The 226,006-nt window shown below is 40.7% G+C and overlaps 10 protein-coding genes across 29 annotated transcripts; 6 read left to right on the forward strand and 4 right to left on the reverse strand.

The window, feature by feature from the left end:
• Window positions 1-4,771: 4,771 nt before the first annotated feature.
• Window positions 4,772-54,412, forward strand: pcdh7a (protocadherin 7a). Its single transcript, XM_088303439.1, has 6 exons — window positions 4,772-5,072; window positions 5,358-7,047; window positions 7,883-9,059; window positions 15,597-16,379; window positions 48,043-48,244; window positions 50,559-54,412. The coding sequence occupies exons 2-6, from the start codon at window positions 5,624-5,626 to the stop codon at window positions 51,092-51,094; spliced, it is 4,122 nt and encodes a 1,373-aa protein (XP_088159565.1). The 5' UTR covers window positions 4,772-5,072; window positions 5,358-5,623; the 3' UTR covers window positions 51,095-54,412.
• Window positions 54,413-61,434: 7,022 nt separating this feature from the next.
• Window positions 61,435-75,520, reverse strand: crmp1 (collapsin response mediator protein 1). Its single transcript, XM_088302463.1, has 14 exons — window positions 75,056-75,520; window positions 73,324-73,412; window positions 72,023-72,207; window positions 71,775-71,939; window positions 71,309-71,370; window positions 71,117-71,197; window positions 70,702-70,770; window positions 70,163-70,283; window positions 69,878-70,034; window positions 68,294-68,435; window positions 67,412-67,582; window positions 63,118-63,297; window positions 62,879-63,041; window positions 61,435-61,680 (listed from the first exon to the last, which is right to left on the reverse strand). Exons 1-14 carry the CDS (start codon window positions 75,404-75,406, stop codon window positions 61,589-61,591), a joined length of 2,028 nt encoding a protein of 675 aa, XP_088158589.1. The 5' UTR covers window positions 75,407-75,520; the 3' UTR covers window positions 61,435-61,588.
• A 965-nt stretch (window positions 75,521-76,485) lies between these two features.
• On the forward strand, window positions 76,486-83,831 carry wfs1a (Wolfram syndrome 1a (wolframin)). Its single transcript, XM_088302749.1, has 12 exons — window positions 76,486-76,602; window positions 77,314-77,776; window positions 77,936-78,015; window positions 79,051-79,195; window positions 79,307-79,480; window positions 80,414-80,491; window positions 80,567-80,670; window positions 80,757-80,888; window positions 80,960-81,205; window positions 81,552-81,830; window positions 82,210-82,373; window positions 82,521-83,831. The coding sequence occupies exons 2-12, from the start codon at window positions 77,500-77,502 to the stop codon at window positions 83,692-83,694; spliced, it is 2,853 nt and encodes a 950-aa protein (XP_088158875.1). The 5' UTR covers window positions 76,486-76,602; window positions 77,314-77,499; the 3' UTR covers window positions 83,695-83,831.
• Window positions 83,832-84,284: 453 nt separating this feature from the next.
• On the reverse strand, window positions 84,285-91,744 carry ppp2r2ca (protein phosphatase 2, regulatory subunit B, gamma a). Of its 3 annotated transcripts, none has more exons than XM_088303223.1 (10): window positions 91,483-91,744; window positions 90,717-90,895; window positions 90,470-90,567; window positions 90,167-90,350; window positions 89,319-89,431; window positions 89,053-89,230; window positions 87,624-87,788; window positions 87,351-87,520; window positions 87,143-87,234; window positions 84,285-86,458 (listed from the first exon to the last, which is right to left on the reverse strand). In XM_088303223.1, the coding sequence occupies exons 2-10, from the start codon at window positions 90,778-90,780 to the stop codon at window positions 86,167-86,169; spliced, it is 1,356 nt and encodes a 451-aa protein (XP_088159349.1). In that variant the 5' UTR covers window positions 90,781-90,895; window positions 91,483-91,744; the 3' UTR covers window positions 84,285-86,166. The 3 variants fall into 3 exon arrangements, with proteins under 3 accessions (XP_088159349.1, XP_088159348.1, XP_088159350.1); XM_088303222.1 differs by having other exon boundaries at window positions 90,717-91,019; XM_088303224.1 differs by lacking the exon at window positions 91,483-91,744 and adding an exon at window positions 91,334-91,470.
• Window positions 91,745-92,793: 1,049 nt separating this feature from the next.
• On the forward strand, window positions 92,794-96,815 carry hpf1 (histone PARylation factor 1). 2 transcript variants are annotated; one of them, XM_088302893.1, is made up of 8 exons: window positions 92,794-92,943; window positions 93,770-93,953; window positions 94,104-94,290; window positions 94,509-94,607; window positions 95,061-95,214; window positions 95,412-95,499; window positions 96,055-96,227; window positions 96,525-96,815. In XM_088302893.1, the coding sequence occupies exons 1-8, from the start codon at window positions 92,905-92,907 to the stop codon at window positions 96,657-96,659; spliced, it is 1,059 nt and encodes a 352-aa protein (XP_088159019.1). In that variant the 5' UTR covers window positions 92,794-92,904; the 3' UTR covers window positions 96,660-96,815. The 2 variants fall into 2 exon arrangements, with proteins under 2 accessions (XP_088159019.1, XP_088159020.1); XM_088302894.1 differs by lacking the exon at window positions 92,794-92,943 and adding an exon at window positions 93,113-93,168.
• Window positions 96,816-97,847: 1,032 nt separating this feature from the next.
• ank2a (ankyrin 2a, neuronal) lies at window positions 97,848-178,494 on the forward strand. Of its 4 annotated transcripts, XM_088301753.1 has the most exons (49): window positions 97,848-98,248; window positions 115,510-115,611; window positions 122,823-122,921; window positions 123,938-124,036; window positions 124,131-124,229; window positions 124,774-124,959; window positions 126,187-126,210; window positions 127,073-127,171; window positions 127,553-127,651; window positions 129,473-129,571; window positions 129,813-130,010; window positions 130,083-130,181; window positions 130,280-130,378; window positions 130,826-130,924; window positions 131,010-131,207; window positions 131,305-131,403; window positions 132,348-132,446; window positions 132,570-132,767; window positions 133,983-134,081; window positions 134,554-134,652; window positions 134,749-134,847; window positions 134,922-135,020; window positions 135,096-135,168; window positions 136,318-136,444; window positions 136,508-136,574; window positions 136,641-136,744; window positions 137,070-137,105; window positions 137,974-138,198; window positions 138,320-138,418; window positions 139,180-139,334; window positions 139,863-140,074; window positions 140,151-140,358; window positions 140,420-140,516; window positions 140,596-140,824; window positions 141,219-141,344; window positions 141,430-141,552; window positions 141,660-141,692; window positions 141,776-141,797; window positions 143,296-151,002; window positions 151,493-151,570; window positions 151,724-151,855; window positions 151,988-152,128; window positions 152,200-152,410; window positions 152,880-152,958; window positions 174,112-174,195; window positions 174,567-174,731; window positions 175,559-175,729; window positions 175,847-175,938; window positions 176,665-178,494. In XM_088301753.1, exons 1-49 carry the CDS (start codon window positions 98,123-98,125, stop codon window positions 176,873-176,875), a joined length of 13,524 nt encoding a protein of 4,507 aa, XP_088157879.1. In that variant the 5' UTR covers window positions 97,848-98,122; the 3' UTR covers window positions 176,876-178,494. The 4 variants fall into 4 exon arrangements, with proteins under 4 accessions (XP_088157879.1, XP_088157878.1, XP_088157874.1 ...); XM_088301752.1 differs by lacking the exon at window positions 175,847-175,938 and having other exon boundaries at window positions 176,665-176,834; XM_088301748.1 differs by lacking the exons at window positions 126,187-126,210; window positions 176,665-178,494 and having other exon boundaries at window positions 175,847-176,276.
• Window positions 152,992-155,464, forward strand: LOC148332321 (uncharacterized). The gene is made up of 2 exons (XM_088302211.1): window positions 152,992-154,548; window positions 155,345-155,464. The coding sequence occupies exons 1-2, from the start codon at window positions 152,992-152,994 to the stop codon at window positions 155,462-155,464; spliced, it is 1,677 nt and encodes a 558-aa protein (XP_088158337.1).
• Window positions 155,557-173,705, forward strand: LOC148332322 (uncharacterized). The gene is made up of 8 exons (XM_088302212.1): window positions 155,557-157,052; window positions 158,601-159,869; window positions 160,314-160,656; window positions 161,089-162,191; window positions 162,636-163,752; window positions 164,959-166,084; window positions 167,279-170,574; window positions 171,915-173,705. Exons 1-8 carry the CDS (start codon window positions 155,557-155,559, stop codon window positions 173,355-173,357), a joined length of 11,193 nt encoding a protein of 3,730 aa, XP_088158338.1. The 3' UTR covers window positions 173,358-173,705.
• A 699-nt stretch (window positions 178,495-179,193) lies between the features above and the next one.
• Window positions 179,194-212,517, reverse strand: camk2d2 (calcium/calmodulin-dependent protein kinase (CaM kinase) II delta 2). Of its 12 annotated transcripts, none has more exons than XM_088303333.1 (22): window positions 212,068-212,517; window positions 208,289-208,383; window positions 198,070-198,129; window positions 197,437-197,491; window positions 196,917-196,982; window positions 196,395-196,467; window positions 192,951-193,053; window positions 192,759-192,842; window positions 192,481-192,575; window positions 191,785-191,907; window positions 191,620-191,703; window positions 191,329-191,371; window positions 189,626-189,663; window positions 187,620-187,679; window positions 185,812-185,856; window positions 185,140-185,188; window positions 184,504-184,602; window positions 183,348-183,368; window positions 182,998-183,073; window positions 182,818-182,912; window positions 181,415-181,643; window positions 179,194-180,422 (listed from the first exon to the last, which is right to left on the reverse strand). In XM_088303333.1, the coding sequence occupies exons 1-22, from the start codon at window positions 212,127-212,129 to the stop codon at window positions 180,419-180,421; spliced, it is 1,659 nt and encodes a 552-aa protein (XP_088159459.1). In that variant the 5' UTR covers window positions 212,130-212,517; the 3' UTR covers window positions 179,194-180,418. The 12 variants fall into 12 exon arrangements, with proteins under 12 accessions (XP_088159459.1, XP_088159458.1, XP_088159461.1 ...); XM_088303332.1 differs by having other exon boundaries at window positions 189,626-189,666; XM_088303335.1 differs by lacking the exon at window positions 187,620-187,679.
• Window positions 212,518-214,169: 1,652 nt separating this feature from the next.
• cxcl8a (chemokine (C-X-C motif) ligand 8a) lies at window positions 214,170-215,632 on the reverse strand. Of its 3 annotated transcripts, none has more exons than XM_088302203.1 (4): window positions 215,277-215,632; window positions 215,019-215,151; window positions 214,806-214,892; window positions 214,170-214,519 (listed from the first exon to the last, which is right to left on the reverse strand). In XM_088302203.1, exons 1-4 carry the CDS (start codon window positions 215,338-215,340, stop codon window positions 214,507-214,509), a joined length of 297 nt encoding a protein of 98 aa, XP_088158329.1. In that variant the 5' UTR covers window positions 215,341-215,632; the 3' UTR covers window positions 214,170-214,506. The 3 variants fall into 3 exon arrangements, with proteins under 3 accessions (XP_088158329.1, XP_088158328.1, XP_088158330.1); XM_088302202.1 differs by having other exon boundaries at window positions 214,170-214,522; window positions 215,277-215,625; XM_088302204.1 differs by lacking the exon at window positions 214,170-214,519 and having other exon boundaries at window positions 214,802-214,892; window positions 215,277-215,631.
• Between the last annotated feature and the right edge of the window lie 10,374 nt (window positions 215,633-226,006).

Raw genomic sequence — 226,006 nt, forward strand, 5'->3', positions numbered from 1 at the left:
CGCAAGTGGCTTTAAAAGAGGTGCAGTCCTTTTCCACCCTGCCAAGTTCACGGATTGATGACAAACCTGGCGCCTAAGTAAAGGTCAGATGGGAGGGATTCATTGGTGGACTCCAAAAAAAAATGCAACAGAAATTAACTGGGGGTAGAAACAGGACCGGGAAAAACAAAATCAGGGTCAATCTCAGAATTTGAAAGGAAGGTAACTAAAACTGGATCATCTTTGAAATCTGAATCAATACAAATGTGGGGAGGAAAAATGGTGGGGCATTGTGTGGCATTATGATACGACGAAAAGGGTGAAAGAAATAATATTCAGATGTTCTCTGAGCTAAAGTCTGAAAAGATTTGCGTAGGACTCGCAAGACACATGATAATTCTTTGCACAACTGTAGAACTATCGTGCCTCATAATGTAGCTAAATGAAAAGATAAAACGGTTCTTACCAATTAGAACTGATAAAAATGGTTTTATCAGGGTAGAATGTATGGAAAAAATATTTCACAGCTCTGAATTGGATCCCTGTACCAAAATGAAGCTTGCTGTGAAATCCGGTAATCACGATTCAATTCAGTGAAATCTGAATGAGAGAGGTGAAAATGATTTCCCAGTAATCAGTAAAACAAAAACGGGCATTTGTTAAGGTAATGGCATAAAATGATTCAGTTGGTTTAATGTCATCAATTCAGTTTGTCTTGTACTCTGCTTTCAAGCATTTAAATACCTCTTTGGATCAGAGCAGCTAAAGCGGTTAATGATTGCGCTACCTGTTTGTTAAAGCCGTACCCAACAAGATGTCTATTTGTCGCGTAAAGTGCCGCCAGCGCGATGTAAAACCTCAGCCGACAAAGTGCCATTTGTCATTACCGGGACGCAATGAAGCAGACATTTCACTGGGTTCTTTATCGTTTGTGTACATGCTTTTCAAAGGGGATTAGTGTTTGACCACTTCCATCACGTTGATAGGATACCTTAAGAGCCGAAAGGTGCAAATAAAGAGGGGGGGGATAAGAACGTGAGCAGATGTGCCAGAGTAAGCCAGAGGCAGTACATCTCCCACCTGACGTGAGGATTGCGTTTGGAGATAAGCGAAGGATTTGGGATCGTTCCACTCCGTATTATGTTTCAACAATGGTCCCCCGCTGTTACACGGCTTTGTTTGTGGACCACTATGGACATTTTTGCATGTATAAACTGTGAGAAAGAATATACTGGAGTAGAATACAGCCTTGACTTGTACTGTATGCATCATTGTGGCATGCACATTGCACGCATATCCTTACGGGGAATGTAACTTTGCATAGCAGGCACGCCATTCACGCAGGAGAGAAGTTCCCCAACAAATGATCATGTTTTTCTCTTTCCTTAATGCATATTTTAGATTATATTATATTACACATAAAGCGCAGTGACTCAATTATGATATAACATTGTGTTAATAAATAATCATTGGAAATATGTCTAAAATTTTAACCAGCATGGATGAGTGTGTAAGCATGCAATATTTTACAAAAAGGGTTAACTAGTCAATGCTTCATTTTGAATAACACTGTCAGAAGAAAATTACATCACAATAATGCGCTTATTCTTGCGCTTATATTTCACAACCGTCCATTTTATTTACCTCCTGAGGGTCACGGATGAGCTGGAGCGCGTCCTGGCCGAATGAAAGGTCAAACAGATTAGAACAAATTCAAAACCATTATCCCATTGAGTTAAATTGGAATTATTTGTTCTGGAGACATCATAAGACATTTATCAAATCAATAATATTATGCAATTATTTATGTAACAACTGAACTCATCAAACTGTCATACAAGTGCCAAACTAAGTTTGTCGCTCCTGTTAAAATTAAAATACAATCACACACACACACACACAAACAACAAGAACAAATTAACCTGATGTACTTTGTTGCTATAGCATCAGAACGAGTTATTGTGGAAAATACAAAAACTCCAGAGCTAAATGGCTCATGAATAGCAAATTAGGCCAAGGTTCTATTGGACCAACCTTACAACTTCTGCTTTTAGGTCAAACAAATTGAGCACAAACAGTGCAGGACATCAAACAAATCTAATCCGTGATACTTAATTTGAATATCAGCTGCTGTTGCAAAAGGCTATTAAATACGTCACTCGCTTCATTTTCTCTACACTTATCCTTTCTGGCCATGTGCTGGAGCTCCAATCCTCTTTTGTTGCAGCACAAACACTAGATTAGGTCTTTAGCAGTGAAGGGAAGTCAACGTGGGTTAAGTTTCTCCTCACACACACACACATATGCACTTTACATTCAATATGCAAATGGAAAACAGCGGTTCATTTGCTGATGAAAGAGGATTCATGCTCAATTATATCTTAATGGTTTGGGCATTAAAATATCTTGTTTTATTTCATTGGGTCAAAATTTGTCTACACTAAAATAAAAATAACCTCAGGTAACCCTGTGCATGTAGGAGAACCTGAAAATGTGTGTGTGTGTTGCTGTTGCTCGGGGTTTTATTCACATTCATGTTATTAACGTAAACACACACACTGGATGGCAAAATAAAAATGTGTGCGGGTCAAACAACAGGGGGCGTAAGTGAGCCTTTCAAGTTCCACCCCGGCGCAATAGCGAGAGCGCGTATGAGTGTGTGTGTGACCTTTCTGCAGTTTGTCAGGTTGTGTTTACCCTCTGCCAGCCACAAACAGTTCACTTATCGTGGTCACACAAAACTCCAGCCAAGTAAATAACATTGTTTCACTGATGCCAGATGCGCTGATAGCTTTCTGCAGGGGCTTTCACCTGAAAGGGCCTGACTGGCCGACCTGATGGGGGAAATTAGAAATGCAGAAGTGGTTTAACGGAGCGCTGATGTGGAAGCTCCGGCAGGGTTCAATACAACAGAAGCAGCAGCAGCAGCAGCCCAGTACTGCATTGCGTTCCTCCCTGAATAGCTCCCTCCAACTAAAAAAAGCTACTAGACTACTTAAAACAGAGAGCATGTTTATCCAAAGTCCAATCCAATGATATCTAATAGAACAAATTGGTTACCTACACTGCTCATTATTATTGACACTGTCACAAAGGCTCTATAAAAAAAATGGACAACCAAACCTTGTTCACAAATATCAGGCAATTTTGCCATAAAACAAGTGTACACTTTTGGCGGAAGCCTTATTCAGAAAAGATAGGCTTCACCACAAGAACGTTTTGGAATGGCCCAGCCAAAGCACAGACCTAAAGCCAACTGAAAATCAGTGGTGTGAACTGAAGAGGACCGTGCACAAGAGATGAGAGATGTGACAGTCTGACATATTTGGAGGGCTTCGGCGAGGAAGAGTGGGGGAGTAATGCCATGCTTCTCCTACTTCCTACTCAAGACTCAATACTGTCATCAAAGCAAAAAGCTTCAACAAAATATTAGTTTGACGTTTAGACAAGTTCATCCAAATTTTCAAATCACAAATTCAACGAAAGGTTTAGTGGGAAATTTGCCTCAAAAGGAAGTGACAGGAGAAGAACAAAAAAAATAAAAATAAAAAACATTGGTTAGGCATTGTAAGCAGACTCCAGACTCTTGCATGTCCCAAAGGAGTGTCCAGTGTATTTCAGTGCCATGCCAGCTGGAGATGATGCAACAATGAGGAGTTGAGTTTTCGTAACCATGTGGTTGATTGAACAGCAGTAGCATGAGTAAGGCAAGTGAGGGTGAGGAGACATTAAAGGTTAGGTGATGAGTATGACTGCAAACGTTAGTCACAATTCATTGGCTGGTTGCTTAAATTGTCCCTTGTTTAAAAAAAAAAAAAAAGGGTTTTCTTTTTGTTTTACTGTTTTACTGTGAAAGTGAATTGATGATGGAAATAATGAATGAATATCATATATATATATATATATATATATATATATATATATATACATATATATTATACTTGCATGGTCATTAAGAATGTTAAAATGTGTAGAGGTTACGTTTTATGATTTATTGCAGCCTCTTTTTATTTTACTTTTTATTTTTATTTTTTTTACATCCCAAAAAACCTGGTGTGTGCCACAGTAAGACTTACGGGAGCATTGTGTCAGAAAACATTGTCTAGGCTGACTATCATTTGCCACTGCAGGCTGAAGCCCAGTATAAATTACTGCAGCATGCCACTGTTATGATTTGCCACCAGGATGTGTGCCAATGAACGCCTCTTTGACACAAAGAATGAATGAAGCCTTTTCCCCACTGTTGTGTGCCACCCCCCACCCCCCACCCCACCCCCACCCACCTCCAAAATAGCTGCACCAGCACAAATGTGACACGGGTCTGCAATGGGCTGACAAAGCTACATCACTCTCCTTTTATTTCATGAATATAAGAATAAAGATGTGAAGCCAGCATGCATGGACGGGGCGAGGGGTATGTCAACAGCCGGGACAGTAAGTCATTTAATCTAACTATATGACAGCATGCAGGGTGGGATAGAGGGATGGAGATAGATGAATTTGGGGGGGGGGGGGTGAAGGTCTTTCCTCTGCAACCCACAAACACACACAACGACCCAACACTGCCTCTGCTTCCTCTGTTCCAACCCACTGGGTGAGTTAGGGCAGAGAATGTTGCAGGAGAGAGAGAGAGAGAGAGAGAGAGAGAGAGAGCGAGAGAGAGAGAGAGAGAGAGAGAGACTGCAGCATCGCCAGCTACAGCAGCAGTCCTGAGCAGTGCAGGTGAGAGGGGGGTAAAGCCAGAGGCGGAGGAGGAGGAGGAATAGGAGGTGCAAGTTGAGAGAGAGAGAGAGAGAGAGAGAGAGAGAATGCGGGACTCTTGGAAAAAAAAGACGCATCTTCACTCGGTCCATTACCGACATCCCGAGCAGAGTGCCGGCGAGGATTAACGCGTAATTGATGCCCGTGCTGGGATCTCCCGCTTTAGCTCGTCAAGACAGGCGCTAAATTAGCAGCCTCGCTTGGTTACTTTATAACCGTTGGCGTTTAATAAAGTGCTGTCCCCTTCCAAGTTGCGCGTCGGAATCCGATGGCTTGGCACGTTGCTCCGCCACTGCGGGGAAAGAAAGCGAAGGCAACCGCCGGCTCTTCAGGTAAGACGAGAATTTACAGGAAAATACTTTTCTCCTCTTGAATGATTTTAGATTTGAGTAGTTATTGGTCTTTCTTTGCACTGTCCGTGAGTAGGACGCGCAGCTCGCCTCCTCTTTTGTGTAGAGCGGAGGTGCTGCAATGCAGTTTCGGTAAAGTGAGACACGCGAGAAAAAGCTGCTGTCCCATATGTGACTGGAATAATGAAAAGTGACGACTATAAGACAGATGCAACGTTTGAGTGGTGCGTCAGTTAATCAAAGGTTTCTATTTTTTTTTTTTTGCAGCACATTGGATTTCTATATAAATATATCACGCGGTTTGAAGAGCCAAGCAAGAACAGGACTGAGTTGTAATAGAAGTTGGAAAGATAGGAGAAAAATAAAGGAAGTAAAAAGACATCAGCCATCAGTAGCAAAGAGAGAAAGAATAAATCAAACACCCACGCTGTGGGCTACAACACTAAAGAGTGATAAAGAAAGAAGAGGCAGGCCAGCCGCAGACTCGGGAGGAAAAACAGTGAGGTGAGAGGCAAGCAGAGCAGGACGGAGCCATGCATAGACTTGGTGCAGTGCACTCCTCGGCGCAGGCTTTCAGCCTCGTGGTCTTACTGCTGCTGCAGCTGCTGACTCAGCTGCCAGGTGCACACTCAGCTCTCCGATACCGGGTAGCGGAGGAGGGCCCCCCTGACGTCAAGATAGGCAACGTGGCCGCAGACCTGGGCCTCACGGCAGGTACAGGCAGTGGGGACGTCACCTTCGCCCTAGAGAGCGGCTCTGAGTTCTTCAAGATCGACAACGTAACAGGTGAGCTGACGACTGGGCCGAGGCGTATCGACAGGGAGAAGCTTCCCCAATGCCAGATGATTTTTGACGAAAATGAGTGCTTCTTGGACTTTGAGGTGTCTGTGATTGGCCCCCTACAAAGCTGGGTGGACTTGTTTGAAGGCCGCGTAGTCATAACGGACATCAATGACAACACTCCTTCCTTTCCATCACCCGTCCTCCAGCTCTCAGTGGAGGAAAATCGGCCAATTGGCACGCTTTACCTGCTACCTACTGCTACAGATAGGGATTTCGGGCGAAACGGTATCGACCGCTACGAGCTGATCCAAGAAGGTGCAACTGGGTCGAGTTCTGCAAGGCGCACAACGGGAGGAAATCCCATTGGTCGAGTAGATGGTCTTGGTGATAGGAGGGGTAGGAGTGGAGATATTGTGGGAGGAGCCAGGAGCACTGTGTTTGAACTCCAAGTAGCAGATATCCCAGATGGTGAAAAACAACCTCAACTGATTGTTAAAGGTACATTGGACCGCGAACAAAAAGACTCATATGAACTAATCCTGCGGGTTCGAGATGGAGGGAACCCCCCACGATCATCTCAAGCTCTCCTGCGCGTTTCCATCACTGATGTAAACGACAACAGCCCACTGTTTGAAAGGCCTACGTATGAGGCGGAAATGGCAGAAAATGCACCTCCAGGTACACCAGTACTTCAGGTGCGGGCTTCAGACCGTGACATTGGTGTGAATGGGCAGGTGGAGTACGTCTTTGGAGCGGCCACAGAATCGGTCAGGCGGCTTCTGCGACTGGACGAGGCAACTGGATGGCTGAGCGTTCTTCACAGGATTGACAGGGAAGAGGTGGCCCAGCTAAGATTCACGGTCACGGCTCGGGACAGGGGTCAGCCACCACGCAGTGATCGAACCACGGTCATTTTAGCAGTCCGTGATGAAAACGACAATGTCCCAGTTGTAGAGATTCGCAAGATCGGACGAATCCCAGTGCGAGATGGAGCCGCATTGGTTCCTGAGAATGTTCTGGTAGACACACCGGTCGCTCTGGTTCAGGTTTCGGACCGAGACCAAGGAGAAAATGGGGCTGTGACCTGTACAGTTGTGGGAGATGTCCCATTCACTTTGAAGCCAGCTGGTGAAACAGCTCTCCCACCCTTACCTGCTGATGAGGCCTTTGACAGGTGAGTCAGAAAACCTGAATTGTTCATTAACAAGAAGCCAAATTGGTTCCTAAACATTCATTCAAATTATTCTGATAGGACGATAGAAATACTCACTAATGCAAGCAGTAAGAAAGCATTGGGTATGGAAATGATACACCACATTATCTGACAAAGAGCAAAATCCGCGCAATAGAAGTGATCGTCCGCTCATTGTTGACTAAACAAATCCGACATTCGACGGAAAATCCAGAGAAGAGTACCTGAAGTGATGTTTCATGCTGTTTTTTTTATTCAACTCGTTTCAAGGGGGCCACTCATTCACTAAAACCAGAGAGTGTATAAAATGTCACGCTCTCTGTAAAATTGGATCATAAATATTCAATAAAATCAAGGATTTTCTGACTCATTTAGTAGTATTATTGCAACAGAGCATACTCCAAATGTCAGTGCTTTCAAGTCAGTTGTAAAACTATTTTCTGAAGACGTTGACGAGAGAGCCGTAAAAACACGAAGCAGGGTGAGCAAACAAAAATATAGCTACTGCAATATTTGCTTTAACAGTGTTACACTTATTATACCTGAGCGTTATCATTGTGTTTGACAAGAAACTCACGAGATAAAGAGTCAGGGAAAGAAGCTCAATAATTATGCTCCTCTGCAATTATTATCACTTGACGCTGGCTTGTTGACTACTTCCACAAAACAATGTGAATGGAAACAGTCAACAAGCTGTATTATGGAATGCTCATTCTTTTAGCGAGATCTTAAAAAGTACCTGGATATACATGTACTGGATACTGCATGACTATAAGTACAGATGTATAAATGTATGCTTGACATTTTTTTGTCACAGGAACAAGAAGAAATTCTTCCTGCATACCTCAGCCTTGCTGGACTACGAGGTCACCAAAGAGTACAGCGTCACAATTGTGGCAGTAGATTCTGGAAGCCCGAGTCTTTCCAGCAACAGTTCACTGATGGTGCGAGTGGTCGATTACAATGACCATCCCCCCGTCTTTGCCCAAAGTGTTGTGGAGGTCCACTTTGCGGAAAACAACTCTCCCAACGAGAGGGTCGTTACTGTGGTGGCCGGGGATGCAGACAGTGGCAAGAATGCGGAGATCGCATATTCACTGGACTCTGTTTCAAACGGGCCATTTTATATAGATCCGGATAATGGAGATATTCGTGCCACTGGCGTCCTGGACCGAGAGCAGCGAGAGCGGTATGAACTCAAAGTTGTTGCCAAGGACAAGGGCACCCCTCCTTTACAAGGTACAGCGACTGTTGTTATTCAGGTGACCGACCGCAATGACAATGCGCCAAAGTTTGTCCAGGAAGTTTTTACGTTCTATGTCAAAGAAAACCTGCTTGCCAACAGCCCAGTTGGCATGGTCACCGTGACAGACGCTGACGAAGGTGAGAATGCAGAACTCACTCTCTTTGTAGAAATGGATGGACTGGATGAGAAGAAGTCAGGAGAGAAAGGTGTGGGAGACAATGGCGAGAAGGAGAACAAGGAGGTGTTCTCCATTGAGAACAACACTGGCACCATCTTTTCCACTTTGTCATTTGACCGTGAAAAGCTTTCCACCTACACTTTCCGTGTACGTGCTGTGGACGGAGGAGAGCCTCGCAAAACCGCCACAGCCACCGTGTCACTTTTTGTGACCGATGAGAACGACAACGCCCCCTCCATCACCTCTCCAGCCAATGAATCCTACACGCTGCTCCCACCTGCAAGTAGTGCCCGCACTATTGTCAGGACGGTGACCGCCGTCGACTCGGACACTGGCCCAAATGCGGACCTTCACTATGCCTTGGTTGGGGGGAATCCCTTCAGATTGTTTGAGATTGGCCACTCCAATGGCGTGATCACACTGGCAGAACCACTGGAGCGGCGCCACAAAGGTCTGCATCGCCTGGTGGTCAGGGTCAATGACAGTGGAGCCCCCTCGCTGTGCGCCACTGCCCTGGTCCATGTCTTCATCAACGAGAGCTTGGTCAACGCCTCCCTGGTGGACGCTCAGGTAATATTTTCATGCACTACTGCTCCTACACCTGCACAGAAAGCTTGTTCAAGCAGGCAGAACTTGAATGAAAAGAATCTTAATTGGAAGAGGCAATGAGCTGTCCTGTTTTGGTTTGTGCAGATTGTTCTACCGAGATGGTAATGATAGCCAGACATGATTCTGTCCTCTGATCCATTCCAATAATGGGCTACACTGATATCGCATTACAAAAGAGGAGGGTACTAATTAAAACTGATTGCAGCTGCTTAAACTAAAGTGGTAAGGCGATCATTTTCTTGGTAGAATTAAATAAATGGATTCGCCACTTTGGGTTTTTCAGTTTTGGGACCATTTTTAAGACTATAATTGTGTCTATATTTGTCCCAGATAAAGAATCACGTTTATCTTTTGAGGACTATTGGCAGCGCTGATTTCTTTGTTTGAATCCAGCAGGAGTGTTTTCTTAATCCAGTATGACTTCTTATAATGACTGCGTAGTTAAAATAACTGTTATGACTGAAGTGACTCTTCTTTTACGGTACATTGAACACAGAGTCGAGGGAAATAGGTATGTGTGCGTGTGTGTGGTGTGAGTAAGAGAGGGATAGAGAAGACGACAGAGCGAAGGCATTAGTGGTGATATTGTGTTAGAGGCAGACGGAGAGAGACTGACTGGCCCAGTTTTGGCCTCCCAGAGTCTGTTGAAGTATGTTCATTTGAATGGAAGCTGCACTTAAGCAGGGTGGCTTCGCTATAGTAGGCCTGAATATTGATGAGGTTTAGGCGTTTCTGTTGTATCATGCTGCACACGCTGTGCATTAGTATTCAGACATAAAACAAAGTACCTGAGAACAAGGTTCAACTTTAAATAAGTCATTTTACAAGGGGAATGAGCGGAATATGAAGAAATAAAACATCTGCAGTCGTCAACATGGGTGGTCTTGTGGAACTAAAAAGTTTACTACAAGGAGAAGTAGCTTGTAGAGCAAATTGACTAGACATAACAGCGGTACCGTTACATCCGAAACAACCAGCAGTCTGAATGAAGATTGTGAAATGCTGGTAAGAACCCCGTTTTTCCTCCCCTGTCCTCATTATATTAACAAAATCCTCATCCCATTATGCTTGAAAAATGGCTCAGTTATTCGACAAATGCTGAAAGGTAATAATCATAAAAGGGTCCCTCTCTGGTGTGCATCTAGTAAATTGAATTGACTAGTAATTAAATCGGCTCGGGGTGATAATGTTATATGTTCCAAAAAGTGTGTTCGAGTTTGTGTGGCGTTTGCATATTCTCCCTGTACTTGTGTGGGTTTTCTCCGGGTACTCCGGTTTCCTCCCACATTCCAAAAACGTGCATGGCCGATTCATTGGACACTCGAAATAGCCCCTATATATGCAATTGTGAGTGTTTGTCTTTGTGTGCCCTGCAATTGGCTGGCAACCAGTTCAGGGTGTACCCTGTCTACTGCTTTAAATCAGCAGGAATAGGCTCCAGCACCCCCACAACCCTCGTGAGGATAAGCGGATCAGATAATGGATCCATGTTTGTCCACCTTATATCTGGTGTGTATGTGCCAAAGTAAGCACTTTCTCAAAGCTGTTTGGCTCCGATGTAGCCGTACAGATTCTGCCCCATCTGCGCAAACTGTATTGACTTTAAGTGTAATCACGTCGCGAGAATCGCTCAACTAAACGTTCGATATGACCGCAGTGTATCTCGTATCCTAGCAACAATGGTGCTATTTCCGTGTTAATTCAAACAACACGCATGTCCGCCAGTTGCACCTCTGATTGTCTGAATATCCGTGGGCCGGATGTCCACGGAGCTTACGCTGAGTGATATTCAAAATAAATATATTTATGTAAATTATTTTTTTTTCAGACTTTTTACCAGTTAGCAAAATATTAAAAAAATAAATAAACTACACAAAGCCTTTTAATTTGCGCTGGTCTTATTCGTGTAGCAATCCTGGCATCCCCAAAAAGTTCAACGGTAACAAGTGAGTGAAGAAACAAGGGATTGCATTCGGACACAAGACACTGCACCTCTTGCTTTTGAAGGTTTCACTCTTGAAGTGACAAGGTCAAATTGAACAACAAGAGAGCTTTGGGGCTATTACAACAGAAGATTTGGAAAGGGTTCTAACAATAGTGCTGACGGGAGGAATAAAAGACAATGGGCCTAAATGGCCATTGCCAGTGAGTCCAACAATAGGCGATAATGAGTCCAAACTGATGTGAAAGCTGTCTTTGATTACAATATATGCAGTTTAGTATGATTGCAGGGAAGGACTTGTTGGAGAGATTGAGTAGAACTCAGTGAAAAGACAATACCTCCATCTTATAATGAAGTCAAACAGTGGTGGATACATGCCAGCTGTAATTAGGCAGTTAAAACGCCTGCTAGTGCTCCCACATTATGACAGGAAATTGCTCTTATTTTATTCAGCATTGCTGATGTCTGCTAATTAGCAACAAAACAACGATGCTGTCGGAGCTCGTTATTTTAGACGTTGTTGTCATGGTACAACTTAAGCATCCTTTATACATCAGACTTGCACTGTTTTGTAAATCGGAATCGAGATTCCGAGTTCGTGAAGATGCCGATACAAGCAGACACATTTCCACCTAACGATGCGTTGTGTTAAAGCATGAGTATGAAAAAAAAAAAAGTCCCATTTGACATTTCATATCAGATTGGTTAGATTGCTGATTTTATATGAATATTTTATGGCATACAAAATGAATGGGACCCTACGGGAGAGCTGAAACAAATTCTTCAAACAAACTCAACTTTAAAAGACATGGAGTACATGTGGCCAAAGATTTAATTAAGGCTTTAAGACAAAATTCAACACTTTGGTCTTTCAGCGCTGCAATGTGTTAAACAATGTTCGTTGGCGTGAAAAAAAAAGTGGAAGCTACATTAGCCTGCGTAGTGTTGAAAATGCTTGAGACATCCTGCGGCATAGACTAATATCTGTAATCGCAGTCATCAGTAAATTGTAAACTCTCTTCTTCACTTGCCTTACAATGACGTCTGCTGCCAGGTTTTTTTTGGGGCAGTAAAGCGTACAGAGAGCTAACGGTGGGAGAAACGTGATAGTGTACACCAAGCATAGTCTAGAATATCACCAAAGGCATAATTTGATTCTTACTGTATGGATTAAGCACCCAAAGAGGCATCATAGTGTGGGACCACACTGGGTTAGCTGGGCAAGCAAACTCAAACCCACGGGCACCAGGTAGCACCACACGAGTAAGCGACATTAATTGTTATTAATTATTAATGATATAAAAATCTGATTTGGTCAAATGTCAAAAATATATCAAACTGGTAACCGTTTACATTTATCAGTTCCCAAGAAAAGTTGGGGAACCCTGAACTAGAGTTCATTAGGCACACACAGAAAAAAGAAAGAAAGTTTTATTTTGCCCCCACCAACCTCCCCCAAAAAATATGCATCTAAAATAAAGCCGAGTAAATGTTAACAATCACATTCACACGAAATGCGACACCACGGCTTGAACATGCTGAAAATGTCTCTAGTGATATGGATTAAATGAACCCAAATATGCAAAGAGTTCTCTGCATTGAGTTGTTGTGTTTAATTAATTGATATTAAATTATTGAATGTCATTTTTCTCTATCTCCATTTTAAGGCTATCATTATTTCGGTTCTTTGTGTGTGGCTTCGAATATATCTGAACATATCAGTATGAATGACTTGGCGCAAGGCTTCTTTATCCTTCATCATTAAAAGAAGTGGTACTTGACACTAGCCTTGGCAGAGGTTCAACACTTTACCCATTCCCCACCTGGATAATTAAGTGATGAATTAATTATAATAGCTGACGCCTCTAAACTGCAGCTCTCTTGCAAATGCGGCTAGCTACAACTGAGCTGTAAATTTGGATCAATAGCATGGTCACAAGAGAACATGTCTTGGTCGTAGTACCTGCATCTGTAGTAAGAATCCGATCATTCTCAGGTCAGCATGAGACTGGATACTGAGTTAAGATCAGCTGGATCAAAGCTCATGTAGCAGAGTTTTGCAAGAAGAAGGGATAAAATATTGTCAACATTTTGAAAACTAAAAACTTCAATATATATATATATATATATATATATATACAGCATATATAAAAGCATGTTCAAAAATTCGTTTGAACATGTTCAGAACTCCTTGGCGACAAGAAAAACAGTTTCCGACCATTAAAACGACCACTGTAACGCCATTTTGAACCTTTGCGATCTGGAGGAACCCTCAAGTAAAATCAGCATTCACTGCCTTCGCGAACACTCACAAATGTTCGCCGCTCAGTCAGATACGGGCTTTCGCTTTTCAATGGGATATTATATTGATTTTGGCATTAGCGGCTAGCAAGGTTTTATAAACGAAGCATGTTTTGATGTAATTCTTTTTGTTGTGGGTTTAGTGTCACAGTAAACTCCCACTGGGTTGTCATTAGACAGCTTAAAGGATGCTTATGAATGGCAGAATCACATATGCTAAATGAATGCTACACAAGCAACATGGTGCGTTCCGGTTTCAAAACGTCCCAAACTTGTCAACATATTTTCCACTCAGTGATGGTCGAGTGTCCTGTGATTCTCGACTACTAATTAAATCAGGGGTGGGCAAACTTTTTCAATGGTGGGCCACAATGGGTTCTAAAATCTGACAGAGGGGCCGGACTAGGAGCAGATGGATGGAGTCTTTTGGTAACCTCAGCTCATCTGAGAAAAAAAATACATTTAATTCTAAATGAAAATGAAAAAAAGCATAAAAACAAAATATCTGTCCTTGACACACCACAGTATTTAGAAAATAAAACATTAACAAGGTTTATTCATTTAATTTCGGCGGGCCTGATTAAAACGTTTAACGGGCCGCATGTGGGCCCCGGGCCGTAGTTTGCCCATTGAATTAAATAGTAATACGAAGCAAGTTACAAAGAGGAGCACTCACTGAAGCATTATCAGTAAAGCATGGGAAGTGTCTTTTCTTGGGGCTGATTGCAAACCATGGACCACACACTCACCTTCACCCTTGCTATTTCTGCAATTCATTCCCGCAAAGTCTTATTATTAAGCCGCCAGAATGTTGCAGGGATTACTTGAGTATATCATTTCCAGGCTTGACAGGGGAGAAGAAATTGTCATATGAGCTTTGAGACGACATGTCAGGGCTGCATAATGAGGTGTCTAACGAACAGACAGCTTACACTGTGGAGTCATGTAAGTGCGGACATATATATCAGCATGTGTCTCCGTTTCTCTGTTGATTTTCCAAGCATTGCTTTACATAAATTGGTCAGGTATCATATTTTAAGTGTAAAACATTTTGATTCAAATCGCCTCAGATGAACAGCAGGAATGTATTACAGCCTTACACATAACCATCCTTCCAAATCTCCATTGAAAAAAAAAAAAGGATAACAAATCTTGCATAAATCCACTCCCACACTTGCCTTCACAATTCCGGCTTTGTATGCTGAAGAGACAACGCTTGTAATGGGGATACAGTCATTTTCCGCCATTTAGCTTTTTGTGTTTGTCTTTTTTTCTTTTGTGCACGTATATTGACTGCTGCTGCGTCTTTCACTGTGCGACCTTGAAGCCTGCACTTGCTTTTTTTTCTTAACATTGACAGTACTTTAAATGACTTAATGTGGGCTATTTCCTGTACGACTTAGATGATGCGCACAATGGAATTACGGACGCAATTTAAAAATGCTACAACCTCGACGCAAGACAAATTATATATTTAGTGACAATCCACGTGTCTGGGAATAACAAAAAAAGGATTCCCATAAAACACAGTGATGGGTTTAATTCAGCTGAAGATGCTGTTTGATGTTTCTCTGTGACTCACACCTACTGCGTCATTGTCAATTAATTTTTTTTTTTTTTTATCTCATGTGTGATTTGTCTCTTGGCAGCACAGTTGGGGACAGCTAGAATGTTTTGTGTGTGGGATTTTATTTTTTTCTGTGTGGAGTTTGCATGTTCTTCCCGTGGATCAATGCGTTCCTCCCACGGTCCATAAACAGTTGGCTTGGTTTGTAAACATTCGTCACATTTATGGACATTCGGCTTTGGAGGTTTTATTGTATTACAAATAAAATGCACAATATGGATTTTGGTAATTCCCCATTCCCTTCTAGCTGGTTTGCTTGCTTTTGAGTCATTTCTTACTGGGAGCAACTAGGCAGCATGCACAAATGGTAGCTGAGTCCATTTTTGGTTGGAATGGATCGACTTCTCAAAGTATGATCAGTAATCGTGGTAAGATGTAATATTAGCTCAACTAACTACATAGATAGCTTTTTTTTTTAATTGCCATGTAAATGTGCCATAGGCATCAGCGTGGGGTGATTTCCTCAAAATTAGTCCGGATTGTAGCCCAGGTCTCACGCTTATTCAGTTTCGAGACTCCTGAACCTTGTGACCCTGAATAGAATAAACACCGTAGACATGGATTTATTGGTTTAGTTTTTTTTTGTTTTATCCTTGTAACTTTGGGGCTGTTATTGTTTTCATTCCAGGTAAGCCGAAGCTTGCTGGCTCCACTCTCGCTGGACATTGCAGGTGACCCAGACAGCGAGCGTGCATTAGGTAAACAGCGCCTCAGCGTCGCCATCGGTGTCCTGGCGGGAGCGGCGGCTGTCATCCTGGTCATCCTCCTCGTTGTCACAGCAAGGCAGTGTGGCGCTCAAGGCAAGAATGGCTACGAAGCTGGTAAGAAGGAGCCGGAAGAAGATTTCTTCAGTCCATCAGCGGCCCAACCGCAGGTCGGCCGTGGCGGCGGATCCGACCGAGGCCGCAAGCCTCGACGAGACAAGCGCAATGGTAGCGGTGGCGGCGCAGCCGCCGGAGCTGGCAAGTCAGATAGGTCACTCTACAGCGGTATCGTCACTGTGAACGGGCTTCGCCGCCACGCCAATGATGATGACGAGGAGGATATTAGTAGTGCGAGTGATCGCCTGGCAGCACGTTACTGCGCCGTGGACGGTGACCCCGGCAGCCCAAGGATGGGCGGTGGCAGGCGGCACCAGTCAAGCCCGGATCTGGCCAGGCACTACAAATCCAGTTCGCCTCTCCCCGCCGTCAATCTCCAACCGCACTCTCCGCCAGCTGAAGGGAAGAAGCATCAGGCGGTCCAGGAGCTGCCACCCTCCAACACCTTTGTGGGCAGCGGCGGCTGCGTGGGGAGCACCGGCTCGAGCAGCAGCAGCAGCGGGGGCAGCGGTAATGGAGACGCCATGTCCCTGGGATCCGACCAGTGCTCGGAGTATGGCTGCCAAACTGGGAACAAGTACAACAAACAGGTAGAACACTTTGAGAACACGCATTTAAACGAATTTGCTTTGCCTCTGCTCCCCTTTTTTGTTGAAATTCCAAACCATGTTGAATATTGACACTAAGCCACTTCTTTCTCTCTGGCTGTCGTGCTCTTTGTCCGCTTGGTGCCGCCTGATCGCTGTCGTCTCCTCCCTGGCTTCATGTCTTCTTATTTACACATCAGCTGACATACTGTACCGCACACCCCGCAGCTCACATCTAAAGACCGTTTTATCTCCGCAGAATAGCTGCCAGTGTGTGCGCAAGCGTGCACGCACACATCTACACACGTTTCAGCACCCTCAGCCTGTGAGGGTGTCGGTGCCCCTGCTGTCTAAATGTGCATGTATTAGCAGGATCTAACACAACGGACAATGAAGACAAACTCCCACTGAACGGCGGTATACGTAAATGTGCATCTTTCTGTTTGTATATGTGGGTAACCCCCCGAGGTGTTCAGAGGGTGGATGGCCGCAGAGGGAGTGGGCGAACAGTTGCCTCCAACAGGCTAATTGGGCATGCTATATTTCATTTTGTCTTGTCAATCGTTTCTTTTTCTTGGCTTTTCAATAAACGTGCATTCCTTGAGCAATGCATATGCAAAGCGAGTAAAAGCAGCCCCGAGATGATGCAAAGTCCGGCTTACAAATAAATACTGCATCAAGACCAGCGGAGTCCACCTTCCGCCCACACACGTAGGCCTCATCTATCATCTTAGATGCACTGACGCAGCATGGTCTCACAAGTCCAAGGGGAGTGCTGCTCTGAGTGATGCTTGAGTGACAGCTCAACCCTCTTAAAGGGCCAGCGTCTTGTTTGGGTGACTGACGGCTCGAGATTTATCCTCCCTGTGGTGAAAAAGTGCTGATGTGGTCATTAAAAGAAAACCAGAGGAGCTTCTTAGGCTAATCAATTCATACACAGGACCCGCTGATCCTGCTGAACACACACATGTGAAGGAGTGCGTACAAAATAATGCACACACACTTATGAGGTTAATCCATTACGGAGTCAATCCTCTTAATCTGCCTTTCCCAGGGTAAGAAAATGCTTACTGGGAGAGTTTTGGTCTTGATGCTTACGTGCACGCAAAACATGCCAGCACACTTTGAGGGACACACAGACACACAAACTGACAGCATAATGAATTATTGATCGTACGGAGTAATTAACTCCTCTGCAGCAGCCTTGGGTGCACCATCCACCATCCCGAGTCCACCGACAGAAGATCTCACACCCAGCCATTCCTTGTCCTGAAGTCTGTGGTTTCTTGTACATGTCTGAATTTGTTAACACAAACAGTTTCCACACGTAGGGTTGTGTTGGTGGGGGCCTGACTTTGTGCTCATGAATGCAATTGAGAGATAGACTCAGGGGCTCAAAGGTGGCCGGCCTGTTCTGAATGAGGGCAGCTGAGCCGTTGACAGAATTGGGAGTAGTAGGAGTGGTGGTAATTATAGGACATTACAAAGCAGTTTGATGCAGTCAACGAGATGGGAGGACAAAGTTTGGAGCAATTTTATTGCGTCAGTACAAAAGAAAAATCATCAAGTGATGTCAGCACGTTATGAGACCCATGAGGGAGCTCCAAATAATGAGTATAAAATGGCTGATAAAAAAACGATTGGGCATCCTGGATGAGGGGCTGGATTGCATCAGAAAAAAACATGGCAAAGCTGTCCGATCAGCGGCTTTTGCTCGGTAAATACCTCCAAAATCGCAGAGGCCAGAGGCACTTTGTTCTTGTGTTGTCCATCTGTCCCTGCCGTGCTTCTGAATGTAATATCTTACCTGGAGCAAATGTTGTTGCATCTGGTACAGACGTTTATTAAATGATGAACTGATGGCAGTTGGAGGATGAAGGTCAAGGGCACAGGATATTCACATTCAGTTTTTTTTTGGGGGGGGCAGTACCACTAAAATGATTTTTGCTGATAAACAAACAGAATAAAATGATGACATGCTGGCCAAAGCCCAACCAAACCCAGCAGCAATCATCAGATCAGACACTTTTTTTATCTGCATTGCGACCACATAAAGGAAATTAATACACAGTGTATGTTGCACAGGACAAAATAATATAAAAAACTTTTTTAAAAATTACCTTTATAAAGAAAAATTACTTAATTTCAATTGCCTGTCTCATCTTGCTACTAAAATAAGGGCCTCAAAATATTAGACACACTCATAAGGAGTTTACATCATCGTTCCATAACACTGCAGCTATGATAATAATTATATATCTAAATAAAATTAAAAAACCTGAGAATTATTTTAATCTTTATACAACTCATGTATCTAATTACATTGAAAAGGTTGGCAAGTTGTCAAGATAATGCCACATGATACTGGCACATGATTTGATTAATTCAAGACCACTTAACAAATGAGGAAATAGGTGAGCCATGAAAAAATGGCTAATGTTCTTTCAGTCGGTATTTTTTCATGCTTGTTGCAACATTTTTCAGTCAGTACCAAAAATATCCATTAAAAGTAGAAGATTGCATGATGGCTTCCGAGCAAATGGAGAGGGAGAGACAGAGAGACCGAGAGAGAGGGGGGTGAGAGCGGGAGGGGTAGGGGTGGAGGGGCCGGTTTGGGTGGCAGCCAAAGAGCGAGAGTGGACTGCTGAGATGTGGGTCATCAGGATACCCGGTGGCATCAGGACACATTAATGATCACAGCGGTCACATGGCACTGCAGTCAATATGGGCAAAGTGGCCTCGTTTTGCCCTCAAACCACTGGCACCACACACACACAAACACACGCACGCATACACACACGGGCCAACCATTCTTCCTGGCTAACGTCCACAATCATTTCTTAGCTTTGTCCATTCATTCATACGCCGTTTTCACATATTATTTTTCTTACTCTTCATATCACTTCACCTTGATAAATGCGTTTCACTCTATCGCAGCACTTTTTTTTTTTTTTCCTTTTTACCTCCAGTTCGACTTTCACCTTTGGCACTTGTTTTGTTCCCCCGCTGTAGCTGCCATATGCGTGGGCAGGCTACCTTTGTGCCGTCCCTCGGCCCGCGCTGACCTCGAATTGATCGACTCAGCGTTTTTGCCACTTCTTTTACAGTAGTGAGCATTTTCTCACTCAGAGTGTGTCCATCCAGAGGGCCACATAGGCATTATTGAACCAGGGACAAACATACACTCACGCGCACACACACGCACATCTAAGGGGTAATCAATGGCGCGCTAACAAGGCCAAGACTGCAGGTGGGTTGACAGTGCAGTTTTGAGTTCCTTAAATGACAAAACAGGAGAAGGTCATTGCTAGCTTCTCACCACATCAGGCCTCTCTGTGATTGGACAGGCCAAGGACAAACTTCGGAGATGAGTTTGCTGCGAATAATCCGGACAGTCTTGTTCATCTAATTGGACTGTATGGACGGATGTGGGTGAAGCGATTAGGTCTAAAGGATTATAAAATTGAAAAGCAGCTTTTCATTTCTGCAAAATCCCCTCAGGATTAAATATGATGAGCGTCTGTCATGGACTGACACCCGGACCGGCACGTCACTTGAGCACATCCGCACAGGCGCCCGCATTAAGGTCGAAGGGGTGAAGGCGCTGTCAGCCATGTAAGCGGGAAACGCGCAAGCCGCTCCTGTCCCTGTCTTCTTTCTGGCTCTTACACAGCCGCCGTAACCGACCCGTAACCCCCTGTCAGGATGATACCAAAACACTGACACATTCATTAAAGTCACGGTGAGTTCAGGGCACGCACTCGGCCGTACACTTTGCTGGGGCGGGGGTGGAGTCAGGTGGGAAGGTGAAGAGTTGAGAGCAAGCGAGTGGTAAGTAGGACAAGGTAAGCAAAGCGTAGGTCACCCAATGAGCCCCAACCGAAAATGCATGTAGTGACCTGGAGACAAAGGGTGAGAGGCGGAGAGGGTGATTGCGGGCTTGGTGCAGTCAGCACACATCAGGGTGGGAACATGAGCCACAAGTGTGGGAGAGGATTGGGAGAGAAGGTTGAAGAGAGGTTCAAATGGATCCAGATGCTTGTTTTTGTTCAGCGCCTTGTGAATATTGATTTACACTTGACTCATATGGGAACACAAGGGAATATTTTGGGTTGAAAGATGCCTCCACAGCTCTGTTGTTCTAAGAAAAGATTTACTCCAGCATTCTTCATCCCACGTTCACTCTTAAGGTCAGTTTAGAAATGGCGTGGACTAATTTGATTTATTGTTATAAAAAGAAAAAAAACGAGCTTTACACGAGTAATGAGATGTCCCAGACTAAGGGTGTGGTGGCCTTCTGCGTTGAGCAGATGGCGTCGTCTTTCTTCGCTGACTTTTTAAACTCAATTTTTTGATAGTGGCTGACAAAGTGAGGCGCATGTAGCTGCTGATAAAGAATATGGACACAATTGGTCATCGCACCTACAGGAAGTAAGACTAGAGGATTGCAGTTGGTTTAGACCTTCTAAAATTTGGGAATGTTTGTCCAGAAGATCATTTGTGAGGTCAGAGGTCACTCACAGAGTGCCGCACAGTTGCTTGCTCAAATTCACACCAAAAAAACGATGATATAGATACCGTATGTATCAATTGCTTTGTTGCCATAGCCACATTTCCAGACACTATAATGAATGGCAGTACAGATAAAAATAAGAAATATTAAAATTGACCTAATTTTTTGTAAATGTCTTCTGGATAAAAAGGACAACAGTAAATACAATCTATTTCCAGATATTTTTACACCATCAAGAAAAAGGGTTTTTCTCTAAACCCTTCCCACAACGCTCCCATTCCCTAATTTAGTAATTAATTCCCAACACTACATTGTCCATTATAATCTGAATTTGTGCAACAGCAGACGTTGGTTGCCACAGCTCTCCGCATCCACTTTAGAAATGGATGGAGTGCTGCTGCTGCTGCTGTGCTGCTTCTCACGCACATCATCATCATGTAAATCCACATGTCCTCCACGGGATATGAGGATTAGACCTCAAAAGGTTTTATTGAGGTATTTAGGTAAGGGTTAAGGCTACTTTATAGGCTTCGCAGAATGAAAGTCAGTGGTAAGTACTTGCTATAGATGACATTCAGTCACCACTGGCGAGTTGTTTCGGCGAGACAAAAAGCAAAAAAAAAAAAAAAAAAGAACATTGGAAGGCTTGCGGGTGTCTGAAAGAGCGAGAAGTGGTCTTTTTTTTTTTTCCTTCTCTCGTGCATCAAGGTCACCCTGGGCTGGAATGTTTTGGAATTGCAAGTTGAATGTCTGTCTAGTCTGTTGAGCACAGCAGATAAAACACACATGCTGATAATGTCACTGCGGTAGCGACTCCTCTCCTTGGCCTTTGTTTCAAGTTCTCTGAGAAAATGGCAAGAATGCGGGAATGTCATTCTCACTCACAGACAAGCTGAGGCATGGGATACGCACCGCAGACTCCGTTAGATGTGTGATTGCGACACACACACAGACACAAAGAGAACAGCCCAGTCCAACACGCTCTTATGAGTACATAATGGTGCATAATTACACACATCCATTCCTTATGCACATACTCCCCCCCTCCACCACAAAAGCTCTGATAAGAATGTGATGACACACAAGTCAGGATAAAAAGTTTTCCAGCTCTTACATCAGTTTCTCCTTCCATTCCCTCTGGATGGAAACACACGCTCACACACACACTCTTGTGCAGTGGAGTACACAAACAGATCTACATAGCAAGCACCACACGGAGATGCTGCCTTGTATTTGCTTTCTTCAAGGCGCTAATGCTTTAGTATGTATCTCTGCATTCAGCTTGTGTGCCTTACAGCATTAGCTTAATGGCTGTCTGGGGGGTTGAACAACATTGCCCAATATCTCTAAACAAAAGACAACCTCCCTCGCAGCGGACCGGGAATCAAAATAGTTTAGCCGGCCTGAGACTGGCATTCTCCTCCCACGCAAATGTCTCTTTAGTGCATTAAGTGTTGGTTTGAGAGAAAGAGATTTTGAATTGAACGAAACCAGTTGAAAGCAAGTTAAATAGCGTGGTGTCAGATGATGTCAAGTCAAAGTAAATGAGACTCATGTGAGGTTGTGGACGTTTGCTGACCCTGCCAGAATGTTGGATCAGATCGAGTGGGATTTTTGTGAGCCGGGTGATTTTCATTATTGTCTTTCGATGATCAACTTTGAGTTGCTGGAAAGAATCATTCCCACAGCTAGTTAAGTTGATTCTCACTCATTTGTTATTTTTCTGACAGAAAGATTAGAAAAAAATAACATATTCCCCAAAAGAATGAGCTGCTGGGAAAAGAACAGGCACAGAACAACAAAGGTGACTGGACGGACTTGCGATCACATTTACGGCAAGCCAGTCATGGTGATTTATCACAATAATACGGTTGAGGCCAAATGATTTGGTCATAACTCCAATTGGGTGCTCATGTACTGTGGTGCGTTTTTAAATCATATTTTACAGGATCCAACTTCAGAACTTCTGTAATTCAGTCATGGACACCAATAATGACAATTATGATTTTAGTCCGGTATATGCATGCAATTTGTTATTGATTATAATCCCACGAGTTTTAAATAGTGGGATTTGCAGGACTGACCTTCAAATTTTAAAGTGCTCAAAACAGAGATGATGGACAGCTTACATATACAGATCTACCATTTATTTATACATGGTAGGTGAACTTACACCTTGTTAGCAATATCTCACTCTATACCTCCTTGATGCCCATTCCAGAGCTTAGAGTTTAATCAACTTGCAGAAAGGAACAAAGAAGAGCAAATGGTGCACTCAGTCGGACAGTACATGCAAAAAGGTGATGGAAATAGTTATGCAAAACCTAAAAATAGCTTGAGGGTTGAATCGTGCAGTGCATTTGCACTCCGGGACCTTCAGTACATAAAGCGACTATTTTTGAAAACGGCGAAGAAAACAAGTCTACTTTTCAAGCCGTCTATTATGAATGACTGGCTGTTCTATAAACTGTACACCTGCACTCTCTGCTTCTGAACCCAAATGCTCTGTAAATCGGCCAGTAAAAGGGTGCTCTTTCCAATACCACCCCCCCCATGCTCTCCCACACAAGCACCCTCCCTTCGCCACATACACACAAAAACACTCCATCCACCGTCTGTCTTCCTTTTGATTGATCTCTGAGTTCCCTCAGAGTCTGTTCATTTCTCTTCATTGCTCTCCATCTGGATATCTGGAGCCATCTTTTAAAAACCTGTTTGTTTTTTTTTAATGACATCGAAGATTTTTTTTTTTAATACAGCTTAATGGCGTCTTTAAATATAACAAATGGCTTCTAACAATCCACCCACGCCCCCCTTCTGTTTTTAGGCAGTTGTTTAAGTCGGCCACACTGCTTTAATTTCTCTGATGAGATGAAGGAACAAAGGAGCAGGCCTTAAGTGGGAATATGAGTAAGATGCTGTATCTTTCTATTAATTTTTGCTACAGGCAAATCAGAGCACATTTCTCACCGGGTATCGGCTTATTAGATCTTGTGTGAGCGTGAAAGACTGGCTGTGGTAGAGCTCTAGTCCAAAGTCAATGTTGTAGCCGCGGGCTAAATGTAGCCATCTGTTTTAGAATTGTTAGTGGAAGATAGATAAATCGCAAGATCAAAATGGAGATAGAAGTGCAGTGCGGGTGTGTGAGGGGGGGGGGGCATATAGAAAATGAGTGGGAAAGACTCACAAACTGAGGAAGATGAGTGATGCTCGGTTTAGTTAGATTAAGAGATGAAATAAGATGACTTGGACAAAAACATAATTCGTCAGTGCAATGTGGAGTTGGGGCAGATGAAGCTATAAGCTGCTAAACAATCCAGCGATGGAATGAAAAAGATATCAGTAAGTGGGTCTAAGGTTAGTGAGGAGGGGGGACAGGGGTGGCTTAAGTCAGAAAGTAAGGCCACGTTGAATGAAGAAGGAATGAAAAGCTTTCTACCTGCAGTGTGGAGGTTACATAAATGTGAGTGGGCAGGCCTCGGCCTGCAATGATGTTCCAGATAGCGTTATTGACCCATGCCTTTCTTTGTCTACGGAAGCAGGTATTTATGAGTGGAAGTGGCCATGTCAATTGCACAACTTTCAGGTCATATTCTTCTCGTTACATGATTTTCTCTTTATACATACACCTTTTTTGGGGGAAAATGCAAAACATAATAATTTTATGCTTGGCAAGGTTATTAGGGTTAATAAAAACTAAAGGAAAAACTAAAACTAAAATTATTTTTTTTCAAGCAAAATAAAATAAAATGACAATTCAAAAGCAAAGCAAGAATGGCCATTTTTTTCAACTTTTTTTCCCAGCATTTACTATCATACATGAGCTTTTGGAGTTTACTTAATATGTATTTATTCTGGCATTACTGCGCGTCTGAAGGAAGTTCAGTCAGCCGTTTTGAGAAATGCCGTTTATTTTATTACTCAAATCTGGGACTGAGAATTTTACACTGAACGTCTTTTTAGAGTAAAAAGTACTCTACGAAAGTGTACCATTGCGATTCTATATTTTACTTCCAGTCAACCTGTTAGTCTCTTATGAAAATGGAAAAATTTCTGAGAATTTTAACAAGCGCTTGGCCCTAGTTCACCAGACCAATTTCAAAGCATTACAGCAAAGTCTGTACTTAATGGGTCAACACTGCACCGGTGCAAATCACCCGTGCATTATTTAAAAGTCTCTGTTCTCTTGTTTTGCAAATACACACAGATATTATGTAGATAGCCATTCACAGCCCTTAAGGTAAAAAGGGGGAAATGAAACCAACCAAAACAAAAACAAAAACAAAAAAAACACAGCAGTCTTATTGAATATCAGATGTGAGGTTATAACACAAACATGTTTTAATCAAAGTCATGCAAATGTAGCAGCCAAATTAGGGCTCCAGAGAGGTTTCCATGTGGATGAAACAGCAACCTTTAATCGTGGGGATGAAAGAATGCTTGACAAACGGAAATGCTATACCTGATGTATGGGCACAGACACACAAACACTTAGATGCATGAATGTAACACACGGTATCACACACAGTAAGATTAGAAGCGAGGATAGAGTGTTGACACTGATATTGCCTCACACACACACACACACGCACGCGCACCCCCTCTCTTTCTATCTCTCTTTCTGTCTCTCTCTCTCTCACCGGTCAGTCCCTTTTTGAAAGCCTGCATAAAGAAGCGGCTGTGATGCCGTGTTAACATGAAAGCTTTCATGGCTGTTAAAAAGAGCCGACTTTGATTAGAATGTGATTTGTGAGAGCGTTTTTAATGCTGGCCGCTGCTGACGACGTTGCTTTTAAATCCAGCGAAGCCGTAGTAGGGCAGCCTTCTGTCAAAAAATGTTGAATCACATATTTCACCTCCACATCTTTTTGTGAATCTTAGACAAGTCTACGGGAACAGCTTTACATGGTCACACTTTCAGGAAATTACAACTATAAAGCTCTTTCAAGAGTGATCAAACGCCTTATTTGAAATCATGGAGTACACACTGCTAATTGAATATCAAACGGGGTTGCTATTATTTCCGTGTTCATCTGAATACTCACCGAGTTTCAGGAAACAATGTCGCTTTCTCATTATCACTGGGAATTATGAATCATTCTTACTACAGAGAAAAAGAATGTAAAGTGATACCTGGATTCATTCTGAGACCAATTCAATTTACTTCGAAAACAAGAAAATAATTTTTTCCTATTGAAATGAACTTAAATATTATTTCATCCCAGCACGCAAAACATGATTTTTTTTTTTTAATGTGTTATAATACTATACTACTGTACGCCAAGCCAACATTAAATGCACAAACTCATTTCGGTAAGGCGAGTCCATCACAACAGCCGCTCGTCCGATTAAGCCACCATAAGTGTTGAATAGATTTGTTTTTGGAGGATTGTATATTTACAAACTCCTCATACACTTCAAACAAACTGCTAAAACAAAAAAAATCGCTGTTGTCTTTGCACTTTTGAGACCGTGTGGTCGTGTCCATGTCACACTCTTCTTCTCTGATGAACATTACAGCTTCTGGTTTGAAAGGCACTGGTGAGGTGATGTCTGCCATCCTGTGGTTAACACTGGTATTACATGTTTCAATAGCTCAGCAGGCATAAACATCTTTTTTCTCCAAAATTTATCGAGGGCCAAAGCTATGTTTACATTTACAATTTACAGTAAAAAGAACATTCACATGAACATACTTGCTGAAGTAGTTCAATGTACGTTTTTACTGGATGGAACTGAAAAAAAAGGTTTTCAACTTAAAATGGGCACATGGAGACTGCCTTCCAAGCCTGAACCGTGTGTCTCCTACCGTATCACACACATGCACACACACTAAAACATGCACACGTCAGTTGTTTTCCATATATATTAACGATGATGGTTAATAATAAGTAATAACTAAGTAATAATAATAATAATAATAATAATAATAATAATGCATTCAATGAACTGATTCCTTCAATGATTCGAATTTTGATGCATGCTGTTTGCTGTCTGCCTGTGTCTGAATCAAATCCACCAAAATCACATTACACCGGCTGCGGCAAAACTTAGACCTGGTTTAACTTGGTCTGAAGTCTAGTCTACTTTCCGTCACAAAATGATCAGGCGCGCCAGAACGCCCAGCAAGGGGGAACGCGGTCTGCTAAATTCCATAACTTGGTAAATGAGATTTGCCCCTGCACGAAAATGAAGATGTGCTAGTTCTTATGCCAAGTGTGCCGTGCGCTGTCTACACAAAAAAGGGCCCTATGTGTTTTCTCAGTATCATGGACAGTTCAAAATTGACATAATCCAGAGAAACATTTTACTTCATTCCTCACAGAAACAACGACATGTTTGGTGCTTTATGAGCAGCCTTGGAACTTTCTGCAATCACTCCCCTGCACTCAGCAGCACTATGTTTTATGTAGCCAACAACATAATGACCGCTCACGCAATTATTTTAGACAGACACAACGAATGTTGTGCAATGTTTTGCTTGGAAAGTTCACCCTGGGAAGACTAAGGCTAACCTTCTTTATGTAAGCCATGTGTGAGACCCTCAGGCAAGTGTGGCCCTTGTTTGTCGGACCCTCCACATGGATGGTGCCTATGGGCCAAGTATGTAGAGATATTTGTAGTTTAGCATTATTTGTGTCAATCACATGAAGATGGAATGTGAGAGTGTCATCACTGTGAGACAGTATATTGTATACCCAAAACATAACCATTAAAAACCCTCAACATGGAACTTTCACCTTATATTATAAATAATGCTTATGAATGGTGTTACTGCACGCTCAATGAAAATAAATATCTGGAATGAAAAGTCTCCAGTGGCAACAGGGCCAGCTGTGACTGATTGGAGGTAGGGATAGGGTTCCAATTAAATTGTTACTCTAAATGCAGCCAACATTCAGCAGCCCGATGATTTTCATTCACAGGCTCGCGTCTTGCACAGAAAATCAATTTCCAATTTCCAATATCCCGGAGTGAGTCACTTCCACAATTTGAAAGCTCCACAAGTGAGATTATGAATAGGATGCAGCACAAAGACCCGTAACGAATGATTGGAAAGGCTAATAAAAGTAAACAATGTATGCTTTCTCCATTTTTCATCCTGATAAAATATCTGCCTTTGTTGTGCTGAAAGATTATTTTCTCTGAACCAACAGGATCTCACCTAACCAAATCAGTGCATCGGTCAGTGGGGTTCTATTCTAACTAATGCATTAACCCAAATATATTTGTTTGCAACTGGCGGTGATATTTGTTAAACTTGGGTCATCATTATCGTCCATATTTTTGATTAGCAGTATTTGCTGCACAATAAACTCCTGCTGTTGTGGTTGTCATGCTGTGTTAGTGGGGCAGGCGCAGCAGGCAACTGACTGAATGCTGTGCCAGACACTGTATAAATTACAAATAACAAGTAAATAATCTGATTTGTTTTCTGGCCGTTGCTGTTTCAGACATACTGTTTTCCCAGGCTTGGGCAGTGGCGGCATTACGAGTAGCAACGTTACTAGTTTAACTACTTTTGGGTGGTCACCATGGTCATACCTTAACAAAGTCATGCTACCAATCAAGTCCTCATCGAACAAATGTGCCTGTCAGAAAGCTTCCTTCAACATATAATATGTCCAACACAAATTTACGACACATATTCGAATGTTTCAGAAAGTTAAAACAACAACTGACATCAAAACTCAATCAGCAAACATCAACTGCTAACATCGCGCTAGCTAGCCCCGTAATATGAGAAGACACATGAAACCACATTGGAAAATAAAACTGCGTTATTTTACATAGAAATATTATTTGTGCAGATGATTTTGTTTATCACGGTAGTTTGGTGTTTAAGAAAAAAATATTTGATTTGGTTTAAGTACTTTTGACAATTTTATTGATGCTTAGCTAAATTGGTACAAAGTTTATTGTTGAATAACAGGCAACCACTGAGGGTGCTAGAAACAGTTTATGAACCAATTAATTAACTAGGAAAATGATTGTCAGATTATAATTTACTAACCTCCTAAAATAGTTTATGTGGTCACTGCTCTTGTTTTTTTTTTTTGTTTGTTTGTTATTTTAATTCAACAAATCTGCTCCACAAAATGAGATGAAATTTAATGGACATACAGTTTTTTTGTTTCAATTTTTTTTACATTTCTAGTAAAAATTGCACCATCCAGCTATAAATTATGAATTTCAAATTCTGAAAAGTTTATTTTTACCATCGTCAAAACAACAAAATAACCAGCATTGCTTTGTTTACTTGCCTCCCTCATGAAAGTAATTTGTTGAATGTTTTTTTCCCTCTCTTTATTCAAAAATCAATTAACATTTCTCATGCACAAAATATGCAGATCTAAATTTTTAGGTTGACAGATAAACTAGTCTGGATCTGGGTATCTACAAAGATGACAATTTGGTGCTAATCCAAATTCGGCCTTGGCAGAGAGCCACACACTGAGTGCCAATTTCATTTCATTTTGCTAGCATTCGTTAGCATAATTATGCAAAACTATAGAGCTGATTCTCATAAAACTTTGAGCAAAGGTTGAGGATTGTGCCAGGAAGAATCCATTTGATTTTGGTCTCAACACCCAATGACGATAATATCTCCATGTTTATTCACTTGTATTGTGAATTCATACTGCTGGCAAAAGAGAACATTTTTGCAGGATATTGTAAGGCAAGAGTGAATAATAAGAATAGGTCATTAGTTTTTAGTGTTCACCTGTAGGTACGATATGGAACATATAATACATTCTGCCCTAGCATAACTATCGCACTACAGAGAACGTGGAATAATTTGTATTTTTAAACATTATCTTCCAATGCCAGAAGTCGCATATTAATCAGTCCAACTCCTCAGCGAAAGTCTCGGCTCAGCGTCGAATGCGACAGAAGACGTAATTTCTTAATGCCCAACTGTAATTTTCAAAGGCAATTGCGAAACTGGAGCCAAAGTAGCAAAATGTGATGTAAGGTTATTGATGGGATTGGGCTGAATCCTCCCCTGCCTTCTCATTAACTCGCCTCTTTCCCTTCTTCTTCCGCCGTTCGATGGCCCGGCTGTGCGCTATCTGTCTCTGGTGTATCGAATGGCACGTGCACGCGAACCACCATACACATCAACACACATCAATGCACACACACGCGCATGCAAGAAGTCTGTGTGCATACCAAAAGCATATTTCATAGCTCAAAGAAATTGAAAGCCATATTAATTATGCAGACTACACACATACACACACACGCACACACACACATATGGAAAGAACGAGTGAGGGTGCACTCGTGTTCCATTCTTCCTCTGCGTCAAAGGAGTCAGAGTGTGAGAATGATTGAGTCGCTCTGCGTCAGGGAGAGAGCGAATGAGAAATTGTGCAGTGAGAGAGAAAGAGTGCACTGTCCTTAACCGTGCACACTCATGTTTACGTGTGTGTGTGTGTGTGTGTGTGTTTTGTCTCGCCAGTATAACGCCCTCTTTGTGTGCCCCAAGCCACTCAGTGTCACTCACACACACTGAGACTATTGTCAAGACGTTGGCCGATGCGCCCCCAAGGCCATTTGTGTGCCACTCTGTCCATCACAAAAGGGCAGAAAGGGCTTCACTTAAGTCAGTGGTGTCCAAACGCCTACCCTTGGGCCACATGTGGCCCGTGTCCCATTTTCAACCAACTAGCAGAACCAACCAGCCACATACTCTGAAGTTAAAATAGCATTTAATGCATCCTGCTTGACATTACTGTGCTTTCAGTTATCCACTTGATAGTACCAGCTCTGCTCTACTCCGTTTGTTTATCTGCTTCAAACCATGTCACATTGATCGCTTCATTTCAAACAAGACACAACAATGGTTATTAACTCGTTGAGCACCGTCGATTAATTTTTTATTTAGATTTTTTTATGGGAATGGGCAGATGAAGCACTTGATGAGATTGTTAAGATGTAGCTTAAAAAAAACATTGATCAACTTTTCTCAATAGAATGCAGAACCCCGTGAACATGGCGGATCTTCGGAAATATGAATTTATAAGCACCTTGTGGCTGATCAAAGTGTTTTTCACGTTAAATCTACAATAAAGAGTGTCACACGAGAGAGAATAGATGGCAGAATTATTCAAATTTAGAAGTAGTAGAGATGAAGTAATGTATGCATGTACTCACACACACACACACACGCACACTACTAAATACTACTACAACTAAATGACGTGTAAGAATTTTATATTTCATGAACTTCACAAATTATTCGCATATTATTTTTTTCTTTAATTCATTATTCTGTCATTTTGCCAAAAGAACTAAACAACTGTTCGAATTTTTCAGGCATCACTAAAGCAAAAATATTCAGCATAAAATCTCTCTTGCCATCAAATATATCTTTTCACATAAAGCTTGTTTTCCGTATTCTTCGGTCCAACATGGGTGATTTGGGTGAAACCAACCCATGTTCTCCCATTACTGAACAAATGCCATAAGGTAGAAGCACATTTTGAATGAACGAAGAAAGTCTAATGTTTCATTTGGTAGTTTCTGTGTTTACGTCATCATAAAACACAATGTTCTGTGAGCCTTGATAGATCAGTGAAAATGCTCCAAATTGCTCAAAATATTCTCCTTTTGGAAAATGTCTGGCATTGAAAGAGTTCATCGGTTTCACGGGCGAGGTTGGGATTTTGCTGTCCCCACTTGTGCGTTACCGGCTGCAAGGAGGATTATTGGGTGACTGCATGCCATTTATATATGGATGATTTTTGTGGTTGTTGGCTTTGCTTTGGCAGTATCTTGTAGCATCTTAGGACGTTTCACAAAAAGCTCCAAAAACATAAATTGGTGAGTTTTTAGCCAAAACAGAAATCTTTATGATATCTAAGCATATAAATTACGTTAACATGGCGATGATAAATCTGCTGGACCAAAGGTTGATTGTATGACATTTAGGCTGTTTGAATCTGGAGGCTCCGCTGTTTCTGTGTGCGCATTTATGAATTGGAGTGTGTGGTCTTGGCGGGGCCAAGGCCAACGCTGCATTTTGTCCTATCTGACGGCACATTAGGCCAAGCTCTGTTTAACCTTGTAGCATGACTGACGCTGATTCTAAACTGGCGGGATGGATTTCAGTTTGTTGTGGCGCGTCGTCACGTCACCCTTCTCTCGGTTCAGCCCGCCGAGCATCACAACACGACAACTTGATGTGGGAGAGCGAGAGGCCAGCGAGAGATGTACGGCACAGACGTGGCCAGATATGATGAACGACACAGCGAAAAAAAAAAACAAATGCGACTTGTCGCAGATAAAAGTGACAGCATATGGAAAAGGGAGAGTGGACAGAATGCCAAGAAATAGGAAGTGTGTATTTGGAGGTGGAGGAGAGAACTTGCAATCAGATATCTGCTGTCCTTAATTGACTGTCTATTGTTCACAGCGACACTTCTAATTACTCTCAACAGGGTGCACGTGTGCGTTATTGTGCATGCGTGCTTATGTGTGTGTGAGTGATTACATCCTCGTCTTCACTTTTACGCTACCATTCACTGCCTCCTCACAGTGATGCCATTGTCCACACTCCTCTGGTCAAGACTTAATGGACATTAGCAATGCGCCTAACGCGCACACAATTAGAGTCTAATGGTCCACACAAGTAGCGCGCAGTCATACATATGTATGGACGCCACTCGCACACACAAACACACACAGGGTCCCTTGTGCGCCACCATCCTGTTGGCGTCTTTTTCCCACAATGCTCGTTGTCATGGGTATTTATAAGAGAATGACTGTTATAGGGATGAGCCGTGGAAAGCCATCACGAGTGAGCTGCACACACACAAAAAAAAAAAAACAAAAAAAACACTGCAACAAAAGGAGCTAATCTGAGTCATGGGCATTTGTCCGGTAAGCCTGGCCTCACATCACACTCTATGAGCTTTTGTTGCTGTTTTGTTTTCAACCCCCTATACATGGCCCGGGCTGCACAAAGGGATAAACATTTCAAAAGCCTGAGAACAGAGTCAGTGATTTTCACAGTTTTTCTGTGTGTGTGTGTGTGTGTGTGTGTGAGCAAGCCCAGATGGAGGTTGGAAGTAGGCAAGTTTGGCCAATGCCAAAATGGACAGCTTGTTGGTAACAAAGCTGTGGTGTATAGCAATGCGGTAGGCCAGAAGTGATCCCTCCATACACACGCACACCCACACACACACTTGTACAGTAAATACTTAAAGGCTATTATTGTGAGTTAAGTGGACACTAGCTGCGGTTAAGCTTTAATTGCTCCCAGCAAGAAAAAGTGATCTACGGTCTTAGAGTTTCTGCATTGCACTGCAATGGTGTTTATCAGGGAGCGGGCATGGGTAGTACCACTGGTGCCCGCGTGAGGGGTCCGCACTGCTGCAGCAGAGAGAGAGAGAGAGAGAGACTGCATCAGGGCGATCAGATGACCTCGCTGCTGCAGTTAATGTTTGCTGGCACTCAGACACAAGGCTAAGGCTCTCCCTCATATCACGAGGCTGCTGTACTACAACTTAGCATGTTTCTGTCAGTCCGCGTGTGTGTGTGTGTGTGTTGTGTACGTGTATTTGGTGGGAACAAAGGACCATGCCACAGAGTAGGTATAAGTAGCTAACGCAGTTCTTTATTCCTTACTTTAGGTCTTTATTGAGTCTTTCTGTACTTGTGCCGCACTCCCCCCCCTCCCTTTTCTCTGCACCTCATGCACCCCTCTTCCTCCCTCCCAACCCTCTCTGCCTCTCCTTAGCTCCCCCTCTTCTTCCTCTCTCTGCAGTGCAGCATGGTGATTATCATTCCTCTCACAGAGTCAGGCCTGATAGTCAGATACTGCTGAGCACCCTTCTACATCACCTGCTCCTAGAGGGAGCAATGGAGGGAGGCAGACACAGAGAGAAGTGAGGAGTGAAGGAGGAGGTCTGCAGAGAGAGAGAGAGAGAGTGTACATGTGTGTGTGTAGAGGAGAGGGGAGAAATGTGGATAGGAGGATGCTAGGCGAAAGAGTGCAGGGGTATGAAAAAGGGACGCTGCTCTAGCTGCAGAGGTGGTCCCACTGCAACAAGCTGCATATAAATGTGTGTGTGTGTGTGTGCGTGCAAATAAGTGTGCCTAATGCGTATGTCTTTCCACTATTTGCATGGCGGCCGAGGATGTGTTATGGCAACAAGGCGCCCTGGCTCATCAACATGTGGGTGCAGACAGTTGCTGATTGTTTCGCATCTTCCTTCCTCCCACCAGCTGTTTCAACTTGCTCCAAGTCATCTTCTGCATTCTGCAAATACCATAAGAGTTTAGGCAAAAAGACCCCATATAGCCACCCCACCGCTGGTCAAAGTCTGTCAGTCTGACCAAACAACACAAACTCACCAAAAGTATTTATTTATTTTTTTACCTCCACCAAGGAGGCTGTTTTAATCATTGTTTGAAAGCAGAAACATTTATTGCAGGAGAGGGCTTTGGGGGGGGGGCAAAAGGACCTATAGGATGTGTTAGTACAGATCTAGACAAAATATTTCTATATTAGTATAAATGTCATTATGTGACACACGCATACGATTATAACGATCCAATATCAAAAACTAATAAGGAATATAGTCAGGTATAGTCATGACTCTTGAGAACCAAATAGTGGTGGGTCTCTATGTGCGAGTGTGCTAAGTGTATCAATTTAGTGTGCTGTTTTTCTCATTTATCCAATGTTTTTCTTCATCTCCTTCCTGTTTCTCTACCGGTCCGCTTGACCTCACACTTAACGCTCAGTAAACAACACATCTGTTCTTTGCAGCCAAGTCTCAAGGGAAACGCATTCCATGTCACTCACTGTACTGAACCACACACACACACGCACACCCCCACACACGCACAAATGCACTTCTATATTTAAATTAGTTGCATGTATATATATATATCACCTTCAAATGAATTGTTAACACATCTGTCTCGTTCGCGTGACTTATTGTGAAATGCTCCCTGTCAGCATATTTCACTACGTCTTTGATGCATAACTTGGCAAAAAGGCGCAGATGGCTTCAAAAGATTCATATATGAACGGTTTCATGAACAAGCCTAAAACTCACGACAAAGCCTGTGAGTGCACTCAAATCACACAGAGGTCAAAGGTGAGTTTGCTCTCTTCGCAAGGCCCTTTGGCAAAAAGGATGAAGCAGACAAGTAAAGAGACGATAACAAAGCACAGTGTTCAGCCTTACGGACTAGTTTTGCGTTGATGAGATAAAACAAAGCATCAAAGATATTCATCTTCATATCTCACCAGCTAATTTCACACTTAAGGCACATGTAGGGGGAAAAAGATAAAATAAGCAGCGGTGGAGCTAATGAAATATTCATGGCGAAATGCTAAAGAGTGCGAGAAGTATGTAAACTGGTTGAACATTTTAGAAGACCCCAATTTCTCTAGTTTTTATTAAGCAGTTCAAATCTATTAATCAAAGCAACTGTAGAAAGCAAAGCAACCTCCTACTGTTGAGAAGCAAAATTTATTTTTAAGCCACTGGACCAAATACAAATTGAGAATCGTAAGTGGGCATACGTTGTCAAGATAACAGAGAGAAAACCGGTTTCCAGTTCGGGGAGATATTGGGCCCTATTTTCGTAGACAGGCGCACGTTCGCTCAAAAACTGTCGCAGCTTAATTTTCGTGCTGGTCTAGTGCACCGTGTTTGGGAATTTGGCAGATCGGCTACGCTTAACTGGGCGGACCGAGGGGGTTTTCTTTTATATGGCAATGACAATTTGGTAACAGAAAGTAGACCAGGTTGTGAGCCAGGTGGTGTAACGAAATTTTGGTGAATTTGCAAGACAGATTCTGCGCTCTGCGTATATTTGTGGTGGCTGCCCTCGTATGTCATTCCTAAATATTACATCAGCATACATAGATCACTGCATTATTATTATTATATTATATTATAATTATTATTATTATTTTAGGGGGGGCACTCAAGACTCAGGGGTTGAAGGCAGTCTTCAAATGTTTACTTCGCAGCGGCCAACTTTACATCTTCCTGCAGTTCCTTACAAACATACTTTGTGTGCGCCAAGCTCTAACACAGACTTCATCGAGTCAGGTCTTCATCTGTTAGTCATTGCAAGCAGTTTACAAACCTGAATTTCCCAGACAACTATCTGGGGGAAAAAAAGTACTTGACGTGTTTACCCGTTGGTGACAATAAAAAGTTGGATTCCAGTTGATGAATGTAAAAGTCCACGGCAGTGAGTGACTAGATTCATGGAAGCGAAGAACACGGGTAGCGACACAAAGTGAAGTTTCATCGATAGTGTTTAAGTCAATAAATGGTCAGACAACAACTGTGTGCTTATAAGAAAAGTATTCATCGTTGAATAAAAACTGGGTTGACACTTTACGTCACTGGTACTAAAAAGTATGAAGACTGCTCCCTTTTCTAGAAAAAACAAAACAAAAACCTGTGTGTTTGTGTGTGCGCATGTGCTTGTGTGTGCATTGATGGAGTTTCAGTGCAAAGTAAATATTTTAATATGTATCCTTTGAAGCATTAATATTAAAATTTTGCAACAGAAAAATTCACATCATTATTTCTGGAAGCGAATTTATATATGTTGCCAACTGCGCCTCATTTAACTGCCTTAGTAATGCGTTGCAATAATTTTGTAGTCATTTAGTTGTGTCTAGCAGAGTGTTTATTCCATTAACCTAATTTTCATTTTTGCTAATACGGCTGAAACAAGCCACACAAAGAATAGGTCTTCCCTCCCTTTAGGGACCGCTAAGCCCCCTCAAAGTATTTGGTAAATCTGCCCTTTAATTGAGTCTTACAATATCCCATGTGAATGGCCATGATCCACTTTTTGCCATGGAAATAATCACATTGAACGAGCAAAGACATCTCCACGAAATGAACTCGACTCTTAAGGACAGCGAGCGGCATCATTTGAATGCAAAGTTTCACCCCTCAATCTCTGTTTAGGAAAATATCAACTACCTGACAGGCGAGATTGCAAAGAGGATGTCAGGTGTCTGTTTGATTGACGGCCGGCCTCTGGCTGCTTCCACAACAAAAGCGTAACAGCACCAGCGGAAAAATAACTCGGTAACAAATGCAATCGTGCGTGGATAAAAGAGGTATCCCTTGTGATAGCGGCCAACGGCAAGTTAAGATTTGTGTGAGGAAGATAGGTATTGTCATCCATCCTTACACGTTAAACTTATGGATGTCGGAAAGTTGTCCTTTCAGTCTTTTGGGCAGGTCATCGCCTCCAGTCTGATCTACTTAGTATATTTCGAGTGATCCCATTTGATATCACTGTGTTTACATTCACGAGTTGAAATGTATCGACACAAGCACAGCAGCAATATGGAAACAATATTGACCGATACATCGGTTAGCTGGCCTGGGCTGAATTTTCTGCTCACTGTTTTGATTAATCTGTACTTCCACATTATTTAACTGACGATTATTTAGCTTCTTTAACGTTCTATACACTTATTATGCACCATGTTTAAACAATATTCAATGATTTGTTCTTGTACTGCAAGTTAGATTGTTTTGCAGATGTTACGATTGTGTATATCTGTGTTGTTTGGGCAGACGTAGATGTATACTGTATTAGTTGTTCCCTGCGTATTCGTGATTTACAATTTCCTTTTTGGGGGGGGGGGCTTATCTTCCTGTATTCTTTGAAAGAAAACCGCTTTTTTTGTGCTCAGGCCAAAGCTTGTTTGAGGCGCAAATCTCTAAAATCAAACAAACAAAAGTTGTTGTTTTTTTAAATGTGTTTTAGGCTATTCTATTGTAGTATCTATTTTTTGGGTAAAGAAATACACATTTTTAAATCCTTCAGAATTTACTTCTCATTTGAATCGCACTGAGATTAAATGATACCAGCCAAAACTGATATTAAACCGACCCGTTTCGTATACAAGTACCTTATCCGTCGTGCTACTTGCGAGAAGTCTTCGAAAGTCTGGTTCCAAATGCGCGCCATTTGGATTTGTAATGAATCAACTTTGTTGTCTACCTGCCAGAGATAGTCTCATCATCACTGTCAAGATATGTATTCCTTCATGTCACTATTGCTAGCGTTAGCATTTAGCAACAGGAAGGGTAAAATGCGTAACTTACTCATAATAGTTTACTGACCCTTTTTGGATATGCACTTGGGTTTTTTTTTTTTTTTTACTTTACATATTGTCAACAAGCCTCATCGTCCCATCAGTACGAGAGTCATCACTTGATGACCAGATGGTGATTAGCAAGGCGACATTAAAAAATTGTTTAGAATGGTCCCTCATAATTTCCACATTGTAAAAAAGATTTGGAAGTTATAGCTGATCATATTTGCTGTCGGGGGCGGCACGGTGGCCGACTGGTTAGCACGCTGGCCTCACAGTGAGAGACAGCATCGGGCGTGCGTTCGATCCCGGCTCCTGCCATCCTGTGTGGAGTTTGCATGTTCTCCCCGTGCTTGCGTGGGTTTCCTCCGGGTACTCCGGTTTCCTCCCACATTCCAAAAACATACATGGCAGGCCGATTGAACACTCGAAATTGCCCCTAGGTATGAGGGTGAGTGCGGATGGTTGTTCGTCTCTGTGTGCCCTGCAATTGGCTGGCAACCAGTTCAGGGTGTCCCCCGCCTACTGCCCGAAGATAGCTGGGATAGCCTCCAGCACCCCCCGCGACCCTAGTGAGGAGAAGCGGTACAGATGATGGATGGATGGATGGATTTGCTGTCGGTTATGTTTATTGTGATAATTACATTTGGCAGAGTTCCACAAAGAGAGCCTGCAGTGTAAAATACTAATAATTGCCCCTCAAAATGCAACAACTGCTTGTTGTGAACCCCTAAATGCATGTAGATACTGCAGAGATCCCAAAGGAATCCAGACAAACCACGTTTGTTGTCTTGCTGTGTGTGTGAAGTTCGTCCTGTTGATCCATTATGCAGAACAGCAGGACACAAACTCACACATCCAACTGCAGTGCACGATTCACACAAACGCAACCGGGCGCAGATGTTGTATATATACAAACACACGTGTTGAATATGCAGACACATGTAACAAGAAGAGAGGGAGACTGTTAATTAACTCCAGCTTGTTAATTCTCTTTGAACCGACTGGTGAGGAGGTTTACACGCTAATTACCTTGATGGCTGAGGCAACCTGTGCACGTACGCACACGTGCAAATCCTCACATTAAAGACGCAGCGCGCGCGCATCCTCACCGGCTGACATAACACATCTTGCGGGCTTTGAAAGCCTTATGCATGCCTTTAAAGCACGCTTTCACAAAGGCGTGAAGTCTAGCTCGTAAGCATATGTACACATAGATAGACGCGTACACACTAGTGTAAACGGTATGAAAATTAAAGCTATTTTTATATGATTCCAATCCGCCCACTACTGTGTCTAGATTCCTTTTGCATACACACTGGCCAACTCACACGCAGCACAGCGGTGTGAAGCTCCCACGGCACTATTGAACACTAATGGCCTGTGGAAGATGTACAGGAAGGGGTTTTTAATGTCCTCTGTCGAACTCAATTAATATTCTATCAGGCATGAATTCATGACTGCACCTTTCTCACCATTCATCAGTGTGTGTCTGTGCACATGTGTGGTCTTATGCGTAATGCAGACACTCGTAAAAGCTGAAGAGCAGCTACAATAGCACCCTGGGGCAGAGCATTTCTAATTTGGATCAGCTAAACGTTATACACGTTCATAGATGCCTATGAATATGGAGTCTCTCCTAGGACTCCATATTCATAGAAAGCGAAGCCGCATCCGTGCGTAAAAAAATGACACAACTTGATTTTCATGCCGATGCAAACCTATTTTGGCCTGTTTGGGAATTCGTCCAACCGCAATGCGCCATGGTGGCCGTTTTGATGGACCGGGGGCATTTCCTTTGAAATGCACCTGGTTCAGGCACATGAAAATGGAGTGGCACAAAGTCGTCCGAAAATAACGCCTGCTGGAAGCATGTTTAATTTGGTGCGACCCTGCTGATGTGCTGGTAAAAAGTCAAGATCACCACCATAAGCAGTAAATCGTAGCTGTCCTGGGAAAAACAAATGTGTCCAATTTGGTCTTTTTTTTTTTAAATCTCCGTTAATTTGATGTCTGTAACGTGGAAACCCTATTAACTAATTCACTAACAGCTGAATAAAAAAAAAATAAAAAATTTGACGTCTTTATCCGTCAATGGTAGTGGATGAGTTAAGGTGAAAAATATCTATCAGCCTACTTTGTGCACCTTAATCGACCGCAGGATGTAAGCAAATCAGTTTTTTCTTCTACCACGTATAGGACTAGGACACGCCTTTTGCACATTTCAAGAGAATGGTAGGAGTTTCTTCAATTGGCATCAAATCAGGTCGACTGTGTTCATGCCCACAACGGCGCAAAACGCCCTTGATAAAACATGCCACGCCAATTTGCCAAAACTTGGTCTAACTCACCTCGCTGTAGAATTGGATACAAAAAATAGAGACCTTACCTCAACTAGATTCATTCATTTAGATTCTAGAATGTAATTTGACGGCTAAAGGACACAGTAAGCCAATATCTACAGGGAAGTAGGCTGGTGACCAAGCTTGGTTTAGTAATTTACGCCCATCCAAAAGATTTGTAATTGCCTATTTAAGGTTCAAGATGCCCCAAACAAGAGGTAATGTTATTTCTTCACAAAACGATGCTCCTTCCCTCACCTCGATGTAGTTCCATAGCACCGAGATTGGCTTTAAATGGCTTTAGCCTGAGGACAAAAACAGCAAAAAAGGTTTGTTGTTCAGTGAATAACAGAGGATGGGTCCCCAAAACACTTACTCCGTCGGTTTTTCATCCCACCCACCCATAATTTTGTACAAAATGTGCTCGCAAAATTCTGACAAACCTCAACGGGGTTTCATGAGCAAAGTCAAAGCAGTAGTTATAAAAACACCACTTTGACATCAAATTATTGACTTGAACATTAAAGTCTAATTAAAAAAAAAAGTAGCAGCTGGGCCGAGATGAAAAGCAAAAGCATGAAGGTCATAACACATTCAGTTTGGACACTAATTGATTTAACGAGTCAAATTTTTGCCGAAGATCCATGTAGATTTTAGGATGAGAGCGAACAAGGCAGGAAGAGTGAAGGCGTTATGGTCAATAAAGCTTGCCGTGGGGAAGAAGAGAGGGACTCATAACGAGGTCAAGGACACATTATTGATCGACACATCATAAGGCTGACTAGTACAAAGAAGTGGAAGAAGGGAGGCTCGAAAGAAGGTAGTCCAAAGAGAAGAGTGAGAGTTACTGTTGTGAGAAGCAGATTTGACTGCATTCAGAAGGATGGCTGGGGGAGGAGTTTCATTGCGGCGCGAGAATAAAGTGGAGGGGAAATAAAATTAGCAGGGTGAAAGAATGAAAGAGGGCACCTCAGACCAGCAAGGGAACCAGAGGGAAATTGAATTACACTGAATTATGGCTGAACTGATGAAATCTGCAGCGGAACAGACAGACACACAAGCGCACACATGAACACACACGCTTTAGGCGCCTAGAGATCATTCATTAAAAAAAAAAATGAAAAATTACACATTTTTCAAGTTGTAAATCCAAACTCTGCAGCAAAACTACTCGTATTTTATGCCATAGTCTGTATGCTTTTTATGATCCTAAGCAGTTGAATTCTTGTCCCATTTGTCATTCTTGGTACTGTGAGGAATTACACGAAATTATTCTTAACAATTTTTTTTATTAATTACCTCAAAGGTTGAATTGAAGTAGTTCCAGGAAGCTGTTCCCGCTCTAATTTATTCCAGTTTTCCAAAGGAAATATTCATTTAGAAACTATGTTTTAACAGTGTTTTGCACAACATCTATATATATATATTGTCGTGTTTGTACCTTTCGGTGCGATGGCGATGCGTGGGTAGAGTCACACGACAAGGAATCTTCTCTCGTCAACTTTACTTGCCTCCAGTAACAATGAAGTCACAATCACAGCTGTTATCGTTGGAGATGATACACCGTGTTGTGTCGGTCTCTAGCTCGGGCACAGACAGCGTTTGAGCAGTGTCCATGCAGTGAGCCGCGAGTACCATACAACAAGATTAATCTTTTATCAAACAGTCTCGCGATCATAAACGGTAGTCATAACATCGCGTTGCATTCACTGACCAAACATAGGCTGGGAAAAACCAAAGCACAATAGCACTGCATAGTCCTAGGCCCTTTAACAAGTTAACTGCACTACAATATATATATATATATATATATATATATATATATATATATATATATGTATATATATGTGTGTGTGTGTGTGTGCGCGTGTGTGCGTGTGTGTGTGTGTGTATACATTATGACATTATGTCTCTTTTGTAGCATTTTTATGCTCGGATAGGTTACAGTTGAATTCCATATTACACATGTTTGCTTCCTTTTAGAGTTTCCACTTTCTTTCTCTAATAGCCAAAGAAAATGCCATAGTGAAGGGCTCCCCCTTGGCTCAACCTGCCTTTCAGTTTCATTTTGAATCTGCAATATTTTCTAAACAATTTTTTCGACATTATTTGTTATTTCATTCCACCTGCAACCATAACCAAATGTGAAAAACCACTAAGGTATTTGCTTTAAGACAGCAGTGAAGAAGGTAATATGACTGTGGAAATTAACCTGCGCTGAGTTGCCATAGTTACATACTCTCTTGTCGAAACTTGGATGTTTTTCTGAGAAGGCACCCAACACCTGACTTGTGTGCATAGTAAAAGGGCATCAGTGTCCCGAGTTTTCTTTTAGCCATGAGAGGAAAACAATTTGACAGCTGGTGCAAATCAATTAAAAGTGACGACAACAGCCCCGATGTCAAGAAAATAAATCTGGTGACTCAAACCATTCAAATAAGATTAAGAACGTTATCTATTTTAGTTTTGCAATGACAAATCTTCTTCCGCTTGCAATAAAATAAGCAAAGCCCAATAGAAAAAGACATTTGAACAACTGGCCAATGCGGGAATTGTCTGTCCATTTAATCAAATAGTTCAAATGGCGCTTCTCCATTAGCCCGGTTGGCCCCAAGTGTTGAGCTAAATGGTTAGAACCATCTCGGAGGTGGTTTTAAAACCATCTGGGACCGAGTGGGGCCGCGTTGTCATTGTCAGATGATTGCAGGACAGCCATGCAGCAAGGAACTCTGCTACACACACGCAAGCCAGAGCTGCCTTAATTCGGGCTGTGGCCAAAGTCGTAAAAATACAATATTTCACTGGGATCAGGCCATAATGTGATAAATCGCATTTTGGTGAATTTCATATTTTAAAAAAAATCCATGCTATTGGTCAGTCTATCCATGTTGGAGCTACTTTGCAACATTATTGACCCGTCTAAAGTGTTGAAAATGGCTTGCTCTCTTTCACAATTGAATGTGGAAATAGTGACTATTTTGGAGGGACACGGTTTTGGCCCGACGTCAGCGATATAAAATAGCATAATAATGTTTTACAACAATGCTGAACCATATACACAATTTCATATGGCTGAATCATTGAAATTTGGAATAAAAATGTTCACGAGCGCATTCACAACACACCAGGTCCCATTCACGTGAATGAGAGGTCTTTAGTCGCAGAGAGGAGTCTCGCTGCTCTCCCTGCCTGACAGGCATGGCCTCCAAACTGAATCTAAATACATCTTCAGAGAAAATTAAAAAAAAAAAAAAAATTATCTTATATTTAGTTTCAAATTTATTCAACTGCAGTTACAAACTAATGAAATTAAATTCAGATTCATTTTTTCACCTTAATAAATTCAATTTGGTGGCACATAGTTTAGCGCATGTTTGGGGTTAATGGAAAAGCGGCAATAGAGGACCTACAGGATATCAATATCCGGTCTTGTTCATCCGCAAAAATGTTTGATGATCCCTGAAACCATAGATTTGGCCAAATTATAACTAAGGGGTTGAACTTTTATTAATATAACTAATGAATTGATTAAGCGTAAATTCCAAATACATGTGTCTTTATAGTCGTGTTTCCCAGATGAAGCCACTGTGAAAACAGCTTCCATCTCGAACCGAAATTGTCTTCTTAATTAATTTTGCTGTCCTTTCTCTTTTATGTGTATTAGATGAGATGTTCAAATATTCCCTCTATGTCTGGAAGAAAAGAAAAGACTTTTCATCCTAGCCGTCCATCACGTTCCCCTCCAGATTATCCCGAGGCGACATTGTATCAAGTCGAGGTTTTTCCCGCCCTAATCTGTAGTTATATAATTTTTTTTTTTTTCGCTCTTTCTTCCTCCCTCGCACACGGCGTGTTTCAAAGTTGATGGAAATTGAAAGGGTTTTAATGTTGAGATGTTCAGGTAAACGAGTTTGAGAAGAGCTATGAGCTGTGTGTTCTAGAAATTGGCTCCTGGGTGCCGAGTGATCCCTCAGGGCCATACGGAGTCATTTAACACTCTGTGATGTACGCTTCCTCGACTCCGTTCACTACACGGAGGTGATTTGTGTGTTGGAAATCACAGCAGGTGTGATGCCGACTTTGAGGGAATGATGTGGACTTACTGATTCATCATTTCCCCTGGAGCTTTGGCAATGACGGTCTACTGTTGGACACCTCCTGATTGCATTTGAATGTGGTTGCAAACTACCAAAAGATTTGAAAATGTTTTATGGGAATAAAATTTACCATTTTTTCACAACCATAAGGTGCACCGTATCGCACCGCTTTACTTTATTGAAGTATTTAACACGGCAGGTTCCCTCTGGTCATTGTCAGAGTCTGTTTCGTTGCCGTGTGGCCCGTCAGAACTGATGCAAAACTGGAACAACAGTGCAAGCAGACACGTTAGCCCAATTATCCACAATCCATTCTCAAATTGTGGCGCAACTCACCCGGTGCTGCCTCCCCGTCTTCGTAAAGATGAGTTTGCCATCTGTCCTATAGAAGACCCCTTCACAAATTATAAACCATGTGACGACTTAGCTGAAGGCAAAAACATACAGCGCGGTTGTTTGAAAATGTCGTACATATATTATAAGGCGACCCGACCATTTTGGAGAAAATTTGGAAAAACAAAAAAAAAAAGTCTTTTAAGGAAAATACGCTATATAAATATAACTGCTCATCAGATGATGCTTCAAGTTCAGTCTCAGTGCAAAAGATGCCCTTTGGCACACTTATGTAAATTAATTACATCCAACTAAGAAATGTTTGATATGGTAAAACATGCTTAAAGCTACTCTCAGAATCAGAATCAGAATCAGAAATCCCTTTATTGTCAATGTACTCAAGTGTGCAACGAGATTAGAGAGCTCCCCTCTCCAGTGCAATACAACTATAATTCAGATAAATATATAAATTAGATAAATAAGAAAATGGAAAATAATACTGAATAGGATATATAAAAACACATCACGTTGCTGTTCTGCAAGGTAAGGGTGGTCGTGTGTGCGTGTGAGAGTTTAGAATGGAGATGGCTCTTGGAAAGAAACTGTTTCTCAGTCTATTGGTCCTTGATTTGATGCACCTGTAGCGCCTGCCAGAGGGCAACAGGTCGAACAGGTGTGAGTTTGGGTGGGTATTGTCTTTGACGATGTTGAGAGCCCTTCTGAGGCACCGGGCGGTGTAGATGTCCGACAGTGAGGGGAGAGGGCAGCCAATAATCCTTTGCGCTGTTTTGACTGTCCTCTGGAGCCTCACTCTGTCCGCCTCAGTGCAGCCGCTGTACCAGGTGGAGCCACAGTACGTCAGCAGGCTCTCAATGGAAGAGTGGTAGAAGGCCAGCAGCAGCTTCCTGTCCAGGTATCTTTACCACTGCTGTGGTGTTGTGTGTCCAAGAAAGGTCATCGGAGATCTGTACTCCCAGGAACTTGAACGTGTGGACCCTCTCCACACACACGCCTTCGATGCAGGGGGGGGGCGGCACCGTCTTGTTCCTCCTGAAGTCGATGACGATCTCCTTTGTTTTTGCAATGTTGAGTTGCAGTCTGTTGTCCTCGCACCAAGCCGTTAGTCTCTGGACCTCCTCTCTGTAGGCTGTCTCGTCACCTTCTGAGATCAGACCGACCACTGTCGTGTCGTCAGCAAACTTGACGATGGTGTTGTTACCGTCGGCCGGGCTGCAGTCGTAGGTGTAGAGGGCGTACAGGAGAGGGCTCAGCACGCATCCTTGAGGGGAACCGGTGCTCAGCATGAGGGTGGAGGACGTGTAGGGGCCGAGCAACACCGTCTGGGGTCTGTTGGGCAGAAAGTCCTTAATCCAGATGCGTGTGAGGGCAGGGAGGCCGAGAATGTCCAGTTTGGCGACGAGGATGTCTGGGATGATCGTGTTGAATGCCGAGCTGTAGTCCACAAAGAGCATCCTTGCGTAGCTCTGCTGTTGTTCCAGGTGGCCCAGCACAAAATGCAGAGCAGTGTCGATGGCGTCCTCAGTGGATCTGTTAGCCCGGTATGCAAACTGGTAGGGGTCCAGAGTGGGAGGAAGGCAGTCCCTGATGTGCTGGAGAACCAGCCTCTCGAAGCACTTCATGATGACTGGCGTGAGAGCAACAGGACGGTAGTCAATCAGGAGGACTGCGGGTGATTTTTTGGGGACAGGAATAATGGTGGAAGTTTTCAAGCAGGAGGGGATGACTGCTTGAGCCAGGGAGCGGTTGAAGACCCTGCAGAAAACATGTGACAGTTGGTGGGCACATGCTGTGAGGACCTTGCCTGGTATTCCGTCGGGTCCAGTAGCTTTCCTGGGGTTAATAGTCAGGAGTGCGCGCCTCACATCGTGTTCCTCTACGGTGAGTGGGGGGGAGTTGAGGCATGAAGTGCGGGGGTGTGACGGTTGGGGCGAGTCAAAGCGAGCGAAGAAGCAGTTAAGCTCCTCTGCCAGCGATGCACTCGGGTCTACAGAGGTCGTGCTGCTGCCTCGGAAGTTGGTGATGCTCCGTAGACCCTGCCACACCTCCCGTGGTCTGTCACACACATGCTGAAGTTCGACTTCAGAAAGTGAAATCGGAGAGGTCAAAGCCTCTGGAAGCGTGGTGCCCATGCACTTGGCGAAAAAACGGGCATAATTTCATTTTTGTACAGGCGTGAATCTAGTCTACCATGTATGAGGCCGTGTTGTGCCTCTCTGGCGTTCCGGCGTATGATGTTGCCTCACCCCCGACGCATCCAAACATTTAGTAACAGAAAATAGTCCGCGCCGCAGGGAATCCATGGCCAAGTTGTTTTGATCATCACGTGCCACCAGGGGGACAAGAGGTCCAAGACGTCTGACGTGCGGGTGCAGTGTCCTTGAGCAAGGCTGCAATAACCCGAACTGCTGTTAGAATTGCTGAGGCGATTGGTAGCAGTAAAAATATTGAAAAAATCGATTCCAAACAGAATACTAAATCTCTTTCTCTGCACTTTCTGTCTCGCTCTCTCTGAACAGTCACATTGGATAGACCAAGTATAGACCAATTGATCTAACACTCTTCCTTGAAAGTTCCTCTTGTTTGGGATTTTAGCAAAAAAGCAGGCTAGTGTTGATCATTTGCCACATATCCTGTTAAGGCAAGGCACCGTACACGTACAAATTAACTCGAGGAAGGTACAGGCAGCTCTACGTACCCTCTTAAAAGGTGGAAGGAAGAATTAGGTGGATTATGACATTTTCTTGCTTGTTAAAAAGAGCAGGAGGTTGAAACAAAAAAAATCGAATAAAGATCTCTAAAATATTGGGGGTGCTATGATTATCTTTAGGGGTGCTGAAAAATGTCTTATGCACATTCCTATGGTAGCTACTCTTGTTTCCAGTAAATGTGCCAAATACAGGTTTTTTTTGTTTTTTTTGAAGCACTGTAAATTCCCCAGCTGTTGCAGGCAAAGTCAACATCCAAATAACGAATAAATGCTTCAGGGCAGGCCAATCGGTTGGTCAACATCAGCCATTGCCCGACAATTTTAATCTAATCAGGATTACTCCAAAAGTTTGAGAAACCACTGTGATTGGTAGATGCCATTATCCTATATTGTATCCGCATGCACATAAACACCACCAGATAATCTCAATATGTCTTTGCAGGCCACTGCCCATAGCTAATCCCTAGATTGAGAATCTCAGATTAGGAGTCTCCCTGATGATTAATCCCATATTGTTTGTGTTTTGTGTGTGCGCTTGCCCCGCAGGGGACCCTTCGCCGGGTGACCTTCTCAGTGGTAAACCAGGCCCAGGATGCCAGTTGCTATGACAGCGGCCTGGAGGACTCAGAGACCCCCAGCAGCAAGAGTTCATCAGGGCCACGTTTGGGAGCCTTGCCGCTGCCCGAAGAGGGTTACGAGCGCACCACACCCGAGGGCAGTGTGGGGGAGGAGGAGCATGTGGAGAATGGTCAGTGGGGACACGCACACACACCCACACACGCACACACAAATGCAACTAATGGGCTGAAAGCAACTCATCCGAACATTTTTCTTATGTGGACCAACTAACATGTGTACGTGTATTTACAGCAAAACTGGGATGTCAACGGTTTTGCTATTGAAAGAGCAGCAAGATCTCACACAAATAGCGTTTTCGAAGGCATTCATGAGGAATACTGTGCTATGTACAGTTTGTTCTGTTTCATTACTTTTTTTTTTAAACACCTATTCCGAAATACATAGCTCTGTTTGTATTATACTATATATGCGGCACATATGACCTGCTTTATTTATTTATTTATTTATTTATTTATTTGTTTATTTTTATTTAATTTTTTTATTTTATTTTATTTTATTTTATTTCATTTTTTTATTTCATTTTTCCAAATCTTTAGCTTTTCACGTCTGACAGCAGCTAAAATCATGTGTTTCGACAGAAACTTGTAGTCCCTTATCAAATCAAGTCACCACCAAGGTCACAGAAAGACAAAACTTATCATTCTCATCTCCCCCCTGCACAGCACATGGACATGACAGAGCTGGAAGAACTTCGGTAATGCATGAAGGTTACTGTGACCTTAGATCCTTTTGGGACTGTGCATGCGGTTTAATGCTACTTTCACACAGACTGCAGAATTCTGGAGATTGTTTTTTTCAGGCACGGGGCGTTTAATAACTTTTCGCCACAGACAGATGAAAAGGGGGATTTAGCACGGAGACTTTATAATGCTTGTTTAGGCTAGAAGCGCTTTGAGAGCGGGAGCCTACTGAAAGAAATCTTTCTTTTTTTGTTTCACTTCATTTCGGCATTATTACCAAAAGTTTTTTTTTTCTGTTTTTTTAATGCAGATGTTGTCATTCAGAATGTGAGCTCGAAGTTTTCAGCTCACAATTTTAAGCATAGCGAGCAGTTTGCACACTGGTTAAAAAAATAATAAAAAATAAGAATAATAAAAAAATGGTAAAGTGACGCCCGTTTGCTTGGTGTGAAAAAAAAAACATAAAACATCATTTTCATACCCCCGCAGTATTCCTCGCCGCCGATAATTCGATAACTGAAAGTAGCCTTCTCAGCATAAAAAGAAGCGCATCGTCACTTTCGTACTTGGGCAATGGTCGAGTTCAGCGTGTTTGTCAATGTTCAGGCTATGTCATTGTTTCGATACTTAATCGGCTTAAACCTTTTTTCAGGAAATCTGATGCCAATGATGTTTGCGCTACTGACTAATCGAATGTGTTCCTTTAAGGCTTTAAATACAATTACGGCTGTAGCACATTAATGAGCAAGAAAGTTACCTCATCTATCATCTTCATTATTCCTGATTTAAAGTAACTGAACACGATGTCAGTATTGATCCAAATGTGACTTCTTTACGTAGATTATAATGCTCACCTTTGTCGTGGGATCTGCAGGGGCATGGCTAACCTCTTGAACCAGCTCTCCTGGGATATTAAATAGTCGATACGGAACCTAATATATTCCTTGCATGTCATGAAACTTGAATTTGTCATCCTGATTTTTTTAATAACGCTCTTCTATCTCAGCAATGGTTTCAATTTCCAGCCGACCTTTCACCTTTCAAGCTAGAACGCTTAGCCCAACAGTATCGCTTTTGCTCTTTTTTCTGTTTTCTTTTACGTTTTCTCTCCTTAAGTGAATATGTGAATTCAGTGATATCTTGACTTGCAAGTTGAATTGCGTCCATGATCAACCTGATAACACAGTTCAATTGTGGATCATTTTTTAAATAATTTGAAATGCCATTAATCTGGTCCAGCCTCCCAAAAAGTAGACCAATAAGCATTCTAGAATATAATTGAAATACTAAAATTTATAAATATAGAATGTTAAAAAAAAAAAGAAGCAGGTTTCATATTGTGTAATTATACACTGAAATCACGCAAACACACACGCGCACACACATTCACTGAATTATCCATGTGTTGACATGCCTTTAAAGGCCGTAGTATAATTTGTGATGTCACGAACTCTGTAGACTATTTATCTATCCATGCTGCTTGCTAGTGTTTTTATTTTCCATTTGTGTATTTGTCCCATTTCAATAAATGGCTGAAAGTGCATCAGCTGCAATCGTTACTCTAGCAGCGGCATAGCTTGAGCTCCCTTGTAATTGAATTTTTTTGCTCCAACGCAAAGCAAAAGAAATCGACCAAGCGACAGCTCGTAACCTGAAAAACTCCGTTTGTGGCACTTGTAAGTCAAGATAACGGGACACTATTATGTTTGTTTTTTCTGAGTTTGCTTTTTTTGGTGTGTTTAGATGCCAGGCAGCTGCCAGATGTGGCTCTAACCGGAAAGTGTACACGGGAATGTGATGAGTTTGGCCACTCTGACACGTGCTGGATGCCCGTCCGCCCGTCCCCTCGCCAGCGCCAACGCCACGGCAGCGACCCCCCGCGGCTCTCCACCTTCGCCCCTGGCGACGACAACAACAATCTGCGCAGAAACGAACACGAGAGCGACAGCGAGAGCGCGGGCAGTGCCGGCAGCTCCGAACCGGGTGTGGTCATGGCCGGAGAAGGTCAGAGGTTACCGCTAGTCAACGGCGATCCTCTGGGCACCTTGGGAAGAGCCAACAAGAACATGGGCGATCACAATCGGAACCTTCTCAACCGGAAGATGACCTCGGCGTCGTATGACACCTTCAGCAGCGCTGGCTTCGGGAGGCGCCATCAAGCTGAGGAAGGAGGAGAAGGAGCCCAGAACCCAGCAGAGGTCATACCGCTGACCCGGACTGGAGGGGACTACAAGACCACATCCTGCCTCACGTTGTCACGCCGTGAAGTCTACCTGTGACCTTCTCGCCATGCAGCAATCACTCCAGCGGCCCGTTGCCTCATCCCGAGGACTTGTCAGGATGTGAAAATGTCGATTGGCTTACCGAAAGTTGTACATGCGTTTGAAACTTTAGGATTCTAATATTTATAGGCACTTAAACTTCAGCGAGCGATGGATCAACTATTTTGAGAGCTCGCGCCAGGAGTACTTTCCTTTCAAAACAAACGAAACAAGAAGAAAAAAAAAAATGTGGACGTTGCCTGCAGGCAATGATTCTATTACGTCCATGTGGAGGAGGAAGACTTCATCTCTTCCTCTTTTTTTTTTTTTTTTTACCTGAACCTGATGCATGCCTAACCTTCTGCCACTGAGGCAACTGTGCAAAGAATAGAGAACATGAAGGAGAGAGAGACTGAGTAAATCACAATGCCATATAGGCTTCAGTATAAAATAAAACTTTTAAGACTATCGTCAAATGTTCGGTCACATCCAGTCAGAATAAACGAGTACAAAAAAAATATTAATGGGGCATTTCCACATTTATTAGGGCCACACTGGAAAGAAAAAAAAAAGCAAAATGAGGAGAAAAAAGTTGTTCGAAGATAGAAACGTAATATTACGAGAGCTATTGGTGATGTTTCAAGAATAAAGTAATTGTCTTACAATAAAACTGTAATATTATGGGTAAAAGTTAAGTAGTTAAGTTGCACAAATTGCATGGAGCAGAGAAAAGTACCAAAATTTTGCAATGGTACAAAAATGAAGTCATCATTTTATGACAATTGAGTTTTACAGTTCGAAAAATAAAGAAGTGATCTTAGAAAGAAAAAATTAATTTGGCATTTGAGCAAGTAAGTTCCCTCAAGGACGTAAACACAACAGTCTGTAGAGGCCTGTTGAATATTAGTCAGATAATATCATTAAATACACAAATAGAGAAATAAAAAAGATTTCTAGTTGATAATTTTACAAGATCAACCAGTGACATGATATCCTTCGGATTATTTTCTTCGGAACAGAGTCATTCAAACAATCACATTCAATTGTACATTGATTTTCTTATTCTAATTCAAAATTCATGTTTCCGCATAATATTACATGTGACTTGATTCCCAACTTTAATCTTCTTCTTAAGTCTATTTTTTTTTTTAGTGTGGCCCTAATCCTGCATTGTTTCATTTATACCAGTTAGACACAACAAATAGATAATATCAAGATGCAAATCCATTAAAATACCTTGAGGAGTACCTCACACTTAGCACTTGGAGACATACTTTGATGGATAAAAAAATGTCTATAAACTGTACTTTAACTTCTGACACTGAACCAAGTGTCCAATTATGTCAGAAATGTTAATACTTTTTATGAATCTGAACGCAGGTTCGCCTTCATTTGTAATAACAAGACTGCAACAATGTGATTTTTTTTTTTTTTTTTTATGATACAATGTAACCGCTCAGAACACAGCATCAATACTATCACGGCGTGTTCAACATATTGCCTTCGCATCCAGCCTGTATGTATATAAAGTATGTGTGCGTTAAAGAACAAAGCAGCATTCAATGCTCACCTACATGACCTGTGACCCCGCGTGTGCGCCAGCGCAACGACACGCACGACCTTGCGGGCATGTGAAGACGAATCCATGCAAAAGCATTTACACATTGTGGAACACATGTGCGTACTTTCAGTGACATTGTAACATAAAGGCGAATGGGCATTCGCTTTCATGCAGAAACAAGCACACGATCATGAGGAGGCTGTGCAGTCATTATGCACTGTTTAAGTGCAACACTTTGCCGGATCCCCTCAAGCCAATATTTAAACATGAAATATATTCAAATCACATCCTGCTCCATTAAGGGAAATTCCATCTACTGTATGTAACATTAGAGAACGTGCAGATAAGACATATTCAGCGTAGTGTAAGTAGGACTCATAGGAAAAGGACTAAAAATAAAAGCTGACTCTGCATGAAAGATAACGCTAACTACTTCTTTGCTCTTTTAAAAAAAAAAAAAAAAAACACGAGCCTTTTTTGGATAACATGCCTATTTGGATACATCTGTAATATAAGTGCGTGCTTAGGGGGAAATGGAGATAATGTTAGCAGCAAGAGGTAACATCTTGAAATGGTGGGTGCACAAAAATTCAGCACCCTTTTCATTCTACCAAATGGTGCCAACCCGACCCGAGCGTGCATGAACTCCCTCGTCCTTCCCGCGGAGGAACGGCTGTGGATCCAGGCCAGCACATCTTAATTCCCATCATCAGAGTGTGGATAGGGATAATAGGGTTAGCACGTCCCTCTGGTCTTAATGAGTTCCTTTTCTGGCTCTTCTCCTCCCTTGATCTACACATCTTATTATGAACGTCTCAATATGTGAATGTAACCGGAAATTGTCGAGAAGTGTGACTCCTCATTGTTCTAGAAACACAGAGTTTTCTCAGATTGGAGGATAAGAGTCTTGACATGGAACTTAAGGCAGGAAATGCAATGATAAACTCAAAGGTGGAAAGGCACATAATGACACTTTGTATACATGTATATACCTTCACCTTAACAAAATCCGTGACGGAAACCGCCTGAGCTTGATTTTCAACTGTCCCTTCCTGGAGCCATCTTTATCTGCAAATCCACTGAGCTTTTGCCCCTGATGGACTGAGGATCAATCCGCTGACATGGACACGGTGTTGGGACGCCATTTTCGGAAATGGTCATGTCTTATCGGGTCTCATGACAGAACGGGTGATGAATGACTTCTTTTTTGCCCCAACTCTGCTCTTCAAACTGCTGTTTTAAGGCAGTTTCATTAATTGCACCGTTCGAGGGAATTTACTGTAAATGAATCAGCGTGGGTGTGTATCTTTTTTTTATAATATACTGCACGTTTAAACATGTTTCACTACTGCAAAAACAAGAGGGGAGACTTTAATGAGGACATTTTGTCAGACAGGACAGCGGACATTTGTCATCCCTTTTTGTGCTGTTTCGCTTCTAGCCATGTACAGATGAAACTACACAGTAGAAGACACAACTGGATACCAGAAAGGACAATGGCATGCTTAAGCTCTTCAAATCTGCACTTACAGTGAAGAAAAAAAAAATTGATGAGGGGGGGGAGATTTTTTTTTAATTATTATTATTATTGTTTTTCTCTTCTTGGTTTCCTTTTCTTACGCGGCTCACTGTTTTTTGCTGTTCCCTTCCTCTTATTGATATGAGAACTAATTGCATTTGCTATGACAAGGATGAAAAGGACCTGTCGGCACATGGTTTGGTATGAAGACAAATCCTGTAAAAGTTTGAATTTGACATTAAAAACGTCGAACACACACCCGTTTGCTTTTTGATGGCTGTTTCACACACTTATGTGACATTCAGCTTCCACATTCACAATGCAGTCATGACACGCCATCATCAACACCAATTATCCTTCTTGTCCCATCAGACCAATCACAAGGCAATGGTGTGTTTTAGGGGTGGGAATATGCGGCTCTCACAAAAACTTTTCTCAGTTGACTGTCAATTAAAAAATTAATCTACGTCGTGTTATTTAAGACGCCCTTTACACGCATATTTACGTTGCGAAAACAAGAACTATCACTCAACGCCATGATGGCATCTTTGCCAATCATCGACATAACAGGACATGCTAATCAGTCGTTCACCGTGCCGCAATTCAAGTGGCATGTATCCCATAATAATAATAATTTTAAAAAATTCAAAAAACACCCGCAATTAGGATTATTATCTTTTGGAATGCAGATTTGATACAGCCCATTACCAAAAACCGTTACTGGTCTTGTTTTAGCCGTTATTATTTTTTCAATTGTTTATAGTTAAGAGACTGTTGGGTGCAGTTCCCCTTTAATCCTCCGTTTAGGGGTGCGCTGTCCCTTTAAGAAAGTGGCAAAAATCAGAGTGAGAACAAGCGCGTCCTGCTCACATCAAGTACTGTTGTACATGAAGGCAAGTAGTGCTACTAACTATGTATTTAGATTGTGTCTGATGCTTAAGTCCATAAAACGACATTCCCTGTAAGTGTTTTTCTAAATATTTAACCATCGATTGATGCAAATTAGTAGAGCTTGTAAATCGCAAATTAGCTCGTGAGCTATTTGCGTTGCCGGCTGTGCCGCCATTTTATTTTGCGAGTGTTAGAAATGTGCATTTAATTTATTTGTTATTTATTTGTTGCAGTTTCACACCTGCCATATAAAGAGAAGGACTAAACCCATCCTGGCGTCAGAAACTAATTGTGGGGAGGTGTTTAACTATCTGGTTAGCAGAAAGGTTCTGTGAGGCCAGTACAGGTCTTGCTACTGCCAATAATTAAAAATGTAAACCAATTTTAATATCTCTTGTTCCTTGAATGGGTTTGCTGCAGTAGTTTCAACATGGGGAAAATTATTATGTCCTCATGTCTTTATTCACACCGCTTATCCTCACGAGGGTCGCGGTGGTGCTGGAGACTATGCCAGCTGAATCTGGGCGAAAGGCGCACTACACCGTGAACTGGTCGCCACCCTGCCGCAGGGCTCAACATTATTATGACGACAATATAATTCTGCTACATGAAAGCCAAACTCCCTTTAAAGAGATGATTGTGCCATTGTCATTCCAAGGTTGAAATTGTGACGAATCTAAGACAAAAATCATTTTCTATTACTCAACCCTCATAACTAGGACAAGGTCACTACAATATTTCTACATTTTTTATCCATTCAGATTTTTGCTTTTATATGTGACCAACAAATTCAAAAATTAAAGTGAATATTCTGCCGAAAGAAAATAGATAAAGTATATTTTAGACGTAAGACTTGCATGCAGGCTTTAATTGCTCGAATCTTAGATAAGCGTGAAGGACTCTTAATGTCATCAGGTCCTGCAAGCATTTTGCTTTGGTTGAATATGCAACACTGACACCGTGTGGTCGTTAAAAGTTTTGCTCCGGCTTGTGCATCAATTATTTTAACATGGATGTATTTTTACAATTACTATAATTGGATTCAATTATATCTAAGGATGCAAGAATAAAAAGTCTCGGGTTTTAAAGCCTCGTGTTCCTCCACGTTTATATATATAAAGATAAAAGAGCGAGATATAAAGTAGTTATAATTCATAATTATTTTGAGGGAAGGAAGTGTGAAATCTGTACTGTACGATCTCATTATTTATTAATGACCTTATGTATTTCTTAACAACTGAATAGCCACATGCAATTTTCCTCTATTTATACTATAGAATTCAGTCTGCTTCATTTTCATTAGCACAAACCTATCATGTGGAGAAAAGCAACCAGATCATTTTAAACCAGCGAGAGTACTCATTGAAAATTGAAATGACGCAGCTTGATTCAAAATCAATACTTACAAAATCGTTTTAAATGTCTGACTTGCTCAACTAAAGTGATACATATTAAATGATAGAATTGTTTTTATCGGCATGTCGGTTAGTTCACTGCCCAGAGGTTCTGGGTTCACATCTCGGCTTATCCCGCCCCGTGTGGAGTGTGCATGTTCTCTCAGTGCTCGTGCGGATTTTCTCCAGGGACTTTGACTTCCTTCCGTATTCCCACAAACATACATGTTGGGTCATCGATGATTCTTAACTATCCGTAAGTGTGAACGTTGAATGCTTTTGGGCCCTGTGATTGACTTGCTACTAGTCCAAGTCGAAATGCCTCTTGCTGCCTTTTGCCCCAAATCAGCTAGGACAGGCCACAGATAAACCTAATAAGGACAGGTGCTTTAAAGAAAATGGATGGATGGATAATATAGAAACAATGTAAAATAATTACAGGCCACAGTTCAGATCTATTAGAAAAAAAAACCTAACTAACATCCCTAAAGACAAATTTTCTTTGAACTATGAACAATGTCATAAAACGCTCCCTAGTAAAATGTATTATAAGCATCCTTTATGAAAAGATCTAAGTGATGAACTATCACAACATAAATCAATCTTGTTGTACCTCAACAAATATAAACAATAACTGCTGTGGGCTTTGCAGATAAATCACCAGATAAGTGTACGAGTGCCGTGTAAAAGTAAAATAATAGCCAGACAGCCTTCTCGGGAGCCTCAATGAAATTCCAGAGATAGACTCAGTGGATGTGCTTTTCATTTTTTTTCGTTTTTCTTTTATTTATTATTGATTTCATACGGATAGTAGAACATATTGCAAGGGTGGCTCCCCAATACACTCGGTAGTGTATCAAATGGTCTTTCGAGCTGTCGAAAGCCATGAGGTTTTAATTATAACAATGTGAGATGTCTTTAAATTCATTTTGTGTGTTGATTAAAAGATAGAAGTGTATAATATGATTATTAAATCTTGCTCCTTTTTCCATAGCCTGTGTAAATCATTCTTAACTCACGCTGTCAACATCAAAGTCCAGGATCGTTGCCGCGGAGATAGGATGAAACCTGTCACGGTGTTGTGTTTGTCTATTGAGGAAAGCCTTGCAGCTGAGCCGTAAACAAGCGCTTTCGCTGATGTGCCACGCCGCTGATGTGCTATTTGATCTGCAGTATGTTTTTTTATTTTTTTTATTTTCTGTCTCCTCATCTTTTTTTCTCCTCAACCACATCGGCCTGAGTGCATCAAACAACTGCCCTCCTTGATAGAAAAATGACATGTTATCATATTTGAGCATGCTGAATCCTTTAGTAAAGTATACACATGGGAGCCTGAAGATGCAGTGTGACATGACAGGTGACAAGTGCAGGATTATTTACTCTATGATAGCAGGATTAGGTTGAGGATATGATATGGGGAAGTGTAGGTAAAGGGATAATGGTAAGAATTACAGTTATGTGAGGTTGATGAGTTATGATTATGAATCGGGATTAGGTAAAGGTTAGGATTTGTGGTAGGGATGTTTTGGTTTTGGATTCGGGCAACATTTTGGAATACAGAAGAGTACTGGGTTTGGTTATATTGTTAGACTCGCATCAGATTTAATGCATGGGTTAGATTGTGGTTTTTCGAGGTTATGTATTTGTTTTGGGGATCGAAGATTATTTTGGGAGGTTAGGCCTAGGGCAAGGGTGGGCAAACCTTTTGATTGGCGGGGCCACAATGGGTTCTAAAATTTGACAGAGGGGCAGATGGATGGAGTGTTTTGGTAACCTCACCTCATCTGAGAGAAAAAAACCATTTGATTTGAAATGAAAGTGAACAAAAGCATTACTACAATATATGTCTTTGAAAACCCACAGTGTTTAGAAAAGAAAACATTAACAAGGTTTATTCATTTAATTTTTTTCAAGTTCGGCGGGCCGGATCGAAACGTTTAACAGGCCGCATGTGGCCCACGGGCAGTAGTTTGCCCACGCCTGGACTAGGGCTTGGGTCATATTAACGCTAGATTTTCCTTTACGGTTTGAGTTTGTGTTAAGGCCTCTACGCACCAATCTGACATTGGCCGTTGTGGCCAACTGGCGCGTCGGACTGGAAAATGAACACACCGCAAAAGCCGACAGAGACGCCAACTACTCCAGACCTTCTGCGCATGCGTGAGAAATAGGACCCCTCCGTGCCATCTGTGGCAAGAGTCAATGCATACATCGTCTTTGGTGGTGATGTCGAATAACGGCGGTCTTTCGCAAATGACAGTGATTACTTCGTCTTCGCAATCTTCTTCCGGCCATTATGTCACGAAGGGGGCTTCACATGATCGCGGACTTTGAAGTACTCGGCCCCCGGCTTCGTGTTTGTATCTAAAGCAATGCCAGCATTAAATTAGCGATGTAATGTATATTTTAGGTAATATTATGTTGACATGAGTGTGCTGCAGCAATATAATGTCTAATACAAATTCAAAGAAGCGGTGTATGGGAACTCAAATAAGCTAACAATTACATTCGGTCGAACAGCTCAAAATCCTTTGGTCTTCCCAGGAAATCCTTAGTGTTAAAGTTAGATGATGATTTGCAAGAGAAGTAAGGCTTCTTGTTTTTTGTACAAGCTTGGTGCATTTTTCGGTTATGCATAGCAGAGGCCTGAGAGACTATCAGCGCTAACAGCACAGCTGGCTCAGTAAATTGCCCAAATGTCATTTCCCTCCTAAACAGCTGCCCGATGCTCTCAAGGAATGGCAAATATCTGCATTGTTATGGCACATTTTCGCACAGTTACGCCACTCTCACACACAGTTTTCAGTTGATATTATTTTATGACCTGCAGCTGTATATAGATCATTTGCATTTTGTTTGCCTCACAACTGTGACATTACATCACTTTGGTTCAGTCCCACAGCAGATGGCCGTGCAGCAAACGCGTTTGTGTGAAGGTGACGCTGTCGGAAGAAATTCTTTTCTGGACAATGGGCTTGTTTTTTTTTCATTTGAGGAGAGATGAGGTTAATGAAATATTAGAAACAGAAAGATGCGATAAAGTGATACAGCAACGAACTACAAGCACAATATTAAAGAAAGGGCAATTTATGCTGTATTTAGGTTCCCTAAAATTGTGAAAGTTATGTTGTGACCAGGAAATTATATTATTAACGTTCAACTAAATAACAAAAGCGCAGATGCTCAAAATGAATGTGAATGACATCATCATTTTCTTTTTTTATTACCCATGTAAAAATCACAGCTAATGACTCCAACAAGCCAATAATCAAGCGCTAGCTATCGAGAATGAGTATTCTGGTTTCGCAACAGCTATGCTACACTCACCTTTGGTGTGTAAATTAAACGTGACCAATCTTCACAGACGTCACTGGAGGCTTAAAAAGAAATGAACGTCTGCCATGATAAAACCTTACAATTAAGCAGAGTAAATTAGCTGTTTTGTGTTGAGGCGTGCAGTATGGCTAACAGCCTCCTGGGATCGCAGATGGGTCGAAGTACAGATGCAGCTTCGCTGATTACGCTGCGTTGTTCTAACACACTGCAGCGGATCATTACAAGCTGATAACCGCCAGTAATAGATTAAAGCATACCTATTACTTGCATCATGATCTATGCCGTAAATTTACTTTAATAGAAATAATCATCATCGACATCATCACAATTCAAAGCCATCAGATTTTTAATCATATAATCTCCATTCACATCAGGCACACTCGAGGCCCTTAAAATGCAAGGTTAAGTTTGACAAACAGGTTACATCACAGGTTTGCATCCCGCGTGTGGAGTCCCCTTAGGCGCAAGATGCATCAGGGAACTTGTTTTAAGCTCTTCACAGGCGCACTCACAATGAAACCTGATAGAATAGACTGGTGCACGGGGAAAAACTCTTAAAGTAGAAGTATTACCGTGTCTAAGGTGATTCCATTTATTTGTCAACGGTGAATTGTTTTAAGAGACAGATTCCAAGCATATAGTTTTTAATTATTAATATATAGCAAAAAGAATATTTTCTGTTGGACAAAAGTACTAATTACAAAAGTAGGCACACCACCTGTATAAATGATTACGTTTGACTGACAGTTTCAGAGGTATTCATTTAGCAACGCTGTACAGCGAGCTACAAAATAGCCACAGTAAACTAATACCTCTCAGACATGTAAAGTGGCAATGCATAAATAAATTCTGTCATCTTTATAAGGTAAAACATATGTACAGTTCGAGTGTTTGACCTAATTAAATGTACAGGTGAACCCGTTGTGGTTGTGGAGTGCATTTTGCAAATTTGCATGAAAGCATTCAGACTCAGTTTTTGTCAACAGTCTTTATTATTCATCAATGAATGGCTCAGACAACAGCAAAAAAAAAAAAAAAAAAGGAAACGTGACAGACATATATTAAAAATCGTACTATACGCACCAACAGCAACAAAAACAAAATAAAATGAACATTGAGTAAAAACAACCTGAACAGATTATTCTTTAAAAATGATGATAAAGAAAAAGAATTCTAGCATCAGTGGTTGGCAGAAAACTATAAGACGTCAATTCTTTACTGCATGGATCTATAATGCTATAATGATGGTTTTATTTATTGCAGTGGCTGAATGCCTTGTTCACCTTTGTATTTTGCTGGACGTGCATGACTGTGGAGAAGAAGTTGCCTTGTTTTGATGAAATCATGTTTTTTTTACAAACACCAAAGAGGGCTCAAAGCTTACAAACAGCATCTGAATGCAATTGCTCACAACCAAAGCGTGACATTTAAAGGGATGTCCATGCAATAGGATCTCGATGAGTCACACTGACTCAAAAGCTCAAGTGCAGATGATGCAGAGGCCAGCAGCAACAGCGTCATCGTGTGGGGAACATTGAGTGGAAGTTGTGCTATTTAAATGGAGATAACACTGTGTCATATTATAAATGGGGAAAGGGTCCATTATCTTAGTTTGTGAATAATTACGTTCAAATGACTTCATTGATTGATTCTAATATTATGTGCATATTCTTAGAGAGTGCGTACTCACAAGGCAGATCATTATGGTGCGATTTGTGCGTGCCATATTGTTGTAACAAAGGAAACATAACGCATGCTCACACTCTCAGTGATGTGCAGTGAGCGAAACACCGCAAAACTGTGCATGGTGTTCAACCAAGACTGGTAATATTAGAGCGACCACCAGGGGGTGCTACAATACGATGGCCAGACCTGCGAGGGATATTGTCGCCAATCTGAGCGCCTGTAAATAGAAAATCAAAACAATGAGAACGTTACAAAAGAGTAATTGGGACAAGAATATTGTATTCTAAATTTTATGTAATAACTTGAAGCTCAGTTCGTCCTTTACGTAAGGAGTGAGGTCTTTGACCTGCTCCATCCGTAAAGTGCACTTAGACAACTTTTGTTGTGATTTGGCCCTGTAAAATAAAAGTGAATTAAACTGAATTAAATACAGTACTAATAATAGTATTCTAGTAATACTGGTACAATTTTAAAATTAAATATGAATTAATAGTGGAGTAAATGCTGTAAGATTTAAAGTTTACAGGGAAAAAAATCATATTGTAGTCATGATCTGTCTAGGTTGATTTTGGTTGAGTATGTCTGTCTAGTTAATTTATTGGATCCACCTAAGCTTGGCATCCCAGTTCGTTGTGTTAGCCAATCAGCTCCCTCCAAACCTTTGTGTCTTGCCCAGGTGTTCCTCGTTGGATTGTCAACTTGTCTGTATTTAGTTCCCTGCTTTCTTTCAGTCCTTGTCGGTTTATTGTCAAACGTCCTCTGTCCTTTATCTGTAACATGTCTTTTGTTCGTATGCATTAATTGTGAAGTCCAAGTTTTTGTTTTGGTACTTTGATTCGGTAGTGTTTTGAACTTCAGTATCTTGGATTATTCCAATACTTCGTTTGCCATTTTGTTTTCTTTAAAATAAATTATTCCACCCTGGATTCCTGCCTCGCTTCCCTGCATTTGGGCCATCCTCCATGAAAAATTCAGCAATTATTTCACAATTATACTATGAAATGTTTTCAAAAAAAGTGTGATCACTTATTTCAATTTTTGAAAGGAGGGCACTCTTTTCTTTTTTTTGTTCTTTACTTTATTCAGTGGTGCTAACTTTAAATTAATCTAAAATGCCGCCTAGAAATTGTTAATGTGGTGAAAATACATAAATAAAACCCTTTAAAACTAAACTAAAAAAATAAGGGCATTGCTATATGTGTATGTTTTAACTGAAAACATTAAATACTGTGGGTGACCAAGAACTGTTTGTTAGTCACTTGAGTAAAATATAAATATAAACAATATTATAAATTGCATTTAAAAAATCTATAATTGCACTTTGAATGCTCTCCAATGCGGTTTCTTGTCCATTATAGTTCTACAAAACCTTCACTAGAGAATATGAAAAATACACATACTGTATTGTGTCTAACCTGATAGGCTGAAGTTGGACTGGTGAAGGTTGCGCACCGGAGGAGGCTGGTGCGAGGTCGGGGATGTTTTGGCCGAAGGTGAAGGTGTGATATATTTCGGCGTGAGATCAACCTCAAACACCGGCCCATCATACATCCCACGTGTGACCCCTTTGTCCTTAATCTGTATAGAGATAAAGAAAAAAATATTTCTAAACAGTACAGGAAACGTATTCCAAGCTCTCCTTCCTTGTCTGTACCTGGTTCCTGAACTTTAAACGTTGGTAAGCAAAATCTGGAAAGGGCTTACGGGGGATGAATCGTCCAGTACCCTGCTGAACTTGAAGCTTTCCTTCCTCATACACCACCCGGCCCTGGCTCAACACCAGCACCGGAGCCCCACGGCATTCCAGACCCTCAAAGATGTTATATTCAGCAGACTGTGAAAAGAGCATTTCCATATTAGTCCGACAGTACATCCTAAAACGTGAGAAATCCTGTGCATCGATGAAAAACACCGCATAAAGAAATATATGGAAGGTAATAATACTGCCTGTCATATCACATCATATCGTAGCATAATGAGATGCAAATACCCCTCTGCTGGCTACAACACTAATAAATAATGATCGTAAATTGTAAATGCCGTGATCGTCATGTGATGCCAGGACAAGAAAGTGTTTTGGCTGAGATTAATGATAGCTGATATCACAGAACACACACACACACACACATATATACATATATTAGCGAAGAAAAATAAAACAGAGCTAGGAGGGTTTATTTCTGCAAGGATTGTATCAGAGAGAATAATGCATGCAGTAAAACGGCAGCATTTGAGAAGATGGGGGATGAAGGGAGAGAAAGGCTCGGGGCAGAGAGCAAGATGATAAAAACAGGGGGAGGGGTGGAAAGATGCCAGTGCAGGATGGGTGAAGGGGTACAGGGGGGGGGGATTAGACCCTAAAGCCGACAGCAGTCTGGATTAGAGTCTCTGGAAGACGGGCGACAGACGAAATATATCAAATACCGCCTGATGTTGAGAAACATGGATTCCATTTAAATTCATTCAAAGGTCATTTAAGTGCACGTAACCTCCCATGAGTCGATTTATTTTTAAACATCCATTGATTGAAAATGTAGATTGTCACGATAGAGACAGCAGCTATCAATTTTGACTCAAGGTACATTCTACTGAAATTTTAATGGAATCTTTCATGATTCCAAGACGGCTAACAGCTCCCCCTCACAGTGCTCCTTTTTACTTTTTATTAGTGTTTGCTTGCTCTTATTGGCATCAACTGAGGCACAACATCGATATACCCGCCAAGACATCGTGAACATTGGATATCGATGCGAAATAACCATCACAGAGGAATTTTGCTATGATCGCAAAATTCCGAACGAACTGGCGAGGCTGCCCGGCTCACCATGGCTGGTCATCGGGGCCGGGAGGCGGCGCAGGCGACGCAGAGAGAGGAAGCAGAAGCGAGGCTGCAGGTCCGGTGTCTTGCAACGGCTGCGACGGCAGCCCCATAGGCAACCACTACCGAGTCTGCACCTCACCAACGCCAGATCCGTGGTCCACAAAATCGACGACCTGGGATTACAAATCCTGGGAAACCGCTATGTGCGCGATAGCAGTGTGATCGTCGTCACGGAAACCTGGCTGCACGCAGACGTCCCCGACGCTAGCATCCAGCTGGCCGGGCGCTCGCTACATCGCGCGGATCGGACGAGGGACACCGGTAAGAGGAGGGGCGGGGGGCTCTGTGTTTACGTGCATGAGAACTGGTGCGGCGATAGCACGATCGTCGAGAAGCACTCTTCCCCCGACATCGAGTTCATGTCCGTTAAATGCCGGCCTTATTTTCTCCCGAGGGAGCTAACGGTAGTGATTGTCACAGCTGTTTACATCCCTCCCGACGCTAGCACGAGCACGGCGCTCTCGCTACTCGCGTGCGTCATCAATAAACATCAGCGGGCCCACCCTGATGGCGTTCACGTAGTAGCGGGAGACTTTAATAAGGCCAATTTAAAGACTGTACTCCCAGAGTTTCACCAGCATGTCAAGTGCCCAACGAGGGGAGACAACACTCTCGACCATGTGTACTCGAACATCAAGCACGCATACAGAGCCCTCCCACTCGCCCCTCTCGGCCAGTCAGACCACCTGTCCTTGCAGCTCGCACCTGCGTACACCCCTCTCAGGCGCAGATTCAGGCCTACCACAAAGACTGTGAAAACCTGGCGTGACGACGCCATGAGTGAATTACAGGACTGCTTTCATGACACAAACTGGGACCTCTTTGATCATCAGGACCTTGATGTCTACACGCACTGTGTACTGGACTACATCAAGTTCTGCATGGAAACTGTGTCCCAACATAAGACTATACGGACCTTTCCAAATGCGAAGCCCTGGATGTCCAGCAGGGTTCGCTCTCTCCTCAAGGCCCGTGACGCTGCCTTCAGGTCAGGCGACAAAGCCCAGTACAGGGTGGCTCGTGCTGACCTGAGCAAAGGCATCAAGCTAGCCAAGGCAACCTACAAGGGGAGGCTGGAGGCCCACCTTGCCAGTAACAGGCCACGGGAGGTGTGGCAGGGTCTACGGAGCATCACCAACTTCCGTGGCAGCAACACGACCTCTGTAGACCCGAGTGCATCGCTGGCAGAGGAGCTTAACTGCTTCTTCGCTCGCTTTGACTCGCCCCAACCGTCACTCCCCCGCACTTCAAGCTCCAACTCCCCCCCACTCATCGTAGAGGAACACGATGTGAGGCGCGCGCTCCTGGCGGTCAACCCCAGGAAAGCTACTGGACCCGACGGAATACCAGGCAAGGTCCTCAGAGCATGTGCCCACCAACTGTCACATGTTTTCTGCAGGATCTTCAACCGCTCCCTGGCTCAGGCAGTCATCCCCTCCTGCTTGAAAACTTCCACCATTATTCCTGTCCCCAAAAAGTCACCAGCCGTCCACCTGAATGACTACCGTCCTGTTGCTCTCACACCAGTCATTATGAAGTGCTTCGAGAGGCTGGTTCTCCAGCACATCAGGGACTGCCTTCCTCCCACTCTGGACCCCTACCAGTTTGCATACAGGGCTAACAGATCCACTGAGGACGCCATCGACACTGCTCTGCATGTTGTGCTGGGCCACCTGGAACGACAGCAGAGCTATGCAAGGATGCTCTTTGTGGACTACAGCTCGGCATTCAACACGATCATCCCAGACATCCTCGTCGCCAAACTGGACACTCTCGGCCTCCCTGCCCTCACACGCATCTGGATTAAGGACTTTCTGACCAACAGACCCCAGACTGTGTTGCTCGGCCCCTACACGTCCTCCACCCTCATGCTGAGCACCGGTTCCCCCCAAGGATGCGTGCTGAGCCCTCTCCTGTACGCCCTCTACACCTACGACTGCAGCCCGGCCCACGGCAACAACACCATCGTCAAGTTTGCTGACGACACGACAGTGGTCGGTCTGATCTCGGAAGGTGACGAGACAGCCTACAGAGAGGAGGTAAAGAGACTGACAACTTGGTGCAAGGACAACAGACTGCACCTTAACTCTGCTAAAACAAAGGAGATTGTCGTCGACTTCAGGAGGAACAAGACGCTGCCGCCCCCCCTCTGCATCGAAGGCGTGTGTGTGGAGAGGGTCCACACGTTCAAGTTCCTGGGAGTACAGATCTCCGATGACCTTTCTTGGAGTCACAACACCACAGCAGTGGTAAAGAAGGTCCGCCAACGTCTGCACTTCCTGAGAGTCCTCAGGAAATTCAACCTGGACAGGAAGCTGCTGCTGGCCTTCTACCACTCGTCCATCGAGAGCCTGCTGACGTACTGTGTCTCCACCTGGTACAGCGGCTGCACTGAGGCGGACAGAGTGAGGCTCCAGAGGACAGTCAAAACAGCGCAAAGGATTATTGGCTGCCCTCTCCCCCCACTGTCGGACATCTACACCGCCCGGTGCCTCAGAAGGGCTCTCAACATCGTCAATGACAATACCCACCCAAACTCACACCTGTTCGACCTGTTGCCCTCTGGCAGGCGCTACAGATGCATCAAATCAAGGACCAATAGACTGAGAAACAGTTTCTTTCCGAGCGCCATCTCCATACTGAACTCTCACACACACACGAGACCACCCTAACCTCGCAAAACAGCATTGTGATGTGTTTCTATATGCCCTATACAGTACTGAATTCCATTGCACTGTCTTCTTTATTTATCTAATTTATATATTTGTCTGTATTATTGTTGTATTGCACTGGAGAGGGGAGCCCTCTAATCTCGTTGCACACTTGAGTACAATGACAATAAAGGGATTTCTATTTCTATTTCTATTTCTAAATTGTCAAGGGAAATTGACGCTACTCTTTACGTGGCGTCAGCACCGCATGTCTAATGTCTGTAATTCCCGGCACATTTGCACATGCAGGATGGCCTCTTTGATGTTTTATTTGGTTTTTAATCCCATTCACATTTATCCTGCCTCCTGTCCTTTCCCCCTGTGCTTCTACTTGATTCATCCTCCTTTGTTCTCACCGACTGCTGCAGTTTGGACGTGATGGTTTTGGTGCTGTCGGAGTCCCAGATGACGACGTCTGCATCCGAGCCCACCGCTATTCGACCTTTACGGGGGTATAGATTGAAGATTTTGGCGGCATTGGTAGACGTGACAGCCACAAACTGGTTCTCGTCCATCTTCCCCATGGCCTGGGAGGAGGTGTGGGGGACAAGACGTACAGTAGATCAAACGCAAAAATTGAGGAGTCTCAAATATTAATCACATTCTGCTTGAAGCTATTATTCCCTTCGAACGGTGATTACTAACCACTGTGCTGCAGCACATAAATTTGCCATGAGAGATTATCATGTGTGCCATGGGAAATGATCCAATTTCACTTAATGAGTATTTATTGACAAAAAAAGAATGTGTATTTGTTCATATGCCAGTGACGTACAGTGACAGGCAAAACAACTTGATGCCCTTTGACTAGATGTCAGAAGGTTTTTTTTGGGGGGGGGGGTTGTTTTTTCAACCTTGCGTATCAACTTGTTGTCATTCATACAACAACATAAAAACTTTTTTTTATATTTTTTTATTTAATGTTATGTGGTGAGATTTTTGTTTTTGTTTTTTGGCAATATGTGACCATAGGCTCAGCCAAGTTTGGAAAACACTACCTTAAACAATAACGACAATAAAAATCTATTCCAGGGTCAATTGGTCCTGTCAGGGAATTTTTAAAAATTTTAACATTATTAAATGTCTTTTCGCATGACATCATGCATTACAACAGTTTGATGCTCAGAGTTTTCAAAAGTGCTCTGTTGATGATTCATTTTTGTTTATGCGCTCAAGGACGTTCAACTTTGGAAGATCCACTTAACACACAAATACACACACATTTTGTTTGCTCTTACCACAGCTTTGTCCCAAACAAAACTCATCCTCTCCTCCACTCCATTGGTGCCTTCTGGGATCAAGGTGAAGTCTTCTTTCCCAATTGCTTTCTGAGAGGTGCTGTAGGCGCAGTGAGCGCTGCCCACTACCTGCAGGTCGCCACTGTGTCATAACAAGACACACCGTTATCAACACACAGCGCTATGACAGAATAAAATGTCGTCCAGGTAATACTGTAGTGGTCACAAATATTTAAATGAGCTATTGAAGGGGTCGGCAAATGATTAGTTTCATTAATTTAGAAAACCAGTTGAATTTTCACCCAAATTCTTTTCGGTAATTGAATAATTGAACGTGCTAAATTGTCCCTGATGTGAGCGTGGATGGTTCTTCGTCTGTGTGTGCCCTGCGATTGGCTGGCAACCAGTCCAGGGTGTACCCCGCCTACTGCTCGAAGACGGCTGGGATAAGATCCTGTGCCCCTGCGACCGTTGTGAGGAGAGGCGGTTTAGATAATGGATGGATATTTAACTTGTTTTTTTTTTTATTTTCTCACCCCTCAGTTATCCCCCTAAAGGCCACAAGGTGTCCTCACTGAGAATAAAAAAAACTACTCTGGCTTCAGGCCGGTGTCGTGCCAAAGTACTTACCCCCGAAAAAATCTGTATCCCCTGTCGCGGGAGCGCGCACACATTGACTGAAGGCGGCGCGATGTTACTACGTTTGTTTTCAGTGAAAGGCACGAAGAATGTATGATTTTGTGTTTTTGATTTGAAGAAAGTCAATCATGCAACAATGCTACTTTAAGTCAAGATCACAATTGCTCACAGTGTCTTCAAAATGTAAACAGCAAACACATTACTTTCTTTACGACATCATGATTGTAAGTGATTCATTACTGTAAGCGCATTAGGCTATAGATAATTTTATTCGGGTATAATCAAATTTAAATGTGGTCCCACTCACGCATATAAGTACCCTGACTTTTGTGAAAAATAACCTAAAAATCCAATATGTCTGTTAAAAAAAAATAAAATCGCTGTATCGATTAACTTGAAAACACACAATGGAGGACCAGAAAGGAAAGAGGCGAGAGGAGGAGGGAGGCACTTGGTAGCCAAGGCAACCGATGATGGATTCACATTTATGTGGTATTTATAGAATTAGGGGCTCTAAAAATGTCCAGTAAGAAGTTTTGTTCATTATGTTTAGAGATTGTCTGACATTCATTCGTAAATATATGAATATATATATTCATCGTGTTTCCATATTGCAATCTTTTTGCTTGCCCCTCCTCTCACAAGTAATGACCTCACCTTCTATTAAATCAAGTTTGACATTGTGTATCATATGAGCAGCTACTGTGACTGGAATACCAAACAAATAATGAGCTTTAAAATCTTGTATGCGTATCCTTTGGTGTCACTGATCTCATTTAAAATTCACATTATGCAGCGCTTACAGCTATGAATAGCTCAGCATTCATTTAAAAGTTTGAAAATCCACTCAGAGCTTCATTATCCCAATCACATCACAGCGTTAAAAAACAAACAAACAAAAACAGGTGCTTTACATCCGCTGCTGAACATGTACTCAAGTCCTACCAGGCCAGAAGTGTGTGGAAGTGGTCTGGAGTCGTGGGATCCGGACTCAGAGGTGGGGAGGTCACATAAGCAGCAGCTTTGGCCCAGTTCTTGCTCCAGTAATGAGAACCATCAGTGGCCAGGCTGGCTGTGATCGGCTCTCCAAAAACGACAGAACCTGGAGATTCAGCCAAAAAGGAATTTATACACATTTACATAACATGTAGAATGCAGACAGGCATGAAGATATCCACTGGTGATGTGTAATGAACTGCAATTGGAGATGCAGACATGAGAGAGAGCCACCTTTCCTCCGGGCCTGGGTGATGATGTCGGCTGCACTTTTACTCATCACCTTGGTGATGTAGACAGGACAATTCACGCGGTTACCAAGGGTGATGGCACGAAACACCGCCTCAGCCTCCACCTGGAGTTGGAAGAAGCAAGGGCAGATCAGAAATACTCAGTGGATGGATGGATGAAGTCGCACCTGAGTTGGGGGCTTAAGTGTTCGTGCCTGTATGGACCTGAAGTGTAGAATTCTCTGGCCACAGTTGAGCCTTAAGGGCCATCTTAGGTCAAGCTTGTACTATGTTCGACAATGTGGAATCCAGTCAAAACAAGTCATAGATCCCACTTTTTTAACAAGCCACGTTAAATTTAATATAGAGAGGAGAGACAATATATGTTTTTGTTTTTTGATTTTGTGCTCTGGGTTCTTCAAATGTATGAGAGTCAATCATCAAACAGTGGGATGGTGGATTTGATATTTGGTTGTCTGGACAGGCAGTTATTAGATGGACAGAAAAATGGCTGTGTTTGAATAGACAGATGGATGGCATCACCTCTTCAGGACGACTCAGAGGATGGCCTTCAGGTCCTGTGATTCCCATCCCAAGGATTTTACTTTGTTCCTAAATCATGGATAAAAAAAATAACTGTATGAGGAGGGTGGCGAGAGTCCTTAACTCATTTAGTGCCATTGACGGCTAAAGACGTCAAAGATCCTTTTTTTTTTTTCTCGGCTGATCGTGAATGAGTTAAAAGAGTCTGACAAGTAAAAGCGGGAGCAGGCAAGCAGATTTTTTTTCTGATTTCTTTTTTTACATTCCAATATAGTTTAACTGCCTCCTTTGCTTGGGCTGAAAAAAGTAGACATGTGTGCTACAAGTGTAGTAATAACCTCTAAATTGGTAAACTTGAAGAACCGAGTAGCTGCCACAATAGCCAAGAAGCAAAGATCAATTGGGCTCCACTTACCTGGGCAATTAAATCTCCATTTTCGGCATGAACTAACACCACAGCTCCCATTTGTTTCAAGAATGAGAAGGCCTCGTATAGCTGGAGAAGTGCGCAAATTATGAAAGATTTTATGTTAATGAGGTAAAATAGCACATATCACAAACGAATGTTGGTCGTAAAGATGATCGTATTCTTATGAGACTTACACACCTGAGAATCTGGCATCTGGTAAACATCCTTGTAAGCCATGTACACCTGGAAGGAGTTAATACCTGACAAAAGTGGGGAAAAAATTTGTTCATTTAAGGAAAATTGTTAAACTTTTATTTCTGCAAAATATTAACGACGTTTTGTGTCTAAATGTAGTTCTGTGTTAGATTGAAAGTCATGAGTCATGCAACGAGCAGCTGTTTTGTTGCGGCCCAGAAGCAAAGTGATTCTTTTTTTTTTTTTTTTTGCTTTGAAAAGATTACAAACAAAATGTTGTACTCTGCTTCTATGACAGCGGTGTAATGAGGACATTTCCTCTGTGCTTTCCCTTTAAGAGGATTCAGCGCAAGGCCAAATTGCTGCAAATCTGTCTCTGGTGTTTTCTCCAAAGTAGGGATGAACAACAATTGGCAACAATCGGAGAAGCCACCAGCATTTTGGAATAAAAAGTTGTAGCCACATCTACCTTTATCCTGCACCAGCATCTCCAGCTCATCTTTAACAGCTTCATTCCACTGGGGGATGTCAACATGGAGGGAGTAATCACAACACGCCTTCTTGTCGGCAGCCTCTTGCCAGACTTCAAACGCATCCAGCAGGCTGCCCCCAAGCTCGGGGGTCACATGGTCAACTGGAATGGAAGCGGGTCAAAGGTCAAGAGCATTCAACGTATTTTCATGGTTGCTAATATTGTCACGCCTCATGCCGACTTACTGATCATGGTCGTGCCCCCGGCAATCGCCGCTTTGGTGCCTTGCAGGAAGTCATCAACGGGGCGTACACCGAGATAGGGCTTCATCAGACACGTGTTGACGTCAATCCCACCCGGGATCACCATGCGGCCATTGGCCTCGATAACTTTGATCCCATCAGGGACCACCAGATTTTCCCCTACCTGCCTGCAGGCAATAAAAGGGGCAGCAATCAAGGTGAGGACAGTTATTGTATTGAAACATGAAAAGTGACCAATGACCATATAAGGCCAACACAATGCATTATGTTGTTTTTATAACAGTCCATTTGACATTGAAAAGCAATAAATCCATTCAATTAGTTTTACATGCAGTTCCACAGTCCTATAAATAGTTCTGAACTACATTTCATCAAATTCTTCACATGCAAGTGATTATGTAGGAGAAAGATGTAAGGCCCTATTTTCGTAGACCGGTGGTGCCCGTATTGGCATAAAAACAGGTGCATCTTCTTTTTTGTACTGGGGCAAGTCTAGTTTACCATGTTTGGGACATCGTTACGCCTCGCTCTATGTTCAGAGCTGGCAATTTGCTGACCAAAGGTGCACTAGATATCAGACTATAGTACCTAAAAGCAGGTCTAAGTTGTGGCGCAGGTGGTGTAACACGATTTTGATGGCCGTTTTCATTCATAAAAATGACACCAGCAATCCCCTTTAATAATTTTACAAATAAATCCACTGAACAAATTATTATAATTCAAATGTTATGTTACAGATTTATTGGAAGCCCTACCAGTTCTATACACACAGATTTGCTCAAATGACTTGTTAAAGGGCATCTAATTTTCTTTTTAAAAATATTTTACGTCATGTAAACTGCGCAGCTTTCTTTGAACTGAATTGAAAGGGAATGAGGGCAGCCACTTTGATTGGCCAGGAGTCCGCTGCATTCTCCCCCACAACGGTACACAATGGTGCTATTGACGCTTATATCTGTGCTAGTCGAGCAAAACACCAGAAGAAAAAATACTCTAACTATGCGCACAGTTGGAGTGCGCTTTTCGCTAGACTTGCACTGGGCACGAAAATAGGGCCTGAATAGTGTCACGGGAGATTTCACTGCCACTGTTGTTTCATTGAATTTGTTGTCTATTTTTGTGATTGTAATGAAATGACGGATGGGGATTAAACATGGTAGTTTATATGTAATATTTGATAAAACAATAAATCTAATTATGGTCTTGTTGTAACCCACAAGTGATAGACATGCACCACATTTGGAAAGCAGCAACAGGGTATGATCATTATATCGAGAACATACTTAATGAGCCCATCTTCAATGTGCACATCTGCATAAAGTGACTGGTCATCATTGACCACTCGGCCTCCTTTAATCAGCAGGTTGTTGCCCTAAAAGGGTATAAGAAAAAAAAGAGTGTCAAACATTGTTCTTACATTGAATCAAGTTTTGGTAATATATGCCATCCATACTATGACATAATCTATCTCAATTTATCTTATCTACAGTATTGCTGGTTGCAAGAATTGGGCGGTTGGAAATAGAGAGAGAGAGAGAGAGAGAGAGAGAGCGAGAGAGAGAGAGAGTGATATTGAAGGATCACGTGTTCATCGTTGTTGTATAAGCATGCATACACTGTTCCACTATAAGACCGCCTAGCAACAGAGGAAAATGTTATGTCTCCATGGTAACTGTTGATGGCTGGAAATTGTTTTCAGAACTTAATATCTTAAATAAATGAAAAGTTTCAATGAAATGTTACACATTTAGTGCTGGGCCATTGGTATACTACCCCACCTGAATGATAAAGGGATATTATGTTTTACAGTGAAAGCCTGACGCTGTTCATCACGACGCCCAAATCTCTGACAAAAGAGCTCAAACAGTGTCACTGTCGATAAGTGTCCTTCCTGTGCGCGTTCAACATAATGTAAAATTGACAATAACGGCTATTAAAACTATAGTGAAGAGGCTTCTACATACAGGACAGTATTTGCCCTCTCGCTAAGAATTTAATCTCCTCTTCCGGCATTGGCAGCAGGGATTTCCAACAGCTCCAAGTACGTCTGCTCCCTCTTACCGTCACATGGGGGAGGTTGTTCTCCTGGCAAGTAGTCCCGGACATGATGGTTTCTTTCCCCTGTTTATTCACAACGGTTCCACGTGAACCCCTTTGTTCCCCCCACTGGCAAACGCGGTCTCGGCGTGAACGAGCTCAGCGAACTACAAGCGACTAGCGCCGTGTGCGTGTGCGCGGAGAAAACGTGCACGTGCACAGGAAAAGTGGTGTGCACACGAGCGCCCTCACACTTTAACCCAGTGTTTACGACACAACTGTACAATAATAGGACACGCACGGGCACCCAAGACATGACAATGGCAGCGTTGCGTGGTTGCTGTCCACTTCAGCACCACAACGTTCCAACGTGACTGCGCACTTTCTGGGGAGACATTTGGTAGACGAACAAATGCATGTATTATGGGGACAAGGTGCATTTACAAAGCAAATATCTCTCTCTCTCTCTCTCTCTCTCTCTCTCTATCTCTCTCTCTCTCTCTTTCTTTCTCTCCCTCTCATTCTTATTCTTTCCTGTCCATCAAGCCTCGAGTTGAGTTTTGGTCGGCCAGGTCGTTTTTGCTGGTACAGGCCACTGAAGTATAAATACGTCGAGATCATGTTTCATACTAAATTAATTTGTGCTTTTTATTTTTTTTCAGAAAATCTATCAATAATTGTCGCCCATCGTGAATTGGTTGCCACTATTTTCCATGACTTATGATTTCAAATATTTTTGGGGTGGAAAATTATTTACAAAAATAATAACACTCAATTTCACGGGCAGTTGTGTTTAATCGTGATTATTTATACGGTTTTGACAGTCATAATGTAGCCAGTGATAACTGGCACTATAGGCAATATGAATGAATTCATTAATTTATGTATTTATTTATTAATCTATCTATCTATCTATCTATCTCGCCAAACTACCTACCTACCTACCTACTTATACCTACCTACCTAACAATTAGTTACCTTTTCATGAGTGGTTTCCTTCCCTGAGGAAAACGCCTTCTCGAGCCCTGGACAGCCACCTTCTCCCTGGGGGGAGGTGGCCTGTGAGCCCATTTGGGCTTCACCCGATGATTTGCCGCCGCTCGAGTCGCAGATATCCAGGAGTCGCTCCCGGCTCCCGCTCCTCGGGGTGCGGCCCCCTTTCCTCCCAACTGCGTAACTGTCGAAGTCGATGGTCTTGCTTTCAAACGCCCCCTCCACGGAGTCGAACATGCCGTAGCTCTTGCGCTGGTTCGGTCCAGTGGCGATGGGTCCGGCAAAGTAGACCGGTAGCTCATCCTCCCGGTTCCACTGCCTCCTGCAGTCCGACATCGTGACTTCCACCCGAGGCTTCAGCTAGACTGTGAGAGAGGATGGAGAGAGCAACACGCGATGTAACCGGGGCACAGACGGTCCCGCCTCCTTTTGTGAAACTGGTTGGATTGTACTTCTTTCTGAGATTAATTAGATTGGGATGCTATCATCGCCCCCCCCCCAAAAAAATAACTATGCAGCTTTTATGTTATTTAGATGTAACAAAACAAACCACTGTGGCCAGTATCCATGGGTGGGTTCTTTGTTTCTCTCTCCCTCCAAAGCCCAAAGTGGGGGTGATGAGCGGATTAAAGCAGCACATGTCATATTTTAACCCACATCTGGAAGCACAGGCAGATTTGAAAATGCTTCATTGCCCTCATTTATTCATGTGTCATATACATATTTGAGAAAAAAAAGATACAGATCAGGTAAATGTGCCCTGATATTTTAGGAGCATCTATTTACTTGTACTAGTCCGACTAAAGACCTGATGCGATCAGTTCTGCTGAATTGAGCAGCCAATATGGTTCTGTCTCTTTCAAGCTTGCAGAGATGCAAATATGGAACCCAAACGAGCAACCCATGCAAACAAAAAAGAACGTACACGAATTATTGGGTATAGATACTGTAAAGAATATATCTTGCACAAAAATGATCTCGTGGGCTGTTCAAGTAGATCGTGTTGGTTGGGAAACACTATTGTGTTGGAAATAATTGCATTGAGAGCGATAACTCATAGACCCTCGTAAATGTAATGAATCTAAAGATTTCGATACATATATTAAATAATCTGCGATTGACTGGCAACCAGTCCAGTGTGAACCCCGCCTACTGCCCGAAGACAGCAGGGTTAGGGTCCTGCACGCCCGCGAGGAGAAGCGTCTCAGATAATGGATGGATGGATACCAAATAATACATTTAAAAAACACATTCAACAAATTGACGATTCTCAGTTTAACAGAGGCAATGCGTTCTCGAAATTTTAAAGCGAGAGGAAGCTATCAAATCAAACGGATCCAACGTTTGATTGTCGTTCCTGTCATCCAATCAGCAACGAGTTTATTTTAAGAGGGCGGGTCGTAACGTTTGCATTCGGGACTGCAGCGTTTAACCGAGACGCGTGAGTGATTTGCCGTCAGAGTTTCGCTTTGGTCCCACAAGAACCCTGAACTTCTTTATTTTTGAAGATATCAGGTGATTTTTATAACCGAGTAAGGATTATTTTTGGTCGAACTTGTGCTGTCTTGAGGTTTCATTTCTTTCAACCAGTTGGCATGCGTTGTTGTTAAATCGAGTTAGTTGTAAATCTCCTTTTCATACACGAGAATGGCTGTAGACTTGTTGCATGTAAATGCACTATATATTCCCACTACATGCTTTCTCCCTTCAAATTAACATCTTAAATTACTTTTGCTGCTCTTATTTGTGCAGCACGTTGCTACGACCACTTCATAAGGTAGTTTACACTTACACACGTGTGAGACTCATTGCGAGTTGTATCAAATAAACTTGGCCTTTACAAAACAATGACTCATTTGTTATTGACGCTGCAATATTGGTATTCATTTTATAATATATAGAAGTGGCTTGGATAATGGATGGATGGATATAAAATGGATAAATGTTTTTTTTTTTTTTGCGATTGTAGTACACGGTGCTTTAGAACTGCACATGCATCACACGAGTGCTTCTCATGGTGCTTTAAAATTAAGTAAATTTCCCACAAAGGTACAATATCAGTTAAAATGGAGCAGTATTACACTGTAAAGACAGAATGATATAACTATACTGCAGCCGTACCAATGGTCAAATGAGGTTTCACAAGGATCTATCAATTCAGCTTGAAATAAATGGATCCTGTATTGGCTGGTCTATTGAATTCACGACTCTTATATGACTCCTTTGCACATTTCTCATTTCAGGTCGGACAAAAGGAGGACTTTGTACATTTGCTGGCCACCTTCAACACCCAAGAGTTATGCCATGTCCTGAATGGACACCCTCACCCCACTCACCCCCAAATTCCTTCTCCTGTCTCCATTAAATTCTCTGCCATTCCCTCTCGGCCCTTCAACTCCCACACTCACAAACTACTCATCTGTATACTGATGATGGAGTCCAAACACTCTTCAGATGAGCTTTTCTTTCCTGACATGGCGCCAAAAAACCAAACTATGGGGGTCTCCTCAGAGCCTTTGTCTGAATCATCCCCCATTCCCAATCCCTCTTCTGCTGGCCCGGACCGTTGCAACTCCACATCGTCCACTGATTCGTCCCAATCTACTATCCCGAGGAAAAGAACCTTCGCTTCTATAGCCCAGCGAGTGATCATACAGGAAAGACTTAGAAAAGCAGAAGAGGAAGATGACACAGATGAAGAAGATGGTAAGAAAGAGGTTGAAATTATATATTATCAGGTCACAGAACTAAGATCTTTAGTTTGGGCCAAAACTGAAATTTGTTTTTCTTATTACTTGCTTATGGACCGGCACTGAAATAACCTCCGTGATAAATATCTAACCAAGATTCCACTCTCCCCTTCAGATGATGAACCAGAGGAAGACCTATCTAAGGACCAGATGGAAGAGAAAGCCAAAGCGGGTGATGCCAGAGCTCAGACCCGAGTGAGTGGAGGCACATGCTTCCAGATCGACTCTTGGCATTGTATTCAACTGGGCTGGTTCATGCTGTCTACTTCTGTGCGAATATCTATTTTTATCCACTTGCAACATGATGCCACGCGTACAGCATGATACGTAAGCCGTTGCTTTGCCTTCAAACGGGCTTTCAATAAGTGTTAAAGCCCACAAAGTATTTGCTATTTCTGCCTATTGATTGGATTAAATTAAAGATGTACCTACATAAATCTATGAGGAGTAGTAGGGAACTCAATATCGCTCTCAACTTGACGAGAGCCACCAGCCTTGGGTCCCGCGTGCATAATAGTTATACAAAGGAGTGTATCACATACCAAGCACTTAAATAACCACAGAGTGTGTGTGCATGTGAACAGAGATTGGATAAATTCACAATAATACGTATTTCCATGATTTAAAACAGTATCGAGTCTGTGTTCCCATTCCTTTTAATAGTGTCAGAAGAACATTACGACATGTCAGTTAATATTAGCAAATAGTCACTTGAAACCCTCCATTGGCCTCCTCCACTCCTGCAGATGGAAATGTCTGTGCCCGAAGTACGAATAAGGAAATGATGGCTTTTAAATTAATCTGTGCGATTCATTAACCTCAATTTGGGATTTTTAGATTACTGTCTTATTTGCCTTCCTTTGGATAAGGAGAGTTCGGTTCTGTGACCTTTTGTCGTTTTAGGTTTACGTACACAATCTAATGAAGTCCATCACAATACAATGTTGCCAAATGGCTTTCCAAAGCTCAATTTATATTAGTTTTTTTTTACCTATAGAAGTCATCATATCAGAAATAAACATTCGACATACATGCCTTCCACTATACAAAAATTTACAAAGCATAAAAATTATATTGTATTGTCGTATTGAGTTTGGGATTTTTTTTTAATTTGTCTTAAAACATAGCTATAGCTCTAAGGGTCTTAATGTACTTAATGTTCTTTGTATTTAGGTTAGGCCACAGTAAACACAGTGAATTAATCTTCTTTATGTCCCTTCTGTCCATCAGCTGGGTCAGCATTACTTGATTCTTGCCGAAGAGGAGGATAGAGATCTCAACAATTGTCTGGCTGTTAATTGGTTGATAAAAGCGGCAAAACAGGGAAGAAAGAGTGCCGCAAGAGCCTTGCAGCGCTGTTGGATCCGTAAAATAGGTTATCGTGCCAATACATATGTGGATATAAATGTGTGTGTGTGTGTCGGCTGGGGGCAGGGGGGATTTGCATTGCTGATTTTTTTTTTTTTCTCTGGCATCCTCAACACAGGAATCACTGCAGAGAATGAGGAAGATGTTCGAAAACTGTCGGCAGAGAGTAAATTTGAGAGGGCGGTGCGTAAAGCAGCTATGATGATGTACTGGAAACTTAATCCAGAGAAGAAGTCCAAAGTGGCCATGGCTGAGATGCTGGAGAATGTCAGTCAGGTCAACAAAGGACTAGGTAGGAGCCACCCACACGCATTCAGCACAGCGTATGATCAATGAGATGGACGTGCAAGTATTTACATCTGAGCATTTGCCAATACCGAATATTGATACCTAATAATGTAATTTTATTATGTTATTGGGATGTAAATCTGTTGTGTTGTATTTTAATCGAATATTGCTCAGAAAAACTTACTGACATTTTGGCATCCAACTGACTGTTCTTTTAATGTAGGCTGTAACACAAAGCATTTCAATTATGTGCATACCTGCATTCAAGTTTAATCTGCACAACAGACGAATGACAAAAATAAAATGAATAAATAGTAAAGTTTTTGTCGACAAAGGTCACTTTAAAGGTCACACATCTCCATCTGAGCTCATCACAGTTATTACAACCCAAATTATCATCGTTAAGCACATAAATACCAAACGCAAACAGTATGATCATTGAATAATCAACTATTCTCGGCCACTAAATTAAAGCTACTCGCCATTGGGGAGCAGAGTACAAGGCTCACAAAATTCTTTCTTTGCCCAAGTAGACTTCCATCCATTAAACAGACCACAATTTGCAATCGCCTAAAAGTGTTGATATCTGTGTACTTAAAAGTATCTCCCCACAGCTGACGGATGGTATATATCAAGATGGTTGAAGTGGTATCAGGTGCTTTGGGATCGGAGCATTTTGCGAGTACTAATATTGTCTAGAAATTCAGCATTGGCACCTATGCAGATACTTCAATCCCTCATAATCAACACATTAACGCAGCCAGAAGATTTATTTGTCAAAGTTAAACAAATACAGGTTTACGTGTTGAAAGAAACAAAGTATGACAATAGTAGTCCCACGTTTCTTTGGTATATTGTAGTTGAATTGTTTTGAACAATTCTTGAATTGAGTAAGGTCACGCTTGCAAATCACTTTTTAACTGTCCCTGAACGTTAGGGGACACTGCAAAAAGGATATCTGGCCCCACCTCAGACGAGACTCAGAAAATACTAGAAAACATGGTCAGCAGTGAGAGTGAGTATCCTTCGAGTATCCTTAACGGTATCGCTACTGTGACTTATGGACTACAATACGTTTTTTTCTCCCCAGCCAATCAGCTGGTGGACTTGGACGGCTTTGTTGAGATGACAAAAAATTACGCGCAAGGTATTGTTCCATCATCGTCTGAGAAAGAAAACCGTGATGGCACCAAGGTGAGAAAAAAAAAAAAAAAAAAAACTGCAAAGACACCGGAAGTGAATAAACATTCATGCTCTATATTTGTGTTTTGACTTGCAAGGATGAGATGGCCCCCTCAGAAGACAAGAAGAACCACAGAGGGTCTTGGCGTTTTGGCAGAAGGGGGATTATGCTGGACACCAAGCAGACCGGCGCCATTCAAAAAGCCATGGATATGAAATCACGCTTAATGGTATTGTCTTCACAATCATCATTATTGTTGGGATTTATTCTCTTCTTCAAGCGTTGTCTGTGGCGCATCAGATGCTGCGCTCTCCAATCGATGCTGTGATGGAGGTGAAGGAACACCTGGTGGACTGGGCATCGCGAGCTGGCGTCCAGTGGTTGAGCACCATCATCCCGACACAACACGTCAACACGCTTATCTTTTTCTTCATCATCAGTAACCTCACCGTTGACTTGTTTTCGTTTGTCATCCCGCTATTGGTCTTCTATCTGTCCTTCATCTCCATGATTATTTGCACACTGCGTGTTTTTCAGCGTAGTAAGGTGAGTTCTTGTTTTTTTTTTTTTTTTTTAACATGAATTGTGTAAAAATAGTATTTGTGATTGGCTGTGGATTTTTAACAGCTATCAAGAGGTCAAGATTTTCTTTCAGATTTTGAATTTCGTTGGAATTTAAGGGCACAAAATATACCTGGAATAAGATTTGATTCACAGTATGTAAGAGAATGCCATCCTTATCAGTCTGAAGGCATCACAAACAGAGAACAGCAAACTATTGGAAGAATGCCTGCTTTTTATAAAAATCCATGTTGGTTTAAAAATTTTAAAAAAAATTATTTATTTATTTATTCATTTATTTATTTATTTTAAATTCTCCTTGCTTTTACAGACCTGGGAGAACTTTCGAAGTCTGACGTCCCTCCTGACCCGCTTTGAACCCGGACTGGATGTTGAGCAGGCAGAGAACGAATTTGGCTGGAACAACCTCGAGCCATACCTCTACTTTATATTCTCCGTCTTCTTCGTCATATTCTCGTTCCCTGTTGCTGACAAGGGCTGGATCCCTTGTTCGGAGCTCTCGACGGTGGCCATCTTCTTCACGGCCGTCAGCTACCAGAGCCTCAGTCCCATGGCTGCGACATATGCGCGACGAGCAATCGTCATAGAGGTGAGGGTGGTTACACACCATTGATTTCATTTCATCTTTTTGAGCAGAATAAATGAAACACACCAGATCATGTATAGAAGAAGCCAAATAACCACGTAAATGCATTAATCGACAAAATTTATCAAGGCAAAAGAGTAATTGCGTGAAGAGTGATATATTTACTGCTCAAAAACGGACTGGGAAGAAGAAAACATTATCAAACCCCACCCTCATACTCAATGCCACCCCCATTGAGCAATACTAAGATGTGTTCAAAATGACAAAACAGTACACTTTTTACAGTTGTTAAGGTACCAAAATAACTGCTCCACAATTTACCAGCGTATGGCACCATTCTGATGTCATATCAGCTTCAATGGGCCATTTTTTATAATTACAGGTTGCGTCGTCTCTTTGTGGCCTGACTCAGCTCCTGCCTGAAAACATGACAATGCTTGGCACTTTGGGACGCACCTTTGCAACTCTGCCTCTAGGGGAGTCAGTCGTGCTGCAGCTCAGTATTCCCTGCTTGCTGTATGTTTACCTTTTTTACCTGTTCTTCAGGTGAGCAATACAGTGGGTATCTTTACTTCTCGTAAATAATGCTTAGATGTATTTCTTATTTGGAAATTAAAGGTTGAGATCGCATGTTTCAATCGATTGTGAGAGAACATTTTATGAATTAATTTTCTCCCTTCTCTCTGTGATCAGCATGGCCGGAAAGCGTGGCTTTCGGGGGACATACTGCATCCTGGTGCCCTACCTCGTGTGTTTCATGTGGTGTGAATTCTCAGTGGTGCTCCTCCAGAATTCCACACCTGTGGGTATAATCCGCACCTGTGTGGCCTATTTCCTCTTTCTCTTCGCTCTGCCCGTTCTGGCAGTGGGCCTCGCCATCATGCTCTTAATCCAGCTCTTCAAGTGGTTCCTGGAGCTGGAGCTCACCAAAATGATCGTTACTTTATTCATATGCGCCATCCCCGTCATCCTACGGCTCTGGACGCGGTTCAGTACGTCCATTCTGGGGGTTTTCCGCTCGGTGACGCACCGTGGCCCTGTTAAGCTCATTTTACTTTGTATCTCCATGGTGATCCTGTTCTTCTCCATCTATGTGTATCACGCCGAAGGTCAGAAAGTCTACAACTCCACCTTGACGTGGGACCAGTACAGTCAGGTGTGCGGACCTCCTGCCTGGCAATCCAAAGGTATGGCCAAGACGCAGATCTTCTGTAGCCACCTGCAGGGTCACAGGGTCACCTGGACAGGCCGCTTTAGGCACGTGACTGTGGCTGAGACGGAGAATGGGGCGCAGTCGGTTATTAACATGTTGCCAGTGTTTCTTGGGGACTGGTTGCGATGCCTCTACGGTGAGACGTACCCTAACTGTGAGTCAAAGAATGTGACAAACCCAACAGTTTCCAGCTCTACGCCAGTTCATGTCTCATTGCCCGTGCTGCTTCGAATGCAAGAAGAGGAAGAGCTGTGTCAGATCAAGGCTCTGGCCAAACACACATGTCATGTCAAGCGCTTCGACAGCTACCGGTTCCAAGTGACCGTCGGGATGATCAGGAAGGAAAGCACAGAAGCGGACGACCAAGGGAGGGATATTGTCCTTATGGCCAGCCATGAATTCCAACAGGTCCTGCTCAATCTGGAACCTGGTAATATGGTGGAGTTCTGCACCAAGCTGGAGGGCCGTCTCGGAGCCAAGGCTCCGGCCTTGGAGTTGAAGGCTATCCACTGTCTGGACTGTGTTTCGCCACTGTTGCCCGGGGGCAGGCAGGTAAAAATCGAGGGAGACTGGAGACGTACGACAATGCGAGCACTGAATTTTGCATTTGATTTCTTTTTTTCTCCGTTCCTGTCAGCAAAGATCAGTGGCTGACAACAGACACAAAAAGGGTACCAGAGCCAAAACTGCTATGCTGTATTGCTCAAATTCCCTATACAGCCACCTTGAATTTCTTTTTATGAGATTCACTCCTGTCAACCAACAGACATGATTGTCATAAAAGCAATGCATACTTGATGGATCGATGTTTTGATAACCTCCTCACATCGGAGAAAAAAAATACATTTAATTGAAATGAAATTGAACAAAAGCATTACAACAATATATATGTCTTTGAAAAACCACAGTATTTAGAAAATAAAACATCACAACAAGGTTTTTTTCCATTTCATTTTTTTCAAGTTCGACGGGCCGCATTAAACGCATGTGGCCCCCGGGCCGCAGTTTGACTAACAAACAAAATTATTTGCATGTTTGTTAATTTTTTTGAAAACACAAGCTATTGTTACTGTAGATTGTGTTTATCATTTTAATTATTGGCCAAAACAATTTCCAAAAAAAGGCTTTTTCGTCATTTCTTTTGACATACTTTTATCCTCTCACTTCTAACTCAACCTATGTTATAGTTTACCTAAACTCTAGCAAGGCTGCAGCTAGATTCAATATAACACCACAAAATGAAATCAGATTCAATAATTTTATTAATGCACATTCCATCATTCACATTTGGTTTTTTTACTTCTTCAATCTTTAAACATTTGTGTAAGTATTATAGCTGTACAATTGAGTAGCATTAAGCAGTGGCAACATGCTCCTGATGCACCCCCTGAATACAAATCATCTCTTGGGTTGTATATGATTATGTAATCACAGCTCACAATCGGAGTGCTAAGTCCTGATACTTATATTTTCTATTACATAAACCATCTTCTTGTGGTTAATGGATTCTATATTGCCAAATCTGTTTGTTCAAGCTCTACATCCAAGATACTTAGCAGACACCAATACGGGTACTGTACTTTAAATGTGTGTGAACGATTGTGTGAAGAGTGAGGGAAAGGTAGTCACGTTCAAATTATTTCTTTTTTTTTTGGGATGCATGGTTTCACTCGATGAACCGCTTTTGGCAACAACTATTAAACGCAAACCATTCCAACCCTGCACTGACACCGTCCCACATCCTAAACCACGAACAATAGTCGCATTGGGACCAAGGTCACTTAAAAACAAAGCACTTCACTGTAAACAATCAATGTGTGATCAGGTCACACGGTTCAGTCCAACACACTTGACCTTATGACAACACCTTACTGTACATTGTGGCTTTCAGCGGTGCACCCCGGCGTCGCACGTGGCACTGTGAGGTAAACAGTGTGACGACAATAACAACCTTCATTTCGATCGTCGTACATTTACATGACATTGCCGTTTTTATGTGTGAGCTATGGAATTGATCATGACCTCTGACCTTCAAGTGTATGAAACCTCAATCAGCTGAATCTAGGGGGCTTATTTATGCACTTTTTGCTTTGAGTCCTCCATTTTAATGATTGTAAAATTTACGTTTGCGTTTGAACTTACATTTGTAACAAATTACAACTTTAGCTCATTTTTCATTTGAGCAGCCTTAAGGTGGGCATGTTTGATCTTAAATACAAGGTGACTGCGTGAGTTTTTTTTTTTTTTTTACACAAGGAGAATACTTTGAAATAGCAGCAATCTAGAACGTAAGACAAGCCCAACATAGCAATTCTGTACAATAAATTCAAATGTTGATTTGTGCATAATACCTCTCTCGGTTTAACCAGCAATACTTACATATACCAAAGCTATTGCATCACGTTTTCTTCTGGATTAGTGAGTTGCGTCTATAAATGAGGTTCATGTTCACTCTATTTTATACGTTTAGCACTCTAGAAACAAAAGTGGCAGTGGCATAAAAAATAACACTGACTATTTACAGCATACAGTAAAAAGTGTATATATTTGTTACCTGCAGAAGAGCTCATGATTTTCAAGCAGAAATACTGCCGTGTTTTGAATTGCTGTTATTGCAAAGTGGACAAGATAATCACTTTTTGCATGCAATCTCCAAGAGCGCTGCTCTAAATGGAGAGAGATTCTGCTGCAACAGTTACCAAAAAAAAAAAGAAGGAATTAAAAAAATGGAATAAATTCTGGTTATTGTGGTCACCATACAAGATCACCACTGCCACCACAATTTAATCATTTTTGCTTGTGAACACCATTAGCCATCATTATTATTACTTTTTTTTTTTTATCAGACAATCTTGTGCTGCTACCCAACACACCGAGTCCAGTCTTGTCAAACGCTTCTCGAGCACATCAGTGAGGAGTCAACATTTCATGGTCATTGCAGATGGAGAGATGTCCCTGCACCTCTATTAGAAAAAGTGTATGGAGTGGGTAGGAGACACGCAATTTAGAGGATCAAATAAATGTCATTGTTCATTGGTTAGTTAGTCCTCAAGTCTCATTGCGCATTTATGACAACTGATGCAAATTAAAATATTTGTCCATTGTTAACTTTGTTGCCCATTCCTGTCACTGTGTCTCGGGGTTGACACGGTCCTGGAAAATGTACAGGTTGTTGGTGGCTGCTATAGCGATGATATTCTCTGATGGATGCCAAGCCATGTGGAGGATCTTTTTGCTGAAGTCCAAGCTATCAACGCCTACATCTCCTCTGCGACGTTTTCCTCCGGTGTAAACCCGGCGGGTACGGAGCACAGCCCGCGGTTTGCTGCTCTCCCGCCAGGCTTCAAGGGTCACACCACGTCCTGTTTCCCTGTCAAACATCTGGAAGAAGCTGTTGTATGCCCCGGTCATTATCACGCTGTCAATGGAAAGGAAAAAAAGAATGAAATACTTTTTCACAATAAATGTGAAATTGTCTCTTGAAAAAAAAATAAAAACACTCGAGGACTGACCAATGCTGTTAGATTTGTGGAACAAATAAACATTTAACAAATTTTCACATAGGAGGTTTCGACCACCCACCAGCAATTTGGGGACCGGCCCACCAATTCATAAGAAAAAAAATAATTACTTTTTCCTACCTATAATTAAAAGCTCTGATATGAATTTGTGAATTACCGCATAAAGTAAATGTGACACGCTTCCCTGCAGCCCTCTCAAACTCTTTGCGTGTTAAGTTGTAGAATTGAAGCAAGGTAACCTTTGGTCAAAAATTTTAAACGTGGATAAATCATTGCAAAAATCAATTCTCATATATTGAAGGTATTATAATTCGATAAAATATTGGGACGAAAAAATAAAGGGATTTTTTTTACAATTAATAAAATGTGCAATTAATTACGAGTTAATATGAAAAAATTTGATTAAATTATATTATACAAAATATTATATAATTATATTATATATAATTTTATTATGATTAAATATTTTAATTGCTTGACTGCACTAATATATATTTATAAACTCCATTTAGGAAATTAAATTGTAAAATAAATACAGATGATTGCTTTACACAGTGGGTGTCTCATTTGATAACACTCACCTGTCCGAACTGTTCCAAACACACTCAAACTTGTCAAAGATGCAGTCATTCTCATAGAGTGAGCACAGCTTGCTCCTTAGGTATTCATGGACCTGGATACAGAAAAAAAAGCTGTATTTTCTGGTGAGGAATCTCTCCCAATTCCCTCTTGCGCGCCACCTTTGCGAACACTCTCTTTACTGTGACTCACAGGGTAACACATTCTTACCTGATATGTCTCGACAGGGCCTTTGTCCATGTTCAAGTCCCACACCTTGGCGGTGAGGTAGTCTCTGGTCAGCAGGTAGCGTCCGCTGTTACTGAACTTGACATCTGATACAGAGGAGATGATTTCGGAAAAGAAGGAGCGGCTCCCTGGATCTTCAGGTTCTTCAAACACTGCACAAACGACATTTGTGGGATACACAATGCAGTGATATCTGGCATTATAAATATTCAATATTATGAAATATTATTTTTTAAAAGAATGTTGGTGGCTTACATTTTGTGTGTTTGTCACAAAGCGCAGAGGACCTCATGTCACAGAGGCGCAGGGTGCCCTTACTACTGCTGTACACAAACAGGTGACAGTGTTGAGGGTGGAACTCTGCTGCCGTTATTACTTCTGTAAGATCCTCCATGTTGGCTGGCTTGATGTCCACGATGTCTAGTAAAATGCACTGTCAGGGGTCATACACTGCAGTGGCACATTTTTGGTTTGCTTTCATTGCTTCCAAATTCCCACCAAAATATCCAGAAGATATCAAGTTCATGTTAAACAGTAATTTATGACTGTGCCATGGGAGATCCTCAAGTGTGCCAGGGGAAATGATCCAATTTCACTTAATTGGTCCACAACTATTAATTTACGACCAAAACGACAAATAAATGCCAGCGGAGTATAGTGACTGGAACCAAAAGAAAAAAAAGAAGATTTTCCATCAGATGGCAGAAGGTCCATCATTAACCTGTGTATCCTCGAGTTGCCATTTGGACAACAGATTAAGTCATGGGACATGCACATTGTGTAAATAAGGTCAACGATCATCATTATTTCAGTACATAATCCTGCTATACTTTTTTTTCCAGAGATTTTTCTAATAGAAAAATATTTTCCCCCGGAGTAACACTAGTTGTAAATTACCACAAGTATGATGATATTTACATTGGACCTCTTTGGTTTGAGCAGGTGTACCTGATGTTGTGGCGGGTATATGGTCAGCATAATTAACCAACACACACATCCCTCATTTTGATCGACCAGCTCACACCTCAGCACTTCATCAGGAGCTAAACATGCACCTCAAACAACCCCAGCATGCACACACTGCTCCTCTCTCTGTTCTATTTGTGGTGTCCCCGAGTGGTTCAGAAGAGCGTGTACTTGCCCTGTGAATTATTTAAACCCTTCTTCCACACTAGAAGAAGAATCTGATTTTCTAGGTCAACCTATGTTTTACTGGGAAATTACCAACAACACCCCATGAAAGCCTGCAGCATGTACTGGATGTATGCGCAGAATAAATACATTTAAATATAAATGCTGAATACATAGAGCAATAAATGTATTGTGTTTCTACTGCACACATTGTCAGTGTGTATCCTCGGACGATAACTGTTCAGTTTAGATACTGGCACTCAAAACAACTAAAAAATGCACTTGGCACTTTGGCGGGTGTGTCATGCCGAAGCATTAGCTATTTAAACCACTGCATGTAGAGACATGCATGTGTTCCAGCAACTATGCTCAATGATGTTGCTTTTTCATCAAATGTAAGTATTCTCCATAGGACTCTCCATGTTTCTTTTAAAATCATATGTGTACAAATTAAAGAATGTATTCAAATAAAATTATAGTTGGAAAAATAAATGGCTCCATAAATAACAAACAGACAACTAAAATGAATTGGAAAAACAAATAGGAAGGATACTGAAGCTGCGGTCAGTGATTCCCAGATGCCACATATTGATACGTAGGTCATCAGCTGAGAGGTAGGTCTCCCCGTCACTGTTGACCGAGATGGAGTTGACGTGGTAGGTGTGGCCATTGGAGAACACTCGTCTGGGGCGGACCTCGACCATCAGATCTGTGGGTTTCAGTACCGGCACCTAAAAGACGGATGAAAATGAGTTACAGTACAATGCATCTGTGCCAAAGCGTGTGGGTGTGTGTGTGTGTGTGTGTGTGTGTGTGCACCTGGAGGGAGGTGATGGTGGAGATGTCCTTGAGGCGGCCCTCCTCATCTTTCAGATTGTATCCTTCCGGTCTCTTGTCTCGTTCACTCACCTTCCACAGTTTAATCGTCTTGTCTATGGCATGCAAAATCACATTTTCACAACACCATTTGAGTTCAGTCAAGTCCAAGGGAAAAATTAAAATAAACCCGTATAAAATATAGATCAAAACTTTTAAAGTACTCGGGGTGAAGAGCGAATTCTTCAATGGTAGTCTTACAAACGCAATTCCCTTATTTTGCTGAACGCCAAAGAGCTGAATTGAGGATAGATCACAACATGTCATAGCAATCACGAAATATCGTACAAGTATGCCCCCTACAGGTTGCCAATAGTACACCAATGACAATTTAATGGAAGGCATAGTAAGTGCTTTCAGATGTTACCACGGCATAATTAACATGTAAGTTATTTTATGTCTATAACCTCACTAATATGTTTCAATTACAAAACACAATTTGTATTGAATGTTGAATGCTTACCGTTATTATTTTGGAGTAATAACCTTTGTGTGACACGCTGACTTTGCATTGCTACCAGTTCTCTGTCCAGGGGCCACTTGGCCACTTTGAATGGCAACATTCAAACAGGCTCATTACAAGAAAGCCATCTGATTTTTTTTTTATAACAATAGACTTTGAAACTGTTGTGCTCCAGCCCTCTCAATCTCAAACAGGAAAAATAACCAGCACAAATTTGTTGCTCTACGTTGATGCATAAATCAGTTCCATTTAAATTCAGATCAGGTGAGGTTTTATAACAAATGATGAATGATCTGTGTTGTTTTTACAATTTGTAAAGTAGTCTCACCGTTGGTGGAGAGGAGAAAATGCGCAGCGTTCTGTTGTGACAGCCATTTAATCTTGTTGATTTTCTCTTCAATCTCCAGACTCTTCAGGTAGTCAAAATCTGGCTCGTGGCTCTGGAAAGTGCTGTATACGTTGTACTCCCCTGAGTCCCCAGTCTCCAACACCTCCTCGGACTCCCCTTTAGACTGGCAAATAGGTGGAAGAATCAAACCCTGATTTAACTCCACTGAAGTTTGAACGTGCAGACCAGAAAAGTATTATCTGCTGCAGACACATTTTGTGAGTAATTTTGCATGCTGCTGACCTCGGTTTCTCTCTGGAAGATGACCACTCGGCCTCCTTTATCCCCCGTGGCCAGCAGGTCGCCTGTCTGGTTGAACTCCACCGTGGAGATGACATCAGCTTGAAACAGAATTAAATGGGAGCGGTTAACCAGAAGAAAACTGACTGGATCTATCATCCATTTATTATATTTCTGCAAAGATGGATTTCGCCTCCTGGGCCATACAAAACTGAGACTCAAGAGGCGGATCACACGCCATCTGTTCTACCTTCAGTGACATAGTCTCGTAGGAAGGTGTGGTTGATTTTGGGGCTCTCAGCGTCCTCGCCCATCTGAAGCTGAAGGAGGGTGACCCGCCAGCGTGCCCGTCCTGAGGGGAAGGGTCCGATCCGTTCTGTCGCTTCCCACCCAGGCTCCGCCCATGCTGCTAAGGCCTAGCGTAGGGGCCTGGAACAAGGCATCCTGGGTAACCAGCAGGCCAGGGGGAAATGCGAAAAGGTGGTAGCGAGCAGATGGAGATGGATAATGAGCTTGAGGGGAGAAGTTTAAGGATGCCGGAATGTGGGAAGCACTGGAAAAAAGGATGCAGGGGCAGAAATTGAGAGGTGGAGGAGGGGACAAATTAATGTAATTGCTGGTGATGAAGATAAGAACATACGGCAGGCTGACAAAGCATGGACACAGCATGTCAAAAGTTATGACCTTTAGTGTTACACACCCATTAGTGAAGACACACTTGTATATTCAAAAGGTCTAACAATGTACAGTAGCAGCAAATCCCTGAGGTGATGGAGGGAAAAGACAATACGCTCCACCAGACATGCAATATGAATCTTGTACATATACTGCAGTTGAGACTGTAAACAAGAATATATAAATATTTACAATTTTCATCCTATGATGTTCTGCCAGTAAATACAAGGGTGTGGTAGCCTTCCCTGTGTACTTTCCAGATCGCTGCCCACACTCTCTCTCACACGCATTGTCAATTAGATAGTCCTTGATGGAGAGCAAAGGAGAACGTGATGTCTTGCCTGTGCTGCAGGAGGACGGGAGGCACGAAGGTAGACAGGCCTCAGCACACCTACAAGATCGACTGCTGCGGTGGCTGCTATATTCCTGATGGAGTGTGAAGGTCCTCTGCAGTGTGCCTGAGAGAGGATGACGGGGGAAAAGAGTGGCGGTGAGAAGTGGGGAGGAAAAGGTGGAGAAAAATTTGCCCGAGAGGGGGATAACAAGGAGGATGTGGATTCACGATGCAATGATGCTGCTGAAGTGATCCTGTGCAGCATCCACTGTGTCATGGCAGCCAATCACAGAGCCGATGTCCTTGCAGAGCCCTCCCACTGCAGTTGATGAGGTGGAAGAAGCCAGCAGGGGGCGCATGTGTACCCTCGATGATGCGAAATCCGGGAGCTTTTTTTTTTTTATTTTATTTTTTTATGAACTTTGAATTAGAATTCAGTGGTGGGATGGCGCCGAAAAATAATTGATTAGCCTGATATTCATATCCTGATTAAAAACAACAACATATCCACTTTTGACTCAGTGACTCACTGTCTTTTCATGATTCGAATATCTGGAAGGTTCCATTGTTTCTTATTGACAAGTAAGCAATTTCCTTCCAACTGCAGTCAGATCAGTTTTCATTCCTCACTAGCTTCCCTTGCAGAAAATCTAGAGGGAACAAACCTGTAAATTTATTTTCTGAAGAGTAGGCCTTATTATTTTTGGTTGATTACGAATGAAATGCAGCACAAACATAGTACATACATTTTTTTGAGTGAGTTCATTATTTCTGAAGGAAAAAAATACAAAATGAGAATGCACTTAATGTTGCTTTCTTGCTCAGCAGTTTGGTTTTATCCTTGAATGGTAATTATTAAGTAAGTGAGACCTTTGACCAGGGAAGTAACAGTATGTGGTTATTTTGTTGTTGGGTTAAAGTCGTGGATCTTTCATACATGTATTGGAAAATGTATCATCAAAAATTTAAATATATTAAGAGCACATATTCTGGACGTAAGCACGTATTTTGTCCATGTTTAAAATAGCATTTTTGTCAGTTTATCGGAAATGTATGGTCTTACACTGTACGCCATCCCCAGTAGCACTGATGAAATGTTTTGCCCCCCTCCAGCATTAAACTTGCCCACCCCTGGTCTAGCCGTGAACAAGGTTTTAATCCAGAAAATGTGTGCACCTAGTGAGCATTTTTTCAGGGTTTGATATTTATATTATTAAGCATTTTACAGATTAAATAAAAAGATTCAAATGTTATTACAATGTTATTTTGGTTTTTGAAACCTATATAAATTGATGACAGATGTTGCACCGAATTTGAAAATATTTACTCACCTTGTCCTTTAGATGTCAGTAGTTGATTTTCCTAAGGTACGTTGACTGCACATTATATTCCATCGAAGAAGAAATCGATCGAGCGACTGGGGAAAAAAATGACAGGGCGCGCAAAAAGAAAACCCAAATCCGAGCAGGTAAATTCTCGCCTCCCTCACCTTCCTCCTTCGCACACGCACAATCTGTTTCAAAAAGTGATACTCGGGTAAGAGAGTTGTTTCTCGTGGCGTTTTGAATTGTTTGCAAAATGCTTCGTGTTCGGTCTGTTTGGCATGCTGTCTGGACAGCGGTGCACCAACATGGCAGCAGCTGTAGCAGCAGCGCCGCAGACGCTTCGGAAAAAAAACAACAACAAATAACACGTAAGAAAAAATAATGGCGTTACCCTATCACAGCTGTTGTTGAATTGTCTATCTCGTCTGAGCTGCAGCCCAACGAGCATGCGTGGTAATTATGAGTTACAAAATGCTGCCGCTAATGTGCTAGCAAAACTAATCAAATGCACGTAACGCATAAAGATTTATATCCTAATCGGGAGTGGCGAGCTCCCGAGGCCCACGATGGTTTTTCTGCTTCAGTTTTTATAACCTCAACTATAAAGCAGCATTCGTTTAATTCATTTGGAAATATGTCACCATTGCGTCAAATCCGTTGCGGAAAAATTAGCCTATCCTGGTTTGGCGAATTACGATTTGAGTAAACACCTGAGCACGAGCTTTATTAAAATAATAGTAAGCAACACAATACCATATATATTTGGGTTCCAATGTGCACATTGTCATCCAAATAACTAAAAATCAACTACATTTGCATTATATAGATTCGCAGTAGACTAGCAAAAAGGTACCCAACACATTAACATATGCAGAAGACTGAAGAATATCAAACCGTGTTGCACGTCTTTCTTCTGTAGTTGGTAGCATACATTAGATTACAATTTCTCAGTTGCTATAATTTTGTCAGGAGTCGGAAGAAGGCAATGGAGAGGTGAAGAAACTGTGTCTTGATGATGTCAAGGCCCCACCACCGTCAAAGGTATCTCCACAGCAACGTGATGAGATGCTGCAGCTCTACAAACTGCATATGCCCGAGGACCTGTACCATTTCTGGGATTTGTGCAATGAGCTTTGTCCAGACAACCCCTGTGGTAAGATTATTGTTGTTTTAACTGCTTTACCAGTGGTATAATCTCAATAAATTGCAGGGATTAGTACATATTGTAAATTCCTAATACAAACACATCAGTGGTGCCACTGTTTATCTACTAAAGGATAACGTCTTTACATTTTTTTTGTAGGTGCCCTGAAAGACACACTTGGTTTACAGTTAGTTGGTCCTTTCGACATCCTGGCTGGAGCCCACCAACACTGCAAAAATGCTTCTCCTAACTTCCACCTTCACTGGAGGTATTTCTATGACCCACCTGAGTTTCAGACCATTCTACAGGGCAGTGAAGAAAGCCAGCATCACATCGGCTACTACAGGTAAGGTACACCTTCAAATACTCCAAAGTCAATCTATGTCTGTGTTTTGATTTTACTGCTTTACTTACCTCTTGTTCTTTCACTTGGTCTGCTAGTTGTTACATTAAACAGTAAAATGAACGGTCTTTCTGGCAAAAAAGAAATGGACGAGACTGTAATAATCGATGTGAATCACGTGGTAACTACTTTGTTTGTTTTTTTCTTCAAACTTTTCATAGAGATAATCCAGACTCCCTTCCCTCCTTCGTCGGGGAGAATGAAGCCAAGAAGAGCTGCACTATAACACAAATGGGAGAAAACGTGTTTGCTGCTGTTCAGTAAGTATTGTTTGAACTCATGCCATGCTTGCATTGGGCAGACCAAACAACACTCTTTGTTTTGCGGACTTGACCACAAATCGTGTTGTAATCGGTTAAATCAAGTTACGTGATTGTAGGAAACGGTGTCAGCAGTTCAAGTATGTACAGGCAGTGAAAAAGGCGAAAAATAGGTTATTGGTGCTATAAAAGAATGTTGGAAGAAATTGGTGAAGTCAGCGTTCTCAAAATATCTGTTCTCATTCATCATAATTCTGTTCGGTAGCATTTGAGATAAGTGCTCTCAAGTAGAATTCTGTAAAAACCCTTTCAGCTTCATTTTTTTCCCTTTTTTTTTTTACTTGTGCTGAATAAATACACACACATACAGAAAAACTGTATAACAATACTATCTGTATTCTTTGTGTAAGTCAAGACACTAAATCAATTACTACATTTTTTTTCTGTTGACAGCCTGTTCCTGCTAAGGAAGAAGAAGGAGAAGGGCAGGCAGAAAACGGAGGAAGACGATTTAGAAAGCCTGGCGACAAAGCTGAGTGAGCGAGCAGAGTCGCTAAACTTGTCTCTAGAGCAGAAGACCAAAGCCATGAAGCAGCGGGAGAAAAAGGTATTTCAGTGTCAGTTGTTAGTGTGGTACTGTAAATATTTAGTACAAGGAGGTTCAGTGTAGCAGTGTCTGTCTTTCCACGGGACATTGAGAACATTCTTTCATCAAATGAAAGTGCAATTTACCTTAGTCTCATGCTCTGAACGTAAAGTACATCTTTTCTGATCTGCCGAAATGACATCTTAAATCCTCCCTAGGTTGTCACCAGAACATTCCACGGTGGCGGTATTGTTGTACCAGTTGACAAGAATGACGTGGGATACAGAGAACTCCCAGAAACTGATGGTCAGTCAATATCCATATAGTGGCCCCTTAATTTATGAGTTCATAACTCAATTTATTCGTATATGAAATCAATTACCCTCTTTGAAGTTAACTGAAATGCTGTTAATCAGTTCCAGCCGCTGTGAAACACCACATTTTTTTAACAAAGTAAATAAGCTCTGTATTGTAAAGAAAAGAATATAATACAATATAATGTGTATTGGACATGTGCCTTTAAAAGGGAAGTCACCTCAAAACATTTCTTTAAAATAATATGTTCTATGCAGCCCCATTTTCATTTGCTGTCGACTGAAAATGACATCACATTTGCTCAGGTAACGACCAATCGCGGCTCAGCTTGCGAACGTTACATGAGCAAACAAGTGAGCTGTGATTGGTCATTACCTGAACCGTGAGCAACTGTGGAAGTCGACAGCAGGTGGCAAAAAAGCCACCCTTGGATAGGTACAAGGGGTGAAAAAAAATGCTGAATATACAAATCCAGTCCTTTTGTATTAGTGATCTGTTTGGTGCTTCTGAGCAATTCTTCTTTCTTCTCTTTATTCTGCATCCAAGCTGCTCTCAAAAAGATCTGCAAGGCTATCGCCGAAGCTCGGAATGATGAAGAGCGTGTGAAAGCTTTTCGACCTCTCCAGGAGATCATCACATTTGTTCAGTTTGCCAACGATGAATGTGACTACGGCATGGGCTATGAGCTAGGAGTGGACCTTTTCTGTTTCGGATCTCACGTGAGTAGTGTGGAATAAAATGTACTGACTTTTATTGCCGCAACTAACTATTATTTTGATGACTGATCATTTCATTAATTAATCAATGATGGATTAAATAATATTTTATATGTCAGAAAATTTGCAAAAAGGTTGATCTTTGTTTTTCAAAGTAAAAGCAAAACCTTGCAACCCTACATGCTATTGAGATCCGGCCATGCATATTGTTACTCGCTTCAGTCGAGTTTTGTTCTTCAATATTAATGATGACAACGTGAGAAATTCTTGTCTAACATGTTGTTCCTCTTTCTCCAATAGTACTTCCACAAGGTTGTCAAGCAACTTCTACCCATGGCCTACAATTTACTAAATAGGAATTTGTTTGGAGAGATTCTGGAGGCCCACCTCACCAGCCGTAGCCATGACAACCTGGACCAGCTCTCATCTTGTTAAATATGAGTACATCACAATTTCTGTTAACATTTCCCCTCCATGTGATCCCTTGTGTGTCAATGTTCGTCAACCCTGGTTTTATTGGTGCTGCTGTTATCGTTTGTTGAGTCGTTTTTTTCCAATGTGAAATAAAGTATTTTTATATTTTTAACCTCAGTCCTGTCTTTTTTCTTGATAATGTGTTGTAAATGTTTATCACCTTGTGGGGATAAGTGGTTCAACAATGCAGTATTTCAATATGTTTTGTACATTTAAAGTTATATAATAAAAACAATGGACGGATGAATGATCACTGGAATATATGGACGTTTTCTTTGTAGAGTGATAACATTTTATAGGACGTGTCTTGCATAATTAGGAGACGCTCTCATTCGTATGATTGTTATCCCACGTGGAAGCGTCAGGGGGCAGTGTCACACAATTATAAAGGTAAGTGAATGGCTGGCTAAAAACAAGTCTCCGAGTGAAGTTACACGATTATTCACTAAACGCAATATGCACACCTGAATAGGTGACTGCAATCCATACAACATAATTTATCATTTGAAGTTCTAGGTTGATGACTTCACTTAATGAAAACTGGATTTTAAATATTTATTACACCTGCCACTTTGCTCGATTCTGTACCTAATACTTATTGATTTATTATCATTATTTCCTGTCAGCCTTCATTAAAGCTATTGCTCTTTGAAGGGACCCAGACCAAGGTGGGTCCGTAAGGACACAGGGAGGAAGCTTTTAGTAGCTGGCTGAACCCCGTGCACTTCATAGTCCACTGTGAATCTCTGTTTAATAAAAACGTTTTTAATGTGGGGAAGGACACTACACAAGCAATTAACTTTTTCCTCCACGGACACTGCAGTAGATTATATGAGGGGTGGAGGCTCCCATAGCAAAACAAGAATGCAATGTGTCCTGCATGTCGTTGCATTTACGTTCCATCGGCGATAGGTAAATTAAACAGGCTCCCTCTTTAAAGGTAACGTGTAACCACGCTATATTTTTAGAGAAGGGATTCACATTGTTTTTTCTTATAGTTGTGATGTGTGATTTTGGTCTAAATAAAAAAAAGGGAAATATTTGAGGGAGATGTCAGATAAAAATTGTTTTGAATTGTTACTGTTGACATTGTCGAATATCAGAGTTACTGATTGACCCTGAATGTATCATCGATTCTGCAGCGTTTCGGGGAAGCGCGTCAGAGGCGCGTTCACGTCCACGCGCGCAAGCTACAGGGCAGCATCCCATGAACACAGGAAGCGCTCGTTTGCCATTTAAAACAACACTAGCACTTGTCTTCCGTCCTCCCAGATTACTCACAACGCCACGGGATGAACACCCCCGAGTCGTGTGGAATCTGAGGCCCTTGCACTGACATCCATCTTGGACCGGCTACAGGACCCCCCCCCCCCGCGCCATTCCTCGACTTTTGACCGCGTCTCTCCCAGCTGCAGCCAGACACAATGTCCAGCAGCCCCGAAGACGCTCTCTCCAGGGGCGGCGACTCCGACCTAAAACTCGCCTCCTCGAACAACACGTCTCCGGAGGGTGGACAGCCGCCGCCGCTGCACCAGAGTCGAATACGGCAGGTGGGTGTCATCCGGTCCGCGGGACCGCTCAATGATGCTGAGGTGGCAGCAGTGATAGGCGTTGCCGTGTCATCTCACATATGCGCAGCTCACCTACACCGCCACTCAGATGTTCCGAATGAATTTACCATGTGAGGAAATGCTTCTTTTCAGTGAAAACTAATACTGTGTTGATGAGTGATTGTGCATCAGGGGGAGTGTCAGAGGTAAGAGCGAGTTGTCAACAACACAAGGCCTGTATTGACGCTATTAGTCCCCATTAAGTGAAGATGAGACTCGCATCATGTTTTTGTGTCTAAACTAGACCTCTATTATATAAAATGTCAACATATAACTAGCCCGGAGGACCTGGTGCACTCGTGTGTATTTATTTAGTGATGTAAGGTAGTTGTGGATGTTTTTCCCCCTCTTATATTTCTGCCTGACACTAATGTGATTTCAGTAATGGACTGTAGTGCTAAGCTCAGTTTACTACCCCATCATTGCTGGGTGGGGCCACTGAGCTCACTTACTTGGATGCAATCTGGAGACCTGAGTATAAAAAGCCTTGAAATATTAATTGCTATGATTTCATTCAGACTTCCCGATGTTGCATGTGCCATAAAATTAACATTTTCATTGCCTTCTGTAGCTAACAATACCTGTCGCCCCCTTCGTGTCTGCTCGCATGGGCACCCACCACAGTGCTGTTTTTTTTTTTTTTTTTTAATTTTGCTTCTCAGCTTGTTGTTTTCAGCACTTTTTGCAATGGTACGCCAATCAAGTGTGACGCAATGGCAGAACTTATGCAATGATTTATTGGGCATTAGGGTTAATGTGTGTACTTTTTACATGGCCGCAAAAATGCAGTGAATGGAACTAAAACGACTTTGTTCTGAGAGTGTTAACAGCCATCTTTGCAGGACAGACAGTATTTTGTATTATTAGTATTATTTTCTTTCATTTTGGTTGGCAGCCGTTACAAGAAGGCAAGACGTGAGTGAGAAACTTCGCTCTTTTCAGTTACTTTAAGTGTGAATGAATTTCTGTCTCTTTGTGTATTTTTATATGACTGACTAGGCAACCAATCCAGATTGTTATCTGCCTTTTCCTAGCAGTCAGGTGGGATCGGCTTCGCCTTCCCAGCAACCGAATAAGCCATAGAAAAAGGAATTATCATGGACTTTACCCAACAGACCCAGCCACATGCTCACTGGCATTCCTAAACACGATTAGCCCCCTTTCATTCAGGCCCTAAAAATACTTTTCTATACACCAGTTTTTGACATCTGTTTCTACAAATACTTTTTTTTATTAAAACTCAACACGTGTAATGCTTGAATGAAGCGGAAGTCTCTTGCAGCGATAAGCTTCTTTTGCTTCTTAACGTTGGTGTAGAAGGCCCTCAAGTCAGATTGGCGCCTTAATGAATGATCAGGCAAGAACTTAAGCCTGTGATTTAGCATTCATTCAAAATGATAGGCCAAATATATGAATGTTTGGTATTTTAATGACTCTGAATTGCTGTGAATTTAAGTGTGAAAGATGGATGGATACTTTGTTATAAATGAATGACCAACACCATTAGTGATGTTTGTTTGAAATGTTCTAAAGTCAGTGACAATTCTGAATCTTCTTAAATCTTGACATACATCAAGCAGGGATGTCAAACTAAATTTCACTGAGGGCCACATCTTAGTTATGGTTTCCCTCAGAGGGGCATTATAACTGTGAACATGTGACTTGACATAAAATAAGTCGTAAGTCGCATAGGTAGATCTCGAGATACGAGGCAATGAATGTTCAGAAGGTCAGTGCCCCATCCTTGAGTTTGACACATGACTATGTTGACGTTTCCGATTAAGCGCTTTCTACTGTCTCTTTTAGAGTTTGCCTATTTTTAGTGTGAATGTGACGATGTTGCATGGTCACAAGAGTTTTGCAAGGATGCAGGTCTCAGGTGGTGGAGAAGATGAGCGTAAACAAGGCAAAGCCTGTGAAAGGGCAGATCTGCTTCAATATAATGAATGCAGTCATCACTCATTGTAACAATAGCGGTCAGCGGCGTAAAGAAGAATGGCGACGTGGAAACAGTGTGATGCAACACATGTCGTCAAGACGGATATCCTCAACGTGTGTTTTTGCATGTTAACGATGCGAGAACAGACAATTTGTGTTGTTTGGCGTTCTTTCTAGAATCGAAACAAATGATCCATTATTCTGCAGCTAATTGATTATCAAATTCAACTATTTTGACAATGGATTAATCGTATAGAGAACTTGTTTTACTTAAAACGGTGCAAATCCTCATTTCAGCTTTTCAACGGTTAATATTGTTAGGTGTGTGCAGGCCTCTACAAAAGCAGACTGATTATGCACCAGGGTACATTTTTTTTTGTTGAATTAGGTCTCTATGACATCAAGTTTTTGAACTGTAGCAGGAGTCGGCAAAAATACGGCCCGGGGGCCACATGCGGCCTGTTAAATGTTTTAATCCGGCCCGCCAAACTTGATGTTTTATTTTCTAAATAATGTGGTTTTTCAAAGACATATATATTGTTGTAATGCTTTTGTTCACGTTCATTTAAAATTAATTTTTTTTTTTTTCTCCGATGATGTGAGGTGACCAAAACACTCCATCCATCTGCTCCTGGTCCAGCCCCTCTGTCAAATTTTAGAACCCATTGTGGCCTGCCAATCAAAAAGTCTGCCCACCCCTGAACTGTAGGATCCCTGTTTTCTTAAAAAAAACATTTGTTGATGCATGTAAATAAAACACGAAGACAGAATAGTTGCAAGATTTTATAATAATAATAAAATAATAAAAAAAAAACAGCATCAAATGAAATAGAATTTACAACGGTATACCCATAGTTACAAGTTTAATAATAATAAAAATCGAACTCAACAAAACGTTTCTTTTTTCCAAATTGTCCCCAGTGTTGTCTTTTTTTCTAACCAAAATGAGACATTTGCAAACATGTGCTTTAACATTTATACGATGAACCTTTTTGCGTATAATATTTTCTGATGTGTTATGAAACAAAACAGTAACATAATCAAAATCATCATCTAATTTATTTTTGTGCATTTTCTGCACTGCACTGAATTAAAAAAAAATGCTCTGTGCTGCTGGATCCCTAGAAGGGCTTTTGTCAAATTAATAGAAATTGGAAGCGTAGAATTGGCCAAAATGTCTTGATAAAATGACCAATTTGGATTCAAATGGGATTAAGGGATTTTGTCCAGTGCCTGATTGATAATTAATTGATGAAAAGATTTGTCTCCATACTTTTCTCTCTAAATCTGTTTTATGATAATCGGCACTCATATGCTCGCTTGATACAGATGCTGAGTCTCCAGAAAGGATGGTCTGTTCTTGCCAGATTTTAGTCGAATATTTTAAGATGTTTTCGACTAGACAACATGACCTATTTCTTTCTCCGTAGGAAGCAAAGTTTTCCTCTCTTCCTCACTGTTATTTAAAATAGCTTCTCCTTCACCGAATGCACTCCTTACTCCCTGCGTAGGCGAATTATCCACACTTTCTCTCGCTGCCTTAAATCGTGACTTGAATCATTTTTATTATTTACTCTTCATTTCTCATTGTCTCTGGCTTGCTCCCCAATTCATCTTTCACTTCTTCTTCACTTTTTATACTCTTCAGCTCATCCAGCCCCAATGCCCCCCACTGTGCCAGCGAGTCCGATCTCACAGCCGTTTAACAGTTTCATCTCCTTTTCACCACCACTACTTAGGCCGCCAGCTGCCTTTCTTTCTCCAGAGGAGTTAGTATGGTGGGATTTTTGCAGCAAAGAATACTGCATGAAGACCCGGACCCCCTCATGCGCAACCCCAGAATCACAACAGTCATGCATTGCGCGAACCTTCACATGGATGTTGACCAAGTTGTGGTTTCTATTTAGCGGTCATGTGTACATACACACATTAACATAGTTATATTTACAGGAGCATTAAAATAGCCTGAATAGCGCCAAGGGAAAAAAGTAACCACTGAAGTACATCAACGGATGGCCTCCAGCACTGGAAGGAACACGTGATTAAGATCCATGTAGAATACATTTCGACATGAGATGATATAAAAGGCTTTCAAATTCTATTTTTGTCTGATGAACTCTGTCAAGGAAGAAATTGCAGAATGGCTGATTATAAATATTTACATTGTAGGCTGATTTCAAAAATATTTTCTCAATTTAGGGAAACTGGGATTATTTTGGAGGAGTTTTGCATATTATGGGTTATTAGTTTGATCAAATTCAATGCCTGACCTATTTGGGTATACGTAGGGTGATGTTTGACTAATTTTTTTGAGCATCCAAAAAATACATCGTAAGCAGAAGTGTTCATTTCTCCATGTCCTTTGAAGTGCCCGATCTGTGCCACAGCAGCCAAAATATTATCTGGTTTCTTTTAAGTGTCCGCTGGCTATTGGAAAAGTAACAGTATTCCTGTGTAGTATCTTTACAGAGCATGTGATTGTTTATATTTGGGTAGAAATGCCATCGTGTCACTCTGGAACATGAGCTGTATACTTCCGAACTATCTTCGGTGACCTAGTTCTATATGATGTCATATTACTCACCCTCTCATGAATGTTTGGGAGTAAGCATCGTAAATTATGATCGACCTAATTTGAATGATTTTTAGAGTAAAGATTATTCATCTCAACAAACATAAAATATCTTTTTGACGACCTCTGTGAGCTTTCAGGATATACTGTATGGAACACCAAGAAAGAAGAGAGTGGAGATTGTCATATTCCCTCGGGGCCGGGTCTTTTTTGACCTTCGGCAGCAGGACACACTTAGATGTGAATTATTCATTCTGGCCTTTGCATTGTGTTTCTTGCTGGAGATGAGCAGAAAGATATAGAGGCGTGGCTCATGATCAATGGACATCTCAGAAGCTTAGAAACTCTCCTGCACTGCTTACGTGTTTGAAGCCTCCCATCAGAACCTCAGAGCAACCTCTTCTTGATCGGGCAACCTTAAACAGATCTTTTAGGAAGATGAGGAGCTCATAATTTTTTTGTAACTGTTGTCTTGTGCCTTCCTTCACACTTTTCCTCAGTGTGTCTCGGTGTGTGCGTGTGTGTGTGTGTGTGTGTGTGTGTGTGAAGGCTTCACTCAAGCTTCCGGGTACGGCTGTGTTGCTGCTGCAGTGAGTATTCGGTCACATGCTTCACGCTTTCTGATACAGTCAACTCTGAGGTGAAATCACTTTATGCCTCAATAAATATAGCAAGCTGATGCCAGATGAGGTCAGCCTCCGGATAGGGAAGATAGATTCTCTCTTTTAATTAATTATGCACACAAACAGTTGGTAGGATTGGTAAAACAGAAATAAAAGCAACCCTGACTTTTCTATTTTTGCTTATATTATATATTCCACGTAAATAATATGTGAGAGACTGGTGACCAGTCCAGGGTGTAGCCTGTCTCCCAACTACGATAGGGTCCAGCTCACTCAAGCCTGAACAGGATACGCGGTGATAGAAAATGGATTGTAGGATATCATGTGTAAATGCTACTTAATTGAAATAATGGGATTAACAATATAATATGTAAGAAAATATGCACCTGGTAAATAAAAATGAGATTGAGAAGAGGGCCCTGTTTGCAGTATTTAGATAGAGGACCTGATTGTTTAATTGGCTCACTTCTTTACGAGATCAGAAATATCACTGCGAATGTGATTAGTGCATGTACTGCAGGTCTTTCCATTGATGATTAGTGTGAAATGAAATTAGAGAGACACAGAGAGAGTGATTTTATTTTTTTTTGTATTTATACAAGATTAAATTGTGATTAGCAACCATAGCAATTGTCCAACAGTCTCCTCAAAATTGTGCAAATTTGAGAGCCCAAACACACACTTTTGCTGTTTGTTTTAATTGTCCTTTCTAACTCGCGTTAAACTGCCTTTGTGGTGTATTTTGCGGTTTCCGTTGTCATCGAATGTTAATATAACGATTATAGCAGCCCAAAAATACCTCGTGGATATTGGTTATGTTTGCATGTTTTACATTCTACTGATAGTGACATTTCATATTTAACAACTCATCCATCAGGAATTATTCGGAGGAAGTGAGGACTTATTGATGTGAAAATCAGTGGGCGTTGCATATTTGACCATATAGATTCTTTTAAACTGCCCTAGACTACTCTGCTGTGGAAAAAAAGCACTGTGATGTATGTGGCTCGATGTAGCAAAAGCAATCAGTTAATGCGCTGCTCTGCCTGGAAGGCTGCTGCTTGTCCGCCTGAGCACTGGGAAGCCTTGTTTACTTAACGGCAGCAACACTGAAGGACGTCGTGTTACTGATAACGTCATCCATCTGATGTTTCGGAAAGTGTATCTGGTCTTGTCGAAGCGTGACTTAGCTGCACTAGGGTGTGGTCTTTTAGGCTAAATCCCACCACACCTCTCTGACCCATTTTCTCCTGGGGCCTCCATCACGCTTTCAAGGCCCTGCTTTCCCCACACCAGCCTGGTCTCCATGTTGTCACATGGGCGTGGTCCCATGAGGTTTCATGCCCCACGTGGTATTAGATTTGATACAGTGAATTGGTTTCTTGAGAGAGAGAGAGAGAGAGAGAGAGAGAGAGAGAGAGAGAGAGAGAGAGAGAGAGAGAGAGAGAGAGAGAGAGCGCGAGAGAGACAGTGTGAGAGAGAGAGAGAGAGAGAGAGAGAGAGAGTGTGAGAGAGAGAGAGAGAGAGACTGTTTGCACTCTCCGCTTTACGGCCCTGACCTTTTAAAGCTCTGAGGGGCCTGAAAAATGACATTTAAATCATATCTATGAACCCAGGCATACATTACCGCCTGTAATTGAGAGTGTGTTGATTGTGTTGGTGCGAGCAGACATAATTTACAGTCTTGTATTTTAGTCACTAACAATATTTACAAGAATTCGTATCGTGAAAGGGCTTGGCCGTCGATGGCTCACAGTCATCGATCGCTGAGTCTCTACTGGTGTGACATCATCGCTGTGAAGGCCCTTCCTCCTCTGCACGGAAATCACTGCCACACCCAGTTTACCCACTGATGTGGGTAAATTGGCGGTTTGGCTAGTTCAATGAAACACTAATTAAAGCTTTGCTAAGAAAACAATAACGTAAGCTTTATGTACAAAACCATTATCCATTCTTTCTACTATCTGCCTTGTCTGTTTGTTTTTCTCTGTCATCTGTCTCACTATCAAGAATGTAGTCTCACAGGTCACGCACAGTCCATTCTGGGATTTGATCCTCAAAGGCATCCATTTTTCCTTTCAAAATATCAGAAATACAAATAGCTTGACGGAGGTCTAAACTGCCACCTTCATAAAACCTGTAATTAATATACAGACAAAAATTGTCACTTAAGTGTGAGCGTTAACACCCCGATGCTGAGGTGCCCTTAAGCTAAGCACAGTCCTCACTCCTCCAACTCAAGTAGTGTTTCCGCATCCCGTTAACTCTGCCACACCCACCGCCATAAAAACACTAAGACTGGTACACGCCGTTATATCTTATTCTGGAATCAGGCATTAGTCATGTGATACAGGGTTCATCTGAAGATCAATATCCTGAGGGGAGAGAACAAACTGTGTCTGCATGTCAGTTCGTTGTGGGCGCTCCTAGGTTTCCAGCATAGATTGTACAGTGCAGTATATTTCTTATAGGAGGTTACATTTCCAATAGTTTGATGTATGTGTGCATGTAGAAGACTTCAAGCAAAATATTTTATATATATATACATAACTAAAGAAGCAATTGTATGACTGGAGGTCTGACTTAAAAAAACTTAATACAGTTGCAGGGACAAAAAAAAATTGACAAATGTTTACTTCTCATCAACATCCTAATGGTTTGCTTTAAAACTCACGATCATGTTCCAAGTTAGGAAGAGAAAGAACCTTCTACACATGCAGTTGATCAACTTTTATACGTTTCAAATGAATTGTCAATTACGTGTTTGTTTCATTTATTTTTTAATTTGTGAATACAATTCAAATCCAAAAGTCGGTGTTTTAATTTGATTGCAGGGGATGTGATTTCAGTTATGTTATGTTTTAATAACAGAGCTGGGCGCTTGAACCGGCCGTGATCCGGCTAGCCTTCCGGCCTGGACCCTCTGACCTTATTCATAAAAATTGTCGTCAGAATGAGGAAATACAGGCACGCTTGAATGCACGTCTCTTTGTACACAAACGGTTGGTAGTGGCACTTTTGATGCATTCGAAGGCAATTATTGTCGTTTGCCCATTTTGCGAGTAGGTTCATCACGAGGGCCAATTTGTGGGCCTGACTAAAATCAACCACCGGCCTTTGTTAATCGAACCCTTTTTTTTTTTTTTGACCTGCTAACATATATGGCAAGCCTTTTCAGATCATTTCTGTCTTGCTCTCGCAAACTTAACCTGGTTATCAATATGCCTCCCTTAAGCCGAACCAATGTAAGAACTAATGAAAACTAACATTTCCGGTGAAGGGAGCAGCTGTGAGTGTTGAGGCTTGTCGTCATATAAATTGCACGACCCGCTCAATGTCGAGAAAAAAAAACAGTCTCAAAGCAAGAGCCTCCCTCCCTTAAATCATGTATGCATTATAATTCTGTCAGATCGCCGTGAGTCAGCGCTGCACCTCCATTAGCAGAAGGACATCATAAAGAACAGGAATAATAATATCAGGACTACACATGTTAAATGTTTCTGGGCTAATTTAAGGTATAGATCTTAATTGCAAAGCACAACAATCTGCTTGTTTTCCTCACTGTGCAGGCAGCAGGTTTATTCTAGCTCAGGTCAGAATATTCTAAAAATAGACCTGCAAGATGCTTAAAGGCAGTTGAAGTTAGATTGTTGCTTGGTGATGGCACACTCTTTGCATGTGTGAATGTTGTTGTGAATGTGTCTGCTTACGGGGATTTTTATTGTTGGAATAGTGCTGAATGGCCAAATAGTGGATAGTGGAAATATCCAAAGTAGCGGCAAAAGTGCTGTGAAAATTGAATGTCTTTATACTTTTTAGTTTTGTTGGTTTCACGTCATCATTAGAGCCCTAACACGCTATCTGAAAGGTAGACAGTAGACAGAATGTGTTAACACCTTCATAACAGGTTCAAAAGGATATGTAGAGTAGCTATCTACTCACGTAAACAAATATAAAATGTACACGAAAAATGTGCACACTTTTATCACTACAAGCACTCAAACTGCATCGATGAGAGCCTATATATATAAAATATTGCTCAGCTTCGATATGGAAATTACAATCAAAATACTAATCAACCAAAAACAACCAAAACATCTTTGTCAAGACAGAATTGTCATTGGGTTGTCATTTGATTATGCAGTTATACCCAATGAGTGTATATACTCCGTTAATAACTGTGTTATAGCTGTTCATAGCTGTGTATTCTCCTAAACGCCATTATCGCATGATAGGAATGGAATGGAAAGGATCAATAAAATACGCTGATCAGCCCTTGACTCAAACACACAAAGTGTATTGTGTAAATAACACACTCACTATTTATCTTAACCTGAAGTACTGTTTGTATCTGTATGTAGCATTTTCCTCCCAGTTTCTGTTGAACAATCGTTGACCCTAAGAGATTCTGTTCCTTATATGTTACCCACCCCCCACCTCGTCCTAAAAGAGACATACAGCAATCTAGTGTTAGTGCACTATTTTAAGATCAGCTTACATGCTAATCGATCCGTTTATTGATTTTTCTCAGTGAAATGTAGGTCCGAGACGTGCGTTACAGTAACTGTGGCTGCATGTAATTAAATTTTAAGTAGGTCAACTATTATGATATTTGTAAAGTATGCTTCACAAAAATGAATATAATCAAGCTGGGATAAAAAAAAAAGACAGGGAGGCTCATTGGTTCGAATCAGAATCAGATCCGAATCAGAATGCCATTTATTGTCATTATTCTTAGTGCGCAATGAGATTGGAGAGCTTTTCCTCTCCAGTGCAAAAAAAAAAAGTGGAAGGTGATATAGATTTTTATAAATATATATTTTTTAAAAAACAAAACGTTATGGTAGGGTTTCCTTCTAGCCTGGTGTACATTTGAATATTATACCTCTACCGCAGAATTTTTTTCAAGGTATGCTCACACACTGCTTAATATGCGTGAATTTAATGTCACCAGCAGGGGGTGCTAAAGGTGCAGCTCTCGTCCACAGAAAAGTTCCTACTCCTCTGCCTGGTGCAAGTCCAGCAAACAGTAATAGCACATAATAGCCAGTAATGGTGGAGTGATTCATCATATTAGTGCCAGTCAAGATTTATGACATGTTTTGTTGACTAATACTTGTAACTATAATTGGACAATTGGACAAGGACTTGACACACATGCAGCCTTATTCACTTGCGGCCACACATCCACTCAACCTGTCAAACCATGTTCCATCACTGGTGTGGAGGGTGCAATGCAGTTGAGATGTAGACCGATCCACTTTGCCTCCATGCAGGGAAGAGAGGGGGTGCTATCCCCGCGTTGCAGATGTCGGCAAGCCTGTCCACTGTTGGCACCCCCCTGCAGCCTGAGTGGTATGCGCCATCATCTCTGCTGGCTCATAAAAAGACACTGTGCACACAAGTTCACCCTCTGTGCCCCTCCTCTCTTTCTATACTTCTTTTGATGCATTATTACAGCATCCAAAGGGGGGTGGTGAGGCGTGGCTAATTATTGATTTCAATCAGGTGGCAAGTCATGTTAAAAAATAAATTAAAAAAAAAATCGAGCTGTGCGGTCATTGCTGGAAAATTTGCTCATATTTCTGCTTCTCTTGCAATGAGTAGCCATTTAAAGAGATTTATCTTCCGGAGGCCTTCAAAGCTGCACATTCAGCACACTCAATCGCAATTCACCACAAAGAGGAGTGCCTGAAGCAGTCATGTGAATCCAAAGATAGCTTGTCAGCCACTTTTGCATTCAGGGGGCAGTCTGAGGGTAACGTCTTTTTTACTACCACTAGGAGGCGTCATATTGTGAAAATTGTACATCATTCATCCTGCTCTGATTATAAGGGAAACCAGACCACCTGACACCCTGGACTGGTGACCTGTCAATCAAAAGTCAACAAACATCCGTCAACACTCACTTTCACAACAATTTTGAGTCTTTAATTAACCTAACAAGAATGTTTTTGGAATGTGGGAAGAAGCCTCAGCTGCTGGAAAAAAACACAGGCGTAAATCCCCTCATGCAGACCTATCGCCAGACCTCAGTCTTAAGTGGGGTACATGAAATGCATTGGGGGCCCAATTATCACAGTATTTATTTTGCGATTTATTATGCTGATCCTATTCGCAAAGCACTGCCAGTGGTATTGAATGGTGTCCTTGAGACAACCGCTGTCATAGATAACATTTCCAGTTCATATACGTACGTCGCAGCTGGAAAAATGAAGTGATCTGTGAAGATGCCCTGTTCATTTGCTGCTTGGATATGGATCAAGGCCAGAACTCATGAGATTTTCAGATCGCACGGAAAAGACCACCCCTCCCCCAACCCCCAAGGCGGTGTCTGCAGCATAAATAAAAAAGGATCTTCAAAATTATTTTGGCATATGCAAGGGTGCCCGTGTTTTATTTTCCACCTGAAACGGGTTCAAATGGCTCCTAAAGTTGCCGACCTCTGCCCTATACGAAAGCCATTGCCAAAGATAGACTGTTTTATGTCACTTAACATGAAAATAGCTACTGTGTGTTTGTGCATGCATGCGTGCGTGCACACGTGTGTGTGTGAGAATTAATCCTAAATGTTGTCCCTGATGGCCCCTCATAATAAATTATTACCCTCAAAAGTATAAAAGCTTTTGGCTTCTCATGCCACACAGTCAGGATTTATTTATTTATTTTTTTTAATGTGTGTTTTTGACACAACAGTAGAGAGATTAGCTTTGGCTGTAGCTGTAGTTTGACTGTTGGCTTGCAGCTGCGCTAAACCCCTTACACACAACACTGTAACTCTCATACACACTCACACACACACGCACACACACAAATGCATTACAGAACACATGTTTTAAAGCCACATCTGTTCACATGGAGAGAAGGGTTTTCATGTACTGTACATCTGGACTGGGTCATATCCTGTGTGTGTGTGAGGATAAATAATGACTGAATGGATGAGTCTTACTGTCATCATTCACCACCCCTTTTCTGTCATTATGTCCTTCCCTCGTGCTTGGACACACCAATGCTTCATTTGCGCTCTGCATCACTAGATGTGTGTGGGCGTGTGTGTGTGTGTGTGTGTGTGTGTCTTGTGAGAGCGTCTTCATTTTACTACTAGTAAGGACTGTGGAGATAAAAGTAAATGATGAGAGGAGTTGACGGGGATCTTTTGTCGGATATTCCAGTACGAGTCATTTTGGAGACTTTTTAAAAAAAAAAAAATTTTAAATAGGTCCTGAGATCCAACATGGATTAATTTACATCAGAAAACTTTGCGTTTTTGCTTGACCTTTGCAATTTAAGTACTTAACACATGAAGTGTATATGGTACCTAGTACCTTGAGAGACATTGATTTATAGAAACAGTTGTAGTTAGGAAATTGAAGTCATGGCCCATGCTGCTGCCCACTTGAAGAAGGCGCGAGAGATTGAGCTTCATCCAGAGTACAAGGCGCTGCAGAAAGCCAGAGAGAGGCGGCGTCGCCAGCGGGAGAGAGCTGAGCGAAAGCGGCAGGTAAAAGATATGTGACTAAATCAAACTGTTTGTCTTAGATCGACTGGTCACAAGAATCCAATAGTGCTCAAAAGAAGACCACTGACGACAGGCTAATGGGTAAATGTATTACAACTTTAAAGATCAAGTAATCTTCAGGGATGCTGCTTGATCCCTGATTTTTGGTTTCTGATTTGTTAAAAAAAAAAAAAAAAGAATCTATATTATTCCAAATACTTTTTTTTTTTAGTTGACTTCCTCTAATGCAGGTGTGGGCAAACTACGGCCCGGGGGCCACATGCGGCCTGTTAAACGTTTTAATCTGGCCCGCCGAACTTGAAATAAATTAAATGAATGAACCTTGTTAATGTTTTCTTTTCTAAATTATGTGGTGTGTCAAAGACATATATTCTGTTTTTATGCTTTTGTTCACTTTCATTTAAAATTAAATGTATTTTCTTTCCTCCGATGAGGTGAGGTTACCAAAACATTGCATCCATCTGCTCCTGGTCCGGCCCGTCTGTCAAATTTTAGAACCCATTGTGGCCTGCCAATCAAAAGGTTTGCCCACCCCTGGTCTATTGCTTGACGAACCCAGTGAGGTCTTGCACAATAAATTCAGGTGTGACTATATTTTTATGTATCATTACTAAAGCATGTCATTTTACTTTAATCATTATCATTTGGGAAGTGGCCACTTGCAAAATCTTTATCTGAGATGAGATTCAGATGAACATTTCCCATTATGGTAACACACAGTGATAGCACACAAATAATAAGTACAGTGCGGTAAAACTATAACCCCCCCCATCCTGATTTTCTTTTTTTTGTTATTGGTGTTCTCATATTTATCATGCTTAAATGTTTCAGATCATCAAAAGTATTTGAACAGCTCACAAAGATAACCCAATTAAAAATAAATTGGAAGGCTGATTTCATTTCAGAGGGCAAAAATCATTTCTGACCCTGTGTGGGAGATAATCATACAAAAACGTGAAAAAATCAGTTAAATACCATTACATTTCACTGACTATACAGAGATACTGTTTGTTTTCGCCATGAAGATAAAACGTGGCATTTTCATGCAAAAAAAAAAATATATATAAATGTGATCTCATGTACACTGAAGTTAATCTTGCATTTTAATGATACTGCATTGCAGTTAAGATGCTTCGGTATTAGCATAGACACAGGAAGAGTGAGTATAATCCAGTATCCTTCATTAGTCAAATCCTGTACAGTAGTACAGATTACGGCTGCTTCTCAATCAAGTCAATCTTTGTTTGGAATTCTCTTCTGTTAGTTTAACTCAGGACACACATACGTTTGCATTTATTTCCATATGCTACAGTTGCTACTCATAACCAGACTAAGAGTACTCGTCGGAGGTAAGCTAACCCAAATTTTAATTGACCTTTGCTTTTCCTTAGTCTCTTACCACAAATGGTACAGTTTTTTTTCAACTAACTTGAAGGCAACCTGGCAGAGACAATCACTGAATCAGAAGTTGGGTTAGCACTACCTGTATTGAGTTAAGTAGTTGCACCCCTAATCTTTGGAACGCTCACACAATACAATGCAAAAATGAGTCAGTGAAAACTGTCAATTCTGGAATTGAGCTTGCGTGTGTTGTTGTGTCTTCTACACATACAGTGAATATTCACTCCATATTCTCAGTTCAGTTTCACATATTTTCAGATTTCCTTGACAACCTTTCCTCTGTTTTTCAAAGAATATGTCATTCATGCAACATGCATTCATGATTGTCTACATACTAGAAGAGTGCTTCTTAAATATTTCTTTCCCACCCCAAATCGCAGAAGGAAATATTTCATGCCCCCCCAACTCTCCGCCATGACTATACATAGATCACTTATCTATGAAGTTGTTATAAGTCAACTTGTACATACAAGTGACAAAGTGCTGCCACCTACTGTAGTGTATGTGCAATTGTACGATATTATAGTACAGTGGGGAAAAAAACCCAAACATGTTCTCTAGATCTAGATTGCACCGTGGCCCCACCATTTGGAGGCCCGCCCCCATATTTAAGTAGAACTGTGCATCAAAGTATGATGTAGATGCTTTATAATCCTCTCGCTCTAAGTGCTTTGCGGCCATTTTGCGGCATTGACTCGTCTACATGGCACTATTTGTTTGAAGGGGTAAGTCAGTGTGCTTTCTGCCCCATTTTAAACAGAGAGTGCCATCTCGATGGCTTAATAAACACAACAACTGGTTCATGAATCATCTTGAAGCCTCATTTTCCCATCAGTACCCATCACCATAATTTTTTCATAGTACTGTAAAAGATTGCATATCCACAATGCTATCTGAATCTGGATTTCAGGTGTCAATCATTTTATTTTACAATTCATATTTTATGTAATATAATCCATTTGATATCTCCAACATAACGTATTGCATCATTTTCTACATAAAATACACATTCAACAGAGAGGAAATAACTAACTCAAAATGAATGTGTTTCACTGTAAATGGTAAATCATTTGTATTTTATAAGCAGTAAAACCCAAAACAAGCCACACCAAAACCTGACCTAAATCATTTGTCCAAGCGTCACCGTTACTAAGCGTTTTGACGTTCCTGAAGAGTAGTAGTAGTGAAGGCCAGGCACGGTATAGTCCAAGTCAAACCCAGCTGTCATGCACGCCACTCTGGGCACACACAATGGCGGAAGAGACGGTCTGGAAGGGTAAAAATAACCAAGGCAGGCGAGTTGACAGTTGTTATCATGCTGACAGGGAGAGAGTATTGGTAGAGGAAGAGGAGGCTGGACTGTGGGCCTTGGCGAGAACTCAGCCAGGGAAATGGGAGGCTGACGGGTCTTTTGCCTGAGAGGGGACAGAGTGATGTTATTACCGAACACCATGGGTGAGATTCAGCATGGAGCAGCAGCGGGTTGAAAACACGGACATGTTTAATAGCCTGTAGGATTTATTGACCATTTGTCCGGCTAATGTCCGGAAATTGTGCTTGAGTGGGAAGACTTGCACAGAAGGACTGCTTATCAAGTCAATTGTGACTTTTGGACCTAATTTGTTAATCATGGGAAACGCAGCAACTTGTATGTCCTGCAGATCAGATAAAATGTTCAAAACTACTTGCAGTGAAACCGATTTGAATCAACAACCATCTGGATCGAACGAATCACTGGTAAGAAAACCAGGAGGTTCTGTTTTCATCATGTTATAGTTTTTTTTTTTTTTATTTCAATATTCAAAATGCCTCTTTTGCATGAAGGTGGGCTTTCTCTGTGCGTTGTGACATCTCACGTGAGAGTTGGCCCTCGTTCCTGCACAGTGGGTGTGGCTTTATCCCAGACATGATTGAGTTTGATGTCCTGATAGTGATATAATTTGCAGAATGTACATTGTATAATCTGTACTAAAATGGGACATCTCATAAAACTGAATAAGAATCAAAATGACAGTACATTAACTCATAGAATACGGACTTTAGAAACAATTCTATATTTTGCACCCTGCTGTGGACATGCTAAACAAGAACAAAATTTGAATAATATTATCTTGTCTTAAAATATATATGCCGTCATTTAATATTGTTATCAAACTACATGTGCTCCATCTTACGAGGCAGTGAAGCTGTTTTTTTTTAAGATAGATTTTGCATGTTTCCCTGCTTTAATTCTAGATGCTGCATTTTAAGATCTTTTGTTTATTTTGTCATATCAAATCAAAAAGTCTGATGCCCAAAATTCAACCATAGATGTAGGGAGCAGTAATACCTATGTGTATGTATAGATTGAACGTTAAATTAAAAATAATAAATGAATATCATGTTGTAAAGATATTAACTCATTCACTACCAGCCGAGTAAAAAAAAAAAAAAATGGAACTTTGACGTCTTTAGCCGTCAATGGCAGTAAATGAGTTAATGATCATAAAACGGGTAAGAAGAAATATGTGATGACATCCGAACTGTGACAAATCACTAAAGCAAAATCAATTTAGAGGAATGCTGCAATGTGCAACTGTTCACAGTAGGAAGCGCAATGTGTTACTAATACCGAAATTGGAATTTATGTCAACCTAATGTTAGACGCGAACAGGTTCAAAAATGTAAATATATATTGGCTTTCCAAAAATAGAAAATGATTTCGTGTTGATGCCCCAACTGGTCTGGACATTTGTAACTTATGTTACACTGCGATAGTTGGGAGGACTCAGGTTGTCCTGCAGAATATTTCTGGATGGTCCAGAATCCAGGTCAGATGATGACAGTCCTGGTAACCATCTGAACCACGTCAATCGTCTCCTCCCCAGTCTAGACGATATCTAGGTCAGTTTTTTTAAGGAACTTATAGGAAATATAGTCCCCCAAAATGCCTAAACTTTTGGCAAAGCAAAAGCATTTAAATAAAAATCCAATAACTACAAACTTTTGGCGTCTTGTGTGCACACTTGACCGCTACAGTACATTCTCTAAAAAAAAATCTTTAAAAATGCTTCAATCAACCCTTTATTGAATTCAACAGCCAAAGAGCTACGAAGCAGGGATATTCATAACTCACTAATAAGCACCTCAATGTGTTTCCTCGTTCTAGTCGGACAGCAACACCAGTTTCCTCCGGGCTGCCAGAGCTGGAAACATCGATAAAGTCCTCGAGTTCTTGAAAAATGGAGTTGACATTAGCACCTGCAATCAGGTAAGAAACCTAAACATTCTCATCAGAGATATATTTATTTTTATTTTATTTTATTTTTTTTTATGTCTGGCATCAAAGAGTATGTGTTGTTTGTCGGGATGAGTGCTACGAATGGTTGAAGCAGTGTTGAGTTGCAACAAATGAATGGGCAACTATTGATAAACAATTATTCATTTAGAGATGTTGTTTAATTTAAAATTGTACATATACTCAGAATTTCAGCCTCTGCTCATATTTCTGGAATCATCCATGTACATAAAAAAAAAAAAAAGATTATCTTCGTGTTTCAAAAGTTTAAAAAACCAGGCACCATGGACCAAACCAGGACTGAAATCATAATTGCTGTTTGTGCATTTTCTGTCATATTCTAACCCTAACTTCTAATAAATACCGCTTACCAAGTGACAATCCGAATGCTTTTATTCTCCCCCAGCACCAGCAAAGTAAGTTTTTATAAACCTTTCAAGCAGTTTCAACCTTTTTGATGTTTATCAAGAATCATTTTGTACTGTACTTGGCATTTTTAGGAGACAAAAATTGTGTTTTTAGGCCATGCTAAAAAATTAATCAATTTAACAGATAATCAGCGTCTGTTAAAACAAGGTTTCACTGCATAGTGTTTTGAGGTGTTTAAAGTTGTTGAATCTCAAACAATAATGCACGTCCAATAAAGACAGTGCTGTGTCACGGTGACTTCACACAAAGAAGCCTGCTCAGCATCTCCATCTAATCCAGAACCACCACATCAACAAATCCTACCCCGTGCCTCTCCACTCTCTTTCTTCCCACCAATAAAGACCATACTCCCCCCCCTACCCCAACAGCTGGTCTTTGCCTCCCCCCTTGCACCCACCCTCAACCGCATTCCACGTATGAGTAAGGAAAGTGCAACATGCAAAATTTCCCCCACCTAAACGTCCGACACCAACATGATTTACAGTTGTCACAAGGTGGATTAAAGCATTGGAGGGCGAGGTGTGTATCTTGTGTGTCAAAGCAAATAGCTGTGTCATTACACTGATATCTCTTGATAGCAACTATTTATACTCTGGGCTCTAATTGGTCAGCTGAGAGGAAGTGGTTTCTTCCCACCTCCAACTCTGCTGTTTGTTGTCCGGAGCGCCATGGCTGTTGTTTGTACTCAGCCTGCCCATTCATGCACACACAGACACACACACACACGCACGGTGCCCACCTTGCTCTCTGCAACAAGAAACCCCTGCCCTTCATAATATCTGTCATGTGTCAGATGATCGAATTCAAGCCCTTGTCAGGTGACCAAAAAGTGTGTGGCATTATTTTATTTATACTTGAGTGCGTGGGGGTGGGTGGGTGTGGGTGTGTGTGTGTGTGTGTGTGTGTGTAAAGGCAAAATTGTAAGTGTAATATTATATAAAGCAATAGAAAGATTAAAGATGTGAATTTTGTGTGGTGATGAAAAATATTTATTATATTCTGTGAGACAAAACAAGATGTCTGAGTCTGGGGAGTGTGGGCACCAGCTGCATAAGACGGAAGATAACTGCCTGGTCATGTTTGCACATATGACCTAAATTAAATTAAATTAAATTAATTTAAAAAAAAGACCCTGAGTCATCTGCAACGGTGAAATCTTGCAAGCAGATACAATAGGCCAGAATTCATGTCCTCACTGAAATTTACCAACCAGGTTCCGATCTCACCTAATAGGCCACGCTAGGGCTGGGCGATATGACCTAAAATCAATATCGCGATAAATTGGGCAATTTTACCTCGATAACGATAAATGCACGATAAATTCCCCCTGAGGACCAAAATCAAAATAAATGCAGAAAATGCATATTAACTGCTTTTTTTTATTGACCAACTGGTACACATTACTTTCAATGAAAAATAGAAGTACAAAAATCATTTGAATAAACATTCAAAATAGCTTGCTTTGCATGACTTGAACAATGTCACAAAGAACAGGAAAAAAAGGGTACCTCTCACAAAATCTTTTCCTGCAAATAGATTGTGCCGAGATGGTGTAATGCCATTTGCAAATGCTTAGATTTGTGTAAAGGTATCTTGTAAACAATATAAATAATGCCATGTGCAAAGGCACTAGTCGCCTGTAAACAAAATGCTAAATAAAATGAAAAAAAAAAAAATCAATGGAATGCCAGTGCCAAACAAACGCGTGTGCTTCATCAGTAAAATGTGCCGTCTCGAGTACTCCGGTGCGCAGTCGCCACTTGTCGTCTATGTACTGCACATTTCAGGCTCAAACAGGGATCCATGTTGCGACTCGACCACAAGTCGGATGTGGATGCAAAATGCTCGACATGTCTCCGCTCCCGTCCCGATGTTGTCCATATCGGGAAGTGCTGTTTGCGGCAAATATTTTCGTACCTCTTGTCGGCTACGTTCCTGAGGCGTTTAAATCCTGTGCGCTCCACTGTAACTTCAGGAGCTCTATCTTTAGCTATGTGCTAGGCTATCCCGTCCACCACTGAGACGTTCTCTCGTATGGTTTCGCCTCCGTTAGTGGGCTGTTGTCACTTGTCCAACCTTGCTTCTCACTTTGAACTTTTAGCACAAGCTCCAAGTCAACAGCATGGTTGTGTTGTAGGTGGTGAAAAAGAAAAGGTTGGACGCGCTGTTTCAGGTGCTTACGACGCAGTTTGTAGTTCGTGTTCTTTTGCTCAAACATCGTCTTTATGGAACCCAAAACATTTCCAAACGACAGATGTCGAATTTCTTTTTGGGACAAGCGCGACAAGACCAATTTCAACTAACGTTACTTCGTCTTTAGCCGTGTCAGCCGCTTCTGAATTTGAATCGCCAGCTACGAACGCGTCTTGTGTTTACATTCTTCTACAGCGCCTGAGTCACGTGACTACATGCGCTGGAGCAGACTTAAAGAGGCATGAACATTGCCGCAGACAGAAAAGACTTTCCTTTTTCATTTTTTTTTTTAGACACCGAATTTACCGACATGGGCAAAATGATGTCGGTCATTCTAATAAATTTCGGTAACGGTAAATTTTCGGTTAATCGCCCAGCCCTAGGCCACGCCCCCTTTTAAAGCTTTTGTTAGTAGTAGTTCTGCTTTTTTCACACTCACAACTCACAGGAATTAATCAAATTAATTTACTTTTTTACATTCAGTGTTTTGTTTTGTTTTATACAATACAGTTTTTACATCATTGTTGTTTTTTTATTTTTTTATTTTTTTCGGGGGGACTGTAGTTGATAAAACGAATTCTAATTAATTTCAACTACCATCTTGGTCATGGAAAAAACTAAATGTGCGATTTGAGGTACCACTTTCTTGCAAAACCCTTAATCATTTTTTGTTCAATAAATGCGTTATAGCGAGGAACAGTATAATGATAAATAAGACTTCCTCTTTAAACTCTACTGTAATAATGTGTGGTGAGGATAAATGGGTCTAATACTGATCCTACCTATTATATTATTCCAGCGTAGACAAAAAGGAGGGCTCTATTTGGGGTCGGTTTTAATTTCTTGAAGTTTCTATTAGAGGAGAGTCTACTGGGGACCTCTTCAATAGTTTTTATTACATAATACAATATGACTTCGAGACACATCACCACGCGTGATAATGCAGGCAGAAGACCTGCGTATATGCACGTCACCTTAGGAGTCATACGGATAAAGGATTGGTTTACTCGTGATTAGCAGAGATATGATTGTTTCCAAGGAAATGAGCAGATCCAAATGAGGCCTGTGGAAAAGCACTCAATGCAATTACAGGGCCATTATCCGCAGTGGGCAGCTGAGTCGGGGCATCACCAATCATGATATATAACCAAAACCTCTAATGGACTTCATGTAGATGATTGTTCAGAGTTTATCGGTGCACGGATTGTATGTTTCTCTTTGATCTCAGCAAGCAAATGTTATTAGTTCAGTGAGCTCCAGGAAAAGTGACATCAGTAGATTCTAAGAGATGATATAACGCCACACGTTCATTTATAAGTGAATCCAAACCTCTTGGAAAGCAACACGGAGATCAAATGTGGCACCAAAAGCCAAAGGCTGCCAAGTTAGTTTGGAGTCAGAACTCCTCCTCATGACAGTCAAAACAAGCGTCCTAAAAGATTTAATGAATGAAGCAAACCAAAACGTCATTTATTTCCGACAGACCATTTAATTTCAGTTAAAACACGGGAATTGATATTGTGTGAATGTTTGTGCCAAGCACGCGTGCTTGTCATCTGTTTCGTGCTCACATGTCCACAATTAAAAAGCCATTCCTCCGCTCTAATCCGCCCAAATTTTAATCCTCTGTCAGTGATATTCCTCTTAAACCTACTTGTGTTGACATTATTTCCTCTAGGGTACTCGTTCATTTATTTAAGTTTACGGTATGCTTCGGACTATAGGACATTAGTTAGCATGTGATAAAGTCACATGTACCCGTTTAATCACACTTGACTGGAGTTCACTTAAATGTCGTCGATTTGCGAGCGGCATGTCCATTACCTAAATTAAGCTTTTAGTTACGGCTCAGAGGAAAAAGATTTAGTGTGTGTGTGTGTGTGTGTGCGCACATGCTATCGTCTCTCCAAATTTGACATTCCACGGTTATTACATCGTTATAGCTACACTATTGTGTGAACTCTCCCAAAAACAATCATGCAAATATGTGTAGGATTTTTGATGACACGCTAAAACATGCAAGGCTGCATGCACATTCAAATGTGCAGTGAGGATCATCTTGACGCACATTTGGAAGCTGCTTCATTTTTGCCTTTTGGCTCTGCAGTGACAAAAATATCGCTGACTCACTCGGCTGTGCGATTTATAATTCATTGATGGGACGGCGGCTTAGCGCACTGGCAATGTGACCACACGAACGCTGTTATGCGTATGATGAGCTCAGCGTCACCGCACCAACCTGATTGTTGCAATGACGACGATGATGTTTGTATTGCACATTATGCAATACACTCACTAAGCGTATCAATAGGCCCACCTGCACACTATGCTTGCAATGATGATAATTAATCATACCAGATGTACCTTTTATGGATAAAAAAAAAGGAATATGTATTGGTATATATTTTTTTAGAATTCAATCAACCTTGTTGATGAAAGTAGTGACTGATGGTGTCGGTGTATACTTTGCTGACTTCGATCATGGCCTCAGATGCCCGCTAAGTGATTGTGTAAATTTGAGTGTGAATGGTTGGACTGGCGACCAATCATGGGTGTAGTTTTGCCGAAAGTTTGATGTGATAGGATACAGAAGATGCTTGAATGGCCAAATGTTTAATTGAAATATTGTTGTGACGTGTACTTTATTTATACTGTACTGGTGATTGCGATAAAATCATGTTTTGAGTTTTTTTTTCTCTTCTCCTGCCCCCAGTCCCAGCAGAAGAGAAAAGAAACAACAAAAAAAACCGTCAGGCTTCTATAAGGAATAAAAAAAGAAAAAGAGCCGCCTAGAACAACCAGACCACATTATTTCTGCTGTTTGATTTTACTTCTCTTCTCAAAATCATTGAAAAAAAATCTGTTATAGGTTTTACAATTTTTTTTGTATCATAATTATTTTAGATTACAAAAAAAACTGCCATTTGAACATGTTGTGCCCACTTTTTATAACCATTCTTAGTTTATGCTCAAATTTATCCTTTAGAAATTGTAATATTTTTCTCATATTACACCTTCACTATTGTAAAATTATGTTTTCCTGTAATATTACAAATCTATTTGCAGTTTTATCTTTATTTTCATTATTCTCCTAATCATGTATCTTTATCTTCAAAGTATAACTACTTTGTTCTGTGGAGCCTCCTGCCTCTTTGTATTGAGAAGATAAAGACACGATATTTGTATTTATTCTTCCATTTTCTAGTGCTTATCATGTGCAAGGTCATGGGTGAGCTGGAATTATTCCCTTTTTCATATGTGGTACACCCAAATGACCAATCGGCATGTACAATGACGCTCACACCTTCGGGCAATTTAGTGTCTTCAATTAATCTCATATTCATAGTCAAGTCATGGGAATGCCAGATTTCACCAATTAAAGACATTCTATCTCAGTTTAAAAGGGGGCTATATTAGATTTAGAATGTATGTGCACATGCGTTTGTATTTTTTTGTGTTTTTTTTTCAGAGAGCATAATGTCAACCTTCAGATGAACCCTTTTACAGTCACTCAAGTTGCTCACTGATCCACACTGCGATTGGCATAGTTTGCTCCCTGAGGACTGTCCTCTTTTCTTTTTGAAAGGGTGACATTTAAGTTGCCTCTAAATATGAGTAACCCTGTTTATGTACTTGGGTGTCCTACTTACCCTCTATGACAGTGCAGAAAGAGAGCAGTAACATGACACCCCTTATGGCATTTAGGAACTCAAGTCTTACTCCCGTGCGTGTCTCCGCGTCCACATTTTTTTTTTTTTTTATATCTGCCTTCGTCTATGTGTGTGTGCATGCATGTTGTACGTGCACAAGTGAGGAAAGGGGGTGCCGGTCGTGGAGGTGTTAGCAACATTGCAGCTCCTCATTGACATCAGTGCCAGGCTGATCTTCAGAGCCAGCAGGCACGGGGAATAGCAGGAGGACACGCCAACAAATTTGGACCTAAACCTGTGGCTCACTGTTGATAGTTCGCGGTCCACCGTTCCAGAATCCAGCTAGAAGCATAGTTTAGGAAGGCGTGAGAAGGAATTTGGGGAAGAACGGAAAAGACAAAGGTAGAGGCAAGACTACATTGAACTAATTTTGTAGATAGAAGAAAACAGTGCACAATGGAAGAAGAGGATGATGAGGTGAATATGCTATTCTGTATATTGTAATGCACTGATTGTGATTTATAAAATGTCTCCCTTTTTCCATGAATGCTGTATTCACGTTTTATTTGCTGTGATCCAATGAGGAAATTTAAAAAATTGGATGTGGATCCAGGATTGTATGTTTTGCATGTTCAGCCTGGACGGAGTTCTACTCTCAACAACTGTATGATCCTTCTGTTGTTTAGGAATTAAACATAAAATATGACTGAATGGTAAACAATTTTCAGTCATGTCAGGAAACTGCATTTAAATTATTTGGTTGTCTCGAGTGACTGCCAACCGGTGTTAAATTGACTCATTTCCATACATGAAATCTAAAGTATTCAAAGGATATATATGTAAATGCCACAGATATGCTACTATTTCAATATTTAATGTTTCATGTACTCTTTGTGTTTGTTATCCTTGTAGAATGGTTTGAATGCCTTGCATTTGGCGGCCAAAGAGGGACACCAGGATCTAGTAGACGAATTGTTGGAGAGAGGAGCACACGTTGACTCATCCACTAAGGTATAGTTTCATATAGATACACTCCAATATACGACCTGAAAAGTTCATCATTCAAGGTAACTATTCCCAGTGAAATAAATGGAAACTAAATTAATCCGCTCCAACCCAAAAAAATATAGTTATACTTGCTACCCTTTTTTTTTCCTGTGATAAAAAATATATATAAAAAAAGTGAAAGGACAATATTAAAGATACAAAACACTTATAAAAACATGATACTATTTATTGCTCATGTACTTTTAACTAAGGAGGGGAAAAAGGGGCGGAGGACTGTGACACTGGACTTGTGACAGTCGTGAATGTCAGATAAGCTGTTTGTTATGTGACTCCCTCCATGCCTCATGCTCCGCTCTTAACAGCCAGCAGGGAATCCGTCGCTCATGTTCTTTCATTGACACCAGTGTGACCTTTGATTTAGCTTTTCAGGAACCTTTAGGTACCCAAACTAAAAGCATCAGCATTCATTCCATTGTAGTCAACAACATTTAATACTCGAGTTTTATGTCTCATTGAGCAACCATGAGGTCACATACTGTTAATACTAAAATAATTAATTATTGTTTTAAGTAATTGTTCATGTAAAATTAGTTTCAATTTTTTTTTTTTTTTAAAAACATTATTTACTATGTGTAATTTGTTTAATGAGATATATGAAAACAAAATGAAATTTGAATAAATACAATTTAATTAACAAATTATAGGTGGAAATTAATGCAACATGTATTACTGCACTCTTGAAATGCAAATGCCTGGTCGGCCAGATTAAAGAATGAAGCGGGCTGTATGTAGCCCTCGGGCCATACTTTGCCCTCCTCCTATTAAACCAATAAAACAATTCCCTTTGGGACTTTTAGGAATTATTATGCAATTAGTTTCAGCTGGCAACTACTTATTTAACCTATTAGGATGCAAAGTGGTCCATCTCACAAAAAAAAAAAAAATGGGTACTGTGACGAATTGGATAAAAAGAAGACCAATGTATTTATAACCCACTTTACCCTTTCTTTTCTCCACAGAAAGGAAATACCGCCCTTCACATTGCCTCGCTGGCTGGGCAAAAAGAAGTGGTCCGCTTGCTGGTGAAGAGAGGAGCTGATGTGAACTCGCAATCGCAGGTGATAAATTTGAGCTTGATCACATGGTACTTGGATTGATTGAAACACAAACGGCATCATTTGTGAACTGTCTGCATCGACTCTCTCGACACAGAATGGCTTCACTCCGCTCTACATGGCTGCACAGGAGAATCACTTGGAGGTTGTAAGATATTTGCTGGAAAATGATGGAAACCAGAGTATTGCAACAGAGGTAACCTTCTAGATATTAATATGTGTTCAACTGTGCAAACACCGCCTGGGTGGGGCGTTTTTTTTTTTTTTTTTTTTAAACACATAGAAAGTAAACATTGATATTAAAATAAACATTACAAACATATCATTATCAATTATCAACATACCGTCTTTTTAATTACAATACATATTATACAAATACAAACGCACTTTTTTGCATTGAATAAGAATGTACTATCCCTTAATTGTTTTAAATTTTTCTCAGAAATGCTTCACATTGGAAGCAGCAGCTTTTTCTCGTTAAAGTTTACTGTTAACGTCAGTGCGCGGATTCCGTGTATACTCTGCAGGCTATTTTGGTTGTAAACAGCAATCTACTGTCTACTGTGACCATATGTCATCGTAAATGTACTTACAGCAACCGATTGAAACAAATGAGGTGCCTTTTTGGAGTATTTCTCTAAAAGCTGGGCCACAATGTCGGTTATAGAAATTATTTGAAGAAAATGTGAATTTATTTTGAATTTTTTAACCATTTTCCCTCATCTCTGTGATGCCCAAAGGATGGCTTCACACCACTTGCCATCGCGCTCCAGCAGGGTCACAACGCAGTGGTGTCCCTGCTGCTGGAGCACGACACCAAAGGCAAAGTGCGTCTGCCCGCCTTGCATATCGCGGCGCGCAAAGATGACACCAAGTCGGCCGCACTGCTGCTCCAGAACGACCACAACGCTGATGTCCAGTCCAAGGTGAGCGAGTGCCACAAAGCTGGATATATGACGGGACCTAGGACGTCTAGGGCAGAGGTCAACAACCTTTTTGATAATGAGAGCCACATAATGTTGGACACCGATTAATGCCAAAGGGTCGCCACTTTTTTATTTTTATGTTATAAATGATAATTAATGATAGTCATCTAGAGGAAGAAACTTACCAAGTTAACAAAATTGAACAATAATTATTAACAATAACAATGATCGACACATTTTTAAAAAAATTTTAATGCATGGGTGAAATTAAACTTTTTTACTGTAGATGAATTTTTGGGGGCTGATTTCAAATCTGCTCTATTTTTTTCTTTAGCACATCAGGTTTTCAAAATAATACTCATAATATAATGATAATAATATATGTAATATAGTGGTATTCGGGAATTCAGGATTAGGTTTAGCAATATTTTTTTCTGAAATTCGCAATGCATGGTAAAATCTGTATTACAGAAGCTTTTTTAAGTAAAAACGTAAAAACAATAAATAAAAAAAGTAATGTGAAAAACGTAAAAACATTTTTAAACCAGCATCAAAAATATATTTAGGGGCACATAAAGCAATCCCTGATTTAAATTCATATGCATGTCTCTGCCAGTTTTTAATTTTTTTTTAAGCGATCACTTCGACAACTTACTGGAAATTACAATGTCCCATCATTGGTCAGTTATTTTAGAGCCAGCCAACAGGCTACTCATGTGGTCCTTTGGCGCTATCTGTCGGCACCAGGCTGGTGACCTCTGGTTTGGGGAAAAAGGAATGAGGTATAAAAGTGGTATAGTAGTGCAAAATAAAAAGGAGGGAGGGCAAATGACAACCTCATTAAGTCACAGTCTCAACATGGATGCAATGGAGCACTTTATGATCCAGTGACGTCAAGGTTCCTTGGGGCAAACTTTCATTTTACAACTGAAATGAATGCGTAATTCTCAAAGGATTGTGGACATTTTGAAAACTAGTCCTAAGGATATCTGATCAAAGACAACTATGGTCAGACGATGAACAAACTCTTTGTGAGCATGGTTCAAAATCAAAGGAGGAATTCTTTTGATTTGATTTTACAACGAATACTAAAAGTGCATTACCAACGGCTTCCGTCTTTTCCTCCGTGCGACCTTGTTGACTTACCGTGTTTGTTATGTGGTGGTGAAGTCCTTTCCTGACCAATCCAACACCCTATCCTCCCATTTCTCTTTGCCTACTAACCAGATGATGGTCAATAGAACAACCGAGGTACACTTACCGACCCATCGCCGCTCTCTCTCTGATTCATTTTTTTGTCTTCTTTGACCATCTCTTCAAGCTTCGTTGTTTTTAGCTTTCCCCTTTTCAGGACTCTGGAGTCATGCATGCTAAAATTACGGTTTGAAATAAAAATGACTGCATGTATTATGTACTCCAGCATGGCGTCACACTCGCAAATTTCATTGCTACACGCGATATGCTTCAGTCTTAGATCGCATTGATTTAAAATTCCGCTCAGTTTTCATTTGTAGTAGTTAAAAAAACAGCTCACATCTTATTCTTATTCATTTTCTCTCGATCACCTGCAGCATGCTCGTACCTAAGCGCGATGTTATGTGATGTGTTTTTCGATCTTTAAGTTAACTCTGTTTCTTAATCAAATTGCACCATGTCTATCAGAACGGGAAGGTAAGGAGTAAACATATCTACGACTGAGTGTACTGTAGATTTGTTTGTAGTTTAGCGCTTACGTCGATCAGTGGCCATTTGTTTGTCGGCAGATTCACGAGTAGATGCTTTGTGCAGTTTGTTGTGTCTTTTTTGTCTTTCCAAATTTTGACGTCTTCACCAATATAAGCAGTAAAGAAATCATTGCATGCGTTATTCTTGGCTTACTCTATTTGCATGCTTCTTATTTTAATATGAGTGGGTTTTTTTTTTTTTTTTTTTGTTTTTTAGCATGCTGCCTTATGGTAATGCAAGTACAACTGAATGCGATTTCTGTTGTTTAGCAGCTTTTTCTTTCTTTTGCAAGTGTTCTCCTGTTTTCACCTGCTGTTTCCACCATTACTCCCTCTCCTTTCCTTCTTGTCTTCTCCTCTGCTCTCCTGCCCCTCCCTGTCTCAAACAGAGTGGTTTCACCCCCCTGCACATCGCCGCTCACTACGGCAACGTGAATGTCTCCACCCTGTTGCTGAACAGAGGAGCCGCTGTGGACTTCACAGCCAGGGTAGCCGGCCTATTCCACTTTCTCGAATCACATCAAGACACTCGGTTGTCCGTGCTTTTACTCAGCAACTACAGCCATTATACGTCAACTTAAAATAAAGGCACTGGTATTTTTCTTATAGGCTGATGTACAATTTAATGTTACCACACAAATTCTTAGCTTTTTATCTCCCTCTATGTTTTCTCCATTCCTTTTTTCACATGTCCTGCAATTTTCTCATTGAACAAGCTTGTTATTGATTTATATGACTTTGTATTACAATATAGAAATTCAATTTACAATACGATTTCCTCAGCTAGGCCTGAAAGTCACTAAATTGCTGTTATTGTGTAATGACATTGTGTCATATCCTTCCCACTGTGCTCTCATCTGTCCTGTTAGAATGGAATAACGCCTCTGCATGTGGCCTCAAAGAGAGGCAACACCAACATGGTGCTACTCCTGTTGGATCGAGGAGCTCAGATCGACGCTAAAACCAGAGTGAGTCTTCGCACCGACTTTTGCAAAACAGTCAAGATAGCAGCGGTGTTGCCTTCATTCCAGCGTACTTTTGACTAAAAAAATCCCACAGCAGACCAACAGAATGGAAAAAAAATCTCAATTTACTCACAAATTTAATTTAGTTGAATTCACTGGTATGAATGGTAACAGGTAGTGTTTAAACCAGGTGTGGGCTCGGGGGCCACATGCGGCCCGTTAAATGTTTTAATCCGGCCCGTCGAACTAGAAAAAAAATTAAATAAATAAACCTTGTTAATGTTTTATTTTCTAAATACTGTGGTGTGTCAAAAACATGTATTTTTGTTGTAATGCTTCTGTTCACTTTCATTTAAAATTAAACGGGGTTTTTTTCTCTGATGAGGTGAGGTGACCGAAACACTCCATCCATCTGCTCCTGGTCCGGCCCCGTTGTCAAATTTTACAACCCATTTTGGCCGGCTAATCAAAAATTTGCCCACCCCTGGTTTAAACACAGGTCAATGAGCTCTTTGCATGTAATCATGTCCGTTGCAGAAACAAGGGTCGGTCTTAAAAAAATTGCGTTACTCTATATATGATGTTTCAGGACCTATCCAGACTAACTATCACAGACGTACATCGTCTTTTTGAGTCCTCCTCCAAAGGACCAAGTAGCAATATAAAGAAAGGCCTCCTATTACAGCCGCAGATATGTAGGTCTAAAGGCCTCCACGCACCAATCTGACGTCAGCCATAGTGGCCACCTGTCGAGTCGGCCTAGAAGTTGGCACGTCAGATCGGAAAATGACCAAAGAACACACCGCAAAAGCCGACAGAGAAACAAACTACTCTGGAACTTCTGCGCACGCGTGAGAAGTAGTACCCCTCCATGCCATTGGCGGCAATAGTCAGTGCGTAGCCTTTTACGGTGACCTTTCGTGAATGATTAGTTGGTCTTTGCACTCTTTTGTCCAGCCAGCCATTATGTCCATAGAGCAGATGTGAAAATGAGAAATAGCGTCAATTTTCACCGTTTTCCCACTTTCGTCACTTCAGGTTCTTCTCCAGTGCACTGATTTCCTAGCTAACAGCCAATCACAGTGTTCATTTAACCCGACAGCCCATTCTACATGTTGAATCGTCCCAAAACGCCCTGCAGACGCCCCAACAACAGCTCGGACTTTACGACATTGTGCGCTACAGCAAACAGATGGTGTGTACCGACTTTCCAAACGCTGTCGTCAGATTGGCGTGAAGAGGCGTTATGACAGTATTCCCCCAAATTAATTATTTTTGGTGATATTCAATATAGGCTAGCAATAAATAATATAAATAAACGATCCCGGTTTGTCAGAGAATATCCGTATAGTATTGTGTTAATGTTATTATTAACATTTCCAGTTATTTAAGCAGAAAATCTCAAACTCTGTGTTCAAATTGTATATATTCATTTTTATTTTTTTTTTGGGTGTTTTACATTATTAGTGTGCCCATATTTATCCTTAGTTACTTACGTCCGGTATATAACGCTAATAATTGGATGACAACGTGCACGTTGGAAAATAATGATCATGGACCAGAAGAGAGTAAATCGTATCCACAATGATATGACGTCAGAGCTCATTGGCCTTTCCGTAATCTGGTGGAAAGGTATTTCGTCCTTCTGCTGTCATTACATGTCACTGACATAAATAGATGGAGTAAATAAATACATGTTTTTACACATATCAAGCTTTCACGCAATTTACTGACAATTTCTTACGCTTGCTGCGAAACAGCGTTTGGGAATCACTGCTCTATTCAAATCAACCATCTCAACTCACTTTAACGTGATCATCCTAGGATGGGCTTACGCCTCTACACTGTGCGGCCAGGAGCGGACATGACCCAGCAGTAGAGCTGCTGCTGGAGAAAGGAGCACCGATTTTAGCCAGAACAAAGGTAATATTCCACAAATATATTCATGTTCTGTGATCGGCAACTCTAGCATGATCTTTTAGCGATCGAAGAAATGAGAGCACACCTTGTGAAGTGTAATGCTATATGACAAAGGGAACACAGTACATGAAACAAAGACACACTCTTCCGGATTCATAAATCAAAGCCCTATAACCAGCTAGCTCCCTCATTACATCGTGTTCGTGTAACAGAAGATGATTCTATATTTCTTCATCATCCACAGAATGGATTGTCGCCACTGCACATGTCAGCCCAGGGCGACCACGTGGAATGTGTGAAGCTGCTGCTGCAGGACAAGGCTCCAGTTGACGATGTCACACTGGACTACCTCACAGCGCTGCACGTCGCAGCTCACTGCGGCCACTACCGGGTCACCAAGCTGCTGCTCGATAAGAAGGCCAATCCCAATGCCAGAGCACTAGTATGCAAACATATCGGGCAGAAGATGGCAACGTGTCACATGACTTTAAAATACAACTATTTCTCTTTCTAGAATGGTTTCACTCCCCTACACATTGCTTGTAAAAAGAATCGGGTGAAAGTGATGGAATTGTTGGTGAAATACGGAGCATCCATTCAAGCCATTACAGAGGTGAGATGCGAAGATAATTTCTTTCATAGTTGATGCGAAGTGATGATGATAGTTTAACCATCTTTGCTCCAATTATTATTATTATTTTTTTTTTTTAGTCTGGTTTGACTCCCATCCATGTCGCTGCCTTCATGGGCCACCTCAACATAGTTCTACTCCTACTGCAGAATGGAGCCTCTCCTGATGTCCGCAACATTGTAAGTTTGGCACTATATCAGGCTGATTGGAAAGTAACTCCCTAGTTTGAAATGAGATAAATAACGACATTTTTTGGAATTAGGTATTAAATATTGATTGAGTGTGGCTTTGTTTGATATTTTTTTCTCTCTTTTTTTCCCATTTTTTTGTTGCCGTAGTAATGTATTCAAATGAATATAGGCTGGAAATTATTTAAAAATCATTGTATTCTTCTCTTATTTGAGTTTTACACAATGTCCCAACTTCACTAAAATTAAGATTTCCACAATAGAAGAGATACGTATTCTCAGTCACAAATCATTGCCTCTTAATCAATCTCTTAATCATAACAGTCAAATCCAATCTGGGGTTTCACCGAACCACTCGGTTCTCCCCGATTCTGAATTTTTTATCTTTCCAAACAATTATTCTGCCTTGCATAATGGCGTTCTGTCTTTGGTGAAAAGCGTGGCGAGACAGCTCTACACATGGCAGCCCGAGCAGGCCAGATGGAGGTGGTGCGCTGTTTGCTGAGAAATGGAGCACTGGTGGATGCCATGGCCAGGGTGAGTCAACACTGACCATGTTTCTGCTTTGGCTCATGTCGTGATGAGTGTACAGCATATACTTAATTTCATGCTTCAATCGCAGGAGGACCAGACTCCCCTCCACATTGCCTCACGATTAGGAAAAACCGACATTGTCCAGCTGCTCCTACAGCACATGGCCCACCCAGATGCTGCCACTATCAATGGTTACACCCCGCTCCACATTTCAGCCAGAGAGGGCCAAGTGGAGACAGCCGCCGTGCTCTTGGAAGCCGGCGCTTCACACTCTATGGCCACCAAGGTGAGCAAAGGATTGAGTGAGATTATGCACAGCTAAACATGACTTAAATTTCCTCGTATTCCTTTTTTTTTTCTATTTTGGTTTTCCACTACCGCAGAAAGGATTTACTCCATTACATGTAGCCGCTAAGTACGGAAGCCTTGATGTGGCAAAACTACTACTTCAACGCAAAGCTCTCCCTGATGATGCTGGCAAGGTGAGGTGGAGATGTTGTTGAGCTACAGCATTCAAGTACAAAAGCTGTATTACCCGCTTATTACTCTGTAATACAACGATATGACTGTTCATTTTGGTTTGGTATGATAATATTCTGTAACAATCACATCTCAATAGTATGCTGTGTAGTTTTATAGGATTCATCATCAATAAGCCCCACTGGATAAATAAAGCATGTCAAATTTATTTATATGGCACCATACACAGAAAGGTTAACAAAAAATATTGTATTTAAAAAAGTGCTGTCAAGCGATTAAATGTTTTAACTAATTAGTCACAAAAGAATTCCATGATTAATTGTGATTACTCACATTTTTCACCTACTATTTTTTTTTTGTGAAGCTTGTAACATATATTTACTTGAATATCTTAGAATGAATGCAAAATCACCAAATATGAAGTATATTTAATTGAAAGACTGTTCAAAAAGTTTTCATCTAAATGGCGACATCTTTTCCGGCATTTTTCTTCTAAATGTTTCTCAAAACTGCTCACAAGCACCAAATTCCAGCAGTGCTGATTTGCAAAGCCTGGTGGAAACTTGAGCAGGGTGTTTTGTTCTGCGATCATGTGCTAAAGATAACCAGCTAATATGGTGCAATATTTGCAAAGTATGCCAAATTATTTTTTAAGTAAATCAAACTGAGTTAAAATTTTTAACTGAGTTAAAAAAAAAAATCTTCAGTTAACGCTTTAATTTTGACAGCCCCAATTTAAAAACAAAAACGTTAAAAAACCAAAATACATTTAAATTGTTTTGCCGGCAAAATTAATGAAGACAAAAAAATCCTTTTTTTTTTTCAATAATTTTTAATAAGTCATGTGTGAAGGCATCATCTTTTTCCACATTATTGTGTCGGAAATATTGACATAAAGATTTTTTCCAAGCAACTCAATTGTGTAACAAAATGCTTGCTCAAACAGAATGGACTAACGCCGCTCCATGTAGCCGCTCATTATGACAACCAAGAGGTGGCGCTCCTGCTGCTGGACAAAGGTGCCTCACCTCATGTTACTGCAAAGGTGCGGATTTTGTCATAAAAAAAATGGAGAGCATCACAGTATTGATGTATGGCTCACGTGTTGCAGAGGACTCTACTCGAGATGAGAAATTGATGATGCTGGTGTTCGCTTTTCTTCTTCCAGAATGGCTACACTCCCCTTCACATCGCAGCCAAAAAGAACCAGACTAACATTGCGCGAGCCCTGCTGCAGTATGGTGCAGAGACCAATGTTCTGACCAAGCAGGGAGTCAGTCCTCTTCACCTGGCTGCACAGGAGGGACACGCCGAGATGGCCAGCTTGCTACTAGGCAAAGGAGCTCACATCAACACAGCAACCAAGGTCCAACCAATATTTTTGTGTTGGTGCTCAGAGAGTCAAACTGGTATTTTTGTCTACCCAAATGCATATGATGTTGAACTTTCAACCTCTGGCAAAAATTAAAAATCATTCATTCATTTAGTTGTTTACATTTGAAGAAAAAAAAGATACGACACCAAACGATCGTTATCATTGTGATAATATCATATTGTGTCATATTGTGAGGTATGGACATCGTCATATCATAGTACATAGTAACTTACTTGTTTTGACCAAGCAGAGAGAAAAAATGAGGATTCCCTCAATTCTGCAGAAAAAATAAAAACAACAACAAAATAACACTACACCACACAGCTAGTAGTCTTTTACACCACTTTTGTCTTTTATAACAGTTGGCAGTATCAACGGCATGATCTTAATGAGTGATAAACAACTCTTAAATCTGGCTCCAATTTTCTCAGATTTTTTCATTTTTTCCCTTTACTTGGTCTAAAAATATAACTGAAACTAACGACCATTTTTTTCTTGATTTCTTTTAGTGTTTTTTTAAAGCTAGAATGTTGCCATTAGAAATTACTTTAGTTTTGTGCCATGTCTATGATCTTCTTTTTGGTCTACTGAATGAATATCCTCTAAGTCAGGGGTGGGTAAACTTTTTGAATGGGGGTCCACAATGGGTTCTAAAATTTGACAGAGGGGCCGGACCAGGAATAGATGGATGGAGTGTTTTGGTAACCACCTCACGGGAGAAAAAAAAAAAAAAACATTTAATTTTAAATGAAAGTGAACAAAAACATTACAAAAATATATATGTCGTTGAAAAAACACAGTATTTAGAAAATAAAATATTAACAAGGTTTATTCATTTAATTTTTTTCAAGTTCGGCGGGCCGGATTAAAACGTTCAATGGGCCACATGTGGCCCCCGGGCCGTAGTTTGCCCACACCTGCTCTAAGTCATATGATCCTATACTTTCTGCTAGGGTTCCATATCGAAAGCAATTATGGGCCAGAAAACAATCCCCAGTCCGTTAAAAGTGTCAAAGCACTTTGCCTTGACGTCATCCCTATGCCACAAGATGCAGCATATATTTTCATGCAAAATCCCAACCTAGTTTACATAAATAATGTTTTGCTGCATTTACTGAACACATGATCCCCATACGTTGCCACTGCACGTGTAATGAACTCGTCATTGCTTTTTATCGTGACCCACGGTGTCTTGTTGTCTTACAGAGTGGACTGACTCCTCTGCATCTCACAGCACAAGAGGACAGGGTCAGTGCTGCAGAAGTATTAGCCAAACATGACGCCAACCTGGATCAGCAAACAAAGGTGCACATACAAAACGCATCTTAGCATTTGTTTTTTATTAAATTCTAGTTCTTCGTCTTGGGGTATTTTGACACAAGCATGCTACAGACATGTTATGTCTGTTTTGAGTGATTTTTTTTTCAGGGAATTTCCACCACTTACTGACCTTAAGGACGTACTGCAATATTTTAATGACCATACTTACTGTACCTTATAATCTGCAAAGTAGCTCATTAGTTTAATGGTCACATCTCACACCAGCAACATAGTCAACAGGATTGATAGATTTTATTTTATCTGTTGGATGACACTGATCAACATTTTTTTATTAAATTTTTTAATCGGACATACAAGTAAATATTTCTAGATTATTTTACCCCTGATTCCGAATCTGCACCAACTAGCAATTTTTTATTACGAAACTGAAAACTTGTCATCTGTAAACTGACAATAAATCATAAAATCTGCTGCTCTTTTTTTTCCCACACATCAGCTTGGCTATACACCTCTAATCGTAGCCTGTCACTATGGAAATGCCAAGATGGTCAACTTCCTGTTACAGCAAGGTGCAAGTGTCAACGCCAAAACTAAGGTAAGATCCAAATAACTGTTTTAGAGCTCTAATATTGTAGTTTTTATTGGTCACACTACAAAACCTAACAGCACTTGTGTTCAATCTGTCCTGTAGAATGGATACACACCACTCCACCAGGCAGCACAACAAGGGAACACACACATAATCAATGTTTTGCTGCAGCATGGGGCCAAACCAAGTGCGACTACAGTGGTGCGAAGGACAGAAAATATTTTTTTGTGGTGAAAAAAACAAACAAAAAAATAATTGATATTTCCTTATCTTAGAATGGAAACACTGCTCTATCCATTGCCAGGCGTCTGGGTTACATCTCAGTGGTCGACACACTGAAAGTGGTCACAGAGGAAGTCATCACGACCACAACAGTAATTACTGTGACTGTTTGATTCAATTCGTTATAAGATGCATTTTATTCTTTAACATTTTTTCTGTCCTCTTAGACTGTCACAGAGAAACACAAACTTAACGTCCCAGAGACCATGACAGAAATCCTTGATGTGTCTGACGAAGAAGGTGAGGATTTTTTTTTTCATTTAATATAAATTGGAGTCTTCATATTCTGGGTTACGTAGTGTTAAAAGCGTTACGTTTCATAGCTCTGGGGTTTGAAGATGATCCTTTCTCTGAGCTGGAAGGTACTGCTGCATTTTGTCGGCTCATCTGGTGTGGGCATTATACTAATTTGTTATGCACCACTAGCATTGTGTTCAAATTCAGTGTTTTATACTGCTGGTGTTTTCTTCGGAGGGACCTAAACATTTAAAAAAGAAAAAGAAAAAAATACTTTTTTATTCTTTATTCACACTACCCTACTTATTACCCTATTTAAGAACATTTATTTGATGATAATAAAAATGAAAACAAATACAAGTACTCCACTCCTATTCCCCAAAATCAACCCATTTTTACATGAATCTAAAAACTCACTGTGACATTGAGTGAAATCTTAAATCAGATGCCAGCACGTCTATTTTTCATATTAGCATCTCAACACTATGTAAACAAAGTCATTTGTTTACATGCACAATTATTTGCATGATTTTTCTGCTCGTCCCAGACTCCAGTCTATATTCTCAACATTTTGCCTTAGCATGTCTGCAGTCATCACTGTTTAAACAAAACATGTCTGTATTAAGCTGAAGCTACTGCATCACCTGAAAACGTTTCAAAATCACAAAACCACACGATTAGTGCTGTTATTTTCCAATTCAAAGTCTCTAAGTTGGTGTTCCACGGCAACCAGAATATTGCCGAAAAGGTTAGCTGCAGCTCAGTGTTAGGACCTAACTGAGGACCAGGTTGAGATGAAAGACTTGCGGTTTAAATACTTGCTGTGCAACACAACAGCACACCAACACCTCTAACTCTGAAATTTCTATTTTAGCTGTAGAAAACTTTAGACACAAAAAAAAACAACACACGTTCCATAATATACTTTTCACATTCACTGTATAAGGAAGAAATTAAATTTGTACGATAGCAGGCTTTGACATGAGGCTGACAGTGGGTATGATGAGAACCGTACTTGTTTTTTCCCGTTTTTTTAATTTGTTTTTTATAAAACATTATATTAATGTCAGGTGAGTAATTATGCAAAGTTGTCACGTTGAATAAAAGTAACATGTTGTACTTGCTGACACCGCAAGCATGTCTCTTGTGCAGGTGAGGACACAATGACAGGCGACGGCGGCGAGTACCTGAGAGCCGAGGATCTCCGAGAGCTTGGCGATGACTCTCTACCAGGACACTACTTGGACAGCTTCAGCTACATGAGCCACAACCTAGACAGGTCTATATATATATTTATTATTTTTTTTATTAATTTCTTTTCAATGTGTCCCATTCATTTCAGGCCTCAGCACCAAAGCTTCCATCAGAGGGACGGCGTTCTCATCGAGGACATGATTACCAGCCATCAAGTGAGAACAAATCATATTTAAGAAGAAAAGAATCCACAAGACAAGTATTGTTTTGTTTGTCTTTAGGTGTCAGCACTGTCAAGGGAGCAAGACAAGGACTCGTTCCGCTTGAGCTGGGGGGCTGAGCACCTTGATAATGTGGTGTTGTCCTCCAGTCTGCTGCACTCTGGGTAGGACTTTACGCAAACACGTGCATGCACGCACAGACACACACACACACAACAAACACACGTTCACACACACAGAGTTACTGGTGACTTGGCGAAGTGACACTGCAGCGGTGTTAGATCATTTAAACGAGGCTGCTAACACACATTTTATGTCATTGTATGTTTAGAGTGAGTCACTTTTTTACTTTCTGTCTTTTATTTTTTCTCACTTTAATTCACTCTTCAATTGTTTTTTTTCTCTTTTTTTATTGTCTTGTGGCTTCTATGTGCTCACACGTGTCTCTTGTGATTTGTGATTGCGTGTATTGTTGTATTCTGCTTTTAGCCATTCGTCTCCTTGCCTAGACCATGACAACAGCAGGTGATTCTCTTTTGTTCTGCCTCTCCTCTTTTTTTTTCCCCTTTTCCTCATGCGCTTAGATTTGCCCAATGATAAAAATTGAAATACGTTCCTCCGTCTCCATATTACTCCATGCATGGTTTGCTAATGCATGATTTTTACTCATCTTATTAACTACAGATATCTCAAATCTGTTCCCCAGATTTGTCAATTACACAATCCAATGAGATCCAATACAATATCTGAATCGTAAATTGTGATCATAAAGATGAGTGATTGACACTTTCAGAGATTCATTTACAGTATTACGTTAATTACTCTGCTATTACGTAGTTTGATCAGCTTCATCATACTAGGAAATGTTTCAAATATTTCACCTTATTTCAACGTAGTAATAATAAAAACAAGGAGAACAATGCTCTGTAACAATAATAATAATATTTTGAATAATTCATAATGTTCGTTTATGCAAGTGTGATGATAAATTCTGAGTATGTGAATTAACATCATGTTTAATTACTGTGGTCATCTTTAAATGAATGTGTGGAGACAATTTGCAGAATGCTTCAAGTGTGGCCACTTGCTTCAAGAAGTTTTAAATTGTTGGATTTTTGTTTTTCACATGTAGATGTACAAATCTTCAGAGAGAATCTTGTTATTTGCCTGCCTTGCTTGCAACTAACATATGGAGTGGAATGAAACTTGAAAATTGCCTTGAACCAACTGTGACCGTTGTGTCCTTGTGTTGATATCAATGCTGAATGATGATGGAACTTGAACCCCTTTTACCGTCTTTGCTTTGTCTGCATGGAATTGCATACACAGTCAACAAAATTATTCTACATAATACAAGCTTTTATGCTCATTGTTGTATGCAACTGTCTTTTAGCTTTCTGGTCAGTTTCATGGTAGACGCAAGAGGTGGGGCCATGCGAGGCTGCCGTCATAACGGCCTAAGAATCATCGTGCCCCCACGGAAGTGTTCTGCACCAACGAGGGTCACATGCAGGCTCGTGAAAAGACACCGTCTGGCCTCCATGCCCCCTATGGTCGAAGGTGAGGGGCTGGCTGGTCGTATCATTGAAGTGGGACCCACAGGAGCCCAGTTCTTGGGGTAAGTGTGTGTTGAAGTTGGAGTCAGTGTGAGTGGCTGTTGGGATGTGTGAGTGGTTTTACGCCGGTGTGTTCTGTTCATACTGTCTTCTTCACTCCTTCCTGTGCTGCACATGGATCAGTAAGCTTCACCTTCCCACAGCTCCGCCCCCTCTGAATGAGGGCGAGAGCCTGGTCAGTCGCATCCTGCAACTGGGTCCTCCAGGAACCAAGTTCCTCGGGTAGGAGGGGAAAAGATCCAGTATTCGTCCAAGATCGTGTTTTTGTTTTATTTTTTTAATTTTTTTTTTTTTATGTTATTGTGTCTTTTGTGACATTGTTAAAGGTATAATTTGTCTGGATGGGCTATTGAGTAATTGCACTCCAAACCAGTAAGGGGGCAGCACAGTGTCTAAGTTATTCAGACAGGTTAAATAAATTTTAAAAAAAAAAGAAAAAAACAATATATTTATATATATCGTATTATATTTAAAAAAAGAAAATTAAAGAATCAGAATTTTTTTTTCATTGATGCCAATTCAAAAAGGAAAAGAGGAATGATTCATGAAATTGGCTTTTTCTTCTTCTGGTTACAACCCCTTGAGTAAAATAGTGGCACTGCGAGACAACCAAGTGTTTTTTCAGACTAAAATTATGTCTTTATAAAGGTTTCAAGCACCAGTCTAAAATGTGTTATATTTTTTTCAGTTTTATTGTTCAGTTATTCTCATGATTTTATCCTGTACATCCACTGATCTTGTTTTGTTGTTTTGCGTGGTGTGAATAGAGAACAAAGTATTTTCCTTTCTTTTTTATTTTTTCATTTATTTATTACAAAAATGCCTTTTAATGTTATCCTGCATGACTTACACCATATATTTGAAATTCTATTATTTTTCCTTTGAAGGCGCTTCATAATTTAAATGTGTCACATCAGGTTTGCCATATTGTAACCTTTTTGCTGATATAATTCTAATTCGCTTATTATTTTTTCTCTCGTTAGTCCTGTGATTGTGGAGATCCCACATTTTGCCGCTCTGAGAGGCACTGAGAGGGAGTTGGTCATCTTGAGGAGTGAAACGGGAGAAAACTGGAGGGAGCACCACTGTGATTTCACCGAAGAGGAACTCAACCAGATACTTAACGGAATGGATGAAAGTAAGCAGTTGAATCAATGAATGTATGCCAATCATGTGGAATTAAAAAAAAAAAGATGACTTCCAAGGTTGTGATTTTAATGCCCCTTTTGGGAAATTATTCCTTAAAAACATACAAAAAAAAAGTTTGATTGCATTTGATTACATCTTGGAAAGAAGTTCCCAAATCACTGTAATCCAATTATTGTCGGGAAAAGGTCAAATCTCTGAAATTATGGGCAATCTTACAGGCATATTTTTCAGGAACCAATTCTAAATTATGGTCATTCAAATTTCGAACACAAAGCGCGGGAGTGAGTGTGGGTTTGTCTTTTGTATCAAAATAACTGCTCTTCATTATAAATAATTATTCGCAACATATATGTGAGAAACATTTAATAAGGCATTCCTACAGATTGTTTTGTTAAGCTTTTACCTGGTCAGGGGTTGAAATTTCCTTGGTCTTTGTTGAATGTAAAATTTCAACACCACTGGAGATAAAAGTTGAGATTTGCCATTGCTCATGTTGAATATCTCCGAATTTCCCTAGAACTGGATTCCCCTGAAGAGCTCGAGAAGAAAAGAATCTGCCGCATCATCACACGAGACTTCCCACAGTATTTTGCCGTGGTGTCGAGGATAAAGCAGGACAGTCATCTGATCGGTCCTGAAGGTGGCGTCCTCAGTAGCACTCTTGTTCCTCAGGTACAGGCTGTCTTCCCTGAGGGAGCCCTCACTAAGAAGATCCGAGTTGGGCTACAGGTCTGTACCATACATGAGCTCCATGTATGTGGTTCATAAGATGACAAGTTTTCATGGTTTTTGGTAAATGTCTCAGGCTCAACCCATTGAAGTTGACGTGGTTAGAAAGATCCTTGGCAACAAGGCGACATTCAGTCCAATTGTCACACTGGAACCAAGACGAAGGAAGTTCCACAAACCAATCACCATGACAATCCCTATTCCCAAGAGTTCAAACAATGAAGGAGTCGGATCTGTGTACAGCGGGGAAACACCAACCTTACGTTTGCTTTGCAGTATTACGGGTAAGTCTGAGAAAATCCTTTTTTTTTTTCAGTCAAATCACAAAACCTTTTTCTGTTTCAGGCGGGACAACACCAGCTCAATGGGAAGACATCACTGGCTCTACACCTCTTACCTTCGTTAATCAGTGTGTTTCCTTCACGACCAATGTATCAGCAAGGTAAAGATCTTGTGTCGTAAGATGTCTTCGTATCGTGATGACTGTAATGTCATTGACTCTCTCTCGTTCACTTTTTTAGATTCTGGCTTATAGACTGTCGACAAGTCCAGGACTCTGTTAGTTTTGGCTCTCAGTTGTACAGAGAGATCATTTGTGTCCCATACATGGCCAAGTTTGTCATCTTTGCCAAGACCTTAGACCCCATTGAAGCACGACTTCGCTGTTTCTGCATGACTGATGACAAAATGGACAAGACATTGGAGCAGCAAGAAAACTTCACAGAAGTCGCACGAAGTCGAGATGTTGAGGTGCAGTGTGACATTGAGTGGGAGGAGTTAAATCTAGAAGAGGGATTCTAAAGTGTGATCAACAATTAGGAGTGACTTTTGATTGACTTTTTTTCATTTTGCATGCATCCTATCAGAACATATGTTACCTGTTTGAATGTATGCTTCAAATTGGTCGCCATGAAAGCAAAGTCCTCCTCCTCACTCTGTAAACAGTTGGCAAACAGGGAGCTCTAAAATGGTCCAAAACTACCCTCTATTGGTAGTTTGGTTCAGTACCAGTCCTCCAGTGCTTGCAATTTAAAGGACAAGTACAGCAGACCACATTAACCCGCGACAATAAAAATAAATATGTCAAACATAACTCGACCTTGGCACTGAATGAATAATGATAATTCTCGTTATATTAACTCAGGTCCTGGAAGGAAAACCAATATTTGCTGACTGTTTTGGAAACCTGGTGCCTCTAACAAAGAGTGGGCAGCATCATGTCTTCAGCTTCTTTGCCTTCAAAGAGAACCGACTAGCCCTTTTCATTAAAGTATGTTAGCCCACAGGGATATAGACGTTTAAGCTTTCTGCTAGTTCACGCAGTGAGTGAATTGTATTTTTGAATTGATACGCAGATTCGGGACACGGCACAGGAGCCATGCGGTCGACTTTCCTTCACGAAAGAACCACGCACATACCGCAGTCTGAACCATAATGCAATTTGCAACCTTAACATCACCCTCCCAACATATTCCAAGGTCAGTCTGAAATTGAATTAAAAATTAATTGTTAATAATTAATTAATTAACATTTTACTTCATGTGAAATTTGTCATTGTCAAATATTTTTTGTTTCCTTCTCGTAGGAGTCTGATTCAGAGCAAGACATTGATGACGAGGTAAACAAAACCTTCCTGATGCACTATCACAACAAAAAATAAAATATTGTTGATAAATATGCTTTATCTACTTTCTCGTGCAGAGTGAGAAGAGTGACAAGAAATGTAAGTAAAGCTTTTATAGTTTTAAGAAATGTGTTCAAATATTTCAGCCATTATCAATCATTTCAAAAAGGAAATATGATTTGAGATACAACAGTTTTGCATCATGAACATGGTCATGGAACGAATTGGACTTGTATCTCAATACACCACTTTATGTAGCTAAAAAGTTCATTTTAATCCAAAACATCAAACAACAATAGTTTTTATGTGCTTTTCATTTGTAATTAGAGAAGACATTTTAGAATCCTGATAATGCCAATGACATTATTAACAGATGAAAACTGATCATAAAGGTTGTGACATACAGTGTTAGCAATAGAAAACATGTATATGCCAAGATATGCACTGTTTGATGTGTTACTTAAAATTTGAATGACCCTTGCTGTGTTACTTTTGCTATACTAACATTTCCTTACTGGTAGCTACGCTCTGGCTGTGCATTTCCCTTTCTCTAATTGCTCCATAGTGGCACTTTCTTCGCTTCCCTACCTCTCTTTAATTTTTTTAGGGTCTTTGAATTGTACTTATTTAAATCAACTTAAAACTTGAGAACGAAAATATTATTTCCTAAATATAAGTGCTATTTTAGCAAATTAGTTTTGCTCTTTACAGAAATAATAGCGATTTTTTTGTTGTCTTGCAGGATTACTTTTAATATAATTTTACCCTCTGTTGTCACTTTATCCGATATCTTTGTTTTTACTGGTTAATCAGTTACATTTCAACTATTCAACTGCACAGTAAATTACACCCGTAGTCACATTTTATGATTATTGAGTGAAAAACTGTGCAGCTCAGCTGATTCTACTCGCCCCACACACCAGTTTTATTTAATGATTTTATTTCACGATATTTTATTTGTGTTTAAGTTGTTAAAGTATTTTATTCCTCAAAATAGTAGTCGAAATGCAGATCAAATTCTTAATCGCAATTTACAGATTTTCTTTTGAGGTCGGGATTCATTAATCAGTGACTAAAAACTTTTATTCTCATAGGCTTTATTACTTAATTTGTTGCCAGACATGACTCTCCATGTCAGCAGCAATCTTGAGAGATTTTTGTTTGTTGGTTCTCCATTCCTGTCCCTTTGTTCCATTCAGTGTTTGTTTTTCTTTTTTTTGCTCTGTTTGTTGATTTTATTCTAGTTATGTTTGATTTCATTTTACATTATTTGGAACACTGCTATTTTTATCAAATGTTATTAAAAGCATACAAACTCCTTATATAGTACTTCTCTTGGCTTTGCTTATGCTATTGCTGCTCTACTCACCTAGAACTCTTCTGGATCACTTTTTCCTGTTTTTTGGTCCTTTTTTTCATCTTTTGGTCTCTGAAGACTTCCTTATTCTCTGTCCTATCCATCCTTCTTGATCTCTGAACTCAGTCTGGATTTTAACAGCATTGTCTTGATCAAAGTTTTCTGATGTCTCTCCTCCCCACTTCATTTGTCCCCTATGCCATTTACCCTTTTTGGTTGATGAACTTTTTTTTACTGAAGATGATGAATCTGAATCAATGGAGACATTCTCACTGAAAACGAGTCAGCCTCTGGACCCTGCAACCCTTGCAAGCCCGGATCTTCTCTCTGACACGTCCGACATTAAAATTCCTGTTGTGAATTCGGAGCCATTAGATCGCTTGAAACATTTGGAATCAGATTGCTCTGGGTGGAATGAAGAAAAGGAAACGTTTGTTACCTATGAACTCCAAGAGATGCATGGGAAGGTTGGAGGGATTCAGAGTAACCGGATTAGTAATACTGAGGATAGTGCAAGAAAAACAAAGAGGTTCTCTGTTTTAGAGTCACTTGAAGCAAGGAATGTTGAGACAAAGAGCACTTTAGGCAGACTATCCACAGAGCACATTGAGTCATACCTTGGCATAGACAAAAAAATGGAACAGCAAGCCGCATTGATGGATTATTCTCAGGAGGAGGTAGTCCAAGAAACTGTAGAACTTGTGAAGTCTGATGGTAAACGAAGGCCCCCTGACATCAAGAAACCTATTAGGAGGAAGATACGAGATAGAGAACGTTCTGGATATAGTAGCTCAGAGGGAGAGTTGGAAAGGATGAGCTCTGAGGAGTCTTTAGACGGTGATGTTGTTCTAAATGAGAGTTGTCTAGTTTTTGCACCATCGATAAATCCGCCAGCTTCTCCTCGTGTGATTGAGACAACCATTGGATCAATAAAGGACCGAGTCAAAGCCTTACAAAACAAAGTTGAAGAGGAGGAGGGACAGATTTCAAGATCCTACCTTTCAAAACCAAAACTGGAGAGTGAAATGCCACAGCTTCCCAGCATTCCCAAATCTCCCAGATCTCAGACAGAAAGGTTAGAAGAGACTATGTCTGTTAAAGAGCTGATGAAAGCATTCCAAACCGGCCAGGACCCTTCAAAAAATAAATCAGGGCTTTTTGAGCACAAAGCTTTGGAGTCTTGTGATTCCACACAAACAAGTGAATTAGCAGATTTTGAAGATATAAAGGGGACTGACCAAAGTCCAAAATCTCCACAGAAACCCAAAAGTCAACACCTCGGAGTTCCTCATGATGAAAATGACTTTCGGAGAAGTGACAAAGCGGATTCTGTAAATCTACCAACGAGCATTCTTAAAGATACCTCTAAGGAATCACTACTAATTTCTGATGCGAATATTGGTAAGACGGTCACATTTTGTGATGACAGTATTCACACATGCAGAAAGTCAACTGAGCCTTTTGAAAAGCAAAGTATGTCTGTTAAAGAGCTAACAAAAGCATTCCAGTTTGGGAACGAGATTTCAAAAAGTCAAGATGAGCTTTTGAAGTACGACTCCAATGCTCCTCGAAGTAGTTCAGCACCGGAAGCAATTGCTCTCAAAGAAGCCACTAGCCCGCAGGAGCCAAAATCTCAAATTCAAACTACAATTGACAAGTCCCTTGATGCATCAGCGTTAATGTCAGATGTTGTTTGTTTTGGGAACAACATAGGCATTGCCGATACAATTCAGCATGACAAAGGGAGTACTAGTCCTCAAAAAGAACTATTAACGGGGAGGGGTTGGGGAATGATGGAAGTTGAAGAGCTCTCTATCAACACCGGTTTGACTTTATCTGAAGATTTGCAGATAAGCCCTGACCGCAGGCCTTCTGAGGACTTCAGTGCTGACATCAAGGCTGAGCTTGAAGAAAGTCCTGAGTACCAGCTATTCAAGCAAACATCCACAACCTTAGATGTGACCTATCAGCTGGAGGGGTCTGATATTAAGCCTTTTGTTGATAGACAACCAATCTGCAGCTCATTCCGGGAAACTATTTCTCCTATTGATAATCAAATCATTGATGAAGGATTTGCATTCACTCATCAGATGAACAATGATAATGAAGTAAAAAAAATCATGGTGGAGGAACCAATTCTGGAAGAAGTCCACATTAGTAGTAAAACAGATAAGCAGGCATGCACATCAACAAAAGACATGTCAGGAATGATGTCCTTAATGAAAACGGACTTAGATCAGTATCTGCAAAACAAGTCTGTACCAAGTCACCCAGCAGAAGAATATATTATTGAGGAACCGTTACTTCAAGAAGTCCACATTTGCAGGCAAACAGATTACAAACCAACTGCAGTAGAGAAAGATATGTCAGGGTTAGTGTCCTTAATGAAAATTGACATGCATCAGTGTCTAGAAACCGCATCTGTAACAAATCAACCCCTTCAAGAGACTATCACTGGGGAAAAATTTGAACAAATTATCCTGACAAAGGGAAAAGAGAAAGACATGCACCCACATGCTCCTGATGAGGCTCGGTTCGGCACAGAACAGAAACATTTTGAAGAAACTGATATAGGAGAGGACAGAAATAAGACATCTCATTCCAGTTTGGGAGATGACTATGATGACGAACTCACAGTTGTCCCTCAGATGAATAATGATAATGAAGAAGACATAATGGATGAACCACTACTTGAAGAAGTCCATATTGGCAAGAAAACCAATAACCAGGAGCCCACAGCAGTGAAAGATATGTCAGGTTTGGTGTCCTTGATGAGAAATGACTTGGATCAATGTGTAGAAACAAAGTTAGTACCAGACCAACCACAACAGGAGAATATAATTGAGGAAGATTTTCAACAAACTATCCTACAGTTAGATGAAGACATTCACCGATTTGCTTCTGATGAGGATGGGTCCGGCACCGAACAGAAACATTTTGAAGAAACTGATACAGGAGAGGACAGAAATAAGACACCTCGTTCCAGTTTGGGAGATGTCTATGATGACGAACTCTCAGTCGTCCCTCAGAGGAATAATGATAATGAAATCGTAATGGACGAACCAGGAATTGAAGAAGTCCATATTGGCAAGAAAACCAATAGCCAGGAGCCCACAGCTGTGAAAGATATGTCAGGTTTGGTGTCCTTAATGAAAAATGACTTGGATCAATGTGTAGAAACAAGGTTTGTATCAGACCAACCACTACAAGAGAGTATAATTGAGGAGAATTTTCAAGAAATGATCTTAGGAAGAGATAAAGACACTCACCCATTTGCTTCTGACGGGGATGTGTTCGGCACAGAGCAGAAAAATGTTGAAGAAACTGATAGAGGAGAGGACAGAAATAAGACACCTCGTTCCAGTTTGGGAGATGACGATGATGACGAACTCTCAGCCATCCCTCAGATAAATGATAATGAAGAAATCATAATGGACGAACCACTACTTGAAGAAGTCCGTATTGGCAAGAAAACCAATAACCAGGAGACCACAGCTGTGAAAGATATATCAGGTATGGTGTCCTTAATGAAAAATGACTTGGATCAATGTGTAGAAACAAGGTTTGTATCAGACCAACCACTACAAGAGAGTATAATTGAGGAGAATTTTCAAGAAATGATCTTAGGAAGAGATAAAGACACTCACCCATTTGCTTCTGATGAGGATGTGTTCGGCGCAGAGCAGTACAATGTTGAAAAAACTGATGGAGGAGGGGACAGAAATAAGACACCTCGTTCTAGTTTGGGAGATGACTATGATGACGAACTCTCAGTCGTCCCTCAGATGAATGATGATAATGAAGAAATCATAATGGACGAACCACTCCTTGAAGAAGTCCCTATTGGCAAGAAAACCAATAAACAGGAGCCCACAGCTGTGAAAGATATGTCAGGTTTGGTGTCCTTGATGAAAAATGACTTGGATCAAAGTGTAGAAACAAGGTTTGTACCAGACCAATCACCACAGGAGAATATAATTGAGGAAAATTTTCAACAAATTATCCTAGGATTAGATAAAGATGTTCACCCGTTTGCTTCTGACAAGGATGTGTTCAGCACGCAGCGGAAAAATGTTGAAGAAACTGATATTGGAGAGGACAGAAATAAGACACCTCATTCCAGTTTGGGAGATGACTACGATGACGAACTTTCAGTCATCCCTCAGATGAATGATGATAATGAGGAAATCAAAATGGATGAGCCACTACTTGAAGAAGTCCATATTGGCATGAAAACCAATAACCAGGAACCCACAGCAGTGAAAGATATGTCAGGTTTGGTGTCTTTAATGAAAAATGACTTGGAACAAAGTGCAGAAACAAGGTTTGTACCAGACCAACCACTTCAAGAGAATATAATTGATGAAAATTTTCAAGAAATTATCCTTGGAATAGATAAAGACATTGACCCATTTGCTTCTGATGAGGCTGGGTTCGGCACAGAACAAAAACATTTTGAAGAAACTGATATTGGAGAGGACAGAAATAAGACACCTTGTTCTAGTTTGGGAGATGACTATGACGAATGTACAGTGGTCCCTCAGATGAATAGTGATAGTGAAAAAATGATAATGGATGAACCATTACTTGAAGAAGTCCATATTGGCAAGAAAACCAATAACCAGGCCTCCACAGCTGTGAAAGATATGTCAGGTTTGGTGTCCTTAATGAAAAATGACTTGGATCAAAGTGACGAAACGAGGTCTGTACCAGATCAACCACCACAAAAGAATGTCATTGAGGAACATTTTGAACAATTTATCATAACAAAGGGAACAAATAAAGATATTCACTCATTTGCTTCTGATGAGTCTGGGCTTGGCACGGAACATAAATATTTGGAGGAAACTAATATAAGGGAAGACAGAAATAAGACACCTTGGTCCAGTTTGGGAGATGACTCTGAAGAACTTATTTTGGCCCCTCGGATGAACCACAATAATGAAGAAATCACAATTGATGAACCAATGGTTCAAGAAGTTCATATTGTCAGGAAAACCAATAACCAAGCATGCACAGCAGTGAAAGATATGTCAGGGTTGGTGTCCTTCATGAAAAATGACTTGGATCAAAGTCTAGAAAAGATGCCTGTTCCAGATCAACCACCACAAGAGAATATAATTGAAGAAAATTTTGAACAACTAATTTTAACAAAGGGAAGCAAGAAAGACATTCACTCTTTTGCCTCAGATGAGGTTAAGATTTTCACAGAAGAGAAGCTTTTCGATAAAACTGTCATAACAGAAGACGGGAATAGGACACCTCGCTCCAGTTTGGGAGAGGTCTATGAAGAACTTGCAGTGGGCAACGATAATGAAGACATTCCAACTGATGAATGGTTACTTGAAGAAGACTGCATTGGCAGGAAAACAGATTACCAGGAACCCACAGCAGTGGAAGATATGTCAGGGTTGGTGTGCATCATGACAACTGACTTGGATCAGTGTCGCGAAACAAAAAATGAAGAGCAACCACCACAACAGGGTATTGAGGAAACGTTTGAGCGGAGTGTCTTAACAAACGAAGAAGAGACGGACGTTTATTCATTTGTTTCTGGTGAAATAAATATCAAAGCTTTGGCTGGAACCAAAGAAACCAATCGTCCATTTTCTCCTGAAAATAGCACGCAATCAGATGATACCATATCGAAGCAGAGTAAATGCAAGACGTATGAAGTGATGGAGGAAAGTTGGAAGAGTTCCCTGGTTGAAGAGGATGCAGCAAAAATGTTTCCTGCTGTTGAGTCACATTTTAGTGAATACAGTGAAAGTACAGAGAAATTTAGAGAGCGATATGAAACACTGGGTGAATTCAAGAATGACTCAATAGAGGATACAAATTTTGGCACCATTGGCCAATTTATACCTCAAAGGCCAGTTGACTTTAAGAACCTTGACAATGACGGTTTTGATGAACCAGTTAAAGAGATTTATCCACGAGACTCTCTGGAAGCAAGTCCGGAAATGGAAGATATATCTTCAAAGAAATCTCCTGATTCCATTGAGCCAAGCCCTACTGGGGAATCTCCTATTCCAGACTCTCTTGAAGGAAGCCCCACTCAATCAGAGGACCCTGGAGACAGGACATTGCCAGTCAAGGCAGCTGTGTATGAGGACTATGCTTCACAACTTAAAGCATGTTTAGATTTTGACACAAATATGGGGAAAGATGACAATGAATCAGAAAACTTTATGCAAATGGAAGGTGATGAATCTTTCCATGAAGATGAAAAGGGGGATTATTCCACAAGCAATCAATTTACCCCAGAGGAGGAGATGTTTAAAATGGCTACACGGATCAAAACTTTTGACGAAATGGAAGAGGAAGCTAAAACAAAGAGCGATAAATCCCCATATACACCATCACAGGCAAGTGATCATGAGGATGTTGCGCTAGATATACAAATGGTCCAAGGTACGGCTACAGTAGAGGAATGTTTTGAAACTGATATTGGGTCAAGTCACAGTATGCATGAAGAGAGGGATGAATTTGAGTCACAAATAACGACAGAGTGTCCAGGAAGTGAAGACTCTCCACAGCTCTTTAAAGGAAGCCCATCTGAAATACATGGCAGCGATAGTAATCCAAACAGTGGTGCTGATTTGCATTGCTACAGTTTTGTTACAGAAGGTCTCCATCCAGATAACAAAAACGAAAACCTACTGCAAGAAATTACAGAACCTTCGACTATAGTGTGTTCTGAAGAAGCCCAATATTTTGCATCCAAGTTTGACGAGTCTGTAGACTACAATGGACAAGCTTATGAACAGAGGAATTATAATGATTATGATCATACGGGGGACAGGAAAACACTTCCTAAATCACCTGCTCAACCACCAAGTGATGACAAAACCCCTGATCAATTTCAGTTTGAAGAGCGAAAGTTATTTGAAATGACCAGAGGGGGTGCAATTGATCTGACAAGAAGTTTTGATGAAGATGTTGAAGGATATGGATTTATTCAAATAGAGGGACATCCAGTTGATGAAGTTATTTCAGAGGAGACGGAGGAAGAGCAAAGCTGCTTATCGAAATTTGACGATTGTGAATCAGTTGGAGGGGAAATCCCACAGAAGCCGACAAAGCTCATTGTTCCTACTCCCAAACCCAGAACTCTTCTGACACCATCATGTGAGAAGTCAAAGAGTGACAAGCACCTTTCTGAAGCTGACCTTGGTAGCTCAACAGAAGTTCAGCTTGGTTCCCCCACCAGACTGGAGAAGCTAACTATTATTGAAGGTGATGACAAAAGCCTTATTGGCCTTGATGCAAACTATTGTGCCTCCACAATTGCTGATCTTCAGTCAAGCCTAAACATGGATACATTAGCATACCAAAATCAAAGCTGTGATTTCGTATACTCATCTGCTGATGAGGATGAGGAAGATGATCAGTGCTCAGTCATTGAAATGTCTTTTTCAGGTGCACAGACAATTTTCAATCAAGGTAGCATAACAACGGAGGATAGTCAATTAAAACTGAAAAGATCCCATAAGAACTGCGAGCCTGATTTAGTTAGCAAAACCGAAGACCCAACTATGATCCGCAGAACGAGATCTGAGACAGATGGTGGTCCTAGTAAAGCCTCTGGTAAAAACAGCAGGAGTTGTTCTGATAGTGCAAAACCCACAAATGACTCTAGCCTTTCCTCAGCTAGTCCCCTTCCTTCATCAAAACAAATGAAAGAAATCCAAATATCTAAGACTGAAGAATCATCTGTTTCGTTGGATACCGATGACATCAGCAGCTCTAGTCACAAGAGTCTAGATTCTGTCATCTTTATGTATGACATTCCAACCTCAAGCAGTTTAGATTTGGATCATTTAAAGGCGGGGCAAGCATCTTCTGGTACAGTGGATGTGTTTGAATCTAGGCCTACCTGGGATGACACGGTGGCAAATGAGATGCAGAGAATCACCGATGACCAAACTCCAGAGTGCATGGCAGGTATGGCCAGGTCTACACAGGCTTTTGTTTTTCTAGTTCTTCTCCCTGGCAGCAAGAACTCTTTTCCTCTTCGTAAGAGCATTCTGCGATCACGTGTATGCATGTTGTGGTGTTTTGCATGTTGAAGAGTTACTTGTCCATCTCATCTGTGTCTGTGTCCTATCTCAAGATTGAATGGTCATGTTGGTTTTAGTTCACAAGCTTATTTTGATGCAGACTATTGGTATCGCTGATACTAATTTAGCTTGGCTAATATTACTAAGCTTCATCTGCTGATCTTGACCATATAATCATATTTTGGAAACGCTTTAGCGTGATGAATCCAACCTTTATCTTTTCGTCAACATTACATTTCCACATTTAATTTCAGGTGTGTTAATATCCGTAAAGCCGTAGTTCTTGGGAAAAAAATACTTGTAGATGTATTTACAGCGTAAGATTTGAACATATGCAGTTAAAAATGTTTTGTTTTAATGTGGTGGTATTTTAGTGGATTGGCAGGATGATGCTGACAGGAAAGAGGAGACATTAGCTATCATTGCAGATCTCCTTGGCTTCAGCTGGACTGGTAAGCTGTCATTTATCTAGATTTTCCTTCTTTTTTTTATCAAAATCAACTTTGATCATGCTAATATTTATGGAAAAATGTATGTTATTATTTTCTCAGCAAAAAAAAAAAAAAAGTCAATATTCCTCTCATATTGTGTTGTCTATTCCCTAGAGCTAGCAAGGGAACTGGAATTCAATGAGGATGACATCCAAATAGTTAGAACACAGAATCCCAATTCACTTCAAGAACAGAGTCATGCTTTACTTCAACATTGGGTTGAACGGGAAGGCAAACATGCCACAGGTACATTTCATTTCATTATTTCATATTGTTCAAAAAGATAGATTTGATGATTTCTAAAAAAAAAAAAAACACTAGATATAAAATACATCTACTGTACATGCTTCTGACCATCATTATGAAATAATTCCACAGAAGATTGCCTGATTAAGAGACTGACCAAGATCAACCGGATGGATATTGTTCATCTAATTGAAACCCAGATGAACAAGTCAATTCAAGAACAAACCTCCAGAACCTATGCAGAAATCGAGAAGACATTGGACCATAGTGAAGGTGGTTTTGTGTCTTGTGTGTGCGTGCGTGTGTGTGTGTATGTGTGTGTTTAATGGGTTTTTTTCCCCCAGTGTCGGTGGCTCTGTCTTCAGTGCAAGAAGATGTGGACAGCCCCAGGATTGTGAGAAGAGTTGAATCGGATCGCAAACCTCCCCCAGCTGTTTCTGAAGAGGACCTTTCTGTTGCTTCTCTACTTGACATTCCTTCATGGGCGGAGCCTGCTGGACATAGCCACTCCGAGAGCATGCATGGTGACCTTTTGGACGAACTCGAGATCTCACAGTAAATTGCCAATTTTGTTTATGTGATTTCTAAATATGTGATGTAGTGTATGTTATGGCTGGAAAAATAAACAGGATTATTTTTTTGGGACATTGATATCATGATTAATAAAACAGTTACTCATTCATTTTATCGCACAAACTGGGGTGTAATTAAAGCGCTTAAAAGACACTCAGGGATGGCAAAATCACATCTGCTACACATGGTGCATTCTGGATAATGTGTTAATGTGGAGAACTTATAAACGCACCATAACATTCTTTACATGTGTACTGTGCCACATTAGCATGCCATCAGAGACAATCAGATGTGCCACATGAAATTATAAAATTTCACCTAAATGATCAGGAAATTGTTAATTTATGACAAAGCTCATCTCCAATATCTGTGACAGTTGTACAGTTTAGGGATTTCACACAACATATGTTGAAGGCTTGATTTCGGACGGTCTCTCTTGTGTCTGTTACAGTGAACTCAACCCTATTCTGTGGACTTCAGATGATGTAATTTCGCATGAGCGTACACGCTATGTCAACTTGGAAGAGCAAGTAAGTACGCTCCCCATCAAAAGAGAAGCTGCAATGAAGAGCGAAGCAACTCAAGTTTATGATGTTGAGTACAAAGTGAAAGACCAGCAAATTTCCTGCAATATTGAAGTTCATGTCCCCAGGCCTTTTTCTGGTAGTGGTCAGTGCCAAGTCAAACAGAAATGCAGCCAAAATTTCTCTGGGACATATGTTACGAAAGAGGATCAGTGGTCACCTGAAACATTGAAGTTGCCATCATCGGGTTCGATCAGTGACATTAGTCTGATCTTATCTGAGTCAGACCAAGCTGAGACTGACTTTGAAGAGATTCATGAATACTGTATTTCCCAGGTTGGCACACTAAATTACTCTAAAGAGAAGTTGAGAGGAACCGCTGGTCCTACCATGTTTACTTCACCAAAGATTCACCAAGCAACTCTCGCAATAACTGAAGAAAACACAGATATAAATAGAAAAAGTGAAGTCTCACGGAAGTGTGTAGATGAACTTGCAGCCCAATTCTTCAAAGAATTCCATGGTCATCCCAAGAGCCCACAGGCTCCTGATGTGAACTTTGGCTACAATCAATTTACATCAAGCAATGATGACAATGATGACACAAAACCCCAAGTTAGTAATGTTGGGTTTCCGGATAACATGTCCTTCATTGATGATGATAATGACGATCATGATGACGATGAAGTCCAGACAGTGGAATCCACTATTACTACAGCCAAGTACCGACTAAATGATGATAGTAAAAACACTCACATGGCCTATGACTCAACAGAGAGCTCTGATATTTGTAGTTCAATCAGTCCAGACAGTGAGAGATCCAGGGCAAAGACTGTCTCTTCCAGCCTTTATCTGCCTATCTTTGAACGACAGACATCTGAGCAAAATGAAACATTGTCTTCCACATCCATAGATTATGACACTTGTGTTTATGAAAGGAGTTTCTCACCAACAGAATTTTGGACATTAAGTGACAATATACCCAGACTTTCATCACCCGAATCTGTCATGTCCATCAGTGATTACAGGGCAATGTCTCCTGACTCTCCTCTCAGCAAAAGGAGGGGTTTTACGACAGACATTCCTATAATGGATGTTAGTTGGGCACTCTTTTCAAGTTCTGATAAATATACTTCACTAGAAATTACTGAAAATAATTCAGATCTCAATCCTTCAAATGTGGGTGATAGTAGAATGCAATTCGGTGGAATAGATAAACCTGCACAAAAATGTGATTCTCAAGTTGCAAAACACAATCCACTTTTACCTGACAGTCTACATATGCATCAAGAATTTCCAAGTTTGACTCCAAGCATTTTGCTTTCTGAGCATTTGCATGAAGTAAACTATTTAAATAAGAAGGCTTTGCGAGATTTAGGCACAAATAGTCATGAATATGAGTTGTCAGATATGGATTGCCGTCCCTTTTCACCACAGTCTCTGACTTCTCAGTGTAGTTTCTCATTCCTTGAGCTCTTGCTCTCTGAGCCAACCCGTTCCCAACTTATGAGTCAGTATTGCGATTATTTTTTACAGTATTCAGGGGATACTCCATCCTTATCTCAAGTATCACAACATCACACAGAACTGGTCAAGGTTAGCACTTTGGAAGCAAAGTTGTCCCAAGATCACATATATCTGGAAGATGACAGTTACAAAACATCAAATGCTTATTTCTTACCACATGTGTCACAACAAAAAACTGATCTCCAGGATAATATGAATGAACCTTCATCAAATCTGATTGAATATTATGATGGGAGCAACCCCAATGCAAAAAAGTCTGAATCACTACAAATTTATGAAACAATTGAGAAAGGAGGAGTAGACGATATAAATGAAAAAGAAATGTCAGTTCAATGTAGTACTCAAGTCCTTAAAGAAGAGAAAGCAAGTAAGGAATCATTTCTTGATTATTGGTTTTCCAAGTTGGCACCTCAACCTTCTGTCTTAAGACAATCAACAAATGACCCTGAAGCTTGTGAAACAGAAATAAGAAAAAACACAGCAAAAAACAATCAAATTAACAATGATTTAGATTACAGTTGGATGAAAGAATCAACGCAAGCAAATATTATTTCAGAACAAAAATTAAATACATCATCTATGAAGACAGCGAGCGGTTTATCAGAAATGAAAGTAAATAAACCAGTAAACTTTAACTTTGTGGAAAGACCAAAGTACACTTTAGAATTTCCAAATGATAAAACAAAGACGGTATGTAAAGGACAACCTTCCTATGAAGAAGATTGGGTCAAAAACAACAGGCAAGATAATATATCATCATCCTCTAAAAAGGAAGGATTATCAGTTACAAAGTGTTGCATATTTTCAGAATTGAATAAAAAGGAAAAAGAGACACAGGGTGACATTTTCTTACCCCGCACTGCAGATAAACTACAACCCAAAGACATATGCTCAGATATTTGTCTCGAACATGGTTTTGAAAACAGCAGACCCAAAATCCAACATTCCTCTTTTTCTGAAAAAGCAGCTGAACAACCCCTTATAATTGTGGGCAAACACCAGGGAAAGTCTGTTGAAAAACATATTACATGTGAAGAAGTTGAGTGTGGCATTTCACGTAAAAAGAAAGCAGATGTCATGTTTGAAGCAGTAAAGTCCAGGCCCATTTTGCTACTGTCTGATTCTTTTGATGACTTGACAGACTCCTCGACAGATGAGATGGCCACAGATATGAGACCATGTTCTCCAGAGTCTATGGCATCACTCTGTGAACTCAGGGCACTTTCTCCCGATTCACCTGTTCCTCATTTTGAATTCGGCCTAATTGAGAATTTTGACCAATGCTTTAATCAAAGGTCATACACACCACAGTCTAGTGTTTCAGATTGGGAAGGTCATGATTTGTGTCTCACCAATCTTTTTGATGAGACCAGACCAATTTCGCCACAGTCTGTTTCATCAGACAAGGAGCTAGAGCTCTTATTTAGCAGCAGGGCGTTGTCTCCAGATTCTGTTTCTTCAGATCTGGACACCTCGCCACTTCGGGACTGGCTGTTGGACTTTAGAGCGTCCTCTCCAGATTCTGTGGCATCAGTTGAGAAATGTTCATTGCGACCTGATATGAGTTTTGTTCAAAACAACAGACAGCATTGTAATTATTACTTAAGGTGTTATGTAGATAGGCCAGCTTCTCCTTTGTCAACATTGTCTGATGTTGAGTATTCAGAACTTTGTCTCAAGGATCTCTTTGATAATAGCAGGCCAGAATCGCCAGATTCTATAGAGTCTGACAATTCCAGAAGAGAAACTAAAGCTCCTGTAATTTCAGGCCAACCTCAATTATGTGCACGACCTTTCACATATGCTGAAGTCGTCCGTGGCTTTACACACGAAAAACAGGCAGATAGCATCGTTAAAGATACAATTTTTGATTCCAAGCCTATTTTACTACTGTCTGATTCGTTTGATGACTTGCCTGACTCAACAGATGAGATGGCCACTGATATTAGACCATGTTCTCCAGAGTCTATGGCATCTCTATGTGAACTCAGGGCTCTTTCTCCCGACTCACCTGTTCCTCATTTTGACATAGGCCTGATTGAGAATTATGACCAATGCTTTAATCAAAGGTCATACACACCACAGTCTAGTGTTTCAGATTGGGAAGGCCATGATTTGTGTCTAACAAATCTTTTTGATGAGACCAGACCAATTTCTCCACATTCTGTTTCATCAGACATGGAGCTAGATCTCTTATTTCGCAGCAGGGCGTTGTCTCCAGATTCTGTTTCTTCAGATCTGGATACCTCGCTACTGCAGGACTGGCTCAAGGACCTAAGAGCGTCCTCTCCAGATTCTCTGGCATCAGTTGAGAAATGTTCATTTAGACCTGTTATGAGTTTTGTTCAAAACATCAGACCACATTGTAATTATTACTTAAGGTATTGTGTAGAAAGGCCCACTTCTCCTTTGTCAACATTGTCTGATGTTGAGTATTCAGAACTTTGTCTCAATGATCTCTTTGATGACAGCAGGCCAGAATCGCCAGATTCGGTAGATTCAGACAATTTCAGAAGAGAAACAAAAGCTTCTGTAATTTCCGGCCAACCTCAATTATGTGCACGACCTTTCACATATGCTGAAGTCGTCCGTGGCTTTGCACACGAAAAAACAGCAGATAGCATCGTTAAAGATACAATTTTTGGTTCCAAGCCGATTTTACTACTATCTGATTCGTTTGATGACTTGCCTGACTCAACAGATGACATAGCCACTGATATTAGACCATGTTCTCCGGAGTCTATGGCATCGTTCTGTGAACTCAGGGCACTTTCTCCCGACTCACCTGTTCCTCATTTTGAATTCGGCCTGATTGAGAATTATGACCAATGCTCTAATCAACGGTCATACACACCACAGTCTAGTGTTTCAGATTGGGAAGGCCATGATTTGTGTCTAACAAATCTTTTTGATGAGACTAGACCAATTTCTCCACATTCTGTTTCATCAGACATGGAGCTAGATCTCTTATTTCGCGGCAGGGCGTTGTCTCCAGATTCTGTTTCTTCAGATCTGGACACCTCGCTACTGCGGGACTGGCTGTTGGACTTTAGAGCGTCCTCTCCAGATTCTGTGGCATCAGTTGAGAAATGTTCATTGCGACCTGATATGAGTTTTGTTCAAAACAACAGAGCGCATTGTAATTATTACTTAAGGTATTCTGGAGGTAGGCCAGCTTCTCCTTTGTCAACATTGTCTGATGTTGAGTATTCAGAACTTTGTCTCAAGGATTTCTTTGACGACAGCAGGCCAGAATCACCAGATTCGGTAGATTCAGACAATTTCAGAAGAGAAACTAAAGCTCCTGTAATTTCAGGCCAACCTCAATTATGTGCACGACCTTTCACATATGCTGAAGTCGTCCGTGACTTTACACACGAAAAACAGGCAGATAGCATCGTTAAAGATACCATTTTTGATTCCACGTCTAATTTAGTACTGTCTGATTCATTTGATGACATGCCTGACTCAACAGATGACATGGCCACTGATATTAGACCATGTTCTCCAGTGTCTATGGCATCTCTATGTGAACTCAGGGCTCTTTCTCCCGACTCACCTGTTCCTCATTTTGAATTCGGCCTAATTGAGAATTATGACCAATGCTCTAATCAACGGTCATACACACCACAGTCTAGTGTTTCAGATTGGGAAGGCCATGATTTGTGTCGAACAAATCTTTTTGATGAGACCAGACCAATTTCTCCACATTCTGTTTCATCAGACATGGAGCTAGATCTCTTATTTCGCAGCAGGGCGTTGTCTCCAGATTCTGTTTCTTCAGATCTGGATACCTCGCTACTGCGGGACTGGCTGTTGGACTTTAGAGCATCCTCCCCAGATTCTTTGGCATCAGTTGAAAAATGCTCATTTAGACCTGATGTGAGTCTTGTTCAAAACAACAGACAGCATTGTAATTATTACTTAGGGTATTCTGTACATCTGCCATCTTCTCCTTTGTCCACTTTGTCTGATGTTGAGTATTCAGAACTTTTTCTCAATGATCTTTTTGATGACAGCAGGCCAGAATCGCCAGATTCGGTAGTGTCAGACAATTTCAGAGGAGAAACTAAAGCTTCTGTAATTTCAGGTCAACCTCAATTATCTGCACGAACTTTCACATATGCTGAAGTCGTCCGTGGCTTTACACACGAAAAACAGGCAGATAGCATCGTTAAAGATACAATTTTTTATTCCAAGCCTATTTTACTACTGTCTGATTCGTTTGATGACTTGCCTGACTCAACAGATGAGATGGCCACTGATATTAGACCATGTTCTCCAGAGTCTATGGCATCTCTATGTGAACTCAGGGCTCTTTCTCCCGACTCACCTGTTCCTCATTTTGACATAGGCCTGATTGAGAATTATGACCAATGCTTTAATCAAAGGTCATACACACCACAGTCTAGTGTTTCAGATTGGGAAGGCCATGATTTGTGTCTAACAAATCTTTTTGATGAGACCAGACCAATTTCTCCACATTCTGTTTCATCAGACATGGAGTTAGATCTCTTATTTCGCAGCAGGGCGATATCTCCAGATTCTGTTTCTTCAGATCTGGATACCTCGCTACTGCGAGACTGGCTCATGGATCTTAGAGCGTCCTCCCCAGATTCTCTGGCATCAGTTGAGAGATGTTCATTTAGACCTGATATAAGTTTTGTTCAAAACAACAGGGCACATTGTAATTATTACTTAAGGTATTCTGGGGGTAGGCCAGCTTCTCCTTTGTCAACATTGTCTGATGTTGAGTATTCAGAACTTTGTCTCAATGATCTCTTTGATGACAGCAGTCCAGAATCGCCAGATTCGGTAGATTCAGACAATTTCAGAAGAGAAACAAAAGCTCCTGTAATTTCAGGCCAACCTCAATTATGTGCACGACCTTTCACATATGCTGAAGTCGTCCGTGGCTTTACATACGAAAAACAGGCAGATAGCATCGTTAAAGATACAATTTTTGATTCCAAGCCTATTTTACTACTGTCTGATTCGTTTGATGACTTGCCTGACTCAACAGATGAGATGGCCACTGATATTAGACCATATTCTCCAGAGTCTATGGCATCCCTCTGTGAACTCAGGGCTCTTTCCCCCGACTCACCTGTTCCTCATTTTGACATAGGCCTAATTGAGAATTATGACCAATGCTTTAAGCAAAGGTCCTTCACACCACAGTCTAGTGTTTCAGATTGGGAAGGTCATGATTTGTGTCTCACCAATCTTTTTGATGAGACCAGACCCATTTCTCCACATTCGGTTTCATCAGACATGGAGCTAGATCTCTTATTTAGCAGCAGGGCGTTGTCTCCAGATTCTGTTTCTTCAGATCTGGACACCTCGCTACTGCGGGACTGGCTGTTGGACCTTAGAGCGTCCTCCCCAGATTCTTTGACATCAGTTGAAAAATGCTCATTTAGACCTGATGTGAGTTTTGTTCAAAACAACAGACAGCATTGTAATTATTACTTAGGGTATTGTGTAGATAGGCCATCTTCTCCTTTGTCCACTTTGTCTGATGTTGAGTATTCAGAACTTTGTCTCAATGATCTTTTTGATGACAGCAGGCCAGAATCGCCAGATTCGGTAGTGTCAGACAATTTCAGAAGAGAAACAAAAGCTTCTGTAATTTCAGGCCAACCTCAATTATCTGCACGACCTCTTACATATGCTGAAGTTGTCCGTGGCTTAACACATGAAAAACCCGAGGATACAATCATTAAAGATAAGATTTTTGATTCCTCGTCTAATTTAGGACTGTCTGATTCGTTTGATGACATGCCTGACTCAACAGATGACATGGCTACTGAGGTAAGACCATGTTCTCCAGTGTCTATGGCATCTCTCTGTGAACTCAGGGCTCTTTCTCCCGACTCACCTGTTCCTCATTTTGAATTCGGCCTGACTGAGAATTATGACCAATGCTTTAATCAAGGGTCGTACACACCACAGTCTAGTGTTTCAGATTGGGAAGGTCATGATTTGTGTCTCACCAATCTTTTTGATGAGACCAGACCCATTTCTCCACAGTCTGTTTCATCAGACATGGAGCTAGATCTCTTATTTAGCAGCAGGGCGTTGTCTCCAGATTCTGTTTCTTCAGATCTGGATACCTCGCTACTGCGGGATTGGCTCATGGACTTTAGAGCGTCCTCCCCAGATTCTCTGGCATCAGTTGAGAAATGTTCATTTAGACCTGATATATGTTTTGTTCAAAACAGCAGAGCGCATTGTAATTATTACTTAAGGTATTCTGGGGGTAGGCCAGCTTCTCCTTTGTCAACATTGTCTGATGTCGAGTATTCAGAACTTTGTCTCAAGGATTTCTTTGACGACAGCAGGCCAGAATCACCAGATTCGGTAGATTCAGACAATTTCGGAAGAGAAACTAAAGCTCCTGTAATTTCAGGCCAACCTCAATTATGTGCACGACCTTTCACATATGCTGAAGTCGTCCGTGGCTTTACACACGAAAAACAGGCAGATAGCATCGTTAAAGATACAATTTTTGATTCCAAGCCTATTTTACTACTGTCTGATTCGTTTGATAACTTGCCTGACTCAACAGATGAGATGGCCACTGATATTAGACCATGTTCTCCAGAGTCTATGGCATCTCTATGTGAACTCAGGGCTCTTTCTCCCGACTCACCTGTTCCTCATTTTGACATAGGCCTGATTGAGAATTATGACCAATGCTTTAATCAAAGGTCATACACACCACAGTCTAGTGTTTCAGATTGGGAAGGCCATGATTTGTGTCTAACAAATCTTTTTGATCAGACCAGACCAATTTCTCCACATTCTGTTTCATCAGACATGGAGCTAGATCTCTTATTTCGCAGCAGGGCGATATCTCCAGATTCTGTTTCTTCAGATCTGGATACCTCGCTACTGCGAGACTGGCTCATGGATCTTAGAGCGACCTCCCCAGATTCTCTGGCATCAGTTGAGAGATGTTCATTTAGACCTGATATAAGTTTTGTTCAAAACAACAGGGCACATTGTAATTATTACTTAAGGTATTCTGGGGGTAGGCCAGCTTCTCCTTTGTCAACATTGTCTGATGTCGAGTATTCAGAACTTTGTCTCAAGGATTTCTTTGACGACAGCAGGCCAGAATCGCCAGATTCTGGAGAGTCTGACAATTTCAGAAGAGAAACAAAAGCTTCTGTAATTTCAGGCCAACCTCAATTATGTGCACGACCTTTCACATATGCTGAAGTCGTCCGTGGCTTTACATACGAAAAACAGGCAGATAGCATCGTTAAAGATACAATTTTTGATTCCAAGCCTATTTTACTACTGTCTGATTCGTTTGATGACTTGCCTGACTCAACAGATGAGATGGCCACTGATATTAGACCATATTCTCCAGAGTCTATGGCATCCCTCTGTGAACTCAGGGCTCTTTCCCCCGACTCACCTGTTCCTCATTTTGACATAGGCCTAATTGAGAATTATGACCAATGCTTTAAGCAAAGGTCCTTCACACCACAGTCTAGTGTTTCAGATTGGGAAGGTCATGATTTGTGTCTCACCAATCTTTTTGATGAGACCAGACCCATTTCTCCACATTCGGTTTCATCAGACATGGAGCTAGATCTCTTATTTAGCAGCAGGGCGTTGTCTCCAGATTCTGTTTCTTCAGATCTGGACACCTCGCTACTGCGGGACTGGCTGTTGGACCTTAGAGCGTCCTCCCCAGATTCTTTGACATCAGTTGAAAAATGCTCATTTAGACCTGATGTGAGTTTTGTTCAAAACAACAGACAGCATTGTAATTATTACTTAGGGTATTCTGTACATCGGCCATCTTCTCCTTTGTCCACTTTGTCTGATGTTGAGTATTCAGAACTTTGTCTCAATGATCTTTTTGATGACAGCAGGCCAGAATCGCCAGATTCGGTAGTGTCAGACAATTTCAGAAGAGAAACAAAAGCTTCTGTAATTTCAGGCCAACCTCAATTATCTGCACGACCTCTTACATATGCTGAAGTTGTCCGTGGCTTAACACATGAAAAACCCGAGGATACAATCATTAAAGATAAGATTTTTGATTCCTCGTCTAATTTAGGACTGTCTGATTCGTTTGATGACATGCCTGACTCAACAGATGACATGGCTACTGAGGTAAGACCATGTTCTCCAGTGTCTATGGCATCTCTCTGTGAACTCAGGGCTCTTTCTCCCGACTCACCTGTTCCTCATTTTGAATTCGGCCTGATTGAGAATTATGACCAAAGCTTTAATCAAAGGTCGTACACACCACAGTCTAGTGTTTCAGATTGGGAAGGTCATGATTTGTGTCTCACCAATCTTTTTGATGAGACCAGACCAATTTCTCCACATTCTGTTTCATCAGACATGGAGCTAGATCTCTTATTTAGCAGCAGGGCGTTGTCTCCAGATTCTGTTTCTTCAGATCTGGATACCTCGCTACTGCGAGACTGGCTCATGGACCTAAGAGCGTCCTCCCCAGATTCTCTGGCATCAGTTGAGAAATGTTCATTTAGACCTGTTATGAGTTTTGTTCAAAACAACAGAGCGCATTGTAATTATTACTTAAGGTATTCTGTTGAAAGGCCCGCTTCTCCTTTGTCAACATTGTCAGATGTTGAGTATTCAGAACTTTGTCTCAAGGATTTCTTTGATGACAGCAGGCCAGAATCGCCAGATTCGGTAGATTCGGACAATTTCAGAAGAGAAACTAAAGCTCCTGTAATTTCAGGCCAACCTCAATTATGTGCACGACCTTTCACATATGCTGAAGTCGTCCGTGACTTTACACACGAAAAACAGGCAGATAGCATCGTTAAAGATACCATTTTTGATTCCACGTCTAATTTAGTACTGTCTGATTCGTTTGATGACATGCCTGACTCAACAGATGAGATGGCCACTGATATTAGACCATGTTCTCCAGTGTCTATGGCATCTCTCTGTGAATTCAGCGCTCTTTCTCCCGACTCACCTGTTCCTCATTTTGAATTCGGCCTAATTGAGAATTATGACCAATGCTTTAATCAAAGGTCATACACACCACAGTCTAGTGTTTCAGATTGGGAAGGTCATGATTTGTGTCTCACCAATCGTTTTGATGAGACCAGACCATTTTCTCCGCAGTCTGTTTCATCAGACATGGAGCTAGATCTCTTATTTAGCAGCAGGGCGTTGTCTCCAGATTCTGTTTCTTCAGATGTGGACACCTCGCTACTGCGGGACTGGCTGTTGGACTTTAGAGCGTCCTCCCCAGATTCTTTGACATCAGTTGAAAAATGCTCATTTAGAACTGATGTGAGTTTTGTTCAAAACAACAGACAGCATTGTAATTATTGCTTAAGGTATTGTGTAGATAGGCCAGCTTCTCTTTTGTCAACATTGTCTGATGTTGAGTATTCAGAACTTTGTCTCAAGGATTTCTTTGATGACAGCAGGCCAGAATCGCCAGATTCGGTAGATTCAGACAATTTCAGAAGAGAAACTAAAGATCCTGTAATTTCAGGCCAACCTCAATTATGTGCACGACCTTTCACATATGCTGAAGTCGTCCGTGGCTTTACACACGAAAAAACAGCAGATAGGATCGTTAAAGATACAATTTTTGATTCCAAGCCAATTTTACTACTGTCTGATTCGTTTGATGACTTGCCTGACTCAACAGATGACATGGCCACTGATATTAGACCATGTTCTCCAGTGTCTATGGCATCTCTCTGTGAATTCAGCGCTCTTTCTCCCGACTCACCTGTTCCTCATTTTGAATTCGGCCTAATTGAGAATTATGACCAAAGCTTTAATCAAAGGTCGTACACACCACAGTCTAGTGTTTCAGATTGGGAAGGTCATGATTTGTGTCTCACCAATCTTTTTGATGAGACCAGACCAATTTCTCCACATTCTGTTTCATCAGACATGGAGCTAGATCTCTTATTTAGCAGCAGGGCGTTGTCTCCAGATTCTGTTTCTTCAGATGTGGACACCTCGCTACTGCGGGACTGGCTGTTGGACTTTAGAGCGTCCTCCCCAGATTCTTTGACATCAGTTGAAAAATGCTCATTTAGAACTGATGTGAGTTTTGTTCAAAACAACAGACAGCATTGTAATTATTGCTTAAGGTATTGTGTAGATAGGCCAGCTTCTCTTTTGTCAACATTGTCTGATGTTGAGTATTCAGAACTTTGTCTCAAGGATTTCTTTGATGACAGCAGGCCAGAATCGCCAGATTCGGTAGATTCAGACAATTTCAGAAGAGAAACTAAAGATCCTGTAATTTCAGGCCAACCTCAATTATGTGCACGACCTTTCACATATGCTGAAGTCGTCCGTGGCTTTACACACGAAAAAACAGCAGATAGGATCGTTAAAGATACAATTTTTGATTCCAAGCCAATTTTACTACTGTCTGATTCGTTTGATGACTTGCCTGACTCAACAGATGACATGGCCACTGATATTAGACCATGTTCTCCGGAGTCTATGGCATCGCTCTATGAACTCAGGTCACTTTCTCCCGACTCACCTGTTCCTCATTTTGACATAGGCCTGATTGAGAGTTATGACCAATGCTTTAATCAAAGGTCGTACACACCACAGTCAAGTGTTTCAGATTGGGAAGGTCATGATTTGTGTCTCACCAATCTTTTTGATGAGACCAGACCAATTTCTCCACATTCTGTTTCATCAGACATGGAGCTAGATCTCTTATTTAGCAGCAGGGCGTTGTCTCCAGATTCAGTTTCTTCAGATCTGGACACCTCGCTACTTCGGGACTGGCTGTTGGACTTTAGAGCGTCCTTTCCAGATTCTGTGGCATCAGTTGAGAAATGTTCATTGCGACCTGATATGAGTTTTGTTCAAAACAACAGGGCGCATTGTAATTATTACTTAAGGTATTCTGGAGGTAGGCCAGCTTCTCCTTGTTCAACATTGTCTGATGTCGAGTATTCAGAACTTTGTCTCAAGGATTTCTTTGATGACAGCAGGCCAGAATCGCCAGATTCAGTAGATTCAGACAATTTCAGAAGAGAAACTAAAGCTCCGGTAATTTCAGGCCAACCTCAATTATGTGCACGACCTTTCACATATGCTGAAGTCGTCCGTGGCTTTACACACGAAAAACAGGCAGATAGCATCGTTAAAGATACAATTTTTGATTCCAAGCCTATTTTACTACTGTCTGATTCGTTTGATGACTTGCCTGACTCAACAGATGAGATGGCCACTGATATTAGACCATGTTCTCCAGAGTCTATGGCATCACTCTGTGAACTCAGGGAACTTTCTCCCGATTCACCTGTTCCTCATTTTGAATTCGGCCTAATTGAGAATTATGACCAATGCTTTAATCAAAGGTCGTACACACCACAGTCTAGTGTTTCAGATTGGGAAGGTCATGATTTGTGTCTCACAAATCTTTTTGATGAGACCAGACCAATTTCTCCACAGTCTGTTTCAGCAGACATGGAGCTAGATCTCTTATTTAGCAGCAGGGCGTTGTCTCCAGATTCTGTTTCTTCAGATCTGGACACCTCGCTACTTCGGGACTGGCTGTTGGACTTTAGAGCGTCCTCCCCAGATTCTTTGGCATCAGTTGAGAAATGTTCATTGCGACCTGATATGAGTTTTGTTCAAAACAACAGAAAGCATTGTAATTATTGCATAAGGTATTATGTAGATAGGCCAGCTTCTCCTTTGTCAACATTGTCTGATGTTGAGTATTCAGAACTTTGTCTCAATTATTTCTTTGATGACAGCAGGCCAGAATCGCCAGATTCGGTAGATTCAGACAATTTCAGAAGAGAAACTAAAGCTCCTGTAATTTCAGGTCAACCTCAATTATCTGCACGACCTTTCACATATGCTGAAGTCGTCAGTGGCTTTACACACGAAAAACAGGCAGATAGCATCGTTAAAGATACCATTTTTGATTCCACGTCTAATTTAGTACTGTCTGATTCGTTTGATGACATGCCTGACTCAACAGATGACATGGCCACTGAGGTGAGACCATGTTCTCCAGAGTCTATGGCATCTCTATGTGAACTCAGGGCTCTTTCTCCCGACTCACCTGTTCCTCATTTTGACATAGGCCTGATTGAGAATTATGACCAATGCTTTAATCAACGGTCAAACACACCACAGTCTAGTGTTTCAGATTGGGAAGGCCATGATTTGTGTCTAACAAATCTTTTTGATGAGACCAGACCAATTTCTCCACATTCTGTTTCATCAGACATGGAGCTAGATCTCTTATTTCGCAGCAGGGCGATATCTCCAGATTCTGTTTCTTCAGATCTGGATACCTCGCTACTGCGAGACTGGCTCATGGACCTTAGAGCGTCCTCCCCAGATTCTCTGGCATCAGTTGAGAAATGTTCATTTTTACCTGTTATGAGTTTTGTTCAAAACAACAGAGCGCATTGTAATTATTACTTAAGGTATTCTGTTGAAAGGCCCGCTTCTCCTTTGTCAACATTGTCAGATGTTGAGTGTTCAAAACTTTGTCTCAATGATCTCTTTGATTACAGCAGGCTAGAATCGACAGATTCGGTAGATTCAGACAATTTCAGAAGAGAAACAAAAGCTTCTGTAATTTCAGGCCAACCTCAATTATCTGCACGACCTCTTACATATGCTGAAATTGTCCGTGGCTTAACACATGAAAAACCCGAGGATACCATCATTAAAGATAAGATTTTTGATTCCACGTATAATTTAGGACTGTCTGATTCGTTTGATGACATGCCTGACTCAAAAGATGACATGGCTACTGAGGTGAGACCATGTTCTCCAGTGTCTAGGGCATCTCTCTGTGAACTCAGGGCTCTTTCTCCCGACTCACCTGTTCCTCATTTTGAATTCGGCCTGATTGAGAATTATGACCAAAGCTTTAATCAAAGGTCGTACACACCACAGTCTAGTGTTTCAGATTGGGAAGGTCATGATTTGTGTCTAACAAATCTTTTTGATGAGACCAGACCAATTTCTCCACATTCTGTTTCATCAGACATGGAGCTAGATCTCTTATTTCGGATCAGGGCGTTGTCTCCAGATTCTGTTTCTTCAGATCTGGATACCTCGCTACTGCGAGACTGGCTCATGGACTTTAGAGCGTCCTCCCCAGATTCTCTGGCATCAGTTGAGAAATGTTCATTTAGACCTGATATATGTTTTGTTCAAAACAGCAGAGCGCATTGTAATTATTACTTAAGGTATTCTGGAGGTAGGCCAGCTTCTCCTTTGTCAACATTGTCTGATGTTGAGTATTCAGAACTTTGTCTCAAGGATTTCTTTGACGACAGCAGGCCAGAATCACCAGATTCGGTAGATTCAGACAATTTCGGAAGAGAAACTAAAGCTCCTGTAATTTCAGGCCAACCTCAATTATGTGCACGACCTTTCACATATGCTGAAGTCGTCCGTGGCTTTACACACGAAAAAACGGCAGATAGCATCGTTAAAGATACAATTTTTGATTCCAAGCCGATTTTACTACTGTCTGATTCGTTTGATGACTTGCCTGACTCAACAGATGAGATGGCCACTGATATTAGACCATGTTCTCCAGAGTCTATGGCATCCCTCTATGAACTCAGGGCTCTTTCTCCCGACTCACCTGTTCCTCATTTTGAATTCGGCCTGATTGAGAATTATGACCAATGCTTTAATCAAAGGTCGTACACACCACAGTCAAGTGTTTCAGATTGGGAAGGCCATGATTTGTGTCTCACAAATCTTTTTGATGAGAACAGACCAATTTCTCCACAGTCTGTTTCATCAGACATGGAGCTAGATCTCTTATTTAGCAGCAGGGCGTTGTCTCCAGATTCTGTTTCTTCAGATCTGGACACCTCGCTACTGCGGGACTGGCTGTTGGACTTTAGACCGTCCTCCCCAGATTCTTTGGCATCAGTTGAAAAATGCTCATTTAGACCTGATATAAGTTTTGTTGTAAACAACAGACAGCATTGTAATTATTACTTAAGGTATTCTGCAGATAGGCCAGCTTCTCCTTTGTCAACATCGTCTGATGTTGAGTATTCAGAACTTTGTCTCAAGGATCTCTTTGATGACAGCAGGCCAGAATCGCCAGATTCAATAGAGTCTAACAATTCCAGAAGAGAAACTGAAGCCTCTGTAATTTCAGGCCAACCTCAATTATGTGCAGGACCTTTCACATATGCTGAAGTTTTCCGTGGCTTTACACATGAAAAACTGGAGGATACCATCGTTAAAGATAATATTTTTTATTCCAAGTCTATTTTAGTACTGTCTGATTCATTTGATGACTTGCCTTACTCAACGGATGACATGGCCACTGAGGTGAGACCATGTTCTCCAGAGTCTATGGCATCTCTCTGTGAACTCAGGGCTCTTTTTCCCGACTCACCTGTCCCTCATTTTGACATAGGCCTAATTGAGAGTTATGACCAATGCTTTAATCAAAGGTCGTACACACCACAGTCTAGTGTTTCAGATTGGGAAGGTCATGATTTGTGTCTCACCAATCGTTTTGATGAGACCAGACCATTTTCTCCGCAGTCTGTTTCATCAGACATGGAGCTAGATCTCTTATTTAGCAGCAGGGCGTTGTCTCCAGATTCTGTTTCTTCAGATATAGACTCATCACTTTTGTGTCACTGGTTGTTGGACTTCAGAGCGTCCTCCCCAGGATCTGTGTCATCATTTGAGAAAAGTTCATTTTGTCCTGATACAATTTTTGTTCATAGCAACAGACATCATTGTAATTATTACTTAAGGTATTCTGAAGATAGACCAGTTTCACCTCTTTCAACATTGTCTGATAATGAGCATTCACCATTTTGTCTCAACCATCCCTTTGATGACAGCAGGCCAGAATCACCAGACTCCGAAAGTTTAGGTTCTGTAATTCGAGCCTTTCATGCAGACAATCAACCTGATGCCAGTTCCTTTACACTAGCAGATATGTCATCGTCGTCCCTGTTATTTAATGAACTCCATCTTTATAAAAAGTTAGTTTCACCATTGTTTGATCCTTTCTACAAGGGCAAAAATTTCTCTTTCAATACGCTTTTAAACATTGATGCAGTTCAACAGTCTTTCCCTGAGCCACAACCAGTCCCCTCACATGAGTTTTCTGTGTCCTGTTTTAACACTTCAATCAATAATCCTAGTCACCAACCTTCCACCTCCCTCACTGATAAATTAGCTACTCCAAAATGTCTTCCAGAATATAATGTTTTCCCATACTTTACAACAAATTATTCTTCACAACCTGCTGAGGAATCTAAATTCAGTGAATCACTTTCACAATCTCATGATATTGTACAAAATTGTGATCTATTTCAATGTCAGTTATCAGAAACTGTATCTTTTCCACCAGAGGCATCTGTATTGGATCAAAAGTGTGTTGGTCCAAGTCACGATGATCTCAAACCACATTCACCTATCGGTGACAGTGAATCTCATAACACAACTCTCCAACAAAACATGTCTATACATTCATTTAGTGACCCCTGTGTGTATAATTTAAGACCATCTGACCTTGGAATACTTGATTCAGTTGAATGTTTTAAACACCAACAATCTGATCAAAGCATTGACACTGACCCAAGACTTGTAGTATACAAGCCATTCCACAGGAGATTAACGGCACACATATTTGATCCAGTCTATAGAGGAGAACATGTCTGCGACACAGTCATGTTAGGTGTAACTGATAAAGGCTTTGAAAAGACTTCTGATCAAAGCAACGTTGAATGTTTAACACCGATTGGGGAAAAGCAACTTCAAGGATCCAGTAATTTCAAAAACATAAATAGCATTGAGTCTCGAATGAATGAGGCCATGGCTGGCAATAATAGCTCAGAGTTGAGTCACTTGCCATCTGTGAAAGAAAACATGGACATTGATGACACTGTCAAAGTCCCAGAGGCCTTCAGTAAACAATCTCAAACAAGGAATGAAACAAAGGAACAAAGACCACTTTTGAATCAGCATAAAGGGACAGACACTATATGCCCAGTAATGACGACATTCAGCCAAGATGTGCTTTTTAAAGACATGACAAGACAGCCAGTGAGAATGGACAAAAGTTCCTTTCTGCCGGTAAGACAGCAAAAGGTCTTGCTATGCAGAGAATGCAGTGTTGCTTTACATAATCAATCATTTGGCCGTATACTGTATACTGTTGGAATGAGTCTTTTACCTGAAGCTTTTACTAATTGCACACAATGGCCCCACTACCATGGTGTGTTTGCATCAAAGCAGAAGAAATGGTTTCTTTAGGGATTGCCGTACAGCTGTCGCACAACAGCTGTTGTAAAAGTTATCAAGTAATGTGCTCAACTTTATATCGGTGAATGTGGTGCTCTCTGCACTGATGTTATAACAGAGCATCAGCCATTTACGGGGGGTTCTTGGTTTACGATAGTCACAACATGAGGTTTGGAGTTTACTAATGCAATTAACTAGTTTGCACAGCGGAGTAAGAATACGTTGTCACATTTAGGGATGAGGTACCTTTCACATCTCAACCAAGTCCAAGGCTTAATCGTCGCTACAATATACCTCATAAACTATATTTGTTTGGCTTGACGGCAGGCGAGTCCCGCTTGCTTCCAGAAATGTATTTTTAGCCTGTGTGAGATCCTGCATGAGTGGATGATGTCATTTCGCTGGTGTGCGTGCACTGCTGTGCCATAGAATAACATAAACTCTTCCAATCCTGTCACATTTTAGAAAGAAGCGCTTCGGAACCAAAACATGATATAGTTTAATTTCACAATCAGTGCTCAGTCGTACCTACCAAATTGATCCAAACCACCAAAAAAACAACCATCTTCAGTACCCATCCCTAGTCATGTGGAACAAGAGCACTCTGTTACGCCCAGAGTTATTATTTTTTATTGGATTGTTTTATATGAATGTCTTAAGTGTTTTTTTGTCATTAAAACTCTGCAAATGTAGGTTACTGATAGACTACAGCACTTTGACTAGCATACAAATTCACGTTACATCACATAGGAACGCAAATCCTGCCGTAAACCGACAACCCCCAGTAAATATAAAAGCTGCACGTTCCACCTTGACAGAAAACATAATCCAGATTTTGACACAAGTTCACTTGTGCCCTCCTATGCAAAATGTCATTGTATTTTCAATGGCATATTCTGATTTAGTGTGCTCTTGATAGTGAATGGAGATTTCACACTGATCAAATTATGTAATGTGTTTGATTTGGATATGTTTTTGTAGTTATTAACAGCTAAAAAAATACCATTAGAATAATCTCCAGTAACTGCTAGTGAGCTATAAGTGAATTTTTGCATAAGAGACACAGCTCTGAAACCTGACCTTGATAAAAGTGCATGTTTCATGTGACTCTTTTTAATTTGTCATCAGTCACAAATCATTTTCATTTGTTTCCATTCCATCATTTCCTGCAGGTGTCACCATCATCTTACAAGACAAATCTATCCCAGTATAAAGAGCAAAAAGATCCCGATTTCGACTGTTCTGTAACAAAGATACAGTCAATGCACTCAAATACAAACACACTCTCGAGAAATGTAGAATTACCCTCTGCAGATATTTTTTCTCAAAGTAAAACAAAATCTGAGGTCTCACTGGTTACTGAAACTGGCTCTCCAAAAACCACAGGTCTAATATTCCTCGAACAAAGTGAAGGATTCAATTCAATGCCCAAAGACTCAGCTCAAGATATTGGTGAGGAGGACATTATCACACCGTCAAATCCTGACCAAGTTGTCACGGAAGACATCTCACTTGTTTCAACAATCACACAATCAACCATTGGCGGAAAAACTAATATCTCACCCACTGAATATCTGTCAAGTGCTGAATATTCCAAAAGAGCTCATGACATTTTGGATCACTCAGTGAGTTTTACCTCAGATGTAGCTACACCTGTTTTCCCCGAAGTTTCTAAAGATGTGCCAAGTAATCTGTGTGAAGAATATTTCAAAAGTAATGTTGATCAAGGTCAAGAACATGAACCAACAAGGAAGGGTCTGCAAGATTTATGCAAGGAAACAGATGTGCCAAGTCAGGAAAGAGCTATTTTTGCAAGACGGTTTAGCTTGGAGGAACTGATACCATCCTCCACCTCAGCGAAGATTGAGATCTCCTCTGATGGGATTAGCCCATTGGCATTTGTGCATCATCTGGGAAGAACTTCTTCTGGAAGCCAGCCCATTCTTGAGGATGAAATACAGACTGATCTTTCTTCAGATGAGCTTAACCCAAAAGCTATTTTGCAACACCTGGAAGAATCTGTGACTTCAGTAGACAATGATGTCCCTGATTCCCAACCTAGCTCCGCTGAAACCATAACAGCAATGACCTCATTCACCTGTGGTGAGGAGTACACCATCCTCCCTGGCTATGCCCGGACCTCTTCTTCCACAACCACCTTTACCCACACCCCTCCAGGATATGAAGATGTCTGCAGTGGTACGCACGGGGCAGCCTCTGAATATTCAGATCCAGATCCTTACTTTGACTGCAGGCCGGCTGCATCCGATTTCTCAGAGACTGAGCCTGATGAACCAGAGTTAATGTCTAGCTCAAATAAAACTCAGCTTTGGGATGACCTCAGTTGCCCTGGAGAGAAAGAAACCGCGTTTAGACAAGTGTTGCTCTCCTCTGGAAGTGAAGATTATGAGGATGCTTCTGTCATTCAAGAAGTTTTACCAATCGAGAGTGAAGATGTATTATTCCATTCAGAGGCATCTGCTGAAGAATTCACCCTGTGTCAACTGCCCAGCTCCAAAATGATTGCATTTGATGATACAAATTCTCTGACAAGGGTAAGGCCAGATTTAGTGGACTGTCCTGGCCTTGCTTTTCTCAAGACTGAGCTAAACTAAATGTTAGATTTACTTCCTAAAGGAATGTCTGCTAACCCTCTGGTCTCATGGATGAAATATTCATAACTCACAGTTTTATTTGGGATATCTCATTTAACCAATCCTAACTTTGCATGTTATTCTCACCATTAGAGCAAAGCCGCATATTTCATAATCACCTGTCAGTTCATGAAGCAAACACAAGCATGTTATTTTATTTTAGTTTCGTATTACCGAACAAACTGTTATGATGTACAGTCCAGAGTATGAAATTTGACAAATCTCTGGACAGGTACACTATAGCATTTTGTTTCTTGCATGCTTTGTTTCAAAATGTTTGGTTGTTTTCTTTCATTTAATTGTGATGGATTTTGTTCTACTTGGTCAGGAGATCAGCGCAGAGATTGGCTCAATGTCTGAAAGTTCTGATGATGAATTTTTGAGTACCAGAATTGTTCGAAGGAGAGTTGTCATTCAGGTATCCACCCCAACATGATTGATGGTGGATGATGGAGCATGAAGGGTGTGATATTATTAACCACACTACGTTTTCAGTCGTTTTAAAGTGCCAGTCTAACAATTTTAGACTAATCAAAGTGGATAAAACATGGAGAAAAAGTGTGATAGTGTAATTGTCATTGCTTATTTGTTCATTTGCACACATTTTTCTTGAGAATGCAACTAGATCGTACAATTCCTGTCTTTGACATGCTTTTAAATTTGATATTCTTCATATCCAAGTTGCATTCTGGAAGTCTTTTTTTTCCTATTACAGGCTGACGAAATGCCTGACATCCCGACTCAGACTGTGACAGAAGAAAAGTACAAAGATGAAAATGGACACATTGTTGTCAGAAAGGTACAGTACGATAATCTGTAAAGATTTGGTACATTGAATATGACTACACTAAAATGTAAAAACCCTAGGCCACCATGTATGTTTTTTAATGCCCTTATCACGGCAGATTGATTCCGTAAAATTCTGAAGAGTAGTACAGATCTAGTTATTATGATCACTCAAATACAATAATACCTTTTTGCACATGGGCCAAGGAGGGACCCATTAAATATTGGTGAGGACGTTTATCACGGTGTAAATGCATATATTACAGACTTCGCTTGTATTGTACATTTGAGCTTAGGTAAATATCGTTAGAATCATTCACAGTTGTAGCATTGATCCATAAATATCACCCTCTGACTTCAAAATTAATTTCTGACAATTCTCAGGTTACCCGAAAGATTATTCGCAAGTGTGTTTCCTCGGATGGTGTGGAACGGGAGGAGGTCTCAATAGAGGGATCCCCCCAGAGCTCCATAAGTGTTGCAGAGGGGGATAAATACTCCAAAGTGGTGAAGCGCACTGTTCTCAAGAGTGAGGGAGACCATACAGAGGTATGTGTGTGTACTCTGTTAAGGCTGTGCCATATGGCCTTAAATTTATATCACTGTAACATTTAAATCTCTTCTCTGTAACAGTATACAGTACATTAAAATCATGGAAGTAGTTTTGAATGGGTTATATAGTCCCTTACAAAAACAGATCAAATGTAACATTGAGAATATTATATTATAATATGTAGAAATAAAAAAAAAAACACATTTCATATATAAATATGTAATATACTATAGAGTACTATACGTTTGAGCTGTTAGGTTTTTCCTATTGTATGCGACAACATAGTCATTAATTTCCGTTTTTCAGACACTATTTTCCCTCTATACTCCAATTTACATCGTAATTCATTGTTCATATTTGTTTAAACTTGCAGTTCAAATGTCGGTTTCAAGTTTAGTGCGCCACCGAAGTGCTAATTCAATTGTTTGCCTGTTTTACATTTCACATAAGAATAGCGGTTAGCATAGCTTCTCCGTCGTCTCTTGTTACCTCTTCTTGGTGTGTCCCTCGCAGCTACTCTTCATCCTCCTTTAGTGGTAACGATAGATGTCAGAACGGTAACTGATTTACCGCAACAGAGGCGAGGATTAGTGACTTTGAGGAGCCACGGTCACACCACACTAGTCATTCACAGCTCATGCGGTGCAAGTTAGCTTAGTCCCTAGCATTCATGAGCAGTGGGGAAAGAAGGATGCTCTCTTATTTTTTAAAAATCTCGAAGCTGGTTAAAAAATGGTTCAGGCTACTCCGTGATCAGACGTCCTTGGAGACATATTCATACTGAGGCCGATTTTGTCATGATGTCAAATGTTTTGTTGCCTAGGTTACATTTGCAGAAAGTGAAGGTTTCTCAGCATCCCAGGCGACTGCTGAGGTGCGTAAAGTCAGTCTGGCAGAAAGAACCACAGTGGTCGAGGGGAAAAGAACGGTGACGCACAAAGGGGACTTGTCTTTGGCTTCTGACCTCCCTTCAGCCCAAGAGGACTTCAACCAGGTTTGTCCACACACACCGGTGTCACATTTATTGTAAACAAACATTAATTGAACAAATGATCTGTTGAATTCATTTGCATTGCAATCAATGATTGGTTGCTTTCTTCAATGCCACCAGGCACTCGGTTATATTGGTGGTTTTAGCAGAGCAGAGCTCCCCCATGTGGTTGAAAGTGAGACTGTCAAAGATGACGGAACTGTGGTCAGGAGGTGTGTGGGAGCTGGTGTGCATGTGTTTGGTTTTATTCGCGAGTTCTCACTTCCAGACTTGCTTGGTATAGTTCATAGTGATTGCTGTGTTGTCGCTGTATTACTAACAATTTTGGTCTGAACTGGGATAAAAGAAGCTGCTTTAGTCTCATATAGCTAAACTATGACATGTCTGACAAAGGTAACCAAAGTAAACAATATTTATTATATATAATATATATATATATATATATATATATAATTTTTTTTTTTGCCAAATTACCCAATGTCTTGGTTGAAATGACCAATTTGTATTGGTTTGCCCTCTCACTATTATAGATTGGTTGTAAACACTCCAATCCAGACACATAACTACCAACCAAATTGGTCAAATGTAACCCATTTTTGGTTCAACATGGTGGCCCTCGGGGACTGCACTTAGTGACCCCTTGATGAGAGCAACCGACAATATAATTTTGGTCCGCCATGCCTGGTCAAAATGCACCACCCTGTAAAATTGCCGCCGCTGTTTTGTTATTATACCCTAGCACTTTCTCAGTAGCCAATCAGATTTCTCTTACTTCATCTTTATACTTCTCACATGGTATGTTTGCATGTTGTGCGGTTATGCTTCTCAGTTATTTGTTTTCTTGATGACAGCATTCACCCACAATTTCCCAGGTAATGCTTTTTTTTTCCTGAGGACTAAAATGTTCTTTGCGGTTTTCGCGTCTTTTCTGTGTACAGGGCCCACATGCGTAAAGGTCAGACGCTCAGACAGACAGTGGTGCAGGGAGGTGGGCAGCCCAAACAGGTCCTCCTGGAACAAATGGACGGCCCCACAAAAGGTTCCAAACCGCACGAACTCCAGCAGCATCTGCACCAGCTGTTTCACCAGTACTATGAAGAACACCAGGAGGACCATGCTGACGATGATGAAGAAGAAGAGAAACAATAGACGAATGTGTAACACACTCCCTTGCTACACAAATTATCCTATGCATTTGCCACATGCAATCCCAGCGTGCACCTCAAAGCTACCACAGTCTTCCCATTTAAGTCCTGAAAGATTTTTTTTTTTTAAAAGACAAATTCACTTTCCCTCCCTTGATGGTGTTACATAGTCATTCATTTCTTTGTACTGAACTTTTGTTTGTTTTAATTTTGCCTTGTTTGTGACCAAAGAATATTTTTCCTGATCAATTTTAAGGCTTTGTGTCAACATCAGAAAATGAAGAAATGCTAATCAGTTCGAGCTCTTTCTGAACACCACCCCCCCAAAAAAAAACAACCAAAAAAACAACAACAAAAAAAACACAGCCGCTCACCGGAAAAGTCACCGTACTCGAGTCAGATTAAACATGAGTGTATTTATTTAACTACTACTGCTGCTGCTGCTGTTGTGTTTTTGTGTCGGCAATGTGTAAATGTGTCTTTCGGGCGTTCTGATACTATCTAACCTAATCTAGATAATACTGACATCTGTAGCCTAGGAATGATTAATCAATCATGTAAAGTAGGACAGGCATGACTAATCAACATCTGTCATCATGATTCCGGCTTTTAGAGTTTTGTCCATTCACCCACCACCCATGTCTCCCCTTTTGTTATGTTTTATTCAAAGACTTTAGTTGACACTAAATTATTGATCACGGTTTTTCTGGTGTGAATGGTTGATCGTGTGAGGAAGTTTCATTGTACTGTTGGTCCATGCATGATTCTTTTGGCGATTTTTTTTTTTTCATGCACATTTTATGTCTTATTTTCGTATTATTTTGTTTACTAGATTTGAAAAAAGAACTCTTAGAAAAAGGGGGTGCCAGGGTGGTTAAATTAGATTTTTGTGACTCCATTGGATTTCCACTGCACCCCTAAATTCTGACTTTTTTTTTGTTTGTTTGTTTTACCAGTGACAAGCTACTTATCGGGAAAAGAACGGCACTTGTTGCTGATGTAACGTAAAGGCGGTTCAGATGTATGTATTTATTTATTTATTATGAACATATTTTTTTGTGTTTGCGGCGTGTGTTTTTTGAGTGAGTAAAAGAGGTTGCACAAGTTTATGTACGCAAAGTATAGAAAGAGATTTATTTTACACAACCTGTAATTGCACTCCTGAATGTCAGGATGGAACACTTCCATGCTTTTAGTGCACCCGCTGTGTTACGGTCAAGTATAATTTTTTTGTCTAATTCTCTAGCAGAACAAATACAAAGTACTTTAAGATTGTGACACAAGCGTGATGAGAACATTTGAGAGCTTCAATATTCTTGCTCAGAGTATCGCTACTGTACGGAACAATTTTTTTTTTTTCACTTCACTATTTACTTATGAGAGAGGAAGGGGGGAAAAAAAGCTCATGGAAGATCACTGTGACAGGTTTACTGTACATTTAATTTTAAAAATAAGCACCCCCTTTCTTCTGTGATGCAGACAGTTATATACTCATACGATGCATATGTATAAACATCTATAAGGGCATGTATTGCTGTTCAAAACTCCAACAAAAAAAAAGATCAAAATAAAATGGCTGCAGTGTGTTTATGGCTGATAGAAAATAAAAGTCTACAAAGTAAATGCCTTTTGGTGCTCATCTCATTCTTTTTTTTCTCTAGATTGCTGCTCCAAAACAACAATTTATTCCATGTCACTCCAAAAACATTCGTCAGTCAATCTGTGCTGAATATCTGCGGTGTATCTCCTTGACTAAACATTGAATTTACAATTCAAATGCACCCTCAGTGTAATAAAAGTGTAGTACAAAAAAAAAGGAACATTCTTAAGTTGGTGCTTTTCCCAAACGCAGATTTGATTTAAAAAACCTCTTGATTAATATATTTTTTTTAATTATTTTGTGCGGGGTGAAAGAGCGATGCAACTGGTGAAAACGTAAGGACGGAAGCGCTTTATAAGGACAAAGACGGACGGTGATAGATGAATAAGGACGGAGGGACGATGACAGAAGGGTGCCCAGGACCGGACAAAATAGGGTAATATATATATATATATTTTATTTTATTTTTTTATTGATTAAAATGCATTCAAGGTCACACTGTTTAGCTGATTTATTTACTTCTTAAACATTATAAGCCATCAATTGCCATGCTGGCAACAGTTCCACACCAGTTAAGGAGCTGTGCATTGAATTGACATCGTACGCTTCATCAAAAGGAAGGTTTCCTGTATCTTGCCATTGAAAAAAAAAACTAAAACAAATAAAAGAAAGCGACAAATCAGTTGAGAAGATGATGAGGACACGTGGTGTTGTCCTGCTAGTAATACTCAAGGAAAAACATTCCTCACATCTCTTCAAACCTTTCATGCAAGTTTAGCAAATTTTACAATTCATGTGAAGATGCCAGCTCTATCTTCTTCGTCGTCATCTCTGTGCAATTGGCAATGTAACACTGGAAGAAATGACAACAGAAAAGCCGATACGTACAGTCATACAATACACAAGTACAAACATTATGAAAAATGAGCTTACTGGCTAAACATGTTTATACAAAATCTAAGAGGTGTTTTTTTTTTTTTGTGTTATTTTTTTGTCTTCTTTCTCCACCCTTGCCCCTGGATACGCAGTTTTAAACTTTTAACTTTATTGTGTTCTTGTTTTTACAACATGATACTGGAGGACAGTAGAAACATTTGGGACAGGACTGGTGCACAACATTAACAAACAAGTTAGTGAGTCACAACTCAAACAGAAGATATTATAGTTTCATATGATCTTACTCAATATTCCCCCCCCCACCCCATGCACTACACAATAGTCTTGGTTGTTCATATATTACATATATGCTACATTCTCATATTTCTTATATCACTGATATAAAGTCAAACATATTCCAATGCAAAGTGTAAGCTCTGCTTTCTTTACATTTAAATTAGTATTATACGTCAAAGTCCGACGATTGGAACGGTATGACTTATAGCTCATAGCAAACAAATATAGTTTGTAAATTAGATTTGACAAACTTTTTCAATTCCTCCGATAGCAAGAATAGCAATTTCAACGTTTGTATTTGTTTTCTTCAACGATCACAATGTATATATACATCACCAGAACTAAAGCAAGCTCAATTTGAACATTCTGATCCTCCAATTGTTTTTGTTTTGTGTTACACGCACAGAAATACACATTAAAAATACACAATTAATTTCCAGGAGAGGTTACAGCAGTTGATTTCTAATTGATATATTTCAAATGCATACCAAAACATCTTATAAAACAAAACAAAACAAAAAAAAAAGTTGCTCATATGCTCATTTCATAATGTCCTAATACTGTGTGCAGCCACTCACAGGTGGTTTCATAAGAATGAAGTCCATTGATTAAATGCCATAACTGTAAAATGTATTAATACTTGTGTCCTGTGCCATGTCTTTATAGGGTCAAAGGTTGCAGAGTAGTCGTCACTGGTTGGCTTAACTGCTCTACTCACACATTTGCTGATGGGATGGGATGTTCTTCTCTCTATATTAACCACGCCATATTCCATTAACTGCAAATCACACAGAGCGAGAGCATCAAGTTGTGTAAAATGCAAACATACAGATAGGAGCTTTGGTTTCAAGAATGGAGAACTTTACAAAGAATACAGCCAAATGTCCCTGAGATGCAACTAGTTTCAATTTGTCCACAATTTTCAGCATAAATACGCCGCAAAAGTCGGCCTCGTGTGTGATGATGACCATAAATCTGGACGAGGGCCCCGCACATGAATGTTGGTGAGGCCACTTGCATCCTGCCTCTACAGGCTCATCACTATTGTCAGATGAGTACCTCTCCAAAATACCCAAAAAATGACTACATTTCATATAGTCATTTGTTATCAGCGTTTATTTAGCCAGATAACAGAACAAATTCTCATTTCTAATGCCGACAGCACAGTAAATACAGGAAATTAAAAGCACTGATGAATAATAACTTCAGGAATCATATTATGTTATTTATTTTTGTACAATACAATTCATGAATAAAATTAATTTTGAAAACTGAAGAGGGTTTTAATGTATTAAAGCAGGGGTCTTCAATCCTGTTCCTCAAGAGCCGGTGTCCGAACGGTTTTCCATGCCCCCCTGCTGCAAGACACCTGATTCAAATGATCAGGATCGTTATCTCGTTTCTGTAGACCTTAGTGATTATCTGATCATATGAATCAGGTGTGTTGCAGCAGGGAGAAATGGAAAACAGGCAGGATACCTGACCTTGAGAAACAGGATTGAGGACCCTTGTATGAAAGGATACAGGCTTTTCCCCACTGTTGCAAACAGGTCAAAGGTGGACTACAGCTATTGCTTGAAAATGGCAAATCTCGGCACAGCCTAACTTTCAAATCATTGCCGGAGATACTCGTGGGGACTGAATTATGTCCAGTAAATTTGCCATCCCCGAATGAAATTTTATGTCATGACTCTAACCTGCCACTGGGTGGCAGCAAAAACAACGTTTTCCGCTGCTGTTTCAGGTGCTGTCAGTGTCAGTATTTCTTACTGGGAGGGGATGCTGGGTGAGCCGGAGCGGTGGAAGTGGATGTTCTGCCACTTGCCATCACGGCGGTGCCACACGCGGGTCTCCTCAGACTGCATGGTGCGCGGCATGCCGCTGCCGTCCATGTACTGGGTCAGGCGAATGTAGGCGATGCACGCTGCGTTCTCCCCGATCAGGTGAACGTGCGGGTTCAACAGAATGGTGTGCACCGGCTTGTTCCCTTTCGAAAGGGCTGCAAATGGAAACAAGGAGAGCAAATGTCATGAATGCGAGAATATCGCTTGATGACTTTCTCATAGGCACACGCACACACACACAAGATTTAAGAAATTTTTTTTACAATTTCTAAACTCATTCCGAGGTTCAAAATTTCAAATGTAAATAAATAACTGATCACGTATAAAATTGGCCATTTTGAGAATGTTCAGTGTGAGTAAACTCACAAATCTCGCCCCTTTTTTTTTAAATAGTCATAGAGGGGTTACAGACTTTGACTCTGTTTTTGTAAACTAGCCCCCCCTGTTCACAGCCATGTTGTTAGTGTACATCAGCGGAGACACACTTTAAACTATGGAAACTGCAAAGAAACTTTGTCCTGACGGATAAAAACAAATTATTCGCTAAATAGTTTAAATGCCAAGCTCCATCTCCAATGCAACTGCGATTTTTGGGAAACCAAGAGACAAGCAACGCCATCTTGATGTGGAAAAATGAGCAAAGTATTATGTTGATGTTAGCTTGCCAAGCCATTGAGGTTTCTGGGACATAACCAGTTTATCTGAACTATTTTTACCTCGGCTGTAGACGTTCCACCATTTATAGCAACAGCCATTACTCTTTAGGGAATTTGATCCAAAGATCTTAGCATACCGGCAGCAACTATGATCTGATTATGAATGAATAGTAACACAGCCAATAACATGATAAGGTTATAAACCATTAACATGTGGCCTACATACATTTATTGAATCTGATGTATTTTTTTTTTACATTTTTTTCAAATTATTTTTCATATTGTTTTTTTATTATTATCATTATGATTATTATTCATTTATATATTTTTTTTTATTTTAAATTATTATTTTTCATTTTAAAAAAATATTTTAAAAAATGTTTAATTCAAGTCTCGAAATTAGCCATAGATGGAAATGTGAGTGTGGATGGTTGTTTTGTCTTCAAGTATGCAATTAACTGTGATAAAGCCGCCTCTCTCCCAAGACACAGAATAAACACGTTTGACCCACAAGCTCTCCGTTTGGAACTTGGGCCAGCTAGCTGACGCGCCTGACCGACACCTACTTCACCGTTCTGACTGTTTAGTTTCTAAGTTGTGCAAAAGGAAGTTTGTCTGCTTGAGGCCGCTCGCACTGCTAAAAGGTCACCATCATTTATATTCGTGAACTCACCATTCTCAAAGTAAAAGCGATGGAAGTCATGTCCTTCCACCAGATTTCCAAGTGCCTCAGGTTCAAAGGAAGTCAGACCAGGATCACAAATCTTCCTGTTAGGGAAAAGACAGAAAAATGAGCTAAGAAAGTGCACACTCAACAATTCATGATCGTGCACGGCCTGGAAAAACGACTTACGCGTAGGCTTCAAAGTCTCCATTGTTGATAGACTCAATCAACTGCTCAGTGACTTTGATAATCTCCTGTTTGCGAGCTGAAACAGAAGATCACACGACAGCCATAACTGAAATAAACTGGATCTGATATCAAATATGCCTCAGATGATAGTCTGTTCTAAAAGTTATTAAAAATAGGAGACACAAAGATAATATCCCCCAAAAAAAATGTTCTTGGATATGTTTCAGAAAGCCTCCCTTGACTAACAGTGACAGAGGCGTTCGGAATTGACAAGGGCACAAGTCCTTTCACTCAACAAAATCAACAAAATCCGATCCATTCCTATTTGACGAAAGAACGTGTTGAATTACCTTTAGTGTTATTGGTGCAGGCTGAGGGATATTGAAAACATTACTTATTTCATGCAACAAAAAGCATTTGTCAAAATGTGAATATACTGTATATATAGAAGGGCCCGACCAATATGGATTTTTTTTTTTAGCCCGATGCTGATGCCGATTTTGGCAGGAAAAAAAATCCCATTACCAGTTAATCAGCCGACTAGTTAAAATATTTCTAATGCATAAAATAACTTTTTTCCAATGCATTTCAACGGGTCATTCATACACGGATTTGACCTGGTCTCTATTCACTACGAATAGCAGGCGTGAGCTGTAAATATATGGCTAAAAAAAAAAAGAAAAAAAAAAGAAACTTTTATTTTCAGTTCCCAGAATTCAATGCAATTTCATTCACGAAGCTATAACGACATGAATCCTTGTCATACGAGTGTTTGTGTTACCAGGAATTTCTGTGTGTCATATTTAACACATTTATGTTCTCTTTATGTTGCATTATGTTTTTATTTTATAATTTAAACATTTAAAAATGAAAAATAAAAATTCGATGTTAAGTTGTAAAATAGTGACATCCAGGTCAATTCACTTCAACATTGTGTATAAAATTATTTTTTTTTGTTTTGAATTAAAAGGTCAATAGAATCCAAAAAATGTATGATATATATTTAAGGGTACAAGGTTGTGGAATTGATTTATGTGCAGTAAATAACAATACATAGAGTAATAAAAGTAAAAACAATGTGCAAATATCGGCTATTTGGCCGATTATTTTGGCCGATGTTTGAAGGGCCATAATTAGCCGATTTCATTGGTCGGGCCCTCATATATACAGGACTTTGATGAAGATAGTATAGAACAGTTGATGTTAGGGTAAGATGGGAATAGGGTATGCCAGAAAGCATAAGCTTCCTTCTTCAATCACAATACAAAAGAATGAAGCTGGGAAGCAAAGCGAGTCATCAAAACCAATTTGAAAAAAAAGGAATGTGGAAAATGGGGAAGTCAGCGTAGATCGCAAATAAAAGTAGTCTCATCAGATTTTTAAGAAGAGGAACATGATGGCATTTTGAGGCACTTTACAGTTTTCTTCCAGTCGACGGCTGGGTGACACAAGAGGAACCAGGTGGCGAATCCTCCCTCCACAGCACATCACAACAGAGGGACTTACTTTGAAATGAGGAGGTGGGAGTCTGCCTTGACTCAGACATCTGTGAGGAACGGCTTTTAGAGCTCAAGATACCGCTCACTAAGATGCCCAGACGAAGGGCTGCAAGAGGTTGCATGGGAGGGGGGCGGTTGGAGAGTGTGTGTTTGTGTTTGTGTGAGGAAAACATAGAGGATGATGTGGGAAGAAAAATTATATTCTTGGCAAAACATAAGAAAGGACAGACAAAAAGTAGCAACATGTATGCAAAACTATACTGCATCTGTGACGCACACACCCGAAAAACAGTTGAATTAGAAATACGGTAACACAACCGATCCACTATACTTGGGGCAATTTGCAGAAAACAACCAAGAAAGTTGGGCTGTTTTGTACAAACAAAAGAAATTGTGTTATTTCAACCCAACTGTGTTTCGAGTACATAAACCACCAAAGAAAAGAATGCAAGTATGGTATGACAGTTGGAGGAAGGGAAAGTCTGCAGTTTGATGCCAAGTGGAAACAAGGTGCAGTGCGCTGTCGTTGTTGGTTGGGAAAAGGAAATAAAGGGAAGCACGCAGTGGAAAGATCCGCTGCGGCCTGGGGGCCATAATCGCACAGTGTAGCTGTGAAGTGTGAACCACTGACAACTTGTCCTACCTTTAACGTCCTCATCTTCTATGGTGGTGTTGGCACTCTCAATGGACTCCTTAACAATAAAAAAATAACATTTATTAACAATAGTAGTGGACATTAATTATTATAAACGTCTTATAATATGGGAATAAAATCAAAGCAAATGTATTTTCGGAGAAAATAGTAATAACTTTACAAAAATAAAAGTGTAATATTCCCCAAAATGTTTAACAGAATTTCAAATAAAATGGGTATTGTCCCATTGTGTACCTGACAAGACATTTTGTATGCTTAATAACATAAACACAAATGTTCTTTTTAAAAATGTTCACTTCACTAAAACACTTTATTTAAATTTTGTTCATAACACTGTCATAAGACTGTTATAATCATGTTATAACACATGTCACTTTTGATACAACGTTGACTGACCAATGTATCAAAAGGGACGTATTTACCAACTGACACTTAATGACATCTGTCATTAGGATTCGTTCATGTTCATGACAGGTGCCATGTCATAATTATGACGGTCTTATGAACAAACTTCAAATGAAGTGTTACCAAATTTTCTTTCTTTGTGTCTGTCGCGATCATCTGCAAATCTTTTTATTTGTCTTGTTTTCTCATGCAGTTATGATATTAGGCCAATGGATTTTTTTTTTTTTAAGAAAAAAAAAAAGTCTGAGACGTTACCTTATTTCCATCCACAGGATTGTGGATCACAGTCGTCTGTGGTTCCTAAAAAGAGCATGTGAGAACACGTGTGACTTAATCATCATCACCATCATCATCCTTACACCACAGGAATGTCTTTGAAGTTATTAAAACAAACTTGACAGTGTACTAATAGATGAGTTTAGATTTGTTTTTGTTGGTTGGGTGCCTAATGTGCTAACTGTTTAACTGTGCTAACTGAGTCGTAGTCGTAATCATCGTAGTAGAAGGAGACTAGTACGGTTAAAATCAGTCGTTTATTCTAGCCATCTATCTAATCAAATGTCTAGGCTTTTGTAGAACCCCTCCCCCTGGCCAACTCTGACCTTCTAATCACTCACCCAGATTACACTAGATTATAACATCATTGTGTGTGCGTGTGCGCGTGTGCACGTGATTTTGTGTATTTGAACACATAAAAGAGAACGGATAGCAAGAAAGTGACGTCCTGATGTTCATGCGGAATCAGATGGGTAGCAAATAGGAGCACAAAGTCTTTTGACGTCATGCAGAGCGGCGGTCATGTGACCCCGATATGCTCGGCCAATCACGGCACAGACACAGAATCAAACCATATGCACACCGAGCCAAGGAGGCGACATCCTCACATGCCGATCCCACACGGACACGCATACGAAGCAGCAATCAAAGAACATGCCTTCTTGTCATGAATCACAGGCAAAACAAACACGCAGCAAGATAGATTTGACATACATGACCCGGAATTAATACATGCGTGTGCAGGTGCATATGAATGAAGGGGGGGGACAGGAGAGGCATTCTCTCAGAGAAAAGTGCTTTTGAGGTAAAGGCTGCCCCCTGACTTCAGATTTAAAAAGCACATCAATCAAACCTCATAAAATTATTTTGTAAAGTGTCCAACATGCATGCTTTTTTCATTCAAATGTAGCACAGCCATAAAAGCTCGCTCATTCAGGGATAGCCCAAACGTGACCTATACATTTTCGCCCCCTCTGATGACCCTGAAAAGTTAAACGGCCGCAATATGAGGTACAATTGGAAATTGGAATGAGGGCTGTAGAACTGTATCAACATTTTTTAATATAGGAATCAAGTAGTAAAGTTGGGGAAAAAAACGATTTTGCAAGAATAAATAATGTTTTAAAAAGAGATTACTTTACACGGGCATACAGTCTTCACAAAAATGATCCAAAAACTCGCACTGCAGCGGCGGGCAACTTGCTATCTAACTTTCTATGCGTTGACATATTAATATAATAATAATAATAATAATAATAATAATAATAATAATAATAATAAAATATTCATATGTAATAACTTGATTCTCATCACATTTATACTTGCCCATAATATTGTCTTGATTCAAGTTATATTACAATTCTTTTTTCACCATTTTACTTTTTTCGTTTTGATTTGTAAATGTGTTTATTTCAGACAATCACCTAATAGCGGAACGCCTCTCAATTGTAGGCATCACGGTTCTAAACCACAGCACAGCAATTGTTAAACGAGTACCTCAACCGATCATTTACCTCTTTTCGACAGAGTTTATGTATTGAGTCTCATTTAAATGTACGCATGCACCCAATGAAGGGACATATACGTGGGTTAGTAAGTGAAATGGTCACAAGAAAATCCGAGATCCAACACACAATAAATAAAAAGGATGTGAGACAAAGGTGAACCTGTACCTCAACCACACTTGGGAATGAGAACGGGTGAAGGAGCAGTGAGGGTGATAGCGTGTCGTTTACGGAATGCACACATTTGTGGATGAAGGTGTGGGTGTGGGTGAGTGTGTATACCAGTGCAGGGGCAGGGCCAGTGTCTTTAGGACTGGTCGCCGTGTTTGCTTTGTTGTTTACCTGCAAGGGGGGCAGTGTAGAGGGAATATGACACTCATACACACGCACACAACCACACACGGGCACTCTCGTATTTTCGGATACGACTTGAGCACAGAGTCCCAGAATGATCACCTTCAATGTTTTTTTTCCTAAAACCCGCAATGGATTTAACATGGAAAGAAAAAAAAACATGGTTTCTACGGCGAAAGCTCTAAACTGGAACACATCCTGGCATTTGAACGGGCTACTTGGAAGACCGCAGATCTCATTAGACGCCAGCGATCTCTCGAGACTTCAATTAATCCAGCGAGACTTCAGCACAGTGAACAGCTAAAGAATTAATTCCACAAATGTTTTTCTGGCAGTGGCTACATTTATACAAGGGGACCGATAATGGCGCTGAGAAAAACTGATTATCGTCGAACCAAAAATTGTCATACACATTGGCTTATTGGAATGTAGGAAAGTGTCAACTATTAGAATGGATGAATTCATTTAGTTTTTCACACATTGTCTTGTTTCTTATTACACTCGTCAACAGATTTTTACCAATCTTTTTAAGTATGCAACTAAACCACTTTTGAATTTTTTTTTTGCACCTCTGCCCTTGTATTTTCTCTAGCACATCAGTGCTTTCGTAATAATACTAATAATATAATAATATAGTAATATTTTTTGTAACATTTATAAATTTATGATTAAAAATCATCAATAAAAAAAATTGAAAGAGCTAAAAAAAAAATGATGTGTTTGAAAAAAAGTATACAATTTTAAAATCAGTGATAAAACACATTTAAGGAAACATAAGGCACTATTTTGGTAGACTGCTGCCCGTGCACTTGGCTCAAAAGGGGCGCAACTTCATTTTGGTGCTGGGGCCAGTCAAGGCTAGTTTGTGACGGCGTTGTGCCTCACTGGCCGCACGAAGCTGCCGCGCCCCTTACGTACGTGACAATTTGGTCACAGATAGTAGACTGCGTTTGGCATAAAAACAGATATTTACCATGTTTGAGAATTTGGCAGTCGTGCTATGCCTCACTTGGTGTTGCATAGGCGTGTGCGGTATCATAACTATGACAACAATGTGCGACAATCCTTCTGCAACCGCGCTGATTTTAATACAAATGAGGGATGCCGCCACGATTGGCCAGGAAAAGGCCACCCAGTTATGCACAATTTTATCCATACAAAAAAATATATATTCCAAAACAAAGAAAACTAATGTACACGCTTAAACTGCGTTTTGCACTAAACATTTTCTGGGAATAAAAATAGGGTCCAAAAAGTCATCTCTGATTATAATTTGCTGTTGACTAGTGTTGTAAACAGCCCTTAACTTCTTTTTACACTTTTATGGGAGTTAAACATGTTAAAGTTACTTCAAACATTTCCTGTAGAGTAAATAAAGGATTATAATTGCAACATTTTGAAGATACATAATCGATCAAAGATGTTACTTGTTGATTTATCACACTAATGCCAGCTGGTTAGAGGGGGAAAAAAAAGAAATCAAAACATCTGTATGTCACCTGGATTTATTATTACTTAAAAATACAGTTAACGCGTCCTTTTGGAACGTCATTTTTACTCCGTGACTCTTTTACTACCGTGTAAGGATTAGTATAATTTCGCTGTAATGGGATGAGGTCACATGAATGATGGATTAACTCCCATCGTAATGGAAATTGGAGTGTGATAATATTGTCAGGCAGAGAGCGACCAGGAGAAGAAAAAAAAAAAGGATGATCCTACAAGAAATGTACCTCAGCCAATGTTGTCTGCGTCACCACTGTGAGATCAAGCAAATAAATAACCATCGCCCGCCACCTGGCGTGACTTTCCCTGAATGATGAAGTCGCTAAGTGCACAATGCATAATAATTATCTTTGATGCTCCTCAGACACCAAACGTTCCATCAGAATTAATGCATAAAACAAAAGCTTTCACGTCACTCTGCCACTCACCTTAACGCCGTCTGACTTTTTATTCAGCAAACTCTTGGCTGCTGTGGGCCGAAAGACAGAAAGCAAACTTCAGTGAAAATACGAAAATTCTAGACCGTCAGGATTCACTCACATGCAGCAAGCATAAAAGTAGATTGTGCTTAGATACAAAATTAACGTCCAAATATTTGCTTATTTTTCTTCCAGGTATTAACTCACATGGATGCATAGTGGATCGGGCGTATTTAGCAAGTGACGATTTCCAAGACTCCCAGAGGAGTGATAAGTTGGTGATTTGCACTCACATTAGCATGCTCTTATCCTCTACAGGGACATTTGTCAGAGATGAAAGAGGGTCTTAAAACTGCATGCTATATCCGGCTAAAGATTTTTTCTTTAATCGTATACAGTAGTAGCATTTTTGCAAGCGTGCAGTGTCTTAACCTATCAATCATTTTGTCTCCATGCATACTGTAAGGGATTGCGTGTTAGGACTAAGAAAATGTAATAGAACAAATTAATGATTAGGCACATTCCTGCTTCCCAAGAATTCTTACCTCAAATTGAAACCACAATCCAAACAAATGGAAAGAAATTTGAAAAAAAAAAAAAAAAAAAGGAAGAAAATGATGAATAAAAAGTGACACAGATGCTCGGGCACTTTACGGTAGAATTGAGAGAGAAAACATGCAGGCAAAAGTCTGGGGGGAAAAAAAATGTCATGAAAAACAGCAAGACGTAATGGCAAAGATGGAGGATAGCTCAGGGAGAAATATGAGAAAGGAAAAACTACTGTTTATGTTTGGCATCTGGGCATCAAGTTAATCTTTGGACAGGAATAAATCAAACAAACAGATCAACGGTGTTCCGAGTTAGGTTCTACATTTATTGAATGAAATGCTTTGATCAGCTTTTTGTTATATAATAATGCATCAACAATTTAAGACCATTTTTGTTTGCTCTTTGTTTTATTCAGGAATGCCCCCACAAGTGTTTTGGGTAATTGAAAAAATAAATAAATAAATAAATACATTTTAAAAAATCTGCATTTGCTGACACCTTAATTATGGTGAATTTAGTTTGATAAAGATGAAAAGACATACGGTATACTACAAAACTAAAAGGCAAATTGGCATTTTCAAAGACATGAAACAAAAGGAAAACCTTTTTTAGAGTTACGCTATTTATCATTTGCTTTATATCAACCAGTAATTCAATTTCCAATATCTAGGTAACTTCTAGGGAATGGGAGTGACAAAGACATGAGTAGAAGTTCAACAAGTGAAAGAATGAGAATAAACAGTTTGATTATTTTATGTTGCATTATCATTGCACATGACTATGGAACGTACCATTAGCACTAAACCGAGCACGAACAACGCAATAGGTGTCCTTACAGGTCCACTCGCATTATAAAACCAGTGTTTCCCAACCTTCACACACCCCCCCACCCAAAAAAGAAAATGTCAGATTTTCCGACATCAGGAAGAGCATAATTGTTCTGTCACTTATATAGAGACAGTGGGTGACGGCTAAAGACGTCCAAGATCCCTTTTTTTAACTCGGCTGGAAGTGAATGAATAATTTCCCGTGTCACACCTGATGATCTCAGCGGTTGAAAATCACTGATATAGACCACTAAAGTACAGAATGACCAAGATGCTTTACTACAGTTTATTCCACTTTCTATGAAGGCCTTGAACAGCACACTGAGAGAAACCTACCTGAGAAGTTTCTTGTGACCAGCAAAGTGGTCAGTATGGCCCCCTGCAGTGACAGGAAGGGAAAGAAAGGGCAGGCCGTGATAACGGTAGGAAGGGAGAAGAAGACAGGATGACTGATTAGAAGGTTACAGCAAGAAAAGGGAGTCTGGCACTTTGAGGGTTTCCGAAAGTGAGTCATTACTTTTATGTTGTGTTAGAGGTGTCTTGAGGGTCAAAGACATAGAGACAGAAGTCAAAGATGGCTACGGGAGTTGCAGAAATAGAAAGACACCGTCTTGCCAGACGTCTCACCTTGAGTTTCCTCCTAGCGTTGAATTTTTTCAGGCACTCCACGGTCTCCTGCCTGTGCATCATGGAAGCGACAGTGGACCGTTGCTATGGAAGGAGGAGGAACATTTGAGAATAGTGAGATGAAGCAAAAAGTTGCAGCAATGCATGTGGTAATGTGACACGTACGCAGATCCAGGGATGTTTGAGGGCCTCTGAGGCAGTGATGCGTTTACTGGGGTTGATGGTTAGCATCTTGTTGATCAGATCTTTGGCCTCTGGAGTTACGGTGTCCCACTCAGGAGATGGGAACTGCCGGACAACAACAAAGACACACAAATGGACTTACAGCGGCAAAGATGGTTAAGTCAAACTTAATCAAGACATGTTTAAAAAAAAATGCTACCATCATGAGTAACATCATAAACAAAGACTGGTGAGCCCGTTTCGGAAGCAGTCCATGCAAGCTATGATATTATCTCCACCGTGCTTCACAGATGAGCTTGTGTGTATTGGACCAAATTAGAGCCACAAAAGCATTGGAACAAAGTTTTATGGACAGACGAGGCTAAGATTAACGTCTATCAAAGTGATCATGGAAAAAGAATGGATCTGCTTATGAAACCAACACGCAAGCTCATCTGTGAAACATGGCGTCATCTTGCATGGCGGCTTCTGGAACGGCCGTGCTCACTAGTCTTTAATGACGACTTGTATTGATCTTTTTTGGGGTTTCCTGAAGAGTGATAGATATGGAGATGTGAGGATTCTGCCCGATGCCGTCCATATGTTAAACCGGGACATTTTATTAAGTCTTGCACACACCTCCATAAAGCACTGTTAAAAAAAAAAATATATATATATATATGGGAACAAACAACTTACATCATAGGCCCCAGCCTTGATTTGTTGATAAAGGCGGTGCTGGTCTTCATCCCAGAATGGAGGGTAGCCCACCAGCAGAATGTACAAAATCACTCCTGGTGTGGTATGACAATTGAAGTTTAATACACAAAGAGCAAATAAATAGTGCAATGTATCTAAATCTGACTGCCCGGTCTCATCAGAAAGATGCAAAAGATTTCTTTGTGTATCATGTTCATATTGTAGAATTTAAAATGAGTGAGGCTTGCTTCAATTCACACAAACAACAATTTATTTACCGCAGGCCCACATATCCACTGGTTTCCCATATGGATCTTTCCTCAAAACCTCAGGAGACAAGTACCCTGGGGTACCAGCAAAGCCTGGAGAAGTGAAATAAAGTCATGGAACAGATATGAAGAATGATCTAACTAAGATGTTGACAAACCAACAAATGAGTCAGTTTGCAAAACTGATTTGCGAATACTCACCAAACCATGCCTGCTGGTCCCCCTGCACCTCGATAGCCAGCCCAAAGTCAGCTAACTTGACAGCCGCCCCCTTCAGCTTACTGGCCAATAGAAGGTTCTCAGGCTGCAGGGGGGCGGAGTCAAACAGGTTAGAGGTGAGAGGTCACACACCCTTGCAACATGAGGCCCCAAGACACGGATCTAAAACCAGAACAGTCCAACCAAATCCTAATCAAAAGTATTAGGGGTGAAATAACTCATGTGCTCTTAAATCAGTGCCTTGGGGGACTCCCGTGCTGCCACGTATGCTGTTCAGAGTTGTGGTGAACAGAAGCCTGAAGACGAAAGGTGGACTACAACCTGGACTGAGCACTAGCCAATCGCAGGGCATGTCCCAGCTCTATGAAAGTCAGCGATTTGAACCACTACGTGCAGTTAAACTTCACTCATGACATCTCCGTGTTGGACGGATGCAATTGCATCCTGATTCAGACGCATGCAATGTGCTCTTCCAATACCGACCCACTCCTTGAGTCCATGAGTGGGAACAAAGAGTTAATCGCGGGGAAAAGACACAGGTGGTGTAACAGGTGGAGTGGGTGCCAAAACGAGTGCCTACATGATTTTGCACAACAATCGATGCACTGGTCGTGTATATGCTCTAGAAGCATCCTCATGCAACACCAAGCTTGCATTAACAAATTTGGTTCCTTTCCCGTGAAGGGGCGTGCCAGGTTCACATCAAGCAGTGTAATCTGGGATACAATTTATCTACATTTGCATTGTCAAAACGGTTAAACCGTATCCAAATCTGTATACTTCAATTTCTGTGTGTTCCATCATGTTGACTGGGTGACACCGAATTTTCACTTCAGTGCATCAACAAGAATGGAGTAGGAGGAACGCAAAACAAAACCTGTTTTTCTTTTGTTTTTTTTGTCAAGAGAATTAATTGTTTGGTTATACACCATCACAATGTTATGACATCACGCTCTTTACATAGCTATCCCACAAAGGTACATCCATCTAAGAAGCATAAGCGAGATCAGTGTTTACCACGCTAAGCTGAACTGAACATTACCGTTTGGTAGAAACGCAGTAAAGGTCTTTTTCAACCTCGGGCCATTTTAGACAGCACTGTGTCATGAATTATACATTTTCTAACATTTGCAAAATCGAAGCACAAACATCCTGTAAAACTGACAGAACAGACTTGGGACTCAGAAAGACAAACGGACATGCCGCCATAATATGGCTAATTAAAAAGCATCTGAAAGCTGAAAGTGCAAACTGGCGGACGATGACAGTCGTTCAGCATTATTCTGTTTCCTGTCGCACATGTTTGGAACCTGCTAGAACATATTCATGAGTGCTTTCTGGCTGCCTGTTTCCATCACATACAACCACCCCACGGGAGGTTTTAAGCATGCAGACGAGTGATGGAATATTCATGACCAAGGAAAATCATTCAAATCGCAGCATGGTTTTTACATAATTATGCAAATGGGGGTCCTGATTTGTGATTGCGTCTCTTCCTGTCACTCCAGCACTATGATTTAGAAACCAGACAAATGCAATAAAACTTGAAGTTCTCTGCATCTATTATTAGAAAATGATCATTATTATTTATCTTGACAAGAGTATGTCTTGAGCCAAAGTGATTAATCAAGAAACGGTTTACAACTACAGACGGTTGGATTTTTGAAAAGTGACATTCATATTGGCTGGCGACTAGTCCAGGGTGTAGCCTGCCTCTGGCCCAACGTCAACTTCAATAGGCTTCAGCTCAATGGCAACCCCAATGAGGACGAGTGAAATAGAAAATGGATGGATGGATATACATGGAATAAGTTCACAATGTGAGAGCTGAAAAATGGTAAAAGGACCATATCATGCTATTTCAAGCTTTCCAAAGTTAACTATAAGCATATACATCAGGGGTGGGCAAACATTTTGATTGGCGGGCCACAATGGGTTCTAAAATTTAACAGAGGGGCTGGAGCAGGAGCAAATGGATGGAGTGTTTTGGTCACCTCGCCTCATCGGAGAAAGAAAATACATTTAATTTTAAATGAAAGTGAACAAAAGCATTACAACAATATATATGTCTTTGAAGAACCACAGTATTTAGAAAATAAAACATTGACAAGGTTTATTCATTTAAATTTTTTTCAAGTTTGGCGGGCCGGATTAAAACGGTTAACGGGCCGCATGTGGCCCCCGGGCCGTAGTTTGCTGAGCCTGATATACATGATTATATATAACCTGTGGCACAATGGAGATCTAATCTCTTCAGAAATATGAGTTATTTTGGTGGCTATTTTTGTCACCTGGAAGTAAGACAACTGGTACACCAAAAAAAAAATACTATACATATGTATTTATTGAGCACTTTCACAACAACTGTAGCTGTAACAAAGCGCTTTACAGAACATTTAACACCCCGACTTCCCCCGTGTGACGTCATCCTAAAGCTCGCTGCTGCGCGTCACCCACGAAACACCGCTTTTCTACAACGGCTCGTCGTCTTCATTCTGCGGGGTCCGAAGCCGGTCGACGGCTGCTTCAAAGCCGCCATCCCCGAGGCAAGAGCCACAACCGACGGGGCAGGGAAGCAGCAGCACTCCACTCTGGTGGCTGGAGACCTCACATTCAAGTAAAATGGAACGCAATGCGTGAAAGGAGGCACTTGTCCCCAACGCCAATGCAAAAATTAAAGTGTTTAAGAACTGGAGGCAGTTCGAGGAAGTGGAAGTGCGTTTGGTGTGAAGGGGTGGCTCCTCACTTTATGAGGTAGAAATGTGAGGACCCAGTCGTTTTCTTGGATTGGGCGCAGCTGTTGCTGATAAGGTGATTGGAGGAAAACATCACTTGGCATGTGTTTTGTGTGAGAAATTAACATTTCAAATTGGCTAGAAGCGCAAAAGTTGTTTTAGCATGATATGGGCCCTTAAAAAATAACTTTCAGCTATTTCACTCACTGAATCGAGCGTTTCCTTTGATTAAAAAATTAAAATGAGTAACGATTAAAGGAATAAAAGACAGAAGGGATCCTTTTGTTATGGACTCTGTTTTAAGATATATTATTGCTTATAACAAATGTGTTGAAGATATACACTCATGGGCCAATACATCAGATAGAAAAAAAAATACAAATACCTATCAATTAAATGCAGTGCTACACCACTGAAAATTACAACTAAAACAAAAAAAACATAATGTAAAATAACAATGTATAATAATAAGGTAAAACTCTGACAGTGCCATTAAAACCAGAGCACCATTAGCTTCTAAAGTTTCTATACCGCGCTTGTGCTGGATCTCATTAGATTGTGCCTAAAGAGGAAATGTCAAACTATACTATACCTCTTAATGTTGTTCCTCACCTACGTTCTTTGAATATAATTGCCTCCTACAGAAGTTGGAGACCGTAACCAAGGACAAAAGGGGCGGGGACATACAAACCTTCAAATCCCTGTGGACGATCCCATTAACATGGCAGTGATGGACACTCTCCAGAATCTGTTGGATGCAGTGGCTGAGGGCAGAAGGAGAACAGGAATAAGCATACACCAATGTTATATAATAATACAGTAAGTATGGGAAGGACAGGAAGAGGAAGGAGAAGCGAGCAAACGAGCCCATAGCAATTCATCATGTGCTCTTCATCAGACTTTTATGTATGATGTTGGAGACAAACCAAAGCTACGGCACAAGAACACTGGTATCCCGTGTTTCGTCCTCCCACCGTCTCTGGAGGAATAGCTGGCGCGGTGAGGTCGGCAGTGTATGATTAATACCGGAGGCTATATGTCGTTAATCACCTTTATAAATAGCTCTCTGAGATGCCTCAGAGGAGAGGCAGCTGCATCACACCTAAGAGCCCACCAAACGTGAAACACAGCGATACACAAAGACCCACGCGTAGTTGCTTTCTGCAAGACAAGCCAAACACGCACAGCGGCCTGAGACGAAGGGGCGCGTTACCTGGCATCAGCTTCGCTGTAGTATTCACGGGCCACAATGTCCTCAAAGAGCTCCCCTCCCGTCACGCTGATGGACACATGACAACACGTTAGCGTGTCTCTATTCAATACGACGACTCATAATTGTCAAATATGAAATGTATGATTATATGCGAGAAACATGTAACCTAGGTTATGTTTTAATTGTCATTTGCTACTTATAAAAACATTAGAATAGAGACAAGAAAATTTGAATGTGTTATGAATTATATAAATATGATGCACAAGTTATTATAGTAAAAGCATTTTTTCAGTTAAAAATCTTTTGAACTAATTTCATTTTTTTCCCTCTCATAATGTTGAGATTTTCGAAGATTTTATATGGTGGTGAGATTCAAAAGATGTGCAAAAAAATAAATAAAAAAATTATATATATATATATATATATATATATATATATTACATATTAAAAATTTCTAAAAATAACACTATGATTTTATTGTAAAAGACTCTTGTTTACATGCGACAAATGGGCCACTTACAGATCAAACACCAAATAGTGGAAGCCCTCCTCTGATATGCTGTCATGGAGGCGCACTGTCGAGAGGAAGAAAACAAAGAAGTGTAACCCAAAGATGGAAAAGCATTTTTTTTTTAAAAGCAGAAATATGCTGCTTTCACATCAAGGTTTTCGCTCTGTTCTGACTAGATTTCAAAATAAATAACGAAGGTCCTGAAATTAGAGGTTATGTCATATTAATATATATATTATAATGTTAAATGTAAAAAAAAAAAATAAATAAATAAAATAAAAAAATAAAAAGATTGGGATGAATGACTTGGTCTGCACACGGTTATGCAAAAAAGATTCTGCTGCAGCTTATATACAGGTAGTTTTATAGTCTGGAATTTACGCTATATAAAGTGACAGAGGTTCCTACTGTAACTATAGTTCAATGGTTTGTTGAATGTGGAAATGGGAAATGGCAATGGGTTCAAAGGTTTCAGAAGGAAGCTGTGTCTTTTTGATGACTCAGCTCAGAGATTGCACACACAAATCACGTGTGATCACGTGTGATTATTATTTCTCTCAGGCGCTTCCTGTCCAGATAAACCACAACTGGGGATTACCACATCTACATGTTGTATTTAGAGAGTCAGCAATCACGGCTCACCAATGTTGGGGTGCTTCAGTAAACGGCAGATCCGCGCCTCTCTCTCCAGCTTTTGATGATCTGAAAGAGAAACACAAGCGACAGAAACGCAGAAAAACACTGAGTTATTTTTAGTGCAGTGATTGGCTTTCTGAATCATCTGACGTGGCGTCGGTTGCATTGTTGTCTCTGCATTGTGGTGTGCGTGTGTGTGGCAGGCTTGTGCAACTCTTCCCTTATCAGAACGGAAGTGTTGGGCAAAATAATGTGACCTGACGTGTTCTTGGGAAAGTGCCTGTAACAGACAGCAGCACCACAGTGTGGACATCAACCTTCACTTTTGTCACGACTCAAAGTGAGCTGTTGCTGTCTGATAAGTTCATTAATTGATTCCGAATGTTTGCCAGTTGATTCTATCAATGTGTTTGTAATTTTTTTTCAAAGGCGGGCTCACCAAGTGCCTGGGGGGTCTCGAGATTTCTGAGACCCCCCAAATCCCAAATCCAAAGGGGTGGCAATTAAGAAAAAAGTTCCCCATCCGCTGATTTACATCTTCAACACTTAGTCAATGTTTTTTAATGGTTCAATATAAGATAGGGACGCCATTTTTGGCCCATTTTGTTATTTCCAGTAGTAGTGGAAAAATCTAGAGAATGTACACAACATTGCAGTTTTAATTAGGCATAATTTTGGATGCAGCTCTTGTTTTGGGGATGCTGTTGTAGAGTACTTATGAAGATGTGAGTCAGTGTACTTTGCTGGAACACAAAATCTGCTGATTCCCATTTGGAATAAACGATTGGAAGGCGCTGTGGTTAAAATGAGTGATGAAGCACGGTGTTGAGGCGACCCACTTCACAGCTTTGCCTCGGGACACAGTTAGCAAGAGAAGAGGGAGGGAGAGGGAAAAAGAGCAGAGGGTTCTACTTTTTTTTTTTTTTTTTTTTTTTCAAAATAAAATAGGACACCTATTTTTTACTCCCACCCTATTCTACTTCTTCTGCTCTTCTTGGTTTTTTTTTCTAATGAGTTCAGCTCAGAATACCAGCTGACTTCTTGGCATCATTAGTGTTTGTTTATGTGCTGCATCTTCCCAGAGCAGCATGCAAAATTGAGAATGCAGCTTATTTACGGTAAAGCTGGGTGAAATATCTTTGTCACACAGAAAGCAAATCTAGAGGAGAAATGCCGAGAATCGTGCGGTTAAGACGAGACCATCATAACACAGATGCATCCCTCCCTGAGCCATGGACAAGGAGGTGGATTTGTGCCAGCTGCTTTGTTAATCTTACATTCATTATCCTTTCTATCATTTCAGTATAAACCAGTCATCTTTTAACTCATTCAATCCATAAGACATACATATACGTTATCAAAAATGTAGTCCCTACCTCCCAAAGACGTATTTATACGTCTTTTTTTTATAGCATTAGAACACAATATTCTGTTGGGCTCGCAAAATCAGTCAACATCCAGAAAAACGCTGAAATTGAGGGGTTTCCGCTAGTGAAAATTTCTGGGATTAAATGAGTTAATTAAAGCATATGTGCCTTACAAATTTGTTTAATTTTGTTTCTTATTGCATATCGTGACATTCTGGCATATGTTGGCTTCTGCATAAAAGAAAATTAAAGAGGATAGCATGATTACTTAAGTACATGTGATTTGCTTGATGCAGTATTGCAGTTGAGGACATTTTTTTTTTGCGATGTAGCATTAGCCCGAAAGACAAATGTAGGCAGGTGACAAGGCGTGTCCCGGCAGGCGACAAGGGCCGCTCAGTCATTGCATCAGTGGATGATTAGTGGAACCCTTTCAGCAAGGTCACTTACGTATCTCTTCATCTCAGCCGCAGTCTTTCACTGTAACTTGATGACACTAAATCCCTTTGTACGGCATCCATTCATTTACTTTAACACTTGCCTCCTCAATAATGGTGTGGGTGAGCTCAAGCCTATGCGGCTGACTTTCGACAAGTGGCAGGGCAAATGTTGTGCTAGTCGCCAGTTAGTCGCAAGGCGGCACAGGCAAACAACCATTACTCACACACTCCACACAGGAATTCCACACACCTTTTTCTGAAAGTTTTGAACTTTTGCCTTGAAGGCACTGTCATATTGAGAAGAATAATGTTACGGCTGTTGGAAAGGGTGTCACTCAACTTTCCAATTGCTGACTTGTTGTTTTTCATCAAACAAGTAGTGCTCTTTAAGTTGTGACCATTACCTTAAGATATCATAAATCAACATTAAATTCCACAATATCGACCAAATTCTTAATGATCAATGAAATAATTAGATGTCCGTGTCTAGTTGCATGTTAAGTGGTTATATCAGCCAACAATAATGAACTTTAACTAATGTTTTGAGTTGAATATACTTTCAAGACAGTCTGCAAAATCCCAAAATAAAACAGACAAAATAAGTCAAAGTAATAAATAACACAAATATCATTGTGCGATCATTTCATTGTGCATCAAAGTTTGCACATGCTCATGCAAACAACATGAGAGGCGTCCTAGTATACAAACACGCCTGTGGGGTTATGCGAGGCCACCATGCCAATGAGAGCAATTTATTCTGAATCGGTGTACCTTAACATGATTTAGGATTTTTTTTCAGTGTAAATTATTACATAATGTATTTTAATATATTGAATATTAGGTAAAAACCATTGACCATAAAAGGACACGCACACACATTCCCACACACCATACGTCAAAAATATGAATTTAAATATTTAAAAAATATTTTAAAAAATATTAAATACTTATAACTGTTGGTAATCAATATAAACTGTATGTGTGGTTATTATCTATAGTGTCATTTGAAGGCTAAATGAAATAGATGCAGATGCTTCCCGAAATAAACCGTAAATATACAAATAAGTGAATTCCTGCTTTGTTTGTCAAACACTGAAACTTCCTTCATCCATTTGTTCATTTTCCACCTTCCCTTTTATCTTTGCTTTCAATCATCCACAGGTAGTCCACTCCCCAGCCTGCTGGACATCTGTTGTCTAGCAACTCCACAACCAATCAGAGCTGGCAGGTCTCTCCTCTCCTCTCTCTGCAGTGGAACCAGCCTTGCATGCAAATAGCCGACACTGAGAGTTTGCTCAAAACTATCAAACTCTACACAAGTGAAGACAGACGAACCCTTAACGGCTTATATTCCATAAACCGCATCCAACATTTTATGTGAAATGCTGACAATACGCAGTGCAGAGTAGTTATACCTGTCTGGAGCATGCAAGAATCTCTGCAGAACTTGAGAACTTCCAAAATAATATACTGCAGCAATTATTAATGCAGTATTTTTCCCATAAAATAGATTACATATCACACTTGTGCATCCTACATGCAAACGAACTATCAATTTTCAACAGTTTGCACAGCTGTGGATGCAAGCTCGAGTGAATGAATACTGGGAAGACCAGAAGAAAAAGTAAGGAAATTTGTGTTTGGCAGATTATTTGTTTGTTTTAACAATGCTTCCTGGCAATCAATCTTATACCATTAGAAAGCCTATTTATTACCCATTGCTTCATATTCTCTTCGCTAACACTAAACAGCATATTTTGCGGTCGATATTGACTCTTGTTTGGTGCATTTGATGATTGAAATTTGAAGAAACAACATGATGGCAAAAAAGCAACTTATTTATTTGCCAATTGGGAGCCTCTGTAGCATGTGGAAGAACCAGACAGAGCAGAGGCGTCAAACTCAAATACACAGTGGGCCTAAAAGTAAAACCTGAACGAAGCCGCGGGCCAGCATTTAATGTTTAAAAACAATATTAATTTTTATTTTTTTTGAAAATTTTTATTATAAGTGGTTCTATTGATGCAATACAATGTTTACTTTTTAAAATTACTATCATGATTTTGTAAAATGTTATAGTAGTCATTTGGTATAGCCTCGCGGGCCAAATATAATTACACTGTGGGCCAAATTTGGCCCGAGGGCCATAGTTTGACACCTAGGACATTGAGCCACAACAGCTTGGCACCCCCCTCCTCATGCTGGTCACAGGCATTCCATTCTTCAAGCAGCATTTGTCGCAGGTCAGCCAACGTGGTTGCGTTGGTCACACTTGCACGAACAGTACGCCCACGTTGACCCCACAAGTGTTCATTGGAGTTGAGGGCAGGACTCCACGCCCAAATTCTGGAGGACGCACTCTGATAAACCCCGCTCTGTGTGTCTTGTTATCTCGGAGGGGAGAGTTAGGTCCCTGGTTGTGGAGACACTGGTTTGCCACTGGTTGCAGAATCTCATCTCAATATCTAGCCGCACTACGATTGCCTTCAATGATGATGAGCCTCACACATGTAAACAAATGACGCAATCACTGTGGCTAACACAATAATATTTTTTATTTGTAATTAATATTGTTTTAACAATCAAAATTGAGCATCACGATCAATATTATTATAATGTCAGAATTTTGGATGATACTCATATAATAGAATTTTATGTCGTGCTGAAATTGCATATTTTTTTTGTAAGTTTAGTTTGGGTTAAACTAGGTCATGAACGTAAACTACCTCCTCAACCAATTCTGGAGCACAACTCAATTATTGCATCTCACCACACTGCTGCAGTGTGTCAAGCTCTAAGTGTGTGTGTGTGTGTGTGTGTGTGTTGCAAGCTTTTACAGTACTTTGACTTCCTGCGAAGTGCAGACTAATGAACAACCTGAAAATATGCATTCAAGGCTTTTTATTTTATCACTAACCTATCGCTGTCACATTAATCCACCAATGATCATACACAAATTAGACAGTTATAAAGGCTTGCTTACAGAGTTTCGATATTGATCATTAACTTAAGTGCGGTAACGCCCGACAACGTTGACTAAAGTAGCATCCTACTATTGTGATTTATGTCGAGATACATTAACTTATGTGGTCGGACATTAACTTGGTTTTCCCATTGACAAATTCATTTAAGTTATGTTTTTTTTTTTTATGTTTCCGTTTTCTCATATGTGATTCATATTCATAAAAAAAAAATTTTAATTTATTGTAAATCTTAAAGTCTAATAAAAAAATGTTAAGTAAATAGAAAAGTTGTTTTTTTTTTTCTTTTTTCTGTCGAGGTAAAGTTCGGATTTGTAAATTAATTGTCTCATGTTAGGTTTCTTGCATAAAATTGCTACAAACAACTGCCGCTCTGCCACTGATCCTCATTAGAGTTGCGGGTGAGCTCCAGCCTATCCCAGATGGTTGGCAAAAAGGCGGAGTGCTACCTGGACGAGTCACCATGATTCCAGTTTTTCCATATTTTGTCTTTCTTCAGTATATTTCATTACCAATTAAGTAGTTGATGAACAATTTCATATTCTGTTTCAAACCAACCACCACCCCCCACCCCAAACAAAATCCAACACACACACATCAGGAACTGCTTTCATCTAATTTAATTAAGTGTTTAAATGAAAACGATGTTGTGTGGTAACTGCGACATCCTCCGCCTGCCAGCGGCTAAATAGTCCTCCTCCATATGGTTGCATCCTAGCCCTGCAGAAGCCAGCGGTTCTAATGAAACCCTGAGGGACAATGAAAAGCTGCCACTCTCCTCTAGTTCCCAATAGAGGAAGAATTATGAGACTGATTACTCCCTTGCTTTCTCTTCGGAGGAGAAACCAAATGTGGCTGGTGTCAGAGATAAAACTGTCCCCAGAGTCGCGTTGGGAGCCTCGTAATGTACTCTACATATGCATCATACACACACATGCAAACACACGCAGTCACATACTAGATGAATGGTAAAAATGGTGCAAACATACCAACGACACCTACAGATGACAAATGCTACAAATTAAACATCTTAATTCAACACAAGAGACATCTTTGCAGAAAAACCAACACAATGCCCAGACACTCAACGCTCACGGTATAAGGTACACCTTTCAGATTTATTGAGATGTAATGCAAGCGTTTTATATCAACCACATCCACAAAATGAAAACGTTATTCTTCTCCGAGAAGAAGAATTTCATCTGGGTCACATCGGATTGTGCCGGTGTGCTCATGTAAATAGTCCAAACAAGCTCCTTCTGACATCGTAATTGACCATCCGTCCCCTGCCTTCTACGGGACCCACTTTGAGCGAGGTGACAGGGCTATTCGCTGCCTCGTCATATCTATGTCCTCAGTCTATTAATACATGATCACTCCGGACTGTTGTGAATGCCACGACTCCGACACTCAGCGAGGGTGACCGGACTGAAGATTTTTAAAACTACGGAACCACTTGGTATAGAGAACAATGAAAAGGAGGAATGAGGACAGTTTTGATTGTTTAGGGCAAAGGTTCAATGAAACGGATCAAAGAGGCTGATGAAGACTGAGAATTAGTCTCGATACGTTTTTCTCATGCCGATAAAGGAAACTTTATGTGAGCTCTTTTTCGTTTTATGAGATATGAGATTATATTTCAATGGCGACATTTATTTTCAAATAGAAAGAATTTGATATGGGAGAATCAAAATTAAAGTAAAGAATATTGGCTTTGTATCAAGGCTGGTTTCACGGATGCGAGGTGTGATTTACCTTTAAGCCACAGCAGTAAATACCAATGGTCAAACCAATAAATCACATGCAAGTATGTACAGGCATAGCACAAAACTATGCATGGTAACATTACTACTGTACTGATGATAGGGCTTACCAAATTGAGATGTGCTGGATGGTCCACCAATAAAATCTGTCACCAAAGTATGGGCTCTGAGCATGTCAAAGTCTCAATTTTTTTTTTTAAGCCAGTGGACCGTCCAAACAGTGTCCCCACTATTTAATTTATACTAACTACACCGTGTGTTGTAACATTTAAACATGAACTACTTTAAATTTATAAGTCCAACTGTCATTTTAATGACATTATATACAATACAATACAACACAACAGCTGGAGCTGAAACTAGGCGCTTTCTATATGGTGTAAAATAAATTAGCGGGAAATTAGCGCACAAATTAAAAGACAAATATACATATAAATATATTTAATTAATATAGTGTATATATATATATATATATATATATATATATATTTATTATAATTTTTTTTAATTTATTTATTTTTAGTACGCCAATATGAAATAAACAACATCATTTGTTTGAATGCAACCTATATCTAAGGAGTTTTTTAACCTACAAAATCCATAGTTCCTGGACTAAGAAAGTGATTAAAAGAGACGGATGCGCTTCTTGCAGTTTGTGATTCAGTCTCACAGTTTCACACTTGAAATCCAGCTGGCCAGACTTGTATGCAGTGAGTGAAATAAATCAAATCAAATCAACCTGGCTTTTTTTTTTTTTTGTGCACGTGCATATGTGTGTGTGTGAGCTTGTGCGTGAATGTGTGAGAGAGAGAGCGAGAGAGAGAGAGAAAGAGAGAAAGAGAGAGAATAAAAATCAACATATTTTTAGCTTCAAGTACCCGGTGAGTCATTTGAGCCCCGATCTCTCCCTACTTTCTCTCCCCCACCCATCCCTTCTGTCTCTCCTCTTCCTCTTTTTTTTTTTTATTATTATTTCTAAGGCACAGTCGCAGTGGCAGATGATAAGACAGAGGAAAGGAAGAAGAAGCAGGAGAACCAATCTTTATGTGACGTCTATACTTTTGGGGTTGTGCTATATGCGTCATTTCTTTTACCATGACACCTCAGCATTATTCAAATAAAATAACACTGGTTGACAACAGAAAATCTTCACCTTTTCATCACAAATTTAATGCTAGCCGTGTTATTTCAACTAATGTCACGTCTACCTCTTTGAAATTGCGGCCTTGTCATTATTAGCATCTCTCCCATAATGTTATGCAACATTTACACGTGAGTAGGGCAAAAGTGAGACGCCTTTATTGCCTGGACAAACAGCTGAGAGTCACATAGCCAAGAAGTAAAGTCAGTGCACAGACACACAAACATGGAGACATATATGCATATAAACAAACATATAAACAGATGAGGCACTGCAAACACACACGGGGCGAGCCCCGTGCTGCCCATCATGAGCAAATACGAAGTGACAAAAGCTGGCAGACAGGGTCGCAATGACACTGATGCATGCATAAGAGGAGAGCGCAGATACGCTGTGAGGAATATGGCGTGTGCACGCGCACACACACGTTGAATACTGTGATGCACACATTCGCTTCCCAGCTTTTGCTTCCTCTCCTTTTCCTGTTTCCTCTCATGCATTGACTCATCTGCTGTTGTTATTGGAACGCGACATAATCAGGATTGCAGATTGGAAGGACTCGTGTACATGCAAAACACGAAACACAAAACACGATACACTGTATTCCAGCAATCAATCCCACACTAAACCCTTTTCAATTCTTTAAATTTACACACGCACACAGAAATGCTTGGGCAAGTACGAGCACACAAACACACTGAGGTAATGGGTCAGAGGAGGTGGGGGTGGGCAGCCCTGATCCTGGCAGAGAGAAGGAAATCGGCAATGCAACTCTAGGGCTTATCGCGGAAAGAGGGTAAGACCATATCTGACACGCCAGCATGCCGGCTATGTACACACAAATGGAGGGAAAAAGCAGAGCTATAGTGCGTGGGGGTGTGTGGGGGTGTGGGTGTGTTTGTGTGTGTGTGTGTGTGTGTGTGTGAGCCGAATGCATATGTGGTGAGGTATCCCTTTGCGGTTATTTTTAAATCTATCCCAGCATGCATGTGGAGGTCACTGATCCTGCTGCAAAGGTGTCTATTACCAATGGCGCACTCCGGGATCACATGAGCGAGCGAAAGAGCAAATTGTTGCGGAAAGAAAGAGGCGGAGTCAGAGAGGACGTTTGAAACATGGTGTGACAAGGGGATGAAGACAGGAATAGATGGTGACATGTTAGTCTTGGAAGAAATATGCAAATCACAGGCAGAAGGTGGGAAGAGCATAATCGCAATGGTCGAGTGAAACATGACATTTGGGGGATCCGTTCTGGATCAGACATGCTGCTTTTGACATCGCGGCACATTTGGAAATGTTGATCAAATTGATCTGATAATGTATTTCTGGCTGATCAACGTGGTTCTGTGAACGGCTTTTGAACGATCTTTCATTTTTATATTCTTAAGAGTGCCAGCTTTTGTTAAGCCTCCAGGAGAAAAAAATAGCAGAAAAACACAGTAATTGAGCTTTTGTAACTATACAACGTGGTCCGTGACAAAAATGAGTTTGACACCCCTGCAGTGGAAAATAACAAGATTTTTTTTTCTTACAAATTCAGTTTCATATTCCAATTCAATTTTTGATACCAGGCCACAGTACAATGGCCAGAGACAGAAGCCGTTGCTCCACAGCAGCATGAAGGCATGCCAGGAGTTACTCCGCATTCTGATCCCTGGGTCAATTTATTTGTGACTGATTTAAATAAGTGCATCAAATCAAATCCAATGGAATAAAATTGGTCCAGTTTCGACAAATATATATATATATATATATATATATATATATATATATATATATATATATATATATATATATATACATATTTAAAGAAAATGCCACATTTACAGTAACCTACATTCGGGTCCACTCATATTGCGAAATGACAACAAGAAATTCACCGCACATGACTTCATGTCCTCACGAACCAGGCCAGAACATATTGAATCAAATTTGAATCCCACTACAATGAACTGAATCGAATCGTTCTATTCGAAAATGACCCTTTCTTGAATCATATTGCACCCCATGTATTGAGATATAACTCGAATCTTTCAATTGGAGAGATGCACATGTATATGTACGTGGACGTGAGGTAATGTGTAATAAAGTGTAAGAATGTACCTGTACATGTACGTACGCACGTATGTGCATATGTAAGCCTAAAGCCTGCAAGCAACCAGGCCAGTGGCTACAATTACAGCGACAGATCTGAAAGAACTGGGTCGGCTTTGTGAGAGATCTGCCCCTGGGATGCCAAGACCAGCCAGTACTCTGAATCGATTCAGAACACATGTGCACGCGCACACACATGAGAAATATGCAGCCCCTTTTTTGTGCGCAAGTCATATAAAAAAAACATGATTGAGGTAAAAATCACGGTGATTCTATGCCTCCTCCTTCCTACAAATACATACTTTCTCTCTATCAGAACCCAAAGCGCCATCATCCAGGGGCTGCAATATTCACACTTTAGGCACGCTTAACTCGGCTGCACATGGGACGTGTTCTCCTCGAGTGCCACTGCGCATGTTTGTTTGTGTCGGCAGCCTACCTCGGGCAGAGAGCTTCTTGGTGTTGATGATTTTGGCCGCATACTCTTGACCAGACGAGATCTTAACGCACCTTCTGACCACAGAAAAGGCTCCCCTGGACAAAACAGTATCAAAAATTGGTCATGGTGGAATCTGTATCATGAACAAGGCAGAATTAGAAAAGGAAAAAAAAAAAAGAAAAATACAACATTGATTTTTTTTCATCGGGAGCAGGGGAGTCACCGCAATCCAATGACATAATTTATGTTTGGTATTATTTTTAGTAACAGGTATTATCGCTGTCAAGTAAACAGACGTCACACACAGCCGCAGCTTTCGGTATCTGCACAATCTTAAGGTGACATTTGGACAGTATAATCAGGTAGACAAGTGCAAGGCGTATCAGTCTACTGTGATATTTCTGACACTTAGTTTCGCATCATGTGAAGAAATTAATACTAGAAACACACCTCAGCAGAGGTAGACGGTCAAAGCCTTCTCTGCTGGCCTAACATAATCAAGAAATTATTATCATATTCTTCACATTGATGTCATATCATGTTCTAGTGTAGTATTTTTAAGTGAGAGTTTTTATCCAATCAGAATTCAGCTAGCTCATGTTGCCAGGCAGATTTCACAATACCAGGCGCACGCACTCTTCGTTGGAGGACTTCAGATATAATCGTGCGGGAGTTTTTTATTTTTTTTACAGTAGATAAACAGCTGCAATAGCCAATCAGATCACGAGTTGATGACCGTAAGTCCTTCTCGCTGGCCTTACGATGAAGGTGATGAACCCGTTTTGTGATTGGTTACTCACTCGTGAGGGGGCAGTGCTATGCAAAATCAACACACCCGGAAGTCGTAACTTCAACCGTTTGAAAATTTAGTTTCATTCAATTTAAAATGTATTTCTTTTTTTAACCATAATACCAAAGAAGGGAAAAGTGTGGATTTAATTGCAGATACACTTGCGAGGCAATTTTCAAGACGGACCTTTCAAGAGAAGCTCGGTCTTCCAACAGTCACTCCGAACTATGTAAGTGTCTTTCTGTAAATTATTTGTCCAGCTATGGTGTCATAAATGATGGTGTTATGAGGGGGATTTATTCAAGTTAGACTTCACTGAAGGCCTAGGTGTGAAATGCAAAATTCTGACATTGTATGTTTTATGACAGTGCTCAAGTTATAGCGCAAATGGATAATAGCTTTTCGAATCCAACAAGGGGGAGAAAAATGGGCAGTGTAATTCAACCTTCAATGGCACCAGGAGCGATGGGTAGTTAGCTGTAGTTTTAGATTAAGCTTGATTCAGTGAGCCTGTCAAACTTTATGAAGCGGCGCTCAGCTGCCACGGGGGATTCACCTCTGAGTTGGCCGAGTTAAAAATAAATAATTTACAGTCGCATTTCAGCATCGCAAAGGTGTGCTTTGTAGGTGCCGCGCAGCTGGTTTCATTTCAGGTGCACAGCGTCCCAACGGATAGGGAGGGGGGGGGTGTAAAATCAGACCATTAGACCAGACAAAGGTGGTTAGTAAATGATTGCAACGAGCGTGTGCTGTCATGCTGATTGGGGCACATGCGTGAAGACCACCAAAAAGTAGGTTAGCTATATTTGAGGGAGCTGCATCTCTAAATGCAGTCTTGGACAGGACTGCCTGCCTCAGCTCCTCTCAGCTCGTCACACACACAAAGCATTTTGCTATTCATCCTTCATCTCGGTCTGTGCACTTTCCCCTCCCTTCCAATCCAGTCTTTTCCTCCTCCGCTACGCAAGACGTTTTCGAACCCCCTGACCAGAAATATCAGAAGAGGACATTTGAAACCCGTGGATGAAGGTGATCGGAGTGTTTCTAATAGCGTTCACCTCAGGTGACAGCTAGGCAAATCATTTCTGATTGTACGACTGACTTATGTGCTGAAGTACGCTAAAAATACATTGTGATGGGGGGGGGTATGTGTAGCTTGCTATATCGTATTCTGCTAAGTGAGCAGCTTGCCACTAAAGCTTACCTCCATTTTATAAGGGATTTGGTGAAGAAATGTTAAAAGCGTAACATGTTACATAACGCCTGTACTTGTCTACCCATGAATTCAGTGTGAAGAGCCGTGTCAAGTGCATCTGCGTGTGTGGCTGAGCTTCGCTTGACAGCAAATGTTTTGGTGACGGAAAAGCTATCGAGACAAAGGCATACCAGGAGGGGTTAGGAGACTTCTATGAATGCTTCTGATAGACGGGTACCGTCACAATATGTAAAACGCGCCCACGTGGCTTGAAATATTTTGCTTTGCTTTAGTTTAGGAGAGGTAGGGGGAGAATTCAAGGTTATCAGCTTTGTAATGTTGTTGTTTTCAATCCATCCTCAGATGATCCATCCCGACCTGCATCAGAAATTCTGCCTTTATAAATAAAAATACAATACCACCTTAGAGATACACCTCTGACTACATTTTCCTTGAGGAACATTAAGAATCCTTAAATTGATTCAGTATTCCATCCTTTTGGGCTTCGACACGCGATTAAGCACGCCATCAACCAAATTCTCAATGACCATCTGATCAATTATTAGGTTCATCATCATAAGCATGCTGCAAGTTGAAAATCTCTCGGGATTCCTCACCACTGTTAACTAAAACTGCAATAATTAACTGTCATTCGATTAAATTATCTCACCACAACACTATAGCGACATACGGAGTTTCGAGGTTACGATCCACGCAATGGACTAGTTTGTGCGGCAGCGTGAGAATATGCCATTATGCTGCGTCACAAAAACATTTTGTTTTATATTCATGACTTAGATGAGTTTCCCGTATATACGTTCACAATTATGATTTCATGACTATGTTATAAGGTTAGACATATGTAACATAACCTAAATGTCACAAAAAAGCAGCTTTAACTGCTTTTTTGCCTGTCACTAAACATTGCTAGCATAGATACGGTTAGATGAACAAAGACGAATTATTTCTAGTAAACACATTACAGACCAATTCAGTGAAATTGGATGATTTCCCATGGCACACCTGATGATCTCTCACAGCACATTTATGTATCATACATGGAAGCTTTTAGAGCTGATTGGACTTCATTTTCATAAGAAGTATAAACTTTCAGTCTTTAAGGCTGGGCGGCGGGGGGGTTATGGATAGAAATTGCTTCATCTCGCTTTGCACACACTGAGAAAGGAGTGCTTGGGCAAGTCATCCGTGAATGACCACACATGCACGTTGAGGGGTTTGCTGTTGTGCACAAAACAATAATTACATCTCTTCTATGAGGATAGGTGTGTTGGGTTAGATATTATATATTTTTGTCATTTCAAGGATGTATGAAACCAAATCTGACCATTGCACACATGGGGACTAGAGTATCAATATTTGGGCCGAATTGGCCGTGCCACAGTAAATACCGGCCACTGTACATGATGAGGTAGTGACGTTCCATATTGATGCAAAGGACATAAAAAGGGCTTGGAATAAAATGTGGGATTAAGACGAATGGGATGCTACTGAACATCCCTGCATTAAACATGGCAATGCACTTCCCCCGCCCCCTACACCCACACGCGCAATCACGCGCGCGCGCACACCCACACACTCATGTTCCTCGTGTTCCATACGCACACGCACAGTCATTCACGCACGCGCTTTGGGGAAGGAGGGGGGCTAGGAATCTGTGTCCTTAAACCAACGCGGCCTATTACGTAACATGCTGACATTTTAATACAGCAATGACGCAACATGATGATGATGATGGTGATGATGGTGATAATGATGATAATAGTGATTGCTTACTTCCCCAGCTCCTCAAACAGCTGATATTCGTCGGTAAATCTCGTGCAGATCGTTAACGCCATGGTAGAAGGGGCGCCCAGGGGTGTATTCTCTCTCCCTCTCTCTCTCTGTCAAACCCACCACACGCAATCGTCCGGTTTTGTCGTCGAAGCTGCCAGTGAGCGTTTCATGCACGCACGGCGCTCATCTGCAGGAGGTCTGATGATGAAGAGGAGGAGGAGGAGGAATAGGAGGAGGAGGAGTGAGGAGTGAGGAGGATGGTTGGTTGCAGCAAAAAATAAAAAATAAAAGCGCTCCACTTAGAACGAGTGCACTTCCGGTGGTATGAGTAGCCGCGGTGGTGTTATTCGTCGTCTAGTCGCGGACGCAGCATGTTTTGGCGCATTTCGGTGACAGCGTGTGGACTGCGAGGCTGGTCTCTTTGCGCGCACCACTGCACCGCACTAGCGCACCTACCCCCGGCTGTGCTCTCAGTCCCGCCCCTTCGGCCGCAGAACTCTGGCCGCACACACACATAATCTTTACAGCCCAGACGCCTGTGAAGTAGATGCACCATGCATGTTGTCTTGGGCATTATTAAAAAAATATATATATAAAAAAAAATAAAAATAAAAACAATTATTCATTCATAACAGTAGAACATAGGGGTGTGATTAGACGGAGAGCTGTCACAAATAAAGGGATTGTGGGCTAAGGCACAAATCACAATTTATTTTTCATATCAGGTTTTATTGTTGGTATCAAATTGCGTGCTTTTTTTTAGCCGTAAGCGCTTTTTTTACAGCAACAGCTCTTGTGAAAGCACCATTTAAATGAAGATGTATTATTGTCTCCCGAGATCCTGTACTTTGCAATTACGCCCTCTAGTGGCAAGGTGCAAACAGCAATAGGGGTGAAATCAGAGCTGTATTAAGTGTATAATCTTTCAAAACACCATGATATCATTGCATAATTGAGATTCTAGATTAACATTTGATTAGATGCGTAATGACCTGCTGTTATTTGTGTTGCTGACTGTCATTTTTGAATAGTATTCCCCTGCTATTCGCGGAGGTTATAGATTCAGCCCAACCGCAAATGTGAGCAAAAAAGTGTGCATGTGACACGCTCCACCCACCCAAAAAATGGCTATATTAATAGTTCAAACCGTGAACTCTGATTCCAACGCAGTTTCATATAATTTTACACTAATTTCAAATGACCCTTTAGATGAACAAATAGCTCTCATATTATTTGAATTAATAAGCAAGACAACATGAACATATGCACATATGGCGAATACTCTTTTCTAACATCACAAACATTTACACAACTTTCTACTAACAAGACTAATTTTGCTCCTCTCAAACATTCAAAAAATAGTTTCTCAGTCAAGATGTACACTTCAACATACCTCTTGACACCAATGTACTCGTTTCCAGGTTTGGTGCCACCTTGTGGCATAATAGGGCAGTTCTGAATGAGCACGAAGCAATAAGAAAATAGCTGAAAACAGGTACATTTGTGAATAGTGATTGGGATTAGTGTACTAATTGAGTATAACCGCTTACCTAATCCAGGGTTGCACTGGACCTGAAGTCTATCCCAGTTGACTTCAGGTGGATTACACCCTGGACTGGTTCCTTGTCAATCTTAACTGGTCGTCGGTCAATCACAGGGCACACAGAATGAGACAGAATGAATCATCACTCCATCAGTGAGTTGCACTATAATAATTACAATCAAAGTTGTCATTAGGAAATAAGGTCCTGTCATTCACTGGCCCTTAGAATTGAAACCATTTCACCCCACCCCACCGACCCCGTTAAGGCACCCCTGGTAATAAAAGAAGGAAGAAGAAAAAAGAAGGGAAAATATTAGTTCAATTTGCCCTCTACTACTAATTCAACTTCGTCAGTTCAACCCATGAAAATGAGTGAATGTTTAAAATTAATTATTTCTTTGCACTTTCTTTTAAAAGGTTTGTGAGCTAAATGATTTTCATTGGACAGTAAGAAATTAATTGAGGGAGCCACAACAAATGTTTGCACCATGTTGAACTCAATCACACGCGAAGAAAAACGACAAATAACATTTAAACTTTGTTTTTTGTTTTTTTATTTTTTTCATCAAAAGGGAGTAGAAAAACGGTACAAACATTGCAACATTTAATAAATACATTAAATATGTTGAGCATAAGTTAAAGTAATAATAATAAGAGTTCAAAGCAGCTTAGTTCAAGTGAAGAGGCTGCAAAACAGACTGTGAGTGTCCAAACACATGCATACTTGAAAATAAATAACATGTTTGATACAAACATGATGTTTCTGTTGATAGCTTCAACAGTTGTTCAAGTAAGCCCTTCTCCTCTGTCACTTGGTCAAATCAACACTTTTCGGTACTTGTTCCAAGTTTTCATAAAACCAGCTCGTGGAGCGGTCACCCCCTTTGGATGTCTCTTCAGCGTCTTTTGCTGCTGGAAAAAGAGAAAAATATGTTTTTTTAGCTTTTTCATTTCAGTTTACACTCACAGGACAGTTTGTTAGGTACATATTTATGATCTTACAAATTGTGTCTTTTAGTTTGAACGATTTAAAGTATTACAGCATTATTTTTATCTATAAAATGCACATTGTGACCATTTCCTCTTCATGAAGACCGCATTTTTGATGCACCTCTTATATTGGATCTCATCGGATCGTGCAGGTGTTACGCTATGAATATTTGTGTTAAAAGTAGTTGAATAGATTTAAACTTACTTATTAAGAATCCTCTCAATGACGCGCTTCACCCAGTGAGCAGCGGGGTCAAGGCACACCTCCTGGCCAGTCTTTTTAAGTGTAGCACTGCAAAGCAAAAAAACAGAGAAGCCTTCAGAACATGCAGACTTGGACGGATGCTGACCCCAAAACAAGGTTGTTGCATCTTTGAGAGGTCAGATGAGCAACAGAACTGTGAAAAAAAATCCTTACATGATCTCGGTCTCCTTGCAGTGAGAGTTGGCTGGAATCAGCTCCACTTTCTCGATGTGGCGGCCGATGGGTCTGCTCTCCGTCTGGATGCAGCGGCAGTGCAGCTCAACTCCCAAACTTCTCAGAGTCATTCCTGCAAGGAAAAAGGGGATCATTAGGATAAATGCAACAGCTGAGGTGATCATCCACGACCAGTTTGAATGCGGTGCCGAATCTAAATATGCAATTGCAACAATTTTACCGCTGAAGTGAGCTTACCTTCACTGATCACCACAGAAGCCAGCAGGACCACCAAAGCGCTGAGGATCACTTTGCTCATCATTTTGTCGTTCTCAAATTGTATAATAGCTCAAACTTTCAAATGGAAAAAGTTGCCGTGCAAAAAATCTCGCGGAGGAAGTGACAATGCGGTTTGTTGACTTGTCGTCCTTGCTTTTCTCTCCTGCCCCAAGTTGCTTTGAGCTCTGCTGTTCGAATGTAGTGCTGAAGAAGAGAGTTCCTCCTTTTATAGAGCCTCACATGAGTCACCTCACATGTAGATGTTGCGTAAACTGGGATTGTTGGCAGGCGAGTGGGAATTTACAACCAGCGCGGCAAGTAAGATTGACAAGTTAAATGCATGAGACACACTCGTGGATCAGTATTTGTCACAGATTCAAAAAAAAAAAAAAAACGTTATCATTTAAAAAATACAATGGCTAAAATTTTGTAATCTGGCAGCATGCATGTGATTGGAATGATTGGCATGTTTAAATCTTTTGGAATTTGCTGTTGCTCAGAGCCAGATTTGATACTAATTCATCAATGACGGACTGATTCACAGGTGACATTTCAGTCAAAGGTGTGCTTGATATGAGAAGGCAAGTGGCTTTCCCAGCATTTCTTTACTCTTGTACTATTTTATTTGGACCGTCCTACAATCAACACCATAACATAAAGTTGTACTAAATGCCAGTGATCCTTTGTCCATTCACCAGCCACAGCATCATCCATGTCTGATGAAACCAATAAAAGAGCAATCCGGCTTTCAAAGGAATGAACACTCAGTTTTCACTGACACTGTCATGAAGCTCATCTAGAGTCATGTATAATAAAAATAGCCAGATAAAATTGTATTCTGAATAAATAATATAAAGCGAGGGAATGCAAAGATGTTTTTTGTACATACTATTTTAATATTGACAGCAGTAAACTTAGTGTTGGTCTCATATGGCAGTCAAATAATAAAAATATGACCTGAAAAATGCTGTCTAGGTTTGACGACGGCTACAAATAGATTTTCCTGCATGCACCATACAACAACGGCACATGGTGAAATGCGCTATATTAAGTTTTATTGTATTGTATTGTATGGAAACAGAAACTATTCGATTCAAAGAGAGATTCTGTCATATGAAGTAGGATATGTTTTTTCTTTAAAGTTATTTGAATATAATTTATTGTTTAGTCTACTCCAAGTTTATTTGGGACATTTTGTCAAACACGTATAGGTTCAAGTGTTTCTTATATGATTTAATCTTTAATCTGGGTTAAAATCGAATCCATTTCACCAGCATTAAATAGAATAATATATCATGAGAGACAATCATACATTGAAAAGTCACAAAGATACACACCAATAAAAACTCTTTAATAGGTTAACTTGAATGGAAATTTTTCAAGACAATCTGAATGCTTTTCAAAAAGCAAATGTGCTTGCTCAAAGTTGGTGCGTAAGATAATTGTGTCAGTTCACTGTTATAACAACTGAAGAGTTAAGGAAATAAAACAATAATACGATTTTTCATTTTATTTAAAGTAATTATTTTCATTAAAATTCAAATTTATTAAAAAAATATTTGGACATTTATTGGAATGTTTGCAACATAGCAAATTCACAATGAAAATTATCTCTTCAAATAATATGAAGAGGCTGATATTCATTTTAATAAATATGGTGTAGAATCAGGGGTCTCAAACTCGCGGCCCGCGGGCCATTTGCGGCCCGAGGGATGATAGTTTGCGGCCCCCGCCTTATTATGAAAGTTTAATGTTCGTGCGGCCCGCGAATTTGATATGACAGTGTAAAGTGCCAGTCTGTAGTCATAAAGCTTTAATTACAGTGTAATTAAAGCTTTATAACTACAGAAGTAGGCCTACTCATCCCAGAACTATGGTTTATGCTTAGGATCTCTGCTATTTGACAAGATTTTGATTTGATTGACAGGAGACACATGCGCGAACAGGATGTGCAGTCTGACGGAGCTTTGCATCAGCACTAGCACAGACGGGACTAATTATAAAATGTAGGATTACCTGGTCACAGTGGATAAAATTGAACCACGGATTATTGTTGGGCACATCTTCAGCTTTAAAACGAGGGTAGGATTGTAATTTTTTTCCGATGTTTTAGTCGGGGTTTGATTGATGAATGTTCCACTCATGTTCAGGACAATTCATGTTCAGAAGAAGATTAAAGAACTGTTAATACAGACATTTGACTCATTATTATTATTATTATTATTATTTATTACTGATTAATTTTCTTATTAATTCCTTATTTATTTTCTTATTAATTCTTTATTTATTTTTAAATCTTATTTTGTGTTAAAAAATAAAAATAAAGACATTTGAGAAGATTAGATTTTTTTGATTTTTTTCTTGCGGAAAACCTGATGCGGCCCAGCCTCACCCAGAGTCTGCCTCTAGTGGCCCCCAGGTAAATTTAGTTTGAGACCCCTGGTGTAGATGATTGCACATGTAATGAAAAGTTCACTAAAATGTGACGATACAAATAGGGTGACATTATACGACATCTGATGACTGATGACGATGGCTCTGCAACCCCAAATGAAGTAAAAGTTTCCTGTTTGGCTCTACGACTGTGGTAATTACAATTACCTTTAGGCTCCAACGACATGACAAAAGGCCATGGAAAGTGAGATCTGACGCAAACGTGGCAAGCTGAGACGTGTAAGATCACAGTCATCAAAGTTAGCAGTGACGCCGCAACAGGAAGTATGGCGCAACCATTGCATTGGTGATGTATGTACGCTTCATATTAGCTCAAAGCCACGAAAAACACGATGTGGTTAAAAAAAGGGGAAGAGAATTTTTTTTGTCATTTCCTTATTGCATGTGAAAAATAAAAATGATAATAAAGGAAGTCGATGTGAATGTCTCATGAAGAGGGGGTTAACTTAATTTGGACATAAGCGCAGTATTTATTCTTCTTTTTTATTTCTTTTGTAGATAAATTAAAACAAAAGTTTTGACCCAATATGACAGGTAAATTTGATTTCTATAATTCATGCATGTGTGATTGCGACATTCCAAACGGGAATATGATGCATACCAAAACTTCCCGTTGACCTCAACCAAGACTTTCCCCATTACATCGGAAAGGTACTTAAAGATGATAAGCATGTGAGACTCACACAGGCTCGCTCCCATAAACATGACTCATCATTTAAAAGATGTTTTACAATACAACACGATAACAAGAATACTGGCAATATTTGTTTGCTGGTACGAGAAAAGAATTACACAACAAGATAAATAAACCTGCCATTTCAGTTTGGCTAAAACTTATCAGTTTTGGAACTATGAGCTGGAATTGGGTAACACTGATGGGAACTGCTATGAGAATTTGTGATGACGCTTCTGACTAAGGATGGGCGTAATAATTGATTGATTGAATATTGAGAATTTGGTCAAGTAGTTTTAAGGTAGATTTCTGTCCAAAGAAGACCGGCATATTGTCAGATAACGGAAGCTGATACGCATACACGCAGACCACCATTTTGTGGCAGCTCCTCAAGGCAATCTGACACTGGCACAGAAACGGATATCAAACATTTACAGAGGTGCTATCATGCCATTAAAAAAAATAAATAATCAAATAAAAATAAAAATCTCACTGTTCCCAATCGGTTTCAAGCTATTGACAAAATCGAATGGAAATTTGCAAATTTAGTGTATCCTCTTCGTCCATCTTGTTTTTTTTCTGTCAGGAAATTGTGAAAAATGAATGGAGGTTTACAATGATTTTGCACCCCGTTAACTATGGTACACCTCAATTTGTCACTTACGGCTTAAAGCCTGTTAAACAATGCCTGCAAACTTTAAATTGCACAGCTAGGCATATACACCCATGTACATTCACACCAAACCGCTAATTTGGTAGTCTCTGATTATTTATTTATTTTTAAAAGGCATGATACTCACGCATGCACGAATGAGATCTCTGCAAGTGGCTTATACAAACAGTCTAAATAGTGAAGACATACATTTTTATGTTGAAATATAAAATGATTAACATAATCAGTTTAGAAAATTGCTCTACATGCTCCTATCCCATCATGACCTCTGCATACGCGAACATGTCTGGACGGCAGATGAAATAAAAACATTAATTAACCCCCCGCAGGCAGTATTTCTCTGATTAGTGCAGAGCTGGTGCTTGAGCAGCATTGCTGTTTGTAATCAAACTGCAATATTTTGTTATGATTGTCAACCCAGTGTGAGAATTTCGTTTGATTTGACTCATAATTAACATTTAAAGCCTTCTGGTATTTCTACAAGCAAATGAAGATATTTATCAGCATTGCAGTCACTATTATTGCATATTTTCCCAATAATTATTATTATGTTGAATCATGTAGTGGCTAGCTTATCACATTGACACACTGTGTCGGCTGTTGCACAATAAACTGGAGGAATTGCAACATAATGGATAATTGTGCGCATGCAGTCATGCATTCGCATGAATTCGAACTACTAGTTGAATATTGCGATATTCAGATATCCAACAGAAAATTCAAATCGAATACTCAAGAATTCGGATGCATTTTTTTTTTTGCTTGCATGGTTAAAGATACGGAAGACAAAAAAAAACAACACATTCCCACTTAATGAAGGGCCAAATTGTTTTCATTTTTAGATAATCTATTTTTTCTACTTAATTTTAAACTGTACATAGCAGCACGCTATTTTCCTCGCGAGAAACAGTGTGAAATTTTTGAGAAATCTCTCCATAAAGTTTGGTTTATGAGATGACGTCACAACCACAATTGCGATATTGGCGGCTAGAACAACATACTTGAGTACGCCTGATTTATTAAAAAGTGATCAGGAGGAATGGCCACTGCGTCAGGCTGTCAGCATCAAAGTGCGCACGTAAATAAGCGGTTACGCGAGGCAGTACAAAAAATGGCTCGAGGAATTTTTTTTTTAACCAAGGTACTCAAGAATTACTCGAGGACCTGTTACAACCCTAATGGGAATGCACAACATAAAATGTCTTTGCAGCTGCAGTTGATCTGGCTCGGCATAAATTCACTTCCGTGCATACAACGATTGGCGCACTAAGCATGCACGGAAGATGTTTAATAACAACATACATGGTTTGTTGTTTGACTATGCCGCTTGATATTGTCTTTTCGTGAAGTACAATCTAAACAGGATGTAGCTAGGCCGATACTGCATGCAAAGATTGAATGACGGTAAAACGAGTAGCACGGAAAATGAGTCATAGAACTAACGTTATTGTTGAGTTTCCACTCACGTTTTTTCCTTCTTTAGCTTTGAGGGCTAAACTGATACGGAAACTGGAGCTTTACTGTGCAGTGTGAGAACTGATACATACCTTATTGTAATGCAAACAATATCCACACCACAGACTCACAATGTGTCAACCCTTTTTTTTTTTTTTTAATTTACCCCGAGTGAGGCAACATGAGGAAGTCATGACATGCTCAACAAAACGCTGATGAGCAGCCGCTGGGCATTTCTGGAGATGTCAGTGAGTTTTTGGATTTCCAAACAGCTGGAGGAGGAGTTGAGCTCCTTTTATGGTCCGTCGGAGTTTGAGTAGGGGGTTTCAGCTGTGCAGGCTGCCCTACTTGCATTCCACGTGCTGAAAACCTACGACGGTGACGTACGTCTAGTTTCGAGCCTGGACAAGTTTGCTGGCTCAACATAACTTAATCATATGCACAGAGACTTTTAAACATTGAGCGAGCAGTACACAAAGTCGTGTTGTTTACAATAGGAGAATAAGCGGCAAATTCAAATGATTAAAATCGTAGATTGTCAACATTGCGCTCAAAATGATATAGACACTGAGGTAAGAAAACTAAGATGTCATTAAACATGTATATACTGTCTCTGCTCTAGAATGATGGAAGAAAGAGTATTCTGTCAAAAGCGTCCAACAAGATCGAAAAGGGGGACTGGTTAGCACGTCCAGCTCTGGCCTTCCCGAGTGGAGTTTGCATGTTCTCCCCGAGCCTGTGTGGGTTTTCTCCGGGTACTCCGGTTTCCTCCCACATTCCTTAGGTGTGTTTGAGAGTGTGAATGGTTGACTGTCTTTGTGTGCTCTGCAATTGGCTGGCAACCAGTCCAGGGTGTACCCCGTCTGCTACCCGAAGACAGCTGGGATAGGCTCCAGCACCCCTTGTGAGGAGAAGCGGTACAGATAATGAATGGATGGAATAAATATACTGTTTGGCATTTTAGGCCAGAAGATACTGTTTTAACAAATTTAAAAATTTGACCAAGGAATGAATTTTGAGACTCACTTTATGTTGGAAAGCTTTGGAGGGCTGCAAATTAAAAAAAATAAAAATAATAATAATAATTAACACCATGACTGGTCAACTATAACACACGCCAAGACACAGGTTGACCATCCAATTTTTTTGACTGTCTGACATAATTAAAAAATGTAATGAGTCCAAACTGTTGCTGTCATAAAACCTTTATGGAATGATTTGACAGGCAACGTTTTAAATAACATACTGTCACACATATTTAAAAAATAAATAAATAAATGTTCACAAGCCTACAAGATTTTCTCAAAAGTTCCATTATTCCAGTAAGGAGACCACCTTGAACTTTATTTGGGCTTAATCAGAGGTACCTTAAATGGTGGCAGGTGTGTGCAGACGACAGTTAACATTAGTTTGAAGGTGATTGTTTTTTCTTACTTTTTCCCCAAGTAAGAAGTGGGTGTGCACACTTATTCAACTACATCAGGCGCCTCTAAGTCTGGTCTTGGCGAGCCACTCTCCTGCCTGTTTTAGATGTTTCCCTCGCTCAACACACCTGATTCAAACGAGGAATCGCTAATGGGCTTGCTGATGAGCTGATCACTCGAATCAAGTGTGTTGGCTCAAGGAAACGTATAAAACAGGCTGCGTAGGGGCGATATGGAGACCCCTGAATTACATTATTTTGGTTTGCTTATTTTTCCGTTCCCTTCGAGGATTTGTTTTCCCAGTTGTATTGTACAAGTATATTTACACACACAGGTATATAAGGGATGTACGTGTTAATGGCAGAAAACATTTTAAAAGTATTTATTTTTGGCAGTTTCTTAGATATATCACAAAAACCTGTCCTTTGATCAGCCATGGGTTGTAGAGACTTTTTATATCAACTATACTGAATAAAGACCAACAAGCATAAAAAGGAAACAACTTTACAGTGCATACCTGGACTGTACTGAATTTCTGAATAAATTTCTCCCCAGAAGGTGGCCATGTCTATTTACACAGCACGATATTAGCCACTACGTTACTTCCTCATCCTTCTATTAATAGACCATAAAGTATTTGTTCGGTTCAAAACGAGCCCAGACACATGTTGTTTTTGACATTGTGGGACGCACAAATCTGAATTCTACTGTCAATTAATTTTTTTATTTCACACCTGATTCGAATGAGCAATCGCTAATGAACTTGTCCAAAATTGGTTGATGAGCTGATCATTTGAATCAAGTGTGTTGGCGCAGGGAAACATAAAACATGCAAGGTAGGGGCTTCCAAAGACCGGAGACCTCTGGAGACCTATGTTTTTTTTAATTAGTATTTTGATAGTCAGTAGGCAGTATCTGCATGAATGGACAAAAATTCCCACATTCCAAAGCCTTATCGGGAGAGTGTATGCCGTTGTAACTGCCTGTGTATGGTTTATCGTTTTGGGCAATCTGTTTTGTTTGAACAAAACTATTGCTCAATTTTGCGTGGTTCTGCTCATGAGGCTTTCCCTCACATCATAATACCTCTTTCACTTGTTGATTATTAGCCTGCTACCTGGAATGATAAACTAGACCGGGCATGGACAACTTAAATGCTGGAGGGGGTCACACTTTTTCACATAGGACCACATATTTCCTAATCAGATGCATGATAAAAATGATATTGTACTAAATTCGTGCATAAGTGCAAAATACATGCTTAATATGTTGCATTTTTGAAAATACATTTTTCAATGCATGGATAAAAGATGAGGCACGATGGCCTCACAGTACAGAGGTACAGGGTTCGATTCTGCCTACGGCCTTCTGGTGAGGAGTTGGCATGTTCTCGCCCTGCCTGCGTGGGTTTTCTTCGGGGGCTGCGGTTTCCTCCCACATTCCAAAGACATTCATGGTAGGTTAATTCTACACGAGGAAACACTGGAGCTAAAAAAATATATATATTTTTTTATTTATATATTTTTTTTAAAAACGGGAAAAAAATGATGATGCTGAAAGACAAATAAGCTAAAAATTAAAAGACAATAATAGTACATAAAAAGACAGACTTGAATTAAAAGAGGAAAATAAATTATATAAAAGCCAAACTAAAAAGGTGTGTCTTGAGCCTCCTCTTTAAAATATCAACAGTCTCTGTGGACCTGATGTCCTCGGGCAGGCTATTCCATAGACGAGGACCAGAACGGCTCAATGCAGCTTCACCATGTGTTCCGGTCCTCACCCTAGTAATAACTAAAAGGCCGGTGCCAGAGGACCTCAGGGACCCCAAGACCGTTAAGACATTTAAAAACTAATAAAGCTTCTTGTTCTTTGTATCTTTATGTGTAAGCGAGCCCTTTGCACTGAAAAAAAAAATATAGGATGTGGTTATTTTGTTGTTTGCTTTAAGGTTAGGATAGGGGATCTTTTATACACGTATTCAAAATGTATTTAAAAAAAATTAATATATTAAGAGCACTTATTTTGTACATTAGCATTTTCGTCATACATCTGGATAAGAATTCTGTGGCTCTCCTGTAGCACGAATGAAAAATTTAGGCCGCCAGCATTTAAATTGCCCATCCCTGGTCTACTTTATTGTTCAAGGAAGCCGGCTAATGATTAACAAGTGAAAGAGGTATTCTGGAGAGAAGGAAAGCCTCAAAAACAGAACTACGCAGTGATTTTTACTAATTGAGCAATTGTTTGGGTGTAATACAAAACAGACTTAGTTGCTCACCCCAGACACCCCTCACCACTTTTGCAGCTTTAACAGCTTTCACTCAACCGGGAAGAGTTTGGAATGTGGGACTTTTGTCCATTCATACAGTTGTCACCAAATGGCGAAATGTTGAAATGCCGCAATTTTAATATACAACATGTGTGGGCTTGCTTTGAACTTAACTAATACTTTATTGTCAAATAATAGAAGGATGAGGAAATAATGTAATGACTAAAATCTTGCTTAGTAGACAAACATTGCCACCTTCTGGTAAGAAAGTTATCCTAAAATCCAACACAGGAAATGTTATTTCCAGAAAATTATCTTATTGAACAGTTCGGTTTCACGTCACAGTCCACAATCTACATACACAACCTAATATTTCCTGACATGTACAACATTACCAATCGTGGTCATGCTTTCACATCCCAGCAGATATTGTGGGTTGTGCTGCATTTGTTTGTTATTTCCCCAGGACACAATTCTATTAGAGCCATTAAGGAGGTCCTCAGGATTGCAAGTGAATGAAGTAAAGATCTGTTCACTGAATTTTAAATTATATTCTCTTGATGACATTATGCCTCAATCTCCGACTGAGATTATTCATTTTAATTTCTTTTAGTATTTCCCAATGTGATTGGCTGCATAGATGGCACACACACTCCCATCATGGCTCCCCCATATCATGAAGCCAACTATGTGAATAGGAGGTCCATAGTTCCCTTGTTATATATTATTGTGATGGCAAAGGACTACGTTTACGTATTGGCCCAAGCAGCAAAGTTCTTCCACGCCGTCTCAGTCTCTTGCGCAGCTGCAGCGGTGTTGCACTTCTTCCTCAAACTGTGTTCATACTCGCCGTATGAACACATTAATATTTCAAGGCCTAGTGGGGTGAAAAATGCAGCTCTCCTCTTCCTCGTTGCCATGGTGACTCATCAAACCAGTGCTCCATTAAAGCTGTCTTATCATAGTTGTGGTGCACGCGCTTAACTCCAAGTGAAGATACTCCGAATTGATTACGTTTATTCTAATAAGCTGTTCTGGAACCGGGAATTCAGCGTGTGTCGTGTCATTATCCACACCGCTTATCCTGTACAGGGTCGCAGGGGGGGGTGCTGGAGCCTATCCCAGCTGACTACGGGCGAAAGGAACACAACACCCTGAACAGGTCGCCAGGGTGGATGGACATAGACACCGTCACCGAGTGGGAACCGATTCCACGCTACCCACACACAAGTCGGGCGAATGTGCCGGTACATCATTCGTGACGAATTCAGAGTTTGCTATGTCAAAAATATCAACTCAGCGTTCTGATTCAGTTTGTTCAGACTCAGGAGTTTGTTGAACCTGCTTTGTGAAACGGACCCCAGAAAGCGGGCTAATGATTAATAATTGAACAAGGTATAATGGAGTGAAGGAAACTCTCTCGGAACCACGCAAAACTGAGTAATAATAATAATAATAGCAGATACCGCCGACTGACTATCAAAATAATAATTTAAAAAAATATATGAGAGAATTAAGTCTTATGTGTCCCACAATAACATAAACCAAATGTGCTTGAGCTTGTATTGACCCTAACCCGAAGTTATGCAATTCAGAGGTCTCCAGAGGTCTCCGGTCTTTGGAAGCCCCTACCTTGCATGTTTTATATGTTTCCCTGCGCCAACACACTTGATTCAAATGATCAGCTCATCAACAAATTTTGGACAAGTTCATTAGCAATTGCTCATTCGAATCAGGTGTGAAATAAAAAAATTTTAA

Source organism: Idiotropiscis lumnitzeri, chromosome 8, assembly GCF_059441095.1.
Source record: "Idiotropiscis lumnitzeri isolate Australia: NSW breed Sydney's pygmy pipehorse chromosome 8, RoL_Ilum_1.0, whole genome shotgun sequence".
NCBI lineage: Eukaryota > Metazoa > Chordata > Actinopteri > Syngnathiformes > Syngnathidae > Idiotropiscis > Idiotropiscis lumnitzeri.

Coding starts and splice junctions, on each gene's coding strand:
- pcdh7a (XM_088303439.1), top strand. CDS start 5,624: ATGCATAGACTTGGTGCAGTGCACTCCTCGGCGCAGGCTTTCAGCCTC. Junction 7,048..7,882: donor GCTGATGAGGCCTTTGACAG/GTGAGTCAGAAA, acceptor TTTTTGTCACAG/GAACAAGAAGAAATTCTTCC. Junction 48,245..50,558: donor GGAGGAGCATGTGGAGAATG/GTCAGTGGGGAC, acceptor TGGTGTGTTTAG/ATGCCAGGCAGCTGCCAGAT.
- crmp1 (XM_088302463.1), bottom strand. CDS start 75,406: ATGTCGGACTGCAGGAGGCAGTGGAACCGGGAGGATGAGCTACCGGTC. Junction 68,436..69,877: donor TTCCACACACTTCTGGCCTG/GTAGGACTTGAG, acceptor GTTATGACACAG/TGGCGACCTGCAGGTAGTGG. Junction 63,042..63,117: donor GTTTAAAGTTCAGGAACCAG/GTACAGACAAGG, acceptor ATCTCTATACAG/ATTAAGGACAAAGGGGTCAC.
- wfs1a (XM_088302749.1), top strand. CDS start 77,500: ATGATGGAGTCCAAACACTCTTCAGATGAGCTTTTCTTTCCTGACATG. Junction 80,492..80,566: donor AAACATGGTCAGCAGTGAGA/GTGAGTATCCTT, acceptor TTTTCTCCCCAG/CCAATCAGCTGGTGGACTTG. Junction 82,374..82,520: donor CTTTTTTACCTGTTCTTCAG/GTGAGCAATACA, acceptor CTCTGTGATCAG/CATGGCCGGAAAGCGTGGCT.
- ppp2r2ca (XM_088303223.1), bottom strand. CDS start 90,780: ATGGGCGAGGACGCTGAGAGCCCCAAAATCAACCACACCTTCCTACGA. Junction 87,521..87,623: donor TTGTGACAAACACACAAAAT/GTAAGCCACCAA, acceptor TCGTTTGTGCAG/TGTTTGAAGAACCTGAAGAT. Junction 87,235..87,350: donor GCCCTGTCGAGACATATCAG/GTAAGAATGTGT, acceptor TTCTGTATCCAG/GTCCATGAATACCTAAGGAG.
- hpf1 (XM_088302893.1), top strand. CDS start 92,905: ATGACAGGGCGCGCAAAAAGAAAACCCAAATCCGAGCAG. Junction 94,291..94,508: donor CATCACATCGGCTACTACAG/GTAAGGTACACC, acceptor AACTTTTCATAG/AGATAATCCAGACTCCCTTC. Junction 96,228..96,524: donor TTTTCTGTTTCGGATCTCAC/GTGAGTAGTGTG, acceptor TTTCTCCAATAG/TACTTCCACAAGGTTGTCAA.
- ank2a (XM_088301753.1), top strand. CDS start 98,123: ATGTCCAGCAGCCCCGAAGACGCTCTCTCCAGGGGCGGCGACTCCGAC. Junction 127,172..127,552: donor CTGTGGACTTCACAGCCAGG/GTAGCCGGCCTA, acceptor CTGTCCTGTTAG/AATGGAATAACGCCTCTGCA. Junction 134,848..134,921: donor AACCAAGTGCGACTACAGTG/GTGCGAAGGACA, acceptor TCCTTATCTTAG/AATGGAAACACTGCTCTATC.
- LOC148332321 (XM_088302211.1), top strand. CDS start 152,992: ATGAAGAGCGAAGCAACTCAAGTTTATGATGTTGAGTACAAAGTGAAA. Junction 154,549..155,344: donor ATCACACAGAACTGGTCAAG/GTTAGCACTTTG, acceptor CCCGCACTGCAG/ATAAACTACAACCCAAAGAC.
- LOC148332322 (XM_088302212.1), top strand. CDS start 155,557: ATGTTTGAAGCAGTAAAGTCCAGGCCCATTTTGCTACTGTCTGATTCT. Junction 166,085..167,278: donor TTTGGCATCAGTTGAGAAAT/GTTCATTGCGAC, acceptor CATGTTCTCCAG/TGTCTAGGGCATCTCTCTGT. Junction 170,575..171,914: donor ACAAAAGTTCCTTTCTGCCG/GTAAGACAGCAA, acceptor CATTTCCTGCAG/GTGTCACCATCATCTTACAA.
- camk2d2 (XM_088303332.1), bottom strand. CDS start 212,129: ATGGCGTTAACGATCTGCACGAGATTTACCGACGAATATCAGCTGTTT. Junction 196,983..197,436: donor CACTATTTGGTGTTTGATCT/GTAAGTGGCCCA, acceptor TGTGTCCATCAG/CGTGACGGGAGGGGAGCTCT. Junction 191,908..192,480: donor TCAAGGCTGGGGCCTATGAT/GTAAGTTGTTTG, acceptor GTTGTCCGGCAG/TTCCCATCTCCTGAGTGGGA.
- cxcl8a (XM_088302202.1), bottom strand. CDS start 215,340: ATGATGAGCAAAGTGATCCTCAGCGCTTTGGTGGTCCTGCTGGCTTCT. Junction 215,152..215,276: donor TTCTGTGGTGATCAGTGAAG/GTAAGCTCACTT, acceptor TTTTCCTTGCAG/GAATGACTCTGAGAAGTTTG. Junction 214,893..215,018: donor TGCAAGGAGACCGAGATCAT/GTAAGGATTTTT, acceptor TTTGCTTTGCAG/TGCTACACTTAAAAAGACTG.